The sequence below is a fragment of the Peromyscus leucopus genome, chromosome 11 (assembly GCF_004664715.2).
Source record: "Peromyscus leucopus breed LL Stock chromosome 11, UCI_PerLeu_2.1, whole genome shotgun sequence".
Classification (NCBI taxonomy): domain Eukaryota; kingdom Metazoa; phylum Chordata; class Mammalia; order Rodentia; family Cricetidae; genus Peromyscus; species Peromyscus leucopus.
This window is the reverse complement of record NC_051072.1, coordinates 40841085-41129442: the sequence shown is the minus strand read 5'-3', so window position 1 is coordinate 41129442 and position 288358 is coordinate 40841085. Positions and strand designations below refer to the sequence as shown.

The window sequence follows — 288358 nt, the reverse complement described above, 5'->3', positions numbered from 1 at the left end:
GAAATACTAGTTCTCAATTGTGCTCCCAGCATCTGTGTCTCCCCGGCCTCGGGGCCACCCCATGACCCCAGGCTTGACTGCTATTCACAGTAGAAACAAAGACCATATCCAATTCAGGGCACAGGGGACTCAAAAAACACCTCCAGGGTTTTGCCTCCTGTGGCTAACGTCAGAGATGTTTTATAAAAACAAGACTGGAGGTCACATTGCCTCTTGGATAAAAGGAATTTTACTTCAAAGAAATTTACATGGTAAACAAAACTAGGGAAATTACCAGGACATCACCCGGCAGAGGACCAGCCACACCATAAGGTTGCCCAGAGTTTCCTGAACTGCCAGTCACATCGTTTACACTATTAGGAATCCAGAGACCTGGCCACCAAGTCTGCGGTTGCCCCTCTGAAAGAAGATGGTGGCTGAGTAAATCTGGAGCCAGGCTGCAGATTGGATTCCCAGCTCCACTCCTCACCTGCTGTGTGACACTGGACAAGTCATATCATCTCCGGGCCTCCGTTTCGGCAGCTGAGAAGTGGCTATAGCTTGGTTGCCATTTCAGAGAGTTGTCAAGCAGGCCAAATAAAGGGCCATGGGCGGGGGCAGGGGAGGCATTTAGAGCACATAATGCCCTCAATAGCACCACCAGCACTTACGGTCTTTAGTATTGTTTTTAACCTTCACAGAAGGTCATTCCAGTGAGTCCTGTCCCATCACCCATTTGGTCCTAATGAAAGGAGGTTGGCAAATAGGTTTTCACAGAGCAGAAATGGGTGCTTTTTAAGGTATCTCACCACCCACCACATTTTCCATCAAGTACTTAAACCATCTCTCCCTGCCACCTCCCCCGAGTCCCAGGCCTATGCTCAATGTTGTCACTGCAAATGAGTCATCTGGGACCATTTCTTGTCATCCAGAGGCCACAGTTACGGCCATCAAAATGCTGGGTAGCAACTGAGCCAAGCAGAAGGTGAGGAATCCCCATTCCGTGGACCAGAAAAACAACCAGAGAGGGCAGAGCACACCTAAAATCCGCCAGACTTGTTCACTCCCTAACAGGAAGCATAGAGTAAGAAAGGGATGGTGGCCTCGGATTGCCGATGAGGTAGATTTAAGAGTTCCTACCAACTGGCTATAAAGGTCACAATATCCCATTAGCAAATTCCTAGGGGGCCAGCTACTAGCTGCATCCCTTTTCTTCCTCACAACCTCTTCACCTCCCCATCTGACTGCAACGTTTGTAGAACGTACTCAGAGCTTCCCATTCCCTCTGGTCTCCCATTGGTTGAGACCCACAAAAGGTAGGAACAGGAGGATGGATGAGGGTCAGAGTAAAGTGAGGTGTCTGGGGAAAAGCAAAAGCGGAAATTAAAAGCTCACATCAGAAAGCTTTTACTCCTACCCCAGTTCCTAACCCCCGGAAGTGAGTGGGCCTCTTCTTGGCACTGACCCTATGATTTCCCCTTCACTCTGCCCATGCCTCCATCAGCAGCTTCCAATTCTCTTCCCCAGCCTCCTGGAGCAAACCATGCCATCTGCTTCTTGAGAGAGGCCAAGGGTTGCCTAAGGGGAAATCACTCCATTGGCTTTGTCTCATCTCTTTCTGTTTTCATTTCTACACCACAGGAGCCTGCATGTAGCATTACATAATCTAGGAAACCACCGTGCCTGTCTTCACGGAAACGTAGGCATACCTTTGCCATGTTCTGTGTCTCACAGCCTGCTCCTCATCGCTAGAGGCGCCCACTCATTGCTGCCCATACACGTACAAATCACCAGAAGCAGAAGCCTCGAGGACAATGATGACCTGGCTTTCCTGCTCATCAGCTAGGAGTTTACATACCAACTGGCCCAAGGGACCTCCTCCTCCAGGAATGGCATGGAGGCAGACAACCACACAAAGTTGCAGTTGGAGTGGGTGGGGCACTCACTGGAGGAGAGAGAGGGCTGAAGTCATTCTGGTCGTTACTTCCACTTCCCCATGGGAAATGAGGACAGCATGCCACACACCCAGGATTTGGGGCGTGGGGGGGGTGCTTTCTTTCCTTCCTGCTGTGATAACCATAACTCTATGTAGCCCAGCAATTTGGTGTCTCGGTAACAGACTCCTGGTAGGTGCCTGGGCTTGACCACTGTAGGTGATATTATAACCATGATTACAGGATGACTGAGTCATCCAGCAAAGTGACCAGTCATTTGCAATCTAATGGCCATTCCATGTTGGCAATATTACGGACCTTACCCTGCAATTGCAAAACAACCAGCCTTCTCTAATGTAGCAGTTTTCCCATCAAAAGCTCGGCCTCTGCTTTTGATTTCTGCTCATCAGTAGCTGTGCCAGCGTTGGCTTTAGATGGGGAAAAGCTAAACAAGGGCGAGTGAAATGATACACTCCTCTTTACAGCCCCGGAGTGGGACGTGTGGGCAGTTCTGTCAAGTGGAAGAAGGGGGAACAAGTGAACAAAGCATCCGGAAGGCAACCTCATTTCTTAAAAGAGCATCAGAGGCTGGTCCCAAAGCATTGCAGAACACAAGTGTTCCCTGGGACTCTGGGAAACCAAGAGAGCCCGGCATGGCATGCACAAACAGGCTCTACGTGTATATATACACGCAGGTATATACAGGTCCAGTTGGGTGCACAGCGCAGCCCGTGTGCACCTGTGCACACAAACAAACCCGTGTGCATGCCTGCATACACAGACATATGCACTGAGAGAGAGCGATTTCCTTTAACCACAGGGTCACTTGTTGACAGGCTCCAAGGTTAAGTGTTGAAGGTCTCTACTGAATGTTATCCACAAATTATTCTGGAGAAAACAGATCGGGGCTATTGGCCTCGGGGTCAGTAGGTTTTCGTCTGCAAAGAAGACAGGTAACATTTGGGTCCTAGTCCACTGGGGCACCTCAGAACTATACAATACAGCCAACAGGAACTGCTGGGCATCCATGAGTTCAAATCCATCACCAATGACCAGCTTGACCTGGAGTGGCCCGCTTAACAAAGCCAACCTGGTGCAGAGCTGGGGAAAGAATTCCCGATTAACTTCTTGCATGGTTAACCGTGTGATTTTTCTGAATCTTGGATTTCACAATTGTCAGACGGGGATGATAATATCATCCTGTTTGATCCCTCAGCAGGTGTCTGTGAACCAAATGAACTCTTCTCTGTGTGTTTTCAAAAAGCAAAAGAGCAGACAAATGAGACGACCCTCCCCCTTACCAGTGGCAGCGTTCAGGAAAGCTGGGGCCCTGCTCCTGGCCTAGGCAGCACAGCTGAGCTGGCTCTGTTGTTGGAGGTGCGGGTAATCCAGCCCTGACGTTGCGAGCAAGGGAGAGCTGTCCCCATTACTCACCTGACATGTGGCAGAATGGGCGGAGGAGAAAAGTCCCCCTATCCCTGCCCATCAACACCTGAGACAGGTGGAGGAGCTGGCCCTGGGGTCATAAGAGCAGGGGGGCTGTCCCTGCCCCTCACCAGCTGCAGGACTCAGGAGAGTGGCCCCTGCACCTCACCTGGGCAACACAGTAGAGCTGTCCCTGGTGGTGTAGGTGTGGGAAAGCAGGAAAATTGGCCCTACAGCTCCACCATTGCTAGAAGGGTGATGAATTAGCAGGGCAATGCTGGAGAGCTCACCCTGGTGGTGAGGACAGGGGAGAACTGGCAGGCTGACCAATCCTGCAGCTGCCCAGGTCCAGAACCAGGGCTATGACTTGGCCTACTCCAATATCCATCCCATCTGCTGGAGCACGTGAAGGGGCTTGACCTGCAGACCCAAAGTTGCAGGATCTTCACAACACAGGGTAACAACAGGATCCTCAAGAAGAGTCTCAGTGAGGGCCCAGCACCAATAGTGTAGTAGAAACCAGAGACCTTGAATCAGACCAATGACTCTTTACAACAAACACTGATAAGTAAAAATATATGAGCAAAGGAGTTTACTGCGTGACTCACTGTGTCACACTGTAGCTTCCATGATGAGATTTTAAATGTTTTTCCTTTTTTTTTTCTCTTAAATTTTGTTTTATTGGGGCGGGGGTGTCGCAGGGGTAGAGGGACAGGGATCAAGATGCATGATGGGAAAGACACATTGAATAAATTAAAAGAAAGTAAAAAGATAAAAATAAAACAGTACTTACAGAAACCAGATATCACTGTGTGTTGGCCTTAGACATTCTGCCTGGCTAATCTATTGTCCTTCCCTGGTGCTAATGGAAAACTCCCTGTTCTTAGTGGCTTGGAAAATATAACCTGTGTTGTAGGGTGGCAGATGTCTCTGAATCTAACCCTTTCTATATACTGCCTCTACAAGGCTGCATTCCACCACCCAGGAAGGAAGGGAGGGAGGGGGAAGGGAAGGAAAGAGGGAAGGAAGGCAAGAGGGAAGAGTAGCTGTGAAAAAGGAATAGGACTCACTTTAAGCAATTTTTTTTACCTTGACAATAATGTTGGAGAGTAGTGGTTCCCTGCACGTGATGAGATCTTGGCTTTCTAATTGCTGGATTCTTCCACAGATAAAAGAGATAACTTGTCATGTTCTGCACTACTGCAGGTCATGGTAAAATAGAAAAAAATTTCACAAATGGGGAGTTGATACCTTCCCTTCTAAGCCCTACAGCTGCTCTCTCCCAGAGCACAGAGTCAGTCAATGGGAACTGCTTCCACTAGGACTCAGAGATGAAAGCAGCTTGCAGCTATGACCACAAGCTATCCACATGGAGGACATGATTATGACCTGTGACACCTCCCACTTCCTCAGGTCTATGACATGCCTCATTCAGAGGCACAAAACCAATAACACTGACCTTGGTGGAATGGGAACAAAGACCAAAAGACAGGAGGGTCAGGCCAAGAGAAATGCTGAACAGCGGGTGATTCCTGCTACTCCTGCCTGGCTTCAGTAGGATCTAGATGTGGAGTTACCAGCTATGATAAATTTGGTGGGGTTGCCAATGGAGCTGGAAGGAGAAAGAAAGGACCATGATAAATTTCTAAGGAAAAGGTGGATGATCAAACAAGAATTCAGAAAGCTCAAACTGTCAACCAAAGGAAGAGTCATTGTTAGAAGACATGCTGGGCTTTGGTCGTCTCCCATTCCACCATAGAAGATTACTCTAGACAAACCCAGTAATCCCAGAGAGGCTTGGGAAGAAATGTAGCTGAAGTTTTCCTGTGTCCCACCTGGCCCATGGTCAGGACAAATCTCTCTCACCCGCCAGTCCTGCAGCTGCTTGGACCCAAGTAAACACACAGAGGCTTATATTAATTAAAACTCCTCGGCCAGTAGCTCAGGCTAACTATTGACTAGCTCTTACACTTAAATTAATTCATAATTCTTATTTATGTTTAACCAGGTGACTTGGTACCTTTTCTCAGTTCTGCCTTCACATCTTTCTTCCTCTGTGTCTGGCTGGTGACTCCTGACTCAGCCTTCCTCTTCCCAGAATTCACCTCTCTGCTTATCCCACCTATACTATACTTCCTGCCTGGCTACTGGCCAATCAGCTTTTTATTTATCAACCAAATCAGAGCAACACACATTCACAGCATACAGAAAGACATCCCCAGCAAGGAAACTTCTCATTCTTAAGGACAAGTCACAGGTGGAGATGTCCCTCTTTCTTTGGATGTCATTTCATCCATATGTGACACCTAGACCAGCTGCAATCACCTTGCTAGCAGCCCACCGATGAAACAATTATTGAAGAGGACAGAGGGGAGAAGCACAAAGAATATGGGTCCCTGGTGATGTCATTCATCTGAGAAACACCCAAGCATGGCATCTCTCCAACTAGAACCCTCCATTTATATGAGATAGTGATGTATCCTTTAGTTAAATTAGTTTCCATCAGGTTTTCTGTTAATTGCAGTGTAGACTGCCTTAGCTGACAGAACAAGCCAACAGGAACTGGAACATTAAAGCCAGAGTGAACCTATAGCCAAACTCAATGTTTATCTACCGAGGGCTATTTTCAACTCTCTCATGTAAGCCCTGGAGCAGCCCCCAATAGTCTACAGCCAGCTGAGCCTACAGGTGTGGAGCTCCCAGCTACAGCTGTCAGAGAGTTGAGAAGATGCAGAACCAGCCAGTCTGTTACAAGAATCCATTCAAGAGCTTCTGAGAACACAAATGTCCAGGCCAGTTGGACACTTCCCATTCCCTCTGGGGACCCTCCCTTGGCCTCATTAGACAAATCCCACAGCTGCCATGCATAGAGCCTGACTCCAAATGCAGAAGAGTGTTCTATGGGGCCCCCTCTCCAATGCTATATTCCCTGAACAGCTGGGACTCTGGGGCACTAGTCCCCTGGGGAAAATTCATTCCAAAATAATAGAAAGGCACATTTACAGGCATTGCAACTCAGAACCCCTACTTGTGGCAGAAAGGTCAAGTTGAGCATGATTCTAGCAGAGGTCAATAGGCTTTCTGACTTGAATCTTAAAGGCCTTCCAGGTTCTTATACTATTCGTGGCTTTATATCTTCCAGTGAAATGGGAGTCCAAGCAACATCATGGCTGAATTCCTCACCCTTCACAGTTACACAGGATACCAAGAGTGGAACAGCTCACTAAGACCAACTCTTGAATAAGTGGGGATATAAACAAGTGAGGAGTGCATTTGTGCCCTTCACTGGCATCTGAAATAGGGCTGGAGCTCAGGTCCTCTTCCTCATAGCCAATGTGGTTTCTTTCCTTGGCTTGATCACAATATCAGCACAGGAGTGCTGAGAACAAGCGGCTAAATGCTTAGAAATGAATAGTGGGAGAGCGGCGGTGGCAGCGCGGGGCTACATTGGGAGTCTCGCGGCGAAGACCATGGCTGGAGGCAAAGCTGGGAAAGACGGTCGGAAGGCCAAGTCTAAGGCGGTGTCGCGCTCCCAGAGAGCTGGGCTGCAGTTTCCTGTGGGCTGCATCCTCAGACACTTGAAGACTCGCACCACCAGCCATGGACGGGTGGGTGTCACTGCTGCTGTGTACAGTGCTGCAATTATGGAGTACCTCACAGCTGAGGTGCTGGGGTTGGCAGGCAATGCTTCCAAGGATCTCAAAGTAAAGCGCACCACTCCACGTCACTTGCAGCTTGCAATCCGAGGTGAGGAAGAGTTGGATTCACTTATCAAGGCTACCATAGCCGGCGGCGGTGTGATCCCGCACATCCACAAATCCCTGATTGGGAAGAAGGGACAGCAGAAAATTGCTTAGGAAGTTTCATTGAACCAAACTGTTCTCCCTCACTGTCTGTGACTGGGACAGAACACCTGTGGAAAAGCATAGACAATTGCTGTAGACAAGATAAAAAACAGTTGTATGTTTTTAGACTCTCGAAGTTTGATAAGTCCCTTTCCCGGTGGTCATGGTCATGTGGTGATTGACCAGGTTTCTCCCTTGTGTTTTATACAAAAATAGAGTTGATAAAACATTTTTTACAAAATTTAAAAAAAAAAGAAATGAATAGTGCTGCTTCACACCCATCTCTTGAAGATACAGCTCCCTTTTCACCTAACTTTTTAAACTATAAATCATGAGTCAAAATGTTTCTATAAGCATGCTTCTCAATGGCCAACAGGAACTGGTACAAATTATGGGTTGCCCTGATTTCAGAAAGAGGAAGAAGGGTATTTGCCTGTGGATACAGAATCAAGGCTGTATGTGATCCTGATACACTGTGGACATAGAATAAGCCAAGGGGCATCCTGGTCTCAGCCGTCACACCTCCTCTAAGCACAGGTTCTGGGAGACATCAGAGTCCCAGAGTTAACTCCATTCTGTTGTCTGGATTCCTGGGAGCCAGGATCACATCCTCTCTAGTTTGGAACATCCATGCACCTGGAGGCTGTAACTACATCACCCCACTGAGAGGACAAAAACCAAGCACAACATAGTACTTTCCAGCAGGCTGCAGACTAGACTCACTGGATGGGGTGCATTTTGTTCCAGGCATCACCATACACTTCCATCAGAATCTCTGGGTAGAAGTCTAGACATCAGAATTGTCCTAGTTACATGTCTCTGTTGCTGTGATAAACATCATGACCAAAACCAACTTAGTGGGGGAAAAGGGCTTATTTGACTTAAACTTCCACATCACAGTCCATCACTAAGGGAAGTCAGAAAAGGAACTCAAAGCAGGAACCTAGACTCCGGAACGGATATAGAGACCATGGAGGAATACTGTTTACTGTTTTGCTCTCCATGACTTGCTGAGTCTGCTTTCTTATACACCCCAGGGTCGCCTGTCCACGAATGGTACTGTCCACAGTGGACTGGACCCTCCTACATTCAATAATCAGGAAAATACTCTATAGACATGTTCATAGGCCAATCTGATGGGGGCATTTTCTCAATTGAGATTTCCTCTTCCCAAATGACTCCAGCTTGTGTCAAGTTGACTACTAGCCAGCACCAAGACATCACACAGCAACCCATGTGCAGCTGATTGACCAAAGCAGATCTTGGCAATGTCAAGTTTTGGACCAGCCTGGGATACAGAATAAGGCCCTGTCTCAAAAGAGTCAAAAGAAGAGAGGGGACAAGGGAAGGAGGAATATAGGACAGAAAGGGAGGAGAAAGGGGAAAAGCATTTGAGATGGGCTTCATATGGCATACAATAGGTCTGCTGATAATTACAGGTAAGACTCTGGCTCAGGCATGAACAAACAGCCTGTTGGGGAATATTATTTTAAGCTGTGTTACTTTTGTTTATGTAGCATTTGTTTAACTCTGTGAAGCTGTGTTACTGTGCCTGTCTATAACACCTGATAGTCTAATAAAGAGCTGAAGGACCAATAGCAAGGCAGGAGAAAGGATAGGCGGGGCTGGCGGGCAGAGAGAATATGTAGAAGGAGAAACTGAGGAGGAGACAGAAGAGATCTAGGAGCCAGAGAAGGAGGACTTCAGGGGCCAGTCACCCAGCTACACAGCAAGCCATGGAGTAAGAGTAAGATTTACAGAAGTAAGAGAACAGGAAAAGCCCAGAGTCAAAAGATAGACGGGTTAATTTTAAGTTAAGGAAAGCTGGCAAGAAAGAAGCCAAGCTAAGGCCGGGCATTTGTAATTAAGAATAAGCCTCCGTGTGTGATTTATTTGAGAACTGGGTGGCAGGCCCCCCAAAAAGAGCCAAACAACAACACAGCCTTTATGATATGGGGGTGCACAGCACAAAGAAGGCCATCAGCCCGTCATGCAACAGCGTGCCTATGTCCTCACTCAGGGGACAGGGTGATTTTGGCAATGGAATGTCCGCCACCCAGCATGGAACCATGGGATCCAATGGGAGGGGGGACAGGAGAGTCCCTCAAAGTAGTCACTCTTCACTGCTGCCCCCTCTCCCTCCTCCCTGATTGCCAAGAGGAGCATGACAAAGGGCAGCACTATCTGTGGGATGTACTGGAGTCTGGTGATGCAAACCTGGAGTAGGGATGAGCTGGTCCCCACAGGGCCAGGTTACCAAGCCTGTCTCCAGGGACTGTGGCCGTGGGGCTGGCGCTGCTGACTGAAGGAGCGCTACACAGGTTTCCAGTTGCAGCCAGCCAGTCCTTCGGGAGCAGCGGTTCTCAACCTCCCTAATGCCTCAACCCTTTAACACAGCTCCTCATGTCGTGGTGACCCCCAACCATAAAATTATTTTCGTTACTACTTCATAACTGTCCTTTTGCTACCATTGAACTGAAATGGAAATATCCGATATGTACGATGTCTCGTAAGTGACCCCCAACGGGGTCACGGACCCCCCCCCCAGGTTGGAAACCACAGTTTTGCCCTGTGTTGTTAGGCTAGAGATGGGACGCAAGGCCTTACGCATGCTCTGCCAAGGCTCGTATTGAGCTCCGCCTCCAGCCCCACGCTCTTGCCACACTGTAATTGTACATGTGGTTATCTTTCAAGGCACCTGAAGCTCTGGGAGTGGAGAGGCTCGAGCTGCTGGGCCCCTAGTCTCCAGGGCCCAGCACTACCATGGGGTGAATGCTGAATACATATTGTCCAGTGAAGAAACATTAGCACTCACCACAATGTCTGCAAAAATCCATTAAAGGTTGAAGCCAAGAAGTCCCTCTGAAACTCATGTGTCGAAGGGCTTGGTCCTTAGCCTAGGGTGGAGAGTAGAGACTTTAGGAGGATCTAGGAGGAAGCAAGCTGGGCCACTGGGCTCATGCTGCAGGAGAGATGAGACTCTGGTTTCTTCTGGCCTCTGCCTGACTACCATGAACTAAACAGTTTTCTCTGCCATGTGTTCCTACCATGACATGTTGCCTCATGACAGGCCCCAAACAGTGTGCCAACTGACGGTGGACAAACACTTACAACCTTTCCTCTGTTTAAGCCGAATTATCTCAGGTATTTTGTGATAGAAAGCCAACTAACATATTCTCTAAGCTCATCAGCAGTAAGTAACCTGGACAGCAGGTGCTTGGAACAGAAAGATGAACGGCAGAATGTCTAGGAAGAAGGGAAAACGAAGAGGGGATAAGCCAAATGACTCCAAGAAGGAGCTCTTCTTTCTGCCGTCCATTCAATTGCATCAAATCCTGACCAGATTTGTAGAGACAGAACATCATCATCCAACAGTAACTCGGAGCACATGTAAGAGGAGATGGCTGAGATCCTTACACCAGCCAACAAATTTCACCAATTCCTACATTCTCCCTAGGAAAGTCATAGGCCATTTAAAAAATAAAACAAAAAAATTTCAAGAAATAGTATCTCCCAGGGCCTGGAGAGATGGCTCAGTAGTTAGAATATTTCAGGTTCAGTTTCCTGCCTCCACATTGGATGGCTCACAACTACCTGTAACTCTAGCACCCGACAATCCAACACTGTCTTCTGAGCTCTGTGGGCACCTGTACCCACATGTGCACATGCCCACTCACACACAATTAAAAAGAAAAGAAATCTCAAAAGAAGGGTTTCCTGGACAAATGTCATTTGGAGAAGAATTTGGGAGATGTGTATCCTTTATTGGTGTTGAGAATTGGGGTCCCTCTACACAATGTGAGTATCCTTTCTCCACTTAAAGTGTGGTTACCACAATTTGCAACATGGTGGTTAAATATCTAACTCTGGCAAGAGCCTTTAATGTTATAGAAAAAGGAAGGATTATGCTGAATTTATATGCCCAACACAGACATAGCACTTAGTAGGTATTTAGTAAATATTTGTTGAATGACTAAGCCCATTCATCATTGGAACAACCTTGAGCACTGGGTAGGGAGTGCCATCATGAATGTATATGAAAGACAAGGACAGGAAAACCAGGAGTAAGGAAAAATCAAGTCAGGAGTGAATCCCATTAGGGGGGTGGGGTGCAATTCCGTCGAACCAGGAAATGCTCTAAGACACCGCTGACTGGTAAATTCAAAGCACTGAATACCACTGAGCTGTGAATACAATTCTGCTTACCTAGACCATGTTAGCAAGTTCAGATATGTTTGCAGTTTGCTTAGATGAGAGCACCCTGGCTGCCCATGTCAGCCCTCCATGCGAAACTGTCCCAATCAATGGCGGGCCGGCTGTAATTAGGGAGAACTGAGAAGAGGTTGTTGGAGAGAAATCAGCTTGCATATTTTTTCCTCCCATTGTGGCTGCCTCATTTGAATGATAATGGATTGCAGTGTGGGGTGGAACACTGACTGCCTTAAATAATGAGGCCGTCTTGGACGCCCAGTACCTGAGCTGCCGATTAGCGGCCAGTGATCGAAGAGGAACATCTTTGGGCAATAAAGGATGAGCTCCAAGTGGGAGGAGACAGATGCGGGGGAATACCCCACTACAGGCACCATCCAGAGTTTCCACCGCGGAGAGCTTCATTTGTTTTATTCATAGTCATTTTTTCCAGCTGAGAGACCTTAAAGGTGTCTGGCCATTGCATCCTGAGGTGATAAAAACACTGGGACAGGCAGCCAAAGGGGTGTTGAATCCCCATCCCCAGGGGAGCCTTAACACCCACAGGGCCTGCTTTCATTTTCTAGACTGCAGAGTGAACTTAGCTCAAATTAGGGGACTGAAGTAGATGAAGTAGATGTCATTTTGGGGACTTTCAAATATGGCTTTAGTTTTAATATGGTGTCCCTTTGCCAGATGTGTGTGTGTGTGTGTGTGTGTGTGTGTGTGTGTGTGTGTACACCTAATGCAGGCACTACAGGGGGCATGGTGGGTAGTGAGGACGCAGGCATTTATAAATCCAGGGGCCCAGGTTTGAAGTCTAAAGTGTCATTCACCAGCTATGGGACAGTGTGGCTCATTTTGTCTGCTTGTAAAGTGAAAAGATAATAATAACAGCATTTATCTCATATGAAAAGCTGCTGTAAGGTTTGATTGCATGAATCAGCAGAAAGTACCCACAGAGAGTCAAAGCCCAGTCAGCACTTCCTATTATCAGTATGTCTCTCTCTGCACGGGTCCGAGCACATACCCCCAGTCAGGTGTCGCTTTGTTGACAACAGTGTAGGCTCTGAAATTTGAGCACTCTAGGCATCACTGAGAGACACACTAGCTGGGTGACCTTGGCCAAGTCATTTCCATTTCCTTGAACCTCACATGTTAAATGGGAATGCCTAACAGTAACTACTGCATAGGGGTGCTGTGAGAAATTAACTAAATATCATTCATCTAAAACAGTACCTGGGGGGGCTGGAGAGATGGCTCAGCAGTTAAAAGCACTGGCTGCTCTTCCAAAGGACCTGAGTTCAATTCCCAGCCACCCCATGGCAGCTCACAACTGTCTATAACTCCAGTTCCAGGGGATCTGATACCTTCACACCAATGCACATTAAAATAAAGTTAAATAAATTATTTTTTTTTAATAAATAAAATGGTACCTGGCATGTAGTACTTACTCAACTGTTGGGCAATTGTTAAGAGTGTTACAAAGCTGTCATCATCATCATAACCTTACATGTGGAGTTTGGCCTTAAGATACAAGCGATGGGATGCCATGCTGTATTCATTTGAGCAGCTGTCTGGTCACGTCTGTGTGCCAGAAGTTGCCCTCTGGCAGCAAGTGGAAAGTTAAGCTGGAAAAGTAGAGACTCTACAGCTATGAGAATGAGCAAGACAAGATGGCCATTCCTGAGGCAGGTAAGGCCCAATGCACTGGGCCATGCCTTAAGCAAGCAAAGAGCTCTGACATGTGCAGGAGTATCCTGACCCAGAGAACCCTGAAACCGGACCGCCAAGATGACCACTGATGACATACAACCCAGAGAGCAAGCCCTAGGAATGGGGCTGTAGAGCCCCATGTTGGGCGCCAGACTGTTGCTGGCTCTGCATCTAGGGTCCCACTGTCTCTGATGCCAGGGGCAGGGGGTGAGTAGACGCAGAACCAACGACACAGGCTCTGGTAGACTGTAAGCAATCTCGTTTATTCAACAAAGGACTGAGGCATTTACGTGTGTACTTTTTGGCAGGCTCTGCTTCCAGCTGCCATGGTGTTTCCTGGTTGGCTCTGGGTCATATGTCAGCAGTGGTCATCTTGGGGGTCTGGTTTCAGGATCCTCTGGATCAGGATACTACTGCACATGTCACAGTCCTTTGTTTTCTTAAGGCATGGCTCAGTGCTTTCGGCCTTAGCTGCCTCAGCTATTCCCAAGTCATCCTTAGAATCCTTTAAGTAGGACCTGAGTGCCTGCACAGAACTTATCTCTGTAGTCTCTGCTCTGCCATCTCCATGAGCTCCAGAGTCAGAGCTTACCTTGAGAAAAGTGATCATCCATCTATCCAGCCACGTCTCTCAATCCAAACTCCAGTGCAGACTGTTTAACTTAAACATGAAACCCACTCTACTTCTACTAATGTGTCACACCAAGATTTTTCACCACCTTTCTGAATAAGACATGATATTACACACAGACAAATTATGTCAGCCATTTGAGGCTGGGGAGCTGGAGGAGTGCAAGGTAAAGATGCTCTGAGTCTCCATCTAGACACCCACCCGATAAAGGTACCTTGGGTACCACTCCCATCTAGGCAACCTCACAGGAAGCATCCTGTGGCCGCCTCCTGCCCCTACCTCAGTGCCCACCCCTCCCCGTCTTCCCCTCTACCATTATTTCTAAGTGATCTTTCTTGCAGAAGGTTTGGGCACAGCCCACTCATTCCCCACCGAGCGCCAGAAACCCACACCCCAGTGAAAGGACACACCTTCTAAATCCATCCTCGGGCTTGTCAGGGATTCGTGAGTGGCAAAGAGTGTCGAACTGGAGCCCAGACAGTGCTCATCATCCTGTCATTGGGACAAAGGGAAGGAATCCCATTATGTCACCTTCCAAGGCAGGAGACAGCGACAATTTCCCCCCTATAAACACTGCACTGACACTGTTATGATGTATCTCAAGCGCTTCTAATCAGTATGAAAGCGCAGTGACTACAGAGGCTCTTCAGCCTGAGAGATGCCATTCATCTGGACCCGTGGTCTCCTGTTGTTATTGAAATGACCTGGCTGGGAGCAGCTGCTGCATCCATCCCACCAAGCATAAACATAGAGCCAGTGGCAGCGAGCTCTGTTCAAAGCCCCTGCAGCTGAACACCACCGCTCAGGAGCATACAGAGTCAGTTTTCACACTGCCACCTGTACTTTCTTATGGCCCTCTCTCTATTTCCCCCTCCAAGCCATAAAAAGAGGGGGAAGAAGAGGGTTTCATTTCTCCAGAAGGTACTTTTATCTAGTTTGAAAAACACAAGCTTGCTTTCTTTAGTTCCTTGCTGGCACCAATGACGGGGTACAGTTTCTAAAGTGTGGTCCACACTATTTGCTTATAAATGTACTGTAGAATCAGCTCAGCTCTCTCCCTGCAAATTATTTAATAATCACAGAGGGGGAGCAAGCACTTTGCAGTGAAGAAATCTGGCAGGTCCGTTGAAGCCTTATGAATCAACTGAATATCACTAGCCAAGGGACAAACTGGCCTCATGAGCTTCCTAGGGTGGTGTTCTGAGGACAGAAGTCTTCTACATACCCATTTGGGGCAAGGAGTGGGAAGCAGTATGAACACATTGCCAGAGGCCTGAGTACCCCTCCTTGGTAGGTGCCAGACAAGCGAGAATGAGGCCCACATGCTCATACAGGGGTCTCTGGCAGAACCAGGGAAAGGTCACTGAAGGTTACTACCCCTGGGTGATGTGGTCTTATTGTTGACAGGGCCTGGCCTTGTCATGACTGACTGTGTTTGGTTTTCCTTGTGGAAATGGCATTAAGTGTGGGAGGCACAAGGAAGAGAGACTCTCTATTCTTTCTGAGCACACCCTTGACAGGATTTTTGCAGACCTTCTCACATCATTCAAATAAGTCATGGCCCCTTCCCCTCAGGCACTTGGATTGATTTTCTAATCTGATCACATGTGTTCAGTAAGGGCCACAGGGCTGTTGGCTGTTCCTCTTTGAAAATATTATAGCTGAGGCTTCTGAGGATACAGCCTTTCCTCAAGTGATAGACAGAGAGAAGGAGGGAGGGAAGGAGGGAGGGAGGGAGGATAAAGAGTGCCAGGGCAGGCCTTAGAAGGACATGTCCTGAGCATGTTCCTCCTAGGGTCCTGGCTGTGCCTCAGAGTCCGGATTAGGTCCACCCCTGCCAAAGACAGCACCAGGCAAATTTGCTGGCTTCCCAGCACTACACAAGCCCCTAGCTGTAGCCAGAATTTCCTCTGGTTCCACCTGGCCCCGTGGTCCATGTTTCTCCCGCCCAGCTCCACAGTCCCGTAACCGCTTATAAAATAATCATTCAGAGGCTTATATTAATTACCAATTGTATGGCCTATGACAGGCTTCTTGCTAGCTAGTTCTTTTAACAACTCAGTTCCATTCATCTGTAAGTTGCCATGTGGCTGTGGCATTACCGGTCTGCTGGCATCTTGCCGCTAGCATCTCCCCCGACTCCACCCTTCTTCTTCTTCTCTCTGTATATCCACTTGGATTTCCCACCTGCCTCTAAGCTGCCTTGCCACAGGCCAACGCAGCTTTATTTATCAACCAATCACAGCAACACATATTCACAGCATGCAGAAAGACATCCCACAGCACCTAGCCTTCCACCCTCTCCCTTTAGAGGTTGAATCCAAGCCTAAGTCCCTGTGGCTCTGTCCAGTCTCCCTGCTACAGACCTTCAGAACTTGCTGACATGTCCTCATGGTGACCCACTTTTCTTCTGAGTCACAAGAGGCTCCAACAGTACTCGCCTCTCACAGATCTCTTGGGAATAAGTTGATCATAATATTCATGAATTATTCATCACAGCATTTGGACATTAAACAATATCAGCTACTGTTAGTAGCACTACTCTTGAACATAAAACACCCAACATGTGTGCATATGGTTAAGAAGCCATGGTTGACTTTCCTCATCCCCACGGCTTCTTCTCTGTCCCTTCCTCCCACCCCTCCTTTCAGCCACAATTCTGTAATGTTAAAGTCATCAAACATCAAGGCAAGCCTAGACATTAGGCCTAGAGGACCTGGGTTCAAATCCCAGATCTGCCTCTCACTGGTGGGTCACCTGGGGACACATGTTGTTGGCTTCTCAGCTTCCTCATCTATAAGAAGAGGGTGACACTAATCCACATCTCATAGGAATGGTATGGGATGAACCGAGAGATGAACGTCAAAAATACTTTGACATTTTAGACTACTGCCTAGTGCATCAGTGGCTCAGCAGATCATAGATATTATGACACTTTAGGAATATTCATTGTTAAAAACTGGCCCTTGCGGGGCTGGAGAGATAGCTCAGTCAGTTGTAAATAGATGTGGAGTTTTTCTGTCCCAAACGCCCAGTCCCAAATAAACATACAAAAGCTTCTATCATTTACAAAATGCTCAGCCAATAGCTCAGGCTTATTAACCAGCTCTTATTTTTAAATCAACCCATTTCTCTTAATCTATGTATTGCCACGTGGCCCGTAGTTTTACCGGTCCCCTGGCATCTTGCTTCTTGGTCAGCTGGCTTGAGTCTCTCTCAACTAACCCCTTCTTCATCCCAGTCCTCAGTTTGATTGTCCCACCTGACTTTATCCTGCCTTGCTATTGGCCAAACAGCTTTATTATTAACCAATGAGAGTAATACATATTCACAGCATACAGAAGGATGATCCCACAGCAGTCCGTAAAATATGTGCTTGCCATGCAAGGATGAGTACCTCAGTTTCATATCCCCAGCATATAAATAAATAAATAAATAAATAAATAAATAAATAAATAAATAAATAAATAAATAAAGCCGGCTGTAGAGACATGTACTATAATCTGAGCACAGAGGAGGCAGAGACAGGAGGTTCCTAGAGTTCAGTAGACAGCTAGTCCATCCTGCCAAAAGGATGAGTTCAGATTCAATGAGAGATATCGTCCCAAAAAATAAGGGGAAAGCAATAGAGGAAGACACCAAATGTCAATGTCTGACCTCCACAAGTACATGAATACATGTGTAAGTATACACACACATGTAGACACACACACACACACACACACACACACACACACAACAAAAAAAAAAAAAACTGATTGCCTTTTCTAGTGAGGGCCAGTTTTCAAGAAACGTTTCTCTGTGTAGCCCTGGCTGGAAGTCATTCTCTAGACTAGGCTGATCCGGAACTCAGAGATCTACCTGCCTCTGCTTCCCAAGTGCTGGGATTAAAGGCATGTGTCACCATGCCCAGCCTGATTTCCTTTTTATTTTATTTCTCTTGAATGGAAAGACAAAAGGATCTTAAAGAGATCCCCTGCCTTTTGTTCAGGGAAGCATCTGGTACATTTTTTAAAGTAAGATTTTTGTCCCCAATAATGCTAGTGAACTTAAGTTATTCCTCTAATTATAAACTACTCTAAAAATATATGGTCCATAAAGCTAAGACTGTGCCGCTCTCTCTGCATTGTTAAACTTCTCCATGAAAGAAAGTTTGTCTGGTATGCCTGTCTGTCTATTAGTCTTTCTATTTATTGAGAGATTAATTTTCTTGTTAGTTTGTGCTGATTGTAGATGCTCAATAGATATGGGGATTGACTAATGTGTTTCTGTAAGCTAGAGGTCCTGCAGTTAGGGGCCCCAGGCTAGAGACCTAGGGAAGAGGTGATGTTTATGTCCTCATCTGAAGGCCCTCTGTTGGCAGAGCATCCTCCTTTGAGGGAAAGTCAATCCTTTACTTCAAGCTCTCAAACTGTTGGATGTAGACCTTCCCCATCATGGAGAGTGACCTGCTCTACTCACAGCCCACTGACTCAAACATTAATCTTATAAAAAAAACTACCCTAGAACTACCTTGAATAGAGTTTAGTCAAATATCTGGGTACAAATATGTGAGCCAAACTGACACACAAAATTAACCAGGACCACATTCAAGACTAAACTGCTCTTCATACAGTATATTCCAGTGACTCTCATTTCCACATCTAATCCTGCCTTCCATGTCACCTCTTAATAGGGGGAAAAAAAAAAACATCCAGACTTGGAAGAGGGGACAGAGGTTCTGGCCCTCTACCTCCCGTCCACTCTGCCTCCAGACCCAGAGGTGGGCTGAGGTCCCAGGCCCTTTAGACTGTAATGTAAGGACTGTCCAAGGCCAGGTTGTTGTCACTTTCTTTACAGTTGGGTCACAGGCTCTGCCATGTCCATTCACCGGTGTGCTTTTGCTTCTAACATGCGTTACTAAACCATCATCGGCCTGAAGACTGACAGTACCAAAGCCATGGCTCTTGAAGACCTCATTCCCACCCTGGTGTGTAACTCACTACTGATGCTGGCTCCCAGGAGCCTCACTGAGGAGAACAAGAGTGGCCAGCAGAGCCCTGAATGGACAGGTTTGTGCTCAAGGCCAGAGGTGAGGGGAAGGAAGGCTGGTGAAGAGGAGGTGAGTGGATGCAGGAAGAGACAGAAGCAGGTTACAAACACCCAGGCCACAGGAGCACAGCAGACACTTTACAGGAACCTGATGTCACCTGCAGACCAATCAGGGATGGCCAGTGAGACACTGGGTCCTTCCGCTTCAAGAATGCTCTAGCTGCTTCAGCACTAAGAGATGAGGAAAGGAGTGGTGGGATCTGGGCGACCAAAGCCATGGGGGGAAAAGCTGGGGATGATGCTCATCTCTTGCCGAGGAACCACGAGACCCTAGATGTGACCCCACTGCTGAGATGGCAAGGGATTCGGATGTCCACAGAGGGAACATGGACAGAATCTCATAATGCAAGGGGAGGACAGAGGAATGGAGGGGTCAGGGGAAAGCTGCTACCTCTAAACAGATGTTCACGCAAACTCATCTCCAGATGTGTTTCCCTCTGTCCCTCAAGAAATAAAAGTCAGGAGTCTCTGGCTTTCTCTCTTCACTCATAGACATTTCGAGAGCAAAGTTCATGTCCATGAGAGACATCCTTGGGAAGGAGGGTCTTCCCCAGAACACTGGGGTCTCCATCCACAATTCTGCAAGGCTGCTGTTGTAGTTTTGAACTTCATCAGGCAGCCTTCTGAGCCAAGTGTAAGAAGGACAGGGTCCACAGCTCTGGGCTCTTGGCCAAAAGAGCTCCGTTTAGTATTCTCTTCTTCTTTTATTGCTTTCCCACAGAGGATTGTAGATAGCTGAAGTTTGTGAGTTAGATTACTTCCATCCATAAAATACAGACTATAAAATCTTTCACCCTGATCAGAAAAAAATGCATCCTTTTGTCCCACTATATCCATCAATATGTCATATTTAACAGTTACAATTATTGACAGGTATATGAAATGCTTGGTGACAGAGAAAATGGCTTCCTATATAGTGTTTATTCTTTTTTATTGATAAATAAGTTGGCTTCTCAAGCCCCACCAAGACAATAAGGACCACTAACAAGAGATCAAATCCATTTATATGGCTTCCTGCAGCTCTGGGACTCTCACCTAGTCCCCATCCTTGACAGTTCAGCTGCAGGGGGAGTTTGGAGCCAAAGCAGGGTCACATTATCTCTGTAATGAGGAAAGTCTCATTCTCAGAGCTGTTCACTGCACCCTTTCATTTTTCTTCTTCGGGACAGACGATGCCACTGCGTGTCTATGACTTGAATCTTTAAAATAGAAATGTTTCAACTGTAGAGGAATATTAATCAAAGGATCTGTCTGCCTGCAGTGCCAGGTGGGCACCGTGCATAATAATAATGGTGATGTGTTAATAATAATCATAACTTTAATTGCTACTTCCATCTCGTGCCTACTGTGTGCCAGGCATTTGACCAAGGCCACAATTTGCAGCTGTACCCAGCACAAAAGTATTTAGATAAGGGTGCAGGGGGGACCCAAATCCACTTGCCAAACCCTTTGTCCTTGTGGGGTCTCCTTGTGGAGACTGTGCTGACTCGGAGCAAAGGTGATGGCTTCTTGGATGAGCCAGTGGATGTGTTGATTATTGATACTTATTTCCGTTCCCCCGGAGCATCAGTATTTCTCACTATTAAAGAGAGTTTCTCTGGCTTACACCTGCTCCACGTCCTTTCGGTCCGCACTCCCTCTCCACATAGCGACTCTCCACAGAAGGATGGTTATTAGTTTAATTTGAAGGCTACAACAATCAGAAATAGAATCGATTCTAGCAGGATTGATTATTCTAGTTAACAAATGCCTGATCCGTTTGCCTATCTGCTTACTCATCTAAGACAACAGATCATTCATTTCACAAATACCGGCTCCTGCACTCCTCACAATAAAGACAGTGGGGTCTGCGGAGACCTTGAAGCTGAAGCCTACCCTGGTCCTCAGGTCTCATACTCTCATGAGAAAGACAGGTTGTCTGGGCAAAAATAATGAAACCTCTAAAGTAGGCAGGAGCTCAACAGAAGGCAAGTCAGCTCCAAATGCTCAACTGGCATTTGAGAGATGCCTTGGAAGAGAAGACGACTGAGTGGCTATTGGGGAGGAAAATCCAGGCTCAGGCCAGTAAGCCCCACCCTTGGAGTGCAATGGTGCCTCCCTTAACCCAGTCCTGGCCTCAGCCTTCTGCCTTCATTGCTCTTGGAATCATTTACCCTTCCTCCTCTTCCCTCCCCACCTCAGCCATGGTTCAGAGGCTGACCTGAGATCCAGAGGCCCACCCATGATCCAGCGGCCCACCCATGATCCAACGGCCTTGCCCCATCACATCCATCCAGAAGCACTCTGCGAATTGATGAGCTTCCTGCCCTTCCTCTGCACCCACACCTCTCAGATAAGGCCATGGGTGATGCTGCAGGTGTCCCTGCTTCAATGGCTGCCCTGTGCCTGTCCCAGTCTTGTCCCTGGAACCTCAGCCCTAGAAGCTCCTTCTCCAGTCTTTACCACTGCAGCTATTCCCTCAGGAGGCTTCCTCCCCCGGACCCCACCCACAGAGCCCTGGGCAGCACCTCCAGCTTACCCAGGCAGAAGCAGGACCTCCCTGGCTCTTTTTCTTCCAGCCTACCCACCCACAAGTCGCTTTACCAGGTGAGCCTGAGAGAAAGGCTGGATGATGCTCTGCCTCCCCCGGCTCCCTCAGAGGTGAGTATGACCTTTCCCCTCGCCTCATCTCCATCCTCAACCTCTTGCTTCAGTTTTCTTTAGTCAGTCAGTTATTTGTTATGGATGATATTGCAAGTCATGACCCCACATTGGAGAGGCTTGGGATGCAGGCAAAAATAGGTAAAACACAGAAATGCTTGCCTGGGTAGGGCTGGTAGCTTGGGGTCCCTCCATGCCCACTCCTCAGCGCTGAACAATCTCCAGTCTCCAGGCTGCACCCTGCAGCCTGCAAAGCCCCAACCCAGCCTCCTTACTACAGCCTTCCAGGCTTTGTTCTGCTCTTCCCTGTCCTAACCTTTTCTTCCCATTCCATGCCTGTAGCTGGGTCTTTTTTCCTCCCCTTACTCTTTGCTCTGTAGGGGGCCACCACCCAACTCCTAAATAAACACACAGTGACTTATTATTACTCATAAATGCTCCGCCTTAGCATGGCTTGTTTCTAGCCAGCTTTTCTTTACTTTTCTCATCTACTTTTGCCTCTGGGCTTTTATCTTTTTCTATTTCTGTATAGCTTTTCTTTCCTTCCTATTCCATGTCTGGCTGTGTGGCTGAATGGCTGGCCCCCAGCATCCTCCTCTCCTCCTTGTCTTGCTCCTCCCTCTTCTCTTCGCCTCCTATTTATTCTCTCTGCTTTGGAGCCCCGCCCATCCCTGTCCTGCCTAGCTATTGGCTGTTCATCTTTTTATTAGTCCAATCAGGCAAAGTTTTAGACAGGCAAAGTAACCCAGCTTCACAGAGTTAAACAAATGCAACATAAAAGGATTGCAACACATCTTTGCATCATTAAACAGATACTCCCCATCATAAGCAAGTGTAACACATCTTAAATAGTCCACAATACATCCCTCAGATGCCTCCTCCTAAGCACGACTCTGCTGTGAGTTCTGACCTGTCCCACCATGAGACAGTCCCGCACAGCTCCCTAAATGGGTTCTTTGTTGCTGTTGCCGCCGCTGTAACAAAATACCTAACAAGAGCAACTGAAGGAAGGGAGGGTCTATTCTGGCTCATAATAAAGGGTACTCGTCATGCTGGCACGAGACAGCTGGCCACACTGCATCTGCCATCAGGAAGCAGAGAGAGGTGAATAGTGGTGCTCAGCTCACTTTATCCTTTCCATTCAACCCAAACAAACCTCAGCCCTTTGGATATTGCTACCCAGTTTCAGGGTGGGTTTCCCTACCTTGGTTAAACAAATCTGGAAACGTCCTCATAGACGTGCCCAGGAGTTTGCCTTCTAAGTAACTTTACATTATGTCACCAATCATCACATTCCCTTGCTAAATGGTAAGATGCCCGCAGCCCCAAACTGCCACTCCTGCGACTGTATCCGACAGGAACTCTACCCAAAGGGCAGCTTCTGGGTGCACACTAATCACAGTGTCACAGATTTTAAAAGACCGTTGTACTATTACTATGCATTGTTCTAAGTATAGTTCTGAACATGTTACCATGGCTCTCCCTCTCAATAATTGCTCAAGGTGAGCCCGTGGGCATCTCCTCCACTCCCACAGAGGATGAAACAGTTTTTAAGAAGTGAGGCAACGAACCCCAGTGCTCACTGCTGGCAAAAATGAAAGCCTGCTTCTCTTACTTAATTTTCATACACTCTGTACCATAGAACTGGTTAATTTGACTATGCAGTGAGTTGACTAATTAGCATGATAGGATCAGAGAAAATAAGAAGTTTATTTAAGGTCATACAGCAAGTAAATGCTAGTCCTGATCAAATCTGGAGCTCTCTAATAACAAAGGCCTCTTTCCAGCAAAGAATTTGGTGCTCCTGCACAGCTGATTGTGTGGATTAGCCCAATACTTTAGGAACACAAAATAATCTCTCACTTTTGGCTACAAGATCAACTCCTTTCAAAGTTCCCTTCATAGGAGTTAAATGAAGAGAAAACTTGCACAATTCTATTCACTTCTTTTCTGTCTGTTTTGTTTGGGTTTTGCATTTTGTGCCTCTAATTTTTAATTGCTTTAAATACCAAAATTCACTCACTGAGTTTTAACACAGACTTCTCGAATTCTAAACTCAAGGAGGGGATCCTCTGCCTCAGGGAGGCATCAGCTTCCCTGCAGAAGGCCAAAGTCACCCTTGTCAAAACCCCAGGCTGATGGAGGGCCACAGTGTCCCCCACTACAAGCCCCACCTTAAAAAGAAGGGGGTGCCGGGATGGCGCCCTCTTCACAAGGGAAGATGAGGAGCGCAGATGCGCACAGGTGAAGGCAATTGAAAATAAAGCGGGACCGAGACCATGTGGACAGACAGCAAATCCCTAATACACGATGCTCAGGAAGCTGGGAAGCAAGACTGTGCAGGATATCAGCAGAGGAAGCTCAGAAGCTGCTTCTTGGGGTGGTAGAAAAGCTGAGCATCCCCCAGACCTCACCTTGGCTCAAGGATAACCACAGTGGGATCAAGACCCCTGTGTGGAACTTGCCTCCCACATCCCCAAGACTCTCTGGTTGACATATCTACTCTGAAGGGGCACTTAGCCAGCCAGCTCTTGAGCCAGAGTCCTGTCAGCGAACTGACAGGGACCCCTGTGCTTCAGGAAGGAGACGGTTCCTCCCCTTCCGCAGAGTGGAAATACTGGGAATTGCATGGTGTGCAGCTCAAGGCAAGCCCAGGGCTAGCTAGCATAGATGGGAGCTCCCAGAAGCCTAACTCTATGAACTCAACCTGCCACTGGGGAGGGAATGGCAGGCCCCCACCATTCTGGGTGCTTGGGCAGCAAGTAGAGGAGGATCAAAGCAGTCAGCTACCACAGTATTTTTCTACCTTAGCAAGCAACACATAGACCAGAAAGGCTGGTTAAATCCAGTTGCTTGATCCCATTCCTAGAGGTTCTGATCCATCAGGTCTGGGATAGAGAGGCCTAAGAATTTGCCCTTATAGTGAGTCCCCAGGTCTGCTGGGCCAGGGAACATTGTTGAGACATTCAGAACACCATGTTACTGTCCCGCTCAGCCCTTCATCGTGGAATTCCAGGAATTCACAGGGAATTAAAACATTACAAGGTCTGCCTAGGCAGATCTCTGGGCAGTTCAAGGCCAGCCTGGTCTACACAATAAGTTCCATGACAACCAGAGCTACAAAGCAAGACCTTGTCCTAAAAAAAAAAAGACAGAGAGAAAAGGCCTGCCATAAAGTTCACACTAAAGAAGCCAGGTTGTGTGCTCTGCCAGAACAGGGGACTTGCAAGACTAGAGCGGGCCCCTTTAGAAAGGCCTGGACTCCAAGGAAGGACCTTTGTCTTGTCATTGCTAAGGCATTCATAGGCAGTGGTGCTTTAAATAACTGCCCCTATCCAACCTGCCCAAGCAGAAGGACATCAAATGTGTACCTATTCTGAGAGCCCTGGAAAAGTCTCATGGTCCCAGGAGTTGGGGGCATTCAGTAGAGAAGGAGAAAAGTTGGTATCCCAGGTTCCCCGCCCACATAGTGACTCTGTTATACTAAAGACAGGGCCTTAGGACCAATCAGGCAGGCTCCTGTCGCTCCCTGTACAACTTCAGGTCACCGAGCAGGGAAATGTAGCACAGAAAGAATGATTCGTAGCTAATTCGTGTGCCAAGTGATAGCCACGCTCTCAGGAATGCCTTGCGCACTGGCACATGGAAAGAAGTACTCTCAGGCCACTTCCCCTTAGCCGCTAGCCTGGCCAGCAAATGCTCCCTTCCTCTCCAAAACCTTTCGTCTGCTGTCCACAGCAGACTGGCCCTCAGGGCTGGCAGATGGTCCCTCTAGGATGCCCATTCTGCCTTCTGTCAACTGGACACTTGTTACCGGGAGGCAGACATAGGCATCCTGAAGCAGGCGGGCACCAAGAGTCAGCAATGCGGGCTCCAGAACCTCCCGACACCAGCTGCGCACATCATGGAAACCTAATAATTTGATTAACTATCTTGTAACTGGTGAAACACGAAACGAAAGACAAGTTTTTTTATCTCTGCGAAAGTGAGGCTGATTGCTTTGAAGTCCAGTGGAGGCAGTTTGACGGTAAAAGATCACTCTCTGGTTAGACGGGGAAGAGGTATGTGAGAAAGACCAAGAAGGAATGTGGGAAACCTTCCCGACTCATAGGGCTGTCCACCATCAGACATTCAGCCTTGGGAGATGCTTGAAATAGAAATGGAAGAAAAGATACTGTGAGGATGGTTGGCACCGGAAGGGCGCCGCGGGACCCGGAAGCAGCCAGACCTGCATCGGCAAACCAAAGTTTGGTCCCCAAAGGGTGAAGGATGATTAGAAAGGTACCTCAGCCAATGAACGCAGCAGAGAGCGCATGTGGGTCAAGGCTAAGTCAGGGTACCCAGGTCACTCTCTCTCTCTCTTTCCACCTGAGCAACTTGGACAAATAACCACCAGAGCCTTGGGTTCCTCACCTGGGAGAGAAAGCTGCAGGCGCCAAACTCACAGTGGAAGGGGGGTGGGGGCGGCGTCACCTGCTGTTTGCAGGCAGCACACACCGGCTTCTTCTGGTAATTTCTCCATTTCTTGACAACATCAGCCTGGGGCTTTCCCAGTTTAGAACAGAGGCCTTGGCATGGACATCCCTTCTTACCACCTGCTGGGTCCCAGCACTGTTTCAAGGACATTACTCGGTCCAAATATGGACAGCTGGGGCCCTGAGACCTGATCCCCCCAGGACCATCAGCTATCAGGGAATTACTTCCCTCTCCCCCTTGCACAGACAGCTAGAAAAACCAGAAGCAGGAAAAACCAGAGGAAAGGATGCCAAGAGTGAACCTTGTGGGCAGGGAATGAAGGAAATCATTTGAATCCTGGTCCAAGCCAATTCTGAAGCCAGACTTTTCTACAAGAGCTGGCCTGTTCCTTTTAATGACAGCTTCTTGAAGACAAAAGCATGGAGTTGATTTGAGAGCTGACCCCAGGCAGGTGGAGGCATGAGCCAGGGTGATAAAGGGGCATTCTCTCATCAGTGTCACAGACCTGTGAAAGGATTCTGGAAACTGCGAAAGACCTCACACTGTCCTACCTGGGACAAAAGGGAATGGGGTTTTAGCCACCAGCTCCCACCTGTCACTGGATGAAGGCTGCATTTGAGCGGGAATGAAGGACATTTCCTTTTTGGCAGGTGTGGCTTGACCCCAGCACAGGCAAAGTGGACTCTTGACTTCAGAAAAGGACCTGAAGGAGTTGAAGCTGGAAGCTGGGGTGACTAACACGAAAACCTGGGAGCAAGCAGACAGGGTGGGAACTAGCTGTGTCCGAAATACTTCAACTTGGGTCACCATCTATGGCAGCATACGGCTTCGCTGGTCTACTAGGTACAGAGCCCAGAACCTGCAAGTCATGATTTCTAAAACACTATCATCTCCATCAACCACAGACATACCATGACCGCTGACCAGTCGTGGTCCACATGGAGGTACAGTACATTCTCGATTACCGGTGCTCTTTCTTTTAATCTGAGGCCTCTTTACATGGAGATGAAGGAGTACCTAGAGAGCCCAGTGCTCACCCTGTCCACTGGCTCCCATGTTTTTGTGTCTGCCACCTTGGACAGCTGCACCAGGCACAGCTCAGGGAACTCCACACATCCGCTTGGCCCTTCGTGAAGCAGAGGTTCCCAAGACAACCAGAGCTAAGGATCCCTTCAAGAGTCACCTCAGCAAATACAGAGAAGAACAGGGTAAAGCAGGCATCGGGCTGGTTATAGAGGTCAAGACACTGAGTAACAAAGCAGAGTCAGACCTTTTTTGTCCTTTCCTTTATATTTTCCAATCTTAGTTTCTTAAAGCCTGGGTAGACAAAGTGACAGAATATTAATAATCAACTGATTAGCATACATTATGCTTAAATTACTTCAAGAGTTTGGCCTGAGAGCCTCACTCTGGTAGCACAAGCCTGTGTCAAGAAGGATGCTCTGGCCAGGCGGTGGTGGTGCACACACCTTTAATCCCAGCACTCGGGAGGCAGAGCCAGGTAGATCTCTGTGAGTTCCAGGTCAACCTGGCTACAGAGCGAGACCCAGGACAGGCACCAAAACTACACAGAGAAACCTTGTCTCAATCCCCCCTCCAAACAAAAAAGATGCTCTGAGATCACGTACAATTGATCTGTTGGGGGTCTTGCCATGGATTTGGAATTGGGATGGGGGAGGCATATGGGTTTGACCTGGGCTGTTCCTGCCAATCTGCCAAGGCAGGCTGCTTCCTACCTGCATGGTGCCATGCCCGAGCTCCAGGGTATGTGTCCTGCGTGCTTTTGTGAACACTTTCCTAAAGGGTGAGCTAGGAACAACGGTCGGCAACGTTTAGTAGACGAAGAAACAAAGGCACCCAAAGTGCAGAAGCTCATGGATGGTAAAGCTGGGACAGTGGCCCCTGTTTTCAAACCTATTGTCTACACCATTGTCAGGCCCTCTCCACCCAGCCAGGAGACGATTGCTCATTTCTCCTCCAGCCATTCCCACAATGCCTGCTGGCCCCCATGCTTTGTCAAAAAACAAAAAACAAAAGAACATGGTAGATCCTGATGGCTTACCGTTGGTGTTCTCTCGGCCACCTTTCACGTCTGGGGCATTCTTCAAGGATCCCCTCTTCTCCCACAGTTCTCTTCCATAAATCCCGTCTGGGTCTGAGTTATGGGTCTGGGTTACAAGTCTCATCAGCCCCCAGGAACTGCACATATGGCACACACACACACACACACACACACACACACACACACACACACAAGTCCAGTGTCCAAGAGATGAAGGCAAACTGGTTTAAAGAAATCAGGGTGGAGAGAGGCATTTGCAGGGACTCTGTTGGGCAAAGGCCCGTTCCTCCTCAGACCCTTGGCTTTTCTTACCTGCAAATGTGAGTCTCTATTCCACTGGATCTGTTGTAAAAGCAAAGTGAAACAGCCTATGGAAGGTGGATGCCAAGTCCAAGTCACCGCCTCCAGAGGGCTTCAAGAAACGCTCTCTCCCTTTGTCTTTCTAGAGGAAAGCAGAGCAAGAGGAAGGTTAATGCTCTTCCACTTCCAAGAGCAAGAGGAGCAGTTTTGCTGATGTCATGGGAAGGAAGACGTCCCTGGGAATGGATGCCGCCCTACAGTTACCATGTGGGGGTCACTTGGCTCAGGCTTCCTGCTGGTCACCACTGTGAAAATGGCGGCTTCTGCTGATTTGGCAGGGAAGTGGGAGGGGAAGAGTGTCTGCCGGGTCCTCACATCCTCAGCCCACACTAACACCTCCTGGGACTACAGCTTTGGACTGACCGTGAACCCTGGAGTTTGTGAATTTGTTTGCTTTGGGCAAATAATCACTTCCTGTTTCTTAGAAGACGCGGCAAGCTTCCCAAGCACCGGCAGCAGCCGCTCTTACCAAGCAGTAGGAATGTGTGGGGTAAACAAAACAGAGAGGACAGGAGGCCCTCCCACTGAGCAGCCCCAACAAGCAGCCCGAGCCTTGAGAAACCTGGTGTTGCAATTTCCCCGACCTCTCAAGTGTTAAAGGAATCTCAAGTGCAGGTTTGAGGTCTCCATGGCCCCCAGACAGGGTCTTTAGGAGCTGATGCAAAATTCCTTTGCTACTTGGCATTGTTTCCTACCGAACGGGAAGTGTGCACGCTTCCCTGGCCAATCCACATGCTGGTGTTGCTCCATCTTCAATGCCCTGTGTTGTCCCGTTTGCCTTCCCATCCCTTTCAGGCCCAGCTCACACCCCACTTCCTGCTGGAAATCCCCCAGATGTGACTTTGAGCTTCCTGCTCCCAGCCCTTAGCCCTCCCCTTCTGCTCACTGCAGCGAGTCTCACGTCTACAGCCCTACATTATAAATCGTTAGGGGTAGGGATTTAAAGCACATGTGAGAAATTTACAGGCTTTGGTTTTATTTAAATCTCCATAACCCGCGTAAGGTAAGCACTTTCATTATCCCCATTTTGCAAATAAGGAAATTGGGGATCAGGAATGTAAATGACATACTCGAGATCATGGGGTGGAGGTGGGGCCAGTAGCAGACTTGGGTAGTGGCCCAGCTTTGATGATTGCAAACACCGTGAAATGCAGCAAGATCAGTGTCTGCTAATAGGCTGGTGGATGTACATTGCAGATTCTTGGGACCTATCCCAGATTTCCTGAAAAAGAGGCCCTAGGGACCCAGCAAATTTGTGGAGGTTTTTCTGCTCTGCTCCTGTGTGTGTGTGTGTGTGTGTGTGTGTGTGTGTGTGTGTGTGTGTGTGTGTGTGTCTACACTGGTGTGTACATGAGTAGGGTGGCCAGATACTGGGTGTCTTCAGTTGCCTTCCACTTTTTATTTGTTTTTTTGAGACACAGTCTCTCACTGAACCTGGACCTCACAAATTCAGTCAGACTAGCTCAACTGGCTGCAGGGACCCTGCTGTATCTACTACTCAGCACTGGGATTACAGGCACAGGAGCCTGGACCTGGGTTTTGCATGGGGATCCGAACTCAGGTCCTCATGCCTCTGGATGAGCACTTTATCCACCGACGCACCTTCCCCAGATCCTAATTTGTGTTCTTAAAAACCCTGCAGATTTTTCTCACGTTTGTTGATGCTCTAGACTCCCTTGACAGGATCAGGAACTGGCAAACCCTTCCCTTTAACAGTTTGCTGTGGTTTAGATGAAGCTTGGATGCATCCCCGCTGGGTGAGGTGCCGAAAGCTTGGTGCTGAAACTGAAGATGTGTAAAACCTTCAAAGGTTAGAGCATAGGGCAAGGTATTTAGCGGACCAGCCTGGGGAGGGACCAATGTTGGTCTCAGGGAAGGAGTCAGTTCTCAAGAGAACAGGCTGTTAGGAAGCTGAGTGCACCCAAAGTGATTTGCCCCTTCTGCATGCGGCTCTTTCCCGTTCCCTCTTTCCATGGGTGTCCTCCCCCCCTTACATTCTCGTTCCCTCACACATCCCTGTTGTGCTCACCGATGCCAATCATCAAACTGCACCTGCAGTACCACCCTTTCTGGAGGCCAGACAGAGAAAGCCATCAATCCTCGACTTTTCAGCATCCAAAACTGTTGAGCCCAATAAACCTCTTTTCTTTGGTTTGTATAAAAAGATTTATTTTATTGTATGTGTATTCGTGTTTTGCCTGTATGTACATATGTGCGCTATATGTGTCCCTCATGCCCACTGAGGCCAGAAGAAGTCATTGGATCCCCTGAGTTAAGGATGGTTACAAGCTGCCATATGGATGTTGGGTCCTTTGCAAGAGTAAGTGCTTTTAACTAGTGAGCCATCTTTCCATCCACTAAACCTCTTTTCTTTAGATCCCCCAGTATCTTACATCCAGTTATAGAAAAAGTAAATGGACTAAAGGATAGATAGTAAAAATCTTGGACTTTGTTGCTCAAGAGAGAAAACTGAGTTATAATGTAGGCATTTGCATACAAGACAGAAAAGAAATTCCCATAATTTTAATTGATGAAATTCAAGGTATGACAATAATCATGAGTACTATTAGTTGTACAAATTTAATAATGACAAGGTTCAAACTCATTAGGGAGGAACATTTGAAACATTTGGCTTAACTCAAGGTCAGAGTTAGTATTATTGAGCATCAAATCAACTGCAGATGCATATTTGTTAAAGAAAAATAATCACACCTTTTAAAACGCTCAGCACAAAGCACACAGTAGCCCAGAGTTAACAGGCCTGCAGTAAGCCAGTCCTAGACTAGACCACCGGGATGGACACTGGGTACATTTGGATCGGTTCTTGTCTACACTAAGTCATCTTTGTGACCCACCAGGCTGGTGACTCCACCCTTCAATACCATGACCCCCACCGCCTCCCCCAAACAGTTGCTCACTGGAATTGACAGATCTGAGCAGGCATTTTGGCATCCTGTAACTCTCCAGAAGCTGTGGTAAGTCAGGCAGTCCTTGCTTTACATAGCTCCCTGAGAGGGAAAACAGCTGTCCAGCCAGGTGGCTGAACAGCTGCAGGAAACCCTCAGCTCTGTTCTGCTGCCACCTGTGGCTTCTGTCCCTTCCTCATCTGGCCCCTCTGGACTTCCCTGGTGCCAGCGTCACACAGCCAGCCTGTTCACTTGATTACTGCGGAGAGCGGAAAGGATATGAACGGAGCTCCCCTCCTCCGAGCTTATCCTATGACCTGGCTCTTCCCGCACCTGTCCGAGCTTGTAGCTGGACAGGAGACTCCAGTGAGTTGAAACAAAGAAGAAACAAAAAGCTTAAAGCCTGTAGTGCTGAAAAGGTGGACAGACAGAATCAATAGCTAAGGTTCCTGGGTTGAATTGTGTTGCCCAAAGCAATGGGTTCAGTTCCTAACTCGCTGTACCTGTGAGCGACCTTATTTTAAAACAGGGCTGTTGCAGATGTAATCAAGAGAAGGGCCATGCTGAGTTAGGATGGCTCCTCACTAAGGACCAATGTCTTTGTAAGAAGAGGGAATCTGGACACAGAGACATGGGACCACAAAGATAATATCACACGAAGACAAATAGATGGTGAGGCATCCACAAACCAGGGGACATCAAAGATGACCAGTGACTACGGAGCAGGTGGAATAGCATGGAGCCAATTCTCCCTCAGAGCTTCCACCGACAGCCAGATGTCTATAGCCTGCTGCCAGGCCTTCGGGAGAAAACACTGGGTTGCTTTAAACCCCCGAGTCAATGGTAGGTAGCGTGTTGATCACGTGAGTGCACCAACACAGCTGAGAACAGTAAGGAACAGCAGAATGACAGGGCTTCCGAGAGTCAGTTGACACAGTGCTCTGGACACACAGGTAAGCAAAAGCAGACAGATTTCAGAACCAATACGAGGATTTAAAAATTTCTAACTTATAGACACATCATAAACAAAAAGGTTGGATAGAATATACTATTTGTCAATATCTATCTCTGCGTGGATATTAAAATGAACCAGTTTTTTTTTTTGGGGGGGGTTCTGTTTCCTCGTGTGTGTGTGTGTGTGTGTGTGTGTGTGGTGTGTGGTGGAGAGAGAGAGAGAGAGAGAGAGAGAGAGAGAGAGAGAGAGAGAGAGACCAGAAGAGGATGCAGGATCCCTGAAGTTGGAATCACAGGAAACTGGAAGCCACCTAATATGGGTGCTAGGACCTGAACTCTTGTCCTCTGAAAAACAGGAAGTGCTCTGAACTTCTAAGACATCTTTCCAATCCCCTAAACAGGAGTTCTTAAGTGGAGGGAAGATCATCTATGAACAGAGCAATAAAGTGGACCTGAGAGATGTCTGGAAGGCCTTGCATACTAGATTGCTTAAGAGATTCTTGTGAATTTACTGTGACTTTATAGCGAAAGTCAAACCAGACACCAGCCCACTAAAGCCGGGCAGGGGGTTGTTCCAGTTGTTATTTTAGTAAATATGGAGGCCACCTTCCCACCTCATGCTGACTGAATAACCCGGGAGTAGTCGATCACCCAGGACGGTACGAAATTTGGATTTCATTTTAATTAGGTTATGCCTTTTAGAAAATTCTGTATATTCTAAACAGAGTTTGGCCCCATCAGGAGAGAAGCCTATTAATTGTAGCTAAGGATATTTGCCACATGGCTAGAACGACATCAAATTCTTCACACACTGGCTGTGCTCGCTCCTTCAGTATCACAGTAGCATCACTATCCGAGTCACCATCAGTGTGCCCATTTCAAAAGGGAGAGAACTGAGATTCAGTAAAGTGTTGTGGACATCGTCACATTGTTAGCGACAGATTTGGAGTCCCAAACAAGGAAGTAAGTCTTTGTCACCATGTTCTCTCCAGCTTTGGATCATTCAAGGCAAGAACGGGGCAAAGAACCTCACAGCATCTCCACCACAGAGTGAGATCTGGAACTTTACTTTTCTCAATCCGTGCATGTGTCAAAATGCTTACTGATTGAATCCTGTATGTACAATTGATTTAAAAATTGAAAGCCGGGCTAGAGAGATGGCTCAGAGGTTAAGAATACTGACTGTTCTTCCAGAGGTCCTGAGTTCAATTCCCAGTAACCACATGGTGGCTCACAACCATCTGTAATGAGATCTGGTGCCCTCTTCTGGCATAAAGGCATACATGTAGACTGAACTCTGTGTGTGTAATAAATAAATAAATTGCAAAAAAAAAAAAAAAAAAGTTAAAAAAAATTGAAAGCCAATTAATAACCCAAGGAAGTAGCCCACATTTAGAGCTGAAGATGGTTAGCATGCAGCCTAGAAGTTCCATGCACAGAATATACTGTATGTGGTGATCACCAAAGGAATTTTTTGTCATCTTAGGACCTGGCATTAAAGGCCTGTTCTGATAAACTCACTCGTATTCAAAACATGGGCACAAAGCCTGATGAGGCCACCTCATTCTCAGATTGTCTGTGTTTCCTTATCGTCTTAATGGCCTCCTCATTTATTGCCGATTCTATTTTGCCTTTTTTGTGCTTTATTTTTATACATCACTAAACTCAGTGGCCTGGGAACTTGACTGCATTTCAAAACCACCTGGGAATCCTGGGAAAACTCCAGATGCCCAGGACGCTTACCTGACCAGTGGCATCAGGGCCTTAGTTCAATGGAACCAAGCATTGCCTTAGTTCTCCAGCAGCTGATGGGTCCAGGAACAGGTCCCAGAAGCCTTCCTGGAAAATATATGGGGCAATAAATAAAATGCAGCCCTAAACCCACCAGTCTAACTGCTCGCTTACAGCCTGGGCAAGCACGGGTCATCGTTTGGTTTGTCGTTTATGTTTTCTCTGCTCTTTGGTCCTGAGATCCTGGAGTGAAGAGCAGCTTCTCTGGCCTGCCCTTCTCTGCAGTTTCATCTATGTCCTCCTTCTGGCCAAGCCCCCTGCCTCCTCTCAGTCAGAGTTCTCCTCCCTCCCCGCTTACTCAGGAACCTGCCCACTCTCTACCATTTTCCAACATCTGTGCCTCCACCAGGGACCCAAAGAACAAACCCAAAACCACAGCAAACCATTCTTCTATAATTTGCTGGGCCGCCGGGCTCAAAAAGAGACTAAAAATTTCCCCCATTTTGTTGTTGTTTCAATGATCTGTGAAACAAACCAAAGTTGTGGTTTTGTTTTCCGGAAACGGTTTAGCAAAGTAGTTTAATGCAGAAGCAAAGACAATACACTCATATAAGTTCAGAATTTGAAAAGAAAAAAAAAAAATCACCAAAGGAACTTGAGACCTCGTTCACTTCGAGTGAAACCAGTCACACATAATTAAAATGGGCCAAAACTGATCAGGCACAAGTGTGCAAAAGGTTAATCTTAAAACAGCATGACGAAGAGTCCCCAAAGCAGACACACAAATATTCTCTGAAGTCGGGGCAACAGTATAGTGCATAACTCTGTGTAACTATTGGGAACCCAGCAATCCTCTGTGCCCCCAGCCTTCACTCCTGTTCAGATCTGCCATGTTCTCCTCAAGAGGTGAAGCTTAAGCCGTACTTGCCATGGGCCGATCACAATCTACTGTGTGTTCTGTGTTTACTAGTCCACAGTTCTGTCCCAGTTCTATTTTCAGTGCCATGAAGGAGCCAGATAAAGCTTGCTCATGCTAAGGAGTAGCCACTATGTCTCATTCTGGGATGGGAGTCAGCAATGCAGGGTTGAATAGATGGATGGGGTTCCCATCCTCAAGGGGACAGTAGTCTCATGAGTCACGAGGCTGTGCTAAGTCTTTCAGGAAACATTCCAGAGTGCCATTCAGGCACCGAGCCTGCTCTCCATCTGGGGTGGACATCCCAGCCTTCCTCAGGAAGCCTTCCTAGGAAGGCAAGCTAGGCTAGCACCACATGAGGGCAAAAATTCTGGGCAGGCAGGAATGTCAACAGCAGCAGCTCCAAGCCCCGCTCTCCTCTCTGCCTGGTGCTCACCTTGCTCTCTTGCTCCACCAAGCTCTCTCTAGCCTCTCCTGCCTTCATTTTGTTCCTCAAATCTCCCCCCACCCCTACCCACCCAATCGCTTTGTAGACTCACAGCCTCTGCTCGGCCAATCACTCTCCCTGGAAGACCTTCCCCTGATTAACCAAAGGAGGGCCACTCTCCTGTCCTCCACGTTGGGTACTAACTACTCCTTTTTGAGGCTTGGCTGTCGCAGTTTTATCTTCTTTTGTGTGTTTGCCTTTTACTTGGATTTCTGTGTGTCTCTATCTGAGACACATACTCCACAGATCTAGTCTGTATGAAATACATAGTCTTCACATCCAGTTTCCCATAGCTCAGCACTTACTCCCGAACTTGATGTAGCTGGAGAGTTTTCTCTCTGGGTCCCACCAAGTCCTGGCAGTCAGACAGCCCACTTTTAAAATAAACACACAGACACTTATATTATTTAAACTGTTTGGCCTAATGGCTCAGGCTTCTTGTTAACTGTTCTTATATCTTAAATTAATCCATTTCTATAAATCTATACCTTGCCACGTGGCTCGTGGCTTACAGGCATCTTCACATGCTGCTTATCATGGTGGCGGCTGGCAGTGTCTCCTTCCGCCTTCCTGTTCACTCAATTCTCCTCTCTGTTAGTCCTGCCTATACTTCCTGCCTGGCCACTGGCCAATCAGTGTTTTATTTATTGACCTATCAGAGCAACACATTTGACATATAGACCATCCCACAGCACTTCCCCTTTTCTTTTCTTTCTTTCTTTTTTTTTTTTTTTAAGGAAGGTTTTAACTTGTATACATCTCCAAAGCCAGCTTGGTATATTTGGGAATTTAGGCATAGCTTCTCTTACTACTTCCTGCTGGAGGCGGGGAGCTGTATCTTATGGGTACACAAAGAAAAATTTAGGATTATGGAGTAGTCCATGAGGGTGTATCGTCTGAGCCAGTTGCCTTGAAACGGTTCTGAATGTTGGATCATCTGGGCCTTGGTGTCATTGGAGACCTTTCAGGGGGTCTTGGCTGGTCAAACCTGATATATCTCAATCTGGAACAAATCCATAGCCTCTAGATTTCTGTGGAAACAAAAGCAGAGCCTCCTTTCCAAAGCAACATATTCTTACATCCAAATTTTGAAGTCAAGGTACCTTTAAAATATGCATTTTGGCATAACTCAAAAGCTTTTGCAATCAAATGTTTTTCTTTAGTTACGAATATCAAAGAGAACATGATCCAGATTCTCTGTGTGGTAGCCATCTTTACGTGGCTTATTTTTTATATTACCTTGAGCTTATTGCAGCATTCTAATACTGAAATGGCACTGTGGCTGCTGGCTCCGCCCACTTCAGCTTCCCAACATGGCAGTGGTAAGTTTTCCGACAGCTCTGGGAGCCATCAACTCTCAGAAATAGTGGGTCTGTGCTTCTATCAAAGCAGCACGTAGCCCAGAAACCTTTTTTTTTTTGTTTTGTTTTGTTTTGTACTAGCAAAGGCTCAATCCACGACGCACCTTAATGTGCCACTTGCAGAGGCCCAGCTTAATGTGCCATTTGCAGAGGCCTCCTTCCCGCCATACTGCAGGTCGAGCACGCAGGCCAGGAACCCGCCATGGTAGCTCAAACACACAGGCTGCTGCTAACTTGAGAGAAACAACTAGGAAACTGTTTTTGGTTCTGTTTTAGAATCTTTTTTCTCAGGTTTTGGGTGGAAACTCTTGCCAACCCGTTGGGCGCCATTTCTCCAGCTACACTTGACATGGGCTTGGTGTCCTTAAAACATTTGTCAGCTGACCAACTAGATGAGTTGGTACAAATCTGAATGCTACCACTGGTTATACCAAACATTCAGATAGTGAAAGCACCGGGTGTAGCTCTCCATGTTTCTGAATTATTAACTCACTTAATAACATTTCAGCTGAGTCCTGAAAGGCAAATGGAGAGTCCCAGGCACAGGATGGAGGGAAGAGTGTCCCAGGCAGAGAAAACAGCCCGTGCAAAGGCCCAGCTGTGGAACCGTAGAACAGAATCAGCAGTTTCCCAGCAGACATGGAGTGGTAGAGAAGGGCCAGCAGATGTGTTTACAAACAAGCTGTAGAGGAAAATATAAAGAAGGCAACGAGAGGTTGGGAGGTGAAGATGGGGTTTCATTCTGTGGTTTAAAAAAAAAAAAAAAGATTGAAGAGAAGGCCCACGCCATCTCAGGTTTCACGTCTTATCAACCAGTTCAGGGACAGTTACCTCGCTGTCCTTCACGGCAACATTTCTATACCCAGTGGCCACCCCACCAGTGCATGGTGTCTGCTGTGACATTTGATTATAAATAATGACTAGCCTATCGTGTACCCCGGTACTTGGCCATGTATTCCTTGGGGTGTGTCTGTGCCGATGTTTCTATACGAGACTAACACTGAGTAAAGCTGATGGCTCCCCAGTGGAGGTAGACCTAAACAAGCTAGGGGGGTCCGCGGGAGAAAACAAAGGGACTGACCTCTTGTGAGTGAGTTTGGGAGAATCTTTCTTGCCATCGGATTGTCGTCCCTGAAACAACAGCTGTCCCAGGTTTCCAGTGTGCTGACTCACCCTGCAGATCTCCGGACTTGCAAGCCTCCATAATTGCATAGGCCAATCTCTCTTTATAAACCTTCCTCTGTATTTATGAAGACTCCACAGGCGCTGTCTCTCCATAGGCCCTGACGGATACAATCAGATCTTGACTTTGGGGTGAGAAGGTAAGGGGAGGGAGAGACAACTTAAGGAACTCAAGGGAAAGGGGGCGGGGTGAGGTGGAAAGCACTGAGTGAGGGCAGAGAAACAGCCCAAGTTTCCCTTTTCCATTCCCCTACAGGCTACTCACAGGTTCCAGTGCCCTCAGCTTGGATGGCTGTGGGCCCCCAGAGCAGGAGACAAGCTGAACAAAGCCCTCCGGGTTCTAAATGACAGTACCCTTCTCTACTCCATCAATGAGTTGCAATCAGGTCACTGATGGAGAGGCCTGGGCTGTTGATTTGGGGTATTAAAAGATAGGACCCAGACTGGGTTGCTAGCAGCACGTGTAGATGTTCACCCTTTGCACCCCTCGCCCTTCCCAAAGAGAAGACTCCTGACAACAGAAGAGTTTCCAGGGATGGTGGGATCATTAGGGTTTGCATGTTTGTTGTTTGTTTTTAAACCATCTTCTGCCATACTCTACTGCTTCAAGCATGCGGGCAGGGGCTAGAAAGGGAGAGCAGAAAACATGGAGTGGACAGGACACTCCTCCAAGGGGCAGTTGGTTGTGTGTGGCTCAGGGGAGTCAGACCCAGACCTGTCTCCATCTCTGACTTAGCTGTGGATCCTGAGGCAACCGCCTCCTGTCCCCCATGTCTTGCTTCCTGGGATGCAGTGTCCTCTAAGGTTCCCCTGGGTCTGATACTGAAGGTGGCAGACTCTTCCTGCCAAGTAGGGCTCTGGAGCCTTCTGGATCACTCAATGTTAAAAACACATTTCAAGATTTGAGGAGAGGTTACCTTCCCTTCCCTCTGCCCCTTTCTGACCTCTCTGGTCAGTAGACGAGAAAGGAAATGGCCTATCTTATCTGCCATGTACAAATTATATTTATTCTTAAACTTTCCATGTTTGGAATATTCTCTTTCTCTCCCCTGCCCCACCCCCAGACACCATGTTCTGAGAATCCCAAGCCACATGGGAAGGCCACCTGTAAACATCAGGACAAGCATCCCGACAAAGCTCCCACCCACAGCCAGCATCCCCTGCCAGCCATGGAAACATGCCATTCTACATGGCCAAGCTTTGACCTTGGGCAAGTTTGCTACATAGTAGTGGATCGCTGGAACACCCAACTTCTGCAGCAAGTATAACACAGAGTACAAGGGACTGAAAAAATTATACAAAGTATCTCATAAGCCCTGAATTGCCCTACAAATATAAAGGCTCATTGTTAATGTTACAAGTCATTGCCCTGTCCTTCCCGTTCTGTCCCCAAATGCAACTCCTGGCCTTTGTTTTAGCCAAATTTGGGCTCTTGTCTCGGGAAGCTTTCTGCTTCAACTCTGAGCACAGGCTTTTAGATTTTCCAGGTGAGATTTTAAGTGAGGCCAAAGAGGAAGAGATATCTCCCCAAAACCCCTGGGTTTGCCTACCTGAAGTTCTTCGTGTGCATGCTGATTCTCCTTTTGAAACCTGCATGTAGGTAAAATTTCAAATCCCAGGCTTTCTCTCTACACTCGTCTATCGAAAAGGTGTCCACATGTGCCCTCAGTGCCAGATGTTCTGAATGGTCCCAGGAGCAAATGTTCCCTGGCCAAAATGTTTGCAAATGCCTCGTGTGGACAGTTGTCTACTACCACAGTGCACAGGGGCTTGCACTAAAAATGGCAGGTCACAGTGACCACAGAGAGAAAGTATGACCAGAGCAAACTTGCTGTGGCTTCTTTTTAATGACCTAAGAAAAACCCACTGCTAAGAAATTATGAGATTTAGGCTGAGGAGCTGGCTCAGCCAGTAAAGTGCTTGTCTTGCAAACACAAGGACTTGAGTCTGTCTCCAGACCCCTATTTAAAAGCCAAGCATGGGGGCATGTGTTTGTAATCCCAGGACTAGGAAGGCAGAGACGGGTAGATCCTGGGACTTGCTAGCAGTCCAGCCTAGCCTAACTGGCAAACTCCAGGATATGGAGAAACCTTGCCTTAACTAGATGGTAGACAGAGCCTTAGAAACGCTTTGATACCTGAGGACATCCCATGTCCTCCATACACTTGCGCACACAAACCTCCCTACATGAGTACCTGCACACATGTGAACACACACAGACATGCATATATACCAAAATAGAAAAAGACTTGGGAGACTAATTCTCTAACAGAATTAAATCACTGACAGGGATCCTCTGGCCTGAACCATCTTCAGTAAAAGTCTTTATCTCTTTCATTACTCTCAATATAACATGAAACCTGAAAATTGATATCATACTTTTTAAATCCAATTGTTCCATTTTCTTTGTCTTCTAAAACAGAAATAACTGAAAGAAACTTTGATCTAGACTCTAGCTATCTGGACATACAATTACAAGTATTTCTAGATTCCCCCATTGGATTAGTGTCTGAGGTTGGTTGAGATTTTTCTTGTTATCTATCTTTCCATCTCCTTGACTAGTGAGTGTAGACAGAGAAAAAGTATCACCCACAAGCCCAGTGGGATCAAGCCCTACCTCCTCCTCTCTTTTCAGGGGACCATGCCTGGGCCATCATTTGACTTGAACCATTCTGGCCTTCTCTGCTGGGTAGAGGACGCCTCATTCGGGAGCTGGAAGTCAGCAAACAGTTTCCAGGTTCATTGCCACACCAAGGAGCTGCCAGTTAAATTCCAGCTATGGTGGGGACTGGAGGAAGAGGGGGTACAGTCTTTCCTTCCTTCTTCTGGCATCGTGGTACCTTCAAAGAGCAGTTTTGGGCTTGTGGGTAACCTGGGCAGTTTAGTACCCACGGTACTAGTTTTTATATGTCATATCAGAGTATAAGTCTTCGTCATCGGCGACAGCAAAGGCTTCTGGCTGGAATCTTGGCAGTGTGTGTGTGTGTGTGTGTGTGTGTGTGTGTGTACAAACATTCCAGGCATACAGCAATCCTGGATTAGGAGTTACAATGTTTTCCCTCTATAATTGTAACTCCCGGGTAGATCCCCTACAGTCTCTAAGGTCTGAATAAATGCATGTTTCTTTCCTCCCTCCCTCTCCTCTCCCCTCCCCTCCCTTCCCTTCCCTTTCTCCCTCTCTCCCTCCCTTCTTCTCTCTTCCTTTGGCCTTCCCGACACTTTACAGCCCGATAACAAACTGCCAAATCAAATTTCTTCTGTCTGGCTGATCTAGCAGTTTTAGTTTTCTGTACTAGACTGCTAGCGGTCTGTAGTTCAAAGCACCTACAGGAGGCCCTACGTGATAGCCATCTCCTCTGTCTTTCCTATGGACTCCAATTTGGATTAGATTAGCAATGTTTCACAACCCTCACATTCCCAGTCTCTTTGCACTTACGGGTAACTGACGTGACAATTTTGGCCAGGGAAATAAAGAGTTTTCTGGGATTTCAAGGGAAATTTTTGCTTTCCTGAGAAGAGGAAATGAGATACGAGGGGAGTCCACCATTTCTATTCTTCCCTATGTGGAGTAAATATGTGGTGCTTGGACCCGCAGCAGCCTCTTTGCATCCCTGAGTCAACAAATATGAGAAGGAAAGAGGGATGTTCTGGAGACAACGTAGTGGAAACAGAGCATCGGTTCGTGAGGAGTTGAGCGTGGGCACGAGGTCCACTCCATAGGACCAGCCTAGCCTCCTACATCCATGGCTGAGTACCATCCCTGTGACAATCCAGAGTTCCTGCGCTTTCCTTCTATCTAGTTCTTTCTGGTAACTTTTTCGTCAATTTGACCACACAGGAACACTGGGTACTGCTCTCCAGCTCCTGCCAGACATTTTCACGTACTCTCAAGGCTTCTTCCGAGAAGGGAAGAAATAGATTTAAAAAAAATAATAACAGAGGATAAAGGGACATTCCCACAAACAGGGGCGTCACGAGACAGTGCATCAGGCCAGAGACTGACGGCACAGCCTGAGGTGTGTGACCTCCCTGTTCTCATTTCGAATTGCCCTTTACCCAAAGCTCATCACACAATTCTCATTAGAGCCTTGGAGAGAAGAGGGAGTAGGTCAGAGGCAGATTATTTGGGTCAGGGCCAATAAGACAGTGTGTCACGGATCCTCTCCTCTCCTCCTACCTTCCTTTTTCACCAAAGTTGGCTGGCTGCGGCACCCATGCTCCTGGGAGGCCGGCGCTTCCATGCCCATCACTGCTGTTCTCTTGATGAAAGCCGGGATGAGACTGGTACCCCAGCTAGTGCTTGCCCAGCCTTCCTCCCCGGGAGCCACTTACCCATGGCCTTCCCTTGTTTTAATTAAGTGGACATCTCATTCCCACAGAGGGCGTAGAGCCGCTGTGCCGTTTCTAATATCTTGAAGCCCAATCAGAATTTTACGAATCCTTAGCGCATTCTCTTGCAGGAATCTCTTGCATGCCTCTCCCCCATTCACCTCCTGGGCCAGCGGTTCTTTAGGATGCCTGACGGGGGGGGGGGGGGGGGCTGACCCTGCAGGTCACGTGCACAAGCCCTGTTAATGAGAGCCCTATTTGTGAAAAAAAGGGAGGGAATGAGGAGAAACCTCATTTCTCTCCTTCGATTTTTTTTTTTTTTAAATCAAATCAAATTCCTAATTACATTTGGCTGGGATGAAATTATGCCTCTGAAGAGCTTCCAGATGGAACTAGGGAAGCGGCTTTCCTGAACTCCGCAGTCATTTTTGGTCAGCATTCGGTGTTTTCTCCTGGAGGGGCTGCCAACATGGGTGCCTGTGCTCTGGGGAACACAGGGCACCCCACCATCTCTCTCTCCGGCACAAGCCAGGGGACTTCAGACAGGGCCCGAGGGTGGGACTCTAAAAGTTAATCTGGAAGGAGAGCTTAGGGTGTTATTGTCTCCTTACCACCCCAGGTTCCCATCTGACCTGCCCATCCACAGCTGAGCGACACCAGGCAGAGGGCAAGCTCTCCAGCCTCTGTTCTCGCCTGCCAGCACTCGGGAACATTAAATCACGGGCTTCTGCACGACATTGATTTCCTTTGCTCCCTCAGAGAGAGGCTGCCAGAGGACACAGCCACTGAGGTAAACTTTGGGCCGCTCACCCACCTAGAACTTTTTTTGTTTATTTGTTGATCTTCTTGGATCCATCATTCTCAGGACTCTGTAAAACAAACAAGCAAAAAAAAAAAAAAAAAAAAAAAAAAAAACCAGTTGTCTTCAAGAGATTTCGCTCTCTATCCCTAGTTCACCCCTAGGGCCACCAACCCTGGTGTTTTGTTTCCTTGGCCCTTATGAGTCAGTCTCCAGCCCTGACTAATAACTGATCTCCTCCCCCGACCCCTCGTGCATGTGCGTGCGTGCGTGCATGCGTGCGTGCGTGCGTGTGTGTGTGTGTGTGTGTGTATGTAAAGTGTGACATTCCCTGACTAATAACTGAGCTCCTCCTCCCCTGCCCCCCCCCCGTGTGTGTGTGTGTGTGTGTGTGTGTGTGTGTGTGTGTGTGTGTGAAGGGTGACATTGTAAGTTTCCACAGGATTGTGCACACCCATCACCCAGAGCAGCTAAGCGGACTGGCAGGCAAGGGGTACAGAAGTGCTTGGAGCAGGGCCACATGCCTTGGCAACCACACGGGACACTCCACTTTCATGGCATGTGTCATCACAGAGTACAGTCAGCTTGCAGCCGACCTTGAGGACAACTCTCTATTAGTTTCCGGCTCCCAAACAGAGTGGTACTTCAATCTCACCCTTAGCCCAGGGTCTATCTCTTGGAGGCACCGAAGCTATTTCACCTTCTCAGGAAAAAAAACAGTTTCCACTCCTTCCTCTTCCCACCATCCTCTTCTCTCCTCTTCACATTTCAGTTGGACAGATAGATCATGAAGCATTATGCTTTTTTATTCCTTTAGGGGTTGGGCATCAGACACTGAGCTGCACACATGTTAAGCAAGTGTTCTGCCTCTGAGCTACACTCCCACCCCAGCACCATCCTTCTTTTTTTTCTTGGTTTTTCAAGACAGGGTTTCTCTGTGTTGCCCTGGCTGTCCTGGATCTCACTCTGTAGACCAGGCTGGCCTGGAACTCACAGAGATCCACCTGCCTCTGCCTCCCGAGTGCTGGGATTAAAGAACCGTGCCACCACCACCTGGCTAGCACAGTGCTTCTTAATCAAATGTTATGAAAAGTCCTATTGAAATACCATTATATGATGACAATAACTGTTGGGGTTTGGCTATTAATTTGTGGCTTTAATTCACTGACTTTTAACACTCTGTGTACTATGTCTTCTTGTCTTGGAATTCAAAAATTCCAAGATGTCTTTCAGAGTGTTGCAGCAGATACTGTAGAGTGGCTTGCTAGATATCTAATCCCAGTTCCACTTTCTTTACCTTTAATTACAGGGCCTGAGAAGCTGCTAGTGTCCTCGGGCTCTTTAGTCATCTTCTAGGTAGGAACAGCCATGCTGTGGTCAAGGAGGTGCCCGTAGAAGCCACGAGAAGCATGCCCCTTCTTAATACAAGGATAAAGCCTCTCCGGGGGAAGGCTTCAGCATCCACATTATTCCTTTCTGAAAGCTCCCTTGCAAACAGGAAGCTCAGGCTCAGGACTGCACACAAAGAATGATGGGACAGAAAGACACAGAGAAATGGACAGCACTATGGAGTGGCTGTGCCAGCCCCAGGCGGTTGGCCTCCAGACTTCTCATTATTTGAGGAAAATGAAGTTCAACTCCATAGCTTAAGTCCTTTACCGTTGAATTTTCTGTTATCTGTAACACAACTTGCTTCTTAAATTATACAAGTGTGATCCCTTGGAGACACTGGGCATTTGATATATTTCTTTCCTTCATTCCTGATGAATCACAAAATAAAGTGTTAAGTTTTGTTTTGATGAGCTCCAGGAAGGGTCAGAGAGGAGGAATTCGAACTGTCCCAAGGTCTCTAAGACTGAGGTTAGCGTGTCTTGTGCTGTGTTGCTCACACTACAGACTTCCTATTCCTTTGCATTGAGGAATTTTTCAAAATTTTGACATCTAAAAAAAGTCTGGATGAGACTCAAGTCTCCTGACATACAAACATGAATGGTTTCACTTTTCAAACATTCCAGCTGAATGTTTGCTGAAGTTTTTTTATCTCAGGGAAACTATTTGCTAAGGTTCTAATATTATGTAAAATACAGAAGTAAGACTTCCCCCCAGGGGGTTTGGATTACTATTTAGCTTTATATTTCTTCTGGTGCCTCCAATAAATCATGAACTTCCTCAGAGATGTTAGAGGACAGCCTATGTCTTTGACTGCAAATGACAAGCCATGAATAATGCACACACGTCTCTTGTGGAGGTTTCTAAAGCACACAGCCTGTTTCCTTTGGACTCTGGCTTGTTTTTGGACAATTGCTCAGTGAAGCCTAGCTTCTGATGAGTTGAATAAGCTTGAGGCTGGTCGCTTCCTTTTATCCTTAGAGTCAAGACCAACACCAGGAAATCTCAAATACTAACAGGTAGCTGCAACTTCCAAAAATGAAACCAGAAAACCCCACAGAAGGCTTCCGGTATGTTCTAATCTTTGTAATGAGACTAAAAACTCCTAAAGAACATCTTGGTTCTCTACAAATAAGTCCTAAAGTAGAGAGTCTAGACCTTAATTGTGGCCAAATAAATATTTCTTGTATGGGAAGGTGGATGGATGGATGGATGAATGGATGGATGGATGGATGGGAGGACATAAGGTTGATGGATGGATGAGCTTCCATAGAAACAAATTACAGAAATAGAGTTGCTGTGATATAAAATCACAAAGAGTAGAAGCAATAGTTAATAAAAGTTTGTTTATAAAATTACAAATCAGAAGAAGCTTCAAGGAAATGGCAAATGCAGATGAGAAGAAATTAACATTACCTAGCACAAAGGAAGCCTAGGAGGCCCATTCCCTTGAAGGTAGGACAGGTCCCCTACCGTAATAAACACCTTTATCAGCCTCCTTTCTTCCTTCTCTTTCTTTGGTGAGCTCTCCAACAAACAGTGCATACTTGCCATTACCTCAACAAACATGTGATGATCAGCATTCCCCTGGGCCAGCCCTCTGAATCTGTCGTCCGATATCTCATTAATGGATTCCAAAGTGCACTGTTCAGTCCCTGTCTAAATCGTCTTATTCCTCTACTGTGTGAGTTCGAACATTTCTGACCACACCCTAAAGCCCCTCCCAGTCTGTGTGACTTCTCGACGCGTGCTAGCTTCTTCAAACACCTTGTCCTTACTTTGTCTCTTTCTTCAGGTCTGCTGCCTCCTCTCAGCCTCCCCTCCCTGTTTCCTTCTCCTTCTTCACTCCCCCAGTAGAGTCCTTCACAGGCACGACTTCAGGTATCTATCTACCTTTTGTAAATCATCTCCGTGTGTCCCACCCTCTATCCCTCTCATCCTCAGTCTCTCCCACCCCTATTCCCTCCCACCTCCTATCAACCCCACCTCTAATCTCTCCCCCAACCCACCTCTCCCACCCCCTCTCCCATCCCCAGTCTCCCCCACTCCTCATCTCTCTCATCCCCAATCTGTCCCCCCTCCAATTTGTCTTTGATCCCCGAGTCTCAATTAGACATCTCCATTTACCCATTTCTTAATCAAATACTTATAGTTTGTCATGGATGAAGTCTGGTGCTAAAAACTGGATATACTCAGAAAAACATGGCTTTTTTTTTAGGGATATTGAAGTTTAGAGGAGAAATTAAATGTACATTGATACACAATATAAAAGCATAATGATACATGATAACCATTGCCACCACAGGGGCAAGCTCTTTCGGCCACTCTAGGGGAAGGTTAAGTGAAGTATTGCCCAGAACATGTGATAACAAAAGGAGTCCTAGGTAGAGAGAAAATGGAGGGTATGAGGACTCCAGAGCAAAACATTGGCCAACCAGCACTTTATGGGTCCCACCAAATGTAGGCACCACGCTTGGCACTTTCACAAGTTATCACCTGCCATCTGCTTAATGATTATTAAAACCTAAGTCTTTTTCTAGATGTTTCCTAATCTTCAGATAACCCTAAAGACAAACACAATTCCCTCAGTTTACAGATGAGAAGACTATCTGTGACATGATCTCAGATACCTGATTACGGATGACAGTCACTCCGAGTCAGAGTCAGGGTTGAGGGAGTTCGTTAACTCGAAAACAAGTACAGGCGGATCTATTACGAGGCAGCTTGGATGTGACCTAGGAATACAGGAGTAGGAACTATAGGTAAGTCTCATAAAAAGCTGTACTAGCCAGGTCTGGTAATATAGGCTAGTAATTCTGGCTACTAAGGAGGGTGAGACAGAAGAGTCACAAGTCCAAGGCCTTCCTGAATGAACTACATGGTAAGTTCAAGGTCAGACTGGACAACCTAATAAGAACTTATCTCAAAATATAAAGTGTATGGAGAGCTGGAGAAATAGCCCTGTGGTAGAGCACTTGCCTAGCATGTACAGAGCTCTGAATTCAATTCCCAGTGAAATACACACATGCACACATGCATGCATACACACATGCACACACATGGGAAACTAGAACTAGACCTAGAAAACCTCAGACCCAGGCAGCTACTTCCTCCTTCCTTCATAAGATCGACCGCCCTTACAGCTCCTCTCTGGAGACCCTCTCTACCCTTCCTTTCTCTGCATCTGCAGACTGGCTTTCTCCTCCTTCTTATCATGCTCCACAGAAAGATTGTGGTAGCTCTAAAATGGTTTTCTTGTTCCTCTTCCCCCAGATGACAGCACCCATCACATCGAATACCCACAAGTACTGCCACAGTTGGGCCTGTTAATTCTCAACTCCCATAGAAGAGATTCTCACTAGCCCAGTCTGTATCAGGTAACTACTCTTAATCCCATTAGTTGTAATCAGGGACTAGGGGAGGGAGGTGGAATAGATGAAATACTAAACATGGCTTTAGGATAAGTAATTTCTTTCTTTTTTTAAAATTTTATTTATTTTTATTTAATGTGAATTGGTATTTTGCCATGGGTGTCAGGTCCCCTGAAAATGGAGTTACAGACAGTTGTGAGCTGCCATGTGGGTGCTGGGAATTGAACTCGGGTCCTCTGGAAGAACAGCCAATGCTCTTAACCTCTGAGCCATCTCTCCAGCCTCCCAGGATAGGCAATTTCAAACAAGGAACCACAGACCGAGTGTATATCCCCTAAGTTTGGCTTTGATTAGTTGACTTTTCACCTCAGGTATCCTGAGTAGGGAGGTGCTTTTCCTCTATCCCTCACTGGCTTACTAAGATTAACCAAATCAAGGCATACTTAAGCAAGTCTCTTTTAATTCTTTATTTCAGTTCACAACATCAGCCAATGCCCCCCTGCCCATTCAATATTTCTAAGTAAATCTCCCTGTAACTTCCTTTCTTTAACACTCCACCTTAATATGTTGCCCTCAGGGTATCTGAAGAGAGAGCAATCATTTTTTCCATCTCAAAAGCTCACCCAAGGGTTGCAGTGCAATAGTGAGCATCATCACCTACAAACCAAGGAGACACAGCAGCAGGCTCTGTTCTGCTCACACAGCCCAAGGTGAAGTAGGTAAGTGCCGTGGTTTGAATGAAAATGGCCCCCATAGGCTCCTAGGGAGTGGCACCATTAGGAGGCGTGGCCTTGCTGGAGGAGGTGTGTCACTGGGGGGTGGGCTTTGAGGTTTCAGATGCTCAAGCCAGGCCCAGTGGCTCATTCTCTCTGCCTGCTGCCTATGGACTGGGATGTAGAATGCTCAGCTCCTTCTCCAGCAGCACCTCTCTGCCTGAGCCTGAGCCTTACCATGCTTCCCGCCCTGATGATAATGGACTAAACCTCTGAACTGTAAGCCACCCCCTATTAAATGCTTTCCTTTATAAGAGTTTCCATGGCCATGGTGTCTCTTCACAGCAATAAAACCCAAACTAAGACGGTAAGATTGATTAACCTATCTTGGGATGGATTGAGACAAATATGCAAGTAATTGTTACTTATTACTAGTAAATTGACATTTATTTTTATGTTAAAAAGAAGACTATTAGCAGATGCAAGACAAAAGCAGTGAGCAACCTTTCAAAGCCAAGAAATGGCCGCGGGCTTTGCCTCTTAGTCAAATATAAACTGATACAATAATAGCCAGGAGGGAGAGAAAGAAAAAACGTGTGACCTGAAGTGATGCTCACAAGAAGGACGTTAGCTGAACAAAGGAACCATGCAGGTCTCAGCAAACAGAAATAACCAGTCTGCATCCATGTCCACTGTAGTGTGCTGACAGATGTCTGACACTGGCCTTGTGTGGACAGGAAGTAGGTAAGTGGATACAAATTTCTGTGGTATGAGTGCTCCTCCCATGGCCAATTTCAAACACCCAACCTGGTCTTACCAAGTGAGGAATCAGGAAGATGCTTGCCTTGGCTTTTCCTTCTGGAAAAAATGAAATGGGTCCAGCACTCCACTGGGCTGGTGCAAATGTCCTGACATGTGTCCTATGTTGGAAGGAGTCTCAATTCACCCGAGTGAAAAGCCCCGCTTCTCAGCCAAATCAACTCACCCTGGGATTTTTCTTTTATTTTAAAAATAAAAGCACCCTACTGGAGATCAAACACCTCTTCCATCTTGCTGTTAATCAGTTTGTGATGTGGCACATGTTTTAACAAATGTGCCGAGCAGACTTTGAGAAGGGGCCCTGGAAAACAGGGAGAGGAAAGCCCCATTGAGGCGAAAGAGTGGGGATTTGGTCTGGATTCATGAATGGAAGAAGGAGATGGCAGGCAATCCATGGCAGAGGGATGATTGAACCCCTGAGTGTGTCTGAAACCTGTTTGGGGTAAGAAGCAGCCGGAAGTGGTTCCAGGGCAGTGTTCTGGGTCAGCCTGGCCCTGGCAGCATCCTTTGACCACAAGGTGATTTTTGCCAAGGCTGCACTCGGCAAAGAAGCTCATTCTGGAAGCAGTATGGTCTTTGGACAGGGGTAGGCAGCTATGCGAGTGTGTATCTGTGAGTATGTGTGAGTACGTACACACAAGCATGCTGGAGGAGTGGTCAACTAAACATGATAAGATTGTAGATGGAGAGAGAGAAGAGACATGAGACCACAGACTTGAGGTCGCAGAGCAAATGGAAGGAGCAAGGGGAATGGGAGACTTCAGAGAAACCTTGTAAATCAAGATGACAGACAGGGGTCTGGAGTGATGCTCAGTGGTTAAAAGCACTGGCTGCCGTGGCAAAAGACCTGGGTCTGGTTCCCAGCATCCACGTGGCAGCTCACAACGGTCTATACTCCCAGTTCCAGGGATACTGATACCTCCTGGCCTCCATGGGCACAGAACATACATGTGATACATATACACATATGTAGGCAAAACATTCATACACATTTTTTTAAAAAAAATGACAGAAAAGGACACAGAACTAGACACACATTGATGATAAAGTGATTATACCTGTGGGTACAAGAAGGAATTGGGCAGACATGGGACAGAGGGGTTGAGTTGTCCACTCTGCTATTTTTCCTATTTTTGAAACTTGGAACACTATGAATGTATTTCATGCTTTGCTTAGAGAGTTAAAGTTCTTTTGAATAAATGTATAGAAGGTGAACATATGGTTCCAAAGAACTCAAGACGTGTCTATAAAACACTTTTTGGTGTGTGGTTCCCTCTGAAATTGGGCCAGGAATCAGGGAGACTCACCGGGAATGGGCTTCAGTGACTGACGGCACAGTGTCAGGTCAGGGCTCGGGCTGGGTGGGCAAGGGTTCCTGTGGTTTGCATCTGTGAACAAAGCGGCTTGACCCACCCAGAGAAAGTGAAGTAGGGCCTGACAGGGAGCTTTGACTTCCTTCCCTGAGAAATCCCTGTTTCTTCACTAGAACAACTCCATCTCCTTTCGGTCTCCATTCTCAGCCACGCAGTAGTTCATTTTGTTTGTTTTTGTTTGAGTGACGTCTCCAGCAGCCCAGGCTGGATTCACTCACCCTTGTACCGCTAAAGATGACCTTCCCGAGATTTCTTTACTGTATCGTTGCCTTGGCGCACGTCCATCTCCACCACACCCTCACCACGTGTGTAGGGACAGATGGCAGACACACTCTCACTCACTCACATCTTATCCAGAGATCACACACCCCCTTCCACAGGGATCTCCAACCCTGGAAGTGCTAACGAAGCCCTCTGTGTCCAGAGGATGCTTCCAGGAGCCAGGAAGACCCAGGAAGCTGTTTCAAAGCCTGCTCTCTGCCCATCTGCAGCTTCCACTCTCCCACCAGTCGCTTGTCTCTGCCTCTGTGCTGCGCGCTAGGTCCGTCCTTTGGTCCCTCTGTCAGGGGCTGCCCTTCCCCCATCGCTTCCAGATCCGGATCAAATTCTAACACTTTTGTGTCAGCTGGGACTTCCTTCCCTCTGTCCTTCAAACGCCCTTTTAAAAAAAAAAATCGGTCCTGTGCATTTGATATTATGTATGCAAGACTGTTAGTTCTCTTGAGTTGAATGAATCTGTGGTGAGTGGGCCCTACCTGGTATCTCCTGGCAAAGCACCTGCTTAGCATCTTACAGACTGAGCAGGCAGGACCGAAACTGTGAAGGGTCCCCTCATCTCCACTCCGCAGTCCTCTTTCAGGGACGACTTTCAAGCCAAGCACAGGGCTGCCTGGCAAAGGCTGCATTTCCTAGCCTTTCCAATGCTAGTTCTGGTCTTAAGCCTGGAGTTCTGGCCAGTGGGAAGTGGACCAAAGGGCACACGTAGCTCACATTCTCTCCTTAGAAGGGGTGCACTGCTTCTCCGCTCTCCTTTTCTCTGCCCGGAGTGCAGATGTGCTAGCCGGCCAGGTTGGCCCCTGGAAGTAAGAGGAGAAAGGGGGCTCACGTCAGGCTGCAGGGGGGTCAGTTTCCTCCCCAGCAGGCCTGTCAACACGTCCAGAGAAATGAGTCCGGCTGGGGTTGTTTCACATCAGCCTTACGACAGCCGCACTTACATTTCAGCTCATACAAGGTGCTCTGGATATGTCTGTTGAACCACATTCACAAACAATAGATTTCGGTCTTACACAGGAAATAAGCCTGTTAAAGGGGCTTTTCCTTCGAAAGTTTTAGACTTGAGTTCTAAGCAGCCTCACCTTGTGGTATATCACTTCACCATGCCCTTGTCAAACACAAGACCCCTGGGACACCGAATTGACCCTGTGCCTTATTGATTAAAAGTGCTTATCCAAGATCAAATGTACCTCCGTGTGCCTCACATCCCCTTGACTAGCAGGCCCTGCAGAGTACCTCCAGCTCTCCTTGCCTGGGAGGCCTCACCACGTTGAAGATCAAGGCCCAGGCAAATATTCTTCAAAGACTCCTGTGACCTCAAATGTCCTTTGGTTTCCTTCTGCGTTTAATCTGATTTTTCTAAAGTCATGGGTCCCCCAAGGAATCTGCACATCTCACTGCTAAAGAGTCCTGTTCTTGTTTGTGGATTTCACCACACTCCCTCTCCCTCTCCTCCTCCTCCTCCTCCTCGAGGAGGAGGAGGAGGAGGAGTCACTCGCCCAAGCAGCTCACAGACGAGATGCCCCAGCCCCACCCCAGGCTGCCCTAGACGTGAGGGACCAAGAGAGGGAATGTGCCCTGCAGCTCAGCAGAAGGCACCGAGGCCTCCCTGAGCTGCCACCTCCCCAACCGCTAGGGCTTGTTGCATCACGCCGCTTACAGGAACTGGGCGCCACATGTCCAGCGAAAAGGAAGATACAGGAAATGAGCCAGATTCCTGGGTTTGAGGGAGGGCAGGCTCCTCCTTAACCAGAGGGGTCAGAGCAACAGCAGCCACACATGGCACGCTGAGCCCTTGGCAAACAGCACAAAGGAAGGCTGTGTCCACCCATTCTAGGGACAGTTTTGGGGGTGGAAGGCTGGAGAGCTAACTTCGTTTCTTTTTCCCTTAGCACAAAGCATTGAAAAGTCAGTGTTTCTCTCTCTCTCTCTCTCTCTCTCTCTCCCTCTGTGTGTGTGTGTGTGTGTGTGTGTCTGCATGAGCATGGGCCGAAGCACACGTTTTTTTTTTTTTTTTTTTTTTTTTATATGCACTGACTGTGTGTCAAACAGTCTGGGAGTTCTACAGACCGTTAAGAGGCAAAGAATCAAAATGGGCTCATGCAGCAGACAAAACCAGTTCTGGAAAAATGGACAAGTGGGGTCCAGGAGGCATTCTGACTCAGCAACTCCAACCACAAGCTCCAGCCCCTCCCTTTCAGAGCCTTACCGTGGCATTTAAAGCTGGGGTACAAGCTCCATGAGGCGGCTGAGCTGCCAGATCAGATTGGGGTTGCCCGTGCACCTTCCTCCTCTCCTTCCTCCTCCTCAGACCTGAACCATGAAGCCCTGGGACCAGATCCTTCCAGCCTGAAAAACTAAGAAGTTGACCTAAACTCTTGATCTTGATTTCCTCTTCTAATTGCTTTTTCATCTTGAATCACAGTCTTGGCAGGACTTCTGAGGACAGTAAGACTTTGCTCCGTGCCCTGTGGCTTGCTGACTATCTTCGGGGTCCCCTGTTCACAAATGTATCGCCGACCCTTGCCTCCAACTTCACATGGTATCTTCTCCACATGCACGCCTGGATCCAAACGTTCCCCTTTTTATAAGGACACCAGTCATCTCGGATTAGAATCCCCTGAAGGAGATCATCTTAACTAATTACATCTGCAACAGTCCTACTTCCAAATAAGGTCACATTCTGGAGAATTGAGGGTTGAGGATTCTGTATAAGAATTTTAGTCTGAACAGGGTAGGGGCATATACATAACTCAACACATCTCTCCCTACCTGGTATAACCATTGGAAGATTATCTCTGGGCAATGCCTTCCCATCATGCTCCTCTGTATCTCAAGGGAGAAACATAGACATTGCAGGTGGGGTGGGGTTGGGCCTGGACAAGGCTAGAAGCCCATGTCCACTTTCTTAAGATGAACCATATCTGAGCATTCTGGGCCTCTTGGATTTTCAAACCCCTCAGTTATATCCAAACTGGATTTACCAGGAAAGAAAATTGTTGGTCTTTTACATCTAGCTTTGGGATGTAACAGTTATGCTCCTATGGTATTCCTCAGTGAGCCTGAAATCTCAGGCTTGAGGATCAGCTCAAAAGAACCTAGGTAGTCAGTGGGGGCTTAAGAAGGTCCACCCAAATAGTGCATGCCATGACCATTCTGGGCCAGGCTGGAGTCCCCCATGAGCCTAAGAAGGTAATGTTACTGGTAGCTAGGGCACCTGCATACAGCTCCTGGTGCCAACACTTTAGGAAGTAGAAGTGACAAGATTTATCTCAAGAAGCACCAGATACATCCTTGCCAAAATGCATTTGGGCCTTTGAAGCCTCGGTGGAATTTGTTGAACAACTGCCTACTAGTATCAGCACCCAGGGTCTGTCACTAGGATCCCTGTTCCCAGTTCCAGTAGCAAGCAGGTGTGGCTGGACCCTTCTACATCCTCTGGACTCTTCTACATCCTCACCCAGGTTTTAATCCATGATCTGGGTACATGTGCTCCCCAAAAGGTTATTAATGAATATGTGTCTGTTATTCTTATAACTCATGGTTGCCCCTACCAGAAGTAAAATAGGAAGATTGAAACTCAGTGATGTAAGCCTGGGTATGTGATGTCAGTAAAGCCTGAGCCCTGATTTCCTAGCGCCACCTAGAATAGCCTGTATCTTTTCTTCATCACTGGCTGTGAGGATAGTTCTGTTTCTTGCACATAGTAGGCACCCATAAAGTGCAAAATGGGTGTTGGATGAAGATCGGGTACAGAGGACCATACAAGCGTCTCGTGAGCTGGAAACTGGTTTGTCTTCTGCATCCTGAGCCTGCTGCAGCTAGAGGTGAGAAGATGAGGGGGGGGATGCTGGCACTCTCAGTGGGAAGAATGAGTCTCTGACACCTTTTCTTTTCTCCGATCTCAGACTTTTAAAAGTATGAAATTTGCATTCTGTCCCCTCGGGGCTTGGCTCAGTGACCAGAGCCTCAGGTTTGAAATACTTCTGCTCTGGGGAAACTGCAGGTTCAAATCCCTGGGGGATTTCTGCTAGGCCTGGCATCCTTCTGAGACCCATCATTTGAATAAATGCAATTTAGTGAAGGCAGAGCTGGCAGAGGGGAGGACGCCTCTGGAAAGGCGAGATGGAGAGCCAGGGGGAGGGCACAGAAGGTCAGGGTTTTATCTGCGTTTCTCTGCATCCTTGCCAGACATCAAGACTCATAAAATGGGGGAAGCCGGAGAGAACTCACAGTGTATCTGTGGCCCAAGGCCTGCCCCTCCCTGTCTTCACAGTAAACCCCCTGTATCATTTGCTTCCCACCTCTCTACCCTTTGCATGGGTGGTTATTATTATTATTATTATTATTATTATTATTATTATTATTTGGAATGAGGATGCCTCTACCTAAACTCTTCTAATCTGGAGAAGGGCCGCTCTGTCTCCAAGACCCAGTCTTGCTCAGTGGTTACAGAATCAGCTCCCCTATTTATAAATCCAGGCTTTCTTGGGTCCTGCTTACGTTGTCTGGGAAATCTGCTATGGTTTGTCACACCACACACCCGCCCACCCCCAGCAATGCACCCACTTCCGCATTTCTGGAAGCACCCTAGTGTTAAGAGCTCTCAAGCATTGCTATGTTACTCTGCTGCCCAGAGCAGGGGGATTTGTTGGATAAAGGAGTCTATAAGAAAGCTCTAATTCCCCAAGCAGGGTCAACAAGGAGCTGTGGGAGGGACCGTGAGCTTTAAGACATCTGAAATACATACTAAAAACCCTTCATTTCCATAGCTCACTATGAGCCACTGAGAATTTGTATAGCATCTTAAGGGCCATTGTTCTCAGGGCTCAGATCTGCATCTGCATAGAGTGGTGTGAAGGGCCAGGGAGGCAGACCAACTGGCAGATAGGATGGGGGCCCTCTGGAGTTGCATTCTCAAAGGACAAAGATAAGAGAACTACTACGTGCTCACTGGACATAGTTACATGATCAATACCTGGAGCCACATCTTTAGCATGTAGTACAATAAAGAAAAAAAAAAAAAGGAGCTCCGTTTTGGCCAGGATATTACTAGGGCTGACCCTGAATGAGTCTAGCATGTATCTAGGAACATGCACCATTCACCCAAGACATTGGCAAATGGAGAGATTTCAAATTTCTCAGTCCACTTGTCAGAACAGAATAAAGAGGATTTCACCCAGGAAAAGGCCCTCAAGGGCATCCAAGCCGAGGTCCTCAGCCTCTACCTGAATGTTCTCATTCTGGAGTTGGAGTGAGCTCCCCTTACTTACCTACTACAAGGTTGTTGTTATCTCTTTTTGTCTTAAAGAATGTTTTACTAATTATTTTATGGTTTCACAACTGTATATAATACACACTGACAACTCCCACACCCCTACCCTCTCTCACCCCCCTACCACCCCATCTAGTCCTATAAGTCCTTTTCATGTCCGTTTGTTTTGTTTTGTGATCCATGGAGCTTAACCAGGGCTGTGTGAGTGACCATGGGTTTGGAGCTAGCCATCAGAACCTGGCAGGTTTAGTAGAAAATACACAACTGAGATAATGACTCCTTCACCCTCACCCTACTAGCAACTACCTATAATCAATAGGTTAGCAATCATGGGTACGGCCTCATGAGCCCCTGCTCCCTCCATGACTGGTTGCTGACAGAGCCTGTCTTGTTCCTACCCAGAGAAAGTAATTAAAGTTGTTGTGGGTTCATTATCACAATGGTTGGACAGAGTCTAGAGGACGGTGTGATTGTTTGAATGAGAGATGCCGGCCATACCTATTTGAACATTTGGTCCCTGATTGTTTTGGTGGTTTGGGTGGCTATGGACCCTCTAGGAGGTGAAGTCTTGCTGGAGGAACTCTATTACTGGGGATGGGCTTTCACAGTTTATAGCCTTGCCCCACTTCCAATTTGCCCTCTGTTGTGTTGGCGTGTGTGTGTGTGTGAAGATGTGATCTCTCTGTTTCCTCATCTGACTGCCTGCTGCCATGTCTCTCCCACCATTATAGACTCTCCCTCAAACCATAAGTCCAAATAAACTTTTTCTTCTGTAAGTTGAGTTTGGTCCTAGTGTTTTACCACAGCAACAAAACAAAACTAATACAGATGGCGTGTCTCACCCCTTCGCCCTATCTTCTGGATCTTGCACACTCCTTGTCACTCTTCCCACAACATTCACTAAGCCTTCAAGGAGACGGTATAAATGTCTTGTTTAGGGCTCAGCCCTTCAATAGTAACTTATTCTCAGCATTCACTGTCATTCACTGACAAGAGAAACTTCTCTGATTAAGACTGAATGAGATTTGCTGTGGACCAATCCTTTTGTTCTATATACTGTTCTATACATGTTCTAAACACTCTGAATATGTATTCTCATTGGTTAATAAAAAGCTGACAGGCTGGTAGCTGGGCAGAAAGTTAGGCAGGAAAGCCAAACTGAGAATGATGGGAAGGAGAGATGCCAGCCAGCTGCCCAGGAAGCAAGACATGCTAAAGGGCAGATAAATCCACCAGCCACATGGCCATACACAGATTAATAGAAATTTGGTTAATTTAAATGTAAGAGTTAGCTAGTAACAAGCCTGAGCTATTGGCTGAGCATTTATAATTAATACAAACAAGCCTCTGTGTGGTAACTTGGGAAGTGGCTGCCAGGTATTTGGGAACAGGCAGTCAGGACAGGAAATGTCCATTTACAGAGAATAGTTTTTGTTTATAAGTATAAAATACCTATTTAGAAGGCAGTTTATGTCAACTTAGTTAGCCTACTTGAACCTTAAGCCTCTCAAGACATAAGTTGTTAACTACAACTATAAACAGCAATACCAAACATGGGTTCTTTCTAGTGAAGCAGGCCTCAAATTCAATCAGAGAGTAATTGGTTATCCTCAAACAATAATGCCACTATTGCACAAGTGGTAGATCTTGCTCAGGAGGTTGGGGTTCTGGTTAGTAGGGTTCACAGCTGAATCAGACCTTTCTAATGGTAAGTTACTATGAATTTTCTAGAATAAATAACTTTCTACTATTTGAAGACATTCTGTTTCTTTCATTAGACAAATGTCACCTTTGTAGTTTGATGCCCAAGTCTTTTCCTGTACATCGAAGCACTCACTTTTCCAGAGGTTTTACTATGGAAATCAGGAAAGGTTTCAGAAGAAAGAAGGACTGGATTGAGAATAGAAGAATGAACCATACGTCTTCTATCACAGAGCAGACAGCATCCTAGGTGGGGAGATCAGACTTAGGGAGACCTGGAGCATCCTGGAGTTGACGCTATATAACTGGTGAAGGAATTGGATGTGGCCAGAGTGATGCCTCCTAACTGGGGACAGGTGCTCCCAGGGAACATTTGTCAAGATCTAGAGACATTTCTGTCACATATGAGAGCAATATTAATGGCATCTAATACAGTCAGTAATGCAGGTTCCTGTAATTCACTGTGCAATCCATACCGTAACATTTTATCTGGTCCAAGTTTTCAGTCCTGCCAAGGTTGAGAAACCCTGGTAAAGGTTAGAGGGACAGAAATGGTAAACAAGTCAATTGAGGTTTGATTCTGAAAGGCCAGCAGACTAGGAGCTTTGATATCTCCCAGTGGATTTCAGAACCTAGATTTGATAAGAAAACATAAGAATGATTTAGAATGGGCTGAATCTAGGGTCAGGGAGATTCTTTAGGAAACCACAGGGATTATCTGTCATGTAGGGTTTGGTGATCATTAAGTGAGTGTCTCTTATGAGCCTCTGTTACCTCTGTGTAATATTATACACTGGGGTATAATGATGGATAAAAGAGACACAGTCCCTGCCATTGGGGATTTTACAGACTGAGTGCAGAAGAGAGAGAGAGAACAAGTACCCGAATAATCCCACAAGCAAGCATCCTTGCTCTGGCAAGTACCATGAGGCAATGGGAGGAGCTGCCAGTCACTGGTGAGGATGATGCTAAAAATAGGAAGAGCTGACCAAGGAAGGTTTCAAGAAGAAGGGTTTAAGATGAACGGTCCAGGCGAGAGATCTGGAGTCTTCACCGAGCAAAGCATAGAAAAGACGAGCCATTTAAAGATAAACCGGGGAAGGGCAGATATATGGAACTCCATAATCTTGTTAGAGATTACCCCCTGGGTCCACTGGTAATAGTGGCCAAAGTAGGATGGAGAGGGAGAAACTGGGTCCTTAGAATTGCATCATCAGATCTGTGAAAGATGACTGCATGTCCAATGTGGTCCCCACACCCCATAGTAATACAGTGACAGCTATGTGATGGAGCAGACTTTATCCACTGAGGCTTAACTACTTTCAACCTGTCATTTCTAGCTAGACAAGCCCTAAGGGGTAAAGACTGACTCCATTTTATAAGAGAAGCCCCTATGGTCACAGGGAGTGGGTGACCTTCCCCAGAATGCTCTGCTGGCTAGTGGTATAAACAAAGCTGATTCCAAAATCCCAGCCCTGGACACATAAAAGAGCAAAGGCAGAACCCCATCTTCCAGTTCTCCACTTCAGTGCCTAAATTGAGGCAACCCCAACCAGTTCTCTGGACAACGCAGCCTGGGCTGAACGGATCTGGAAGCAATTCAGTTCCCCTTTGCCTCTTTTCCCAGCACCGAGATCATAACAGGAAAGGGAGACCTCTAGGAGAGGATGAAGCCACGCAGGAAGCAGATGCTTGCTGAAAATCAGGCTTGGGAATTCCATGGGTGGAAGGACATAGGCTGCTGGTCCCCTTTAAGAGACCGAGACCCCAAGACAGCCACATGGACCAGTGATGTCCAAAGGGACACAATCTTCCTGGCCATTTGGCTTGTCTAGCCATCAGCCAAGCAGGGTTCTCCCTGTCTCAGCATAGCCTGGGATCCCCTGAATGTTCAAATCCCCACTCTCTAGTGTGAGCTGCAGGGTCCTCTAGGCAGTAGCCTTCCTTGTCCATAACCTGGAGGTATGGTGGGAAGCTGGAGGTTGCTAGAGTTAAACATCGTCTAGATGGAAGGCTTTGTCCAGAAAGGGTCACACTAGAGGCTGTCTAGTGCTGAATGTGGAGCTGAAGTGAGCGGCTCCTCCAGGAGAGTGCTCTGGGGCATGTTGTTCTGTATTCCCTGGAATTAGAGAGACTACAGAGACGGGTTCCTGGCTCAGAAACATGAGGTCCTGAGCTGCTGAGCTAGGAGGCACCCTTTTGCCGGAGGAGGTAGCACTGGAACACACCAAAGCATCCAGAACACAGACAGAATGGGAACGGTGGGGCAGCCAAGGGACTAGCTAGCTTCTGGAACCCGGTGATGAAACCCATTGGAGAAGCTTTGCCCACAGAGTTGCTGAAAGTGGGAACTCCCGGGGGGGGGGGTGAGCCATTGAAGAACCCACAGAAGCATAGCATGTTCGAGCATCCCTGTGAGCCCTGACCTCTCACCACAATCTCATAGGTTGCAGTCTATGTACTTTTGCTTGCATAGCTCCTTCCCTCTAGACCCTGAAAGGGCCAGAAGAGTAGCATAAAGGTGAGTAATAGAAGAGGTGGGACAAGGAGGTGAGGTCCTCTCACTACAGGACTCCAAGGTCAAGCCCCAGTCCTGTGAATAGGCATGGATGTGTGTGTGTGTGTGTGTGTGTGTGTGTGTGTGTGTGTGTGTGTCTGTGTCTGTGTCTGTGTCTGTGTGTCTGTGCACAGGTGCATGTATCTGCATACTTGTGAGGGGAAGTGTACTGCAGGTGTGTGTGTATGTGCATATGTGTACATGTACACGTGTGTGCATACTTAGGAGTGGGTGTGTACATGCAGATGTGTGTGTGCATATGTCTGTGCTTGTGAGAATCAAGTAGGAATGAAGATCTAAATCTGGCAGTGAGTCACACTTTGATTTAGATGTGCTGGATTTTTAATCCTTATGGATGCCTAAATCACTTTGAACGATGAAGCTGAGCTGGAGTGGCAGGTCACATGACTATCACATGACTCTTCAGACTTGTGGAAGGGAGGAGCAGGCAACACTGTAGATTTCAGAGGACCACCCTTGCATCTACCTCATCTAGTCCACCCCAGTCAATAAGCCTATCGTCTGTATTGAGAGAGGTGCCAGGCCACAGCATGATTCTGAAGCTGTACCCTGCTTGGCCACAGTGGGGGTGACAGGCAAGGAGCCATTAACACCAACCAAGCCTGTCATCCTGGGACACACAGTAGGCTCTCTGGGTACTGAGAACAACCAGGGCTCCACTCTTCACAAAGAAGCACGCCACCCCCGCCCCTCCCCCTCCCCCCCCCCCCCCCTCCCCCCCCCCCCCCCCCCCCCCCCCCCCCCCGCAAAAAAAAGGAACAGGCTGGACAGGAGGTCATCAAAGAGAACTCTTAAAAAGTGTCATGGGGATGCTGAAGGGTAGCCCTCTACAACTGATGGATTCTGGGTGGGGGGGCAGGGGAGGGAAGACCCAGTTCTATTTAAGGGGCAGGCCACTGAGAGTTTGACCATGCTCCAGTGAGTATATAGATAACACAAATTGGACTTGTTTCTATTATTCTTACTCTTTTTTTAATTTTCACTTTTGGGTGGGGGAGTCACAAGGGCGGCGGCGGCGGGGGTGGGGGTGGGGGTGGGGCAGACATGGAAGGACTGGGAAGTGAATAGGATTAGGGTGCATGATGTGAAATTCCCAGAGAATCAATAAAAATGTTATGTTGGAAAAAAAAGGAAGGAAGGAAGGAAGAAAGGAAGGAAGAAAGGAAGGAAGGAAGGAAGGAAGGAAGGAAGGAAGGAAGGAAGGAAGGAGGGAAGGAAGGAAGGAAATAAATTCCCAGTCTCAGAACCAAGCCTTGATCCACCAGGATTCCACACCACAGGCTTCTCTCCTTGCTCCCCTCTCCCCCTGTGGTGGCAATGGACTGCAAAGGGCCCTAACTTTCCCCTTGCTGGTGAGGTGGGTAGGCGTGAGCCTTCTAGGCCACATTTCTTTCCAAGGAAGCTGAGCCTTCACAAATGAATTGCTTGCCTTGGGGCAGAGAAGATGCTGCCACCTCTCTTTTCCTGAGCCTGTCCCTTCTGGGTGTTTTGAGAACAGTGCCTAGGGCCACTTGGTCCCCAGAGCAGGAATGGGCCAGCTGAATGCCCAGGGGATGGTCCGACAGGGTAGAAAATCTATAGACGGTAGCCATGTGATGCAGAGGACTTTGCCTAGGATGTCAAGGACACAGAGGAGGGGCTCAAACCACACCTCTAACAGGCCTGGAGCCGAGTCAGCAAGCTCTGCCGAAAGCCTTCTGGAAATGGCTAAGCCCAGTATAGGCACATGAAAGGTTTCCACTGTGTGTCATCGGCTTAAGCATAAACCCAAGAGGCGTATTTCCTCAGTCTCCAACTTTGTGCTCACTTGTTATGCTACAGCTCCTCTCCAAAGGCCTTGTGTGGGAGTCAGAGAGAGCCAGCCAGCGGCCAGGTGTGAAGTGTTGGGGCACACTGCTGTCAGCCCAGTCTCCCAAAGGTCCAGAGTCAAAATTAGATCTCCCCCACACACCACCCATGTTCTGTTCTCTGCTCAGTGACCTTTCTCCATGATGGAGACTTAATCACATACACACAGCTCCTGGAGAAGCCAGGCTGATGCCAAGGGACAAGGGAGGAAGTCGAAGCCACAGTCCCTTTTCAAGGTCATGGACTCTGATGTCCCCAATTCCAAGGCATTCTCTCCACTGCGCAGGGAGTCCACATTGCCATGTCTTTCTCCGGGCGGGCCGTCTCTCTGAGTTCCACCGCAGATTAGAACGCATACCCCCTCCTCCATGCCTTCACCAAAAGAGTGTTGATATGCTTGCTAACTGTGCCATTGTGGGGCCTGAGAAGACCCCAGCATCCGCTGGTTATTTATTGATTTAATTAGTTTAGCCTTCATTGCCTCTAAGAACTATCTGAGGACCCAGCGATTCATTTCATGTCCCAGTCTCCCGAGGCCTATAATGATTGCCTCTTACAAAGATTTCGTGCAAAGGTCTGGCTCCACCTGCTCCACCTGCTAGCAACGCAATCACAGCCTCTGAGTCAGACATGGTTTTGGCACCATGACTGGGTTAAATAAATGTCCTCTGGGTTTTCTGTACCTGTAAGCCAGGTAGGTGCTGCCAAAGAGGAATTTCAGGACCATAAAGATGAGAATTTAGGTCAGAGTAGAAAGAGGTTCACCCTGGTGCTGGGCCATTGGCTGGAGCTCGGGTGGTGGTAATGAGACCTGTCCCTTATCACACTGCGGCGACAGGCAAGTTCCTTTTCACAGGCATGTTCCTGACTGCAGGATAAAGTCTTGGGTTTCCCCGCTATCAGAGCCTCCTCTGGTAAGAGACGTGGGCTCTGGAGCGGAGCCAGCACAGCACATGCCTGGGTGCTGCAGTGTGTAGCTGAACTGCATAGCAACACACTCCGCATGGTCCATGTCTTCCAAAATCCAGGAGTTCCTGCTACGATAGCGGTAAGATGTGGGGCCTTCCCAAGGTGACTCAGACGCGAGGGCTCCTCCCTCAGAATGAGATTGGATGTTTGTCCTGGGCAGCTTTGCAGACACTCTGCCATCTGTCCTGTGAGGATGTAACAATCTTCTGTCTAAAGCAGAGTCCACTCAAGGTCCGTCCCGGAAGCCAAAAACTGCAGCTTTCACCCGACAACAAAGGTGCTGATGCCTTGATCTTGGGTTTCCCCACTTCCACCTGAAATCAATTTCAGTGCTAGGTTTTCCGAGTAAAGACTAAAGCAGGTGTGGTTCTCCAAACCCAACAGTGGTGATGGATTGGACTCCTGGAGGCTCAGGAGTCCTATGATAAGCCCATAAGCCATTCCTGGTAAATACAACTGACCAGAAGTTTCCTTGAACTCAATAAACCACACACTCCATTCCAACTAGGTCAGTGCAAAGGTCACCCGTGAAGGGGAGAACTGAGTACCCAGACACCATCTTAGAAAAAAAGTAAACTAACAGCTACGGTGAGTAGTCACAGTGACCTCCTGCTTTCAACCCAGGTGACACCCAGTTATACTGTGCCCCAATAAAACCTTGCTCAACAATTCATGGCAGACAAGGAGGTTGTGTAGGTTCTGGCTGCAGAGAACAGGACATGTCAGAGACCAGGCTGAAGGTGGGATACTTTCAAAGCCATCCCCTAAGAGATCTGAGTAAAGGCAATTCCTTTAAAGATTGTCCATGTTGGGTGTGGTGGTGCCCACCTTTAATCCTAGCACTCAGGAGGCAGAGGCAGGTGGATCTCTGTGAATCTGAGGCAAGCCTGGTCTACAAAGAGAGTTCCAGGAGAGCAACCCTATCTCAAAAAACAAAAACAAGTCAACAAAAACAAAGCAAAAAATGTTATTTTCGCCGGGCGTTGGTGGCGCACGCCTTTAATCCCAGCACTTGGGAGGCAGAGCCAGGCGGATCTCTGTGAGTTTGAGGCCAGCCTGGGCTACCAAGTGAGCTCCAGGAAAGGCGCAAAGCTACACAGAGAAACCCTGTCTCAAAAACCGCCCCCCCCCAAAAAAAATGTTATTTTCATATCCCAATTAACCACCTGAATCTATAAAGATGTATTACATCATTATCAAAATATTTTTGTATATGGTGTGTATGTATGGATGTTTGCATGTATATGGGTTTACATGTGTGCAGGTGTACACCATGTGTTTGCACGTGTATGTGGAGGCCTGAGCCTGACCTCAGAATTCTTCCTTGATTGTTCTCAACCTTATCCTTTGAGGCAGAATCTCTCAGTTGAATGAAGAGTTCATGAAAGAGCTAGTCTAGCTAACCATCTTATTCAGGAGATCCCCTGTCTCCACATTCCAAGTGCTATAATTATACTATTCCCATCTGTCATTAATATGAACACTGAAGGTCCCAACTGCTGTCTTCATGTCTACATAACAATGCTTTAACCACTGAGCCATCTCCCCATCTCCAAGAGGGGAAAGAATCTAAGCCTCAGAGTTGGGAGAAAAGAGGTGGTCTTGCTCACATCATCCACAGCTTTAAATATTTCATTTGTTCCCAACTATTTCCAAAGATTTCCTCTTTCAACACCTGTACTGGCTGGCTTTGTGTGTCAACTTGACACAAGCTAGAGTCATCAGAGAGGAAGGAGCCTCAGTTGAGTCAATACCTCCATGAGATCCAACTGTAGGGCATTTTCTCAATTAGTGGTCAATGGGGGGGGTAGCCTATTGTGAGTGGTGCCATCACTGGGCTGCTGGTCCTGGGTTCTATAAGAAAGCAGATTGAGCAAGCCACGTGGAGCAAATCAATAAGCAGCACCCTTCCATGGCCTCTGCATCTTCCCGCCTCCAGGTTACTGCCCCATTTGAATTCATGTCCTGACTTCCTTTGATGATGAATGGCGATGCTGAAGGGTAAGCCAAATGGACCCCCTTTTCCCGACTTGTTTTTTAGTCATGGTGTTTTGTTGCAGCGATAGAAACCCTAAGACACCACCTTCTGAGCACTGTCTCGCAAAGGGGATGTGGTTCACTTCTGGGTTCTGTCCACAGTGCGAAGACTCTTTCCTTCTATGGTGTCTTTTCACACTTGCTTTGATTTGGAAAGGGAAAGAGGAGTGAAAGCATACAGCTGTATGATTCGAACCTCAGCTTGTCAGCCCGCCTAAGAGCTGGTAGTAAGTAGCAATGCGGCCTAGAGGCATAGTTGAGAGCAAGCGCAGGGAGAACTCGCGAGACAGCGACCCAACGGAACCAATGGTAGATGTGAACTCAGAAAGAGACGGGCACACATCTAAAACTTCTCACCTCATACGCCAGCCTCAAAAGCTGCTAGATTCACCGTAAGATTCCAAGGGCAGCACTTAAGAAGCCCCAGTGGAGGGCGGGGAAATTGGGGCACCTCGCACAGCTGTGGATCCCTGAGATGCTGCGGTTCACACAGTAAGGATGGCATTGCAGACCTGAAGGGCTCAGGGGGAAGAACCCAGGAGACTGCCGCTCCGCACTCACTGGCACAGCTGTCCGACCACCTCACGCCAAGGGTACAATGACTTCAGACTTCACAACTGAGGCAGTTTCTGGCCCGGCTGGGAGCCGGATAAAACACTAGTCCCAGAGTGCCTTCAGGAGGAAGCCAGGAGTTCTGCTCCCTCAGAGGGAACTGGCTTGCCTGGCATGAAGAGGGAGTTGAAGTCAAACACAAGGGTGCAGCTTGACAAGGTGCACTTACAGATTTAAGAGGCAACTAATCACTCCGCGGTGAGCAGCCATCTTTGACCTCACTGGGCAGCAGGTGCTCCGTTGGCCCATTCAGGAAACCCGGGAATCTGGGAGGCACATAGAAAAGCACTAGTTTGGAACAATTCATCACCAACTCTTCCCCGCCTCAGTCTGAGCCTTCCATTGAGTCAGTGGATTCAATAGTAAAGAAAGAGGCCATTGCCTATAGCTCAGCTCTTTTGTGCATAGGGGTCCTGCCTCTGTGGGTTACAGGCTTTCTGTAGAGAATAAAAAAGACAGCCACTTTTATCAAACCCCTCTGTGGTACTCATCAATTGCCCTAGCCTTCTTGGGACAAATGACTTTCCATCTAGTTGTGCACATTCATCTGAGAGGCCAGAGAAAAGAGGTCTTTGTATGAGGGAAGGGTCCCTGTCAAGAAGCTTGTGGTAAGGTGGTGGTACATGCTTCTTCAGGTGGGCTCAAGTGGATGACCTGGAAGTCAAGCAAAGTGAACTCAGAGCTGAACCAAATATGCAGGGGCAGCCAGGAAACAAAGTGACTCAGAAAAGTGGTTAAAAGTGACACACACATACACACATACACACACACACAACTGATGTAGACCTAAGACTTGTGAATTCGTGTCAAAGCCTGGGTTAAAAATAACCATTAATGCCTGGTGGTGGCACACACCTTGAATCCCAGCACTTGGCAGGCAGAGGCAAGTGGATCTCTGTGAGTTCAAAGGCAGCCTGGTCTGCAGAGTGAGTTCCAGGACAACCAGGAACACACAGAGAGAAACACTGTCTCAAACAACAACCATTGATTAGTTTTTGCAAGAAGGGTGTAATGGTGGATTCCAAAAATAAAAGTGAAAAATTGTCTCCCTCCAAGCCTTGTACCCTAACCAAGCAGATCCCTTCTCCTAAGGGAAGGATTGTTTGAAAATGCTCATATAGCTTTCAGTAGATAATCTATGCAATCTATAGGCATATTATACGTATAATCCTTTCACCCATTAAATGCTAATGTATATATATGGCTTGCTTTTTCTCCACTTAACAGCATATTCAACAACTACCTAATTGCTTGCAATTAAATGTACTTATATTATTGTCATTTATCTGCTTTAAAAACCCATTCTTTGACTTCCAGATCTGAAATGTTTGAAAATTGCTGTGACTCAGTCACTGCTCCATCTCTACGAGAGATGCCATGACCACTGCAACTAAACACTAAAAGAAAGCATCTAATTGGGGCTGGATTACAGTTTCAGAGGGTTAGTCCATTACTGTCACGGTGGGGAGCATGGCGGCAGGCAGGCAGACATGGGGCTGGAGGAGCTGAGAGTTCCACATCTCCATCCATGGGCATCAGGAGGAGAGCGAGCCACAGGGTCTGCCTGGGCTTTTGAAATGTCAAAGGCCACTCCCACCCCCAACAAGGCCACACCCACCCCAACAAGGCCACACCTCCTAATCCTTTCAAACAGTCCCACTCCCTGGTGGCCAAGCTTTCAAATCTATGCACCTATGCGGGTCATTCTTATTCAAACCACCATAGGCTGCTGGCCTTTTTTTCTCTTTTCCAGAATCTGGTCTTCATGAAATGATATTTCTACACTGAGAAGGCACACCAGACTTACCAACCACAGTTTCCACAGATGTCTTCACCCGTTAGTCACAGCTGAATGATTTAATGTTCATTGCCATTTCTCTAGCCAAAATTTCTCTTGATTGACCAAAAAATTGACCTTGTACCTTCTTTTCAAAGTGGTCAGCAATGCTTTTCTAGGAGTATTTGAAAAGGCTTGTTACCTGCTTTTTTTGTTTTATTTTTTGTTATGTGTATTCATATTTGCCCATGTGTATGTGTATCTGCCTATGTGTATGTTCACATGAGGGCCATGCCAGTGAAAGCCAGGGAGGGCACTGGATCTCTTGGACCCAGAGTTACAGGCAGTTGTAAGCTTGGCACTCTCAACTGTGGTCCTGGGACTTGAACTTGGCACTCTCAACTGTGGGTCCTGGGACCTGAACTTGGCACTCTCAACTGTGGGTCCTGGGACCTGAACTTGGTACTCGCAACTATAGGTGCTGGGACCTGAACTTGGTACTCACAACTGTGGGTACTGGGACCTGAACTTGGGTCTTCTACAGTAGCACATGCTCTTAACCACTGAGCCGTCTCAGCCCCACAGCTGCTTTTATAGTTCACTTGGTTGCTGGGTATGACATTCTCAGAGACTCTACCTTGTCTTTTCATGGTTCCAATATGTTACTGCCATGAAGTTGAATGTGGACTTGACTTTCCCTTTACAGAGAAGCCCTCAGGATTCTCTTCATCTCTGCAGACCAGGTGCTGTGGTGTGACCTGAGAATGTTAGTTATCCTTGGACATGGTATGCCCTTTCATCATATGAATCTGTCCCGCAAATGCTCCTGAGTAATGCGAGCATTTATTTATTCTATTTGCAGGTTCTTTTCAATAGGAATAGCGTTTGGACAGCTCCTTGCACTGACGTCCCTGGCTAGTATTTTCACCGCTTCATTGCCAAACGCTTCTCCATTTCCACTCATTGCATCGCTCTCCACCCTCCTCCACCGGCCTCACCTGCACTGCCTCAGTAGTCACTCCCTCGGGAGTGGATGTCTCTTCTGTGGTCTCTCCCAGCACCTTGCCAATGCCACCGAGCCGTTAGAGGCAAGGACTCCTGAGACGTGTTTGCCGGGATGTCCTTCTGGTTAACTTATTTGACTTTGGGTCTTCATCTTTACAGTGAGTGAAGGAGAGTGCTCACTCACCCACCAGGCTGGTGTAAGGATGGGTGAGTTAAGACAGAAAATTGCTCTGAGCCTCCTCGTTGGGCACATGTTAAGGTCTGTTTGTGAATTGACAGGAGGAGTGAATGGGGCTGATAATAGCTGCTTTTCCCCCAGCTTTTAATTCTCTGCTTTGAGATTGAGGTGCCACATTGTTTGAATCCGTTTATTTTTTTAAAATAGGATCAAGGCTTTTATCTACTTGACCACATTTTTCTGATGCCTGCGGATTTTCTTTTTAACCATTTCTTTTTCTCAGCATTTCTTTCATATGTTTCTTGTAGCGTATTTGAATAGACCCTGGGCTGATTCCTTCTTTGATTACCACTCCTGGCTTGATTATTCCCTTTCAATGAGACTAGCTTCCCTGGACCAGCCTTTTACAAGAGATAACCCTGGGCCAGGCCAGCCTGAGTTTCAGACAAGCAAAAAATTGTGCATTCTTAGCAGGATGTTATTTCAGAAATCAGCAGTTATAGATAGGTACTGTAAGGAGTCTCTCTTCCTCATCCTCTTCCACATGTCACCCCATTCAACGTCTGTGATCCTCATTTGTTCTTAGATATCTGTCAACTGCTGATATCAAATGGTAGACCATCCTTGCCATCCCTTCCTCTCTTCCGTTTTCTTCCTCCTTCTCCTCTCCTTCCCACTCTCTGCCTCTCTTCCTCTTTCCCTTTCTCCCTTTCTGTATCGCCCATAGTAGCCTTGAACTTCTCTGCTTTAGACTTTCAAGTGCTAGGGTTACAAGCATATACCTCCACACCCAGCTAAAGCTTGTTTATTTTTGCATGGGTGGAGGTGTGACCGGGGAGCAAATCCAGGGCCTTGTGCCTGTTGGGCAAGAACTCCAGCACTAAGCTCTGTCCCCAGCCACGGCTTCTCGGTTTCCCTCTTTGCTTTTGGTGACAGCCTGACTGTTGTGGCAGTTAAAATATTATTATAGAGACGTGTTACATTTTATGCTGGGGAATGTGACTTTAACTGTGTAAAAACTGTGCACTTGTTTGTGCTGCATTTGTTTAGTGATGTAAAGATGTGTGGCATCTGTTTCACCTTGCCAGCCTAAGGTACCTGGATTGGGCCAATAAAAAGCTGAATGGAGAATAGCTAGGCGGAGAAAGGACAGGTGGGGCTGGTGAGCAGAGAGAATAAATAGGAGGAGAAATCTGGGCTCTAGAGAAATGAGAGGAGAGAATGAGGGGGAAGGGGGACACGCCTCAGGCAAGAAGCCAGGCAGCCACCAGCCAGACAGCCGTGAGAAGCAGTGAAAGGAAGATACATAGGAAGAAAGAAAACAAAGTAAAAGCCCCAAGGCGAAAGGCAGATAAAGAGAAATAGGTTAAGTTAAAAGAGCAAGCCAGAAACGAGCCTAAGCTAGGCTGAGCATTCAAAACTAATAAGAAGTCTCCATGTCATGATTTGGGAACTGGTTGGTGGCCCCAAAAGAAAAAGCCTGGTACACCTGGCTTTCTTAGTTTGTGAGAGGGTGATAACTCTGTTCCCAGTAGCATTAATGAGAGCTCAAATCCCATGTCACAACCCTATTGACAAGTGAGGCCTCGGGGGACTGAGAAGGCAACTGAGAGACACCCATCACTGGTAAAAGCCACCTTTCCTGCAGAGCAAAGCCCATGGTGCCCTGGTTTCACCCACTCATTCTGAAGTTCCCATCCTGCCCAAGTTGAAGCAAAACATTTTACTGCCTCCTTAATGGGCTTGCAGTCTTCACATATGTAAAAAACAAACAAACAAACAAAAAAACATCCTAGCTATAATGGAAGAGTCAAGATGAGAAATGTATCTTCCCTAACTGACTAGTAGATCCCGAGGTGGCTACCCTTGGTGTTGCTGGAAGCAGAGCACCAGTGGGCTGAGTAATGGTCAGATTAGAAATGTATAAATGTCTCCTTAATGAAAGCAGACAAAAAAAAGGCAGGTGATTAGGAAGATGGCTCAACTGATGAAGGACTTACTGTGCACACATGAGGATCTGGGTTTGGTCCCTGGGACCCATGCAAAGAAAATCAAGCATGGTGGTGTTTGCTTATAATTCCAGCACAGGGGAGACACGGATGGATTCCCCAGGATTAACTCACCGTTAGTCTTCGAGCTCCAGACCATGGGGAGGCTGTGTCTCTACAAAGAAGTTGACATGTATGATACCCAAGGAATGACACATACAGTCCCTACGCCTGTGTGTAGCCCCACACTCATATGCACATACTGAAAGAAAAGACAGTGTCATTTGAGCCTGCCTGGGTTGTCTTTACTGTACCCAACCAGGCCGGTCAAACACTTGAGTCGTCCACAGGGTGTATAAAAATCATTTGCACCCAATGTGAGGACCTGCCTTGCAAATGCAGTTATCTACTTACTCTACGAAAGTTCTAGATATGTCCCAGAAGGGCTTCAGAGGAAGCCTCAAAGTCACTTCTTTATAAATTGCAAACAGAGGCACCTTGAGAATGCCTCCAAGACAGAAACCCACCTCCTCCACTTGTCTTCGCTAAGCCACCAGGCAGGAGAAAATCAACTTGGATCTGAAAGGCAAGTAGACCTTGAATGTGAATTCTCTGCTAGGCAGTTTCAAGAAATAGTCCTCACACATCATCATTGGTTCCGAGTCCCCCAGATCTCCTGGAGTGACAGCAATCAAAATTGATTTGGGGAATTTCACTCACAAATTAAATTTATCAGTCCCCAGTATGGATGCTCAGTGACTTTGGCTGCACAGTGAGGAGGAGATGGGAGGGTTTGAGGCATGACACAGAAAAACCAAAACAAAGAGGCATTTATTTGATCATCAGGCACGAGAGAATAGCTTAAAGCAGGGGCTGCAGATGCTCTTCAGCTGTGAGCCAGACAGGGTGGGGCTGCTCTGGGGTTTGGCAGTGCCATTTCTAGGGAGGCTCCTGCCTTGCAAGTTTGCAGACTTTCTGCATGCTCCCATGTCCTTTCAGGTGCTGGATGCTCATGCCAGCGTATGGGTTTTCCTAGGAAGCCACGATGCCCAAGATGTTTCAAGAGATCTTTTGCTGAATGCTGTGGGTTCCACTCAGAGTTTTCGTCAAGAGAAAACCTCCTTGGGTCCACCCTTCAGCTACTCTCTGCTGACTACGTGTGGCCTCTGCACAAGCCTGTTCCCTGCCCTTTGGCAGATGCTGGCTGCTTCTTTGGATGGCAGGAGGGATTCCCTGTAGAGACGTGTACAGAGCCGGTGGCTGGGCTCCATGAGTAGTGCTGGGATCTGGTTTTGCCACCCCACACATCCACTTTTCCAGACCATCTTCTTGTTCAACCCACCCCTTTCATAACACGTGTGAATGTTGGATGTAAAAAGCAAAATGTAGTTTTTCTAAAAGCTAAGCTTCATTGTATACAGTCCTGTGTCCTTAATAAGTCTGCATTTGGCATTAGGCATATGTCTGTCCTTCTGGTGCCTCGAAAGCAGATGGGTCATAGGCCACACTCTGATAACAAACTCTGGTGGACAAGGCAATGCAAATACTAAGGGGACTAGGTACATTTAGCTAATATGACAATTCATTGACTTGCTCTTTCCCTCACCCCATTTTTTTGCTAACCACTGGCTGAAATGCAGATGTGATGGCTGAGTCTAGACCAATCAGGACCCAGCAATGGAAAACATGGTTGTACTTTGTGTTCTCTCTGGAATGTTAGGTGAGCTGATATGATTTAGAACCTACACATTCACACACACCACACAGAGGAGAGGCAGGGAGAGAGAAGGGGGCGGGGACATAGCTTGGAAAATGGTAAAAAGTAATGTCACATAGCTCCACTGAGTAAAAATTTGAAAACTCAGGATAGTTTCTCCCTGTCATCTTGCTCACTCACCTATTTTTAAGTTCATCTTAGCAAGTTCTCTTGAGGGTCGGAACTGTGTAATATATTTCTTTGGGTTCTGCAAGTGCTAAGACACAGTGCATGATCAATAAATGTAATTCCATGAGAAGCAACAGAGCATGAGCCACTTAGGAAGGTGGCTTTGGAGACAGTAGCCAGAGCTGGTAGCTATTTGCTGTCTGGTACTGTGTGACTTTGGATAATCGGTGCTTTTGTTTCTTTTTGGGTACACTTGGGATAGCAATAACAGAAGACTGAACAAATGCATTCACCAGTGTAAAATGCATCAAGTGTCTGTGTATGGTAAGCATGAGAGACCTGCCATTGCTGTTCCGCCCATCATGACAGTGATAACCGAACTCTGATAGGACCCGAACATACTATACCAACCCTGAACATCCCTTTGTTGTCTGTGGACACAGACAGTGCATTGTTTATTCTAAAGCAGAAGCAGTGATCCAATTGTTCTAGAGGATATTTCATCTGCTGGACATTGCGTATTTCCCAAAGCAACATATTTACAAGGCAGCGGGCCGTTGAAAAGCCTTACGTGGAAGAAAAGCAAATTCCTTCGAACAGGCATTTGAAGGTCTCCATTCTTCAAGGTAGGTGATAGTGGAGCCTTTTTATTCTTCTTCACTGAATGTTAATACACATCTATAGGGCAATTTATTTATGCTGTTTTTCTTTTCCTCCCTGAGACAGTTTCTCTGTGTAGTCCTGGCTGTCCTGGAACTCACTGATGAGTAGATCAGACTGGCCTCAAACTCAGAGACCCATCTCTCTCTGCCTCCCTAGTGCTGGGATTAAAGGTGTGAGCTACACCTGACCCATGGGCAATTTATTTTATTATTAATTTTTTCTTCATTCTTCATAGTTCTTCCTACCTCCAATAGGAAGGTGTCTCCAGTCTGGCTCCGAGAAGCTTTCTCCTTTCGCACTTCGGACCCAATCATGGTTCTCAGAAGAGCCCAGCCTTCTACATGGACAGGGCCTGCAGCCCGGGCCTGAGCTGTGACTGTGGGTCACAGGGGCCGTCAGGAAACTGCAGCTTTCATTTTGATACTCTTTCAACCTTGCTGCATGTTTGAAAATTCACAATAAAAAGCCGGAGGGGAAGGAGGTGCTCAGGGACAGTACAAGGGGAATAGGGACTATAACTTCTTTGGTTGGATTTTAAGGAACTAGTAGTCTTCAAAATGCAGAAATTATGAAGTCCATGCCAAATGGCAGCACAGGAAAATCAAACTATTGCTGATGCAGCTGTTCCTAAGGCTCCAATTCCTGTAGATACACAAGACACAGAAAGTTTCACAGTTGCAGTCAGGCTCTCCATCACCCACATCAGGGGCTAGAGGTACAGCATCGCTGTTCTCCATCACCCACATAGGGTATAGGGTCACTTCTTAGCAACTAAAAGGCATGTATCTTCTTCCTTTGATGCCAGGTCCCTTTTGGCAGTCTACTTCATTGTGGAATGTCCCAGTACTTAGGTAAACTGGTATTTGCCCTTAGCAATATTAACTCTTACCAAAACTACGAATAAGCTTACCAAAAAAAGGAGGCAATTACGTTCCACATCAGAGTTTTTATTCCTACTAGGCAATAATTGGACTTTCAATGTCACCAATAGATTTTCACTTCTGCCTACTGGCTTAACTTCTTAACATGTCATCTACTTTGAAGAACAGATGTTAAGAAACTAAAAATATTTTAAAAGGGAACATTCTGAAAACTGGAGAACCTCACAACAACAAAAACCATTCAAAGAAAAAAAACCTATTTTGTCAGTTCTATATCTGGGTATGTATCCATATCCACAAAATTGAGAACCTTTCTAAGAACTATCTCCCCAATTAAAAGCAGCATCGTTAACACCAGCCAAGAAGTAGAAGCAGCCCAAATGTCCACTGATGGACGAGTAAACAATGTGGTAAGTCTACATGATGGGATGGAGCGCAGTCTTAAAAAGCAGGGAACTCTGACACATGCTTCTCCATGGATGAACCTGGAGGACCTATGCTAAGAGAAACAGGCCAGTTGCAAGCAGACAAATAATCTAACGGATTCACTTAGAGGAAGCCTTCATCCAAAGCAACTAATTTGTAACATAGAGAGAGACAGGTATCAACCAGGCACTGTGGGGGAAGTTGTTCCATTCTGCAAGCTGAGAAATTTCTGGTGATCTGCTGTACAATAATGTTAATATACTGTACTAAACTATATTCTTAGCAGTGCATTTTGTGGTATTTTGAAGTGTACACATACACACACTACATTTTTCACCTTTCTGTACACAGATCTTTGATAGAGGTAGTGTAGTACAGATACCTATAGTGAATGTACAGAATTTGCCCCTTATAATGGAATTTCCTTTATAACCACATACACTCACAAGCCTTACAACCTTAGCATTTATTAAACATACAAAGTACTTAGCATCCTAAATTAGCCAGGGAGAGATGATGAACTTTACAGACTGAAAACAATTCAGCTATTGTCTCATTTTTATCTTTGAGGTCATCTGATTTATATACATCTTCTATACCAAGCAGACAGCAAGCTCTGGGCTCCAGTTTTGTTCATCATTGTATCAATCCCTAGGGTCTAGGAAAGTGCCTGGAATACAGTGCGTAAGTATCTAGTGGATGAATATAACTGTTATTAAACACTCAGATGCAGCAACATCAGGCTGATAATCACCCAACTCAAGTGGAACAAGAGACACACCATAAAGGAGGCAGAATCAACTTTCAAAAAACTAATTTTAATCAAAACAAAAATTGTTGATCATTAACAAGTTTATAAAACAGTGATTTAGTTACATAAATAAATTGATATCAGTGTATCAAATCTTAATTACTTTCAACTTCATGAGCATGTTTACATGAGTGACGAAGTACAACCTTTTTTTTTCTTTTTATCTATTATAATAAATAAAATGGAGCGCATGAAATAGTTTTTCTAAACAAAAATACCTACAAACATACCTCTAGCATGTCCTCTAGTGAAGGGAACAAGAGACACGGGACGACTTTTGCACCAAAACATAAGGTTGCTTTCAGAAGCACAAGGTTACAGGACCATCAGCTAAAGGAAAGACACTACACTGTAACCAAGGTTGGTATTTTAATATAATCAACAGTTTGGTAGTTACATCTCCAGTTTGGTTATTTTAAAGCATTAAGACAAGGCAAGATAGAAGGCTGCTTTTGTTTGAGTAATTCTAGAGAAAATAAAATATATTAAAAAAAAAAAAGAACTGAAAAGTAGAACAGTCATACCTACACAACTTTCTGTCCTGCACAAAGTCAAAATACCTATGCAGAATAGATATATAATATATATAATGTTATCTGTGCACAAACGTTAGCTTATTAGCTCACTGCAAAGGCGTAATGGATCATGTCAATTGTTTTGGAAAACATTTTGCGTTTTTGTGTCAAAAGGATATTTTAAGTTTCCTAGGCTAGGAGGCACGCACCCCAGTTCTGGCATACTGTATATTCTTAATGCTAAGGCTTGCTGCTCTGGCTGTGTATTGTCCCTCTTTATTCGAGTGCCTGTTACAAGCATGTGTGGTGTAGTGGTTGTTGGTGTCTGTGTGTCTACATATATATATGTATACAGGAGCTGTATAGATATATATAGGTATGGAATCTTCCCAATAGAGCTCAGTCCAACTGCGCAGTCCGAAGGTGGCTCTGCAGATGCCCAGCACGAAGTTCACTGCCTGAGCCAACCCCGAAGCGAGGCGTACTTTTAGTCCTTCTGATAGGTTTTCTCTCCATTTTTTGTTTTTGTTTAAAACCAAGCTACTGCAGCTTCAAGTATTTTGCATTACATAGAATATTTTTTTATAAATTAGTTAATGTTATATTTTCAATATTCAGACATATACTATAATATATATACAGTACAATAAATGCTCTCATTCTTTTTTTTAAGTTTTTGGATAAATCCCTGAGAATGTATGTTGACAGTCGCTAAGTCTCCACATGCACAAGCATCGTGTGCCATGCTTCTGGACGAACAGCACTGCAAAGCCACGTGGGTCAGCCTTTTTACTATAGTATTTCGTTTTGTTGGTTTGTTAACTATGCTGAAAATGTGAAGATGAGTTACAAAGGAGTAAAGCTGAATCCATTCGAGGTACTTATCACAGGATGGAGGTGTTCTGTTTGGTTTTTAAAGCCATTTCAATTTTTTTTTTTTTTTTGAGGCTGTGAACGTATACAGAAAACAGGAGAGCTATGTGGACTTTTGCCACTTGACAACATATACTCAGTGTAAACCAAACCTTTTCAACCTCTCTCACACAAACCAGTAAAACAGAATTAAAAACAAAAGGAAAGAAAAAGGGAGAAACTTAAAAACACACACAAACTTTCACAACATGACACTTTAGTCTGCAAACGCAATATAACTATACACATATAATACCGGTGTGGCTCTGTTCTTTAAGTTAAAAAGGGTACAAAGGCAGGCTCAAGTAAAAACAAACCACCCCTCCCACCCCACCCCCACCCCATTCATACAAGTTCTATCAACCAAACCTCTCCCGAACCAACATCATCAGTTTCTTTTTGCCTTTGTAGATTTGTTTCAGGTTGTCAATAAACTGTGTAAACTGAATGTGTCCATCGTGTGCCATTAGGAAGGTCTCTCGGGCCTTGCTGAGGAACTCTATGAACTCACTATAGTGCCGAGGACTGATGTGTGTGAGTCGTGAGTGCGTTGTGTTGATATAGGCCCCGATCGTGGCGTCCAGGAGTTGCCGCAAAGGGGCTTTGTCCAGTGACATGAGCTTACCAGAGTTCCTCCTTCCATGAAGTCCCACCATGCCAGGGGTGGTCAGAGTGCACCTGCGCAAAATGTCCGACAGCACTGTTGCGCACTTGACACTCTTGACCACCAGAGGTATTATAGCTGCAAGCTCGTTTTTACCTAGGGAGTGACTAAGCGCACAGGCCCACAGGACGTCGTTAATGGCAGGGTGTGTGTCCTGATTGTAGCTCAGGTTGAGATGGGTCATGGCCAGCGTAGCCAGCTTGTAGGCCCTCATGGGGTACCCCCGGTGCTCCATGTACCGCGCGATTGTGAAGAGCTGCGTGTAGCTCATGCCGGTGGTAGCAGCATCGAGGACAATTTGGTACGCCGTCTCAAAAGCTATGTGATCCTTTTCACAGAGGGTCAGTGCAGAGAGGGCGCAGTTCTGCGGGTCCTTCATGGCGCACTGCAATGCCAGGGTCCGGGCACTGCTGGCCAGCTTTTCCTGCTGGTGGCAGTCCAAGTGGAGGCGGACAATGGTGCTGTTGGACATGACGGTAGTCGCAACAATACTTGTGGCCTCGGTGGGAGTAAAGAGGGTAAACCAGCTCTGCATGATGCTGTCCAGGGCATAAACACCTGCAAGAAACAAACAAGCCCCATTACCACCAACAGGAAGGCTGGATACAGGTTCTACGGGCACTTTTAGAACTGATGCTCACACTGTTAACCAGCACGGAACAGGAACTAGACCAGAAACCCTGAAGGTAATGTGCCAGGGAGCAGCCTTTAAGAGTAGGGTCATCACATGCATTGTTATTCTGTGGAGTGCCCGACAGGAACATGAACTTCCTATAATAAAGATGCAATCCTCTCGGTGGCTGGTATTTGCACTGCACTGCTTGCCATTTCAGACACTGGTTTTTTACTAATGGGTACTCGCTCACTGGGGCCTCTTGTCAGCTATACACTACAGAATTGGAGGGGAAAAGAAAACAGGTAACCTTCACCCAAATAGGGACTGTGTGTGTGTGTGTGTGTGTGTGTGTGTGTGTGTGTGTTTAAGTTTAAAAAAAAACATACAATACAAAACCTTAAGATCCGCAATCAAGAAAATATCACCCACAGTCAAGAGAGAGAGAGTGAGTACAAGCGGACCAGCAGATGACACAGACGCTGGAGACGGCCTGTACAGTCTTTAACCCTTTGTACACAGATCCACCTACCTTGTCACACAGGCAGAGGTTTGGGCAGTTCTAAAAGCCCTATCACCTTTACATTGTCTCAGCAACAGAGCGCTGTATTAATCCAAAGATAAGTTTTATGCAAGATCAAATTCATGATTGCCAAAACAACTATGTTACACATGAGTGAAAGAGTAATGAGAATATTTTACAGTATCTGCTGTCAGTATCTAGACACTCAGGGCAGTGTCTTCCCAGCAAGAGGTGTGCTTCCTTTTGTGATGCAAACAGGAAGACAGTTTAACCAGCCACCACTGCTTGTGTTGTGCTCTTTCTGGGACAGAGTAGTTTTGTAAATCCTGCAAAGGGAAAACCATAGGCTTAAAGGGTCCTATAAATCACAGCTGATGGACAGCCAGAGGATTCTCTTATGGCCAGCTACAATTTCTCACGCACTTCAAAGTTCATCCAAATCACACACAAGTGATCATCCTCTCCCTGCTACTCAGAAGAAAGACCTCAGCGGAATAAGGTGGCCATCGGAACTGAGTAAAATGTGCTTGTTCACTGGTTCACTCCATTTAAAGCAGGAGACTGGAGCTGCCTGCCCACTGTGATAGTTGAGAAGCAGTGTGTAAGTAAAGGATGGGGTCTGGAGCAGAGAAGGGAACCCCTGGTGTGCGCTCCAGCGGGGCAGGACCTTGGGGAAGTCAAGGTAGCCACAAATGGTTTCTCCTAACATGAGATGAAATCCTACCATGAGCACCCACCAGGCTTCTCCTCCAAAAGTTACCTACCAACTTCAGTAGCACATGTCACCAGCCACCGCACCATTTCTCGCCGTCGCCAATTGAGGGTTGACAGCGTCATTCGCATAACCTGTAAAAGTGGGGTAACAAAATGTTTTGAAGATAATTTTATGTCAATGGGGAAAAAATCCAATTTATCCCACAGTTTAAAATAATAGGCAGACTAACTCCCAGGGGACCAGAAAGCATTTTTATTAGAGTAAAGATCTACATGTCTGTTCGGAGCTGTCCTTGCCCTGGCCTGAGAGGTAAGAAACCCACCCAGTACTTCTGATACTAGCCAGATGTGAAATCCTGGGAAAGTCATTCAATGCCTTTTCTTTCTGAGTCAAAGGATGGGGTTAAAAAATTCAATAGAGTCTGGGCCTTCTTCTGCTTGCCAGTTTTCGTATTCTAGGACTTTTGATTTCTGAGGTTTCTTATGGGGGGGGGGGAGGAAAGACATGTATGGGTACGATGTACTTTAGAACTCTGATTATTCCTTCAATCTCTGATCATGACGGTAACCTTAGATCTATGGAAAGAAACAATCTTTGACATCACTGCTGATTTCTGCTCCCTCCTACATTCTAGTAAGAATTTCCAAGATCACCTTATGCACCTCTTCACATTTATAAAAATATCTAGTATCCTAACACCGTAAGGCCTTAGAAAGGGCCTGCAGGATTCTTCTTAGGTTCTGAAAGAATGGAGTAAGGGGTGAGCTGTCACTGATCTGCCATTTACCCAGAATTCCAAACACACAGAGAAACCACATTAATGTTTCTTTCTGCATCACACTCTGAAAGATAAGGCAATCTGTAATAAAAGTAAGCCAAATAACAAGAATGTATGTTTAAGAAAATAAACTCTAAGCCACACTTAAAAGCAACCTTTGTGTCTCTGCTTATACAGTACCTCATGCTACAGTGGTACTTGCATTTCCCACTGCATTAAACATTACTAATACATCACTGAAAGGAAGAATCGATAACTTAGAAAACAAATCAATAATCTAATCAGGGCCTTCTAATTCCCATGCTTTAGGGAGGGTGTAACTACTTTTTAATGAGAGAGAACATAAATGTTAGCACAGGTCTCAGGAAGGAAGTGAGAAGCAGGCTGTGGTTCCTGGTTTGTACAGTAACCTGCGCAGGAACTCTCAGGAAGCAAATGTCACCTGTGCAATGGGCTCCACGTGTTCCTGCTGCTGCTGCGTTCTGCTGCACTCTGAAACTGGAACCTGGCTGACTGCCCCACCTTTACCCAGTTTCCTCAGTGTTAGAAAAAGGAGACAGAACTGCCCAATGCAAACATCAACAAAAACTCATACTGCCTCTGAGAAGCCAGCCCTTACACCTGGATCTTTACTGCACGTGCTAGCTTTACTCAACTCTCTGGTCAGCAGTATTTCTCCATTCATTCACAAGAGAAACAGAAATGCTAAGGCTATAATTCAGAAAAAAAATGTTTTTCAAAGTCGAGGGACACAAACAAGGATTCTAACTGTGCGGTTGCCATAGCCCAGACTGAAATCTGGCTGAGCTGGAAGTTAGCAGAGCTCTGAAAGACAGTGCTGTCCAAAAGTCCATCACATCTGGGCTCTAGAGAGTCACTGAAAACCGAAAATGAACACAACCCTTCGAGGGCCGTTAGCAGTGGTCTTTGGTGCCCCAAGAAGGACCAGTACCTGCAGGCCCAGCTCCAGAGACACTTTCAAAAGAGTGATGTCTGGCAAACTGTCCATGAGAGTTGCTATTTTAAATGCATCCTGGGCAAGCTTAAAGATGTGTGATGAGGAGTGAATGTTTTTCTGGATGGATTCTAATACTGTTTCCAGCCTCCGGACATCGCCTGCAATGAACAAGGGAAAAGCAAATCAAACCGAGTCGAAGGTAAGGTGAAGCAGGATCAACAGAGAACGGCCACGCGTCCACACACAGAGAGACATACACAGAGGACAGAGGACAAAGGACACAGAACCAAAGGCACACGCTCGTTTACCTAGGGTGCTCGCAGCTGCCACAGATGTTATGACTAAGTGTCTCACTGCAGTCTATAAATAATCTCAGCACTACATAAATATGGGCTGAGACACACCCTCGGTGACTAAAGGCAGATATAAACCAGAACCAACCAGCACAGGGGTGGGAGGGACTCGAACCGACAAACGCTTCTCCTAGCTTCTGCTTATGTATTGTAGTGAAGAGTTATGTCTTTACGGACAACAAAACCAGCCAAATCTTTTGTTCTCTTCCTAAATCTCAATGATTTCATGTTTTTGGCTGGGGGATGGTGTTGCACAGTCAGTAACATGACACACAATGCCAGGCTCAAATGAGTGGCACCCACTGGCCTCCAGAGTCAAGTAGGAAGTCATTATCTCTAAAAAGATTCTTTGGGACTTATCTGACAGTAATCCCACTGTGGAGAACTGGATTTAAAAACAATTAAAAGAAAGGTTTCCTGGGTAAAGATAGGACAGTGCAAACCAATGAAACAATGAGGTTTTCAGACACCACACACACTACCTTTGGCCGCAGTGAGCATGGTGGATGCCAGCTCACATTGCTGGGATTCAATGTGGCTTAAGGTGAACCACCGAGGATATCGGTTGGGGACAACTGATGCAATGTGGTGGGGGCGGGTGAGGTCTCCTGTCGGAGCAGTAGATTCCAATACTAGTAACCTGCAGTGAGAAGGAAAGGAAGGGTCATTCAGTGTTACATGTCCAATACCCTGGCCATGATGACCAGCCAGAAGCCAGAGTCCTGGACAGACACTTAGAGAGATGGATGCTGATCTAGGCATGAGTTCAGGGGAACTGTACAGCTCACCTTGCTGATGGCTCCCTGCTCAAACCTAATGATTTCCTTTCATCCCTTAGCACCACTAAGAATACTGTGTGACATTCATGGAAATTCAGACACACAAGAAATATGAAACATGAGACTTGATCTCCATGTATTATTTTTTTTAATATTTTCATTAAAAACAAACAAACAAACACAATAACAACAAAACAAACCAGGCAGTGGTGGTGCACACCTTTAATCCCAGAATTCAGGGAGGCAGAGGCAGGTACATCTCTGTGAGTTCAAGGCCAGCCTGGTCTACAAAGTGAGTTTGAGGACAGCCAGGGATACATAAAGAAACCCTGACTTGTATTTATAATTTCTGATTTCAAGCTATGTTGACAATAAACAACTGTCGAAAACAAATCACGTTAGTGATTTCTCCTATAACTGGAATAATGAATACCGTAAGAATCATCCATCAGTCCACTGGTATCATACAAAAAAAAAAAAAAAAATCGAGTCTTCACACCGGACATCGCTCTGATTAGTCAAAGAGATGAGCACTCAAGAAGAAAGATGCCTGTTCTCGCCTAAGCGCTCGGATTCTTGCCAGAGCTGCTACAGAGGAAGGTCATCAACAGTCCTGGGAAGACGAGAAAGTGAGGGGAAGCTGCCCTTCTTTGGCCTCTCTCTCTCAGGACTAAGAAGCAAGCACGAAAGCCACATCTCTCTCTTCCCTCCCTAGTCCCTGGCTCCCCTGAAGTGCTCTGGTGCCTTCCCCATGCCACATCCACAGAAGGCCTCTGGGCAAGATACGAGGAGCAAGCAGGAGAGAGTGGAGGAGAAGGCAGCCCCTGTGCCCTGCCACCACCCCCTTGCTCGTGTTCCCGGCATTCATCAGGACAGTAGATTCTGTCACATAAGCCCAAACCACACAGGAATATGACGCTAGTTCACCCTTCATGGTGGTAGTAGCAACAGTACCTGACGGTATCATCACATTAACATTCTCCCCCTTAAACAAGAGTGGAATTCTTAGGATTAGAATAAGTATACAGGTGACTCTGTCCCCAGAAGACTTCTACTTTCTAAAAATGGGACTTTATACCTACTTATGAAAATGTGCTCTAAAATATAAAACAAGTGGTATTAAACAATTTTATGGGGAAAATTGTTGCTCATGTTAGTTACTGACTTAGATTTTTGTCAATTTAAAGACCAACCAAGTACTAGAATGTTCCTCTAATAAATGACTGATGTCTCCAGTGGTCTAGAAATGCATGTGAAATTACATGTCAAGCCTGAAACAGTGACACAGGTATACGTGTACACACACACACACACACACACACACACACACACACACACACACGACCCTAACCCTGCACAAACAGAATGGCACAATTGATTAGCACGTGGTACTTACACAAGTGTGAGACAGACAGATGTGTGAGTAACTTTGAAGATGCTGGTGATTCTTAGGAAGGATTCATGTGTCAATCTTATATCGATTACAGACAAGGATGAAGGTTCTTCTTATGGGATCAAACCTACTCAAGCTTTTAGATCTAAACAGGGCTTGTCTTTAGTCTAGCATTATAATATATAATCTAAACTTTCCATTAAAAACTTAAAAGTGATTTATTCATTTAAAAACACAAAAGGGAAAAGACTAAAGCTTTCAGAATAGCAGCTGTTCCCTTCAGGCTCTTCAAGTTGAACAGGTTAGACACAAGATTTAAAAATAGGCTCTTAAGAGCACATCAAAAAGTATCAACCTTGAGCAAATTCATGATAAAAAGCCATTATTTGGTGAATTAATTTTTCAAAGGGAAGTGAGAATAAGCCAGTGAGCTGGCAGAGACCATTTTCATTGCCATGACCAAAAATCCTGAGGAGGGGATGGAAGCCGTGGAGCTCAAGTGGCCGGATCCTGAGAGATGCCTAACCAAGATTCCTTTACTGCCAGACACATCCCATCTGGCCTCCAGCTGTGCACTGATGTGTCCTGCTGGTGCAGGGCCTTCCTGTACTGGTGCCTCGATGTGGGCTCACAAGTGTGAAAGTGTTCCTCAGTTACCACACTCACTCTTGGATATTTGTTGTTTATCATGTGTTTAAATTCTTTTTTAAAACAGCTGATCATTCAGGAAGCGTTAAACCGGTATCCTGTGATTAAACTGTTCTGAAGCTGTATTGTATTCCCAAGTTCTACCATGAAGAGAAAAGGATATGATGGCCATAGTCTAACAGCAGTTAAGAAAAATGAGCCCCGCCACTCCCTTACTTTAAAGCAAAATCAAATCACAACAAACAGATTGCCTCACAACTATTCAGGAAGCAAGTAAGTCGATTCTCTAGCTTCTTTGTGGCCTCTAAGAAACATGACTGGCTATGAGGTCAGCTAATGGCCCATTTCTCCCATGGGGACTGCGGCCTGTCTCTACGTGCCTGGGCTCTGGATACATACCGCATTGCTCTCAGTGCAATTTTGTATGCCAGTTCAGCATCGTGAGGTAGGAGAGAGGTGAAGAGATACTTGGCAAATGTGTGCATTGGAACACTCTCCCGATGGATGATTTCACCTAAACCACTGTATGGTCCAGCTGTGGAAGAAAACACACACAGTTTACATTCCCAAAGAATAAGCTAACACTTCTTATTAACTGTATTTCATACTCTTTATGTAAACTTATACCTAATTTAAACTGTATTTCAAATTCCTTATGCAAATTTATAGCTCATTAATCAAGAATCTGAACTAAGTAATAGTAGAAAGAAAGAAATTCTTAGTCAAAAGGTTCTTAAGGGCACAGTACTCAATATAGGCTTCACATCATGCACAGTTTCCCAAGTGTCCTATTGCTAAAATAGGAACCACGGAACTAAGAGGCAGAGGCCACACACAGCACAAGGACCTATGATAAAGAGGCCCTCTGAAGCACAAATCCTTGCAGAACTAGAGAAAGTTCTTTCTTGGTACATGTTAACGGAGGATCCAGATACAGAAATGCTTAGCTAAGGAACCTGTGTCTTGACCCATACGGTTTAGGGCCAAGACATGGCAGGTCCAGAAAGAGCTCAGTCTTACATATGGGAGGACACTGGGCCCTCAGAACACACTCAGTACACTACGCTTCTAATAAGCAGGAACAGTAATTTCCACAAAGTGATTAATAAGAAGTTACCCATTTGGTATTCACTGTAAGCAAAAGAAAAACATTAAAATAATGGAACTGTACTCTTCTGGCTCCAGCAGGCCAATTTTGAAAGCGAAATCACATTTCAGCTGTCAAAACTCATTTCTTAGTGAATTCTGACAGGTGCGGTGGCAGCACTGGTCCCCTGGGTGCTCCCCAAATGCTTCTCTCAGAGGAAGTACAGACTTCAGCTTTGAAAGGAAACCACAGTGGTTAGTTCTAACCCTCGCACTGAGGTGTCCTGAGGTTTAGTTCCTGTAAAGTGTTTAATAAATTAGTTTCACGTCACCTTTGGGTAACATTCGTCTCATGGTTTCTAGAATTATGAGCCATGACACTGCTGCTCAGGGGACAAAAAACATTTGTTTTCCATGAGAAAAACCAGTCTGGGAAAGAATCCAGAGTGCAAGAAATGCAGAGCAGAAAAAATGGTGAGACAAGTCTACCAGACTCGGGTTTGGGCAGGAGCAAGAGACATTCTAGAGTGATCCAGAAGTCATTTTGTAATTCAGTTCCCAGGTTAGTATTTTTAAGTTATTCACTATTTAAATATTTTGAAACTCAAACACAACTCATTTTAACCTTAACAAACTATAATCCATGACACATTTCTAATTTTGCCAAATCTACTAATCTTTGTAAGACATTTCAAAATGTTTAGTAATACAGTATTTGTGAAAAGTAGATATTGTTATATGTGTACCCTTTGTTCAAAAAGCAAAGTTACATTACTGGTTACTGTGATGAACTAAATGTGTATGAATCTCCAAACTCATATAGTAAAATTCCTACCCCAATGTGAACATATCTGAAGAACAGACTCTATGAAAGTAATTACATCTAAATGAGGTCCTCGAGGCAGGGCACTGAACTAACAGGATTAATGTCCATTTGCCCAGCTATGAACTCTGTGAGCTACAATAATGATTGGCCTGGCAGAATATGCCCACTCACTGGGGCAATAGCGGTACAAGTGTCACAGGAGTACACAACCGCTTCTGACTGGATTTAAGGCCCACCCCACGAGCTGAAACCCAAGCCTGGGTCTGAGAACCTGTGCCTAAACAAGTTACAGGCCTCAGGGGAGAACCTACTACTATGACTCTGCTCAAGCAGCCTAATATTCATTGACTCCTAATGACTTATCATTACAGCCCACATCACAGAAGCTTCTTTTTGAAGTAGACGGCAATTAACAGAGACCCACAACGGTTCAAAATGTAGAGAATAAAGGACTGAAATGATCAGCCTAAATGGGACATTATATCACAGCCCTTCCTCCTAGGATTAGGGACACTGTGGAAGAGGGCAGAGGACTAGAGCCAGGCAGTGACGACCAGAGGACTAGCTTCCTGGACACAGCAGTGCACTTGTCCTGACTCACAGCAGCGGCGACAGCATGGCAAGAACTCAGTAGGCTCTCGTCAGACACAGCACCAGCACAGAGAAGGGAGGAGAGCAGCATACAGTAGTCCCAGCCCTAGCTGAGAAGCTACTGACAACTGGTAGCTGCTGGGAGAGAGAGGTTATGGCCCCTTGTAGGCTTCCCTGCTCGGTGGAAGGCCACAGATCCCAGAGTACATAGGAGCAGCACAAACTAGACCTGCTTTTATATATATATATATAAAAGAGTACACAAAGTTGGGTATGTAGGGAAGGGGGGCAAGGACCTGCGATGGGTTGGAGGAGGAGAGTGAAGAGGATTCAAAATTCCCAAAGAGCAGGGTGGCAGTGGCACACACCTTTAATCCCAGCACTCGGGAGGCAAAGCCAGGTAGATCTCTGTGAGTTCGAGGCCAGCCTGGTCTACAGAGTGAGATCCAGGGCAGGCACCAAAAGTACACAGAGAAACCCCTGTTTCAAAAAACCGAAACCAACCAACCAAGCAAACAAAATTCCCAAGGAACTCATTTTTGTAAGGAGAGAGAAAAAGAAGGCCAAATAGCTTGTTCTGTCTCTGTCAAGTGAGGACAGACAAGAGGTCTTCACACAGAAACACAGCCCTCTTGAGAAGCAGGACTGGTCAACACTTTGGTCTTGGATTCTAGTTTCTTTGAATTCCCAAAACACTGTTAGAAGTAAAACTTAATGCCTACATCACCTGTCTATCCCATGTTGATACAACACTAGGCGACTGAAACCTCCAGGCCCATTATACTTCATGACAAATTATAGCAATCTATATCGCAGACTACCCATATTCTTCACTCTGTCTCCATTGCCTTTTAGAGGTTCCCTTTAAACCACTAAGTTACCTTTTTATTATTCAGAGAAAGCCAGAATACATATTCAACAAGTAAAGCACTAAGTTAGGTATTACAGAATTACTTTTAGATTAATAATAGCTATAATCCCTGAATTCAAGTGTACTAAATAACAAAACCCTGACATCTGGCACGAAGTTTCCCCAAAGGTACTTCTCTAATGTGTGACTGAGCCACCAGTACCATGGCCAGCAGAGAGTCACACACACTCAGCAACAATATACTCACTGCTCCCTTTTCTCAGGTGTCCAATCTGCTAAGAAATTCCTGACCCTCCTAAAGAGTACAAATGTATGGAGGACTCCATGAGCTCATGGAGTCAACTCACTAATGGAGCTTGTTATCTTTGGTATGTACAGAAATGGCCCAGCCTCCTTGTGACTGCTCCAGTCCTGTACCAGCTACTCTTGGGCCCTAGAAGGCCAAGAAAGGGGAGGAGGCAGCAGTAAGTCAGAGCCCCCCCCCCAATTTAGACAGAGCTCTTATAATAAAAAGTAGTTAAATAATCAGTATTAGTCTTGAAATAGCCAGGACAGGCCTTTTATCTTTTGTGGTGATATTTTATTTGTGCTCTAACAAATAAAGCTTGCCTGAAAATCAGAAGGAGAAGCTAGCCACAAGTTAACCATAGAGGTATGGAGGTCTGTACAGACAGACAGGAAGAGATGGAGCTGGGCAGAGAGAGGAAGTGATGAAGGGTGGAGAGAGGAGCTCACTCTCTTTTGGTGGGGATTTCGTAGGGGTAAGAATGAGGGGCTTGCTCTCTGCCTCTCTCATCTTTCAGCTTTTACCCCAATATGTGCCCCTGGGTTTTTTATTAATAAGACTGTTTAGCAATTCATGTTACAGTCTTTATATGTTAATAAATAAATAATAGTAAGAATGACAAACTACAGGAAAGTACTTCAAAATTTAAAATTGGAATTTTCCCCCCAAGATGAAGAACCATATTAAGGCTAAGTTTAAGAACGTTTTCCCTTTTAAAATGTATAAATTATAATATACTTGAAAAACTATTTTCTCTCAAATAGATCTTTAGTTGTGGACAAATTACAAGGTTTTAAATAGTATTTTCTCTAAAATGTGTAGCTGTCCATGACATAAAATGTCAGCACACTTTACCCGGCAATCACAGAAAAATCCCATCATCACAGCACACATCTCAAAGAGAAGCAATTTCTACCAATAAGTCAATTAATTTTGTACGCACTAAGTTATATTAATTACACTTACCTTTCTGAGAAAACATTATCAATAGTGTCAGCCAAATATAAGTTTAGGACCTTTAAATTACCCAGACCTTATAAAATCAAGGGGACTCACCTTTGCTTCAGATAGTCTGGGAAGCCTTTTCCTGGGTGACCCTATGCCTAGTGAATCTTGTGACATTATTAGAGAGCAGTAGACAACCCCCACCCCCTGTAGTCTTCAGTCCTCTGTGGGCCAAGTGCACACGACACTAAGAGGCCAGATGTTGTGTAACAGCTAATGAATCTACAGGAATGCCAGCCAGTTTCCACTTTATTATTTACATGATCAAGCAAATAGGAACATGGGTACCAATAATATCTCATTAAATAGCAACAATGTATTTACCTCAGGAACCACACAGCATGAATAAATAGTCCTTTATTAAGAAAGTGACATTAAATTGGCTGATTTCAAACTAGCTATCCTATATGACAACCTAAATCAAATGATAAAAACCTAGATAAACACCTGGCTCTTAAGTCGGTTGACTGGTCTCTTAGTTGAGCACATTTCGGATGCTGTGTAGTTATATCCAACAGGACACCCACCATACTCAAAGCATCTACAGTGCTCTTAACAGAACAAAGATTAGTACAGAGACCAGGCCCCTTCATCATGGTACCTTCTAAGAGGAAGACTGCTTGCTTGCGGAAAATTTTCACCAGTGTGTCATCCAATTCAATTTCCTGAAGCTTCGAAATGAGCTGCTCTTCATTCCGGCAAACCTTCTCTTGTGTGTACAGCCCATCAGGCATGATCCGCTGCTGCCCAAGTCCGATCAGGGCCACTTCCACAGCCAGCGTTACATAGGATTCCCCTTCTTCTAAGAACTTATGTGCAGGCAGGTGATGGTATTCCAGGGACTTGCACTGGCCCACATTTTCTATAAAATGTCATAAAAATGGACTTAAGTTACAACTGATACAAATTATATGTTCCCATCAGTACCAGTGAATGAACTGACTTAATTCTGAGAAAGCCAGAACATCCAATTTTTACATTAAGATGCATAGCTTTCTAGGCTTCACTCCCCCACCCACATTTTTAGAGACAAAGGTTTCTCTGTGTAGCCCTGGAACTCTCTCTGTAGACCAAGCTGGCTTCGAACTCACAGAGATCTGCCTGCTTCTGCCTCAAGTGCTGGTATTAAAGGTACGTGTTACCACTATCCAGCTAGCATATTTTAAACAGTGACTATGGATAATAAAATACATATGTTTTGTGGGATTACTAATCTTTTTTTGTCATTAAAATGAGATACCAAAGAAAACTATAGATGTAAGATTACAAGAGTAAAAACAAAGATTTTAATTAAACAAAACTAAAATCACATGCTACCAGAGTTACAAGACTCATTGTATTTCATAACCAATATATGCTAATAATAAAATCTTTAAAAAATTACATGACTATAATTGCACATTTTAAAGATTGACATGAAAAATGTTTTCATACTTTTACTATAATACTAAAATTTCCAATGAAATAAGTAAAGAATACAGCATATGTAATTCAACTTCAGGGTCCTTTTGCTATTCAAGGTCAGTCAATGGCAGAGAACCACGCTTGTCTCTGTCCAGTGGCCTCAATTTGACATTTTTACTTCAGTCATCCAATTCCCAGGGAAACATGAATGTGGACAGACATCTGCCACCCTCCCAAACAGAACCTGGGCCACCCCCAACTTAGGAAGGCAACTATCAAGGGCAAAACTGAGATGGACAAGATAGTCAACCGTGTTTCGTCTCCACAGAACAAACAATGACTGATCTTCGTTCTTCCCCACCCCTGCCTTAGGTACCCTGTGAAGGGATGATTCTCAGTTCCCAAGAGACCAAAGAGAAATCTCCAAACACCACTTTTAAGGAATGTATGCTGCCAAACAAATGTGAAAGATATTTAATAGTTCCCTTAGACTATTTAAGTCACTTTTCATGCAAAGACAAATTTGAAAAGCAACTAAATATTCTAGTCCTGAATGTTATAGGCACAGCCTTACTTACTTACTTTAGTTGTATCATCATCAAGGTTGGACAAGTCATAAATGCTACTAAATTCTTAGGGTAGTATCATGTGCCAGAATCAATGTGCCATGTGTATTTTTTGGGTCACTGATAAACACTGCCAGACTGAAGATTTTCAATTCACTGATTCTAAAGATTTTCTTCTTGGGGGAAGACCACCCAAGGCATGAGTGCCCACTTCCTAGCTCTCACAACCCACAGACACTATTAACTACATGGTTTTATAAAATATACTTAAGGAATAGAGAGATGGTTCAGCAGTGAAGAGCACTGGATGCTCTTCCGGAGGACCTGGGTTCAATTCCCAGCACCCACATGGCAGCTCACAACTTTCTGTAACTAGTTCCAGGGGATCTGACACCCTCACACAGACACACATGCAGGCGAAATACCAAAGGACACAAAAAGAAATCATTTGATACTATATATACTGTGAAGAGAAACACAGACGAACATCCAAACTCTGGGATTAGAAAAAGACAAGAGCCAACAAGGGCCAATGGCTTTCTTTACCTGTAAAATCTGAGAGCCCAGAGAAGCCTTCATCCTCAGTGTGGCAAGCTTCCATGAGGCTACTGAAGAGAGTGCCCACAGGGTCCAGGGGGTGTCCTACCCAGCCTTCCAGATTGGTTATTGAGGTTATGCTTTTATGGGGTAGCTCTGTTTAAAAAAGGAATGGAGACATGGGGAGAAGGGAGATGAAGGGAGAGAAGTAAGGGTACTACAGACCGATTTCACAGCAGCATTCTGAAAAGTTAATAATTCAGATGGAGAGCCCCTTTAGTTAAAAAAAAAATCAGTGGAATGGTACTATAATCTCCACCTTGTGAGCTGTTTTGAGTGGTAAAGGTTCACCTACCAATCAATATAAATGGTACTTAGGTCCAGGAATGGCTCCCCACATCTGTTTAACTCAAGTATCCAACATCATGTGCTAATATTCACAGTGCTGTCGTATTGTAGAGAGAGAGGGAATCCTGAGTTTTTCCTAAGAAGCTAAGCATCCCGCCATCTTTGCTCCCCTGGGAGTGTCACTAGAGATGGTAAGGAAGCCTGGACTCACGAGTTGGGTCTACAACTGTGTGTTCACACTGTCAGTGCACCGGCACACTGAGTCATCTCAACGAAGAACGAGAGCAGTGACCTCCTGGGTTTGACTCAAACCCCCACACAAGCATTGTTTAATCACCCCCATTACTTCACAGCAGCTCTCCTTTCTGTGAGAGGCATCGGGGTGGACCTTGGCCAAGGGAAAACTACAGCGCAAGGTAGATGTAGCCTTGACAAAACGTGTTTGTTCATCCTCTCCACAGAATATTAGCTCTTCCATGGCCAAGTGCTGTGGAACAAGTGTCATCACTTGGAGGATGACAGAGAAATGTGCCTGAGATGGCCCAGGCCTGGCTAGAGTGTAACTGACTCCAAGACGCTCACAACAGTCTAGTCCAATAAGACCTGCAACTTACGTCAACAGTTTTACACTCTGTATTCCTTAAGTAGAACATTTTTACAAAACGGAATTCAAAAACTAACATTCCTCAGAAAAATTTACATGGTTTCAAAAAAAAGAAAAATCAAACATAACCATTATGAGCCAGTTCTCTACACTAAATGGAGTACTATGTACCTGAAAGATATCCTTTACACTATTCAGAAGCAAATACCCTGGGCCAGAGATGATCTGTGTCTTTAGCGGAAGTAGATTTCAGAAAAGCTTTCTACAGGGCCCAGCAATGCATTTCGGGAAAATGAGCAAAGTCATTGTATACTGAGGCCATTAACATTCCAGTCCCATCTACACTTCCTTTCTGTGGTTCAAACTCTAACTGTGGAATTATTTCCGCTATGACTGACAGCGTCAGTCCACACTCCTAATACTTCCAACATAGAGAGAATTACAAGTTTCAGCCAACACTTGCTCCAACTTCCAACCCATTCCAACAACCTTTAGTTAGTTATTTGTACTCAAGGTGGGTAATCTGAGTACCAAAGGATTAAAAACACAACTAAGAACAAAAGCCAACAGTAACTGGAACTGTTCTTAATTAAAAAAAGGTGGGGGGCAAAAACAAGTCACCCCAAGAAATGTTTGCCTACAGAAGGAACAAAGAGTACTCGATCAGGAAAAGCAGATCCATCCCACTATCTGGTCAGCAAGCTAAGAACCCAGTTAACAGCCTTTGCCATTACCACTACGGTGCTTATTCAAACTTAGAAGATTTATAAATGGAGATAAAGACAAGTTGAATGTGTCCTATCAGCCGACAGCTCATCAAACATCATTCGAGCAGAGAACTTGAAAAAACAAAACCGGGAGTTCACTTTTAGTAAACAAGTCCTCCAACACAAATGATCTCGGCTCCAAAGTCACAGAATGCCAGGCCTTAAGACTTCCTGGAGTGTGCTCTCAGTGGCTCTCAGAGGCAGACCCTCTGCGGAGACCTGCTCTGCAGAAGAGTGAGCTCAGCAACCGAGAAACAGTCATGGACTAAGGAGTGCCCACCTGCAATCCACTGCTGGGATTCAAGGATGGGCAGCCATTCTAGAGTTCTCAGTGTTAGAACTATAACACTCGTGCAGAAAAGCAGGCATTTGGTTTCCATTCCATGTTTCAGACATATCACCAACTATTCCAAAAGTAACAATCTCCTTAAAGAATTATCTAAGATTTATTTCTTTCAACATCCAGCCAAAACAATTTATATTCTATTTTTACAGATTTTATCCAATTTAATTTTTTTCCCTTTATTTTTACCTCATATGTATGGGTGTTTTGGCTGTGTGGATGTCTGTGTATCACGAGTGCATTATCAAGCCTTTTTAAGAGTGCTGAGTAAAGCCATTTCTATGGCTGTGCTTTTAAAAATCTATCTCTTCTTCTAGCAGAACCTAAGACCAAGTCATAGCCTCACCAAGAGTCCCACTCCAACAGAGACAACCTCCTCCACAATCACCTTTTTTTTGAGTCCGGAACATTTCCAACTGTTTCTGCTGTTGCCGTCGTAATGTGTTCACAATAGCTATTGCTAATCTCAGTGCTTCTCTGGGGTACCCATGAGAACGCAACGCGTCCACTCTTGCACAGGCTGTAGGAACATGTTCTGCAACAGAAACCCAAAGGGGTAAAGTTGCCACTGTCCGATACATCCATCAAAGCAGGCTACTGTGGTAAGATGAGTCTCCCCAAATAACATGTAAGGAGATATGGGAAACCATTTCTGAACTTGGATCTGAATGAAAATTTCAGCCCCCTCTGCCAAGCATTCATCCATCTCCCACTGAATGCCTCAATTCTCTACCTCCCACTCCAATAATGCTATAGAAACTAAACAAAGAAGTAAGTCATGGAAATGTCTTTCCGGTTTGGCCACTTACCATGCCAGAGGGGCCACCCCCGGGAGTCAAAGAGGGAGTTTTCAGTGTCGTCATGGTAACAGTAGTTGGTGTACAGGTCACTGCTGATAATGTGCTGCAAGTGGCTATCCTGCCAGTGGAGGTCACATGCCTCGATGGCTCTTGTGAACACTGTCCGGTGTGGCCTGTTCGATGAATCTGTTTTTTCCACAATTCAGAAAGCCGTGTCAGCTATTATTCATATGTGAATACATCAGTCATACCATTCTGTGACCAGATGTTCATGAACACACCCACACACACTGTCCTGCACCCCCTCAGCAGAAGGGTGAAGGGTGGATGAATAGTCTCACATCCTAAATGCTAGAAGGCCATCAGCCTAAAGAGCCTCCAGTCACTCACTTGTTTTTACCAAACCAAACATACTGCAGCCATTGAAAGCTAAGTTAAAGGCATCCTGCAAAACGAATTGTCAAGTCTATGTGTCCACGCCAAATATACTCAAAAGAGGCACTCGGCTTTAAAAAAAAAAAACTAACCATGTGAAAACTCACTGCTCCCCACTTCTGAGGTGCTGTGTTGGGCTGCCCCTGATGGGATCAGCAGCTCTCACAAACACTATGCAAGAGATGCGACACCAGCCATGGAACCTTTCAGGAAGATGCAGTCAGCCTTTAAAAATATGCATAAGGGTTGTGCTTTTGGTTGTATTTTTTAACTATATTGTGCGGTTTTGCACAATTAAAACTATTATGCTTCTTGGGATATAATGATTAAATGCCACTTTATATCCCAAAGGGCATAAATGCATATGTTTAACATTTCACAAAGCCACACAACATAGCTACAAAACAAACCAGCGCACTTACCTTGCCCCTACAGGCTGTCTCCTGACTCCTGGGCAGGTTCCATGACTGGTGTGATGTCCCCAGCATAATGTATGCCGGGGCATCACAAGAGAGCAGAAGCATACAGTCCGAAGGGGGTTCAAGGTTCAGGACCTGACGAAGAAAAGAAATGTTTGGGGAATAAAGGATGTTCTCACCTCAGCTCCTTGGATTATTCAATTCCTAAAGAGACTACAGGCGCTCCCGCCCCACGGGCCCCGACTCTAAACTTACCTTCAACTGTGGTACAAGTATCCACTAAATGGTGGGGTAGTGAAAAATTTCATTTATGTACACTTAATTTTGATCAAGTCTAGTCCCCTTCACTGCTCTCCGAGACTCAACTAGTGAAGTAACAAACTATGGAGCATCCTCCTGTCCCTGGACCTCTGTGTGAATACACAAAAGGCAAACCACAGAGAGCGAACTCAACTGAGAGAGGAAGAAGAGCCTAGAGAGTTCATCTATCTGGTTCTCTGTCCTGCTGGCGGAGGTGAACAGCAACAGAAACACACAGCCAGGCACCGCCAAGGGTCCAACACGCCCCCTTACTACAAGTTTAGCTAATGTGGCCACTTGCAATGGTGGTTGGCAAGCCTATCAAAGGTATTACTTCAGGCTGGTCTTACATCAACGCTGCTATCCATATCTAGAGGAAGACATATCGAAGTGCACAGAGAACAGATAAAGAGACATAAGTGATCATCTGCTGTGACTCTTGCAAAATTGGAAGGATGGGCCCAACTTGTAACAGCCTTTTGTCAAGCAAAACAAATGTGCTCTTCCCAGGAAGAAACCCATTTTGGGACCTCTCATAAGCAAATGTCCTAAAATTCAAGTATTCTATAGGTATTTTTAAGTGGCCTTAGCATTCAGTTTGTTTACTTCAAATTGCAGAGGTAAAACCAAAAAACTAAAGACTTCCAAATAGCCACTTGCTATTATGCATGCTATAAAAGTGAGTTAAGGGTCCAAGTATTGCCTTGGCTCTCTGATACCAATACAAGCACATAGTGTGGTGTCCTTAGAAGAATAAACTGCATTGTTCCTGTTTCATAGCAGCACAGCTTTTAAAATTGGTTTGCTCCAAGATACCAACAAAACCGATAGTCACAAAAGGGCTAAACTCTCACAAAATTATATTTAAATGATCATGAAGGCCATATCACACGAGAAGCACAAAACTGATATACACAAATTCATAAACATTAAAAAATTAAGTGTCTATAACAACAAATTGGAAATTTGGGAGAGCCAAAAGGAAATAATTCTTCTTCTTTTTTTTAAAAAACACCTACAAAAAAGAAACCGGCTTTTTGCTGAAAGAGTATGATCTGGATGCTGTTCACTAGTCTAACAAGTCACTCTAGCCATGGTGGGCATCAGAAGCCCTGCGTGTGCACTCTAACATGTGTGTGTGAAACACATCTATCCACAGGCACAGTGACCTCTGTGTGATGCCGTGGCTTTTGTCCCTCAGTCTCCAGGCTCCAGAGGGGTATTCGGGTATGAGTAAACATACCCTCTGCAGGATGATAACCAGCACCCTCTCGGGGAATGGCTCTTATCACAACCCCTCAGAAAGGGCTGTGAGTGTTCTGGTAAAAGCAGACACCCTGGTGCCTTTTGGCACAATAGCTTCCAAGCACTGCCTTTGGAATACAGACCAGGATTTACACTGCCTAGACCAAACTGTAAGTAAAATGAACTGTGGTGTCCTGGAAGCCAGAACACTTCTTTAAATATGTTGGTGTTTTGCTTCCTTGTGTATCTATGCCCATAGAGGCCAGATAGGGCATTCATTAGATGCCCTGGAACTGGAGTTACAGATGGTTGTAAGCTGCTATGCAAGTGCTGGGAACTGAGCCCTGGTTCTCTGCGAAAGCAGTGAGTGCTCTTGGAGACTGAGCAATGTCTCCAGACCCATCCCAGTTTCCAGGGCCTACAGAATTTTCATATTAAACCCAAAGTAACATTATAAAGAGAAAGTAAAATGCAAAGTGTAGTACATCAAAGTAGCAGTCCCCTCAAAATAGCAGCAACCAAAACTCAAAACCCAGAAAAACCTCCAATTATAGAAACAAAAGATTAAAGGTCACCTATGGAGACATCAAAGAACCTTTCCCTAGCAATGAGAAGAATGAACGTTGACCGATTAAACCCGACAACTTGGAAAAAAATGGAGATCTGAGGGGTACATTTAATTATTAAATAACATCACCATGAGCATGATACAGACAGGGTAGACTTCAAATACTGAATTCCCAAGGTAAGCATCTCCAGTTAAAATAGAGCCTGCCAATCATCCTTCTAGGCCCTGAAACCTCTTTTGATTGGACTAGTCCCTGTGGACTTTCTTTGTAAAGACGGAGACCCTGTTAACAACACATTGGAACTCTGCACACTGCATAGCATCCCTTTCAGGAATACCAGCTCCTCTGTGGCCAGCAAAGGATGTATGATTCTTGGGCCTTCCAATGTTGATTCCAATCTTACTTCTATCATATGATTTAAATCACTTTCAAGTCCCCCAGCAAACAAAGTCATGCATGAATACTGGTATGAGTTAGCGAATGATAGCAGATTTGTCCAAGACTTAACAAGTTAAAAATGTGTTTCTGAAAAAGACCAGAAAATTCGGCAATGTCTCAGAGAAGAAAGTCAAGCTAAGGGGCAGTTTGTTTTTAAAAGATGGAAGAGAAACTGAAATAACAGGATAAAATAATAGATTATTCTGCAAGATCTGGGAGCACTATTTACCTACTATGAATGGGACAGAAAGACTATCCAATCTTTCACAGTAAGAAATTGCCCTGATGTAAGTGCCAACAGTATCACTGGCCCCTCAGTTCCACATCTCCTTGCTCTATATTCTAAATCTAGGAAACTTTTAATTAAATATACAATAGCCCAAGTATGAAATGGCCAACAAAGCCAGAGATCCTCAAGTCTCTCAATACTGTTTTACACAGTAATATATTACTGCCCTACTCTATATTTTTAATTAAAAAGTAAAATTCAAACTATTAGGAGATCATTTTAATCCACATCAGTACATATCATATCCATCTGCAATGTGCATAAAAAATAATGTTCTCACTTAAAATAGATGCACACATTCAAAGTAAACATGTATTGTCCTTGAATTAAGTAAATCCCCACATTCATTATCTGTTACCATTACAAACATGTACGAAGAAGCAGATGAGAATGGGCAGGATGCCATCGTGGACTCACCTTGGTTGGCATTTGCACCCTGAGGCAGGGCATTGGTTAGGTTGGGTAATTCACTGCCATGATTTCCATCCTCCCATGGACAGACGTCAACACTGTTCCATTTCTTCAGTTGTTTTAGCCAGCTGGCCTTCTGCTCCAACTTACAGTGGGGGTTTAAGACTATACACATCCACAGAGCACCTAATTTTTAAAGAGGACAAAGACATTTCAAAATATTACAAAAAAGGTTCAAGGCTAAGAGCTTAAGAAAAATTTGGAATCACTTCAAGATGGACAAAAGTCTGTCAGTTCTCCTAATTTAGACAACGTATAGCCTAATGCTAAACCAAAGACCTAAGTGCTGTTACACATGAAGATGAGATGTATTTTACATGTTCTAACTGTAAGTACCTTCTTATTTGTATTATACTTTATATATAAAAGTCAATAATATAAACAATCCCAGGGTTCAATTTCAACACAGAGTGTACACATTAGCCTTTTAATACATGATTCCAAATCATTCTTTCCCCAAATTAAATTTATTTTCAAAGATTATCTTTGTGTAATAAAATTATACAAAGAATTTATAAGGATAAAATTATACTATGAACACGTTTCCTAGTCTCCTTACACGATTTTCAAACATTGTTTATTAGTATCCACAATTATGTGTGGATGTGTACACACATTCTCATGCATACACACACAAACACATATGTAAATGGAGTTAAAATCATTTAGGCTTTGAAGTCAGTGAAATAAATCTTTTACAAATAAAACTCAAATAAAATAAATATAAATAAAATAAAACTCAAAGCCAGGCATAGTGACACACAGCTGTCATTTGGGAGGCGAGGGCACGAGAGTCACAAATCTAAGGAAGTCTGTGGTATACAGTGAGTTCCAGAGCAGTCAACTACCATCTCAGAGTCAACCAAACCAAACCAAACCAAACCAAACCAAACCACAATCAGTTACATTAAGCACACTTTCCTAAGCAATTCAACAGGTACCAGTCTTCATGTAATCACTAAATGCTAAGATACCTATTAATAAGCATTTCTCTAAGTGTTTCAAAAGTGAAAATGAATGTAAGGGAAAGGAATAACTCATAATTTAAATAATAAGATAATGGTGAATTTATGCTTTCTGCATAGTTCACACAAATATTTCACAAATTTTACAGTATTAATTTCTAAATAAGATGATACCAATACCCCCAGAGCATTCACAATATGTTTTCTCTAGGAAGGCATGCACAAACATCTGTGCTCTGATGGTTCTCTGTCAGCTGGGTAAAAGAAATAGAATGAAAGGGATGAATACTATTTTCTTTGACCAAAAGTACTGGTTAGCTGTCTTTCCTATTTAGTGCCCCTAATACTATAAATATAAAATAATTTAAATTAAACACACCAAGTTTGTAAAAAATACCTTCAACTTGTCTAAGCCACAGATATTAACAATCTATATTTTAAAATTTTCAAATGCCATTTAAAAACAAAACAGTCAGCCAAGATGGAATAAGCTCACTAAAGTGTCTCTTTCTCTCAATGATTACAATTAATAACTCTGGACAAAATAAAAAGCAGTAACCCAAGGACTCTGAGAAATAACCATCAGTGAGCTGGCCAAAGAGAAGAAATAAGGCAGTAAGTGAGCCATATGGCTGGGTTTTTTTTTTTGTTTTTTTTGTTTGTTTGTTTTTATTTTCCATCGCCCCCTGCCCCATTTCCTCTGGATTTGAATACTATAAGTAACTTCACTCAAGGAACTATGAAGGGACACATGCATGAAAAAATGGAAACTTGCTTTTCCCCCAGTGCATACTGGAAAAGGAGAGCACCGAGATCGGAGCTGCTGAGGAGAGCCAAGTCCTCAGCACAGCATGCACGAGACAGAAGCAAGGCAGAACCAGCCAAGGCTCTGACCACTGACACTGGAGTCCTCATCCAAAGGTGGTTTGATGAGTTATGGTCCCATCACCTTAGTCAGTTGCTTGTTTTAATTTTTTCACCCTCTAGGGAATTTTCATAGAACCCTGACTCTTATAATATCCAAACTGTCCAGAATCTAAAATCTTGGCTAACAAAGAAACAGGAAAAAGTGTCAACTCTCAAAAGATGTCAAGTCAGATGAGCAAGATGTTAGAATTAGAGACTTGATAGTCCCAGTAATTGTGCTCTGTGAGACGAAGGTAAAAGTAATTAAGAGGGAAAAAAGACATAACATCATCCCCAGTAATGAAATGAAAACTGTAAAAAAGGACTAAACAGAAACTTTAGAAGTGGAAAAGCAGTATGTTAAATAAAGTTATCGAATGGGACCAAAAGCTGAATGGTGACAGAGCAAAGAGTGAACTTAAGGAGAGGAACTACCTCGTGGGACAAACAGAACACCTAGATGGTGTTAAACAGAATCTTAAAGACAGGACGGCAAAGAGCAAAATGTTTCTTAGCATTTGTGTCACTGGATTCCAAGATGAGAAGTAGAAAACTTTGAAAGAAATAATTACTAAAAACTTTTCAGATTTGCAGAATGGTATTAATTTACAAGCCAAAGAAGTTTAGTCACCCTCAAAAATAGGGTCAGCTCAAAGAAAACCATGACCAACCGTAGCATAAGCAAGCTGCTGAAAGCCGAATAAAAACCAACCAAACAACAAAATGAAGCCAAAGAAAATACAAAGCATCTATAGAATAATGGTTCAAATAACTACTGATTTCTCACCCAGGACAGAATACAATGAATGATACTGGCTGAGTTTTAAAAGGGATTGGAAAGCCAATCTGGAAGTCTATGAGCAGTGACAAAATCACCCAGGAAATATGGTGAAATACAGGTATTCTCAGAATAAGAAAAACGTAACAGCATGCAATGCTAAAAGATCTATTTTAGAAAAATGCTAAAGCTAAGTTTTCCTGATTAAAAAGACATAACAACAAAAAGAAAGTTGACAATCTGTAAATAAAGGGAGAATAACAGAGATGATGTCTGAGGAAATAGGTTATTTTGCCATTTCTGTTCTTTGGAAATATGTATGAATGTTCAAAACAAAAATTCAAACACTGTCTTATAAATTTTTAAATGAATAAAATATATTTTAATACCTATAGCAAAGAGGGAGATAAAGAGATCTATGATTATTAGACATTTAGTATGGCAAAAGTAGTTAATTCAGTATTAGGTGTAGGCATATTTTGCTATAATGCCACTTGAAATAAACACAAAATAAAAAGGATAACCAAAGTTAAATTTAACAACAATTCAATTAAGAGAAAGTTCATGAAAACAAGTCAGTATAGAGAGAACAGAAACAAAAGGAATAAAAAGAAATATATTCAATTATACCAATAATTTCATGAGACACAAGTGGTCTAGAGCAGGAGATGCAACTCAGTGCTTGCCTCACATGCACAAGGCCATGGGTTCAACTCAGCACTGGCAATTATATGTGTGTGCGCGCGCGCGCGCGCATGTGCAGAATGTACCTATGTCCTAAACATACCAATTAAAAGGGGAAATCAGCCGGTTGGTGGTGGCGCCCTCCTTTAATCCCAGGTAAGAGGCAGAGGCAGGTGGATCTCTATGAGTTTGAGGCCAGGCTGAGCTACAGAGTGAGTTCCAGGAAAGGCTCCAAAGCTACACAGAGAAATCCTGTTTCAAAAAACCAAAAAAATAACCCAGTGGTGGTGGTGGAATCAAGTCAGATTAAAAGCTAAGGAAACAATATTATGCTGTACATGACATGTAACAGTAAATGTAAAAGGATTAGGAAGACCATGAAGATGCTATGGAAAAAAAGCTGGAACTTCACTATAGATGTGAGGAGAAGTATGGAGTCGGACATTACATGGTGATAAACGTTCTCTCCAAAAATACAATTCTGAGCTGTACCTAACAAGGCTTTACACACAAGTAACAAGAGACAGAGCTGGAAGGAAAACCAGCAAAGTTTCAGCTTCTTAGTAGACTTCAACACTTCTCTCTATATAAGTGATAGACATGTACACAGAAAATTAGCAAATACCCCAACAACACTATCAACTGAGGAAAACAAATAAAAATGGACCACACACCTAAACAGCAAACTTAAGACCAAAAAGCTCTCAGCAAATTATCTTGAGTTAGATAAAAATATGAATGAGGGTAATAAAAGCATGATCTGTGAAATAAAAAGAGGTAAAATTGTCTTCCTCCAAGTGAAAGACCTTGCACTACACAGACAAGAGAACGAGATGGGGGCGGGGGGGGGGGGGGGAGGCATCCTCAAGCCACGGCTGTAACAATGAACAATAATTCAAGTTATGTACAGCCTTCTCAGAGTCACAAAGAAAACTGTACAAACCAACAAAATGAGCAAAACAAAGACGTGGGCTCTAAGAGCCGTGCAGGAAATTAAGTAAACACTGAGCAATAGAAGCCAATATGAAGAGGCTCCAGAGTGTGTATGTGTGTGTGTGTGTGTGTGTGTGTGTGTGTGTGTATAAAATTTGCAAAAGGCAAACTAATCGAGATGAGGGAGGGTTATCAGTGGTTGCCCCAGGAATTAGGGTAAAGAAAGCCATGGATAATGGGACGAGGACAGAGAACGTTTAAGATGGTGAAACTCCTCAGAGTATGACTCTGTAAAGGCAGGCATACGCCATGAAGCATTCATCCAAACCTATGAAACATGCAGCACTGAGCACCAACTCTCCTGAAATACCATAATACCATAAGCTTTGAGTAAAAATGTGTCAATGTAAGCTGATCGGTTGAACAACTGGTGTGGAGGGTACTGGTAGGGGGTGGGGACTGGTGGTGGATAGGAAACTTCCATTCAAACAGTCTGTAAAGCAAAACTCTATCTTCTCAAACAGCATGAGATTTGAACTCATGTGAAGCTAGGGTAGTTACAAATATTCAGACTGCAGCCATGAGAAAAATCAAACTCAGGCTGAGAACCTTTAACACAAAATCCTAAGTGTTCTTTGCTCATTTCAATGATTTTTATATGACCTGATGAAAAGAGATTTGCTGTGGATATTACTCTGTATAAATAAAATCCTGATTGGCCAGGAGCCAGGCAGGAAGTAAAGGCAGGACAAGCAGAGAAGAGAATTCTGGGAACAGGAAGGCAGAGTCAGAGAGACACTGCCAGCCGCCGCCATGAAAAGATGTTAAGATACTGGTAAACTACGAGCCATGTGGCAACTTATAGACTAATAGATAGGGGTTAATTTAAGATATAAGAACTAGAACAAAAAGCCTGCCGTGGCCATACAGTTTGTAAGCAATTTAAGGCGTCATACTGCAGACACTGGATTCCCAAAAGCCTGTCCATAGACCAGAGACAGATCCCAATACCCCTTCCTGGGTGCCCCCCAAACAGTTCAAGCTAAACAACCGTCTTCCGTATTCAGAGGGCTTAGTCCAGTCCCATGGAGGCTCCATAGCCACCAGTCCACAGTTCATGGGCTTCCACTAGTGTGGCCGGTCATCTCTGCACGTCTTCCTATCATGATCTCGATGTCCCTCGCCTGCAGAATCCCTTCTCTCTCTCATCGATTGGATTCCTGGAGCTCAGCCTGGTGCCTGGCCATGGATCTCTGCATCTGCCTCCATCAGTCACTAGACAAAGGTTCTATGATGACAGCTAGGTTATTGGTAGACTGGTCACCAGAGTAGACCAGTCTACAACATCTAGGTTGTTTCCAGGTTCTGACTATTATGAATAACACTGATATGAACATAGCTGAGCATGTGTTCTTGTGGTAAGATTGAGCATTCCTTGGGTATATGTCCAAGAGTGGCATAACTGGGTCTTGAGAAAGACTTATTCCCAATTTTCTGAGAAACCGCCATACTGATTTCCAGAGTGGCTGTACAAGTTTGCATTTCCACCAACAGTGGAGGAGTGTTCCCCTTGCTCCACATCCTCTCCAACATAAGCTGTTCTTCAGTGTTTTTGATCTTAGCCATTCTGACAGGTGTAAGATGGTATCTCAGAGTTGTTTTGATTTGTACTTCCCTGATAATTAAGGATGTTGAGCAATTCCTTAAATGCCTTTCAGTCATTTGAGATTCTTCTGTTGAGAATTCTCTGTTAAGCTCTGTAGAGCATTTTTAAATTGTATTGTTCAGTATTTTGAAGTCTAGCTTTTTGAGTTCTTTATATATTTTGAAGATCAGCCCTCTGTCAGATGTGGGGTTGGTGAAGATCTTTTCCCATTCTGTAGGCTGTCATTTTGTCTTATTGACTGTGTCCTTCTGCCTTGGATTTTCATGCTCGTATTTCCCTAATTAGAAAATTTTCATTTTTCAGGAAAAATTCTTTTTTTTTTTCCCAAAAAGCTAAGTCTTTACTAATTTGCTTGTAACATCCTTTTATTGCTCACTTCCCTAAAGAGAGGTTTCATCCTGAATGGGTGTTCTTAATGCTAGATTCAAATTTAGTGCCATAATAGATATCGTCTTTTATCTTAACAGTCATTACTACAAAGGCTGCAATTAGCCTTAATAACCAAATTAACCAAATTGAGTAAGTCATTCTCCAAATTTTATTAATTCAAGGTCCCACTCTGGGCATTTATCTTCTTTCCCTCCAGTGTGCCTGAAGTATTTGAAGCCTTAAGAGAAGTTCTTTAATTAATAAACTCCACTTTATGATTTCTCTGAAAGGTAACCCTTTCAAGGATTCAGTGGAAAGGTGGTGAGGTTTGGTTGGAAGTCAGCATTGCCGGGACCCTGTGGTGGAGCTGCAGCACACACAGTAGGGTACTTCTTGTTTTCCTTATACAGGATGCTTGCTTGCTCCAAATTACAGTGAAAACAAACTCCATATATTTAAACCAATTCCTAGGTTCAGTGCCTCAAAGTAAATAATGGTGTATCACCTAGTTTCAGAATTATCCACGCCATAGTTCAGCTCTAGCTTTTTCTACCACTGCGATGATTTGGATTAGAAATGTTCCCTATAGGTTCAGACATTTGAGCATGATTCCCAGCTGGCCACATGGCTTGGCAGGTTTAAGCAGCAGAGCCCTGCTGCAGGAAGAACATCATAGGGGTGGGCTTTGAGATTATATAGCCTTGCCCTTTCTTCCCTTCTCTGCTTTGCACTTGTGTTTGAAGGTGTGAGCTTTCAGGTTCCTGCAGCCATGCTTGCCACTTGTTATTATATGAACTCTTGTCCCTGTGGAACCATAAGCCAATTTTTTCTTTCCTAAGTTGCTTCTGATCATGTTGTTTTATCACAGCAACAGGAAAGTAACTAATATAGAAGTTGACACCAGAATGGCTGTTGTTAAGAAGCTTACCATGTTGGTTTCTTTCCTTTTGGAAAACTAGAACTTTGGACCAGAAAACTGGTTGAAACCAGAGCTTAAAGGTAGGGAATTCCAGTAAGAGCCTGGAAACAGTAGTGCTGAGAGCAATATGAACTATGGAGGTTCAGTTGAGGAGGTTTCAAATGGGGAATAATAGCAATGGTTTAGAGGCCATTCACATGAAATTTTTAATGAAGAATCTGGCTGCCTTCTGTTCATGTCCTGAGAACTAGCGTGAGAATAATTTAAAAAGTAATGGACTAATTTCTTTGGTGGAGGAGATTTCAAGACTGCATAATGTTGAGTCCGTGGCATGGTTGTTACTGATTTCCCTTATGCAGGCCTACAGTGAACAAAAACAAGCAGCATAGGAAGAAATGGGGAATGTGCAGTTTGGAAAGAGAAAGAGCACTAGGAAGTTCAATGTTGAAGCCAAGGCATGTGCTCAAAGAGGATGTAATTGCTAAGGAAATTAGACCCACAAAGAAAATCCTTGCTCTGCACTGGAACAAAAGCAGAGGTATTTCCTGGGCAAGACCCCACTCAGCTGATCTTCCAACTTCTACAGGAGAGCCTATGGTACTTCTGCTTACAGAAAGCAACCAATTAAAAAATCTACAGCTGATGTGATAAAGAGGGGCCAGGGACCACTGGCAGTTGGAATTAGCAGTGTGATTCACATGGGCTGGGTTTAGAGGCATGAAAGATTGTGGATTCTTCTACCACAGTTTCAGAGAGCCACTGAGCCTTGGCAGCATGTGGCAGAGGAGTCCCTGAATGAAGGCCCAGAGAGGGCAGCAAAGCTCGAAGGGAAGAACCATCTAAGTCCTTGAAATTAAAGTCCCAAACACTGCACACGGAGTTACAAGATTTAGTGTTTGCCCTGCTAGGTGGCTTAGATCAGGCATTTCCTAACTATGCCCTTTTGGAATGACATTGTATTTTCTGTGCTTATTTATATTGGAGGTATAGAATTTCCTCTTTTTTTCTCCCCAAGGAGTTAATAGTTTAGAGTTACCTTGAGTCTCAGAAGAGACTTTGGACATTTAAACAGTGTTGAGACTGTGACAGACTATGGGGATGTTTGAAGTTGGACTATATGCATTTTTGCATTATGATCTGACCATGAGCCTATGGGTGCCAGGGATTGGAATGTGGTCAATCAAGTGAGATATGCACTCCACAGGCTCTAGCATTTGAGTAACACATTCTCAGTTGGTGGTGAGGTTTTTAGGTAGTGCAGCTCAGAAAACGCAGCAGCTGGGCAGGCTCTGAGATTATTCAGCCTCGCCCCACTTCCAATGGGCATATTCTGCTTTGTGCTTTACTTTGAAGATGTACGTTCTCAAAAGCTCTCTGAACCTGCCCCATGCCTGCCTCTTACTCCTCTGAAATTGTATGAAAGCCAAAATAAACTTTCTTCTGGAAGTTACTGTGGTCACGGTGTTTTTATCATAGCAACAGAAAGAAAGAAAAAAAAAAAAAAACCCTAATAAAAACCACCCAGCATGACTTCATCCTTCTCTTCTACTGCCCTGACCAGTCCTCACCAAGTGAGCGATTTCAGTCAAACAACATCCAGGAAAATTAACCTCAAACTAAGGAAGCAAATTCCTTCACCCAAGGAAATGTACAAATACTTTTCACCAAAGGAAGCAGTTCTGCCTACTTAGCAGTCTTAGGTCTGCTCACATTCCATATCTGACCTCAACCAGTTAGAGAACATGGGCAGAAAGGTAAAGGTACAGAAACAGAACATTCAAACTGTCATGGAAATCTTTTTGGTTACTTCTGTATTCCACCACCAACAAAACATCAGTAAAACAGATCTACTCTCAGTAAAAGTGGGTGAGAAGAACTAATTTTACCCACCAGTTTTTTTCTAGTAAACATTTAGATATGTGAATTATCAATACCATTTTACTCCACATCACACACTCACTGCTTACATTTCCAACAGAAATTTTTCTTTTCACCAACAAGCTTTGGTCTCAAAGGGCAAGACATGGATGCCCAGTCATACCACTCTGGACAAGTCCACCGAGCCTCTGTGGTGCCAGCTCCCTAACTGAAAACAACAGGGACATAATTTCTACCTAACTCATAGGGCTGTTTCCCACTGTTTCTGCCAACTTCACACTGCCTCAGACAGCCAGGCTTCATACACAGAAATTCCATGAATGAACTTCCAAGAGACAAGAAATGGACACTGCTAGTTTTGACTCACAACCTGTCCCAACTGATAAAATGTGCCTAGATTCAAGAGAGGAAACACTGATGCCTTACCACAAAGAGAGGAGCAAACAATCTGTGGCCAGCTTAGTCTATCACAACTGCCAACACTTGAAAACTTGCTAGATTATGAAATGGAAAAGTAAGTCATTAGCCATGTATTTGCCACAGATGAGTATTTGTTTTTAAATATAATAATTTTAGTGCTTTCATTTTTGTGAATACTAGCTATATAATTCTGCCTAAAATAAAAAATTAACTAGTCAGAATTAGCCAACTATTTATTATATTGAATTTGTAAGACTTTATTCTCTATTACTGTTGAGATCAGGCTGTACTCAGCTCTAAGTTAAGCCAATAGCAGAATTTTTTTTTTTTTCAGTTTGTGCCTATACATTCAGAGACTCCATTTTTACAAGCAGCTTTTGACTCTATTTTGAGGATGGTAGATAACTTTGCATTTAAAGAGACAATGAGTGGCCCCCATCTGTCTGGTGCCACCCACTGGCAAAGACTGATCAATGACTTATTCCTGGGAGTAGAAAGGGTATCACTCTATAAATTTATCAGGGTGAACTGCTACTGTAGAGGCATATAGATGTGATGAAATCCTATCAGGAAAACGAGGACCAAGAACTCATCAAATATACATCACTAAGGGAAGGGTGTAACCTCACTTGGACAATAATAAAGAAGTGATCAACACAGACAATCAGTCTATCATATGACGACTTGCTATGTGCATCGAGATGCAGATAACCTGTGACTATGTCTGGGGACAGTCTCACTCAGCCCTCAACTGGTTATTCAGCCTACTGGAACTGCGGTCTATTCTCTTAGTCACCTGTCTGGACCTGTCACCTATGAACTCTGTTCACCCACAGGGTATTTTGGATCCCTCCCTGCCTGCCCTTAGCATCACCTCACTCTTGGAGCTCAACTCTGACCCTGCTGCCAGGCTCTAAAACAGCGGCAAGTCTGTCCAGTAAATTTTGACATTGTAGAAAGATAAATTTGTCTGGTTTTGACTCAGTTCACTCATGACTATTACCCATTATCAGTAACATTTACAGATAATCATTTTAAATTTAGCAAATATATCTATTTTAAGAATAACAAACACCTATTCCTGAATCTATCACAGACATTAGCCTTTCTTAATGGTATTTTTTTTCTCTAAAATATGGCCCAACATTCAAAATAATGGTTCTGAACCCTTCTAAAAGATATTTGGCCAGATGCGGTATTATTTTAGTCATATAAACATCATATAATACAAGGGACAAACTTCCACAATGGAGGATAACTTGTGCATGTGTGAATATTATTAGCTCAAATAATCAAGTTCAAATAAATCACTCAACAGATGAAAGAGCTGTAAGCCAAACAAGCAGCCATTATAAAAACTTAACAAAAGAGAAGGTATCCAAATACGCTGCATTATTATTACATGCTGCTTTGTATGCAAATTTTTATCCCTTCCAGGAAAATCCTAACAATATCAAGTTACACATGTTGGGTTTCTAATTAGATTCTACATTTAACGTTTTTAAATGTCTATCTTTAGGGTACAAAGATTGTTCTATCTAATTCAACTAACATTTCTAAAAGTGAATGGCATCCATACTTATTTACCTGGCAATAATTGCTGTCATTTTACTGATTCTTTACCTCACATTAACCCTGCTTTAAATAACACATTAACCCTGTTTAAATGTTTACATAATTATCACATTACCTTAAAAAAAACACACACAAACAAAAAGCACTATCCTGTAGACAAAGAGACTAAAGTTTACAGAGATGCCGCTACTAGCGGAGAGAATAAGAATCCTGTCCAAGGCTTCTTGTTCCCTGCAAAACAATGTCCTTAAACACTACAGCAGCTTAGCTTTTAGTCTAGCTATGCATTCAAAAGGCTTGTTTTTTCTTCTTGTTGTTTTTTTAAGTTTGGATTTCTGAAAATTCCAAGACTATTTTTAGTTTTTTTGACAGAATCATTTCATTCTATTTTAAAATATAAATATTTCATTAACTAAAATTAAGAGTATCCTGAAATCCTTAAAGCTAATCATAACTCTGTACTTTTATTTAACTGTGTTCTTTTAAAACATATCTTTGTTTTTACTGTATGATTGTGTGGCCTGCATGCATGTCTGTTTGCTATGTGGGCCTGGTCCCTGTGGAGGTCAGAAGAGGGTATCATGATCCTCTGAATTGGAGTCATAGGTGGCTGTGAACCATTGTGTGGGTGCTGGGAATCAAGCCTGGGTCCTCTGCTCTAAAGCCAGTGCTCTAAACTACTAAGCCCTCTCCTAAAACCCCACCCTGCCTGTAATTGTGTTCTGAGACACTCAGATCACATATAAGAAAGTACACTCAAACAAGGACCATAGGCCCGTCTAAATAAAGCCCAACTAAACAAAATAAAACTGCACTTTTCAGAACTGACAGGCACAGAAAATAAGTAATTTCAGTATAGATTAAAACAGTAGATGGGCAAACAAAAGCTAAACATAGTATTCAAGATTGATTATTCAAGTCAGATGAAATCTGTTTTGTCTGGAAACACTATGGTCAGCTCTGTTAAAGTTAAGTCTACACCAGCATTTTTGGGGAAATGCATGCAACTGAGGACCCTTTCGGCCTGCTGGAGTATATTCCTGGACACAGCATTATGAATTGTGAGCAAAGAAATCAGCTGCAGATGCTCACGATTCCTAACCCTATATGCAGTTCCCTTTGTCTTTTTGTTGCTAATATCAAACCATTCAGTGATTGTCATAGATTTTTGTGTTTTTTGTTTTTTTTTTTAAGAGAGGGAAGGAGATAGATTAATTAAAATAAACCTGTTCATCTTCTCTGCTGGATAGCTCTGAACTCATTCATAAACGTGGCTCTCCTCACTAATTCCTAGGAAGCTAACTCATGTGCGCGGTGTCGGGAAAGCAGAGATGGTGATGACAGGGAAAAGGCCAGTGCAGGGCAGAGGAGGGAGACAGACAACATCACCATCTCTAACACATTCAAAGGCAAAGGCTCATTTTGCTTTGTTCCACATTCACAAAAAGTGAGTGCAGTTAGCTGGAAAGTTTAGCGTCTACATACTAGTGTCACGTAAAGCCTTACCAAGTAGTAGCAGGCCAAGTAAAGCAACCACTTTCAGTATTTCCAAGGGTTCCATGGTTATAAAATAAATTACAGTATTTACTGTTGTTCTCAGAGGCTATTATAATAGTATAAATTTCATGCATGATCCAATTATCTAATCATATTTATTTAGAGGCCATGAAATACCTAATTGCAGTCACAAATAGGAGATCACTGGCATAATTAGTTGTGCTAGGCAAACTACAGTCACAAAACTTCTTGGGTCAGACCATACGAAAACCGTGACCCTAATTATGACAGTGTTATTATCAGCATAATGAAGTTTTAATACATCAATCACTCCATATTTGGAAAAGTAAGTTTAACTGGCAACACATTCTTCTTTAAATTTGATACGCTAGCTTTTAATTTATTAAAACATTCCTGGAAAATTTTCAAAACCAGACCAAGGGATATAATGAAGCAAGTTTTAAGACTGCTTGGGTTAAGCTGGGCTAAACTCCCTGCTAAATGGCATAAGCTTAGTTATCATCTAACCAGGCTCCCAGAAAAATTTTAAGTCAAGTTTCTTTGTTTTTGTCAAGAAGGAAAGCAGTTAAAGGGAGTAACTGACATCCTGGATCTCATTCACGATCTAATAAACAAGCTTCCCCACCGCATTTGATCTGTCAGTGCCATGAGCTTGGCCTCATTAGGAGGCTCACTCAGCGGGAGATCACAGAACCAGCTCTTCCACACCCTCGGCATCCCTCTCCATTTCAAGGGAGCAAAGGAAAGACAGAAAAATCTGAGGCAAGGAGAAAGGCAGAGTGGCGGCAGGTGGTTTTGTACTCTGAGAAAATGCAGTAAATAGGTGAGGTAAAGGAATGACTCGGGAGCCTGCGTGGACGCTTTCATGTGTTCTGCGCTGGCTTTATTTCTGAAACATCTTCATAAACAGTTCCATGGCTCATTCAATGGTCACGACTCCAATTCCATATAAACCTATTTCTGAAAAGACTCAGTTGGCAAGTGACTTCTTATAATAGTGACTCACTTCATTTTAATGTATGAGATGTTGAAGATCGATCCTCAAATGGTTTATTCAGCATGCTTCATATTATATAATTTTTTTTTGGTGGTTGTCTTAGACTGCCTTTTATTTCCCACTTATTTATTCTGTGTCCTGACTAGATTGTGAGTTCCCCAACTGCAGTACACATACACAACTGTCATACATGGTACTACAGGACACACAAGTAGGTTCTTGTTAATCTACCTGCTATTTCTTGGGCAAAGCACTTCTGGTATTTATACTGAAGCACATCACTGAGCCTCAGAAAGTTGTCTTCCTTTTGGTGAGCACTGAGAACCAATTAGGACAGAAATCCATCAAAAGCCATACTAAGAAGTGATCATATTGACCAGTGCTGATCTTTCTAGAGTATCGATGGTGAGGTAAACACCATCAACATTTGAGTGAGATACCAAAGATACAGGGGAGGGGGTTCTTGCAATAGTCTGTCTGATTGGAACTCTGGTTTGTTCGTAAAAACAATTTCTGAATGCACTCACTTTTCTGTGAAGTGCAAAAAGAACTTAGGATGGGTGTGGGTTTCCTAGAGAGTAGAATGTTTCATTTTGCTCTAATTCATTCTATTACTGAATTAAACTTTGATGTATTGGTCTTGACAAGTGCTTCATGCTGATTGTATTGTGTATGATAGTATAATCACTCCCCATGCATTTCCCACAGGCTGCGTGATTAATGCAATAGATTACCTGCAGCATGGATGGCAAGGGGGAATCAGTGCCCTTCTGCACTTTAAACTGTTTGCATTTCAGGATGCATGTGTGTGTGCATGAACACAGGGGCACCCAAGAATATCCTGGGCAGAGGTGGGAGAATAGAAAATTGATGACACATTGAAGATGAATGTTTTTGAAGTGTTTACTACTAAAAATATGCTTCTTAAAGCTTCCAAGAAGATAGATGTCATTGTACATCAATTATTCATTTACTTTCATCTTCACAAATATTTATTGAGCACCAACTAGATGCCAGATATATTTTTCACCTTTACAGGAAGATTAGCTAACAACATGTGTTACTTTCAATGTTCTAGTTACTTGAACAGAAGGGGAAAAGATGGTATAATTTTTTTAAAAAAAAAAAAGGCAAGGATTAAAAACATTTTTTAAAAAGATGACCAGAAAATTAGTTTCATGTCTTAACAGTGACAGCGATAACAAGAACACTATCAATATTAATATTAATATTAAATACACTAAGTAGTTTAATGCTTTCAAAAAACACCTCTTTATATGATTTGGTCTACATGTCTAGGAAAGTACACATTCTATGTATGTCCGACCTGTTCACCAGAGTGACTATATATGCTAAGCACGTTGATGATGTGTGATACAGAGAAATTTTTGTGCTCTTAGCAGTACTGCCAAGGCATTTCTCCCAACATGGTTTTCTCTCAGTTCTAACTGGGACCTGCCTGGGCCTCCGCCAATGCTGTCTTGGATTATCCAAGCTGCTACTCCCAATCTAAGCCATTGCAAGGTACCTGTTCTGATTTCCATTTTATGAATGCTTTTTATATTCTTTCCCAGTACCGCTAATGCAAAAATTCAAACTTTACTAATATTTTCCAGAATGAAAGGAGTCAACAAAGTGTGACTGTCATGGATCAAAATCAGATTTCCCTTTCCATTTCAAACGTTACCTTTGCGAGAGAAAAGGCCAGAGGGCCCAGTGTGTTACCCACAGTCCAGACACCATCACTGTCCCTGGCTGCTCTATCACCAGGTCAAAGTAAAAAACACAGTCCCCGGGTGGGGCTGTCAACTCAGTCCAGTAAGTCTCTTACTCTGGTGGCATTTTTTAAAATTTTAATTTTGAAATTCTAAAGTAAGTCATTAAAATGTTACAAAATTATCAGACAAGCCCATAGTAGCCTCACAAAAATTCGTTTGCTACAAATTATTTAGCATTCTTTCTGCCACCAAAGAAGACAAGAAAGTTGCCTGTGTAAACTGAAGTCATTTTGTTTATATCTCAAGAAAAGTGACTATTTTAAGGAATCACTATTGAAGACAGTGATTATGAAATACACATTTCTATTCTTTATTCCACGAAACTGTTCCCAGGAAGTCTAGCATTTAACACAGTAAATCATAGTGCTGTGCCTGAGTGGGACCTGCCTCCTCCTGAGTCCTCTTCTACCCCTAGGGCTTTGCTGGACAGTGGCTGAACATCTCCCAAGGTGGGCAAACATGCCTTATAACTTTGGGTTCTCCATGCCTGTAGACTAACCACTTAATGCAACAATAGCATCTGTAAAATGCCTTGCCCAGTGCCAGCATACACCAAGAGTAGCCTTGGTGGCTGCTTCTGGCCTGCCTTCAGATGCCCCTCTTTCAATCTACTCCTGGCATGTCCGATTCTCTGCAAAGCCCTTGCGAATTCCAAATGGCTTAAGGTGAAGCGTCTCAGTCCTCAACGATCTCTGTATGCTGCTACATCAAAGGAAGAAATGCCCCACAGCCTTTCTTTCTTCACTTAAACTCCCTCTACATCAGGGGTTCTCAAACTGTGGGTCTTGGCTCCTTCACAGGGGTCACAGATCAGATACCCTGCATATCAGATATTTACATTACAATTCATAACAGTAGCAAAATTACAGTTATGAATTAGCAATGAAATAATTTTATGGTTGGGGGTCACCACAGCATGAGGAACTGTACTAAAGGGTCGCAGTGAAGGTTGAGAACCACTGCTCTACATCCTACACCATGACAATCCTTCTAGATCCACAGTCCAGCAGAGGCACTTTGGCTGCATTTCCCCGTTGGTGATTGTTTCCTGGGGAAAAGAACAGTAATAGCTCTTAGAAAGTGGGGACAGAACTTTCCTAGAAATTATTTCAAGGGGAAAAGAAGAACATCTTATACCAATTCTGAGATTCCTATTAGCCACTAACGTAAGCAGAATGTGTATTATAAATGAACTGTTATAAATCAACAACATTAAACAAAGTATAAAGAGTCCATTTTTGGTAAATACTGCTATACAGTATGCACACATGATTGTACTACAACAAACCATATCTTAACTTCTAGCCAAATTGCTACAGTCTATATTTAGAACAGGTTTATAAAAACACAAATGTGAAATTATTCTAAACCATCTAAATTTGTTATAAATGATTTAATTGTACATGCAGATGACTTGGACTATAGCATCTTTAAGAATCTTCCATTTGTTCTGTAATGAAACCAAGCGACCTATAATGATCTCATTTAATCCTGAGAGCCTATTACTTCCTATTAATACATATTTACAGTTTTTCTCTTTCCTACGTGGGGTATTAAATGGATAATTAAATCCTAGAAACTATAGTCAAAAGAAAGACAGTTCAGATAATTGCATGCGAAGTATTTATCATAAGTTTGCTCCTGTAAAGAATACATTCTTTCCTTCATAACTTCTGATTTAAACTACAAATTACTTTGTGAAGCAGAGAAAACCAACCTCCTCTAAACTCCTCAGCAAGAGAATTCAAAGGCCTGTAGCCACAGAACACAGTACTTCAGTTTAAGAGGCATGAAGTCATAGAACTACAAAATTCAGGCCCTGGTAGGAGGACCCAGCAGCAACCAAGTATTCTGAGAACAATGCTGGAGAGAAGTATACATTTTAGAACCTCATACGCGCAGTGCCTTGCATTCAGAAAAAGCTCCAAATTATAACACAGGAAGAAAAGGAGATCAAGACAGGAGCCCACTCTGCCCCAAGGCAGGATGGTTCATGAGCAGGAAAGATCACAGAACCTACAGACTGCATGAGATCAAGGAGTGTCACCACCTCCAGGACTGCCATCAGAGCCAGGTATAGGCCAGAACAAAGACATTGCTCAAAAGGTCTTCATCAACCATCACCAAAAGGGACTGGAGAACATAATTCAGACTTTACTGGGCCCCAACTATAAGCTTGTACTCCCTGTGCTTGTGATCAGCTTACTGAGCTATAGTTACTGCTCTCCAAAGCAACAGTAAGTGGTTGTTCAGTGTGTTTGCTTTCCCCAAAAGGTCTGAAGCTAGAATCTCTGGACACATGGCTGCTGATAGGCAACAAACTACCTGGGCCAAGTTCAGTCAGGATGATGCCATAGTGAGGGTGGGTAAACAGGAAAAGCCCTTTTGCCAAGACTTATGGCCACTTGGTCACCTCCACTTGGCCTATACAAAGTATAGATGCCTGGCAGATACATCAAACAGTATTTTAGGATAAACTGATAATGCTGTCTAGCCTGCTTGAGATTCCATTTTCTTGGTTGAAAATTAGCACTAAAAATTATACCTACATCCCAGCGTTATTTTAAGGATTAATCAGCATGACACACACAAGAAACTGCCGAGTATAGTGCTTGAGAAGTAAGTGTGGATAACTGTGCTAACAACAGTAGTTGGACCAAAATGGGAAATTAAAAAAAAAAAAAAAAAAAAAACAAAACAAAAAAAAAACCCAAGTCCATGTCCTCTGCTCTCTCTGTCCCCTCTCCTCCTCTCTTAGGTTAAGCACCAACGAACAAGGCTGGATTGGAGAGCGTACACCTCTGATTTTGACAGGAAACACCTTTCTCACTGAGCCTTCTCGTCTTGCTCCACAATGCTTCTCCCTCCTGGGACACTCCCAGGCACTGCTTCTCCAGGCACTTCTTCCCATTGACACCTACCATCCATCCCTGACTTGCTGGTTCATTATAACTGTTTTAATTTACATGTCTCCTGAGGTTTGCAAGTCTCAACTCCCTCTTTACTAGCAGTTCACTAGTTTACTAACATTAAAATCTAGATCCAGCTCGTCTATTCTTCTGGATATAGTGCTTTGTGCTGTGAAATGAAACTTCTGGAAAGAAGGGGAAGGAGGCGCCAGCAGCACATGCAGCGGCAAAGCTGAATTCTTCTTGTGCCCAGGGGAAGACAGACTGATAGATGACAAGTAAGCCCCGATGAGCACTTCATTAGACCTGAGTTCTACCCTGACAGCTGTATGGAGGTTTCCCAGTCTGTGTTGACATCTTTCTGCTGCAAGGACTTTCTGGGGATTGCTGTTTGCTCCATGGTCTAACAGAGTAACCCTGTATACAACAAGCCCTTTTGTACGGCTTTCTAGTTTCGTGTGAAACAGTGGCTCCTTGGTCTGTTTCTAACCATAACTGACTTGAATGTATGTCAAGCCAAAGTATATAAATTTGCCATAGAAACAAAGGGTGGCAGTTATTAAGCCTGTCGTGTTCAGAGATGTAAGATGGCATTCCCCAGAACAGAACATTCAGATTTTCATTTCTGGCTGTGAACAGTCATCTTAAATTAAGAGGATTATTCTGAATGTGTGACTTCAAAAATAACAGAGTAGGTGCAAAAGAATTGCTATTTGCATCTGGGATGCAGATCAGAAAGTATTCTGGGTCCAGGGAGCAGGTCATTTTTAGTATTTTTCTATAAATGAGGCTCCAACTGGTGGGTTGAGTCCTCTACTGGTGACTAAAAATGTACCTTGATTCCAAGTGCCCTGGGTGTATGTACTACCACTCAGCCTCACACCTGACCCTGGAATATAATAGTTGTTGCGTATTCTTCAAATGAAATTAGAATTAGAAAGAAATGCTTAACTCTGCCAGCTCCTGCTCACACAAAGTCAGTCCCCAGGTGAAAAGATGTGAAAAGAATTACAAGAGCCACCACCTTGTTCTCAAGAAATACGTGAACAAACTCAGTATGGGTTTGTTCTGCCCTTACAGCTCCTCTTCTTCCTGTGAGAAGGGTTCACACACTAGACAGCAAAGCTCATGGTTTTCCTCCAAGAGAAAACTAAGTGTTTGAAACGTGGGGGGAAAGGTAGACAACACTTGGAAAGTTAAGAATTTTCCATGTGACAAAAGCTGTAATTAAATTGCATTTAACTGTTTCCTCTAATGACATCCATTTTAATTAGGTGTTAATAGACTGGCAGCCACAACCTATAGCTTTATGATGTAAAGTAAAATTACAGTCTTGTAAAACATTTAAGGAAAGAGACCCACCAAAGCCTGTGAGAGGTTACACTATACTCCTTCATCCCTAAAGACTTGCATAGTAATTGTGGTGGACAGGCAGCCATTAGGGATAACAGTAGGTGTGCTTGCCACAAGTCAGCCCTGGGTTGTTCTTTCAGTCCACAAGTCTTTCTGGGATCTGCTTCCCAGAAAACATGTGCGTCACTAATAAAGACGGTAAGAGCGGAAGCATGTGTTTGACTGACTACCAAACTCATGGCCCTGATCAAACATGTGGCCTTCTCTACCATTGCCATGGGGCTTGCTTTTCTGTCTTACTGTCATACAGACTTTTCCCCATAGCTGATTATGATTCAAAATTACTCATCTTCAGAGCACTGCCATGTGTTTGGGAAAATGAACATCACACACAGAGAGTAAAATTATTATCTGAAAAAAAAACTGATTCATGCACAAGATAAATGCATCTGCAAATGAAGTGCAATAAGCAAGGTCTTAATAGAATGCATCTGTATCTATTTCATCCTACATTATGAACATCAGGGAGTAAATCACAAAAATTAACTCAGCCCACACGAGTATCACAGGCACTCAGATTGGGAAGGCCTGGGAAAAACTAGCCGCTTTGTTAGCAGGAGAATGGGGGAAGAAATGGGCTGCCCAAAGCAACTTTGCACGTATTTATGTAACAAGGAAGAGTTTAGAAAATGAATGTGCTATTTTGAACTATTTCTGAAGCATCAACAGTGTGAAATTTCATAAATCACATATAACCAGAAAGTTACAAATCTTGGGGGGGGGGCTATCTGGTCCTAGGAAAACGATTCTGTCATTTTCTGGCTGACAATCTGATGGCTCTGGGTCCTTTGCCAAGACGCAGAGTTAGTTGGCTATGATACTTGTACACTTATCACAGGGAAGCTTTCATGCCAGCAATCTCTTTTCCTCTCCTGGTGTATTGGCCACTGCCAGGGATGGACCCATCGAAGCCACTGGTGGTGCTAAGGAGTTAAGCATCTGGGATTTAATTTAACAGTTTCGGCTTTATTAAGCTGTCACGGAGCGGCCCCACTTTGATAACAGTAGCTGCTCCAATTATGGCTTGGTTTAGGGTTGACAAGTATAATGATTCATTCGTGGCACATGAGAAGCAATAAAAGGTTGTTTTGCATTACAGCTTTAAAAATGTGGGCACTTTTTTCATTTAATTTGTCACTTAGCTTTTGCTAAGAGGACATTTAAATTGCAGTAAAAGGCAAATGGGGCTTTTAGTGTAAATGTAATCCCCATATTTAAATGATCTGTAATGGTGCAATGTTGGAGTGGGAACACTATTGTCTCACAGTGGGTCCTGATGGTGACATGTGACATTTGTATTCAGGTCCTGTATTATCCATGTGGCTAAAGGGCTTCCAATTTCATTTCACAGCCAGAAGCCTGCAGAAAACACCAATTAACTTGCAGATCCCATTTGCCCACAAAACTCAGCCTCTTCTCAATGTCTGGCATCTGGCAGTGCTCAGCATTTAATTCCAGAGCACAGCCTTGAAGCAATGTGAGCCCTGTGTAGGGGCACAAAGTCAAATTCCCCCATTTTATTAAGAAGCAAAAGCCTTTCCTTTTGTAGAATAGAAGGAACTTTAAGTTAATTTTTTGGTGAACAAATATCAAGATGTGATGTCTACTATGACTTCTATAGGGGATTCCTCACAAATCTTCGATTCCCACTCAACGGCAAGTGAGCTCTACTTGGCACCAGAGTGCACAGGCTGTTCACTAGTCTAGTAATGATTTCAAGGTGGGGCAGCGGAAGAAAGAAAGCGGGGGTGGTGCTGGGGGGAGGAGGTGGGACAGTGTGTGTACCTGTAGATGTGTGTGAGAGTGTGTGTGTGTGTGTGTGTGTGTGTGTGTGTGTGTGTGTGTTTTCTTGATCCCTGTCTGAAATCAAACAACTTGAATAAAACCTGACTCTTAATAAAGTAATCCTGTTTGAGAATATAACTAGAATCAGCTGCCAAGATCTTCCACCAATGAGACCTCCTGGCTCTGAATGAAGGTCTTGACACACAGTTTTCAAAGCCAACCTGGAAAGGTGAGATCTGACTACAGATTAATGCGAACACTGTTAAGTTTGTTCACATTTTATCCCTTGTATTCTTTCTTTTTTGGCCACCAAATTATCCAAGTGGCATTTTCTTTCTAACGAGTAAAAATAGTACTTTCACATTTCTAAGCATCACAACTTAATATTTTATACAGTTATACAGTTGTTATACAGTTATACAGTTGTTAGCTGCCATGTGGGTGCTGGGAATTGAACCTGGGTCCTCTAGAAGAACAGTCAGTGCTCTTAACCACTGAGCCATCTCTCCAGCACCCAATTATTGGATTTTAATGCTAGTGTTTTTTAACCTTTATAAACAGACTAGTGAATTCATGACGTCACAAGCTTAAAAGGCTATTTGGAAAACTAAATCACTCAGTTTTCCGTAATATTTATGTAAACCATGTATTACCCTGTGTTCTTCAGTACCACACCATGCCCTCAGACTAACACATGGAAGCTATTTACTGTTTTAAAAGATTGATTTAAATTTGAATGGGAAAAAGCTACTACAATATTTCGAGAGACCCAAGAAAAGTACCAGATACAAGATACTATTTTTAAAAAATATTAATAGAAACACCCTAATAGTTGGCATGTAGCAGATGTACTACTATAGAAACAAACCAACCAGAGTTTCTACCTACAATCAAGTCCCTGAACAAGCAAGCAAGAATACTGACATCAATTTTTAGTAGCTTATTGTATAATCCTAATTGTCCATCTCACCAACTTATAGAAATCTGCTCCCTGGAACTCAGTTTCCTTATCTCCGAATAGTTCATCTCAAAAGTGCCTTCCATTATGATCATGGAGGAACTTCCGAGACAATGTTCCTCTTGAGCTAGTCTAGGCCTGGGATCACAACACACCAGGCGGTGGTGCATCATCACTCATCAGGAATCTCACGGCAGTACATATGCAGCAAGCATTTTCTTCTTTTTAAACTGACAGACGGTGATACGTGTTTGTCACCCTATAGATTTCTTAACAGAAAGACAGGTAACAAATGTATTATCAAGTTTTATTTCTTAGAACTGAGCATTGGGTAAGGAGACTCATTCCCAGTATTTTCATGCTGATCATGACAAGAAAATCTCTCTTTTTTTTTTTCAGGTACCTGTTATATTTACAACTTTAATCACCAGAAATTTTGGGCAATAAATTTTAGAGTTTGCCGTATCTTTTCCATTCTCAAGAACAATTCCAAAGAACAAGGTCTGTATCAGATGAAAATGCAGAGTATTCAAATCACTTTTGAGAATTCTAATGAGGGAAAAATGCTATGGGATGGTCTGTATGTCAAATTGCTCTGATTGGTCAATAAATAAAACACTGACTGGCCAGTGGCCAGGCAGGAAGTATAGGCGGGACTAACAGAGAGGAGAATTGAGAGAACAGGGAGGCGGAAAGAGACACTGCCAGATGCAGCCCTGACAAGCAGCATGTGAAGATGCAGGTAAGTAACGAGCCACGTGGCAAGGTATAGATTTATAAAAATGAATTAATTTAAGATGTAAGAACAGTTAGCAAGAAGCCTGCCATGGCCATACAGTTTGTAAGCAATATAAGTCTCTGTGTTTACTTGGTTGGGTCTGAGTGGCTGTGGGACTGGCAGGTGAGAGATTTGTCCTGACCATGGGCCAGGCAGGAAAACTCTAGCTACAGAAAAAAGCAAGGCAGACTCAAAAACTGAGGTGAAATAGTAACTGGTCCTATAACATAAACGATTTGTTCTGAAAACACAGAATCTTTCACCAAGCACTTAAAGGGAGATTCCTGCACTGGCTTCACCCAGGAGCAGACACTCCCCAGGCTCTGCCACGGCTGCTCTTCCCACTCATCTGCCCAAAGCACGCCGACACAGGCTTGCACGCAGCAGCTCTCTCCTGCATCACCAGGACCACGTTCTTAAAGAGCCCACTCTTGTCTATCTCCACACGGCTAGCTCAGTGTAGTGTGACGGGAAATTCATTTACCAAGCTCATCCCAGAGCTGCCTGTATTTGTCAGTCATCGCCGTGCCTTGCTGCCGCCAAAGTGACAGGCGAGGGTCAGCCATGAACTGCTCGGTGATCAAGGTCAACATACGGGCCCCATTGGAGTCTCTCATCTTCAACATCTCCCGCACCTAGTGGGGCAAACAAAGCGAAAACGTTAAAGTTTATAAGTAAATAAGTAACAGCAATACAAGAGACAAACAACTCACTTTTTTTTTCTGGAGTGTGTTTGTATGTGTGTATGAGAGAGAAGCCTTCACATCAGTCCTCTAAAGCATACAAAAGTACGAAAAACCATTCTGTACCATACACTGCATTGTAATGAGAAAAAGCACCATCATTTATTATAAGCTTTGCTTTAGAAGCCACATACAATAATAAAGTTTTCTCAACATTTCAATATCAAATGTTTTGGTGAGTTTTACGCATTTCATTAAGACAATTATGCCATGTTTCACATGTAGGGTAAAAATGCACTGTGTGTGTGTCTGTGTGTGGTGTCTTATAAGACAGGGTCTTTCTATAGTTCAATCTGACCTCTAACTCATGATCCTCCTGCCTCAGCCTCTTGACTGCTGAGATTACAGGCATGTGACAGCACACCTGAAGTAAGTTTGGAATGTTTCCCTCAAAGAATGCCTGTTATCTAAACCAGATCTACTGTGTGGTCAGACTATAATCAACAAAATAAATGACTAGCTAATTCATGCTTCAACAAACCCCAGAAGTGCACAGAAAGGCATCTGAGAACCGGGTTAGCAAAGTATTGCTCTGTCACAGGGATGTGAGTGATGGTACTCCTCTCCTGGATATGGAAGCCACACACACACACACACACACACACACACACACACACACACACACACACACACACACACACAGAGTTTGGCATGTTGACTGTGTTTACCACCAGAGTAGCAGAATTCAAGAAAATCCACTGAAAAATGGTTTAGGAATCTTATAAATTGATCTGTTGTATAATAGTTTACAAGTCATCAGTTATAACTGTAATTCAACATTTCTTATCTGTCTTCACAAAATTGTGCAAGAACTTTACTTTTTTTTAAAGATATATTAGTAATTTGGGCATGTTCTTTCTTGCTGAATTATTTTACATGACAGCAGTAGCATACAGTCATCTCCAAGGATCCATGACTTCCAGAACCCCAGTTGCCCAAACTTATAATAGTTCTATGCACCCTACACGAACACCTCTACATTAACTTATGATACAACAGAACACAAAACAATGTTGTTAATACACAAAACACTGTGTTAATACTTGTTGGCATGTTATCACCTAAGGGTGATAAGAAGGGAAAATCTGTCCGTGTTCAATACAAATGGAAACATCTTCATAGACTGAACTACATTTTCAGTCCATGGATGGTTTCTCTGTCAGTGCAGAACCTGCAGACACAAAGGGCTGAGCACTTTCACAAGTAGGCTTTGCAGTGATAAGAAAAATTGGACAGAGCTTGGAGGTTTAAGAATGTTCACTCTGTATGAACGCTCCACAAAGCACCAAAACAAACAACAAAAACCAATTCTGACTTAATAACTGAACTTGGACTTTCAAGCTGGAATCATGAACTGTTCATTTCTCTGTGCTGCACTTCCCAAATTAGAAAACAAAAACACCAGGGTTAATCTCTCTACAGGAAACCATAAATGAACACATACACCCTCAAAGTGTATGATGCTTATTACATAGTTCACAAATGAGAACCCTAACTTAACAACAGTTGTCCTGTGATAGATTACTCCGACAGTGTCCTGGAGGTGAGGAGGGAAATTCTTTTTTCAGGATTTGACATGAAAGGCAAGTCATGAAAAAAAAAAAAAAAAAAAGGCTCATCTGCAATGCAGCATTCCAAGAGCACACATCCTCCACCTCAGACTTGGGCCAAGATGAGCACTGAACTCCCCCAGGGCCTTAAGCATTTGAGCCTTGTATAAAGAACCTACAAGCACTTTCCCCCTGAACCCAAATATGAAAGCACCAGAAAGTCAGGAACAGGTGATGTCAGAAAGTAAGGGAGGTGTCATTTGCCGGACACTGTGGTCAAGAGTCTGACATACATCTATGCCCACCAATGCATTTCCAAACAACATGTAGACTAGACCAGACTATAACCCTCATTTCAGGAATTCTAAAACCAAGCCTTGAGAAATTAAGCAACTGCCCAGTGAACAAAAATAACAGCTGGAATCAGAACCCACATTTGCCTTAAGGCTAAAAGTGCTATACATTTATACATTTCCAAAATTAGATGCTGCTATTACTTCATATGCATATGGAATACATATATAACACACAGGGACACAAGTAACAACTGCAGACTGGCTTAAAATACACATTTTACATCATTTCCACTTGGTCACAATGTGCTCTATGAACATGGAACATGTGAAATGCTTCCTCTGTGTCTGAAAATCTAGTAGATTTGATTGGTTTATTTTACTGATACATTTCTAAGCTAGTACTCAGAAACAATAATGAAATAAATGCTTAACTATTAAGCATATTAACCCAAACTATATAGTAATCAAACTTAAGTACATCTATTGTCCAGAGTTAATACATTTTCAGAATATTAACTCTAAAGGATGACAAATCTGAAGTATCTGTGTACCAAGAAATAATTAAATCATGTGTGAAGTCTCTATAGATTTAAATGCATAACATTATAAACAAACTTTTGTAAATCTGATAATCTACATTATGCCCATAAATCTTTTTAACAGAATACATTAGTCTCTGACCATATTCAATAACAGAATTCATGTGAAACTTTCTGAATTAAAAATAAATGAACACAAAATATAAACTCATCACTTTTTAATTTTTATGAATACCAGAGCAGCTGTTTAACAAAAGCATCAATTCATAAAGCCAATTGTTCCTTTAAAAATATTTTTAACACATTACCTACAATAATGACTATACCTTCAAAGGAAGTATAATGGTTTGACATTAAGGTTTGAGGGTAAAAGGCAGGGCCTATGCGTTCATGTGTAGGTTATCAAGCACATGTTTGCTCATAAGAGTAGAGGCCAGAGGCTGTAACACAAATTGCTAAATACTCTTATTAATAAACAAAAGACCCAAAGCCAGATATTGGGGTGAATTCTGAAAGATCAGAGAAGCAGAACAAGCCAAAGCTACCTCACCTCACCAACTTCTCAGCTGATCCTGTTTCCTCAAACTGGAAGCCTCTGAGTCCCCCATCCAAACTGATCTAGGCTGGCTGAACTGCTGCTAAAAGCCTAAAAGCTTAAAAGCCTCTAGTTCCTGGTCCTCATGCCTTATATTCTGCTTCCTGTCATCACTTCCTTGGATTAAAGGTGTGTGTCTTTCCCAAGCAAGAATTGAGATCTCAAGTGCTGGGATTAAAGGTGTGTGTCACCTTGCCAGCTGTTTCCAGTATGGCCTTGAACTCAGAGATCTGATGGATGTCTGCCTCTGGAATGCTAGGATTAAAGGCATGTGCTACCACTGCCTAACCTCTATGTTTAATATAGTTGCTGTTCTGTTCTCTGAGCCCCTGATAAGTTTATTGGGGTGCACAATATATCAACCGCAAGAGGCTGATAATAGTGTGTCCTCCTCTATGCCTTTGCAGATCTCTCTTTCCCTCCTTCCTTCCCTCCCCATCCCCCAAGACAAAGTCCACAACCTGGAGCTCCCCAATTGGCTGGGCTGGCTTGACTCTACCCCCTAAGGCTCAGAAAACAGGCATGCCATCTCCTCACCAAGCTTTCTGTGGGCTCTGGGGACTCTTAACTCAGGCTCACATGCTTGTACAGGGAGCATTTTACCCACCAGTTATTCATCTTCACTATCCTAGTATTAGTTGCAAAAAAGCACTTTATCCAGTATTTAAAAATTATTTTACGGTACACCAAATGCTTTGCAAAGCTTCTGATCACAAAAACTTGTGTTAAGGATACAAGGTATTTCTTAGGTCATCAATTTTTAGTAGCTGGATAAACACGATACCATTATTTAGTACTATTATCAAAACGATGGGAAGAAAAGTTACTTTTAGTTGTACAGATGAGAAAACTGACAATTTCCCAAAGTTTTTAGTCCATACACTTAGAGTAGAACTTTGAAGTCTATGAAACTCACACTTTTGAAACTAATGTTAAGTATCACTGGAATTTTTAAGGTATATGTGTTAAAGAAATGTTAAGTTTAAAATTATGCTCCATCGGGGAAAATTACCTAGCAAAAAGAAACACTTGGAAGGATGTCAAGTTAACACTAAAGCCTTTACTCTGTTTTTACTATTGAAGTTTTTGGGTTTGTTTGTTTTGGAGACAAGATTTTTCTGTGTAACAGCCATGGCCATCCTGGAACTTGCTCTGTAGTCCAGGGTGACCTCAAACTCAGAGATCTGCCTGACTCTTCCTCTCAAGTGCCAGGATTAAAGACATGTGCCAGGGAAAGTTTTTAAAAACTATAACAAATTATCATCATTTTATAGTAACTAAGAGAGACAAAAAAGCCCCCACTTGGTACAGAAGGTTACTTACACAAGTTAAAGCTTGTATTATATACAGGTTTCTCACTGGCTCATTGGCTTAAAATCTCCATTTTATTCCATACAGGATCTTAGACAGTTTACTACATACGCTCCTATACTTGGAATTCTTCTCCGAAACAGGCAACCGTACCTTTGCAAAGAGCAAGTTGAGTTGCTTCCCCGAGCCGTGGTAGCCGCCCTGGGAAAGGAAGAGTTTAACCTGCTCCTGCACCTGCTCCTCATCCAAGTGCCAACAGTTCTCGTCGTCGATGCTAGCACCTGCTGTGGGATCAGGAGCACCTGCAAAGCAAAGGGACATGGGCTGCATTAACTGTGCTCAGAGGTGTGAACAGCAAATGCGGAAAGAATTCAGATTCCGGTGCCTAGACACTTAAAGTTCGGCTCAGTTTCGATTGTGCATGCCAATTTATGACTAAAGGAAATGCAAGTCACCTTTGATTTCCAAGACTTTCCCTTGTCTGTACTTAGTCAAATGCAGATTACTGTAAAACTCAAGTATTTCCATTTTATAAATGTAGAGCCTCTTGTTTCTAAAGAGAACTTTACAAGTTTTCTAAAGAATTGAAGAGTCACAGGGTAGAAGTGGTACATGCCTTTAATCCCAGCACATGGGAGGCAGAGGCAGGTGGATGTCTGAGTTCAAGTCCAGCCTGATCTACAGATCTAGTTCCTAGACAGCCAGGGCTATACAGAAAAAAACCCTGTCTCAAAAAACAAAAACCAAACAAAAAGAATTAAAGGTATCTTACTGTAAATGCATGACGTAGGAAAATCTATGTAGAACATACTAGAAAAATATTTCTCAAAGACACCCAGAAAATACAGAGCAAGTCACTTCAGCCCAGTATGTTAACTCAAGAAGCTTCACCATTATCTGCTACTGTAAAAACAGCATGCTGACGTGAGCCTTTAGTGCAGAAAAGGAGAGATTAAAAAGGGAAATCAAGACACATGGGAGCAGGCAGGGCAGCTGTTGTACTAACTCAGGTTGTAGTGTTACCTTGCCAACTGCATAAATATTTTATTGCTGAAGTACACAGAAAAGACAACAGCTATGTAATAAACCCAGTGAATGAAGGCAACCTTAGAAATTTAAGTCATCCAGATACTTGAGGAAAAAAATTAAGCTTCATTATTTGTTAAGAAAATAAAATAATGGCATTTTAAGGTCTAAGATCTATACGAAATAGGTTTTAAATGTGAGAACATTCCACTTCTGATGTCTCGTATCATTATGAGCCTTTAGATGATTCTGTCACTTGTCATTTAATAATCGAATGCAAAATCAGCTGGTCAAGGAGATCATCACTAATGTCTCCCTAGAAACTGGGTCCGCTTGACCCTAGTAGAAGGCCACAATAAGATAAATCCTAAAAAGTGCCGTTTATTCTTTCAGTCAGTATATCCACAGTGGCAACTCTGCCAGCCTGCTTCTTGGCAAGACATGGAGATATAATGGAACTCAAAACACAAAATTCCTGTTCTTAACTAATTTAAAACCTATTTTTATCTAGTACCTACATAATACCACTTATACTGTGCCCAGTATGCTTGTGCGTTTATGTACTTATATGACCACAGCTATATATTAAAGTGGAAAGTCTGCCTGGAAAGAAACACCCCTGGCATAAATGAAATGCCCTGATATTTACTATTCTATTTCATTTTTAAAATGGCTTGTTATAATTCTTTACACTAATACTATACCATAGTGGAATTGCAACATACTATTTGGAAAGCATGGTTCTGAGTAAGAGAAAAAGCAGAGCAATAATAATAATGCAAATGTGTGATATGTACATGTATGTGCACGTGTGTATGTATAGTGCTGAATGGTGACAGTTCCTTAAAGTCAGAGACTGGGCGACTTACCAGAACTCTGAGTTAGCCAGGGATTGCTAGGATAAAATACATTCAGGAAATGGCAATGAGCTGAGATCTGCCTTAAGCAGATTAGAAGCTAATTAGAAGTCCACTAAAGGCAGGGAAAAGAGGGATGGGTCACATGTGGGCTAAAAAAAGAACTTGGGCAGAGGCCTTAGGCAGAAAGAAGCACGGTACATAGAAATGGAAGTCCACTCAGCCCGAGAGCAGAGGGCCAGGGCAGAGCAGCACAAGACACTCCTGGAGAAGAAAGGTTCTCAGGCTTTGCAGCTGAAAAGCTCAGTGTCTCTTCCCTTGGGACAATGAACAGGAACTCATGAGGACATTACCTGAAGTAGAAGAATGGCATACTCTTCATCCTGATATGCATCAACTGCAACATTCTTACCATGAAATATTAATTATGCAGCCATAAAAATGAATGGGGACAGTCTCCATGTATTACAATGGAGTACAACTACTCTAAAAATATTGTTGAATGAAAATAATGAACACACTAATTTTATGTTGATGATGAGGCTTTTTAAAAGAAGTTATGCATTATTATCTCTTTACACAAACCATCTGGAAAAGAAAACACGGATGCAAGCAGACTTGGTGAAGATGTAAACATGTAAGGAATCATGGGATGTGGACCGGCATTGGTTTCTAGATTAAACTACTATACAGAATATGGGACAATTCACTGACATAGAGAAGGCTCAAAATTTGGGAGTTCAGTTTTAAATATAGTGAATCTGGAATACCTTGGGGACAGGACAAAGGAGGGCAAAGGATATAAAGAGGAAGGAGGCCATGCCATGGGAGGCAGTGCAGGTTTAAAAAGGCCCCCAGGAGAGAGCCCCAGTGAAGGCTCACATTTAAATGCTGGAGGAAAAGCACTGAGGGCAGTGGGAATGAGGGTCCTCTTAGAAGAGCTGGAAAGACTTCCCCAGAAAGAGGGAAAGCTGCTCTAATCAGGGACTGGGCAATCAGGCTGATGTCCAAGCTGTGTACGAGTGAGGATTTTATCTGTCCCTACTGTCACAACAATCTGGGAACCAATCACTTAAAGGAAAGTATCAAAAAGAAGAAGGGGAAAAAGCAAGTATTTTCTCCCTAAAGATTCTTTTGAAAGGCTAAAAAACCATTGTAAACTGGCCTTACATACATGATTTCCCATTTTCCTCACATGGACAATTATTGGCATGCTTGTTCTCACAACTCTCATTTCACAGGAAGCTGTAAGGATACATAATGCTATCACAACTACTAGGTCTACAAATGTATCTCAGAGAGATTCAGAGTTCCTAATTCACACATCCGTCCATTTGATTCCTGGGACCTCTCCCATGTACTCTCTGTGGAAAGACAGCTGTGGGTTCTTTATGGAAATGTATCAGAAGACACCTTCCAAACAACTAAACTACAAGGTCTCAAATTTTAAGTTCTTCCCAATATATTACTATTGAATCTCCCCCAGGAAACTTCAGGTACAGATCAAACTGGCTACTTATCATTCATTTCTACTGTTCGTGCTGACGATTTAGACTCTCAGAGTGGCGTGGCTGGTCTTCTTGGGTGTGTTTTCTTGTAGTGTGCCTGCTAGGACTCCATGCTCAGTAGGAATTTTCAGTTATACCTGGGCCTGCTTGGGGAGGGGCAGGATGTGCTGTCACAACCAAGGGCTCTCAGTTGCAGGGGCCAAAACTCTACAGGAGAAACGTAGGGTTCAGTTTGCCACAGAAATCCAAGTATTTTAAGTAGACATGAACTTGAATGACAGGGAACAAGTCATCTTCCATGGCCTGAATTGGCAAAGTGATCAACACTGAGAAACCTTCTAAACACTGAAGACTACACTCAATTCTTAGTTATTCCAAGCAAGGAGCAACAAATGATATTAGAACCCAGGAATCACTCCTGGCTTGAATTAAATAATAGTTGATGATTCATCCCCCACATCCACTTAGAAAAGCAAGTTTTAAAATACATTATATTTTAAAACTGCTTTAATGAATCATTTATGTTTACACACACACACACACACACACACACACACACACACACACACAGAGGTTCTTGCCCAAATGGAGAAATAACTAATAGTAATAAATATATGAATATATTGTGTTACCCTCCCCCCCAATTTTTACAGAACCTTGTTTGGCTTTGAGCCTTTTTGAGTGTTTTGGTGTGCTAGTATCAGAATTACACTATTTCTTACGAATATTATGGGAAGGAGGAAGGCACTGGAGAAGAAAATGACCTATGGATAAAATCTACAAAGTCTGCACATGAATTCAAAGGATAAGCATGTTCTAAAGCCCACATTAGAATTCCAGTGAATTCAGTTCAAGGAACAGTTTAGAAAGAGTATGTACCCTTGGGCAAAGTACTTATGCTTTTTCTAGGGCTTCTATCTTAACTGCAAAACTCTATAGATAGGAATAAAAACATTACACGTCTGCTGATTCACTGTAGAAAATTTTGGCTACTGAGTTATAAGAATGAAAGCAAAGATAACTAGTGGGTATGAGATTTTACTTGATATTCTTTACATATCAAGGTATACATCACATACATTATAGGTCAAAAGATTAAATAACTACAACAGTAATTATCTCTAAAGTATAATTGCATATATTAATTTTTCATTGCTAAGATGGGAATATAATTCTATGGTAAACTGTCTGCCCACCACATGTAAGACCATAGGTTCAGCAGGCGGTGGTGGCGCATGCCTTTAGTCCCAGCACTCAGGATGCAGAGACAGATGGATCTCTGTGTTCTAGACCAGCCTGGTCTATAAAGCGAGTTCCGGGACAGCCAGGGCTACACAGAGAAAAACCTTATCTCAAAACAAAACAAAACAAAACGAAAAAAAAAAAAAAAAAAAAAAAAACCTACTGTAGGTTCAATCTTCAGCACTGTTCACTAGTTAGCTGGTTCAATAACAAATATTTAAAAATAAACTTTAAAACTGGGGTTTAACTATTTAAAATCCAATATGTCTTGATTATACACGACTGTGCTTGACTTGACATCCTATAAAAATGTAAGAGCTGCAGAATTTACTTCTACTTATTAATGGTCATCTATAATCAAAGACAACACTCTAAGCATTTAGCTTTAAAGAAAACGCAAAAAGAAACATAATTCATATATATTTACTACTAAATATTCTGAGGTGGGCAGGAACCAGAATCATTATGTCTATAAATTAAATGTTTTAAAAGCTATCATTAACTTACTCTTATAAATGTTATAATATTTGCAATGTATAATCAATCTTTGGAGGTATTTTATTACTAGAGTTCAATTCAATTGCAAGCCTTTGGGGAAAAGGGAAACTATTTTTAGGGGGTGTGGGGCCAGTGAAACAGCTAATTGTCTATTTTTCTCAGACAGATATGTGATTCTGACTTACCTCCCACCTTGGTCATGTGAGACCAGAGGAAGAAGCAAAGGAGTAATCATGGACATGAAGAACCACTGTCTACTTAGCTTAGTTCTGTTTCATCCCAACATCAAAACCCTATCACAACACTTCCCTGAATTAAAACCTATCAGAATTCCTAGGGCATACTGGATATCTTGGCACTACTTCAGACCTACTGAATCCAAGTTTTCTCTTTGAACTAAGAAACGAGGAAGAACAAGGATTCTGTAGTTGGAGAGAATGTTAAGTATCTTGGCAGGATGTGGACCTTAATAATCAATAAAAAGAAGCACTAAGGGTCCCGAGGTACCACACAGCACCGCTCCCCTGTTCTGACTGAAGCACACGTTAAGATAGTTATTGAGACAGCTATCTCACACTGTGGATGCTGTCGCTTCTCAGTATTAGGTAACACAAATCATCTTGCACATTTTAAACTGGCCCATGAAGACATAACCACAGTGGGCTTCTGCTGTGTTTGGCCCACGGGGTTTTAAGTTCTACTGTAGGATGAGAAGGTAATTCTTTCTCTTCTAGCTGGACTGTGATGGTGCACGCCTTTAATCTCAGCATCTGGGAGGCAGAGACAGGAGGATCTGAGTTGGAGGCCAGCCTGGTCTACAGAGTAAGTTCTAAGACAGCCAGGGCTACATAGAGAAATCCTGTCTTTTAAAAAAAACCAAATAAATAAAAATAAACAAATGAGTAAATTCTTTCTCTTCTACTCTACTGTGACCTGCTTCCATAAAACTATCATTTCCAGAATTTATTTTTCTGTATTTATTTAGTGTGTATGAGCATGTGCAAGCCAGTTCTCTCCATCACGTCGGTCCTGGGGATCAAACTCATGTCATCAGACTTGGTGGCAAGAGCCTTACCCACTAAGTCATCTCACTGCCCCCACCATACAAATGCTTTTAGCCATTTACACTTAGAATTAATATTCCTTTTGTTGAAATTATCAAATTTTCTCTATTTAGGCAGAATGCAGGCAACAGATGTCTATACTGCAGAGTTAATTTAGTCTCTTTGGGGGGGGGGGAACCTATGGAAGAACACTATCATAGTTTTAGTGCCTCCTGTTTAAGCTAGAAAACATTAAGCCAATGGGCACACCCATCTTTCAAACTGAAGGCAACATCATGTCACCAACCATTGGCTCTGAGGAGAAAGGGGCAAAACAGCAAAGTCTGGTAACTCAAGACTCAAAATAAGTCTTTCTTTGGAGCAGAGAGAAAACTAGAAGACTTCAAAAAATGATAATAGATAAAATGATAATGAATAGAAATGTTCTTTAGAAAAGACTGACACTTCATTCTTAATTTTCATTGTAAAATGGTGTAGGCTAATGCTTGTATTTCAGTTAACAATTATGTTGTGTTCAAACAAGACCCATCCTCAGCTCTTCTCCATTCATCTCCTGCAGTACTGCTACCAGGGGAGAACTCCAGAAGCTGTGGGGTGACAGCAGAGGAGCTTCTGCTCCAGCCAATCAGCTTCTTTAGCTAAATGCCAAGGAAGTAAATGAGCAACACTTGCCAATGAAGTATCTCAGGGTGCTCAAATACAACTCCTCAGTTTCCAGTCTCTCCACGATCGTTTCCCCCTCTCTGACCATTACTCATCTTTTATTATCATTTAATTTTCTTCAGTCTTCAGGGGTATATTCATGTATCTTTTATGGGTAAAAAAAGCAATAAAGCATGTAACCATTTTCCAACACCCATTAAACAGGCAGCATAAAAACAGCATAAAAACACTGCACAGTAGCCGCTAAGTCACTGTCCATTATTTATCTGATAAAATGTACCAACAATCACTTGGCACACAAATATCTATGCAAAGTTCTCAGAAGGTTTTGTTTTTGCAAATCAAACTCTTCAGCCATATTAGAAAGAGCTCTACTATCTTGCAAGCTCTAGCAATAGTCTGCTCTGTTTATTTCAAATGATGCCTTAAAATGCTAGTTTGTGAGCTGGGTATTGTGGCATACGCCTATAGTCCCAGAAATCTAGGAGGCAAGATTGTTTAAAAACAATCAAACAACAAAAACAATGAACAAACAAAAGCAGAATCTACAAATATTTTCCTCCATTATTTACTACTGACCCTACAAGTCTACAGATGTAGGTCAAGGGCACACTAAGTGAAGGAGATAACAGAATCTAGTATTGTGTGCTCTCTTACCTTTCCCCATCTTGTGAAATAGGAAACTGAGGCCTAAGAAGATTACTTGCCCCAGTAACTAAGCTTGAAAACACAGAGACCAGAGGCTACATTCTAACTCAGATCAGTCAGACTTTGAAGATGGAACTCTTATTAAGTACTGAACTGGCTACAGGGGGAGGCAGGAGAGAGCCACTTGTGGGCAACAAGAGCAATCTACTCATCTAACCAACATGGGAGGCTGAGGGGTCAACCAAAGGAGAAAGGAACAGAGGAGACCCCACAAACGAGGGCTAAGGGTGTCAGAGATGGCTGCCAATCTGGGTGAAAGGGGACACGATGAAAGCTACAGAGCTCAAGTACCTAGCCTATCTCTGCATTATACCCGAAAAAATTCCTCATGTGCTAGGTATTTTGTAATTCCTCCAACTTAAGAGACATTAAGCTTCAAGAATACTACTCTTGCCAAAGTGAAATGTGGAGACTCTGTGTGAAAGACATACTATAACATACATATAATCAGAGTCCACCAATACTTTTAAAGATATATTTAATTCATGATGTAAACATCAACTTTTGGTTATAATTGTTATAATTTTTAGAGGGAGATTGTGTAGAAATTATAAAATCCAAAATGCATACACCATTAATACTAGCATTTATACTACTGGAAATCTATTACTTAAAAAAGTAAAATTAAAATACAAAACTAAAAGCTCACCTAGTGGTGGTCCTAAGAACAATACACACGCAGGAAAAACAGGAGAGCATCTCCTGTAGGTCACTCCTGAGGTTAGTGGTAAGATGTCCCCACACCAGAGACCACCACACAACATTTGCAACACTGAAACTAAAGCCAGACAGTTATACCTATTTAGTCCCTTTCCCCCCTAAAAAAGCAAACTACAAATGCAGTTTTTAACTGTTTCATTTTGAAAACTCCATTTTGGGTTGTATGTGCATATGTGTATATCATACAGAGCATAGACAATGTTGTCTGTGTCGGGTGCTATGGTGGGACATCGGTGTGGGGAGCTGGGAACCAATGAGGAGTTGTCTTTTTATCTTCACGTACTTCTGTACTACCGTATTTTTTTTTTCCCCAAAGTTCATTCTTAAGAGTTTTCTTTAGGTTTCACATTACTGCCTTGTCCAGTAGGGTAGTTAGACCAACGTTCTCTTCCACACAATGTATTTCTTAATTCTCAATTAAACTGACCACCAGTGGATCATACTTTGATTGTGCCAAGTGTGAACATTCGAGTGCTTCACAATACAGACAGGCTGGTAATAATCAAGTATTTCCCTAGGACACTTGCAAAGGCTGGTTGCTAAAGCAAGTCCAATTATACTGAGCACAAGGACTGTGTCAGACGACTCAACTGTCACTCACCGGTGGATTTGAAACACGTTTACATATTCCTACAGAATAAATCACCAAGTTCCCACAAAGAATGAGATAGAATTTTTAAAGAGATTCTTTTACTTTAATCCCAGCACCCAGGAGGCAGGGGCAGGTGGATCTCTATGCATTCCAGGCCAGCCTGGTCTACAGAGTGAGTTCCAGGACAGCCAGAGCTACACAGAGACTCTGTCTCATAAAACAAAAACGAGATTGTTTTTAAAAATATGCTTACTATGTGTGGTGCTCAGTCAGTCTACCAATATACATAGGTCATAATATGAGTCTCCATGTTTACAGCCAATGAAAAGGGAACTTTTGTGTAGGCTTGTTTGGTAATAATTGGGAGGCTTATATAGACAGATGACTCAAATGAGTCACAGTATCTGAAGGCTAAATTAAGGAGGACAGATAGATTTACAGTCTTGGTTTTGTAAAAAAGAAACCATGATCAGAATACTGTATGAAGAAAATCTATTTTCAATAATAATAAAATTATTTTTAAAAAGAAATGCAATAATAACAAAAGGTACATCTGGGAAAATCAACAGGACATGTGACTTTAAAGTGTGGATCCTAGTTGTCTTTTCTGTTTCTACAGGTATGCCAGAGTCGAATAGGTTATTAGACATCAAGTCAACCCCTATCTGACACATCAGTAAATCCCTCACTGACTGGGTCCATGTATGAGCACTGACCTACCTAGAGAATTGGCCCAGGGTCTGGGTTTGAAGGGATCACTAAAAGACTCCTTTTCACTCACGGTCTAGATCAACACCAGCTTCCTGTAACCGTTCCTTTGCAGTAGTTTTCCTACAGGGAAGTCAGCAAACAGAAGACACAGCAGAGAAAGGGGAGGAAATGGGTGTCATAGACTACCCCAACTCTCCTTTCCAACACCCGTTCTTTATTTACTGTGCGGGAGGGGCTTATGGGTGTGCAAGCGCCATGACATGCATGCTGGAGGTCAGAACAGCCCATCCACGCAGGTTCCAGGGATTAAACCCGGGTAGTCAGACTTGGGAGCAAGCACCTTTGCCCGCTGAGCCATCTTGCCAGCCCTTTGCTCTCTTCTCAAACTATGGTATGAGTGTCCCAATGAGATAAGCATGAATATCTTTTTACTATTACCATATGTATCCATATCATCTTTTTTTTCTAAAGCTGTAATAGAAGATGACAAGCATTTTAAGAACGAGAGAAAACGTGTTTCAACCAGTCAGTTCAGGTAATACACAGCAAAGACAATACTGAGCTCTAGGCCTCCAGCTGTCAATTCAACATCTGCCCCTATGCCTCCATTTGCCAATTTAGGATGCCGACTCCTTTGGGGCTGGGCTTTGAGACTGAGTCTTGCTATACATATAGAGCAGGCAGGCCTCAAAGTTATAGTTCTGCCTCCGTAGGAAACTGAAACTATAGCACACACCATCACACCTAGCTAGCGCACCTCCTTGAATAGAAAACAAAGCCAGAAAAGCACCAATTAACATAACTGGGGCAGAGTTAGTCTCAGAAATCAGTAAATCTATAGGTAAGTACTTAGCAAAGACGTTAGCTTCTTTTCTAAAGAAGAGTATCAAAGATAGAATGTTCTATTAGGATATAAAGACAAAAGCAAAAAGTTTGCTTAAAAATACACAACTACAGCCGGGCGTTGGTGGCGCACGCCTTTAATCCCAGCACTCGGGAGGCAGAGGCAGGCGGATCTCTGGGAGTTCGAGGCCAGCCTGGGCTACCAAGTGAGCTCCAGGAGAGGCACAAAGCTACACAGAGAAACCCTGTCTCGAAAAACAAAAAAACAAAAAAACAAACAAACAAACAAAAAAAACACAACTACAATTTCCTTGGTAAGATATTAAGTGTCTTGCAGTCACTTTGAGAAAATAATAATTAATTTTATCATACAGTCATTTAAGAAACTACATGAAAACACAATGAAATGAAACCTGACAAGGACTACCATCCTGACCAAGTCTGTAGTCTCACTGCCCTCCTCATGTCTGTGAATGGATGAGTCACCATGCACACACTACTGTGTAAGGAATATGAATGAAACAAAATGTTTAATGGCTCAGATAAAAGCAAAATATTTCAAAGCAGTAAGAAAAAGCAAGAAATAGAATTTTAAGAAGCATCAAATAAATTCACAAGGAACAGAGAAAAACTATAATCAACATTTTTTGTTAATTTTAAGTTGAATTATACTTTTCTTTCAAAAAGGACACAGATAAACTAAATCACGTCATCATAAAACTGACTAAAATAATTTAGTCTAAATCCTATATTGGCCCTATTTATCTCCCAGTTAAAAGTGATACTTCTTCTTAGATAAAAATTATATCACCGTAATATTTGTGTTCAAGACATTTTTCTCAAATGAAAAATATAAGCACAAAATCATACAAGAAAGTACTGTTTTGAAAACCGATTTAATTTGAAAAAAGAATGTTTTATGTACAGATGTTTGAAGGCAGGTGAGACCACGTGGTCAAATAATTTTTAATCCCACCCTGTACTAAGTCATTAACCTAACAGAGAACAATTTCCCATGTCGTCATGCAGCAGTGTGTCTGGCCTGCTCTCACCTCTCTTCAGCACTGTCACACTTCACACGAGAGTGGAAGGCAGTAGACTGTTTGTGTCAATGACCTATTTCTAGGCCCAAACCCACTCAGGTCCCCTGCTCTCAAGAGCTCTTCTCATACACAAGTTCTCTGAAAATCAGATTCCAAGCGAACCCGCACTGTTCTTCCCAGTTCATTTAAACACTGCTATTCCAAATCTCAGACATTCTCAAAATGCCGTGTGAACGTTCCTGCAAACAATCATAGTTTATAATATTTCATCCAGAACATAATTTCAACATGGTAATGAATTTAAAAAAAAATCTCTAGAATAAGAAACCTAGGGAGCTGTTAATCTTCAAAGCAAGATAAATGCATTGAATATGTAATTATTGATGGGACCTTTGGCTAAACTGAAACTCAGAGAACAAACTTTTAATGGGTTATTTGAACTAAGGAAAAAGGAAACAGATAAAAGAACTATATCCTATTTGTCAATGTCCACTGAACACTTCAATAAGGAGCCCTAAATCAGTGCTTCTCAACCTTCCTAATGCTGCAACCTTTTAGTTCCCTTCCTCAATGTTGTGGTGACCCCCAGCTATAAAAGTATTTCACTGCTACTTCATAACTGTAGTTTTGCTACTGTTATGAATCAAAATGTAAATATCTGATATGCAGGTTCTCTGATAGGCAACCCCTGTGAAAGGGCTGTTCAATCCAAAGGGGTCATGACCCACAGATTGAGAGCCACTGTCCTAAACGGGATGACTCTTGGCTGGTCTGAATTTTCACAAGACAGCAAGGGGTGAGTAAGAGACTCATCCTATAGGGCAGAAGCCTATTTGAGAAGCTCTTGAATGCAGGTGCTTTCTGTGGGTCACAGAAGGAACTTCAGCAGCACAGTGGTTCAGACTCATTTAACAGTGCCAGCCTCCTCCAGGTAAACTGCTGCCCACACCTCATGACAGCCACTTGAACAAAGCAGAGCCTGACATGGGGAGCGCCAGAAGAAACCTGACTCTGCGAATTTGCCGCTGACATAAAAACCACATCGCACAGTACCGGGAAACTTCTAAAAGAATGCTCATAGCAGCTCTATTGTCAACAAGGCCCAGCAACAGTGGAATGGACAAATAAACAGTGGCATTCTCACACCCAGAATACGCCAAAGCAATGTGATGCCAACCGGTAATCACCAGCCACTTATGGTTACAGACTTTCAGGTGACTGGTGTGACTGGGTGTGCTGTAAGCACGAAACAGACACCAAATTTCAGACTTCACATGAAAAATTATAAATTTCCCCATGATTATGGGAAGAAATATCCTGCCAACCTACACACACATATGCATGCACACACACACTTTTTACACCATCACGGACACACACAAAAACCATTTTGAACTATGGGTATTGCTTTTGACAACTCATCATTACAGTATAAAATTAATTCATTAAGAGGAATATACAGAATTTTACTTACAAATACTAAATAGGTAATTACAAATATTAAAAATCTGAAAATAAGTATGATAGTGATCTAAAACATACAAACATTATTTTTGTGGAAGCAGTACTTATTAATATAAATCAGAAAATGGCATTAATATTATTTTTGCCTTTTATTTTTTACATTGTGTCTACTAGGACCACACTGCATTTCTATTAGACAGGGAAACATCCAAGAAATGACAACAAATAAATTCCAGGCACATGAAACAACATGGGTAAATTCTACTATTAAGACTTGAAGTGAGCCGTATAGGAACCATACTGTATGATATATATAGTTTAAAAACAGATCAAGCTAACCCTGTAATTAATGATGTAAAAATGTCACTACCACTAAGGAACTGATTCCAACACAAATCAGAGGAGCCTGTCGGGGACAGCACGGACCCCTCCCTCACAAGTGCTTAGAACGGCCTGCTGCTTGGCCTGGCCTACATGCTGGCCTGCTGTACTTGTTAACTCTTTTATGACTTCATTAAAGAGTGCCATTTCACAGCTTTGCAATGACCTAATATGGCTTTCCTTAAACATTTCTATTTGTGCTATGGTGTTGAAAAAACTCACAAAACTAAAAGATTAAGGTTGAATGACTTGTCCTATAACTCAAAATAATATAACTAAATACATTTTAATAACATCAGAACTCTCTGCTGCTTAGCCAAGATTGTGATACCTCAATGCATTTATTTTTATTATTTATTTATTATTTTTAAAAAGGCATTCTCTGTGTAGCTCTGGCTGTCCTGAAATAATCTCTGTAGACCAGGCTGGCTTCCAGCTCACAGAGATCCAGGCACCTCTGCCTTCTGGGTGCTGGGATTAAAGGTGTGCACCACCATGCCCAGCCCCTCAATGTACTTTTAATTGCTTACGAAATTACTTCCACATGTTTTAGAAGCACAAACAATCTGTGCTGAGGCCAGAAGTTAAAGCCTTAGGTGGTACCACCTAAGGTGTGATGCACCAGGTTTGATTGTGAGCCAGGGTCTCTCACTGACATGAAATTTGAGAAGTAGACTAGGTAGGTTGTATGGCAAGCCCCAAGGATTTTCCTGTGTTTGCTCCCCAATGTGCCGGACTACAAGTGTGCCATTATGCCTGGCTTTTTAAACACGGACACTGAAAATGGAACTCAGCTTCTTGCTTGCAAGGTAAGCACTTTTATTTAATAAATGAGTCATCTCCCCAATCTATTATTATTTACATTTTAATAGTACAATATACGGAAAAAATGTTGGTGGATGTTTCTGAACGGTTCCATATATTCTTTAGGGTTAATTTCAAAGAAAAACTGATTTTATTAAAGCTACACATATCATAAACTCTAAAGTTGTAATAGTTTTCTAAAGTTTATTTTCTTTTATGAGGTACCAGATAAGAAATTCCTGGGCTGGAAAGTAAATTTTAAAGTGAAATATACACATATTCATGTGCTAAAAAGTATAAATTAATTGACAAGCATTTTTTATAACTAATATCTAGTATTAAATGAAATGTTACTAAACTAAACTAAGAATCAATTTTTTAACAAAGGAGATTTTTCTGATCACAAAAAGCTTGCTACTTCAAATGTGGTATAGTACCCATGTAATCCCAGGGCAGGTGGGCAGCAGAGGCAGGAGGAGGCTGAGGAGGGACAAATTTGATTTCAAGGCCAGCCTAAGCCACATCTAACAAGACCCCATTATCTATCTAGCTCTCCCCAAAAGGGGCTTGCTTTCTAGCATGAAATTTTTAAAAGAAACGATGTAGGATACAAAGCTAAGCTAATCTCTCTCTATCAAAGAGCATTACTGATGACTTATTTCTCATACTTAATTCATTTTATGCATAATTGAACTGATAAATGAAAAATAATCCAGAGAAAATGGACATCATCTGTCATACTCACCATGAACTTGGTTGATTTCTGAATTCTGGGAAAGGATTTCATCTGCTAGCTTTTGAGCAGTTGGCAAGACTTCTGTGTGGTGCACTGTAATCAAATACTGGACAAACTTCTGCAGCTGGTCTCTGTTCATCTGGAAGAGAGTCTCTGAAATGGGAAGATGTAGTTTGACCTGATCGGGCTTGCGGATGCGGTATAAAGACAGTGCCACAACATGGGCACAATAAAATATGTCCTTGTTTCCACAGCTGCAGGTCACTGAGGTAATCTTGCAACGATCAAAGCTGATGGCCACATTGCAAATGGTTTCTGGCTCCGATTGTACTGCAGGTTCTGTCACTGTACCACTCAAGTGGAAACCTAGGTGACAAGAAAGGCAAAGTTCAGCGTCTGCACTCAGGTGCTAAGGCAAGTCCTAACTCTTGCAAACAGGTGGCTCTGGACAGCAGAGCCGGGAAAGGAACAGGTGGAAACAGTCAAGCCAGTAATAAGCACCAGCTTCTCTACCAGGGATGAGAAGACAAATGATAATCAACAGCACTGAAGTGCTTTGAACAGCAAAATTGAAACACTGACTGCAGCACACCTTGATCGTGGTGATCACTCCTGCAGCACGCAGTCACTCCACAGCATCGTTCCTGTACTCGTGCGTGGGACACACGACCAAGATCTACATCAGTGGGACACGAGTGGTCTTCCGTCTTGTACGTGTACATTTTAAAGTGTAAGTCACCTGCCTTATTCAGTTTTTTTCTCATCCAAACTGACCCCTCCCTTCACATTTATTCCAGTATGCCACAAAGCTACCAGTCAACACTGTAAAGGTAGGGAGGTCCCTTTCACTAACTTTGACCAGAGAAACTTCCATTTGCCCTTGGAGAGTTCTAGCTAAGCCAACTGAAAATGCCTCCCACAACCACTGTGTAGAATTGTGGCCTACCTGTCCAGTGAACAAACCTGTATGTTTTCCCTAAATGCATTCCTAAATTCAGCTACCCTGAAGTTTTGGGGGTGGGGCTGGGTAGAGGCAGGGGATAAACATCTATTCAGCCAGCCACCCATCCCCAAAGACACACTCATTTGGTGAGGGATAAACCAGAAGCCAACAAAGAGATCCCTTTGGGAACATCCAGGGCTCAAATTTACCTCATGATTTCAAATGCCTGACAGAAACTTGAGTGCTAGCTAAATATGGAGCCCTCAGCATTCCTGGCCTTCTGCGATCTATGCTAAAAACTGTTTTTTAAACTGATGACTGAGTTTCCCTTCACAAGCTACATGAAAACTGGATTAAGTGATGCACGTGGCCTGAGAGGGACTGGCAGACAACATCAAGAATTCACTTGTGACACCAGGACCTCATTCACTGTGGCCTCTGAGTTACCTAGACCACTGCTCCAAAGAAAAGAGAACTCCTACAGTAAGGTAATTTCATCTTGACAAGATAAATGTGTTGTAATGATTTTTTTAATCAAATAAATCAATTTATAAAGGGTGTTCCATAAACACAAACTATTGTTTCATAATACAAAAATTGGAAAACTGGCATATAATAGATATTTGGGTTTTCTCCCCTACAAATATAATCCATTTAAAAATAGACATTCTATTTTCCTTTATCACTTTGATTATGTGGTCTCTGAATGGGTATACAATTAGAGAATGAATATGTATAAAATAGTCTTTTGATTCCTATGTTTTTACCCATTAAAAGAAGTTAATACATAAAGAAAACACCTTAGAAAATGTCAAAAATGAAAAAACTAAGAGCGACTTTGCCTTAGTACATACCAGATGCACTATATGTAATTATAAAAAATACATGGGATAGGCAAAGATAACACCAAAAATGTCTGACTCAGAAGAAAGGCCCCAACCATATTCTATACATTAGTTCAAGGAAAACTGTTTCCATATGTCACATATTTGCATGTACGAAAGCCAGATACCAAAGCATGTAGAGTTGTAAATTGATATTTATAAGATGAACATTTTCCCACTCAACACAATCACCCTCTCCTTGTCCAGCACGCGAAAGCCTTTGTCCCTCCATAAGAATTATATTGGAGAACTCTAAACATAGACAAAGCCCGTAACTGAGGACTCAAAAGAGCAACACTAGGTAGTAAACTGTCTACAATACAGGCTGGAAGGGTAGCACATTCCTTGCATGTTCCAGGCCCTGAGATCAATCCTCAGAAACGTATGAGGCATACACAGACACACACAAAATCACCACCATCATCATAATCAAAAGTCAACGAAACACAATAGGTGCTCTAAACAACACTAATCTAATTATCATTAAAGAAAAAAATCTTAAGACAACTGATGAAGCCCCCAAAGAGCTAGTGCAAAAATGGTATTTATTAATGTAACTTATATAGTACAAGTCAGAAAGGGTGAAGTTTTTGAATTCTGATATAGTACTATTAAAATGGAGGGAGTATTCCATATATTATCCAATTGCTATAATAAACATTGATTATTCTTCTATTCAGATTTTTGAATCAAACTTTAAAATATTTAACCTCCAAAACAACAATACCAAAGACATGAGGTCACAAAATACAAAATATGTCACAAAACTTGATTAATCTGAGCTCATCAAAGATTAAGTTATTTATAAGTGTTCTTTTTTAAATTCTAACACCATCTTTCAAGTGCCCCAATTTCTTAAAAAATTTCAGCCTTCTCTGATGGAAATATTTCCAAAGGCTAACAGTCCACTGCTGGCTGTCTTATGTCCTGCCGCCCTACCCCGCTGACCGCGGGTGAACAGGGAGGCATTCCCTGGACTAAATGCAGGCAGCAGCTTTGAAAACCAAGCTCTTCTTTCTGCTTTGTCCATTCGACTACCTTGACCGCTCTTCATGTGGCTCATCTCTGTCAGGGAAAGCACCGCTGTGAGCTCAGCTGTACCTCTAATTGGATGGTGCAGCAGTTATTTAACACATGAAGTATGATTTGATTTGGGGGCAATTTTCCTTTGCCTTCAGGTGAGGATTATGAAGTGAGAGGCTTTACCTCAAATATAGAAAAATCACATAATGATATGTAAAAGGCAGCTCTGGACAACTTTCTAAGACTATGGGGTACTGAGTTTGTATGAAGAAATTTCACTAGGCTGACTTCAGGATTCTATAATGGTATTTCAGCCTCTTCACCTTGAGCAACTGTTGAAGTTCCACTAATAGTCTGTGTATCCTAAATCATGTCAATGCACATGGAAGAGGAGCGGAGACTGTGTCCCTCTACCATACCAAGAGGGCGGGGAGATGTCCTGCCTCACGGGAGACTCCATCTCCCCACTGTGCTTATCCTTAGGTGCTGAGCAAACAGAGACAAGACAACTTCCTAAGAATGGATTTTGTCTGTCTGGAGCTCTGATAAGCATGATGACTATCTGTTTTAAGACAAGAATTGAGCACAGAAAAGAGGCCAATCCTTTACTATCTGGTAACATTTTCAAGTAAGTAAAACTGAAGAAATTACTATAAGCCTTCTTCTAAAATATGTTTAGGCCTGTGTGGTGGCACATGCCTTTAATCCAAGCAATTCACTCAGGAGACAGAGGCAGGCAGGTATTTGTAATTTCAAATGACAGATTGGTTTACACAGAGAGTTCCAAGCCACAGTGAGACTTGGAACTGTCTCAAAAACAAAGAAACGAAGTTCATTTGAGAGCTCCAGGTAAAATGGCAGACTACAAACTGAGTAATCCGGTCAAGGAGAAGGCAGTGTGAGCATAGCTCTGTTCAAAGGGACAGAGAAGGGCTTCAGAAAGTCACAAAGGTGGTGGTACAACGGCTGGGAAGTGGAGAGGAGAGACCGAAGACAGACAGACACAAAACACACACACAACCAACCAACCAACCAGGAATCCCAGGCGAGTAGGGATCAGTTGGGTGGCTGTGCGCACGCAGGAGGGAAAGGAGACCTTATCTGAAGGGCAAACCACACAGCAGTAGAGAAGAGACTGGCGGGCCTAGTGTAGGACAAAGCCATGGATCACATGAGCCTCTAATTCAGCTGCATCGTGTCTTGTGAGACAGTGATTCCTCCAGCCATAGCGGAGTCCTCTTTTGTCTTTGTAGATGACTAAGAGGGCAGTGGGCACTAGTCTAAAAAAGAACTTACTGTTTAAAACTGAGCTACGCTGAAGACCTAATGACAGGCAACAATCACAAGTCATGGAGCCTGACTTTAATCTGCCACAGTCACAGAGTGAGACATAGCCCTGTGAGGTCGTGGTGATAAGCAAGGCGGCTGGACTGTGACAGGCCAAAAATGCAGGCATCAGGGGCCTGGTGCAGACAGAGATGTGTACAGGGACAGACAGGTACACCCTCAATGGCAGGGAGCCAAGCCTATGAACTCAGAGTAACTGTGGGGAGCCTGCGGGCTGGGAGAAGTGGGCAGCCTGAGGTCAGGGTTAGACCAGCCTCTGGAGGTGGTGTCTATCCTTAAGTACTCTAGAATCTCAGAACTCCCAATTTGGTGGAATACTTGACGTCACAGCTGCTTCACTGGGGGGGGGGGGGCTAACCAATATGCAGGTGGGGCTTTGTCCCTACAGAATTTGGTGCTGCCATTGCTTTCCAAGCTCATAAAGCACTTGGGAAACACCTTGGCCAGAACATTAATGCTAGAAATGAAAAAATTCTTTGAATTAAATAGAAAATGCAATGGAAAGCATCACCGAGAGACTACAACAAGCAGACCAAAGGAGATCAGGAGGAAGAACAGATTGACAAAATACTACATTCAAACAGCAATAAAGGAAAAGAAAATCGAACTAGCATAGCCACAATGCGAGGGTAAGGGAACAAACCCAGTCCACACCTGAAAAAGCCAAGTGCAACAGCAAGACCTTTGACAAGCAAAGAAAGCCGATAATGTGGAGACAGCTCTGGCAGTCAGCAGGTGTGGCTTACACTTTCCCTTCACCAGCATAAAGCAAGAGAAAGACAAGAGTCCCTCAGGTCCAGACTCACCCTTCATGCTGCACACAACTACCACATGACCCCCCTCATGCTGCACGCACCTGCACTTCTAATTTTCAAGGGAAGAATCCACTCTAGCATTTTTGTTTTACTACTTTTAATATTATTTTCACTTCATTGTACTTCAAACATGCAACCTTTCTAGAAGATTTTGCTCATACTTTTATTACCCTCCAATCGTTCATCTAATTTTGTATGTGTGCTGTTTTCCAGCACTGCAATCTTTACTCTTCTTCCCCTATTCCTTCTCTTTTGCCCACTTTGTTTCCTCCTGGTTTTCTTTCCAATAGAAATTTTACTCCATCTGAAGGTCTCACAATACTCGACTTCAAGTCATACTACTGAGTCAAGGAACAAAAACTGTATGGTACTAGAAAAGACACGTAGACAAATGGAATAGAAAAATCTAGAAATAAACCCACACAGCCAGAGCCATCTGATTTGGGGTAAGTACCAAAAATATATAGCAGGAAAAAAAAAAAAAAAAAAAAAGGCAGCCTCTTAAACAAATGGTACTTGGCAAACTAGATACTCACAAGAAAAAGAAATGAAACTATTTCCATTTTTCTTACCCTGCACAAAAAGCAATTAACACAAAATGGATCAAAGGCTTTTGTGGGGAGTAGATGAAGTCTTGAGTGATTCTGCATTACTGACATGAACACCATCATGTCAAGGACCTCAATATCTATCTCATAAGAATGGGACAGCAAAGCCTTCCCTGGGTCAGGCTCAAAGGGCAAGCCTTCTTCTAGTCCAAGTAAAAAAGATTGACCTTTACCTAAACCACTGATGGAAACAGTATCAACCACAGTTTCCCCTCCACACTAGTGCAACCTGAAACTGCTTCCCTATAGAGACCTCCTACTGATACTAAAAGGCACCTTCTAATTTGTTGTACATAATAAACGTCTTCAGCCACATACAATAAACTCACTTCCCGTGTGGCAGTATATAATCAATAAATGCACCCAGCCCATCCAGTCTCAGCTTTTCCGTACATGTCTCTGTGCCTATCCTGTCTTTATTCTCTCTTCACTTTATACACATCCTCCGGTCAAGTCCAAAGTCATGCAAGTCAAGGCTGTCCTTAATTGTAACACCTAAAACTTTGAAATTACTCAAGGAAAATGCTTCAAGATATAGGCACAGACAAAAACTCTAAGGACAAACCCCAGCAGCTGGCCAGCAGGTAAGAGTCCTGCGAACAGACCACTCCACACTGCTGCCACCCACTGGATTCTGAAACCTACAAGACCCACTCTGCCACCCAAACCCACCAAACCCATCATCCTCCCCTGGCCAAATTGGAAGAAGAACAACCTCCCTGTGAACAGCCCTTTCCAGCAACATCAGCAGACCATAGACTCTCTATAGGAACAAGCGCCACCCACATCAGCTGGAAGAACAGGCACAGACAAAACCGACACCAGTTGAAAGAACAGATTCCATAGGTACAAGTAAAGCCCACATCAGACAGAAGAATTGGACAATATACTGGATCTAGGCACCCAAGCCCTCGCAAACCTCAGCTGAGACAACCCTACTCAACCTGAAAACCAGCCAATCACCAGAACCCTTGACCATTCGGGCCAAAAGACAATAAAGGAAACAGACAATAAAGGAACAAAAGACCCATCCAACAAAGACATCAAAAGAATCAACACCTGTACCTATAATTATCCCAACCCCAGATGGGTAAACAGCAGTGTAAAAATACGTTCAACAACATAAAGAGCAATATGGCTCCACCAGAACCTATTGGTTCTGCAACAGCAAGACCTGAACATCCCAACGCAGATAAAACAGAAGAAAATGACCTTAAAAATAACTCTATGAAGATGTTAAGAGGGCGGTGGCGCACGCCTTTAATCCCAGCACTCGGAGCAGAGCAGCGGATCTTTGTGAGTTCGAGCAGCCTGGCTACAAGTGATTCCAGGAAAGCGCAAAGCTACACAGAAAACCTGTCTCGAAAAAAAAAAAAAAAAAAAAAAAAAAAAAAAAAAAAAAAAAAGAAATGAAAAATTCCTAAAAAAAAAAAAAAAAAAAAATGGAAGAAATTAAAAAAAAATCCTTAAAGAAAGCCAAGAAAAAAAACAATCAAATGGGTGAAGGAAACAGTTCAAGACTTGAAAATTGAAATACAGAGGCAATAAAGAAAACACAAACAGAGGGAATTGTGGAAATAGAAAATCTGGGTGGGTAAATGAAAGGGGAACTACAGATGCAAGCATAAACAACAGAATACAAGAGATGGAAGAGAGAATCTCTGGTGTTGAAGATACAATAGAGGAAATAGATTCATCAGTCAAGAGAAAATGTTAAATCCAACAAAGTCTTAACACAAAACATCCAGGAAATCTGGGATACCATGAAAAGACCAAACCTAAGAATAATAGGGAAGAATAATAATAATAGAAGAATTCCAGCTCAAAGGCACAGAAAATATATTTAACAAAATCATAGAAGAAAATGTTCCCGACCTAAATAAGGACATGCCTATAAAGATACAAGAAGTTTACAGAACAGCAAATAGACTGGACCAAAAAGAAGTCCCCTCACCACATAATAATCAAAAACACTAAACATACAGAATAAAGAGAGAAAATTAAGAACCGTAAAAGGAAAAAGGACAAGTAACATATAAAGGCAGACCTTTCAGAATTAAACCTGATTTCTCAATGGAGATTGAAGCCAGAAGGTCCTGGAGAAATGTTTTGGAGACCACAGATGCCAGCTCAGACTACTATACTCAGAAAAGCTTTCAATCACCACAGAAAGATAAAACAAGATATTCCATGACGTGGGAGCCCACAAAGGTTTTCTACTGAGATCTGAGCTTGCCTTACGCATCAGGGCTGCATTAGGGGATGGCTTGACCATGTGCATGGTCACTAGGTGCCTGGGATGGTCTGCACTTGGTGGTGCTGGCGGGGGGCGGTGTACTTTTGCTCCATCCCTTGGCATTCCTTTAAAAAGCCCTTTAGTAGAGACAGAAGGGGCCAGTGGAATAGGATCCAGGCCATCCTGAGGCTATCCTGTGTTTCTAACTGTCTCTGTCTTCTATACTTCTATCTACATACTTCTCACTTCTCCCTCCTCAAGAGTACTCTGGGAGGAAAAGAGGGAGCTGGTCTCCCTCAATGACAAAACCAAATTTAAACAATACCTATCCACAAATCCAGCCCTAGAGAAAGTACTAGAAGGAGAAAAACCAACCCAAGGAAGTTAGCTGCACCCACAAAAACACATGCAATAAATAATCTCATGCCAGAAAATCCCAAAGAAGGGAAACACACACACTATCGCCACCACCACCAAAACCAAAAAAATAACAGGAATTAACAGACACTGGCCATTAATATTCCATAATATCAATGGACCCAATTCACCTAAACAAAGACACATGCTAACAGAATGGAAATGAAAACAAGATCATCGCATCCTTCTGCTGCATCCAAGAAACACACCTCAACTTCAAAGACAGACATTACCACAGAGTAAAGGGTTGGGAAAAGATTTTCTAATCAAATGAACCTAAGAAGCAAGCTGGTGTAGCTATCCTAATATCTAACAAAATAGACTTCAAACTAAAATTAATCAAAAGAGATAGAGGACATTTCATATTCATCACAGGAAAAATTCATCAAGATGAAGTCTCAATTCTGAACATCTATGCCCCAAATACCAGGGCAACCACATTCGTAAAAGAAACATTACTAAAGCTTAAATCACACATCAAACCCCATATATTAATAGTGAGAGACTTCAACACCCCACTCTCACCAATGAACAGGTCTGTCAGACAGAAATTTAACAGAGAAATAAGGGAATTAACAGATGTGATATATCTCAAATGGACTTAACAGACATCTATAGAACATTTCACCCAAACACAAAAGAATGTTAAGAAGAAAGGTCATAGCACTAAGAGCCTACATATAGAATTTGGAGACATTTCACACTAGAGACTTAACAGGACACCTGAAAGCTCTAGAACAAAAAGAAGAAAACTCACCCAGAAGAAGTAGATGACAGGAAATAATTAGAGGACCAAAATCAATAAAATACAAACAAAATGAACAATACAAAGAATCAATAAAACAAAGAGTTGGTTCTTTCAGAAAATCAACAAGACACACAAACCATTATCCAAACTAACCCAAAGGCAGAGAAAGAGCATCCAAATTAACAAAATCAGAAATGAAATGGGGGACATAATAATAGACACTGAGGAAATCCAGAGAATCATCAGGTCAAAAAACCTGTACTCCACAAAATTGGAAAATCTAAAAGAAACGGACAATTTTCTGGATAGGTGCCACATACCAAAATTAAATTACGACCAGATAAATAACTTAAATAGATCTATAACCCCACAAAATAGAAGCAGTCATTAAAAGACTCCCAATTGGGGGGGGGGGTAAGCCAGATGGTTTCAGCACAGAATTCTACCAGAATTTCAAAGAAGAGATAATACCAGTACTCCTCAAATTGTTCCACACAATAGAAACAGAAGGAACATTGCCAAACTCATTTTATGAAGCTACAGAAAACCCTGATACCAAAACCACACAAAGATACAACTAAAAAGAGAATTACAGATCAATCTCTCTCATGAACATTGATGTAAAAATACTCAATAAAATACTGGCAAACCAAATCCAAGAACACATCAAAAAAATAAAAAAATCATACACCATGATCAAGTAGGCCTCATCCCAAAGATTCAGGGGGTGGTTCAACATACAAAAATCTGTCAATGCAATCCAGCATATAAACAAACAAAGAAAAAAAACATGATCATCTCATTAGATGCTGAAAAAGCCTTTGACAAAATCCAACACCCCCCTTCATTATAAAGGTCTTGGAGAGACGAGGGATACAAGGAACATTCCTAAATGTAATAAAAGCAAAATACGGCAAGCTGACAGCCAACATCAAATTAAATGGAGTGAAACTCAAAGTGATTCCACTAAAACCAGGAACAAGACAAGGCTGTCCACTCTCTCTGTATCTATTCAACATAGTACTCGAACTTCTAGCTAGGGCAACAGTCAACAAAAGGAGATCAGGGGGATACAAACTGGAAAGGAAGAAGTCAAACTTTCTCTATTTGCAGATGATATGATAATATACATAAGTGATAAACACCTTCAGTAATGTGGCAGAATACAAGATTAATTAAAAAAATAAAATCAGTAGCCCTCCTATATACAAATGATAAATGGGCTGAGAAAAAAATCAGGGAAGTAACACCCTTTACAAAAGCCACAAGTAATATAAAATATCTTGTGGTAACTCTAACCAAACAAGTGAAAGATTTGTATGACAATAACTTTAATTCTTTGAAGAAATAAATTGAAGAAGATATCAGAAAATGGAAAGATCTCCCATGCTCTTGGATAGGTACCATTAACATTGTAAAAATGGAAATCTTACTAAAAGTAATTAAATGCAATCCCCATCAAAATCCCAACACAATTCTTCACAGACCTTGAAAGAATAATACTCAACTTCATATGAAAAAACAAAACACCCAGGATAGCTAAAACAATCCTGTATGATACAGGAACATCCAGAAGCATCACCACCTCTGACTTCAAGCTCTACTATGGAGAGCTACAGTAATAAAAATGGCTTGGTACTGGCATAAAAACAGACATGTAGACCAATCAAAGACCCTGACATAAATCCACACACCTATGAACATTTGATTTTTAGCAAGGAAGCCAAAACTATACAATGGAAAACAAGAAAGCATCTTCAACAAATGGTGCTGGCATAACTGGATGTCAGCATGTAGAAGAATGCAAATAGAGCCATATCTGTTGCTATACACAAAACTCAAGTCCAAGTGGATCAAAGACCTCAACATAAATCCAGTTACACTGATCCTGATAGAACAGAAAGTGGGAAGTAGCCTCAAAAGGTATTGGCACAGGAGACCATTACCTGAATATAAAACACCAGTAGCACAGACACTGAGATCAACAATTAATAAATGGAACCTTTTGAAACTGAAAAGCTTCTGTAAGCCAAAGGACACGCTCAGTAAGATAAAACAGCAGCCTACAGGATGGGAAAAGATCTTCACCAACTCTACATCTGACAGAGGGTTGGTCTCCAAAATATATAAAGAACTCAAGAAACTAGACATCAAAATACCAAATAATCCAATTTTTAAAATGGGGTACAAAACTAAACAGAAATTCTCAACAGAAGAATCTCATATGGCTGAAAGACATTTGTTTAAGGAATTGCTCAACATCCTTAGTCACCAGGGAAATGCAAATCAAAAAGACTCTGAGATACCATCTTACACCTGTCAGAATGGCTAAGATCAAAAATACTGATGGCAGCTTAAGTTGGAGAGGGTATGGAATAAGGGGAACACTCCTCCACTGTTGGTGGGAGTGCAAACTTGTACAGCCACTTTGGAAATCAGTATGGAGGTTTCTCAGAAAATTGGGAATCAAACTACCTCAAGATCCCAGGATATCACTCTTGGGTATATACCTAAAGGATGCTCAATCATACCACAACAACACTTGTTCAACTATGTTCATAGAAGTATTATTTGTAATAGCTAGAACCTGGAAACAATCTAGATGCCCTTCAACTGAAGAATGGATAAAGAAAATGTGGTACATTTACACAATGGAGTATTACTCAGCAGTTAAAAACAATGACATCATGAGGTTTGCAGGCAAATGTATGGAACTAGAAAAAAATCATCCTAAGTAAGGTAACCCAGACCCAGAAAGACAAACGTAGTATGTACTCACTAATAAGTGGATAGTAGATGTAAAGCAAAGCATAACCAGGCTACAACTCACAGCTCTAGAGAAACTAGGTAACGAGGAGGACCCTAAGAGAGATGCATAGATTGCCCTTGGAAGGGCAATAGTTGAGATCTCCTAGGTAAACTGGGGACCGGGGGTGTGTGGTAGAGGTGAGGGTATGGGGGATGGGAATATGAGGAAATGGGATGGTCAAGTTGGGGGAGAGATGAAGAGGGAGAGCAACAAGAGATATCTCAACAGAGGGGGCCATTATGGGGTTAGGGAGAAACCTGGTGGCAGGGAAACTCCCAGAAATCTACAAAAAAAAAAAAAAAAAAAATCTAAAAAAAATCTAAGACTCCTAGCAATAGTAGAGAGGGTGCCTGAACTGGCCTTCTCCTGTACTTAGATTGATGACTACCCTAATTGTCATCATAGAACCTTCATCTAGTAACTAGTGAAAGCAGATGAAGAGATCCACAGTCAAGCAGTGGGCTGAGTGAGCTCTAGGAATCCAGTTGAAGAAAGAAAGGAGGGATTACATAAGCAAGGGGGGGGGGAGGGTATCAAGTTCATAGCAGGGAAATCCACAGAGACAGCTGACCAGAGCTCATGGGAGTTTATGGACTCTAGACCAACAGCTAGGGAGCCTGCATGAGACTGACCTAGGCCCTCTGCACGTGGGTGACAGTTACACAGCCTGGTCTGTTGGTTGGGCTCCTAGTAGAGGGACAATGACCTATCCCTGATGCATGCATGAGCTACTTCTTTGGAACCTATTCCCTATGGTGGGATGCTTCACTCAGCCTTGATGCAGGAGGGAGGAGGGGGAAAGCTTGGTACTGCCTCTACTTGATATGCCATGCTTTGTTGACGCCCACGGGAAGCCTTACTCTTCATGAGGAGTTGATGGGCGGGGGCAGGAGGAGACTGTGGTTGGTATGTAAAATAACTGAAAAGAAATTTAATAAAAATAAGAACTCTAATGACAAGAAATAACCCCATGACAAGAAATAACCCCAAGGACTAACAGATGGGGTTATACAAAACTAAAAGGCTTGTGCAGAGGAAAGGAAGTAACCACTAGCAAGAAGAAACTAACAGCTAGAATATTTACGGAGCCACAAAAACTAAACAAGAAAAATACAATCAATAAGTGGACTAATGAACTGAAATGACAATTCTCAAAAAAAGAAAATGGTAGTACACTGAAAACGTGTTCAACACTCTCAACCATCAGAAAACAGGATTGAAACTGCTGTAAATATCCATCTCACCCCAGTCAGAATTGCTGTTATCAAGAAAACACAAGACAACAAATGCTGGCAAAGATGTGGGATAAAAATAACTTTTATGGTGCAGCCACTACAGAAGACAGCACAGAGGTGCTTCAAACAACAACAAAAGGAACTACCATGACCCACCCGGCCAGACCACTTCAGGGGTTATGCTCAAAGTCAAGAGAGCACAATAGACACTTGTACACTCATGCTTATTTCTGGAATATTCACAATAGAAATAAAAAACAGAAATGAACTCAAGTCCATCAATAGGTGAATGGCTATAGGTATATGGTATACATACAGAATGGAATTTTATTCGGACATAAAAACAAACCAACACACAAATGAAATCATGGCATTTGCGGGAAAATGGATGGATGGAACTAGAGATCACTGTTAAGGGAGGTTCAGAAACAAACCGTTTTTTCAGTTTGTGCACAGAATCTAGCATGCATGTATTAGCGCTCGTAAGCAATATTAAGGGAGGAAAATGGGGGCAGTGACAACACTTGGAGATATTTGATATAAAAGTAGAGGGGAGCCTTCTTTTGGGGACAAATGGAGGCCAGCAAGCGAGGGGTGGGAGGATGGCTGTGGGTAAATGGTTAAGAACTTAAGTATGATGATATACATGCATGGAAAAAAACCTTTAAAAACATTTGTGTGACTCTACAAGATATAATCTACTAGGAGGTTATTCACGAAGAACAAACTCACAGAGTAAACTGTTTTCATATCACAGCATCCTATGTTCTTGGCCTCCAGGAACAGGAGAACTGTGTAAGGCAGTACAGTACCAAGCAGGCCTTGGAACATGCTTCTTAGACACTGTGTGCCTTGAACACATTATTCAGCCTTTTTGAGTTCTCACTGTATTTGTGCGAGTACGTGGCTAGAAACATGCTGCAAGGCTGTTTGGGGGATTAAAATGAAATAACACGTGTAAAGCACCTGGCACATAGTAAAGTGCTCATTAAATTTTATTTCTCTTTCCTTCCCTTCCCAGCTGGGGAAACAGAGGGGCGTAGACACATTCTCTTCATCCATAACACTTTCTTTTTCTAAGCTACTGGAATTTGGGAGGAGGAGGAGGTTATTCTCACATGGTGGCTTGGAAAATAAAGAGAAGTCAGAAAGCTTTCTGAGGCAAGACTGGGAAACACTACAAGAATCATTCTTACTTGAACAAAACTGAAACACTTAAGTCACTTGTATCTCTGCTCAACCCAGCTCTTCCCCCATTTCCCTACTTAACACTATGTTAATTTCATTTGTAGAGAAACTAAAAAAAAATATTATGGAGAACATTTTTAAATGAACTATAAGTTTGTAAATACTGAAATGCAGTGAGTTTCAAAATGTGATACTAACCTCCCCCCAGAATCCTCAAGTGCCTCTCAGAGCACCGATAATAATGAAATCTTTTATAATTATATCCAGACACTGGTGACCTTTTACACCATCTCTCCTCAGTGCGTATTTAGTTTCAAGAGGCTGACATGATGTGGGCTACCGTAGTAACTAACAGAGACAGATAAATAAAAGAGCTGGATTTTCCTAAGGGCAAACATTAAAGAGATTTGCACAAACAGAGATAATGTCACTCATTTCGGTAAACTATTCTTATTGGGAGTTACAGTTTTGTTTGGTTTTTTAAAGGAAGATTTTATTTCTATTAACATATACTTACTACTATTACTGAATAAACATGTATTTCCATTTTTTATAGGATTTCACTTGAAACAGTGTCTTAGTTTGCGTTTCTATTGCTGGGATAAAACACTAAGACCACAAACAACTTGAGGAAAGGGTTTATTTCATCCTACAACTGTCAGGTCACACTCCATCACTGAGGGAAGTCAGGGTGGAAATCAAGCAGGAGCCTGGAGGCAGGAACTGAAGCAGAGGCCATGGAGGAACACTTGCCTACTGGCTTGCTCCCAAGGCTTGCTCAGTGTATGACCACTGGCCCAGGGGTAGAACTACCCATGGTGGGCAGGACCTTCCCACATCAACTGATTCAAGGAAATGCCCCACATGGTTGCCTATAGGCCAATCTTATGGAGGCTTTTTTCTCAGTTCAAGTCCCCTCTTCTCAGATGACCCAGCATCTATCAAGTTGACAAAACAAACAGAACACAAAGTAAGTGCCAATAGTTCTAATCCCCATCAACAAAAGCCTTCAGGAATTTTCCATAAGAGACCCAAAGGTTTGTTATAACACTTTGAAGAAACAGTTTAACTGAACTTTGCACGACATCATTTGCATTTTGATTATTTTTTCCAGACTTATTTTCATTTACGTGTATGTATCTGCCTAAGCAGGTGATCACGGAGCCAGAGAGAGCATCAGATCACCTACAGCTGGAGTTGCAGGAGGTTGTGTGAGCAACCAGATATGGATGCCCCTGGAACTGAACTCGGATCCAAATATGAATGCCCCTGGAACTGAACTCGGATCCTCTGGAAGAGCAACAAATACTGAGCCATCTCTCCAGCCCCTGCAATTGGATCGTAGAATGACAGACCAACAGCTAATATACTCAGTAGACAAACAGCAAAGAGGCAGATTTCTCATACATGAACACATTCAAATCATCTATATTAAGTCTTAGCGAAGATGAAGTTTTCTGAAGAGAAAACTTTAATTCTTCACTGACAATAAAAACAGCTTTTCTTGAAAGAGATTGTTCTCATGTGTGAGGGTTAAGTGTTAAGTTTCAAAAGAGACAAAGACCTATGACATCATGGAAGGACAGCTGTTTTAGAACACAACAGTAAGCTATAAAGGTTGGCCCTTCTGCACATCTTGGTATATGTGCCCAGCTAACTGAAAAATGGCTATGCACCCAAAGCATTAGAAAATTTCTAAGCTAGAATCAACTGGCAGACATGAAATAAACACCCAGGCCTGGAACCATTCCTTTCATGGCACATTCTTTTCAGAAAATATGCGCCCTGTGCATGAAGTGCTCAAGTAACATACTCTTTGTTAGAGAATTTAACAGAGGCAGTGGTGTAGTACTTACACAAATACATCTTTCACCCCGTTCCTAAATAAAAAGAACCCCTGGGGAAATTAAAAGCAGGAAGCAAGGCAATGCAATGTTATGGCTGAAAGGGTGGCCTGAGTTGAAAGAGGGTTTTTTTTTTTTTTTTTCTGTCTTCTTAAAAGCTAACTCTAAGAATGCAGAAGTGTTAGCACATAACGCTCTCGTAATAGTGTAGGTTTGTTACCTAGCACACTAGTCTGGTTCAATGTGTCATAATCAGTATTGATTTATGACTGTTAAAGTAGGTGAGGTAAACCTTACCCCCCCAAAAAAAATATAACAGTAAACCTTTCCTAACTGGAAACTATTGTATACAATCCAATAACCTACACTATGATGATCAGTGTGAAAACAAAATGCTTTCTTTCAAATCATACACAATCTCCAGACCAGCAGTACAGGCAGTATGGGGCCCAAGATGGAGACAATAAATGCAATTTAAAAACCAACTTATCGAAAATATCATATTCCTTCTTTAACTACATAATTTTCTCAAAGGGAAATCCTAAATTAAAGAGACTGCATCCTGTGAGCTGGCTAATTAAATCCTCTAGCCCTAATTTCTAATACTAAGCTTAAACAGCTTATAGAAAGACACTGGGAGATTTTACTGGTAATTGCTAATAAAGTAGTTTCCATCTTTTTGAAAAATTATTTTTTAAAGGAAAAGCTTTATTTTAGGTCCAACTTAAGAATGGCTATTTGAAACAGACTCACTTATACACTTCATTAATATTTGAGAGAGACAATGGCAAATTATTGCAACAGCCAGACTGTGAAGCGCAGCACGCCACACAAACAGCATAAAAATTGACGGAGCATGCCCTGGACGGCCCTATAACCAAGAGACCCCAGCAGCATTCTGTGCATTATTGGTTGGGTTTCCTCATTAATGTGAATTCTTACACCATTTCATACAAAGATCCTGTGAATCAGAATACCTATGTGTTAGCCATGAGTGGCATGAGTTACTTAAAACTCTTTAGAGAAGAAACACAACAACTTGGCTCTTTGTAATTGGCACTAAGAGGAGATGGGAGTTTATGCCGAGAAGTGCAAGGAAAAAAACAAAACTAAGAAACCGCATGCATCAGCCTGTGTTAGTCTAAACCCTGAAGCATGTAATCCACCTCTTACCAAATACTTTTTCAGGGGTGTATGGGGGGGAGGGGCAACAATCACTGCTGGGCCAGAGAAGCTGGGGAGCCAGGAGGGGACTCTAACAAACAAATGGAAGTCACAGAACTTCTCCTCTTCAAGGTGCTTAGCAATGTAAATTTAATCTTTTCTCCGGTGCCAACCTTTTCTAATGTAAGTAAAGCAGTTCTGGCCATTTGCCCTTCTGAAGGGGGCAGCCAAGCAGCCCTTCCCCTCCAGGTCCCAGACTACCTGCCGAGCCTCCATAGCCCCTCCTACCTTTATCCCTCTCTCTAGGGCCTCCTTCCCAGGTCTCCAACTTCTGAAGTGCAGATGAAGTTTATTAGTGCCTTTGTTGCCCCAACCACAACTCTTGGCACATCTGTACACCTTTGTCTCGCCTCCCAGGACCCAGAGGCTAACAGAGACCACAGAAGACCTGAACCTGTTCATTTCCTGCTTGGCTTGCAGCCCTCAAAAATGCTTAGCTGTTTCCTTCAGCAGCAGTGGCAGAGGGGAAACACAGAGACAGTTCTGTTTACCAAACCAAGAGGTAAGGAGAGTGTGGGCTCAAAATCGAGAGGGGAGGAGGCAAGCCAAATCTGCTTCCCAAAATCTGAAGCTCTGCTCTAACTTCAACCTCAGCGTGAGCCCCCACTGTTGGGACCTAACTCAGGCTCCAGCCCTATGTATCAGTTTCATAATCAGGATAAAATGCAAGCCTTTTTTCCTTCAGACGTGATCTCTGAAGAGGCAGGCGCATACTTTAGATGAAGCGGGAGAAACAAGGAGTTTCTGTGATCCAAAAGACAAGCCTCCACAAATACCACCTTTCTGTGCCAGCACAAATGATTCTAAAAGATGAGGAGACTAACAGATGCAGACCCTTTATATGTAGACATGTCTAAGGTTTAGGACTCTTGGAAACGATATTGTATGTCCATTTCTATAGTCCAAGGATCCATAGCTCTGACAAACTTCAAGTGAGGGAACTTACCAGGATCTTCCAGGCAATGCCTGCCTCGCATCATATTAAGTTACCAAAAAAGTAAACACTTTGGCCTCCAGCCCAGGATACTTTAAATTAACTGAGAACTATTTTAAGATAGACCCGCCCCTCTCTTTTACTCCAAATTAAGCTGGCAGCTTTTCACGTCACAAAGGACCTTTTCAGAACATACGAATTAGAAGAGTCTGAAAGATGAAAACACCCTAGACCACGCTTGGCATGTGACATACACAGGCTGGTGGTCCTCAAGTGGGATGCATGTGGACACGTGGAGAACTCATGGTAACACACATGACCAGGCCCACACATGCCAAGTCTCTGATCCACACCCAGTGATACTCAATTGCTGCTGGGCCGGGGACCAGAACCACTGACCTGGATGGTTCTAATGACAGTCCAAACAAGGCTCTCCTTCCCAAACACTGGAGTAAACACAGCAAATGGGACAAGAGAAGAATGCGTAATTCCTTACCCAAGGGATTTCATGGGCGCTGGGCATGTGGCCCCAATGTAAAGCACATGACTAACACACACAAGTTCACCTGGAGAACTCTCAGCACCAAAAAAAACATTTTAAAAAACATACACAATTTTTAACTTATTATGTAACCAAATGTTCCTACCTCTTCGGGTTTAGGATAGTATGGGGGGGAATAATATTTTCTAGTAACACACATTGTCAGTATAATTGTTAATACTTATTGCCATACCACCATAAGACTTTAATCAAATATAAATAAAAATACAAAATAATAGACCATTATTAATTAGACTTTACTTTTACAAAGCGACTGTTGTACATTGCCCATGGGATGTCCCATAATTGAAGGGGTTTTATATATTAGAAACAATTCAACTAATGAAAAGCTACCAGCAACTCCTGGTAACACATTTTTTGCCTAAGGCAAAGGCTCTATACACCACATGAAAAAGGCACAAATGGTGCCATGCAACAGCAGGGCAGAGCTGCATTTCAGAAGAAGCAGAGCCTCTAGACACAACCAGTATTCCTTCCATCTCTGGTGCCTTATCTCAGGACCTTAGGAAAGTCGCTTGTATCTTTCATGACAGAGAAAGCTAAGAACAGCATGTGCTTGCTGTAAGGATGAAATGACAGCTGACATGTATGTAGAGCACAGAAATCCTCTTGTGGAATGCCTCCTACCATCATTTCTGTCATACAATGCCACATGCTCTGGGAAGCTTGGCATTTTCAACATGTGCACTAAAACCCGAGCTTATGCCAGTGAGCACACTTGCTGCTAGAAATGCCAATGCTCCTGAGAACACACACAATTGGACTAGACAAACAGACAAGAACTCTCTATTATAATCAGTCACAGCCTAGCAACCTCATAACTCTATTAACAACATCCTATTTTTCCTTTTTCCATTTTTATAGCACATTCTTACAATGTGATCTGTTTCAATCAAGGAAAAGGGGAAACTTAAGTCTTGATTTTGACTCCAAACTTTCAACTTCAGTAAATAAGTGTGTTACTTTTTTCTTTGAAGACATTTCTACTAAAATATGAGGTGCTCTTTTTTCCCTAATCTTGGGACTTCTCATGAGGAATGTAATTATTTTATAGTTCAAATTTGTCCTGTAACTGAGTCGTAGACTAATAAAAAATTGGATGCTACAGTTAAAAGACTCAGTTGTCATCCAACAGTGACCACAGCTTTGTATTCACAATAATTTGCGTCGTGACAAACCAGGACGCCTCCTCTCCCTGAAGATATGAAGAACACTAACCCCTGCAAGACTACAAGTTAGTGTCTGTCCCTGACTACAGAGTTCCAGCCGAGAAGAAAACCAGCTCTGCTCTGTGTGCACATCTGCAGGATCGGTGAGACTGATATAGTTATGCCTTGGGTGCAGGATGTTTTATACTAAGCACAGTGATAAAAGAGAAGCTGAACCAGATCGGCTGTTGAATATATGGATAAAACTACAAAGGCATTCCCACCTACAGTGTACCCTGTTTTAATTGGTATGGGGGAACTTCTGCATATTTATAAGGAAAAAATTTGCTTTAACTATAATTATAAAAATGTTCAAGATATTTCTGAATGAAGAATTTGACATATTAATGATTTCCAGAACATGTTCTGGGAGCCTGGTAATGACATCACACACCTCACGAAGTTTTGCCAACTTTCCCAGAGGTTCTCCTTAACTTAACACTGAGTGAGGCTTACCTTATTTATGGCTTAGCAATGGTCCAGACAAGGTGGACTCTATGGACCAAGGGCAAAGGAGGCAAAGAAAGATGGAGCCCTTGATTTCTGCTGCTATCTAATTTGAGCCTCGGAAGCTACACATTTCTTGTTCCCTCCTCTGCTGACAATGAGAAAACACATATTAAGATGATTTCTATACATTACAGAAGTAAGCAGCAGAAACGGCAGGATATCCACCACAGGCAGATATCACACACAGTCAAATGGCACAAGACCTTTGATTAGCCCTGGTTGCTAATGGCCATCTTAAATGACTTGACCACCTTTCCTCAAAGAAGGGGACAAAGGATAAATTCTGCAAAAGCAGCAGTTACATATGATTTGCTAGCAATTTTTAAGCTTTGAAAGAAAATATAAAATCAAGTTTTTACAAAAATAATTTTTATTCATCTTTTTTTTTAAACAGTCAAGATTAAGGCATGGTATTTTTTTATTGTGCCCAAGGTGGCTGACCCAAAAAAAAAAAACAAAAAACAAAAAAACAACAACAAAAAACACCTCATGGCATGAGTACACATCTACACAAAATATTGCATAAATAATACAGTAACATTCTTTTGATATCCCATTAAAGAAGGAATGAACCTATGGATCACCTTGACTGCCTACATACCTAAGAAGCTGCATTTTTTTCCTCTTAACTCCCACTATAACATCATGAACATGTGTGGCCATACTACTTAACAGCCACACCTATAGCCCCCCACTGGTGCATTCATGGGCAGCATAAAGGTTCCCATTCAAAGAAGTCCTTGGCTCACTGGACAATATGACAGCTAAAAAGTTATACTGGAGCTACATTCAGAAATATCTTTTTAGTATAGACCTCTATTTCCCATGTTGTGTTCTGTGTGTTAGGAGGAAGAAGACATTTCCAAGGTCAGGTAGGTTTGAGGTGAACTGTCACATGACCTCACTCCCTTAGAGATTGAGAAAGTGCACACAGCAATGGTAATGGATCCAAAAACTAACACTGTGAAGAGATTCCTATTCAATACATCTATAAGTTCTCTAGAGAAGGGCGGTAGGAAGAGATCTAGAGCAGCTGTGAACGTGGCAAGAGTTCGGGACCAGCGAGCAGTACGCTGCTGAAGAGAACTATGGACTCAGCTAAGAGTTCAGAAATCATATACTCGCATGAGCCAAGGGTTCCAGGCCAAACCCAAGCCCAGGACCTGGATCTTTAAATGTTGGAGATGCCTATCAATAGCCCCTTTCTCCCACGAAGGAACCACTTATTACTGGGAAAGTAAGTCTGTTACTGAAAATTGACCATCTTTGCAATGCTATCACTATTTGCACTACAATTAGTCCAAGGTTCACTTTCATACCTGCAAAAGAAAACTTTCAAAGAGATTACACCTTCTTCATTGGGGAGGGCATGTAGCAATGAGGTCATAGGTAATGGAGCATGTGACAAAGAACAATAGATGTCCCCAAATACAAATGGTATCTGGTTTTTTTCTAAGTCACTCAAAGCCAACTTGACTACCCAAATTCCTGCAAGTCATACGTTAATATACTTATCCTAATTCTTCTGCTTTGAATTTTAATGCCCCCTAAAACCTCATGTTGAAGACTGGGTTCCCAAAGGTGGGGTGGGAGGTGAGAGAATCAGGAAGAACACCTTCCTGACTGAATGAATCCACTTGTGGATTTGGAGTTTAATCAACTACTGGGAGGGACCGGAAACTTAAGGAGGCAGGGCCCCAGGTGGAGGAAGCAGTGAGGAGGACAGTTCCTTGAAGGGTGTACTTGTCCACAGCCTCATCTGCTCTCTCCTCCCTGTCTGCCCACCACCCCCCTTAGGTACCTTTGCTCAGGCACTTGTTCCTCATCACAGGGCCTTAAACAACACAGCCAGGAAGTGTGGATGAACCAGGAGCCCAAATAAACAGTTCCTTCTTTCGGTTGATTTTCTCATTCTCAGGTATTTTGTCAGCAACAGGAAACCTGACAGACAGAGCAGCTCAAAGAGACTGCATTACCCACTGCTGGGAATCTCTAAGAGGTCACCAGACGAAAGACAAGAATAACTCTAGAAAACATTTCTAACGGGAAGAGAAAGAAGTCACAGAAGTAACTGCTGTAATGTGTATGATTAATCACTGTCCCATTTCATCATAAAACCAAAATGAAATGCCAACTACATGCAGGCAAAATATATTTCAAAAAACATGAGAGCAATCAAAAGGTACTTGGTAACTGCTTCAATCAATTCAAATTGCTAATTTAAAAAGTGGCTTTAATTACCTAGCATTTAAATGCACTGGCTATACATCAAATTCTCAACTAAAAACAAAAATGTACCTGAGAACTGAACCAGAAGGTCAGCTTGCAAGTTCTGCAACTTTGAGGAAAACAGGCCACTGCTCATATACTTATAATCAAGTACATTAGTTCAAGGATGTTTCTTCATGGAAGAGTATGAATCCTTCTACTTGAGGGAGAAACTGACCTGCATCTTCTAAGGTGGGAAGGGAGGCAGAATTAGAAGGTTAACTCCCTTCTTAAAGAATAATGCTCTTAGAGGAGTAGAGAAAGTGCCAGCCGGACCCTATCTTCTACTGGCATAACTGCTTCTCTTTCTCCTCTTTCCTAACATTTGTCTTCAAATTCCCAGCACTTCCAATTCTCCGAAGCACATCCGGGCTTCCTCTTCCCCTTACTCTCTTTCTCCATCAAAGTTACCTTTACAAATGTGCACAGCAGGTAGAAACTGATTAGCAATCACTCAGGTACCTTCTCTTGTTACAGCTGCATCCTCCAACACCACCAAACTAAGCCCATTAGTGACGGGGCAGGTGCAAGTCTCTAAAGTTTCCTCCTTTCTGTGGTAGACTGAAAGGACAAGTCTAGGTTTATCAAAAATATGTTTAACTATCTATCAAATCAGCATTTACCCAAACAATGTAAAAAAAATTCCAGACGAAAGAATGTTAACCTTAAAATATTTCTAGGAAAAAAGAAGAATTCTGCTTCATTCTCAATGATTCTCCTGAAACAAACTGCTTGTTAGTTTTCTAAATTAAAACATGGAACATTACATTTGCACTTGTTCTGAGAATACCTTTGATACATATAATCTTTCAGTGAAAATGAATTCTGATCAAACAATAACAGTGTATGAATTATATAAATTTTAAGATAGGAAACTAGAAGCGAAAACTTTGTTCCTGAAGGGAAAATCATGCTAGTCTAATCAGATCAAATGTGGTTCTGATTTTTCACAATCATGACTTTAACAGCAATATTCTGTGCTCTCAGTAATTCTGAAGAACCTTTTTAGCCTGAGTAACTGAAAAAAAAGGTTACTCTTCAAACAGTATTTCCATTTTATCACACTAATGAAACTCTTATGCCATGGAAGAACGTGCCCCTAACTTAGAGATGTAAGCAGTATTTTAAAGTTTATTTGTGCTTCATGGGCATTGCAGCTGGACAGGACTGTTGGGTGCTTCCTTCTTTGGAAGTTTGCGTGGCATCTATTTCATGAAAGCATGTTCTAAAGGAGGCTTTCAGGCCAGCTCCAGCTCAGAGCCTCTGGGCCCTGTGTCTGAAGTGCAAGGTGACTTCAGCAAAAGAGACTTCCCTTCCACCTCAGGGGGACAAAGGGCAACCGCAATAGGCTGTATGCTTTGGGAGTCTCTTGGACAGCCATGACTAACAACTCAAAAGAAGGCTTTCATGTCTGGTACTGGGGTTTTTGTTAGGTGGTCTTAAGCTCTCTTGAAGGGCACATTGTCAGCCCAGTTGGTAAAAGTTCATTTAAGCTGTATATGTGTATTTATACATAGAATTACATGCATGGTTTTTATTTTCATAAATTGGATGATTTTATTTTATTTTCATACTAGGATGATTCTCATGGCTCTTTCAGACATTGTTATTTTACCCTCTACTCTCCTTCTGTATTTACGTCCCTAAAAAGCTCCCTCTCTCATCCCCTCATCAGATCACTTGTGCCCTGCTCTATCCCTTGATCATCCTCCCTCTCCCTTTTGTATTTAGCCCCTGCTCCCTCCCTAAAGAACACCCCCTCTCCAATCTTCCCTAGGGATGCAGTAGTGGCACACATACCTTGGTGGTACCCAACAACTCTCTAATTGGATTCCCTATTAAACAATAGGGTAACTGTGCCTGCTATGGAAACCTAGCCAACTACTCAGCATCAGTGAAGTCATGGGGCTTGAATGACAACATACAAACATCACTTTATCAAACTAGCATATCTCTAACTAACCATCTTCTACATATTTGTCCTTATACCCACAAATAAGTGTAGTCCTCACCCCTCAAAGAAACTTCTCTTTGCTACAGAACAGGACCATTATAGAAAACCACAACCAAATCAAGATGCAGAGTTGTAGAGCTCCTTCCCATGGATACTTCTAGAGAACACTCCTGCACCTAAGGCTCAGGGGACTTGTGGAAGAGGGGGCAGGAAGACCATAAGGGCTGAAGCTCTGGGTCACTCCTGGGACAAGCGCCTGTCTCTGCTTTCTCCTTCCTCATAGAAGTCACCTGTACTGTAGACCTTTCTTATTGCTGGGACCCCTCTGGTATTGTTTGTGCTCTTTTGTGGGGTCTGCCACTCAGTCCCAAATAAACCACATGCGGAGATATGTTCTTAATTATAAATGCCCAGCCTTAGCTTGGCTTATTTCTTGCCAACTTTCCTTAACTTAATTATCCTGTTTATCTTTTGCCTCTAGGCTTCTATCTTTCTCTATTCCTGTATACCTTTACTCCATGGCTTGCTGTGTGGCTGAGTGGCTGGCCCCTGGAGTTCTCCTCCTTCTCTGGCTACTTCTCTTTTTCATCCCAGATTTCTCCTTCTACATATTCTCTCTGCCTGCCATCCTTTCTCCTGCCTTGCTATTGGCCAGTTCTTTATAAGACCATCAGGTGTTTTACACAGGCACAGTAACACAGCTTCACAGAGTTAAACAAATACAACATAAACAAAAGTAACACACCTTAAAATAATATTCTACAACACACTGGTTCCTTTTAAACAATAGCTTAAGTCTTAGATATTCATAAACTAGTTAACCAACACTTCTAGAGTTGTGTATAAATGAAGAGTAACAGTGAGTCAACAACCTCTTTTATTCTGAGTTAAGGCCTAGCTTTGAGTTATTGGTGAATTTAGCTTGGAGGTTTCAGGACCCTGTCCTTTGTCCTTGTTTCACTGTTATCAGCTGTGTCTCAAATAAGGAAAATAACTACTTTTCAGGTTTTCCACAAAAATGCAATGATCTCAAAAGGACAAATTCTAAACTCACCTCCCATTATTAAAAGTTTGTGATGATGCAGTAACATGTCTAATTAGCTGCTACTGTCTGTGTTAAGATGAAAATAATTTCTTTTCCTGTGACAAAAGTAAATCTCACTTGTTTTCAGACAGCAGAAAAATGACTTTGAAGATATAAAGTTATATTTTGTATTTCCTTCATGACAAATATCATCATATAAAACAACACAACATCAAAAATCATCTGTTTCCAAATATTATTTTTCAAGAAGAGACCAAAGATTTTTAGAGAAAGGGCTGGAACAAAGAAAATGGAGGCACTAATACCAAAAATGAAGTTATTTTTAAAAACTTTAGAAACTGCTAAATTTGGGAAAGCCCCCAATAACCAAGCTACAACTATTTAAGGAGCAAAATAAACAGCAACAATATTGGATTCTAAATCAAAGAATTAAGTAACCTATGGGTCCATACTGATATAACTGAATTACTGAATGAATGAACAGGGAGAATGGGCATGTCTTCCTTATGAAAAACAATTGCTTAATAGGGAAGAGGGACTTGAGGAGGTTGATCACAAGAGCACCGAAGCAGAAACTGTTACAGGCAAGGAACCTGATGATAAAATCACTGTATGAAGAGGTAGAACACATGCATCAACTTCCCAATATCTGTGAACAACTAGCGATTTCCGCACACATCCACAAAGGCTCCTACTTGTAGGTAAAGCTTAATTTTCTTGATTGTGGCTAGAGCCTTCTATTGAAGAAGCATAAACATTCTTAAAAATTACTAAGAAAGTACAGGTACAGTATTTTTACTACAAAACAACTATGTGAGATAATACCTGTCAGTCAGCTAGACTAAAGAATTCTACAACACACATATACTTCATAATGTCATGTTATCATCTTTTTAAAGTCTTTAAAGAAAACATGAAAGGCAAAGTGTAGGAACTCTACAGTGGAAAAACCTGTCATCAATAACTGACACAACAATGTCTTGTTAGTAACATCTATGCTCCCTGACATAACCAGAAGTATATGAACCTAATTTCTATTGTATGCTTGCAAAAAGAGGGAGGGGAGGGAGGGAGGGAGAGGAGGGAGGGAAGGAGGGAAGGAGGGAGGAAATGTGCCTTAATCCAACATAAAAGGGTTAGATAACTCAAATTGAGAGACTACCTTCAAAACACCTAACCAATATTCTTAAAAAGTGTCAAGGTCAGGGCTTGTCCCACAAAAGTATGAGGAGCTGAATTGGGATTCCCAGAACCCATTTAAAAAGCTGGGCAAGGAAGCATGCAATCCAAGAAATGGTAAAGATGGTAAGTACTGACAGGTAGATCCCCAGAAGCAAGAGGGCTAGCTGGCTTGGCCTATAGAGCCAAGTTCTAGGTCAGTAAGACACCCTGCCTCAAACAAAAAGGTGGAAGCAACATGTGGTAGTTTGAATGTAACTGGCCCCCATAATCTCTTAAGGAGTGGCACTATTGGGAGGTGTGGCTTTGTTGGAGGAAGTGGGTCACTGTGGAGGCAGGCTTTGAGGTTTCCTATACTCAGGATACTGCCCAGTATCTCAGTCAATGTCCTGTTGCCTGCAAGATGTAGGACTCTCAAGCTCCAGTACCACATCTGCCTGCAGCTGCCATGCTCCCTGCCATGATGATAATGAACTGAACCTCTGAAACTGTAAGCGAGCCACCCAATTAAATGTTTTCTCTAGAAGAGTTGCCGCGGTCATAGTGTCTCTCCACAGCAACAGGACCCTAAAACACTGTGTAAGAAATGACACATGTACCCTGTACACGCACATGTGCGTGCAGTGGGGAACTTAGAACTAAGTCTGAGTGGGACTATGATCATTGTGCCAAAAAGGACCATAGTAGCAGCTATTCGAAACTGAAGAATTGAGGCCACTGGAGAAGGCAAAACAAAGTAACAATTTTGAAAGAGTTTAGCACTTTCTATAGATCTCCTGGAATACAAGCAACAAATGCAGACTGCCAGTGTAAATCATTACAGTGTTTGTACTTGACTTCCTAAATCTAAGACAGCCCTGCCACAATGCCAACTTCCTTTTGGAAGGACTGAGGAGCTCAGGTTTGCCCTACATGGGAATCAAAACACAAAGTGCCTCTCCCGTGCAGCTGTAAGCAGCCTAAATCACTCCTACCCGTCCCTATTGATCACAACAACTGCACTAGCCAGATGGTCCACCTTCAGGAAGCAGGACACACTGAAGAGTAACAGGAGCTTCAAACTGCAGAGCCTGGAAATAGACTTCTTGGAACCACATTGTCCTTAAATAAACAAACTTCAGTTCAATAAATAAAATTACAGATAGCCTTCAGAAACACACTCTGCTACTCAAGTTTTCCCAAAATGGCCAACGGCAAATGATCCTGGAGTTCCTCCCTGCAGCATTTATTTCTCCCAGGAACACAAGTTTAGCCCTGCCTCAGGCTTTACCCTGCACTCCGCTTCCTTCACAGTGGTCAGAGTAATGGCTGCCCGCCATTTGGGAGTCCTGAAAATATTTACCAACAACAATCAAATGACTATGAAGCTCAATGCATCATGCAGAGAAATGCACCCATAAACGTATCAGGATGTGTTAAACACTCACTCTGTGCCCACTTTTTGATGTAGCAATAATTGGTTCTTTTTTAATAAACCATACAAATGAGAAACATTTAAACCAAGCATATACAAGTCTCCAGAATCTATCCCCATTCCACCCCTCCCACGCTTTAAGGAAGGAAAATGAAAGCAAGATGCTCCAGGCACAGGGACCAGTGTTAGAGGTTAGGATTTAGTGAGCTCCCAGGGCGCTTCTCTGCAGGTGGCATTTCAAACAGGGAATGTCAAAATATCCTGTCTATACAGTCTACTCTCTATTCTTATTGGTGGAGTGGTTTTTCTCAAATTACTTTAGTATCTCTAGTCAAAGCCAGCTTCACTCCATTTCAATTTTCATGGATGGCCTTAACCTTTCTGTTAAATCCTTTGCCAAATACGTCCCTTCTGTAAATCCTAGTCCTGTCCATGACCTCTCTCAAACTCGTCCTTGAATAGTGGAAGGCCTCTGTTACCTACAACTCCATTGCCCCTTATATATATACACACAAAAGTATTTATTCTCTTCTGTGCAAAGTACTTTTTGCACATTATTCTTACCACTGTTAGCACAAACACTATGGTGAATTGTTTAGATGCCTGTCTGTTTCAGTGGACAGTAAGTTGTCTCATTCTTCTTTGTGTCCTCAGTACCTACCAGGACCAGGCACATAGCTGGCACGCATTAAATGTTCACTGAGTTGAACTGAACACAATAAAAAAACTTCCCATTCACTCACCCAACATAGCTTTGGGCCTGAACACTCCGAACATTTGTGTTGGGACACGTTTTAGATGGAAAAGGCAACTTCAAGCACCCTTTATATGCTGAGATCTACTTGGGAAAGGTTATTTTATAAAGCAGCTTAAGTTGTTCTCATTTCTTATGAACTTGGAAAGCCAAGAAAGAGGAAGTTGAACGACCTCCCTCCTGCACGGTAAGCACCCTGCTGATGACTGTAATATCCACGACAATCCTTCTGGTGCTTGGGACGTCACAGAGGGTGAACTCCCTCCCATTCCCTCTCCTAGAGCCATAATGTTCTTCAACCTAACTCCACGGCATCTTTTTCTTCTCTTCTTTTTTTCTTTTTTATTTATTTCCTTTTTTTTTTCTTACACCAGTGAACAGCATATAAGACTGCATTTTTCTATTTTGCAACAATCTGGAAAGAAATCCGGGCCGTGTGCCAAAGAGTTGTCAATTTTCAAACACGATTACCCTACCAAATCAGTCATCTTTCTTCTTCCATTAGGAAAGAGATTAAAATAGAATTACACTTCCAAATGTGAGCACAACGTTTTTAAAACCACTAAAGCTTTTTGTATCCTTAATATACACTAGCTTTTTTGTTCCCTTTCCCCCAGCACTGAACAAAACAGCAGCAAAGTTTCTAGCCTCAGACACCTCTCCTTTCTTCCCATGCTTCCACATTTGTCAACAGCTACTCCAGTTAGCAGAGTAATGACCAGGAGTCCAGGGAAAATGTGTATTTTTAATTCTATATTGGGTATATAAAGTATCCCCAGCACATCCTAATGAAAAAAAAAATCTTTTAGAAAAGTGCATGAATTGAAACAAGCAAGAAAACATTGGATATCCTGCCATAAGGCATTTAAAATTACATCAATGACTTAGAAAAATAGTTTATCCATATCTAGCCAAGTTAACACTATATATTCTATCTACAAGCCCTGAATCTTATTCCTGGTATGTGTACTTGAATCTTCTTCCTGGTAAACATTCTTAAATATATGTACACGTAGACCAAGATATAGCCATAATGCTTTAGCACCATTCCCAATAAGATCACCAAACTGGAACCAGCTTAAATGTCTCCCAACAGTTGACTGGATACATAATATGGTAGAGAACTAAAACATTACTAAACAGTGGAGAAAAGGCTGTAAGAAACATAGATGAGCCACATCATAAGGAGCAAAAGCAGCAAGCACAAGGCAATTCCGTATCTATCTCTAGTGCTGCAGACATATGCGATAGGAACTGTGTGTGTTGTATACATCACCTATCTCTAGTACTGCAGACATATGCTATAGGAACTGTGTGTGTTGTGTACTTCGCTATATGAACTGTGTGTGTTGTGTACTTCACCTATCTCTTGTACTGCAGACATATGCTATATGAATAGACATATGCTATATGAACTATGTGGGTTGTGTACTTTATAGTAAGGAGCAGCTTTTGAAAGTCTCTAGTCTCTACACAAAGTCTTCTTTTTTTTTTTTTTTTTTTTTTTTAAAAAAAGTCTTTCCACCAGACTACAAACTGCTTGAGGGTAGAGGTTGATTTTATTTCTTTTTGGGCTCCTAGAACATCGTAGTACATAACAGGTATTCAGCAAATATTGACTGGATAGATGGATGAATGAACTATGGACACAGGGAAATCCCAAATGGCAACTGAGTTTCCATGAAACAGAATCACACAAGTGACTTGCTTTCCCTACACACAAAAAGAAACAATTTTAAGAAGTGAGCCCCCTTTCAGTTACTAGTTCCTTCTCACAGGCCCACAATCTAACAAGTTACTCTGTTTAACACAGGATAATTTGACTACAGTTTTCTCAAACATGCCTGAGCTCAGCTCAGTTGCCACATTTTACTTTTCTCTTTTGCTTGATTCCCAGTTGCCTAATGGTATTAATGAATTAATTAATTTGAATACAAAACCCAAACTGCAACCTCCTCCATGAATTTACCCCAAGAGTTATAGGATGTTTCTCTATGATTAAACACATCCTGCTGCTCTAGGAGGTAGAATGCCTTCCTCCTCCCAGTTCCCTGTCAGTCTCCTATGAACCATAGGCTTGAAATTAGCTATCCATTACATGTGAAGGTGTGGTGGCTGGAACCAAGTCCTGCACACAAAGAGTGCTATCTGACACGTCAACTCAATACCAACACATCTGCTACCTTCCTAACATGTACATTTAATGTCTCTGCATAATGTACAGATTAATATGCTGCTCGTTGCCTGTCTGTTCTGATACCACATACTTCTAGGTAGAATTCTCAACTATTCTCTTTGTTGCCTTAGCCCTCTTTGTTGATGGTTATCTGTGAAAGGGGGCACAAATGAATGGCATGGCATGCCTGGAGTATGATAAGCAAAACAAAAACAAAACAAAACAAAAAGACTCAAAGTAACATAATGAAACCTGTCTGATTTGCAGCCACTAATGCAGTGTACTTTGCCTTCTGGACTCCTCACGTCTGAATACACGTTCACAGTAGGCTGCTATGAAGTAATGAATTAAAGCACAATGAGTGTTAACTTTTCATCAACTGCCTACCAGTCTAGAACACTCAAACTGTTTTTTTCTTGAAAATCTAAACACTCCTGTTAAAAGTCATATTTCTACAATGTCCATTAAACAATTCACTCCACATAGAGGATGTTATTTCCCCCTATAAGTTGTGGTAATCCATGTCACTGAGTAAACTATGGAATGGGAAAGAGGCATGGAACAAGATATATGAGTAAAGAGGCAATACACTAAGGTAACATCTGAGTTGTGTGGTCCTCACAGTACAAATTATACTTGCTTTTGCCCATCAACCTTCACAGTCTGCAGGAAACACATTGTTCAATAAATAAGAACCACCCTGGCTAAGCTTATAAACTGGAGACTATGAAGCAGGAGAATTGCTTGAGCAAAAGAGTTTGAGACCAGCCTGCCACAACCTAATGAAAGACCCTACACCTCAACAGGGAAAAAAAAAAAAAGTTGACCACATTTATTGTCACACAACTGGGAGGCCAAGGCAGAGTGACAGGAAGTTCTAGGCCAGGTTCCACTACAAAGCAAGCAAGAGACATCCTGAGTGACACTATTAAGATTTAAGTGTTAGTAAACTGGAAACAATGAATCAATGCTGTGTAGACAGAATTAAAAGTGCCATATTGGTTGAATAATCTGGACTGCCTTACCATACAGGTGATGCTGTAATTAACTTGTATTGGTAAGTTAGGATATTCAGATTTCATATTTTTAATTTAATTTTTTTATTCTGAAGCCAGAAGGTGGTGGCACACGCCTTTAATCCCAGCACTCAGAAGGCAGAGGCAGGCAAATCTCTGTGAGTTCAAGGCCAGCCTGGGCTACAGAGTGAGTTCCAGGAAGGGCTCCAAAGCTACACAGAAAAACCCTGTCTCAAAAAAACCAAAAAGAAAAAAGAAAAAACCCAAAAACAAATAAAAGTTTTATTTGGTGTATGTTTATATACATTTGCATGTGCACATTAATGTGTATGTACAGAGCAAAGGACAATAACGTGTGTGTTTTCTCAATAGCTCCCCCTCATTTTTTTGAGATAGGGTCTCTCAATGACCCTGGAACTCACCAATTCAGCTAGACTCCACTGGTCAGCAAGCCCCAGGAATGTCCTAATTTGTGAGTCCCCGGTGCTGGGATTACAAACTCATCCCACCACATGCAACTTTTACATGAAGACTGGGGTTAAACTTGGGTTTTCATGATGGCATGGCAAGTACTTTACCAACTAAGCCATTTACGTCCCTAGTCCCCGTCTACATTTATTGTCAGGAACTGCCTCTAGTTCTAAGGTTACTAGGGTTTTGTTTTGTGTGTAGTCTGATATACGTATAAGCTTACTGGTGTGGTATGTATCATTAGCCATCATAGGTACTGCCATTTAGCCTTTACTCACAAGTCTTATATTCATCAGTCCTATAAACAACATCAACAACAAGAATTACTCTACCTTCCTCTTAGATGTGTAAGCTTAGGTGCCAGTACTACAAGTAAACAAATCTACAAATACATGTCCATCACACCCACCACATACCACCTTTCAGAGCTCCTTGGCAACCCTTTGGTGCTGACGCAGCCTCTATTCCCCTCTGGGCTACAGAATCTTGATTTTTAGCAGGGCTTTCCACCAGCTGACATAACTGGGAACGTGTGTTTTTTAACTCAAATGTCCATCCTCATGGGGCCTTCTTGATCTCTCAGAGGCAATAGGTTCAAATATAAGGGTGGTTCCGAGGCAACAAGCAAAATAAACAGTAGAAAAGCAGCAGAAACATTTGGGTTGATATAATTAAAATCATCAGGAATATCAATACAGGCTGAAAAGATAGACAAATTGCATTGTTTTTATAGAACACACTAGCTCGATTTCAGAGAAAAGTTAACCATAGAGGGGTCTCTTCTGGCACTTTTAAAACAGTTACAAATTTTATCTGTCAAACCTTTAATCTTTATCTTTCATCTAGAAGGTTGGAATCACTCATGTATCCTAGCATCATGTCCAGTATTTATGATAATTCAATAATGTGTTATGAAAACATGTAAGCATGAATGACAGAATCTAAGAGCTGTTGAGAACACTCACACAAACCCACTGAAGCAGAACAGACAAGAAAAGCCCATAGTGAGTAAGGATTCCATGAAGATCTATAGAACATGAATAGCATGGTTCTGCCTGGCAAAAGTTTTAATGAATATATTATAATACATCTAAAAGAAATAGTCCAAACATCCAGGAAATTTAACACAAGGGATTACTCCTGGATTATTTAGTCAAAACACAAGTCAGCTGATGTCCAGGTGGCTGGCATCTCACTGGCTCATCATTACTGCCTAAGACAGTTGTGTGGTCGTTAGCTGTTTGGCTTTCTGGTGTTTTGTTTTGTTTTTGAGTGCTGGGACTAGAACCCAGATCCTCATAGTACTGTGCAAAAATCTCCTCTGAGATCCTGCAGGGAAGTTCCCCAAGAAAGAAGGTAAACAGCTCAATAACGTCAGGAGGTCCCTAAAACTGACCAGATTCACTAGGCTCCGCCCTCCCAGAGTAAGCAATAAAGACTGCTGAGACACTCCCACACAAGTCAAGTTGCCTGGAAGAGGTTTAGTCCAACTGAGTCATGCTCAAACTGTTGAGCTATCTGCAGGTTGTGCAATGTGTTCCAGGTTCTCAGCTTTAGTGAGCTGTCACCAGTGGTGGGGTGGGCTTTCGTGACGCACTTGTCTTTTCATCCTTTCTGCTCCTTTAGGTAACCCAGTGAAACTCACTGGTTCACCAAATTGGATTTGGGTGGTATCTGTACTTTGGTCTGTCATAAGCTCCCTATCTGGTGTGAGTAGATATATGTAGTGTCTCCCCCAGGAAAAGAAGTCACACAACACAGTTATCAGGCAAGCGCTCTCTCATCAACTACCGGCCAAACCCTAGATATTTATTCTTAACCACAGAACAGTAAAGTAAATTCTAACTGATGACCTAACACCTTTAATCAACTTTCAGAAAAAATAAAAAAATTAAGTCTCTTGCCATTTAGAACTGCCACCACAAATTAACAACCTTAGAATATACCATAAATCCATTTCCTATTTAATCAACCCTGATTTTGAAACAATTCCTAACGGTTGTTTAAATATGCATAACTGGGTTTGGGATAGTTATTCTGATTTAAAGCAAAGGAACATCTGTTTATGAGTCCAGACTGACAGCAGTTTGGAACGTCTATCAGAAGAAATCAACTGCAAACTGAATAAGCATTAGTTGTATTCTACATTAACACTATGGGTTCCTTGTAGACACTGCAGCAATAAAACACACTCAAACTCCTTCAGTGTACACTAAATCCAAGGTACCCAGGCAAAACACGGAAAACTCCATTTGGACGGTTCCCAACCCATAAAGCCCAACTTTTTAAAGTATTAGTACCATCTGGCTACTAGTCTGTGTTTACCAAAACAGTGGCTGTGCACACATTTCTGCAGCAGCTGTGGTCAGAAACTTTAAATCAATTCATTTGGCTAAGTGAAAACTCTTCGAGGGAAAAAGTAAATATAGTACTTGGACTATATATTTAAAATAAATTTCATTACTGGTCCTCATATCCTTCCCCAAAGACAAAATTAACAAGAATGTAAGTTTTATTTGGAATATCTCCATGTGTGTTCAGTTATCAAATGACAGACTGTCCAGAGACATCAAGTGATTTGACCAAGATCTGACAACTATTAGCTGGACTCTGCCCAGGTCAAGGGGGTCTCCTGCTTTTCAATCAGTCTTCTCACAAAACCATTCATCTGAAGGGTACAGGAGCTGAAAATACATTCGGGATAGCGCATATAGAAATGTATGTTCTAAGCATTTTAAAAGAATCTAGCATTTCCATCAAATATTAATAGCTTACCAAAGATTAAAAAATGACTTGTGTTTTGTAACTGTGGTAAGAGCTGAAAGCATCCTGAGAATTTTGTATTGTTAACTTCATAAACTTTGTCCTTTTTCACATCCCCCCACAAACCTTTCCACAAAACTAACTCCATAAGTCAACCCAATCTTTGTGGTCAAGAACTAAGCTCCTACTTAAATGTTTTTTTGCATTTATTTCTTGAGCATGTGTATATGTGGGGGTGCACACATTCCACAGCATGGATGTAGGAGTCAATGGACAGCATGCTGAAGTCAGTTCTTTCACCAGCTGGGTGCAGGATTCAGCTTAGGTCCTGAGGTTTGTCGGTAATTATTTTCATGTAATGAGCCTTGATGCAGACCCACAAGCAACTAGGCTGATACTTCAAATCAACATTACTTTCTTAGAGCAGAAAGGAGAGAAAGAGCATTAAACACCATTTTGCATGTTTTTCTCTAGCTAGAAAGCCTTTGCCTAATTAGAACTATCAAACTTTCAAATGGCATCTTTCCTAAGAAACAAATCTAATCTCCAAACGCAAATATATATTTTCCATGCCTGAGAGGGGGAATAAAAGGCACTAAAGCCAGAGGAATTTTAGAGAAATATTGTTATTAGAAATTACTCTAACAAGACTTAAGAAAAACAAGTTTTCAGAATGTGAGTACTTTGAGCTTATTTGTGTTAGTCATCATCCTTGCTCTGACCAAAATGAATTCAGTTTCTTTCTTCCTTTTGCATAATTTCTAAGAATAAAAAAAAAACAAAAAAAAAAAAACAGGTAAAGAACCCATCGAAACTAAGCATGTGGTGCATTCTCTGTGAAGCACTCAAATTCAAGGGGGGAAATTGTCATTATTAAGGCTGTTCTCTGCCTTAGCCAGAGAGGTTTCTTCTCTGTAGTAAGTCACTTTTAACTGGGCATAGTACTGACAGTAAGTGCCTGCTGAGTACTCAGCCCTATAGCTACCCTGCAAGGCCCAGGCAGCAGGAGCAGAAAGAGTCTAAGAGCAGAGGGTGAGGAGGAGGGCTGTGAAACACTGTCTTCTGAGCATAATGTGTCCATTACAGTCAAGAACACACTACAGTTGTGGCTACCCCGCCCCCCCCCCCCACCCCACCCCACCCCACACAGAGACGACAGTGGGAAGGAGAAGGGCAACATCTGGTGGAGCAAAAGTGGGGTGAGAAGGTAATGGGGGTGAATATGATCAAAATACATTTATAGATGTAGGACGCTGGCCATTCATGAATTACTTGGAGGTGAAGGTATAACGGGAAGTTGCTATTTCTAGGCTTTTTGTTCTAGGACTCTAGAACAAACTAGGGATAATCTCATACCAAACTTACTGAGATAAACCAAAGCAGTGTTGTTCACAGCTGACAGGAAGTCTGAGGAGGTGGTACCAAGCAGGAGAGGTCAAGGTTAGTAAGGCAGTGATGCAGAGGCAGCCCAATAAGGACCCCACGACATCATGGGAGTTCACTTCACCCATCCTGGTCGGTGTGTGGGGCAGGAAGTCAAAGATCACACAGTTCCTAGACCTGTCAATCTTTGATTTGGCTATCGTGGTTCTGGTCAGGCCCCATGTGCAAGGCTTCACTCTGCTTTTGTTCCACCTTCGTTTTTCTCACACTCTTACCAACTTGACGGCCCAGCTTATGAATTAGACCCTATTGTTTTCTGTACAGGCTAGTCAGGGCTTCCATTCAACAACTTCAGTTCTTTCTAAATTCAAGCCAAGCACATTGGGACGTTTACTGTTTGGGAGAAAAGTGAAGCAAAATTGTTTTGAAATTCTCTGCAAAAAACAACCTGTTGTATTTGAACAAACACCAGCTTGTTTCTATCAGTCCTTTGTTTGACAAGTCTGAGCTGGCTAGAAAGGTCATTTATGCCTCACAGTATCAAATTAACATTTGAAGACATGAATTTTAAAAAATGGCTATTTGCTTCTGTTCTGTGAATGGCTAATGTAGTTCACACAAGAGAGAAGAGAAAAAAAATTCGCACAATCTTAACCAAGCCCCCAAAAGACCAAAAGGCAATAACAAAAACATACAAAAGCTCCAGACTGTCCTCAGACAGACTCAACACGGGCTTCATTTCAACATATGCCATGCCTTAATGCAATTTCATTCTCCAATAGAAGATTTCAAGAAGGCAGCTGCAATGGACAAAGTCTGAAGCAAGAGCTGGAGAAGAAAGAGTCACTCTTAGTTACCCTAAGATGCTGTCTGACACATCACCAAAAACACTGAGTAAGGATCTTCCCCCTCGTCCATAACCTCTGCCCTAATATCAGTAATAGTTACACAGAATGAACTCCCAGCTATTGAGAACTATCCTATTTTCATACTATCAAACACGCCATGTTTTCCTTAAATTCCTATTTATTTCTACAACACAAGTCTATGCTCCTCTATTTTATAAGTGCATGCCATCATTACTAACCGCCACCTTCCACTATATAAATATTAATTCAAATCAGCAAATACTCTAGTTACACTGGAATTAGGATGATGACAGAAATTACTGTACTTTTTAGGAAAGTGGTTTTTACTTTATAAATACTGGAAATAGCATAAATATCATCTATATTATGGAAAATAGCCAGGCATTGACAGTTCAGACCTGACTCAGGTCAATTGCCATGGACATCCTGGTGCTAGGGAGATGGCTCATGGGTAGAAGGGCCTGCCACGTAAGCAGGACTGTAATCTAGCATGTGGGTGGAGAGCCCCAAGACAAGCTGGATAGCTAGACTAGCAGGATTGCCAGGCTCTGGGTTCAAATAAAGACACTGTCTCAATATATAAGGTGGACAGTGATGGAAAAAAGCACTGGACATACGCCTCTGAGCTCTGAACCACGTATACACACATGCATATGCACCCCAAACATGTGTGAACATGCATATCTGCTGTGGGATGGACTGTATGTCAAATAAAACACTGATGCAGTGGCAGGCAGGAAGTAGGTGGACAAGGAGAGAGGAGAATCTGGAAGCGGAGGCTGGCAGAGAGACACTGCAGCTGCCGCATACACAGCATGTGAAGACCGTAAGCACCAGCCACATGGCAAGTATAGATATAGAAAAATAAGATATAAGAACAGTAGCAAGAAGCTCACAGCCATACAGTTTGTATGCAATATAATCTCTGTGTATTTTGTCTGAGCGCTGTATGCTGACAAAGATGTCTGACTGTGGCAACAGAAAACTCTACTACAATATCACAACAGACACACACATAACTACATATAGTAGAGAACGGCTCAAAAGATCACGAGAAACGTTTGCAATAAGGAAAATTATAAAACATCACTACCAATTCAAAGCTCCAAATGAAATGAGCAGGTTGAAGAGACATGTGCATTTGCATGTTGCTGCAACACTTCACAACAGCCAAGAAGTGGAAACCACCAGAGTGTCCGTCATAGCGAAGAGATAAAGAAAAATGGTACATCCGCACATTGAAAAAAGAATGAGGTCCTGTTGTGTGCGACAGCATGAAAACTACTGGAGGTCATTACAGTAAGCGGGACAGGGTCAGGTGGTGCACCATGTCCATCATTTGTGTTACCTGAAACATTGACCCCGCAAGTTTAGAGTACAGCAGTACTTACCAGACTAGGGGAAAGGGACGGTGAAGGGAGAGGCTGCTGACCAATGGCTACCAAGTATAGTTAGCTAGGACTAAGAAACTCTGGTGTGCTATTGCACAATGTTCTCAAACTACAGAAATGATTCCTGAAAAGCTTCGTTTGACAGACTGTGTATTTTCAAGCACTAAAGAAGTATGGCTATTTTCACCATCAGATATATTTGAGGACAGAGTTGTGCTTATTCTTGATTTGAACATTACAGAGTATACATGTTTTGCAATGTCATATGGCACCCCATAAATTTATAGTGTGTTGATTAAGCAATATAAACTCTAAAATATGTGTTCACTTCATGCAGTTACTCCTCTAAAAGTGTGCCATGTCATATAGTCAGTTCCTAGAATTATGCCTCAATTCTGCAGTTTTCTCAGGTCGCTTCCCACCTCTTCTCCTCACTGCTCAATCACTTGTAATCCACTTTCTGTCCTAAGTACCACATGATCTATCAAGATTCACTACTGACTTCACAGTATAAAGCCTCCTCTTGGGCCTCACCCTCCTTAACATCTCTGCAGTATCTGACACTAAACCATACAACTGTAACTTGCTTCTGAAGCACCACACTGCCACAACGCTACCTCATGCGCGCAATGCCTGGACAGCGGACACTGAACATCCATACACTCACACGACCCTGGCATCTGCTTGCTCTTTCTGCAGATCTACTCCACTGAGCAAGTCCTCAGCCACACACATGATAACATGATTAGTGCCCGCTGGAGCAGAATAACCAAGAGTCCTATCCCTGGACTAACCTCAAGCTTTGGCACACTTACAGCTTTCTCCCTAAACAATAAAACTCTATCCCCTACTTTTCACCAAGACCCGCAGAGCACCACCATTATCACCCCCATGCACACAGCTAAACTTCAACTTAGTGACTTCATTCCTATTTTCTTTTGACCACCCATCTTCCCTGCTCAAGTCTTTCCCAGCTACCTCCATATAGACCAGCGGCTCTCAACCTATGGGTTACAACTGCCACAGGGGTCGTGTATCAGATATCCTGTATATGCTATGAGATATTTACATTATGATTTATAACAGTGGCAAAATTACAGTTATGACTAACAATGAAATAATGATATGGTTGGAGGTCACTACAACATGAGGACCTATTAAAGGGTGACAGCATTAGGAAGGCTGAGGACCACTGATACCGACAACACCTATTTGTACTCACCAAGCACCCTACTCTAAACACCTAGTTGAATGGCACATGGCTGGCTTTATCTCCTGCCAAAGAAGCATCATTTCTAGACCAGGTCAGCCTTCATTTCTCCTCTCATGGCCATAGCAGATCTAGCCAAGTCTTCTCCTAAACTGTTTCTTACCTATTGCCATTTTTTTTTTTTCCATTTCCAAAGCTGTTTTTTACATTAGACCTCACTTCCCATCTCAACTAAGTGGAAATAAAGCTCTCTGGCCCAGCATCCTGTGCTCAGCTCCAGCACTGTCAGTAAAACAGAGGAATATTAACATCAGCTCTGCCAGAGATCAAACCACACTCAACAGGAAGACTGGAGGCCCCAGGGTCCCAGCCCCACCTATCTTCCAGCTTCTTTCTCTTTTCCTGCCTCTATTTCCTAAGTGCGTGTCCACCCACAGTTTTCACCATCTGGAAAAACAAAACAAAACAAAACCTAGAGAACTCCAATTTTCATCAGTTGCACCCCCCAGTAGAAAAGTATTACAGCACAGTCGTGTGAAACTGGGCAAAGGCAAGAAGCCGGCCATACTCTCTGTGACAAGGCCTTTGGGGAAAGTCTCCACAAATGGGCAGGCACTCAAAAAGTATGTCAGAAACTCAACTTCTAACAAGTGACGTCATCTGATCGTCCCTCTCAGATAAACAGATTTAACTGAGATATTCCTAGTGTTTCAAAACAATATAATAAAGATGTAGCAGGCCCATGAATTTGAAGTACATTTTTCTCTGAATTACAGCGAATTTTGAAATGAACTGTAGTAAACTACTGGCAATGTTTCCTTTCTTCCTCTTCATGACTAAGTAACTATGTGACATAGTTAAAAGTTAGAACAGATACATTATGAACATCTCCAATGAAATGTGACCATGTTTTCTATCCTTTCAAGTGCTTCTCACATCTTTGCAATTTTAAAAATTAAAGCAGCAAACAAGCAAACAAAACCTACCAAAACAAAGCCATGCATGCTCCAGTATGCACATTATCCCAGCAGTCCCCACAGCTGAGGCAAAAGGCAAGAGGGTCACTGAAAGTTCTAGACCAGCCAAGGCTACAAAGCAAGACACCTTCTCAAAAAGAAAGAGAAAAAAAGCCAAGATAAAACCTTTTTTTAAAAATGATCACAGCACCAGCTTTACTTAGAAGAAACAAGGATAACTGACTGAATTCACAGCAGCACTCACTCCTGTATTTTAAACTCTCTCTTCTTTGGCGTCGGGGGTGACATTTACCACGAGTCAAAACAAGTGGCTGTCTTCTCTGCAACTAAAATGACAATTCTGAACAAATGATAGTTCCCTTTGGTGCTGCTCACTGTAGACATAAAGTTCTCCATGGTCCCCATACCCAAAATACACGATGAATGCTGAATCAAGCAGGTAATGTGTCATCATCAAATTATGTAGGAGCCAGCATCAAATTATGTAGGAACAAAAGAAGCCACCTGTTGGGTAAGGGATTCTCAGCATGAAATAGGTGGTGGGTACTTTAAAATCTCTTTGATGGATGGGATTAAAAAAAACTTTAAAATTAAGTCTGAGAATTTATAAGAATTTTATTAAGACTCAGTGTTTGATGAGTCAAAAATAAACACAATAGAATACATATAAAACAAAATCCAGAAGCCAGCAGTTTAATCATTTTGTAGCATTTTAGTAAAAATGAGATTGGGCATGTATCTCCAATAGAGGCCACATCTGGAGGGAAATTCTGACAAGGAGCAAGATCTCTGTGGGCTCAACTATCCCCCCATAGATTGCTTATTAGTTCCAAGAGGAAAAAAAAATACCCAATTAGTGAAGCAATTGGAAAACATTTTGACTAATGATCACAATTAGCACTGTCAGCAAGGGGCAGACAGACTTCTTATTCATCAACAGTGATGCCCGGGGAAGGACAAATTACTGATGTAGAATTAGGTAAGGAAAATATACCTCCACCTAACCATAAGAAAATACCATTGAAACCTGCATAAGGAACATTCCATTTAAAAAGGGTTAAAGTATTCTATTCTTTAAAATGTTAAGAGTCACAAAAGGTAAAAATCTGGAAATACTCCAAAATAAAGGAAGCTGAAGAGACGTAAGAAACAAATGCAATGCTTGACCTAAGATGGACCTGGACTGAGGGTGAAAAGACCTCTTATAAAGAGTATTATTGGATCAACCAACAAAGCTGGACTGTGGCAGCAGATTATTTAAAACTTGTCAATGTCAAATTTACTGAAGATGACAACTATTCTGTCACTGGTTTTGTAAGAGAAAATTCATAGAGAATGCACTTTCTAGTGATTTTTTAAGTGTCTGTGTGGTTAAGTGTGTTTGCTGTGTGCTTACCCAGGACTAGGGCACGTTATTAAGTGATGGAGAGAAATAAATTGTTAGGAGTAAAATGTCTTCGACCTCATGACTTCCGTAAACCTGAAATAATTACAACTTTAAAAATATCTAGGGGTGGTGAGACAGCTCAGTAAGGTACCAGCTACCAAGTCTGTCAACCTGGTTCGACACCTGGAACCCACAAGGTGGGAGATCACCAACTCATGAAAGTTGTCCTCTGACCTCACATGTGGCTGCGGTACACCTGTACCCACAAATTCAGTCTAAAAAATTAAGTATCTAAAACAAACGCACACACACACACACACACACACACACACACACACACACACCCCTCAACATTTCACAACTTAATTTGGTAACTATAGTGCATACATTAAATACTAGTGCAAAAAGTAAGACACAAATTCCATCATTATTGTTGTTATTTCAATCTGTATTGGGAGAGAGGGGTAACATTCACCTCATGCAGGTGCCTGCGGTAACCAGAGGCGTTGGAGCTCCTGGAACTGGAGTCACAGATGTGGGTTGTGACCCACCCAACGTAGTTGCTGAGAACCAAACCCAGGTCCTCTGCAAGAGTAATATGATCTCTTAACTCCTGGGCCGCCTCTCCAACCCTGAGAACCCAAATTCTCAAGCCTCAATGTTATACTGTTTCCCCAAGAGTGACCCTCCTGCATGGTTGGGCTACTGACTGGCACCAGGCCAGCAGTGAGGGTTGTGGCAGCCTGAAAAACCACTAGGAGACAGCCCAAACTTGGGGCAGTAAGCCACCGGAAGCCTTGAAACACCTGGGTGTAAAGGCCCAGATTGTCTTGATGAGGATCTGCTCTCCACACGCATGGATGGCTTGGGTCTCAGGCCTGGCTTCTTCTCTACCACTCACTGTATGAGACAGTCTCTTAAGTTTTATTTTCTCCTGGTGCTGCCTTAAGTTCTTAAACACAATGACAATTTTCAGGAAGTTAGGAGTTAGTTATTCAAAAAAAAAAAAAAAAGGAATAAAGTCCGCTTCCTTATGCTTGGCTAGCCTTAGCTTAAATCCTGAAGCAGGTCCTTTCATTTTTACAGAGCTGGAGCCCCTCCCACCCTATCTTCTAGCCCCAAGCACGTCAGCGGCCCCAGCACAGCAAGGTTTAATCTCACGCCTTTAGTAACCCATCTCTCAAGAGCTGCACTCACAGGTACCCCGCACTTTCAGAACCTGCCTGGCCTTTAACACAGGTAATAGAGGCTTTGCAGGGAGGAGGTAAGAAATCTTAAAAAAAAAAAAAAAAAAAAAGAAGAGGAGGAGGAGGAGGAAGGGAAAAAGAAATACTCAGGGAAATACGGAGAGGGGCAGCTCTGCTGTAGAGAGAAGGTAAAGCCACCTAGAGGAGGTGGCTTGCCTGTGTCCACATTCAATAGTGCACTGGGACAATTATTTAGCCATGTGGTTTTTGTCTGTCTACAACACTACAGATGGAACCCACAACAGCCTGAGAACCTAGGCGAGCAGTCCTCCTGAAACACACAGCCTGTCGGTCCCTCAAATTGTTAATGGAAACAAAATGTTTGACTTTTAAACACGTGAAATGCTTTGTTCCCAACATTCTTGCTTTCATTTTATGATTCTTAGCACAAGCTCATTGGCTTATACGATTCATGCAGTTCTGAACGCACAGATAACCACCCACCAACAGTGGAATGCAGGACTGAAATACATGAAGCAAACCTCACCATCTGGATAGTGCTATCTGATCTACAGCAGGACCCCTTGCTGGAGACCTGCTTACGGCCTTCACCAACTACAGGCTGTCTCAGCCATTTGGGCTCTGTTCTTCTCAGAAAAGAATTTAGCACAAAAACAACGCTGTCGCCACTACTAAATAAGTCCCAAGTCAGACCAGAAAAAAACTACTCATTTTGGTAAAACCACTAGAAACCCTGGTATAGAAGAGTTTAAGGCTTCAGTGTGGGTGACCTTTCCACCTGTAGCCAAATGTATCAATTACTGGTCTAGGAATAAACGATAAGTCTATTACACTGTTAAAATTTTCAGATATAACCTAAGCATCTAAGGATTTAACATAATCTATAACTCAATCTTGTACTGTTATTTGACTAATTTTCAAAACACACTAGGATTTTTGCTTAGTGTTTTCTAATTCTTTTTTAACAATTTGTACAGGATCCTTCCAAGTAAAGATGAAATAATTTTAAAGTTACTATTACAGATTAAAAGTCCTAGTGCCTGTAGTTTATACAATGGCCACAAAGAATACAGTTTATAAAGCATTTTCTAGCTGGCTGGTGGTAGTGCACACCTTTAATCCCAGCACTCCGAAGGCAGAGGCAGGTGGATCTCTGTGTGTTCAGGGCCAGCCTGGGCTACAGAGCTAGTTCCAGGACATCCTGAGGTACACAGGGAAACCCTGTGTCCAAAGATCCAAATAAGTAAATAAATAAAGCCTTTTCCAATTGATGTGGCACACTACTCTCTTATTATTTTATAAGGGAAGAAACTATAATGGAAACACAAAGAATAAGCTCTTTGTCTATGAGTCAGGCCTCAACCCAGATCCACCAAGTGTAATTTCCAGGCTCTTTCATTTAACAAAGCCATGGCTGCTCCTAACCTCGTATACATCTAACACCAGCCTAGATCACTCCATTATCGGCTGCGTGTTCTCTTTTGTATAATTAATGCAACCAGAAAGTAAGGGCTACACACTATCACCGTCTTAAGAGACTTATCTGTCAAGACAAAAAGTCTATCAGAAGGACCTGCACTTATGGAAAAGGAATGTGATTCTGGACGAGTCTTGTCTAGCAGACATTTCTCCAATGATGAAATGTTCCATACCTGAGTTATTCAATACATTATAGCCATCCAAAATGCAAAACCAAGAACAGAATGTTTAATGTTATTTAACTGAATTAGTTTACATTAAAATAGTCACGGGTAGGTAGTGTCTATTTTTGCTGGGTAATGCAATTTATACCTGGACGCCTAGAAATGGAGCTTAATCTTAACATCTAAATGTTGCAATGTATCTGTGAGCACAAATAAAAACGGGCATCCACTTGATCGTGAGCCCAGACACAGCACTGGTTTACTCAGTAGGTTTGTGGAACTGGAAAGGATGCGATACCATCAACAGTAACACAACCAGTAAGATAACAGTAGAATTATCTTGTGATCTTTGTAACCTCCTCTGGGCAGCTAAATCCAATGAGTGACTACAGAAGCCAAGACCTGTTGCTGACAGGGAAGTCAATCTGATCCCACAGGCCACAGTGGCTTTCTTAGTGGAAAATTCATTCTACGAGGGAAATTACCTCCAATAGATTCTAAACCCAGGCTGACAAATATAAAAAACTAGCTGCTCTTAGGAAATGATAACACTGTATCTGTGCTTTAAAGAATTCAAGGAAGCATCTTCAAAGACACGTCCCTCTTTTCTGTCCCTACTGCAGGGTGTCCACACTGCATCCCTGGAAAACCATGTTTCTATCTTCTCCCTTCGTTCACCTGGCTAGGCACTAGATTCCCCTTAAATAAAAATGACAGCATTTGACAGCAAATTCTTCTTTATGTTAAAATAGAGCTTTTCAAAGCCCCTTGGGGAGGTTTTATGAGTTCCATGAACAAAAGCAGGTGTCATTTCCTACTGCTTTAGCACAATCCTTCACAGCACCTCTCTAGTACTAGTAACACGACTGGACATGGATCAGAATCCAGTCTGGGTTCTGATTCTTCACCTATTAGACAGTTAACGCTCTGCAAGTCACTTAACTTTGCACTGCCTCCGCTTATTCATTTGGATATTGATGGGATGCTTCAATTATACCTCAAGTATCTTCCAATCCGATACTACCATTTTGTGATATTCCCATTATTTTTCAGGTCTTTAGTGAGGCTTCCTAATTAGAATTAATCAACCTTCTTTACACACATGCACGGACGGACAGACAGACAGACAGACACACACACACACACACACACACACACACACACACAGTAACTTACATAACAAAACCAACTGTATATGATCTGCTTCAGTCATTTCTCCAAAATGTGCACCAGTAGTTTATGTATAGAAAAAGTCATCCATGTATTCATGACATTTCAAAATCAAAGTCCAGCTCAGCATGTTGGTACATGCCTATAATCCCAATACTAAGTAAGACATGAAGATTCCAAGTTTGAGACCAGGCTAGGGCTATATATTATAGTGAGATCCTGCCTCAAAATACAAAAAAAAAAAAAAAAAAAAAATCAGTTTAAAAAAAAAAGTAAATAAATAGGTGCTGGTGAGATGGCTCAGTAGATCAGAGTGTTTGCTGAACTAGCAAGAGGACCTGAGTTCAGACCCCAGCACCCACATAAAGCCAAGGCTGTCTGAGCACATACGCTATACACATACAATAGCTGACAAGGCTGTTAGCAAAGGTATTCGGGCTGCAGGAGTCCAAAAGAGGGGAAAGCTTCGCTAAATCACTCCCAAAGGGATGGAACCACAAGAATCAAATGCATGATTTATATCTCATGAGCAGTGAGGTTCTAATCACTTGCCTTAAAAAAACCTCACCTGCTAGCCACTCCTCACTTCTGAGAGAATCCATGAAGAGGATGCTATTGCACCCCTAGGAATCCCAGTTGCATATGCTCTGACAGGCATATAATCAGCTAGGCGGGAGATCAAAAGCAGCAGCATTATCTGATGCGAGGGCTCCTGGAAACTACCACCGGAATTTCTAAAATTCTTATTCAACTATTCAAGAAGCCTCATGGTTTTCGGGAGAAGTGATGATGCTCCATGAAGAGAAGCTTCAACAGCAGGTGGGAGCGCCTTGGCCATCAACTTGGTAGATCTAGAATCCACTAGGAGACACACCACCTCCGGGTGTTCCCCAGAAAGACTAACTGGGGGGGGGGGACCTCCCAATCATGGCACTTCCCCAAGCAGCCCAGCTATGGAGGTCTGTGGGGAAGCCAGTGCGTCTGTGCCCCTCTGCCTCTGCCGGTACATTCATCTGTCACTGCCGCTGCCATCCTCCAGTGACATCAGAATCCAGTTCTTCAGATGGTCTCCGAAAATCTTCAAGCCATCCACGATAGACTGAGCCTCATCAGACACCTAGCCTTGTGGATTGTACAGCTACCCAGTTCTCTGTTTTCCAGTGTACAAATCATCACTGTTGGATTACCAAATACATATGCTGTAGGCCAATCTAATAAACCCTTCTGGAATACTATTCAGTCAACTGACCCTGTTTTTCTAGAGAACCCTAACTAATAAATAACACAGTAGGAAATCCCAAGGGTTACTAGATATGACTCACTGTCTTGAAAAGGTCTCAGTGAATTAGGAGGAAAACAGCAGTAAGAGAACTTACCCTTTCCACATCCTCCCCCATTATTCCTTTGCAGAGTCTGGATTACTTGAGCAACCCATGAATGCCTTTTGTTTTGCAGTCTCTTGTGGAAACAATCTCCATAGGGCCTCTTTTGTCTCCAGTGATTCCCAGGACCACCATACTAACTCTACCCACCCTACCTGTAAGACAAACTTAGCCTTAGATAATGATCTGTGATTCTGTTTTGACAATAAAATTGGATTGCTGGTCTTCCGACCCCTGACAAGGCTGTCTTGGATAACTTAAGCTCTCATTACCTTTCACTGGTAAATATTTTATGAAGGCTTTTGTCCTTGTGTTCTCAGTTGTTTAAAAAAGAAAAAGTTTGAAAGACCTAACTATTCCTTCTGGGATAGAATGTAGCACACACACATAATAACTCTGGGCTGATCCAAGAGCAGTTATCAAAAGATGAGTTTTAAGAAACTAGTGATATTCTCTGTAGCTGTTTGTTCAGGAGGAAAAGGGGTTCAGAAACTCACACGGCCAATGACAATTCTGATCTCATATTGTTACATACTGTTACATACAAGTTTGCATCTTTGTCCTAAATACTGCCATAAAATACACAAGCACACACACGCATGCACACTTTGAAAAGAAGATATACCAATTATTACAATACTATTATGAAAATCTCAGAACATCCTTAAATTCTGTCAGTTCGGAATTGAGCAGTTAAGCACTTGGGTAATTTATGGTCGAGTATGCTGCTTTTGCCAAAAGAACGCGGTATCTTAGTCTGCGGACTTCCTTCACATAAGTAAAACCCTAATGACTTTCCTGATGGGTGAATGCCCTGACCCTGAGAGAATGATCATGATCACACTGAAGAAATTTCTTAGTGCTATTGCTTTTATAAACTGAGGGTCCCTGAAGCAGTTACTCACAGCCAGTCAATTAAAATGAACTTCCTCAGGTAAACTTCAGTAGCCAGTCAATATAGTCTTTCCTTGTTGACCTAGTCAAGTTATTTAAGCTTCCCAGTAAGCTCAGAGGCCCCTTTTCACAATCTCCCAACCAGTACTGTGCCACGGCCATTAACCCCACTTTTCACTACTTAAACAAATCCCTTTTCACAAAATAGCCAATAAATTCATTTGTGATTCTGACTCGCATTAACTAAGAAGCAGAGGACTAACAAAACTCTTAGCTATGACTATCAAGTCAAGAAAAACAAATGTGAACAGTAACCACCATGAAACAGGGTGGAGTATGAGAAAACAGCTCTACACACATAATGAGATGCCATCGAGGTTAAAGCCAACACTTTTCTTTAAAGGCTAAAATACCAGCCTCGATGACCCGGAACACTCATGCCCAGGGTGGTTTTCATAAAGATATATTCAAATTTGGCTCTTTTCCACATCAGTTCCCTGCTTTTTGATCTCTGCTTTACGAAACTGCACTCAGAGCTTCTTAGATTTCCTCCACATGCGAAGTCAAAAATGAAAATGGATTTTGGTAACAAGGTCGAGAACCTCACCATCCAGCAAAACATCACCTTCCTGTTCCCTCGTCTGAAAAACCAGCAAAAGATTTTAGTTTCTCTTTCTCAAAAAAAGAAAAACTTTGAAATTTGCAAGTTGATATGTAAGCTATACTTAATTTTGTTTAAAATTATTAAGTAGAAGCAGTACAGAACTCTAACAAAAAGGAAAGTTGTTGGCCTTATTAGAACCTTAGTATTAATACCCGCAAACCTGCTTGCTCCAGGCTTCTGGAGCCCTCCAGCCCACAATGCGACCCCACCCACTCGCTGTCAGTCACATAAAGGTCCCGCCCTGCCCCGCCCACTCCAGCAAGCTGAGTCTGTGTAGGGCTCTGGCCGGAGGCTGAACCGGTGAAGCTGACGTCAGCTGGCGGCGGCGGCCGCATTCCTAAACAGTTCAGACAAACCCAGTGGTGGGAAGCTTCGAAAGCCTTCAGCTGTAGTGAGGGAAGCAAAGGCTTGGCTGGCAGCCAGACTCCTGAGCTCAGCATTTTGTAATGCACTTCCTTTTTACTTAACAGCTTGCATAATGCCCTTAACCCTTTCTTACCTGCATCACACCTTTAACCCCTTCTTTTCTGGGTCCAAATTCAAACATGCCTTGCAACTCAGTCTCTGCCAAATCACAACTGATTTGACTTTTAATACTGTTGAAGACGGCATTTTATTAAACACACGTGCTCCCAACCACCTAACTAAACTGCCCAAGTTTCACTTCCAAAATTAATTTGCAAGCACAGAAACATTTTTAAGCTTTTTTTTTTTTAATGATACTGAGAATTGAACTAGGCTTCCAACAGACTATGCATGGGTACTCTACCACTTATACTTCAACATTAAATGCTTTAATATTTTCAAGACCCTTCATAATTTATGTTTTAGAAACATTTTTAAAGTGTAACTTCAAATGGTCCAAAATACAGAGATACACTGACAGTCTATCCCCCTCCAGTCCTATCTCTGGCTGGTTCACTCTCAGGAGAAACCAGCAGTATTTATTTCTCTTTGTATTCACCCAATATTGGGGTGAGGGGGCAAAAACATGCCCAAACCTATTTTCTTCCTATTTCTACACTTATGGTGGCTAATTTGCTTCCTTGGTGTTTTAGGTTTCGTTTTAAACTGCAAAGAATTTCAGTATTTTCTAACCTCTATACAGGAGCTTATTTCTAGGTTTATTTCCAATCATCTTAATGCTATCATGAAATTCTCTTTCTCTACAGAACAAAATCCCAGATGGAAACAAAGCATGGCAGCATGAGGCTGTCTTGCTAGCACTTGGGATGACGGAAGGGGGATGCAGTCTCGGCTCTAGAGCTGGACAGGGGAGTTTGAGGCCAGCCTCGGCTCCTGAGCTGGATAGGATCCTAGCCAACTGCGTTGTGACATTAAGTATGCGCCTGCTGCTCTCCCTGAGGCTGTCCATCATCCTCCCACTAGTGGGACCCCGAGGCGCACATCTTCTCATGCACCTCTGAGCTCAGCATCTTGCAATGTGCTCTCCGTTTGTATCACAAGCCTGCATAGTTTTTGGTGAGCCATTGCTACCAAGATTTTTTAATTTTTGGAAAACAGATTTCATATGTATACAGTTCATATTACGAGTGAGGCTGGGCACTTTGCACACATGTAAGAGCAATTTGTGTTTCTTTACACACTGTCCTATCATGCCCTTTGCCAATTCTTCTAATGGTCTTCCACGCTTGCTACTTTTAAGTGCTTTATTTGACATTTTTATTTTGCTTTATTTATCTTTTTTACAGGGCCTGAGAGGTGGCATATAGTTAAGAGTGCTGATGCCTTTACAGATCTAAGTTTGGTTCCAGTACTCACATACAGGCTCACAGCTACCTGTAACTCCAATTCCAGGGGATCTGATGCCCTCTTCTGACTTTCTAGGCACCTAGATACATATACTGCACTTACATATACTTAGGCACACACACATGCACATAAAAGAAATCTTTTTAAATTTTAACATTTGTGCACACACAGCACACATGCCATGACATACATGTGGTGGTCAGAAGACACCTTGAGGGAATTGGTTTTCTCCTTCCATTATGTGGGTCCTGGGGATCCAACTCAGGTCATCAGGCTTGGTGGCAGCTGTCTTCTCCTACTGAGCCATCATGCCATACTGTGCCTCTTAATGTATTTTCTTAAGAAATCCTCCAAGAATATAAGTGAAGGGGTTGGAGAGGTGACTCAGCAGTGGCTCTTGCAGAGGACCCATTTCAATTCCCAGCAGCCATATCCGCCCATAATTCCTGTTCCAGAGGACCCAGTACCCTCTCCTGGCTCTACAAGCACCAAACACGTAGGTGGTGCACACACATACATTCAGGCAAATACATGTGTGTGTGTGTGTATGTATATATATATATAATATGTAAATCTAAAACTTTTTGAAATGAACAAGGAGTAAGGATAAACTAGTCCTTTCAACCAAGTTCCACCTTTTGCTATCTCTTAGGAATTACTATGCTAGGTCCCTATGAAACACCTAGTTTCACATTTATGTAAAAATATATTGACAAACAAGTAGATACTGTAAATATACATGCTTTTGAGTATGCATGTGTTAAAAGACAGTGATACCCAGTATCAACTGGCTGCTGAGAACATCAAACTACTGTTTTGCATATGAACTCATAAAGTTAGGCAGGTGTTTCCTACGGCACAGCACACTGACACATCTTCAGGCATGCAACTCAAAGTACCCGAGTGTTGAGATAGGAATGGGGAGGGATGGAGAAGAGGAATTCTACCAAAGCAAGGAGCCTCAAACATGCCAAGGTGCATGCAGAAGGCCCTAAGGGCACTCAGGCTGTCCCCTGAATGACTAGGCTGTCATTCATAGTTCACCGTAGTTCCAATGACCAGATCTCCTAGGTGCAAAGGATGTCAAGAAAAAGCCACTGAAAGTAGTTTCCTCATGTGTTATGAACAACCTACACACAGACACTTTAAGGTTCTGAACTAAGATTCAAAAGACTTTAATCTTTTTGTTGTGTTTTGTTTTTTGTTTTTTGTTTTTGTTTTTTTTTGTTTTTGGTTTTTTGTTTTTCGAGACAGGGTTTCTCTGTGTAGTTCTGGTGCCTGTCCTGGAACTTGCTCTGTAGACCAGGCTGGCCTTGAACTCACAGAGATCTGCCTGCCTCTGCCTCCCAAGTGCTGGGATTAAAGGAGTGCACCACTAGTGCCCAGCAAGACTTTAATCTTTTAAGAGGTGGCACTATCAATAAAAAGTACTGTTTTAAACACTAAATACGGTTTCCTTTGGAAACTATGACACAGAGAATCAAGTGCCAACAGAAATGAGTTTACAGCTTACTCTGGCCTTTCTTGTGCTTCATGGGCCTATCTATCCTTTGGCCCCATGGGATGGAGGCCTGCTGTTTCTGAACATGCTCTTGACTTTGCTCACCTGTTCTTCTATTGAGAGCTCCTCCCAACGGCAGAAACCACCAGTCTCTGAACTGAATAAGCTTCTCCCACCTTACAAAGCCTCAGCTGAGATGCCACCCCCTTGACCATCCGTTGTCTCCCGAGGCTAGGTTGGTGGTGGAGGTAGTAAATGTTAAAGAGAAATGCCATTAATGTACTTAAACTGTTTCTGTTAAAGGTAAGATCCAAGAAACTGAAAAAATGCTGTACTAGATGACAGATATAAACAAAAATACAGAGCTTTATTGTTAAATATCCACTTAGGTATCTAGAGCATATCTTTTTTTACTAACCCCTCTTTGGGACTAGTCAGTTTATATACCTTATCTTAAAGCATAGGCTCCCATCGGTTATAATAAATCTGAAGAAAAAGCTATCACATCCTAAATAGACAATTACAAAAACCAACTACGACAGGGTGAATACTAATGAGGTCCACCTGCTCTCACAAAGCGATGGCTGTCATTTCCAGGATCCCCAGGATCTATGATCCTTTCAGTCACATAAGTGTCATCATTTTAGCTACTGGTAATGACTCCTCTGACTTAACACCAAACTCCAAAGTTTAGGACGAGGCACATAAGCCACAGTTCTCAAATCTGAGCCTTATCATCACCTGCATAACTCAAGCATTAACCATAACCTGAGGACTCAGCCTAATCAAAACCTTAAAATTGAGGACAGGGTCCTAGGATCTGTTTGGGCAAGAGGCAACCCTCCCTAGGTGAATGAGATGCTTAGGTGTGGTTTGGAAAAGACATGGACCCAGCTGTGAAGGGAGCAAGTTCACCTACAGGAGGAGGTAAGAATCCTTCCCTCGTCTCTCTGGATTCCTTCTTTCCTATCTCCCCACTCGCCCTGGATACTGAAGGAAACAGCACTAACAAGGGCCTGTCTGCCTTCTTCTACAGTACGGCTTGTTGACCACCAACAAATCTGAACCACAAGGAGAGAAGAGGCATGCATTCCTTTTGTGAGACAGCAGCCCAGGACAGAGGATCTACAGACACTATGAGGGCATATTAGCCGTTTCAAGTTTTCCATTTGCCCCAATCGGGGACACAAAATTTTCCTGTGGCATTAAAACAAACAAACACTTTTTAAACTCCCAGAATAGACGGCCTCTTAATTCACCTCCCAGCACACAAGACTACAGTTAGGCTATCCAGGGAAAGACACTTGAAAGCGTACTTTGGGGACTGAAGTTCTACATAATTTAATTTCCTCACTGACAATATCAATTATCCAGAAGCTCACAAGATTGGAAACTAAAAACTGAGCTTTGTAAGAAAAATCTACATGGGCCAAAAAAAAGAAGTTTTCAACTCCCATATGAAGAACTTAAGCATGTGTAAAAGCTTTCACAACTTCAGAATCTTGTTTGCATGACCGTTTTCACTTCGGCCTCCATTCATGATATTCTTTTTTCCATGTCTACTTCCTAACACTGAAGACAAGTAGGTGTTCCTTTCGCTGGCTCGCTCTTCCCTGACTGCTATGTGATGAAGCGCACATGTGTGTGCGGCCCATAAAGGAGTACAGGGCAGGGAGTAATCTCACTCCTCCGTCTGTGAAAGGCTAAGGCTTCACGTGGATTCACATTTTCCTATTTACAATGGCTATCTGCTCTGTATCACAGGGAAGAACTGATTACAGGTCACATAGTTCAGAAACTGCAAACCATTTTTAACATTCTAGTATTTTTAAAACAGTGTGCGCCGGGCGGTTGTGGCGCACGCCTTTAATCCCAGCACTCGGAGCAGAGCAGGCGATCTGTGAGTTCGAGGCCAGCCTGGCTACCAAGTGAGCTCCAGAAAGGCACAAAGCTACGCAGAGAAACCGTCCAAAAAAAAAAAAAAAAAAAAAAAAAAAAAAACAGTGTGGCTTTGGCACCCCAAAAAGATCCAAAATGCCCCGCCCCCATCTAGATTTGAATAGTTTAAAAGCTGTGCAGAAAGAACTAATTATCCAATCTTAAATGACTGTCTCAATTTTTTTTTAAATTTCTGCTGATAGTTCAAAATCATTGAAGTCCTAGAAGGACTTACAACCCAAGAAAGATATTAAAGGCATGTGTCCTTTAATAAAGTAGTCTGAAATCTTTGTTTATTCTAAGTCAGATGTATAAACTTGGTAAGTTACATGACCTGCAAATGACACACTATGGTTGCTGGTGCAAGACATGCTTTGCTCTCTTTCTTAATTTTATTTTGGAGTCTGAGTTACAAACATGCATTCCCCATACATACACTATCCAGATGTGTATCATAGGAACAGATTTTTCCTTCATTTGTTGGTTTCTATTATCTACAGAGCCTACCTACCTGTGCACAAATCACTACTAATTGATTGCTGCTCCACAATTACAGCATATGTAAAAATAGTTATTTTTTCAATTAGATATAAAGCTTAATTGTACATACATTAAAATATAGATTACACATTATGTTCTACAATGCAGATACTAAATCTTCACATGAGACTCAGTAATGGTTACTGTAGGAATAACTGAATTCCTACATTAGATCCAACTGGATACTTAACCTTTAAGGCATAAAACTTTATGTACTTAACAAAGCTGAATACCACTAGACTTCTAATCTATCTATAACTCAAGAGTACTGTAAGCCAGAAACCTCACAGTAGCTTGTTCTTGTCTGTATGTTATGTTGGAGGGTGGGGGGAGACCTCATTTAAAACACCTTCATCCAAATTCCCTGTACTCTTAGTCGAAGAAACAAAAAGTAAAATCACTATCATCCATGCTGCAAAATCCCTAACAAGTTTACTTTTCAAACAATGAAAGTTTTATATGAGACAAATCTGAGTCAGGTAAAATTGCAGTTACAGTAAGTGATATAGCTAAATCCTGCTGTACTTTTTTTAATCTACTGCAACTAAAAGGTTAAAATACAAACATGTATGAATTCATCTGGAAAATAACTCTCGAGTGTACCACTGCAGTAAGGTGAGTAGGAGGAGGTGGGTACTATGTACAGGTACACACTTAAGCACACAAGCACCCAGGAGAAGGGGAAGGAGAACATGAGAAGCAGGGGAAACTGGGACTCATCTTACCAATTAATAAAACAACAGGTGAGCAGTGATGGTGTTCATACCCTTACACTGCTGCTTCCTGTGCAACACACCATAGACCGACACGAAGGAGGGACTTCCATTAGGAAGTGCAAGCTGTAGGGTGTGGCAGGCTCCGCCCCGAGTCAGAAGGACAGCAGTGTTCCTGAGGCAGCGTATCCTCTAACACTCACAGTTTTACCAGCTGCTTTCCAATTAAATTCCACTCATATTTTAAACCCATCTCATCCGAACCTACATTTCTTCTGTTTTCTCAAAGGTCTTCTCTCAACATAGAGCATACTCAAAAGGCCTAGAGAGGCCTTCCTAGAGGCCTCTTTACAAAGCTAACTCCCAGAATCTACTCAGACTGCTCAAGTTAGCCTTCTGAAAAACCCTGGTATGTGCTTGTAGTGGTTCCTGTGGGGAAAGACGGGAAACTTCCTTAATTTTTCAAGATTCTCTCCTTAGTTGGTCCAGCAAGCCCTTTAACGGTCAGGATAAGGCACTCAGAGTTCTAGAAATCACGGAGACTGAGTGAATACAAAGAAAAGAGAGGGGCAGAAGTCACTAACCAAAAGCTAAATAAAACATGGCAAGGACGGTGAACCTCACACCACAAGTCTACTGTAGCCAGAAATCAAAACTAATACAGAATTTGCAAGACACAAGACAATTCATTCATCAGAAAACTAAGTTAAAAGCTTCAAACCAAGACAAGCGACATGTAAACAAACTCATTACAAGTACTTGGGTAACAGAGCTTAAAATCCCTGTCTGGGTTCTCCACCAGCCAAACACAGAACCGTGGCAGTCTGCCCCAAAGCCTCTATCTGCCTGTGCCCTGGTAAGGCATTTCCATTCACCACTTGGGATGAACGCACACGTGTGACTAGCAAGAATGAGCAAGTGGCATAGATTAGTGCTGCCCTCAGCCCTGGCCAGAGCTCCTCCCTGGAGTGGTCCACAGGTAATGCAGAGACTCCTAACTGTCAACAGGTCTACTGAATGCTCAGATCTAAATGGGACATCTGTGTTTATTTAGCCCATCCCTAAGGCTCTGAGAAGACTGCGGAAGAGGGGCCAGGGGATGGGGGAACTACTATGAACTGCTGTCTTCTGGACATGACAAGCTGTTGCACCCATGAACTCTCTGCAGCTACGATCAATCATCGTTCCAACAGGCAGCACAAACCCTGCTCAGTGGGTTACTAACAACAACAAAGGAGGTGACGTGAAAGGATGAGTGTACCTGTGTGAGTGGGAGGGAGAAAAGGGGGTTCCTGGAATTTTGGGGTACATATGATCAAGATGCATTATTTACATATATGAAATTGTCAAAGAATAAGATATTCTTTAAAAAAAAAAAAAAAAAGGAATGAGGTGACCACCAGAGGAACTTAGTAATACCCAGGCCAGAGCAGAGGTTCATAAAAATTTCACTGACCAGAACAAGTAACAGAAAATACCACATAAAGAGAAAGATAACATGAATTACTCTTTAGGGGTTCATCTATAACAGGAGGCCTGCTTATGAACAACTCATATACAGACACTGTATGCGTTATACACCCAGATGCTGTCTGTTTCAAAGTAACACTCTGGGGCTCTGTAAGGAAAACTATAGCTCTGAAGCGTTCTGCATTCATTGTGTCCTGTGTAGGGTTCTGTATGGTTTTCTGAAGGTCACATTTTAAATGTGACATCGAGAAATTGGAGTAGCTGGGGAAGAAAGCAAGCATGATTACATGGAGTCTGAAATCATGTCCTAGGAGCATAAGCAAAACTTTGGAGGCACAGCCAGGAAATGAGCAGACCTAATCCCCATTCAGAACCTGATGATGTATCATGTAAGGTCAGTAATAGACAGACTGAGGCCCATGAAGCAGAAGGACCCTACACAACACGGCAAGCCAGTAAGTCACTTTAAAATAAAAGCCCTGAAAACCAAGGATACCCCATCTCCCGCAGAAGCAAAAAGACTAACACGGTGAGATGAAGCCTTGCCATGACACTTCAGAAAGGATGACCCTACATGCTTAGGTCACACAAAGCTACCGTCAACACTGTGGTTCCGTAAATCTGGAGATCACCTGTGGACACTGAGGGCATGGGAGAAACTGCAGCTATACCAGGAACCTGCCATGCTTAGGCAGGTCATCATGAAACAGCAAGCTGGCATCAGAGGCCAGCTTTGGGGACTCCCGCCTGTGTTCTTTTCCCTGCAATCATCATGCCACTTTAATCCTCATACACAAAGGACACACATGCTCTTCCTAAGAGTCCATTCAGATTAGGGAAGAAGTCAGGGGAACCAATCACCTTGTTCAAGACGAGAGGTTTTGTTTTTCAGTTCTTTGTGTAATGTCCAAAGGTGCTGAAATTGCCCAAAACACCATCCCTTAACACATGCTGATACTATCCAAGTTTCTCTTAGAAGCCAGTCCTAAGTAAGGGCTTTGCAACCAAAGATCTGAGCCCTAAGCCACAAAATACATGCTTCAAAGTCTTGTTCACACCTTTCATTCAATTCAGTAAAGGTAGAGCTCTGGAAAAAGCAGAGATCTTATTGTTTCCCTGTCAAAACAACAGAAATGGGCTCCCTGGCAAAGCAGATCCTCATGTAAGAAAGCCTGGAATGAGATAGTAAATTTATCAATCCAACACACCAGACAAACTCAACATTCAATCAAAATACATTTCTGTTGTTGTTGAGACGGCCTCACACTGGATCACACTAGCCTGGAACTCATGGTCATCCCTCCTACCTCTTTCCTACAAGTCAACCTTAAGCTCAGTCACCTTTCCTTGTCTCGTAACACGCTCTCTAGTGGCACTGTTCACAGATTCAGTTTGCCTCTGACTCAGAGAAAATTCTAAGACATGGTATCATACAAGGGTTGCTTCATCATAAAACCACCGTCTTAACTGAAGCAGTCACCGTGCTGAACCCTTTATAAGCAATGTTGATGAAGTAAATACTATACCCATTTTCCAAAGGAAGAAAGCAAGACTCTGAGAGAATAATTTACTTGGCAAGGTCAAAAGGTACTAAACCGTCAGAATTCCAACTTAAATCTAAAGCCACAAGCTCTAAAATCACAACCACTGCACAACGTTGCCTGAAGAGTTGCTCAAGAAGCCTGACGCAGTAAGATCCAGTCAATGGCTGGAACACAGCAAGGGAATGGGACCCAAGTTCACTCACGAGTTTCACAGCTACCAGACAGCAAGGCAAGTCATCATCTCAACTCCCACGGAGCAGTTGCTTTGCGATCAGTCTTAAATGGCAGCAGGAGCTGCCTGGCACACTTGTGACAATAATGGTTAGTTTTCTCTCTGTGCTCACACTCCTTCACCTTTCTCTCGAGGCACACCAAGTCGACTTGGACCATAGGTATTAGTGAATTCAACAGGTCAACAGTCTGTGTGTCCCCTTCAGAAGTCACCTCTAAACAACTTAGATCTTACTGATGAATGGCCTATGTTGGAGTACCTGAAAGAGCCCACAATACCCACACACCAAGAAAACTGAACTGTCATTTTCTCCAGAAATGAAGGCTGATCGTCATGACTGCCGATGCCCAGGGCATTTTCTGCCATTCTACTACAACACTCGAGGCAAACTTGATTAAGACCAACTTTGTTTGCAGTAAATCCAAAGTATTTAAGAAAAATTATTTTGATGATTTGTTTACAAATACATTTTCTGCATGATGCTGGAGCTGTGTTACAGCAGAGATATGCTTCTTTTAGAAGAGGATACATTTTGAAATAATGGAATGTTTTTAGGCTGCATACAAATCAATATCCAAGAGTGAATAGCCTGTTTATTTTATATACTAAAAAACCTCAGGCAGACTCAACAGTAAGGCAGTAAGTCAGAAGACACTGGTTCAACTCAACGTCTTGTTCCTCTTCACCAGTGAGCCAACAGTGGGTCTCCACCAGCCGCCCTGGGAGGCAGTTCACTAGTTTGTGCACTGAAGACATTTTTTTCAACTCTATGAGTACAAATTCATTGCTATTATATTTTCAATACTTCTTAGAGATTTTTCCAGTTCAAAACTTCAGTAAGGATTATGTAGAAATCCCTCAAACACCATGTTTCAAAATATTTAGTTTACTTGTAATCTAGATTTCCCTCTTCCATTTTTAAACTGGCTTAAGCCGCACCAATTTAAACATTACACTATATCCCTAAAAAAAAACTTCTGATACCATCACTGCCATTTGTGTAACATTTTATGAGCTAAATAAAAGGTTTTGCTGACATTTGAATGAAAACATCAAATTCTCAAAAGAAATTGGTAAGGTCAAGGGAGTTAAGTGTTGCTGGGGTAATTTCTCAAATGAGGAAGATAAAAGTGACAAACTTAAGTCATATACTGTCCTTAACTTTGAAGAGTGCTCGACTTGACTGTGTACTGGCTTTACAATGGGGCAAAACGAGTAGCCACTCAATAGAAACCATACCTCCCGTTTTTATCTTTTCTTGGGCTAGAGATACTTCTAGAAGTAGAAGTGCCACAGTACTTCTGGCAGTAGCTACAGCCCACATGGCCACACAGTCACCAGAATAAAAGGCAGGCATTCCACGGGGTTGTGTACTGCTAAGCAGGTTGTATGCTAAGTGCATTTTTAATTCAGCAATGGGGTTTGGGGAGACCTAACCCAATCAGAAGCAGAAGAGCAACTGTCCACTCCAGGAACAGCAGAGCTAGATGAGACAAAGAGAGAGCCAAACCCAGACCTCTGGCCCACCCTGCCCAAGATTACTCTGACTCCAAAGGTCACACTGTAGCTCTAATTTCAGTCTGTAAAATGTTCAAGAAACACAAACCTTCCAGAGTCTTTAATTTCCAAAAAAATATACCAAGTTAGTGTATCTTAAATCCACTCCTTTCATGTAAAGCTTAATATAAATAAGACATTCAAAATCAATGGCCCATTCTCCCCCAAGTAAAGCAATTTTCTTTACTTCATCTGAACAATGTACAGCAATAAATTATTTTACAACACTTTAATTTCAGATTACCAGTACAGACCATGGCCTACTGTTTCATTCATAAAACTTTTTTTTAAAAAGGTCAAATGAATAAAATTCCTTAATTTATAAATCAGGGATCTGAAATCTCAATCACTTCTGACACATCAAAAAGAAACACGGATTTCTAACCAAGTGTTTTAATCCCAGCACTCGGAAATCCAGCCTGGGGCTTACAGTGAGAAATCCAGGAAAGGCTCAAAGCTACACAGAGAAACTCTGTCTCGAAAAACCAAAAAAAAAAAAAAAAAAGAAAAAGAAACACGGAATTTCTAACCAAGTGTTTTTCAACTTCAGAAATCCATTCTGTTTGAGGTCAGGTTTGAAGAAATCAATTAATATTTGCTGAACTATCACTGAGAAACCCTGTCTGTCACAATTAAACATTGACGTTTTATCATAACTCTGATACTGCTTAACTCAGTATAAAGATGACACCCTGACAGACTGGTAGCTGAGTGTAGCTATGAGTCAGGTGGGGTTAATGCACACCAGTGGCCTCCTGCACTACGAAAAGACTGCCCTCACACCCCTGCTGTCTATCCCATCTTGGGCCTGTCTGTGCCTCCTCCACCTGTAACCCCTCCACCAGAAGCAGACCATCTGCAGGAAACACTCCTCAGCCCTGAGCAGTTAAGTCTGTTGAAACAGTGTCCCCTAAGCCCAGACTTCTTTCCACTCAACCGTTCAGGTGTTGACACAGCACTGTTGAAGGGATAAGTCACATCAGAAACAAATGCCCTCTGGTACGAACACTTAACACATTCGCCAACTCAAAAACAGGATTTTCTCATTTCCTGGAGTGAGCACAACAGGATTTCGCTGGGCCATCTTGACCAAGCCCATACATTAAGGCAGACTAATGAAAGCCCTCTGGTGGCATTCCACTGTCCTCAGATAATCAAGTCTAACTCCTCATCATGGCGCCCAAGATCCACCACAGCCTGGCTTGCCTTTACCACACTGTCTCTGCCAGATCCCTCCTCCAACACTGTGATACACGTATCAGCTACAAAGCTGTGAAGACTTTCTTGGGAAAGATAGGCAATTTTCACTGAAAATCTCTTTCCAACCCACCTTGTCTAGCCAATTATCTCTCCTTCTTATGCCCAAACAACTCCTCTTATTTATCATAAATAGAACAACTTTTCCTTTGTTTTGGAAGCCTTTGCAGGTCCCCAGGAATAACTGACAGATAATGCTCCCATCACAATGGGTTGTCAATAACCCTACTGTTTGCTTTCACTCCAGTGAGCTCCAAGGGCATGGGAGAAAGGAGTGTGAATCGGATTTGTGTTCCCAGGACTCAGTGAGTGCTGCCACAAATCAAACAGTCAACAATGAAGGTCCAATAATACTCATCAGGCCAGGGATGCTTGTTATGCAGGGAGTGCCAGGGTCCTAGCAATCAGCATTTAGCTGACTCCTCTCATTCCTAGTCCTGTAGAAGTGTGTGTGAGTGGTAACTCAAGAGCAAACCCAAAGAAAAGTGAGTAACACCACACCATGCCCTGTGCTCATGCAGGCAACTCAATAATCAAGTGCAGTGGGTCACAAACAAATAAAAACACATGGAAATAGGAAGAAGACTGAATTCAATGGGAGGGGAAAGGGATGATGATGGGGTAATGGGGAAGAATTATCAAAGTACAAAGTAAATAGGTAAGTAGGTATATTATAGATAGATTAGATAGACAGACAGATAGACAGACAGACAGACAGACAGATAGATAGATAGATAGATAGACAGACAGACAGACAGACAGACAGACAGACAATCTGGTTGCATGTAATGCCATGTGCTCATGCCAAAGCACATATACATTCATATATACATGTGTCTACGTTTCTGTAATGAAATTGTAAAAGAATACTTTCTTAATTTTTCACAGAAGAAAGAAGACTCTCCCAAAGATGAGCAGTCCCAGTGGGATGTTCCATGAGGAAGAGGAGGGGGAGGAGGGGGAGGAGCCCACATTGCACCAACCATTATTTCCTGAGCTGAGAGGGCACAACCTAACGTGGGTAATTCTAGCACACAAGTTTGCCTTCTGTCTCTGTCTTCATGGCTTTGACTCCACATTGGCCAGGAAGCTGCTACCACGTGAGAGAATTAACAGCCCAGCCAGCAGAAGTGTTCACACAATATTCCTCAAACTAAAAGAAGTCGTTCTTTGGCCAAGCCCAACTAGAAACTTTCCTACCCCACCTGCAATGGAATACTTCACAGCCCTTATATTGGAGGTTGCATGTCTTTATTTTATACATTATATATAATAGTTAGTTGTTTTCCAACCCCTCTGCAGATTTAAAGCATGATATTTAAGAAAGGAGGTGAGACTACAAAAAGAACTTATAAAAGCCCACACAGCACCCTCTAGTACAGTGAGCGGAAACACAATGTCCTAGATAATGGGACGCTCAGTGCATCTGACCGAATGTGACAGAGTTCTGAGTTTCCTGGGAATGTTGCAACATACCAAAGTACGTATTTTGGTGTACTGTTATAGTTAAAATACAGTATCTGTAAAATAGAATTACATAAGTAATTCTACTTAAGGAAATTGGTACCCAAAATTGAGTGGGCCAGACAGGTGTGCCAGTATGTTTAGTGTAGAGTTGTTCAGAACAGTGAAGAATTGACAGACAAGCATCTTCAAGGATGCTGAGAAACATACTGTAACGGGTATGTAAGATGGAACCAGTCACTTTCAAGATGACATTCACGGACAAAGCCATGCCCTGAGTGAAGAACTAAAGGCTGGTAAACAGTGAGACAAGAAGTAGGACTTCACTTACATTAAATCCTTAAATCCTTAGTGACATGTGTCTGGGTGCTTTGGCATGTGCATATGCACATTACCAAACTATAAACAGCAATAATTCCTATTCTACCAAAATTAACTGTGATTCCTGCTTCTTCACAATTTTTATAGCATCTGAATTTGCTACAGAAAAATTTCTCTTATGATCAGAAAAAAGTTTTAAAGAATACATCTGTCTTGTGCAACACTTTGTGGGCAAGAAGACAAGTGGACAGTGTGGGCTACCACGAATTGCTCTCCACCTGTCACACAACAGAGGTCAGCAGAAAGCTACTGGTCTCGGCACTGTAATCTCACCAACCCCTCTAGAAAAGGGAGCCGGTTAGAACGTTCATATGGAGAAATGTCTCACATACTGTTCGAAACACCTCCATTTCAAACAGCTTCTGGTGACTATCTGAAGAAAGCAGCATTTCATCTTGTTCAATGTCAAAACACAAAGAAAAATTAACCAATGAACGTGCGGAGGTTTGGAGGTCCACCCCCCCACCCCGACTCATCTTGCAATGTAATGGTTATTGTACAGTGCTAAGGGGCAGGGCTCTGAAGAGGTGGTTAGGTCATGAGGGTTCTGCTCCCATGAGTCTATTAATGTCCTGGGAGTGATCCTTCTCTCTGCCAAATGGATGCCTTCTTTCTGCCATGTTAGAAAAGTGATGAAGACAATCACCAAATTCAGCTCGCCAGATATCTCAGCCACCAGAATCACAAGCTAACTAAATAAACATACATTGTTCACAATTTACCCAATGTGTGGTATTCTGCTACAAGAGAGGGGGAAAAGAACCAAGACAGAGGAAAACATAATCCTAAAAGGAAACTATGTGCACAACTAAGGCATCTCTGTAAAATCAAAGGAAGCCTTGGCTCAAGGTTTGAGAGACAAGTCTTGAAATTGCTACCTGCTCCACTGACTGTTCAGTTAAACTGCATCACTTCTGGGCTCTCTCCAAAGCAGGAGACAAATGTGTGTTGGGAGGGAGTGCGAGGAAAAGAACTCACATGTTCCACTGAGAAAGAAACGCCAAGAGTGGAGAAGGCCAGGAGCTTGAGAGTGTGCATGCATGTGTGCTTGCGGCTGGGAAAAAAAAAAAGGAAAAAAGGCAGACAAGAAAATGAGTGAAAAGGTGCAATATCGGTAAAATACTTCCTGAATTCTAGCAACTTTTCTCTTTACAAAATGCATAAAGGATAAAGAAACAAAATATATATGATGTATAATAACATTCTTAGTCAAAATACATAGGAGCGCACAGAATAAATGAGGTCAACAGGCTAAAAACTCAGCCTTTTCCTGACAGCAGACTAGTTGGGAAGACACTTTTGGGAAGGTGGGATGGAGTCAAGGGAAGGTGGAGCACGATGAAGTTCAAGAAGCAAATAAGACAGGGAGAAAGGAAAATTCCACTCTGCCTTAGCCTGCAGGTGCCCCTCAGGAAATGTCACCAAGAGCACATTCTCACAGAAACTCCCCAGATAGACACAGGATTGCTTCCTGTTCCTACATCCCAAACTTTTGTACACTGAGGCTAGAACATACATAGCAGAGGCTATAAAACTGTTCTCAGCCCATGGCGTCCTCCTCAAGATCCATCTCAGCCTGCCGTAACCTCTACCGACACCGCCCAGAGTGGAACAGAAAGACCAACAACAGACAAAGGGAGACAGACACAGCATGGGCTCAAAGCGGCCCAAAGTGAGCGTCCCTAGACTGTCCCACGGCACTCTGTCCCTCCGTGTGACACGGTCTCCACCGGCATTTGCTCCTGGAAGCCCTACAGATGTTTTCACTTCCCCAGGCTCCGTCAAAGATAGCAAGTCCTCAAAGTTCCAAAATGAAATACATATCCACATGACACCAGGAAACAAGTGTCGGGGAGCACCGGCCTTCCTGAGAGTGAGCCCCAACTAGGCCATAGATGCCTCTGAGATCACGTGAGCCAAGAGTGATGAGTGACATATACACCAAGCTTACAGTGACAGGTGGCGAAGACTTCATACTTTAATCATCACTGTATAATCTCTCCTCTCATTTCTTCTTCTAGAATGTGCTTGGAAGCATGGGTCACTCTCTCTATGCCAAAATGCATTATGAGATCATGTAAGTAACAACTCTTCATATACTTCTGCGCATATTAAGTGAGTCGAATGATTCCTAAAAGTGAAGTCCTGTTGATGACTGAAAACACAAGTTCTGAATTTCTGCGTTTTGCCAAATTATCACATTTCAGTTATGCCTGCTTCTATATAAACAAGGAGTATGTGTTCCCATCTGAAGGTTTCCTAGTAGCCAACACCTTAGTTACTTACAACTAAATCACCCATATACTCAAAGCGTCATAGTCGCTCTACAGCAGAGGTGTTAAGGCCACTGTGGGCGCCAGCTGAAAGAGCACAGACCACTCATCCAATGCCTACTGCCTCGCTTTCCTCATCCTACAGTGTTTCTGGAAACTTCTAACAAAGTAATTCAAATAAAGCCCGCAGGATGTTATTTGGCCCTTTATATTACTAACTCTCATCACACTCCTCTTCCTCCAGGTCTGCCATGGGCACTTCACCTCTTACTCATTTGCCAGTGTCGATCCAGAATCATTCCTGCAGCTCAAGAGGCACTCAGGTACACGGGCAGTCTCGCTCCTAGCCATTTTCCGAGGATTTAACTGTATCAAGCAAGGTTCCGAGTGTGATTCCAGCTTTCAAGGGGGAAAAAGAAGAGACGGTTTTGTGGGTTATTTTGTTTTTCAAAGGGTGGCTTTGACATGCCATTAATTCTGACTAATTTTAAACACATTTGTAAGAGCATTTGCTGTGTTAAGTGCTTTTGCCTTACAATTCTAGACTACAGACTGCTACTAACCACTCAATTAACTCCAAGTAGCATTTTCCTACAAAGTAACTTTTAACAGGAAAGCTATTGTAAGCTTTCCCCCTATTTCCTGTACTTAAAATATCCTATTATTTCCTCTCAATAATCATAGACCTCTAGCTTGAGACTCGGATGAGAACGTGGACTGGACCAACACTGGATTTCAGGGAACTCCTATCACCAGGCTGTTTGATGGGGCAGTAGTATTTACTGTATCTTGTTACTGGTATTATCCATTTGTTGACTTGAGGAAAGTAGATTTTCCCTGAAGCAGATGGCCAATCCTTTCCAGAAAGCTGCTTTCAGACATATGCAGCCAACTGCAGAGAAATAAACTCCCAAGAATCAGAACAAGCCCCTTTGAACTCAACGCAAGCCAAATGTTCCCTTGAAAAGAATTCGATTTAACAAGTAAAGAGAAAGGAACCTGTCATAAATGAGTGAGCTGGGCAGAGGGCACTTGGCAGGAGAGCAAGGGCAAAGTGTCTCGAAAATAAAATGCGAGCCAGAAATGGTCCTTGAGACAGTAAGCTGTTTAAAGGTATGCAAACCAACACAGGGGTCTTAGCACAGGAGAGTCTATTAATCCACTCCTTGTTGGGTGTTTTTCCTTAAGTACACCCACGTTTTGGAAAGTTCCATATCCTGAAACATACTTCTGATTAGCAATGCTTAAGTTTTCAGCTGCCTTTGCATGTGTTCGTGTCGTCAAAGCGCTAATTCTACCAAAGCCTCTGTCCTCCTCAAACGCCAGCTCGGCTCACCTTACTGGAAAGGCGTCTCTGGTTTAGTCAGCTGTGCACATGATAAGCAGCTGGGAAGCATGGAGAACCCATTAACTACAGGCTGAAAAGAGTGTGGACATGGAGTTCCACCATTTGTTGCAGAAGAGGTTAAAAAAAATAAATTAAAAAAAAATGAAATTAAAAAGACTATTCATTGCTCCACACCTGCTCAGAAAGGCTTTCCAAACACCAATCCATGTACAACAGCCACAGCTCAGCTCAAGGAAGTATTTTTTAATCCTTGTTTAAACAGGGGGTGGAGGGACCTGTCAAGGAACAATGGGAAAGGAAAATCACCCAGAAGCTGGAAGAGAAATGTCCACTGAGGCAACCAAGGGTCTCACTGAGGGATGTGCTTCCCCAAGTACTCTAAATAAATGGCATCCCAGAGGCAGGCGGGCATCAATTTAGAATGCAGGCAGGCGAGCTTTTCACAACTTCAAAGCATGAAACGTGTGTTCCTAATTAGCATGCAGTGTATAAACAAATGCAGGCTGGGCTTTGTAGTGTTCAAATGCTGGGCAATAGTGCCTCAGTTCCCACCATCTCTTCCCAGTGCCCTCTAAGAAGTGCTGCTATGAGGAAGGCTATCCCTTGAGCCAAGGCAAGAACATCCACTAAAGCCCCTTGTCCAAAGCTAGCCGTGAAGGAAATGCAATCAGGCACCCCAGTCCAAGCTATTTGCCCATAGTCAATTGACACAGCCTAGGTCACCAGTCCTTATGCGACCCTCTGCCTCCAGGGCCCTGGGGCTTAGAGAGGCTCCCAAAAGGACTGAGCTTCAGGTGGATTTTCAATGGAGCCCACACCTGTGAGACAGTGTGTGTTGGAAAGAAGTTTTCCCAGCATGAAATAAGAGGGAAAGAACATTTAACACTGATAGTACCTAGACAGTGACCTAAATTCCAGGCATACATTATCTCAATTAAAGTAACTGAGACCCAAGGGAGCTGCATAATTTCCCCCAGGTCACAGAGGAGTTAAAAGGCTAGAATGAGAATTCAAACCCAGGTCTGTGGAACTACAAAGCAAATGTTCTTCAATCCCATCTGCTGCCTTTCATCATCCTCATCATTGTGCTACTCTGAAGTATTAAGCTTTAATTATGGCCGTCTACAAAGGTGGCGGTGGCTTAGGACGCAGGAGAGCGGAGCACTTCCTCCTTTGCGGAACTCCTTGAAAACTAAACACAAAAATGTCTCTCCATCGCTTATAATAAAAAAAAAAAATTATGTTCTTGAACAAATGTAACAATGTACTATCCACAACAGTGGTGTTTTGGCATTCTGAAAGTGTGCAGTGCACTTGAGAGGTAGGAGAGCTACACAAACCATGCAGTCCAAAGACTGGCCTGCCAGTTTCTTCCTAAAATTTCTCCATTTGCAATGACTGGTGGTTAATACAAAACAAAAGCATTCATGTATGATCCCATGAATCTAAACTGCATATGAGACACTCTGGGCACACAAAAATTCCAAAACCTAGCTAAATGTAAAGTCAACCCACCAGCACGTCATTTTCATCCTAGGGGGTGAAACAAAACCAAAGTATTCCAGGGGACTGGAGAGGCGGCTCGACAGTTCCAGTGCTTACTCCTTTTGCAGAGCGCCCTAGTTCAGTTCCTAGCACCATGGTGGACAGCTCCTAACTACCTTTAACTCTAGCTCTAAGGGATCCAACACCCTTTCCGGCCTCCAGACACCTCCAGACACCAGGATCTATCTGTCTGTCTGTCTATCTCCTCTCCCCTCCCCTCCCTCTCTCTCTCTCTTACACACACGCACGCGCACGCACACAAATAGATAATCTATCAAACAGCATTTTCTTAACTCCTCCAATCCCACGAACTCAGACTCAGCTCCATGCCCCAGAAGCCTGGCCACAGGTTGTATGAAAATGTTAGTGCCACTTCTCCTTTGTGAGTCTTTCTTCCTCTCTGTGCACTCCAGAGCTAGGGACATGGCCCACTCCTGCACTCCTTCTCACTTTTACTGGAAGACGTCTAATCAGAAAATGTCAGAGATTCTGTTTTGACAAATGAACATTTTAACCCAGCAAAACCCAAAGATTTCCTCAGAAGAAACGCTACTGACTAAAAAAAAATTGTGTGTGTGTGTGTGTGTGTGTGTGTGTGTGTGTGTGTGTAAGGGGGGAGAGATAAGATGCCCTATTACTTAAGCAGATGGAAAGGGGCTTTAGCATAAAAGAAAAAAAGTTCCCAGAATTTCAATTAAAATGAGAAAGGTTAAAGTAGTATTTTTATGTTGGGAGTTATCAACCTCTCCAGATCTTCATTCATTCAAAACAAGACCTCAAAAAGGCGACTCCAGCTGCTGCATGAAAAACAAAATCGGCCACTCTACCTTCCACCCTCCACTCTCTATGTCCCCCCATCCCGCGCACGAGAGCCCGCCACCGCCCTCCATTATCCTTCCACCTCCAAATGCCCAGATCTTTATCCAGATTGGGGGGGGGGGCTTATCTATACAAAGTTATTTTATCACCATGCTTGATATTTGAAAAGGAATCATAAAAAGCAACACAATACAGGGTGTCTGAGAATGCAAACAGTACAAATTTATTTTTAAATAGAATATAACTCATAAGACACTTAACAAACACAAAATTCTCTGTGTCCAGACATTTTGGACTTTATCATAGAACCATCATGTTAAGAACTAAATATACAGCTTTGTAACCAGAGAAACTTCACTTGGAGAAAATGTTTCGTGGTTAACTAAAGAAAACCACACTAAGTATGTTGTTTGAAAGTGAAACTACCGTACTATTTAAAATTAAGTTTAGCCCATTTCCTGGCTGTCAATCCCCTGCATTCTAATCCATTGCAAATCATCTCCTGCCATTTCCTACGCACGTTCCCACACACTTTGGCACCAACTGTCTTTCTTTCTCACCTAAGGCATCCTATCTTTCCTGCCGAATGGTGGAACGTTTGTTTTTTGAAAAACTGCTCAAAGAGAACTGTTGGCTTCATTAAAATCCAGTTACTTTTGTAACTAATTTCCATGTGTCTCTATCTAAGTTGATGGGGACATCAGGGGACAGTAAGGAACACTCCGACTAACTTGACAACATACATAGTCAAAGGAAAAGAATTGCTGCTTTCCTCACTAAAATACCCAAGTGTAAATTCGGGTTTCACCAAATGACATGTGGAAAGAGAAAGAACAGGATTGGACAGCCCTCAGGACAAGCTAGTACCAGGCACGTCTAGCTGTGACACCACTTAGTCCCGGGTGGCAGGCATGTGGACAGGACCAGCCTTGGGCCTGCCCTGCACTCCATTTCCTCACCTGTCTGGATCACACACTATCTACCCCTCAACAAAGAACACTAAGTTCAGCAGGGGGACCTGGACTAGTACAACAAATGTTAGAGAAACCAGTAAACTACCAGCTAATCCACCGTGGTGGGGGGAATCAGTTCACCATTGCAGAAATGCCTTGTTACCAAGGGGCAAACAGCCTTTCTCATGGCTCCCAAAGGCTGTATTTGTATCTGGATTTCCAGCTCAAGAGGGGAAAGCACTACTCAGGAAGGAGGGAGGCAATATTCTCAGTGTTCTCCCCATCAAAAGGCCCACAGGTCACAGACCAGAACAATGAAGCAAGTCTACAGCAGCATCCTTATGTGCAAGAGACTCATTCTAAGACACTCTACCTCCTAAGGATTGCCTGGCACCATGGATACGCGCACGCACGCACACATCCACACCTCTGTAAGGTTAACATAGATTACTCACAGTGAGAGATCAGCAGCAATGAAACAGCACGATTATAAAGTATCCGTTATTTAAAATGTATGATTCTGATTTTTCTAAGACTATTTACTCATTCATTCATTTACTGTGTGTGTATGCACACTTGTGCATGTGTGCCCCACCATGCACAGGAAGGTCAGGAGTCCGACATGTCTGAGGCAGGGTCTCCTGTTCCTTCTGCCACTCCATCCGTGCACATGAGCACGGCCAGCTCTCCTGTCTCCCGCCCATCTCGCTAGAGGAGTCCTGGAATTCCAGATGCACACTACTATATCCAGCTCTCTGGGTGGGTTCTGGAAAGTGAACCGAGTTGTTGGGCTTGCACAGCCAGTGCCTCTACCTACTAAGCCATCCCCTAGCCAGTTTCCGAATTGTCCATGCACGCCCCCCCCCCACCCTTGGCTAACTGAAACCAAAAGGGTATAGACAGCCAGTCTTCTGCTTTAAGACAAAACCGTGGCCTGCATCTGTTAGGTACTTCTTTGAGTTCACTGTCCAGGACAAATGTTCCTTGCCTTAAATAAGTTCACTATGTCCTATAATTAAAACGGGAGGGGGAAGTACAGATGTTTTTCTCTTTATGAAAGAACTTGCAGTAATAGACTCTATAAATAAGTTCTAGGGGGGGCAGAGGTGTGTGGGTCAAGGAGCTTGCTGCCAAGCCTGATAACCTGAGTTTAATCCCAGGACCCAAATGGTGAAAGGAAAAAAATCAGTCCCTGCAAGTTGTACCTTGATCTTCACACATGCTGTAGCATGTGAGCACCCACCCACATACACACAATAAACAAACGAATGTAAACAATTAGTCCTGGAATGATTCACTCTACAAATGGATTTATCACATGCCTTAAGGAACAGTAAGTGTTTGTGAACACATGAATGAGTCCATGCTTGCAGTAATAATTCTAAACTAGGGGTTAGAAATCGCTGACACAAAAGTCAAACTGAGAGAGTCATCACTGAAGACTTAATGGTCACTGTTTCAAAAGCATAATTTCCGTGCTCTAGTTAACATTTTCCAACACAGAGATACGCTTTTAAAATCTGTGTGTCTCGGTACATGCATGCACATGAATATTGGTGCCCATGGAGCCCAGAAGCATCAGATCCCAGGAAGCTGGAGTCAAAAATATTTGTGAGCAGACAAACGTGGGTGATAGGAACTGAACCCTGGTCCTCTGCAAAAGCCCCAAATGTTCTTGACCATTGAATTGCCTCTCCAAGCTGAAGAAATACTTCTTTAGAACCTCCTATGTGCCAATCCTACCTGGCTAAGCATTTCCTCCATCTACACTGACCTGACACACAGATGGGACCCTGACTGTTCATGGCTGTTCACCCTAGTATAACACATTCAATACCAATAGCTTTGTCAAGATATTGTAGTAATAAGAACTGTGAACGTTATACTATAGCTATTTAATTTAGGTTAAAATCCAGTGAGAAAACCAAATTACAGATGCTAACTGTTAGGAAGGTCATCGGGGTACACTCCTATAACTTAAAACCATACAAAATCTAGTTGAGGGTAGGGTAATAAACACAGAACAGAACAGTTCCGGGGCTGCTGAGAGTCGTGCAGAATAGGCAAAGGCTTTTTCTCCTCTTGCATTTGTCGGGTGAACAGGCTTAACATTTTGCTTACTGTCTATCAGAGGCAACCTGGCATCCGCATTGCTAACAGTCCTTTTCCAAATGTGCTCACACTCTTAAGTTCCTTCTGAGTGGCAATAATGAGCCTGCCCTGGGGACAAGGGCATGCTAACACTATCGGTGCAGATGAGCATATTTTCACGTTCAGTGTCCAGCCCGAGTAGAAAATATTGCGGAGGGGGTGCTAGCTTTCTTGGGAAGGCACTGTACCAGAGGGCTCATTCCGCTTTGTTCTGGTTCTCACTTGAGACTGCATAAAGAACAAGTTCCTCCCCAAAGGCCTCCTCACAACCAACAATAGGAATCAACCCCCTGGAAGAGCTGTTTGCCGCTGTGTGCTGTAAGCACGGCCTCACTTTCTGTGGTCTTCAATTCTTTTGTCTTCATACAGTTATCAACCCAAACTAGCCAAAAGACCCTTTGGAAAAGAAACTGCAAGGCAATGGCTCACTCAACCATAAGTAAACAGCTGCAACTTTAAGATGACAGTACACTTCTGGGCAGCTGTTTAGACCAGCAATAAAACACACTTCACAAATCCAAAATACAGCTCTCAGGATAGAATTCCCTTCATAAGGTCTAGCTTGGAAATCACAGTTCAAGTTTTCTTTCTGAATAAACTGAAGACATACTGCTAACTTCTATGCTGTTATTTATTCTTATTTTTTATTGTGGCTCACAAAACTGAAAAAGTATGAACAAGTACCTTTTTCGTCAACCCTCTCTCAAAGCAACTTAAGATGATCACTTTCCTGTGAACCTTTCCAAAGAAATTGCATGTACACATAATCACACTTAATATTCTTTCCCTTCTACTCAATGTCAGCAAAACACATTATTCTATACCTTCCTTTCATTGTCTAATACATCATTCCATTTCTTCATTCTAATCATTAAAATTATTACATTTATTTGTGTGTGTGTGTGTGTGTTGTGTTTGTGTGTATGAACGGTCATGCCACACCATACATGTGGAGGTGCAGGGACAACTTGCAGGAGGCGGGTTCTGGCCTTCCACCATACAGTTCCCAACCTACATTTCCAACACCGTGTGAATATTCACCTCCACAGTTCCGGACTCCTGAGTCTCCTCACTGCTCGTGTGTTAAATAAATCTGTCCATAATCTCCAATATGTTATCCATTTTTTCAATTTAATGGTAATTTTGATATGCAGAAATGTTTATTTTCACAGTCTAATTTGTCAATCTTTGCTACTACTTCAAGATATTATATTAAGAAAAGAAAAACTTCCTTCGAGGGTTCAGAAAATAATTCTCTTCTGTTTAGAGCTACTACTTCTAGGACTTTAGTCTTCTAAAATTCAAGTCTGATTCATTTAAAATATATCATCAAGGAGGTATTAATTCTTTTCTAGATGTCTACCTACTCATCCTAATGCCTTATTTACCAGGTAAACCAGATGGCGCCTTCCAGTCTAACTATTTTATTCCATACACATGCCTGTCTTACAACTGCATTATTGTAGCTTACTGGCTGACATCGTGTAGAACTGAATCTATGTCTCATTTCTCTTTTTCATAAAGTTCCTATTATATGTGCACTTCTGTATGAATTTTGGTATTAGTTTGTCAAACCAAAAAGGCCTACCAGAATTTTTATTAGGCCTACTTCCAATTTGTACCATTAGGGTGATATTTACCTTTAAGAAACAACCCTAATACCTGACAGTTTTGTTGTGCCAAATGACAAATAGCATGATTCATGCTTTTTGATGGTCTTCCTTAAAGGTAATAGTGGCATTTGGCATTAACTAACATTCTGCGTGGAGAAGAACTGTATAAAAAAATGTAAAGTACTGGTAAAATCCGAGTTTATTGATAAATAAAATAGGAAACTATTCTAAAAATGTTATGCCACAGCAGCAGCCGAAGATGGCATAAAGACCACTAAAGATGATCCAAATAGGTGCCAAACCAGCCAGTCTTCTACACACATATCAGTTCCATTGCTGTGGTTTATTTTATGGACTCTTTCTTAATCTTACATTCAAAAGACATTGTGCATATTGGAAAATCATGTCCATTTTACTCGAGTACTCCTAAAGATTATTACATGTTTAGCATTTTTGGGTAAGAAAAACAATTTCTTTTTCTTAAATATATTTTTAACTGAAAAAGAATTATATCATTTTCCCCCTCCTTTTCCTTTCAGGTACCCTTTCCTTCCAACTCCTCCCATGTTCCTCCCTCTCTCAAGCCAGTACCTTCATTTTCTTTGGTTATTATTGTTATATGTGTGTACATATATGTATGTGTGTATGCACAACACAAATATATAAATATCAACTGTTGAGTCCATTTTTGATGTGTGTGTGCATGTGATTTTGGAATTGACCACTCTGCACTGGACCACAAATAAAGGGGCTCATCCCTGGGAGAACCCAATTCTCCTTCTCCTAGTAGTCATTAGTTTCCTGTAGTTCTTTATCTAAGGGTGAGATCCCACAAAATAAAACCCCTTCCACGTTTAACACTGATACTGACATTCATTGTCCCAATCTTGTTCAATGTAGCTATTTCTAGAAGACGACAGTTTCACAGCAGACCAAACCTTACAATTCCAATACACACACACACACACACACACACACACACACACACACACACACACACAGAGTTCCCTGTGACATGGATGCAGAAGCTGTGACGTAGATGTATCCATTGGGGCGGGGGTCTCCACAATCCGCTGATCTCTGCACTGTGTCCAATTGCAGTTGTGGGTTGTTGTTGTTTTGGTGTGTGGTGTGGTGTGGTGTGGTGTGGTGTGGTGTGGTGTGTGTGTGTGTGTGTGTGTGTGTGTAATGGCCTCAATCTTCTGTAAAGGCAGGCTTCTTTGATGTGAGGTGGTAGCTACATTTATCCAGGAAAGGTGGCTCATGCACCAAAGCATCCTCAATTATCATGAGACATGGAAGCAAAAGGAGCGATGGAGCAAAAAGAGAGAGAGAGAAATAGCATTCGACATTTACATTTCAGTTATCAACACATTCACAAGAATCATCACATTTGGCATGCATATGAACTCAGCTGACTTTTTTGTAAAAAGTTTTGGCTGTGGCTGAAGACAAGGCTTTGCACTGTTAAGCTAACACTCCGCCGCTGAGCTTGCCCAAAGAGCAATCACTTTTATAAAGAAGAATATTTCAACATCTTCTTATCAGGACTGACAGTGATCCCTCCATGAGCCACACCATGTAACAAAAAAAAACAATAGCACGCATGAGAAGCCCTCTTTTGAGTTGCTGGTCGAGGTTGTCCAAGGGACTCCAAAACATTACAGGCTATTGCTACTGCCCTCAGTTGCCCCCAGAGATGGTATTTAAGCCCTATTGTTGAAGACACTGTGCACTTCCGAACAGGGGCCCAGGGGCCCTTGCGCTAGAACTAAGCTTTCTCCATGAGGGCTAATTTTCACAGTACCAGAAGGTACTAGCAAGCTTCCAAAGGAGGGAAGCCACCAACCTCAGTCTTACCCAGCTGTAATGTTCAGGAACCACAACGATGACCAGTGTGGTATGATAGCCCTAAGGTTGCAACAGTGACCAACAGCTCTTTAAGTAGATTTAAGATCTCCTCAGAAAGAAGGAAATCATGACCGGTATGGAACCCTAGCCAACTACTCAATGTCAGTCAAGTCATGGATCTTGCAGGAGAATCTACACCCGCAACTTCACTAAACCAGCAACATTCTAAGTATTTGTCATTATACCCACAGGTAAGTGTAGTCCTCGCCTCTCATCAAGGAAACTTCTCTGTGCAACAGAAGGAGACCATTACAGAAAACCACAACCAATCAAAATGCCAGCTTGTGAAGCCCACTTCCAGACACATCTACAATACACCTCCCACACCTAAGACTCAGGGATCATTACTAAAGGGTCAGAAAGATTGAAAGAGCCAGAGAACCAAAGAGTTTGCTGTGAGACCGTGGCTCCTGGGAATGTCAGAAGACACACCCATGAAGTCTTACCAACGTGACTGCTGGAACACCAGCTGAACAAGGACAACAACACACTGAAGTGGGGGGGGCTACACAAACAATTACAGGCACCTAAGAATGCCAGGAGCAGGAGAAACAGCCTTCCCCAGAAAAGAGCACACTGACTGATCTCCTAATACCAAAAGGTTATCCCTGAAAACCTACATACAAATACATACAGACAAGGTAGGTTGTATTTATATATTCAGAAGTGTTGTGTGTATGTAATAACAATTAATGAAAAAGATGATAAATTTCAAAGAGTAAGGAAAGGCATACAGAAAGGTATGAAGGGAGGAAAGGGAAGGGAGAAATAATGTAATATAGTATAATATTAAAAGTAAATAATTGGGGCTGGAGAGATGGCTCAGGAGTTAAGAGCACTGGCTGCTCTTCCAGAGGACACAGGTTTAATTCCCAGCATCCGCATGGCAACTAACAACTGTCTGTAACTCCAGTTCCAGGGAATCTGATACCTTCACGCCAATGCACATAAAATAAAATTAAGTAAATTTTTAAAAATACCTTTAAAAAACTTAGTAATTTTTAAATTGTGTGATGGTTTGAAAGAAAATGCGCCCCAAAGGGAGTGGCTCTATTAGGTGGTGTGTGGCTTTATCGGAGTAGGTGTGGCCTTGTTGGAGGAAGTGTGTCACTGTGAGGTGGGCTTTGAGGTCTCATACATGCTCAAGCCACACCCAGTGTTTCAGACCACTTCCTGTTGCTTGTGAGTCAAGATATAAGAGCTCTCAGCTCCTTCTCTAGCACCATGTCTGCCTGCATGTGGCCTTGCTTCCCACCATGATAAAAATGAACTAAACCTCTGAGCTGTAAGTGCGGCAGCACAATTCAATGTTTTTCCTTTATAAGAGTTGCCGTGGTCATGGTGTCTCTTCACAGCGATAGAAACCTAACTAAGATGAATTATAAGCCAAAATAAGCTTTATCTTCAAAAAAAAAAAAAGAATATTTCAACATCAAAACACTGACTTCTGCTATATCCTAGAATTTTAATACTAAAAATCTTAATTTTGAAGTAGAAACACCCCCTGTTGAAGGGGAAGAACAACATGAAGATTTAAAAAAAAAAAAAAAAGCAGACAGGGCCAGCTCATGAAAGACAGCAGTAAGAATTTAGATTTCTTACCTCTACAACAGGGAAAGGAAGTAATAATCAGTGCTTTTAGATGACTGGTCCAGCACAGAGGACAGTTGACTGCAGAGAAGCGGGGACAGAGCAAGAGAGGGTTCTGCAAAGAACCAGCCACTGGCCCTGGACTTAGGGACGGGTAGCAGGACTGATGAGGAAGAGGGACTTCACCAAAAAGCTATTGGGGGTGGAGGAACTAGGAATGTAAGATAGTGGTAACTCTCTGGCTTGAATACCTCGGTGGATAGTGGTGGCATTTACAGAAACTGGGGAACAAGCAGGGAAAGAGAGATTTGGAAGAAAACTAGTTAAGTGTGAATCACAAATGCGGGAAGTAAGTAACGATATGCAGTGAACAGTTTTGGACTCTGGGAGTCTGTTGCTCAGGAAAGTAAACATTTGAAGCTGGCACATGGTTTCTTGAGAGTAGATGAGAATTGAAAAGGGCCCAGGAAAGTATATCCAAGTGGGGAGCCTTGCTGAGAAGCCTGGAAGTAAGTTGAAAACCAGAAAAGCTTGGATTTATGAAATTCAAGTCAAGACTGTTACAAGAGTGGTCTTTTAACACAGGGGTCCTGCTGTGAGCTGTCAGCTTCTAACAGCAAGATGAGTGAGAGGGCCCACTACCTTCAGCAACAATGGCACTTCTACAGAGCAGCGGAGCACGGGACAGACAGAAGAGCAAAGTGGAAGGTATGAGGTGAATGTGATTGTTCAGTAACTTCAATATAAGAATAAAAATAGGATACTGGGGGAAATTAATGTGATGCAAAGACTTGGTGTCAAACAAGGGCTTTAAACAAACAAAGCAGTTAATACTGGGAACTGAACCTCATGTGTTAATAAGCACATGCTCTACCCTTGAGCTATGTACCCCTAACCCAAAAGAAGACTACCTAATCTAAGAGACTGACTGACATTTAAAGTGTTTTTATGTACAACAATAGAAAGGGGGAAATGCTCTTTCAATGCCCTATAATACAGAAAGCAAACAGACCACCACTTAGTTCTAAGGATGATCTTGCAGTGGTACTGAGAAAGCGCAACCATCCTTCAGTGAATTCATAAACCAACAAAACCACCTCTCTTCAGCAGACACAGGGGAATTCATAAGATCTGCTTACATTTAACCCACGAGGGAATTTTAGGACAAGTCCTTCAAAACAGAATGAGGAATTTAAAGTTCATGTGGCCAATGTTCACCCACTAACCTGTAAATTCTGAAATACATTTTCTCAACATAACCAGATGGCAATAATGTGTCCTTCCAGTAGGTAAACTTCCCATGATCTGTCTATGAAGTACAGGTTTCAGACATACTTCAAAATAAAAAATGAATAACGACTACATGAACGGCTTGGTTATTTACACCCCTTGAGGATCATACACTTCACACCTAATGGTCTTGTCTTTTGAGGCAAAAGATTTAACAATCCACCCTCCTAATTGCTCCCTGGACACTCTCTAACACCATGTGCTCCTGAGATACAGATTCCTACAGCTAACTCACCTAAAAGAAAAGAGATAAATATCACAACTTTTCTAAACAGACACAACTGCAGATAATTACCCAAAGCTAGAAATCATCATACCAAGTACTAGCTAATATTCCTAATAATTTTCAACTGTTAACAAATTATTTAAACATCATGTAACAAACTTTGAAGCTTTTGGTTGTGCTACAAACAGTGTCAACTTTAAAATTCAAAAGGAGAATTTTTATTTCTGAGGAATGTTTTTATACCTTCGTAATAAACACAGAAGGCTGGCAAGATCATCAATCTGAAGAGTTTGAAATACAAAAGAGCCAGGTGTGGTATCATGCACCTTTAATCCCAGCACTCGGGAGACAGAGGCAGGCAGATCTCTTGAGTTCCGGGCCAGCCTGGTCTACAGAGCAAGTTCTAGGACAACCAAGGATACACAGATAAACCTTGTCTCTCAAAAAAGGAGGACGGGACGGGAAGAAAGCAAAATATAAAAGAAATAAGTAGCTAAAAGAGAAGAGAATTTTATAAACCTGAAGAAATACAGAACTGAGTGATAAACTCCAGTAGTGGGGGCTCACACATTACCTCAGTATCTGAGAGGAGGAGTCAGGAAGAGTGAGGCAGAGAGATAGGAGTTCAGGCCAATCTTTGGCTATCTATGTAAGACCCTGTCTCAAAAATCTAAAAAAAAATAAAATCCAGGAAAGGCGAGGGGAATTATATAAGTCATCTTCCCAGAGTCCTAAAATCCAGCAAGGTGACGGCACCTGGGTACACTCCACACTCACTCCGGGGGCAGAGCAGAGACGGAGACTTGGGTCACCAATGTCTGCAGAGCTCCTGTTAGGTACCAGTGACCCTCAGCAGCACTGTGGCCCTCAGCAGCACTGTGGCCTACTACAAACCTTTACAGACCAGTGGGAAGGAGAGTAAGAACAAAATCTATGAATCAAAAACACGAAAAATATGCCAACAGGTGGAAAAATGTTCTAGCTTCCTCAATACCGCTCTGTTTTCATGATAAAATAACAACTGTTTTTGCTATTAATGTGGCAAAAAATAAGAAACTATCCAGTGTGATAGTACAGAAACTACCAGGCAGTTTGGCAATGCATCCAGGGTGCCATAAAAACATCCAACGTGCCCTTTAGCCCCATTTCCCACTCTGGAAACCTAAGAGCAAACATCACAAGATGGACACAGTGAAGGGAGGAACCTAATGGATGAAGACTGCCATCAAAGAGAAAACCTGGAAGCCAGCTAAAGGTACAAAGAAAGACAACAGTCAAATAAAATATGATAAACCGGCAGTTTACTAGCCATCAAAATTATAGCATGTATAACATAAGAAAAATGTCAACTTGGTTCTACACCAACAGCAAGCTATAAAAATGTACAGATAATGTGCCGGGCGGTGGTGGCGCACGCCTTTAATCCCAGCACTCGGGAGCAGAGCAGCGGATGCTGTAGTTCGAGCAGCTGGCTACCAAGTGACTCAGGAAAGCGCAAAACTACGCAGAGAAACCCTGTTCGAAAAACCAAAAAAAAAAAAAAATGTACAGATAATGAAACACTTTAATGCAGAGGAAAAGACAACCCCCCAAAACACTCCAGTAGTGACTATACTCAGATAATGATATAGGGTATTATTTTTCTAATATCTTGTCTATAAAATGATTTCTTTACTTCTAATAATTTAATGAAGCTTTCAAAAACAGAAGGCGTTCACAAGGTAGTGGCAAACTTAAAAGTACAAGAACAGCCTAGACTGGGTATGTTCAGGCCATAGAGAACAGAAAGCTGCATGTCCTTTGAAACCTTTCACAAGAATGGAAGTTCCAGGGAAACTACAATAACATCTCACACAAGCTGTTCCATACAGCCCAGGCTCAATATATGCACATGATTAGAAGCACACCTTGGGCCTTAGAAGCTATCTCAGAATCCATTTAAGTGGGGTTTCCTTATCTGGTTTATCTAGAGCAGTGGTTCTCAACCTGTGGGTCTTGACCCCACTGGAGGTAAAGCAACCCTGTCATGGGGTCACCTAAAACCATTTGGCAAACACAGATATTTACATTACAATTCACAACAGTAGCAAATTACAGGTATGAAGTAGCAACGAAAATAATTTTATGGTTGTGGTTTACCACATGAGGAACTGTATTAAGGGTCTCAGCATTAGGAAGGTTGAGAACCACTTATCTACAGCCTCCATTTTCCAGTCCTTTTTTAGGGGAGGAGTGTCTGTCAATCTTTACTTAAGAACTCTGACTTGTATTTGTTGTTATTGTGGGTGCCAGCATCAGCTGTGGGGGCGGGGTGGGGATGGGTGGAGGTGGTGTTTGTCTCATGGGACCACAACAAGCAGGACTCAGTTCTCTCCTGTGGTTCTCTTTTATGATGTTTAGCCCCTCCATTTACAAATAAATTCTTTTTCAAAAGATTAGGCATTGGCTTAGTAGGAGTCCTGCAGATCATCAGTTTGCCTTGTGTAGCAATGGATGAAATTGCTCTTACTGCCAACCTGCTCCATCAGGGAAGGCCTCCAGTCTGGGACGTCATCAAAGGATCCCCCTTGGATCATGCTGCCCGACTGAGAGGCAAGGTGATCAGCTCTCTGTTGGAGACCCAGCACGGGGAGAAGCAAATGAGTGTCCTCACTTGTATTTCCGCCATGGCATTAAGTGGCTGTGTGAACTTGAGTAATTCACTTAAGCTTAACTTGTCATGACTTTTATGATGGTAATATTACACCTACAAAGGCTTGCTGAATGTGAAGTGAGACAAAGTGTGCAAAGTAGGATTTTATGCCACCGTGAAAGGTCTACATGTGTTTTATTCATTAAATAGCATTTTATCTATGATGCCTTTCAGGACTATGAAGTCAGCACATATTCATTGGCGTTTTTAGTGATATAACGTCACCTCATTGGGTACTGGATAGATTGTGTACTTCTGCCTCTCCTTCTAAGACATTCATGTAACCAGTAACTCTAACAGCAAGTGCTGTGTCTTGGTGAGCTAAATAAGCACCTCATTCTCTGGGAGAACTTAACCTGCCTAGGATTCAGTTCAATCAAAATTATCTCTGAGCATTGGTGAGTGAAAGTCAAGTTACTATTACAGAATTAGCTAATTGGAACATCGGGTCAAAGTCAAATATATCCTTATATGTTCCAGTAAGTGAGCACCATGTGTTAACCACCATTTTTTATAAATAAAAATTGATTTTAAAAAAACTTTACAATAAATAAATGTATACTGTATCATGGGCTAGACTTGAATATTCAGTGACCCAGGTTTAGGTGACTTGAGTGCAAGTTTGGATTTTTAGATTTATTCTTAGAGAGGCTCTCAATAATATTGTATGTATCTTACAAAGGTATCTTTGAAGTTGGACACCCCTGTATGTCTGCTCACTTGAGTGATAGTTTGTGATTATTGTGACTAATGAGACTTTAGTTTCTCCCATTTTATACCTCTTCCAATATACATGAATGAAGATTAAACACCATGTTTTCTGCCCTCAAAGCTGTCAGATGAGTAGGACAGACACTAAGATACAAATTAACAATGATTCTTTATTTAATGACATTAGTTTTTAAGATTGAAAATTCCGGGCTAGATGTCTTGGTAGATAAAAAGTGCTTGCTCTGCAAACCTGAGTTCAATCCCTGGAACCCATATAAAAAAGATTTTTCTAGAATTTATTATTATTTTCTTAAAATATGGAAAATTGCTGGTATGTCTGTTATGAGTGACTCCACATTATATTTTATATAAAACAGAACAGAGCTCTTCCCATGAGCAGCTGGACATGAGGCCACTTACATACAAAATCTCACTGCCCTCACAATAGTCCTGGGGTGCTGGCATAAACAACTTTACATTTCATCAGTGTAGGGACAAGCTCTGTCAGCACTGGGACCTGAATCTAGAAAGTCTGCCTACTACACTACACAGCCTCTGTACGCCACCTGTTCTTTTGAAGGAGCTTGAGATACCAAAAAAAGTACGGACTCTAGAATTTATCAAGACTCAAACCTAACTCCACAGCTGAGTGACCAATCTTGGGAAAATAGAGGTTTTACTTTTCTCAATAACAGAAAGACATTCCTGTGTCAAGCACTATGTGCATGCCTGTCATCCCAGCCACTCAAGGAAGCCAAAGCACTCTCAGGTCTAAGGCCAAATTGGATCACTTAACATGACCCTGCTTCAAAGATGGGGGATGCAGCTCTTTGGTAGAACATGTCTAAAGCCCTGGTAAAGCCCTTGACAGTACCATTAAAACATTTAGGAAATAAATAAATCAGTACTATCACAGTTTCTAAGTCATCATGGAATGGTTGTGAGGACTAAACAAGATTCTTAGAAAGCAGCGATGAAGTGATTTCCAGAGTTCAGTGATGGCAGTCAGCAGTAGCAGTGACTCCTCAGGGGACAGTGACATATTTGGGGCTTTGGCCCCATACCAAATGGCCTCAAATTGCTCTCAATGAGGTTCGGAGTCTTAATTTTTTTCCCACCTTTTAATGTTTTCCACTCTCAGGCTGTCAGCCACTGATCCCCTTCTCCTTTGCCTTTACTATGCTTTCAAATGTCCTATAAACTTGAAGAGCACACAGCTGAACTTTCTGACTTCTACAAAGAACATAGCAGATTCTCAGAGAGGATTCTGAGTCATCTGCAGTAATTAAAAGAAAAACTCAAGATGTAAGCACCATACGTCCGATCTTTACTTTTCAAAGTTCTCTGCTTATTTGCCTTCTTTATAGGATCTGAAGAATACTGAAGATGGGGGAAGAGGGGAGTGAAAAGAACGAGAGGAAGAGAACAAGACAGGTTTGAGGGTTGGAGTACCGTACCGAAGAGGAACTAAGGTATTGGGTAGATGTCCTTATTTGAGACACAACGGCTGAGCTTCCTGACAACGTGGCTATCTGAGAGAACACTGCTGGAGGCCACCCACCCCCATGCTATCTGCATATACTCTGGCAAATAGCAAAGGGAACCCACTCCAACCTTTTAGGGATGAACCCATTAGACAAATGTAAGTACTGCAAACCACTAAGTGGCAGAAGAGAACATGACCACACTGTTTACCGTGAAAGTGAGTGTACACTGTGTAGACTAAAATAAAAGCACACAACGGGGGGGGGGGGGGGATGGAGGTAGACTACATAGAAATAGAAGAAAACCTGTCAAATCCAACCATCTTTAGAGTGTCTGTCTACTCATTACAGAAACGATACCATTTCTAAACATTTTTCAAAATTTAGCAAGTTATCCACTCTTCATCCCAGAAGCTGGTCTACAAAATATAAAAGAGAAGTTCATGTTTTTAACTTCCAAATTATATTTATTATCTAGTGTTGTAGAATATTATTTTAAGATGTGTTCCATTTGTTTATGCTGTAGAACATTTGTTTTAATGATGCAAAGATAAGTTCCACTCTTTTATGTTGCATTTGTTTAACTCTGTGAAGCTCTGTTACTTTGCCTGTTTAAAATACCTGACTGGTCTAATAAAGAGCTGAATGGCCAATAGCAAGGCAAGAGAAAGGATAGGCAAGACTGGTAGGCAGAGAGAATAAATAGGAGGAGAAATCTTGGAAGAAAAGATCAAGGAGTGAGAAAAGAAGGAGAGGAGGACATCAGAGGCCAGCCACTCAGCCACACATCCAGTCACAGAATAATAAGTAAAGAAAAATATACAGAAATAAAAACCGACATACGGACCAATGGAATCGAATTGAAGACCCTGACATTAATCCATGCACATATGAACACCTGGTTTTTGACAAAGGAGCCAAAACTATACAATGGAACAAAGAAAGTATCTTCAACAAATGGTGCTGGCATAACTGGATGTCAATATGTAAAAGATTACAAATAGATCCATATCTGTCACCATGCACAAAACTCAAGTCCAAGTGGATCAAAGACCTAAACATAAATCCAGTTACACTAAACTTAATAGAAAAGAAAATAGGAAGCACTCTTGAACGCATTGGCACCGGAGACCATTTCCTAAATAAAACACCGACAGCACAGACCCTGAGCACAACCATTAATAAATGGGACCTCTCGAAACTGAGAAGCTTTTGCAGGGCAAAAGACACAGTCAGTAAGACAAAAAGACAGCCAACAGATTGGGAAAAGATCTTCACCAACCCCACATCTGACAGAGGATTGATCTCCACAATATATAAAGAACTCAAGAAACTAGACATCAAAGCACTGAACAGTCCAATTAAAAAATGGGCTAAAGAGCTAAACAGAGAATTCACAAAACAAGAACTACAAATGGCTTAAAGACATTTAAAGAAATGCTCAACATCCTTAATCATCAGAGAAATGCAAATTAAAACGACTCTGAGATACCACCTTACACCTGTCAGAATGGCTACGATCAAAAACACCAATGACAACCAATGCTGGAGAGGATGTGGAGCAAAGGGAACACTCCTCCACTGTTGGTGGGAATGTAAACTTGTACAACCACTGTGGAAATCAGTATGGCGGTTTCTCAGAAAGTTAGGAATCTAACTACCTCAAGACCCAGCCATCCCACTCTTGGGCATCTACCCAAGGAATGCTGATTTATACCATAAAGATACATGCTCAGCTATGTTCATAGCAGCACTATTTGTAATAGCCAGAACCTGGAAACAACCTAGATGCCCATCAACGGAAGAATGGATGAAAAAAATGTGGTACATATACACAATGGAGTACTACTCAGCAGAGAAAAACAATGAAAGCATGAAATTTGCAGGCAAATGGATGGAACTAGAAAAAATCATCCTGAGTGAGGTAACCCAAACCCAGAAAGACAGTTATGGTATGTACTCACTCATTGGTGGATTCTAGATATAAAATAAAGAACAATCAGACCACAACCCATAGAACCATAGAGGCTATATATATATAGCATGGAGGTCCCTAGGACGACTGTGGCATATAATAAATTTCAGTTTTACTCAATTATTAAAAAAAAAAAATAGCCAAATGAATGAAAACACATGAACTATGAACCAAAGGCTGAGGGGCTCCCAGCTGGATCAGGCCCTCTGAATAGGTGAGACAGTTGATTGGTTTGATCAGTTTGGGAGGCATCTAGGCAGTGGGACCAAGTCCTGGGCTCATTGCATGAGTTGGCTGTCTGAAACCTGGAACTTATGCAGGGACACTTGGCTTAGTCTGGGAGGAAGGGACTGGACCTCCCTGGACTGAGTCTACCAAGTTGATCACAGTCCTCGGGGGAGGACTTGTCCTGGAGGAGGTGGGAATGGGGGGGTAGGCTGAGGGTAAGGGGAGGGGGTGGGAGGGGGGAGAATAGGGGAACCCATGACGGATATGTAGAACTGAATGATATTGTAAAATAAAAAAAAAAAAAAGAAAAATATACAGAAATAGAAAAAGGTAAAAGCCCAGAAGCAAAAGAAAAAAAGAACTGGTAAGAAACAAGCCAAGCTAAGGCCGGGCATTTATAAGTAAGAAAAGTCTTGGTGTATTAACTCGGGAGCTATGTGCCAGGCCTCTCAAAGAGCCAAACAGTAAAATTTAAAAAAAAAAAAAAAAAAAAAAAAAAAAAAACAAGCAACAACCTGGCTTTGTAATCATGACATTTTACATTAAAATTTTTATACATAGTTAAGTTTGCTGACTGATGATGAATACAAACCATATAGGCCCTAGGCTGGCAAGCTTTTCTATACAGGGTACAGAAGTATATATTTAAGGTTTTACAAGCAATGAAGTCTCCAACAACTACTCAACTATATGGTGATATTTTATTTGTACTGAAATGTGATTTTAATTTTATGTTAATAAATAAAGTTGCCCTGGGGTCAGAGTTATTAGAGCCATAGCAAGAGCGTGGTGGTTAGAAGAGCTATGTAGATTTCTGTGTGTTCAGGGATACAGCCAGTATTGGAGACATACGCCTTTAAGACCTGGAGGGCGGTACTTACAGGCAGTGATGAGGCAGTCATGTGATTGGGTTTACAACCAATGAGAAGGCAGAACAGAAAGACTATTTAAACACAGACAAACAGGAAGTAGCTCTCTCGGGAAGTTAGGAGCACTGCAGGAGGTAAGATTTTATCTCTGAGCTCTGACCTCTCGGCTTTCTCTTTTACATTGGCTCTGTGTTTCTTATTTTAATAAGACGATTGGTTACATCAACACAACTACACTGACATGAATGCAGTCACAAATAATTTGCAAACCACTGTGGTCTGAATGCTATGTGACCCCCAAATTCATGTTAAAACCTAGTCACCAACATGACAGTGTCAGGAGATTGAGGGCTTCCAGAGTACAGTTCCACACAAGTGGGGTTAGCACCCTTTATCAGGAAGGTGCAGGAAATACCCCTCACCACATCTGCAACCACATAAGTTCACTAGGGGACACCATCTGCTAAAAACGCCCCTTACCAGGATCCAAACCTGCAGGCATACTGACCCTGAAACTTCCAAGGAAGCCCTTCCTCGCCTCCAAGAAGAAACAGATTTCTACTATTCATAAACCACTCCGTATTTTGTTAAGCAGCCTGAAGGGAATATGATATAAACCAATGAGCAGGATATGCTTCAACACATCTTACTTATGGCTCAAAACTCGCAATTTCATATATTTTTCACACATCACAAAATAGTATACTGCAATAATTTTTCTAACCACTTTAAAAAAAAATGGAAGAACCAGTTTTAAGTTTTAGTTTTCAGGCTACACAAAAAAACAGGTAGCAGGTCAGATTTGACCCTCAGGCCACGAATTTTATAATTCCTGACTGATACAAACTAATATTCAAAAATAAAAATGCATAAAACACCAACTGCAATTTTGATAATTATATTACCTTCTAATCTAAAAAGGATACTTGATTTTGTATTTTCAGAAACAGAAACTATGCTGCACAACCTATTCCAAAGTCCTAGCTACTAGAGTTAATAGTAAAATCTTAAATGAATCTTTGCTTTTTTAATACTACTTAAACATATTTTAGGTTCCCTCATTAAATATTGGCATCACTCATGTTATTAGTATAGCTGTTTTCTTCTGCTCTTCCTTTGTCTAGTTTTATATGGCAGGTGCTATGTATTCCAGGATGGTCTCAAACTCATGATCATGTGCCTCAGCCTGGCAATTACTGTGGTTACAGGTGTGCAACCATCACGCCTGGCCCACAAAGAATATTTTTGGGTCCATCCTGATATCTAGGTTTTCTCCCCAACTGCTACAACCATTTAGGCCAGTTATAAATTTCTATAGCATGATAATATTTCCTGAAACTTCACTGGAATAAACTTGCCGGTCGAAAACCTTCAGCATTCAGGAAGGCAAATATATATGGAAAATGTTTTTATTTTGCACCTGAGAACACTAATTCCACTGTGTCATCTTTTTAAATTATTAAGTAATTCCATTTGTACAGATCTTTTACACACACACACACACACACACACACACACACACACACACACACGATGAAAACATAATTTTGGAGAAGGATCATCCAGCTAGTGCCTAGACTAACAGTAACCTAGACAAGAATACAATACAAGAAAGTTTGGCTTCCTAATGCAGGGAAGGGCAAAAAATCATTTCATTCCTTCTTTTATATCGTAGTTATTTGTTTGCCTCAAATACTTATGGTCTCTGATAAGTGTGCAGGTGGCTCCCCGTAACCTAAGGTATCTATAAAACTACTACTACACTGGCTTAAGAAGTGTTTTGCAAATAGTGATTCAGTCATGATTCACTCACAGGTCAAAAAAAAAAAATCAATGTTGTCAGTTATAGAGAGCATTTTATAATGGAACTGAGCAAGTAGTATTAAGAACATCAGCAAGTATGGCATGTTTTAAGGATTAAGTCTTTTCTTATGAAGCTTTTTTTATTTATAGTAATGTGTGTGTGTACTGTGTTGTGATGCAGATTCTCACTTTGAAGGAAGACTGTCTAAAAATGGCCTAAAATGACTGCCAGACCTAAGCAGACTTAAATAAAAGACAAGCAATCGGGGAAGCAGTCGGACTTGAAGTGAAGCAGGAGGAGACAGCATCATTTGGAGGCTGCTATTCCTTCAGTGAGTGCTCCACGGATCCACATGTTAAAGCCTGCTTCCTAGGGCGGCATACCTGGGTAGGTACAGAACCTTTGAGAGGTGGAGGCTACTGCTAAGCCCTAGGGTCACTGTTGGTGTGTTCTTGAGAGGATTGGGGGACCCCAGTTCTTTCCTGATTGTCTTTCTCTTTTTTTATCTGACTTTAGATGAGTCTCCTCCACCACACATTCCTGCACAAGCCCAAAGCCATAGGGCAAGTTGAACATGAATTGGAGCTTTTCAAAACCAAGCCTTTTGGGCCATGACATCCGCAGTGTGCTCCACCACAGGAGCCTCTCAGTTGCCATCTAGTAGGCCCACCAGACAGCCAAGGGAAGTAGGTATGGCCAATCTTAGACTGGAACCTCCAAAGCTGCGGATAAAATTAACCTGTCTTCTCCGTAATTATCTCCACAAACCCTTTTTATAGCAATCCAAAAAGCTGACTGGCACAGTGACATAGAAAACTCTGGAAGGGGTGACATTAACCACAAAAACCCAGGGAGGAGCGGCACAGAAAGGTAGCAGGAAATCAAGGAGCTGACACTCTCTCTTCAAATTTCCTCTAGCACAAACGCAGAGCAAAACAAAAAATAAAAACCCTCCAAGTTAAAAAGTCAGTATATCCCACCAGCCTCACATTTTTACAAGGCTAGGTGTGAATGAGTGAAGAACTGGAGAATACTTACTAAGAAAGGAGGGTATAAAGCTTCCTACAGAGCCTGGGAATTTCTTCATTCCACTGATACACACCCACAAGTACCTGTGTGGTATTTTATGATGGATACTGTATACCAAGAAAGGATTTCGATGTCCACCACCTATGTGCATGTTTGAAGATACTGCATGAGAGAATCACATGATGGCAACTTATTTTAGGGCTGTCTGCTGTTTTCTAATGGTGTCAAAATCTCACACAGATTTTACTTTTATATGTTTTTCACTATCTTCTTGCAAATCTCACACTGAATTTCCTGCAAAGAATGGAATATTCTTAATGTGGAGGCAAACACTCTCAACAGAAGCTATAATGGATAATAGGTCGCCCTCTGTTTAGACTGGACTTGTTTCGAAGCTATTATCCTGAGCCCGTCAATAAAAGCCACAGCCTCATGTGAAGGTAATAAGGTACTCCTGAAACTTCTGAGATCTATCATTATGACTAGCTTAAAGGCCTTTTGCCTAGTTCATGATTTCTTACAATGATTTTGTATTCTTGGCCTAAATAAAACAGAGCATTCCTTAGAGCGGGGTGGTAACCTCCTCTGTCAGCATGTAAGTTACTCAGAACAGAAGCAATTTCTGTGGGACCACGAGAGTTAGAGCTGAAACAGTGGCACTGAGAGGGCCTTAGAATGATGTGGCAAATCCCCTCATTTTAACAGGAAGAGATTGAAGGCTTTCCCTCGAGTGATAGAAGGGACGCCCTGGCTGCCAATCAGAGGGGGTTCCCACCCCAGTTCTATGACTTATTCATCAGAGTTGAGTTTTGTATTATTAAAATAAGGGCACCAATGTCACACCTGGAGTATCCGATGCATTTAAAACGTAGTTCATAGCTGGCCGATGGTAGGTGCTGGAAAGGAAGTCCCTCCCCTTCAGTTCCTGTGCTCTTTTCCTCCTTGCCCAAGGAGAACCCACTGATTCCTCAGAGACTATACCATCTAAACATAGGGAAAGAGCACAGGAATGTATACATGGTGTTTTTTATTAGTCTTTAATACAAAAATGAACATTAAAAAGCATCTATATCTAAATTCCAACTCAGTCCAAGAGACAGCAATATTTAAAGAAAAGAGAAAAGGAAGGAGAAAAGGATCTCCATAAGAGAGGAGGCCGGGCAAGAGCAGCTCTACCGTGGTCAGGCTAGGATGCCTTTAAAGCTGCCTGGGTATAAAAGCCAGGGAAAGGTCAGAAGAGAGACAGGAGCCAAGACACCGTATACTGGCTACAAAATCAGTGATGACCTACAGAGAACTGTGCCAGAGAAATCAAAAGAAGATTAAGTGTTAAACAGGCAAAAATCACCAGCAATAGCCACTCATTCAAAGTGCTCAGCATTGGGGAGAAAAATCCAATTATCAGATATAGACGCACAATAAAACAAGGAGCCTAGGGTGAAGACTCTGAAACCATACTGCCTGAATCCACATTCCAATTTTGCCAAAAAGTAACTGCCTGACTTTAGAATTGCCTACCCTCTCCCCAGGCCTCAGTTTCCACGTGTATAATGAAGTGGTCCTTGGGCTGAAACCCTATCAACTACACATTCCAAACTCCCTGGACAATTTTGTCTTCCTGTTTGGTTCTGTGCAAGGCGACAGTGGCAAGAAACTGTAAGATTTTGGGGGAGGAGGGGTACCCACAACCCCTGCAGCAAAGGACTGAAGATGGCCCCAGCATCATCCATGGTGGTTTCTAAGAAGCAGAATCTGAGACTTCCATCAACTCGATAGTGCAAGATATTGGTAACATCTTCTCCTTTGTTCAAGAATTGCCTATGGCCGGGCGGTGGTGGCGCACGCCTTTAATCCCAGCACTTGGGAGGCAGAGGCAGGCGGGTCTTTGTGAGTTCGAGGCAGCCTGGTCTACAGAGTGAGCTCCAGGAAAGGCGCAAAGCTACACAGAGAAACCCTGTGTCGAAAAACCAAAAAAAAAAAAAAAAAAAAAATTTGCCTAAGTACCAGACAGTGGTGGTGCACACCTTTATTCCCAGCACTTAGAACAAAGAGGCAGGTGGATCTAATTCGAGAACAGCCTGGCCTACAGAGTTGAGTTCCAGGACAGCAAGGACTACACAGAAACCCTGTCTGGAAAGTAAAGAAAAGAAAAAAAAAGAGAGAAAAAGAATCGCCTACGCAGTGCACTCATACACATCACCATACTTTAAACCTAAGTGCTGATCCAGCATTAACCTCTCCTCTTTTGTCCCCCTCAAGTCCTTCCAAACACACTGTAACCAATTCTTTCCATTAAATCCCTTTCTGCTCAAAACACCAGGTTCTTCTTTCATGAGTAGGCTGGATACCACTAACAAACCTTTGGGCATGATTATAATAAAATGTATCTTCAAAGTTCTTTGGGTTACTGCCCGCACCTAGAAAGGCACCGTCAACAATAACAGTTCTTACTCCACAAACTCCTTAGGAGAGCAGAAAAAAGAAAGGCGTGAAAGGTCAGCTGATCGAAAGGGCAACTGACCATGCTTCCCGAATGGACCACAGGGCAGCGGGGTAACCCCTCAACTGGGAGGAGCTCAAACAGGTCAGGAATAGAGGAAGGATCAAGTCCTTCAAAAACATAAGGCGCCTCCTACAGTCACAGTCCCTGAAATTATTTCAAAAAGACATTTTGGTTTTCATAAAGATGCATGTGCTTCATCAGGAAGACTATTATAGTCCAAGATTTTTTATATTAAAACGTCTCTTCAACGTTTTTATTAAAATATTGCTTCACTTTAAAGTGTAATAACTAGGTGTGCCATTTCTAAACCTGTTTACCCACAGAGCTTGGTCTCTGCAACCCTGCATCTCAGGACTGGTGGTCACCATCAAGGTACACACCATTGCACCCCTGTATCTCAGGACTGGTGGTCACCATCAAGGTACACACCACTGCAACCCTGTGTCTCAGGACTGGTGGTCACCATCAAGGTACACACCAATGCAACCCTGTACCTCAGGACTGGTGGTCACCATCAAGGTACACACCACTGCAACCCTGTGTCTCAGGACTGGTGGTCACCATCAAGGTACACACCACTGCAACCCTGTGTCTCAGGACTGGTGGTCACCATCAAGGTACACACCACTGCAACCCTGTGTCTCAGGACTGGTGGTCACCATCAAGGTACACACCACTGCAACCCTGTGTCTCAGGACTGGTGGTCACCATCAAGGTACACACCACTGCAACCCTGTGTCTCAGGACTGGTGGTCACCATCAAGGTACACACCACTGCAACCCTGTGTCTCAGGACTGGTGGTCACCATCAAGGTACACACCATTGCAACCCTGTGTCTCAGGACTGGTGGTCACCATCAAGGTACACACCATTGCTCCAACTCCATTATCATCTGTCTTTTCCCAGGGCTCAGCTGATGGAAAGCTGGCAGGAAAAGGAGAGAAGCCAGGATGGATTTTCTTCTTTCTCTACGTCAGGCAGGGTTCCCAGAAAAGTCTCCAGGCCTTTACTCATTCATACTTGGGTGCTCCAATCTCCTTAGCTCCTAAATTCCCATAATCCTACCTCTTAGGTCATGTGACCACCCTGCTGTGACTCTTTAGGTAGCTCACCATTTTATCTTGCCTTCTCAGTTCCTCCGGCATTTGTGTGATCAACCAAATTCACTCAATTCCCATTTTTAAAGTCTGTACTGACGATTCAGGTTCTCTTTCTCTTTGTAGACTCTGACAGTGTATATTGGGCCAATGGTGGTGTTAACATTCAAATTACCTGGAAGACATTAAAATCCAGAGGTGCTAGATACTCCGGGTAGCTCCACCTTCCCAGTCAGTACTTACATGGCAAACCGCAGGTGATGATGAACTTACTGAACTAGGGACCACAATAAAAACTACTACAGAAGAACTCACCCGCTGTTCTGTCTCCCTGTTGTGTTTAATCGGATGCCAAAACTCACTTTTAAATTCAGGGGGAAAATCTGCTTATCTGTCTTCAAACAAAGAGAAAGAAGGGGGAAGGCAAAGGGGAAGGGGATAAAAGGAAGGGGGGAGGAGGGGAGAGAGGTAAATGAGGGGGGCAGGCAGGATGGTTTAAAGACAGCTTCCTTTAATTACCATAAATTCCAGTAGATTTTGAAGGAATGGGTTTTAAATACAATTTTAGCACTTACTGTGTATTCTACCTAGAAATAAAAATCTCAACTTTAGATACCAACTCATTGAACTTTTTATGAAAATAAAAATATTTAAACCCAGATTACTAGAAAACATATAGCCAATAAAGTGATCACCCTTCACTCTTTATATAGCTCATCTATCTTAGAAATTTAAGACTGAAAAAAATTGTCTCAACTTGAAAGGCAACTAAAATGAAGACTTGGTGTCCTGAACCCAAGTTTAAAGAATCACTATAAGGTGTTTAGTTGTTAACAAGTTAACATCAAGAGGCAGGTGATCTCTGAGTTTGAGGCCAGCCTGGTCTACAAATCGAATTCCTGGACAGCAAGGACTGAACAGAGAAACCTGTCTTGAAAACACACACACACACACACACACACACACACACACAAAAAAAAAAAAAAAAAAAAAAAAAACCCACAACATCAAATATGTAAGTAAATTATGACAAATAATGTGCTTATTATCAGATGAAAATGGCTATAATTAACAAAGATAATGTACATATATAATTTTTAGTTTTCTATTAGCCATATCTTAAAATTTAAAACATGAAACTAACAATACATTATTTCAATCAATTAGTCATAATATATTTAATTCCCTTTGTTGTATTCAGTCTTCAAAATCTAGTACATATATGCACTATCTGAGCCTGCCACATGCCAATGTTCAATAGGGACACAGGGCTAGTGACTATACAGGTCAATGCTCAATACTGGCACATGGCTAGTTGCTATAGATACCACAGAAATTCATGTCTCTTTCTTGAACGCTGTGATAACTGGTACAGTGGTAACAACTTACTACTTTTTCCACATATATTTGTGAATTGCAATTTTAAGAATTCCTGAAGCCTTTATGTTTCTAAACTGTTTATTAAAAAAAAAAAAAAAAAAAAGTCTACAAAGGCCAAGCCAAGAATGTCACCTAACACAGTATTTCTTTAACGCCTCTCTGGAGGATCACATTGTAAACAAGTAAGGCACCATCGCTGCTATTTCACTCCAGGTCCCAAGGCCAAACCCCATCTCAGCTTGCTTTTCTCCAGCCCAGGGGAGGAGTGAGCAGCCGCCACAGGTCTCTACAGGTCCCTCCGGCTCTCTAGGTAAGGAATTCTCATCTCCTGGGCTTGTGAACAGGGAGCTAGCTAGGTTCTAACCGCCAACCTAAATCTCCAAGACAAGTATCTGGTCCTCTGGCAGGGAAGGTGGCCCCCTGAGCAAGTTATAGCATCCCATAGCAGCAGCACAGTGAACTCACCTAAGGGCCCAGCAGACATTTTTATTTAAAAAAAAAAAAAATGACATTTTCATGTGATTCAAGTACTACCTGAAAAGAAAATTAAAAGGAGGAAGGACAAGTCAGCTTAAAGTCCTGGCACCTTTAATTCTTTATGATCTCTGAGACCAGAAAGAATACATACAACCTAAAAATCTACGCAGACTAACAGAAGATTTCACTTGCAATAGAAAGCCAAAATCCAGGCATTACCTTTAATGACTAGAACTGATCACCAAAGCAGATTCTAAGAATGGGGCACATCCTGAGTTAGTGTAAGAAGCAGCTGAGAAAATGAGAGGCATGGTGCTTTAAGTAAATCCCTAAACTACCTTTAATATCTAAAATCCAAAGTATACCTGTTTACTTCAGAATTCAGTGACGGATGGTTTCAAATATGCCCTGAAGAAATGCAGGGGGATTGAGATGATGACTGTAAAACAAAACAATTTCTGAATCCCTCAAAAATAATGGACTGTTCTTTCACTTATCAGAAAGTAGGTTTTCTTTTGCAAATAAAACTCTTGCCATAAGCATAAATGTGCTTGTGTGTATGTGTAAGTGTAGTGAGATAATTACATACCTCTGAGGCCTAAATACATCTGGTGTCACATCACACCTCAAGCATACAGTTATTTCATTTTGAGCCATTCACTCTAGAGAGTAATTACTCATCCCATAACTTGGTCATAAAAAGCAGAGCGCACTCAATGTTCCAGCAACTGTACAGCAGAGGTGGATTTTTATATGGTACTTGTGTAAATCAGATCATCAAAACAGTAAAAAGTGCTAAAATTATGGCAAGTTATATAGACTTCCTAAGCTTTTGACTTGTAACCAGACCACACCGAAAGCTGCAAACGGCACAAATAAACCCGGCTATGGAGCAGAAAGTTGAACGCATGACAACTGACTAATATGAGAAGAAGATATGGTCAAAGCCCAGAAGCCGAGACCTGGGATGTTACCTAGAAAGACGCATCTAATCTTTCCTCCCCTGACAACAAAGATGTTTGCTAAAAACAAGGGAGGTGGAAATACCAGGCTAGCTGTGTGAGTTTGGCAGACCTTCAGGCTGTAATCTGATAGCAAGTGAGTGACCACAGCACTGCACTTCCCTCAGTGGACCTGCTCACAACCTAAGGCGCCCAGAGCCACTTCCCTGTACCACAGCTAAGAGCCCAACGCTTCTGTTACACTGAACTCCTTGAAGCACCTCCTCCAGACACTGCTGCCATGTTTCCACTTTTTTCAAGCCAAATTCATAGTGTCACCAATGTAACTGAAACGACTGTTTTTTGATGAGTCTAGCAAAGAATAAAAGATATCGTCACCAAAACACAGTATTAGCTCCAAGGAGCAAGAAGGTAGTATATATATCCTGGATGGGTCAAATAACCATTACTCTGTGTAAAGATGGCTATCACAGCAAATTCAGAAGTTAGGGAACATATTCAAGAACCTGTAAGATGATAAGCTTTGGGGAACAACACTTGGAGTCGATCCCACCTGACACCTGGACTCCTGGGAGTCGGGGTCCACCTAGACTGGCTGAGTGCTGCTGCATAAGAAACTGGGCATCTCACGCAGAATTAAATGCCTGAAGTAGAAACCATGCTTGTAACACAGCACTGGCACTCCAAAGGTGGATAAATCAATACAAATTTCAAATAAAAGCTGACCCAATATGACTCCGGGAGAAAGTTAAGTTTTTCCAAGACTACTTCTAGTAGGCCAGAAAGTACTTTATACCGAGGACACTTAGTGTTTCTTACATCCATTGCTCTAGCCTGCTACTTTTCTGTTTGATTAATGAGGGAGAAAAGATTAAAATGATTGGGGGACTGAAAACAAAACGCTCAAGTACAGGCAAGAATGCACTCCATGCAGACGTGACCTGGCCCACGCTGCCCCTGCATATGGCACTATCGGATGCCAGTGTACTCTGACCAAGCCAACTACTCATCAAGAACTGGGCCAAAGAGAAAGGAAATGACTCCTGCAGCTTGGGCAAAAGAAAGATGCCGCCCTTCCAACCTACCTCCCCTTCTCTTGCAACCTGTGGCTGTAAACGTAGGGCTGTTTGCTTTTTCCACATGGGCTGATTTCTCAGTCCGTATTATACAAACCCACATCCCAAGGCACCTAACCTCGATACGGTACTTACTACATGCAGAGAGCATGGAGATCGCATACTCATATAGCTTCTGGGAGAGGCTCTAAGTGACAAGAAACAAAACAAGGAAACACTTTTCAACTGTCACTTCTTTATGTGACAGGTGTGTGGGAGGACAAATGAAGCAGTGCCTCCTTCTGGAGAGTTAGAAAAACAGTTCTAGAACAAAACACCACTTTCTTTCCTTCACTGAATCAATAAACTTTTACTGAGATCCAACTATGTGCAGTTGCCCTAGGAGGAGACAGGGCTAGAAACACACACATACACATGAACTATACACTTTTCTGCACTCATGGACCTTACGATCTAACAGAGAAAATGGGGAGTGGGGGGAACACACACACACACACACACACACACACACACACACACACACACACACAAATGATTAAGGTTACAAAGGAAAGGTTTGGGGTTTTTTGTTTGTTTTGTTTTGTTTTGTTTTGCCAGATTTCAAACAAGGCAAGAACTATGCAAGAAAAGCATCCTGGGTGGTAGGGCGGCTCGGACACACTGAAGGACAAAGGAAACATTTATGCAAGAGGCAGATGAGGGTCAGGAGTGCAACTTGTATAGTTGTGAATGAGTTTGGTCCTACGAGCAAAGGGAAGCCACTGATGACTACAAAAAGGGGGGGGGGACAGAAAGTGTCCAACTGACTCTGTATGATACATTCCAGGTCTAAGAGCTCATCTCCACCTGCTCAAAGATTTTAACTGGCATAGTCATGTGTATAATGAAGTCTGCTCTTAAATAATCATGCATCTACCCAAACACACAGCAACTCCAGTTCTAAAGAGCTTTGTGATCTAAAGTAGAAGTTCAGAAAAACCATTAATAGATCATATAAGGCAATGCATTAGCCTTATACAGCTAGAAAAGAACGTAAAAGCAGGAGCCTGGGTGCTATTACTATCGCTTTCCAAGGCAAGGGCACATAAAAACACCCAACAGAACTGAAAATAAAAACACTAGCCAGAGCAAAAGCAGTCCAGGAAAGGGGCATAACCAAGACTGGGCAACTGGAATTGGTGGTCACTCCGTTTCTGAATAACCAGCCCTTTTACGAGCCAAGCATTGGGAGTACACCCATCCTGGTAAATTCTTGCTCAAAAAACTCCTTTGGTGAGTCCTATTTTACTGCAAAAGTATGTCTTAAAAAATCCTCAAGGGAAAGCCATTAGTATTATATAGGTAAGTTTAATAAACTATTCCTATTAACTATTTTCAAATTGTGTAAGATCTTATGGATACTTCGAAGGCAGGTGTACTTTTGCACGTCATCACTGTGAGGGGGTTGTCAAAACACTCAATTTAGTTTTCTAAGTTTTGTTTAGGTTTTAAGGGGTGAGGGGAACTTGGCTATACTATGTGGCTGCTCTAAAACTCAGTTCTGCTTCAGCCTACCTGGGTACTGACAACGTTTTTGAAAAAAATAAAATTTTTCTTAATCCCACAAAGGTATTTATAATACTAAAAATTTTCCTGGGCAACCCACAAATACTGTTCTGCATGGGAATGTGCCAGGTTTCCTACTTGACACTGTAACCATCCAAGAAATGAATCGCTTTCAGAATAGCTTTTGGGTCAGTGCTAAAAGAAAAGGCCTCTCCAAGCACAGGGGGGAAAAAAAAAATTTATACAACAACCCAGTACTAAAACACAACCATCTATCCAGTATTCATATTCTTACTGAAAGTACATTAAAAGTTTAAGTCACAGCAACACATACTCAGAAAACTGAGTAAGAAATAAGAATAGAAATAAGATTTTTTTTGTTTTCTTCCGACAAGGAAGGTTTCTCAAATACTACAGGACTGGTGTATCATCTTATCATTGTTTCAACTGACATTTCAGTATCTACTGTACAGGCACTGACTGATAGATACTATTAATAGTTGGCTGTCCTGGATTAAAAATTCACCAGTAATTTTTTTTTTCAAACTACCAGATTCAGCTTTCATTTTCTGTAGAGTGGCAAACTTAAATGGCCTGAGAACCACGTGTGGTAGAATATCTTTACATTTGTTAGCATTCTGCCTTTCGGTCCATTTGATTAGCTAACCGAAGCTCCTCTCATCAAAGATGCATAGAAATCTGCAATGGGAGATAAGATTAGGCACACTGATTTCTCATAAGAAACTGTCATTCATTCCCTGCAGCTTTCACATTAAAAATGAATTCCATGACTGAGTTCTCAAGTTTAGCTGATCTCTTCAATAACGGTGGAATTTTATAACCTACAGGTCTGCTTACCTTCACTGGACAGAAGAGATTATTCTTCAATCTAAGCAGAAACCCATTGTACCTACATAACCTACCAGATTGTGTACTGCTGGAATTTCTAAAGGGCAGTACAAAGGTATAGTCTAGGGCACAGATGATTGCCAGGCTCAGGAGTTGGGTGCAAACCTATGATCCCAGCACTCAAGAGGCTGAGGCAAGAAAATTGAGTTTGAGGCCAGCCTGTACTACACAGTGAAGCATATTTTAAACAACTCCTTTAAATTTTTTAAAAAGACATTAAATGTTTTAGATGTGTTCAGTGTTGCTTCTCAAAAGAGTTGGGTTCAAAACTCAAACATCTATTATTAAAAGGGCAGGCTGAAAGAGCTTGTCCCGCAACTGTCAAGGATTAAAAGGCAAACAGCAAACAGGTGGTGGTGGCGGTATACTTTCAATGCCAGCATTAGGAGGCAGAGGCAGGCACATCTCTGTCAGTTCAAGTCCAGCTTGGTCTACAAAACAAGTTCCAGGCCAAGCAGAACTATTACAAAGAGAAACTCTGTCTGGAAGAAAAAAAAGAAAGAAAAAAGAAAGAAAAGAAAAAAAGAGAGAGAGAGAGAGAGGAGGGAGGGAGGGAGGGAGGGAGGGAGGGAGGGAGAGAGAGAGAGAGAAGAAAGAAAGAAAGAGGAAGAGAGAGAAGGAAGAAGAGAAGAAGGAAGGAAGGAAGAAAGAAAGAAGGAAGAAAGAAAGAAAGAAAGAAAGAAAGAAAGAAAGAAAGGAAGAAGAAAAGAAAAGTTGAACAGCAACTCATGCAATGAGCCTGCAGACAGGCAGCAGCGGCTATTGCTAATGGAGCCATTAGACAGTCACTGAAGTCATCATAAGACAGACAGATGCCACTAAAGCCATCATAGGACAGATGCCACAAAAGCCATCATACAATAGACTGGTGCATGCTGAACTTTCACACACACAGTCTGAACTAGAGGGTGCTCCCTGCCTTGGCTAAGGAATCTAAAGGGGCTGAAAAAATAAAAACTACTTTTAGGCTCTTGGGTCTTGTCTGTATGTCACTGTTTTAGACAGAATCTCACTCTATAAGCCTGGGAGGACTGGGGTAGAATTCACCAAAATCTGCCTCCCTCAGTCTCCTGAATGCTGGGATTGCAGGGATGAGCCATCATCCCCAGCTCTAAAAATAAGATTGTACATAAAAACATTAAAAATCAATCTGATAAAGTATAAACACCTGGATGCAGGTGAGGACCGTCTATAACTGCCCAGACTTGGTTGGATGCTTTATGCTTATCTGAACTTACCGATCACTGCTATCTAGCCCCCAGCAGACACAGACACAAATACATACACACACAGTATCACAGTATACCCATAGACACAGGCAGAGGCTCACAAACACACACACACACACACACACACACACACACACACACACACACAGAGGGGGTTAGAAAATACAAACCATATGTTTGTGCCAAAAAAATAAACTTCAGGGGGCTGGAGCAATGGCTCAGCAGTTAATAGCACTGGCTGCTTCTGCAGAAGACCAGGAGGTTCACTTCCCAGAACCCAAAGGGCAACTCACAACTGTCTATTACTGCAGGCCCCGGGGGATGCAACAGTCTCTTCTGGCCTCCACGAATAGCAGCCACACACGTGGCACAGGCATTATGTGTGCAAAACACCCATACACATAAATTTAAAAAAAAAAAGAGACGAAACAAAACTTTAAAATTGATTTCTTAGACAGGCATAAAACTCCACAAGTTTCATGTTTCCTAAATCAAAGACAAGCCACTGCTAAGCTATGAATTACTGACATAAATCCAGACCTAATTAGCACTAAAGTGTAAAGACGCTCAGTCACTTACTAGCTCTGTCCCCAACTTCCTAACACCTAAAGTTATTAACTATGCAAATAAAATTGTTTATAGCAAAGAGCATAAAGAGGTCAATGGTAGAGAGCTAACCTAGCCTTACACGCTCGAGGCTTTGGGGTCAATCCTTATCACTAGGAAAAAAAAAATACTTTATAAAGAACATGAAAATCTTCAATGAAACTAAAATCTGATAAAAAGTTTTTAAATCCACTTGAATTTTTTTTATTGTTAAATGAATAGGTTTATTTTTTTTCTCTCCCACTGAAAGCATCATTATTAAAAACAAAACTGTAATATTACCCAGGCTTTTGGAGTTCCCTGCTATTTATGAAACAGCTGAAATAGAATGCCTCTTGAATACACTGCTAAGGGAACCATGGAAACGGCCAAGAAACTGCTCTGACAAGTTCTAAGGAAGAACATTATTCAAACTTCTGCCTGCAAGGACTAAGTCCACTGGTCGAACGGCTGCCTGGCTTTCGGCTCCAATCAAGCCTCTGAAGGCAGGGCTGACACTACATGATTCCCTTATTAAATCTGAATTAACCTAAGAATCCAAAACAAGAGTCACTTATCAACTACCATGCAATAGGTGATAATCTTCTGTAAATCATATTAAACCTCATTTTAAAAAAACTCCAAAAAACCTCCGCAAACACCTCTTGGTGTGCCAACTGATCACTCTCCAAGCCACACTCAGGATGGCCTTCTATCTGCAGAAACCATCGTAACTGGCAGCGTGCAGACAAAGGCATGAGGTCGCATGTTCAAGGCCAACCTGAGCAACATAGCAAGACTGCCTCAAGCAGAAGACAGGAAAACTAAGACTGTAGATGTAATATAATCTCAGAAGCACCTAGCAATGCACTTTTCTCTAAGTCATTCCACTTTAACTTTTCACAAAAGTGAATTCACTAGAATTTAACCTTAACTACCTTAAAAATAAAGAGGCAATCAACCTGACTTTAGATACTTGCGTTGCTAACTTAGGAAGGTCTGTCCTGTCAGTGCACTAATACTAGCCTTACACTGTACCACCTCCAGAGAATACGGGACTGACCACTGTTTCTACAGGCAGCCACAGTGCATCTAAAGTGCACCACAAACCAGCCGTAACATGTTCAGCTTGCTTTCTATGTACCAGGTAAGTACTAACCTCCTTACCGAAGTCACTTCGAGTTTACACTGTGAAACTTTTTACTGCTTCCCCAAATCATTCAAAAAACCCTAATTTCCATTTTAGGGGAGCAGATCGTCAGGTAAGTTCTCAAATCAGATGCATCCTAAAGCTTAGGGCTCAGTGGGGCCACTGTGAGCTCCTGGATACCAGCTATGAGTATGCAGAATCTAGACCCGTATCTCATCAGTTAAAACCTTGCTACTCTATACAGAACAGTAAGCATCTGACCATTTAACCTAAACCCACAAACACACAGCAAAAGAAACAGCTGAAAGAGGGGCTGGGTTTCGTTCTTTTTTTTTTTTTTTTGGTCTGATGACACCTATAATTATATAATTCAACTGAGACTCCACAACCTCACCAGCAGTGGCAATTCTAAAGATGCTGAGGCATATTAATGAACCACGTAAACTTTGCACCTCTCAGGGCCACCACAAAGCCCAAATTACTGAGCTAAATATATGTCTGACCTGATAAGACAGTTTTAAATCTTTCTCCTCTCTGAAATAATCTCTACAGCACATGTTTCAAGATTTATTATTTATGATGACTATTTTTAAAAACCACTCCTTAAAAACATTTCACATTGTGTTTTTTAAAAGTACAAGTTAACAGAGTGTTGTAGAACAGGGTTATGTCTCAAACTTAGATTGATGAAAAATTAAGTTTCCGACATTGACCACCAGTCCCGCAAAGTACTGGCCCTGTGCCGTCATGGCTGAGTGCCAGCCTGATGTGGGGCCAGGCTAAAAATAGCAGCTAAGCAGCAGCTGGAACATATAGGTCCCTAAACCAAGGGAAATGTTGGGGGACTGAAGAGAAACTCCCCACAGTATTCCCTACCTTTCTTCTCGTCTTTTTCTTCACTGCATCCCCCCCCCATCCTCCCCTGAAACATTTCACACCTCTTGCCCCAACAGGAGGAAGGGAAAGAGGAGAGGCAGAGGGGGAAGAAAGAGAGAGGTGGAGAGCAAAGGAAGGAAGGAAGAAGGAAGGAAACTCTGAGGGAAGCCAGGCTCAGAAGCTGCATGCCCTGGGTCCCATTATCCCAAAGCATCCTTCTGGTCAGCCCAGGGCCCAGCTTCACCGCTGCCTAGCACCTGCCACATCTCTCTGAGACTGGCTGGGTTGCTGGGCTGAAGATTCATCAAGGTAAAAGTTACACAACTGACTTGGGAGAAGGCAAGTGGGGAGAACTATAAGGTACATCAGAAGTACAAGTAAGACTGAAGGATGCTACTGAAAAAGAAATCCTCGGGAACAGGCTAACGAACTTACAAGTAACAGTCAGACTACAAGTTCTTAATATCTGAGCTTTAGGATTTATTTTACATGTATTTAGAAAGCTGTGAGCATTTCTATTTAGAAACCAGTTAATGAAATGGGTACAAAGGTCTGAAAATATAAGTGCAGCCTTCATCCTGACCAAGTCTACTAAGAAAGGCCAGTACTTCAAAGAACCTTGTTCTTTGTAACTAGATCACGAAACACCTGTCCTCATATGAAGATGCTCCTCAGATGCTGGCTGCCATCAGCAAATAGTTAACAGGTAAAACGAGGTACAGAGTTCTGTACTGTGCTGATGTACAGAATCAAAGAGATGGCTCCGCAGGGAAGACTGCTTGCTGTAGGCAGGAGAGACAGCCCAGTGGTTAAGAGTACTTGCTGCTCTCCCAGAGGACCAGGGATTGATTCCTAGCACCCACGCTGCAGCTTACGACTGCCTGTAACTCGGGTGCAGGGGATAAAGCCCTTTTCTGGCCTCTGTGGGCACTACATGAACGTGTTACATATACACACAGGCAAGGAAAGCATGCATATACATAAAGTTAAATAGAATTTTTAAAAAAAAATCTTTTTTTTTTTCTAGACAGGGTTTCTCTGTGTAGCTTTGCCCCTTTCCTGGAACTCAAACACCCCGAGATCCGCCTGGCTCTGCCTCCCGAGTGCTGGGATTAAAGGTGTGCACCACCACTGCCTGGCAAAAAATTCTTTTAAAAGAGTGCTTACTGCTCTTGCAGAGGACCTGGATTCAGTTCCCCGAATCCATGTGGGAGCTCACGACCTGTAACTCCACTTCCAGGGAATCCAATGTTTTCTTCTGACCTCCAAAGGCTGCATGTATGAGGTGCCCATAAATGCAGGCAAAAGTCTTTATTAAAAAGGAGTTTAAAACCTAATTCTGGCCAGGCAGTGGTGGCGTAGGCCTTTAATCCCAGCACTCCAGAGGCAGAGCCAGGCAGATCTCTGGGAGTTCGAGGCCAGCCTGAGCTACAGAGCGAGATCCAGGACAGGCACCAAAACTACACAGAGAAACCCTGTCTCATAAAACAAAAAACAACCTAATTCTAAGGTTTCATTTTTACACTATTTTCATAGTGATATTTCCTATATATCGTCTAATTTTAAAGGCCCAATATTAATTAACAATGAAAATACTTCAAGTAGACAGTTAAATAAGGCAAGATCAGGCAGCCAGTCACCTGAGTTTTAAGCACATTAATTCACTTAATGAGCTTCCAATTTATCTGATCAACGTATTGGGTTTTAAGAGTTTAAATGTACTGAAAAGTTTTGCTGCATCCTACCATTAACATCTGGGCACAACTGCACAGACGAAGTGACAGTCATCTCACTCAAACAAAGTCAAGTGCTCTGCCAGCATGAAGAAGTACCGCAGTATTTTCACAGGGCCTTTAAATGGGAAAGGTAGTTCCTTAAATATACTTGGAGAACATTGTACGTAGCACACACATGACCAACTCAAGCTTCAACTTATTCCTCTGTCAAAAATTCCACTTCTCGTGGAAGTTGAGCAGTCACCCAATACAGCTGTCCTCCAAAGCTGAAAGAATAAAACATGTTGAAGGGCAGATGTCCCTTGGTGGTAGGCAGGAGGCAGTGGGTGTGTGGGAAGGAGGAGTGACTGGCTTGGACGGACATTAGCGTGCAAGCTGGAGTCATTGTGTGACCTTCAGGTGACTGCGAAGGCCACTCTAAACAGCAGCAAGTGCCTCTGAGCTTGAGGGTGATCCAGAATTTGGAGCAATACAGCGGACCCTTCCCAGGCAGGCTGCTTGGGCTCAGAAAGCACTAGGCCTTTTCTCTGACACATCATGTCAGCTGCCCACCTTAAACAACGGTAGTGCCTACCTAGTCTTGTAAAGAAGCAAAAAATGAATAAGGAGAATGGGTATCTGGGACACTGCTAATGGCTTTATAAATTCAGCTTTTACTAGACTCTTAAGACCAGTCAATGTTACAGTAGGATATCACCAGAAATCCTATCAAGCTGATTCATCAAGGAACTGCCCCAAACCCTGAAAAAAGAAGTTCAGCACTTGACTGCATTAAAAAAATGTATGGGCATATCCTGAAGGGCTTCAAGTACACGCTTTACTGATGAGGCGGCAGCTCTCTGACAAAAGCAGTGAGATATGTACAAACGTTTTCTCAAGTACGGATACAACTATAAACATGGTAGATTCACACCAAACTTCTTTCTGCCGTGAATGTCTGCATTCTGCATGAGCATCAGACACTCTTAGTAAATTCTTTATTCCATGGGCATCTGCATGAGCTGTAATAGTGTTCTGCCGTAGCAGAGACAACTTCTCAGGACTTTTGTATCACAGCATTACTAATTCCAACATCTACTAAGTTTAGCCATAAATAGCACCTACTGTGCACGCTAGAGCCATCGCTGAACTAAATGATCCTTAGAATTTAGCCTGAAACCAGAACGCTGTCTGGAGACACTCAAAACGTTCAGTCGTGTAACCTCACCAACATCCGTATCAGTTCACCTTCAAGAAATGCTTGCTGCTATTTTGGACATTACCAAACATTTTAGCAAACCCAGAGAGCACAAGCTGTGGAAACCAGGAAGTCAGTGCCTTTCTCTGCCACTTAACGACTTGCTCTGGACAATTTCTCAAAGCACCTGGGCCTCACCTTTTTATCAGAAAACTTAAGGAAAACCATGCATGGTCACAACAATAATCCCATCACCTGAGAGGCTGAGGCAGGATGGCTTTGAGCTCCAGGCCAGGCAGTGTACATGCATTGTGAGTACCTGTCCAGCCTGAGCTACAGAGTAAGAATAAGCTACTGTTTTGAAAATATATAAATTAAATAAAATGAAAATCTAGAGTTGAAATTAATGGTATCTTCCCATCTCTAAAAGCCCCCCACAATGACAAGCAGACATTATAACGCGTTTCATTTTTAAAAATAGCTTTTTATATGGAGGAATGCATCTGCTCACAGCAGTCACTGAAATATTGAGATGGCAATGTTCAGGCCTGTCTCCTTTTCTACTAACTTGTGAGTATCTCCAAACTATCACTTTAGTGCTCCACACAAACAGGCCAGGCATGGGACTACACACTGTAATTCCAGCATCTGGAATTAGGCTTAGGCAGGACAGTCTTGAGATCAAGGCCACTATGTGCAATGTTGTCGCGAGAAGGGGGGTAGGGGGAGGGAGGGCCAGCATTTCAGAGACAAAACATCTACTACTTCCTAGAAAGACCTATTTTTACAGAAATGGAGGCCATGTACAAACATACTCTCAGCAGTACACAAGCACTGAGTAAAAACTCAGGCATACCGAGGTGTTTTCAACAAACCTAACACACACTTTATTTTTTTGATAATCTGGCTAGACTGAGAAACAGATGTTTTTTTTCATAAAACAAGATGATATAACAGTTTTCTTCAAATTATCATTCGATATTAATTTCTCAGGAGTCATTCTGTTTACTTGAAAGGAGAGAGGAACTCGTGTTTCCTAATATATAGTAATCTACACACATTACAGTCAAAAAATGAATTAAGCAAGGTAGACATAAATTAGGCTTTTTACTGAGTGAAATATTTCTTAATTTATACAATGGTAATTTAAAAGGTAACAGAAAATGATTTTACACCCTTTCTTAAAAAAAAAAAAAATACTGGCCTGTCATTTGCTTTATTTCTAAGATGTTCACATTTACCAATAATGTTACATCCTTTTCTAGGCTATGTGTCTTTTTTAACCTAACAGTTTTAGTCAGTAGCAGTTAAGAGTTTAATGACTCCCCTATGAGATTTCCTAAGACTGAATGAGTTTGTCTTATCACACGTATGTGTAAGGAGGCTTGAGGTACCAAATTCATCTTGATTCACTAAAGAAAATTTAGCCTAGCACAAAAACAGAAATAGCAGAGATCCCATCATGTAACTTTGCAAAGGGATTGCTTTCTTAAAAGCCATCCTCTTCTCTGAACATAGTGCTAGCAGAAATCACACATTCTTCACTAAACGCTGCTAAACACGAGTGTGAGGAAAAGAGAGATGCTGGCCTGCATTTTCCCTTATGAAACATGCAGAGCTAGGAGGGAGAGAGCCAGTAACTAGCAACGACGAAATGAGCATCTGAAAAATCAACAAGGACATACTTAAGAGGAGGAGAACTTCCAGTGTTGGATTAATTGCAGTAATTCTCTTCCATTAAAGGCCATGGCTCACAGGCATCCTGATGTTTCCACAAGAAAAGCACGAAGGTCTAGCATTTTCCCAAGGAATGAAATTTAACACAAAAGGGAGAAAAGAGACGGCCTTTTCGATCCAAGCGTGTACTCAGAACACAACTATTCAGCAAGGAATTACAAGATCGGGCTGCAGATGTGGCTCTATGGTAGAACATGTGCCTAGCATCAAAGACGCTCAGTCCAGCCCCTAACAAGAGAAACTGCAAGACTGAAGCAAAAATAGAAATGATTGCTTAACACAGGTCTGCAATTCCAGCCCCCATTGTTGGTGAAGTATCTGTGCGCGTGCATACACGTCCATGTGGTGTATATATCCTGTCCATGTGAATGCATGTACGTATGGAGGCTAGAGGTCAACAGTATGTGCCTCAGTTACTTTTTTTTCCTGGTCTATTACTGAATATGGAACTCATCAATTCAGCTCGGCTGGATGTCCGATGAGCTCTGGAGATCCACCTGTCTGTGCCTTCTCAATGCTGGGGTTACAGATGCCCGCTCTTTAGGAGGTACTTAGAGTGTGTTCCTCATGCTCCTTCAGCAGGCTCTTCACCCAGCCACCTCCTCCCCTTTGCTGGATCAGTATCTGAGCAGCAAAGTAAGTGTTGTACCCGCTGGACAGTAGACGTCCTCACTGGCCCAATCCCAACCGTCATGGAATGAAGCATCACTAAACGCCACGCATTCCTAACCTACCAGGTGCCGAAGAGCAGGAAACAAGCATCTCAAGCCACACACAAAAACGTGGGAGTGCTTCCAAATTTTCTTCTTTTCTGCACTTAACTTTGTCATTAATCAAAAGGCAGACACGGAGCTGGGGGTGCAGCTCGGCGGTAGGCATTCGCCTCACGTGTCCCTGCATTTAATCCCTCTGAAAAGCAAAAACAAATTAGTATATGGTCCTATACAAAACTGTTCCCTATTGTTACACTTGAAAGCGGATGCAATAAAACATACTCTAGCCAATCTAAGGTACACCCAACTCTGGAAGTGAGTTCGGTCTCATCTTTATATACTCAGTCTTGTCAATAAAGAAAATAAGAACATTCAAGGCCAATAAATTATCTGATTAAAATTTTTATTCATTTTAATTGTAACATATATTCCCCTTGTACTTTACAGCCTTGACTCCCCCAGCAAAAAAAAGGAAAGAAAAAAAAAAAAGGGAATACCTGTAAATAAAGTTTAAGCAGTATTTTTCTCTCTCAAAACCAAGTACCAAAGAAAGAAATGCTCAACTGCTTTTAAAATTTAACTCCTTCCTTCTCACGCAAAAGATTCTGCTGTGCTTAAATATGCCTTGCTTCCAAATTAATAAAATTAATCAAAATAAACTTTAAAAAAATCACTTAACCACACGCATTCATCCCAGTCCCTCAGGAAGAACAATTCTCTCTCTCTCTCTCTCTCTCTCTCTCTCTCTCTCTCTCTCTCTCTCTCTCTCTCACACACACACACACACACACACACACACACACACACACACACACTAAATTATAACTCAAAAGTAAATATTCACCATCTTTAATTCTGAAAGTGTATGTGTTGCTCTAAGACAGAGAAATTCTCCAAAACCTTGCTGGTTCGCTAAGCTCACTTCTCCACAGACACCCATGGTTTGCAGCTTCTTCCATGACCCAAACTGCCATACCTTTCTTTACACCAAATTAAGTATTTGTTTTCATTGGGGTTTTGTTTGTTTGTTTTGTTGTTGTTGTTTTGAAACAAGATCTCAAGGTGTAGCCCTGGCTGGCTTAAAACTCACTATACATAGAACAGGATACCCCCAAAACTCATAGAGATCCCCCTGCCTTGAGTGCTAGGATTAATGGCATGTGCCATCACACTTGGCCTAAGTTATTTATTTTAAAGGGTCACTTTTTCTTTGCTAAAATATATCAACTTAACTTGAGTTTTTTTCACAGTTGCATAGTATTCCACTCCATACTTCTTGACCAATTCCTATCTGACAAATTAAGGCTGAGTCCAGCTTTTCACTACTGCAAACTACATGCAATGGGTATTCCCATACCAAACACCTCCATGCACCAGTATCATTATCATCCATATGATACGATCCCAGAAATGACACAGCATGTCCAGCAGTGGGCTGGACAGCGTGCTTCCCCACACGTGCTAACCAGCTGTGGGCACTGTCACTCTCTACTTATCCTTTTGGACGTCAGCAACATGACAGAAGAAAACTGCATCTCATTTGTACCCATGTCTCTCCGTAGTAAAACAGATAGACAGTAAGTATGCTTATTAACCACTGGAGCTCTCTGCCTCTGAACTGTAATGCCTACTGAGTCATTTTTCTTTCTTTTAAGGATTTTTCTGCCTACTTTTGGTCAAACACACCATAAATATTTGCTCCAGTTAGAGGTTTTCCTTGGTTTATGGTGTTTCCAGCCCAATGGAAATTTTTTAGAATTTTTCCAATTAAATATATCTGACTGTACCTTTGATTTTAGGTCATGTGCAAGAGGCTCAGACAAAAATCTAGGGGAAGTTGCTTGTGCAGTCTCTCTGAAATCATTGCTTAACTGAGATCTAGACTACATACCAACAGCTTCCTGGCACCCTAACCTAACAAAAGTAAGTAAACACATTCCTGTAGAACTTTCCCATAGCCACTGACAAGCTATTGCTAAATATAATTAATTATATCTAATAATTAAATATCACTTATCAGTACCAAAGGTTTAGTGTAGTCCTTAAAAATCTACCCAGCAAGCTTCATTTCTGGGCAGCCCAATTCCCTACTCCTCAATCTCTAGACAAGCTTCCGTAAAAACAAATGTAAGATACAGTCCGGTATCTAGATTCCCCCATTGTGACTAGCATTCACTAACATTTCCTGTATAAACCCGAACACGACTTATAGTGAGATCAACACGGTATTTTGTTCTTTGGGTTTTTTTTTTTGGGGGGGGGGCGCGTTTCCTACAGAAAAATCACAATTATAAGCTTCTTAAGTATACTGATTCAAACCACCACTTAACGCTAAATTAGATACTTAATCTAGCTGGCCTCCCCACTCCTCATCAAGGGTGGACAAAACCTGGTCCTAAGTTTGCTCGCTCACGGTGCCAGCTGCCAGGCATTTAACTTAACAGCCCTTCCTTCCATCCCTAAGCTGACTGGCAACAGTAAGACTACTTGGATGTAAAAGAAACTGGCAGAACTCAGAGAAGGGGGGGGGAGTGTTTTCCACAATTTGTACAGCGTTTGTTTAGCTCGTACGTAAGTATTTCCAAAGCGGGGGTCAAGTCTCCAAACCGTACCACTTCACATCGACCAGGGCCAATTCCATTCAAGTGGCCGCCTTCCCCCTTCGGGGACTATTGAAAAAGTTACTATTTTCTTTTACAACTAACTGTTCACCCTGGCCTCTTCCACTGATGAAAGCCGGCAAAGCCCACGCTGTGTGTCTGTCTCCTAGAGAAGATTGCATCTTTTATTTATCGCCCCTTGGCTTTATTTTCACAGTGAATTCCTGGCTTAAATGCAATCAGCCAAGAAACCCTCCCGATGTGCTCTCCTGTCATTCCTCATTGCTTGCAAGCAGAGTCAAACACAGCAAGGGAAGGGAAGGGGCGGGGGGGGGGGGGGGGAACGACTCAACGTTGCCAGCCAAGCCATAAAAATTCGCAGACTCTAGCTACTCATACTCAGAAACCATAGATGTGCTTCAATCGGTTTCAACCCAACCCGGCAGGGGAAGAGGGGAGGGGGGGAAAGATGTAACTCGAAAGAATGTTAATTAGATGTTGAAGAAGGGGAGAAAGGGGGAAAAAGGATGGATGGCCTCAAAAACCAACCCCCCTCTAGACAGAAGGAAAGGATGCTGAGCCACACTGAGGGCTGTCTTTGGAAATAAATGACCATGCAGAAAATCACGTTTTCAGATTACATTAGAATTCAAATTAACCAAACAGGATTAAAACAAATCTCCTGTGTCAGGGCCACTACCCAGACCCCCATTCCACTCCCAAAGAGAAGGATAAAAGGATCCGACTACAGAGAAGAGAACAAGTTAAAAAAAACGAGAGAAAGAGACACACACAATCTTTCAAATCTATCCATCCCCATTCATTTGGTTCGGGATTCATCCCTTCAATTTCAACCAGACCGAGGTGGGAGAGGGTTATAAAATATGCCTTCAGCGGTCGGAAGGATAAAAATAAGGGACAGGGGAGTTTCTCTGCAGCCTTGTTGACTTCAGTCCACTTCAAACATCCCCATAGCTATGACTGGAAAAGATGTCCAAACAGGAGAAAAAGAAAAGGCACTGTGGAGGAAGAGGGATTTGAGAAAACTCTCCAGGTCTGTCAGAGAAAGAAGGGCTGTGCAGCTTTAAATCACAAGTCCTTCTCTCGCCTTTGTCAAATATCTTCTACTTTACAAGCCCTGAAAAGAAATAAAGAGGCTCTTTTGTTTGCTTTCCCCTTTTCGGAGGGTGACAGAAAACTGAAAGGGGGACAAATAAACCTGAAAGGCGAACAAAGTGCCGGGTGGTGCGGGGCGGGCAGCGGCGCAGGGGCCGCGGGGGCCCCTCGGTGCGGACGCCGGCCGCGGGTCACGGCGTCGGGCGGTGCTGCTGCCCAGCTTCCCTCCGCACCGCGCCCCGACCCCGGGCGGGCGCAGGCCGAAGTCGGGCGGGCGGCGGGGCGCCTCGCGGGACGGAGCAGCACGAGCGGCGCCCCTCAGCGGCCCGGCCTGCCGTCGCTCCCGGGCGGGGGGTGGGGTGGTGGGGGGAGTGCTCGGGCGCCGCCGCGGAGCTCGTCTCGGGTACCTTGGGGAACCGGGGGACTCGGGGCCGGCCGGCCGGCCGTCGGAGCCCCGAGCGGAGCGGTGGCCGGGCGGTGTTGGAGGGATGCGCGCTCCCCCCTCCTTCCCTTCCCTTCCCTGGACCGCGGGGCGCGGAGCGGCGCCAGAAGAAAGGACGCGAGCCGGGCAGCGCCGTGCGAGCGCCCCGGCCGGCATTGTCTGCGGCCGGCGCCCCCTCCCCCGCGCCGCACGCCCCAGCCCGAGCCCCGCGGCCGCCCGCGCCTTTGTCCACGCCCGCCCCGCACACCGGCGCGCAGCCTGCGGGACGGACCAAGGGGGACGCCGACACCCACCGCCCCGCCGCCGAGGGGCGCGTCCTGCTGATTCATTTCCCACTCGCGCTAGCCCGTCCGGGGAGACGGGGGCGGGGACCAGCGGGAGGAAATGGGCGCTCCGCTCCGGGGACCGTCCGAGCGGCCCCGCTGCACCCGTGCGCCCGACCCGGAGCGGTCAGGAGAGCGGAGGGGGGGTCCTTTCCCACCCCCCAACCCCTCCCCCGAGGGACAGAAGGACAGAGCGGCGGCCCCCGTGACTCACCGACTTGCAGGACGTTGTCTACGCAGCCACTCTCCAGCAGCGCGATACCCCGGCGGAAGGGCAGCCGCGTCTCGTCGCCGCCGTCCGCAGCGCTGGCCGCCCCCACCGACGGGGTCCCGGTGCCCGCGGCGGCGGCGGCGGCAGCGGCTGAGGTGGCAGCCGGCGAGGATGAGGAGCCGCCGCCGCCGCCGCCCGCGCCGCCGGGGCCACCGCTGTCGTCGCCGGGGCCGCCCGCGGAGCCGCCGCCGGTGTTGAAGGACGAGTACATGCAGATCTCCCGCTCACTGCGGGGAAAGGACCAGTAGACGATGCGGCGCTGCACCGGCTCCGGGATGCGCTCGAAGCGCTCCTCCACGCGCTGGAACGGCCACTTCTCCGCCACCCTGCGCGCTGCGATGTCCAGCAGGGACTCGGGGCTCTGGGTCTTGCCCGGCGGCAGCAGCCCCAGCGCCGCGCCGCCCCCGCACGCCGCCGCCGCCGCCGCACCGCCCGCCCGCGGGCCGGGCCGACAGGCAGAGCTGTAGCCGCCACCCGCTCCGCCGCCGCCGCCGCCGCCGCTGCTGCCCCCGCCGCCGCCGCCGCCGCCGCCGCCGCCGCCCGGCCGGCAGCAGAGCCGTTTCGCGGGAGGAGGCTGCTGTCCGCGCTCCGCCATGACCGCGCCGCTTCTAACCCGACAGCGGAAGTGCCGGGACCCTATAAACGGCACAAGGAAGCGCGACACGCACACGCCGTGGCGACGCCACGCTGCCATCTAGGGCCCGCCGCTCCTTGTAGGGGCACGGGAGGCGGGGCCTAGGCCGTGACGTCGTCGCCGAAGCGGCGCGCCGATAGGGAGAACCTAGGGGAGGGGGCGGGGCCTATGCAAATCACTGGGCTGAAACATAAATAGAGCGCTCCGTGGACACGGGGGTGGCGGGGGCGCTCGGGGTTGGGTGCCGGGTGGGCTGTGAGAATGTCAGGCTGCTGTGACGCGGGGGGGGGGGGGGCGGGGTCCAGGCGGGGTTCCCGCGGGAGGGGGCGGGCCGCCGGCCAAGGGGAGGGTGGGTCGGTCTCGGCGCGCCCCCCCTTACCCTCTTGTCTACTCAACTTAGCCCTCCAGCGCCCTGTCTCCTTTTGATGTCCGCCAAGTGAAGACGCGCCTCGTGGGTCGCCGCGGGGCGGGTGCGGGCGGGGAGGGGGGGGGGGGCCGGGACTAAATGGAGGGCGGGCCGACGGCTCGATGCCCCACCCCACCCCCGTCAGCCGGCCCCGCGGGGGAAAAGCCTCTGGGCGGAGGAGGCGCTTTCAAAACAAAGAAATGCTGCGTGAAGCCCCGGGGACGCGGCCGAGAGGAAGGCGGGGGAGGCACGGCCCAGGGCCGCCTTGCTTTCCCTTCCAACCCGGCGGAGCGAACTTCCCCCCACCTTCGGCCAAGGCTGCAGCGCCGCCGGGGAAGGGGAGGAGGAGGAGGAGGAGGAGGGCTGAGCTCAGCCACTGTTTTCCACTTCACTTTTCGCCGACCCAGGTGGGGAAGGGGCGCGGCTGGCCCCCGCGGAGCGGCAGCTCGCCCAGCCCTGAGCCCCGGGTTCGCTCCGGCCCGGTGACGGGGCGGGGAGCCGAGCCGACCGAGTGCCGGGGACACGCAGAGCGCTCCGAAGCTGCCCCGCAGCCGCTTGGACGCGCGTCCCGAGCCGGCCGCGCCGCCCCGCCCCGCCTTCGCACTCCCTCCAGCCCTTCGGGGCCAAGAAGCCGGCTCGCCCGGGCGCAGCCGGGAGCAACCAACCGCCCTCTGCGGCGACCTGGTGCAGCCCCAGGGGTCGGGCCGCTCCAGTGAGAGCGCACACGCGCGGGCAAGTGGATCGCGCAAACTCTCGGTCGCGAGACGGTTGCTCGCTCACGGCCGCCCGGTGGCGGACAGCGGCCGCGGACGCTCTCGAGTCTGCGGCTGGGCAGAGAGACCTGGAGTCCTGGCGCTCGGGACACGCGCCGCGCTCCCTGCAGCACTGGCGGCGCCCGACCGGCTGGTCCTCCCGCAGCGGGCCAGCAGGGCGAGCGAGCAGCGCTGGGCGCCGGTGCCCGGGCGCCAGCGGAGGCGGCGAAGCGAGTCCCCGTCTGAACCGGGAGCCCTGCGGACATTGTTCTTCGCACTCTGCAGAGCTTGGCTAGATCTCAGCCAAGCCGCAGGCTTAATGACCGCGGTAGACACCCTGACTTCTTGCTCCACCTTCTGTTTTTACTGTAAACAGTGTTAGAGATACTGTCCTATTGTTGGAGATAAGCCCTAGCTCCTCTGACACTTACATTGGCTACTCCCCCACTGCCTGCCTGGTCTGAATTTAAAGCGCGTCGGCGTTGTAAAGAAAATTGCCCACTCAAAGCGAAGGCCGCCCGAGACATTGGACGTGATCCATGTCGGGCATCAGGAGCTTCAGGCTAGAGGTCCCTGGAGACAGGACGCTGGCAGACTTTCCATAGCTGCTTGTTAGGAAAATTTTGGTGACATGTTTTTGTATATCCATCCAGTATTTTTTAGGCATCTCCTCGGTGCTTAGGAAAAAGCTGGACAGAAAACTGGGAGATCTTTACGGGTAAGTGGAAGAGGAAGTCACTTTCCTTCTGTTGTTTAAAATCTAGATCTCTTGATTTTTAAGAACAAACTTAGGCTGTTGGCGCAGAAAGTAGGGTGAGCTCTATCTAGTCTGTCCTCAAAAAGTCATGACAGGGCTTGTGCAGTATAGACCGCCAACATTTTCACACGTGTGCACAGACTGCTGAATTGGAAAGTTAAAGATGACAAAACGAGTGCCCTCAGACAGAATAAATGACTCATTCCGGGTCAGATGTGGTGTTCGTGAAATGGATTAATTTCCATTACAGGAAAATAACACACCTTTAGAGGGGAAGGACATAGAAAGAATTTGATACTGTAATGAACTAAAGAGACTGGATCTAAGGCATGGACCTTCCCTGGAGGGATCCAGTCATTTTGTGATTAGTTTTTGCTGGGGATGGAAACCAGGCCCCTGGAGCCTGAGTGCTCTAGGGCTGAACTAGCCCTGGGGCAATCCAAGCTTCATTTCCTAATTCAAAGAAAAGCTGGGCCCATTGGCCCAGTCTAACCCAACTTGAGCTCCCCTGGGGCGTTGGATACTCTGCCCCTCTTCCTTTTGAACGGGTCCCCTCATTCTTGGGTTTCTCTGGCACCCTGCCGTCCCTACTGTGTCTTCAGGTCTCTTTTTTTGTTTGTTTGTTTGTTTCTCTTAAACTTTAATGTACCCCATCCTATACCTGTTATGATCGCCTTTTGAAGACACCAACCAAAACCTCGTTCAGCTCAGCTCTTCTCCATGTCCAGCTCACTGCAGTCATTCAAAAGTACTGAGTATCCCCAGAGTCTAGGTTCTCTTCTCCAGTATTTTTTTTTTCCTCTCTATCTGCGGTAACCTATATAAAGAGGCCCCCAAGCTGTAGTCCTTTTTGACAGCCTCTTTCCTGCTACTCCCCCAGTTTCACTTACAGGATTGACTATCCCAACCCTTCTCGCTGCTCACAGTCCATTTTTCTTCCTCTTCCCCAGCAAGAGCCTTGTTTGCTGGCTTGGCGTGTCTGTGGAGTCCTTGCTCCTCCAAGTCCTCCCCCACCCAGCTGCCCTGCTTCTCAAAGTACATTTCTGTTGGTATCACCCTTGTGCTCAAGTCCCTTTCAATGGCTCTATGCTGACTTCTGGAAGAAGTCCAAAGTCTGATCTGTCTTGACCAAACCCAACTTTCCAGCCTTGTCTTCTACTAAAACCCAAAAGAAATGTTTCCCAGTTCCCCAACAAGAATGCTGTTATGTCCCAACAGGACTTGCCTGCCCCACACATTTGCTCAAGACATTCCTGAGGCCTGAAACCTCTCTCTTCTCTTGGAATTCGTTAAATTCCTACCCTTCCTTCAAGGACTTGCTTAAATGCCACTTCCTCTGGAAAAACCCACCTTGGTGCGTGACCTCCCTCTGAGAGCCTTAGTACTTTGAATCTGTCTTGTGACATTTATACCATCGTGCCAAGCATCACACTTCCCAACTGTTTTCTGCTTTTCCTTGCCAGCGTAGATATTCTCTGAGGGGTTAGGATTATGTCCCCTTTTCTGGAGCCTCTGATTCCCACCGTTGTTGCTCCCCCCCCCCCACTGCACCAAGGCTTCTGCCCATAGTTAGCTATGCCCATGAGCCCAGTGAAGGCATGCCATCTTTGGCTGGTGTTTGTGCTGCTCCTCAATTTTGAGGATCTATGGTAGTTATTTTCCTGCTGTTTGTATAAATCATTTTAAAGTATAATTTCCCTTTCCTACCAGGCCTCTACCCCAGGGACCAAATCAGGTCCATCTCCAGTGTTTACTATCAGGCAGTGGTAGGACACCAGAGTGCTGAAAGGCGACAGCTTCCCATATGCCCGTGACTCATCACATCATGCAGCTAGGATCCCCAGTCAACTTTATAAGTAGTTCTCCAGTAGCTAAACTGATTAATTCAAGGAAGAAAGAAACCCCCACCCATCCCTAGTCACCACAGCCAACACCTGGCCCATGGGATTGGATGGATGGATGGATGGATGGATGGATGGATGGATGGATGGGTGGATGGGTGGATGGATAGCAGACAGGCAGAAAGAAACAGGACTGTAAGGAAGTAGAGTTTAGCCTAGGATCTATCATGGCTCTTCTTTAAATTAAAAAAAAAAAATGCCTCTATATCACACAGGAAGCAGAGGCAGAAGGATGAGGCATGCAAGGCCAGCTTGGGCTATTCAGCATGAATTTCAAAACAAATGAAAACTGAAATTTTGGAATTGAATTCAGTATCAGTTTATCAAATTCCCAAAGCATTAATTTTTGCTGCAGCCCATAATGCACACACCTTTGGACAGGGGGAATCATAAGTTAACATATGACAAGCTCCCCACATGAGTTTCGAAAGTTACTCTTTGGTAGTAAGAACTTCACACAGTCCCAGTACTTAGGCCTGCAGGAAAAGAAAGCCACATTGTCTCATCATTATTACTAGTCATCTCAGCTAATTAAGACAATAATTTGCCATTAGTAGGAAGATTCTAAGACATGGAAATTGGATTAGATCTAAGGAACTTCAAGTCATTTGAAGACAGACACAAAACTATGTTCATTTCCATGCTATTTTTCATACTGGGATATAATTTTTTATATTAACCAAAGCCAATAACATTCCATGGAATATAATTCAATTGTTTACAAGGGAATAAAAGCCTCAAATAGCATAGTTAACCTCTGAACCTAGCATTAATCTCCCCTCCAAAGGAATGACACCATGTGGTGTGGATAAGAGGGATGGAGAACGGGGTCTTAGAGATGACACTTTATCAATTAAAAAATGCTTGTAACAAGGAGAAATGCCCAAAGAGTCTTCCGTCCGGGCCAGTCATTACTACCAAAGAAACTTGAAGAAGTGGGCATGGAGTGATGGAGAACCAGCCAGTTTAGAACAGTTGTTCCATCTTCAAAGAGGGGGAAAGTTTGGAAATTCTTCTCTCTGTTAAATCTTAAGGAATCAAGCCATTAATGTCTTGCTGTGCTTTTGAGAGTGATTACAGACACAGTGCTGGAATCTTTACAGGTAACCCCAGCAACTTTATGTAAGAATCAAAATAAGGAAAATGAGGCACAGAGAACTTTGTCAAAGATTATTTGGGCCAATCAAACAGACATTCAAATTTGAGTCCATCATCAGAACTCTTTCCATTATCCGGTATTTCTCAAACTTGCCAGTTCATAAGAATCACTTAGGCCAGTTCAAAGGAATCACTTAGGCTAGGCAGTGGTGGTGCACACCTTTAATCCCAGCACTCAGGAGACAGAGGCAGATCTCTGAGACTGAGGCCAACCTGGTCTACAGAGTGAGTTCCAGGACAGCCAGGGCTACACAGAGAAACTATGTCTTAAAAACCTTGAGGGGGGGGGGATTGGGAGAGAAAGGGGAAGAAACACAGACTTCTCTCAGCCCTCCTCTAGAGCTTCATATTCAGCATAGGTGGGGTGAGGCTTAGAATTGATCTTTTTAGCCCATGCCATGAATTCCTCAGAATAGGAAAAATCTGGAAGCATACACCATACCATCTTGTCATTCACTAAACCCATACCATTGCATCCCTTAAAGTGGATCCTTCTTAAATCTGTCATGAGAACAGCATTCAACTGCTGATCAATCATTTTCTATCCTAAGAAAGTGTGTTCTGTTAGAACGGGAAACTTTGATGACAGTCTGGAATTCTGAGAAATAGATCATGTCCGTTCAACATATACCAAAGACTCGGGTCAGCAATTTGCTTACAATTTTATTTCCTCTTTTGAAATTTTCACAGTAAACTCAATCAAATCTTCCAGAGGTATTATATTTGCTTTCTTTAGTGGGTAATCTACTCTGATTGATAAGTTGAAAACTTAGTGTGAATATAGTGTGTGCGTGTGCGCACACAATCTTAGTCTTGTGAAAGGGGGCCAATCCATCAGTGTACTACTCTTTGTTCCAATCCAAAGCTCAACAGTAAAGCTCTTCTGTGGAGCAACACCACCGAAACTGGATCATTTGTGAGATCTTACAGTGAGATCTCAAAGCCTAATGAGGAGCAAGAAGGAAATGTGACATACAGTTATGGCCTTCAATCTTTTGCCTTTTAAAACTTAGGTTTTGTGAAGAGTTTTTTTTACAGTCATCATCAGTTATGACAATGGTTAAGTGGGTAAAGATATTTACTTGAGTTTTAAGCCATGTCCACCAGGAAGAACAGAGCTCCCACTTTAAAAGACTATAAAGCTACCACAAAAGAATCACACTTTATATTTTTGGTTGTGAGCCTAGCCTTTAATGGCTGAGCCATCTCTCCATCCCAGCACTCAGGAGACAGAGGCAGGCGGATCTTTGTGAGTTCGAGGCCAGCCTGGTCTACAGATCGAGATCCAGGAAAGGCGCAAAGCTATACAGAGAAACCCTGTCTCAAAAAACCAAAAAAAAAAAAAAAATCACAGTTTAAAGAATTAATGGCTCCAATTTCTGTCAGTATACTCTTTTTCATCTCTGATATGTGATATGATACATGGAAAACATATTTAGGACTTTTTGAGTACAATGGTATAAAGCCAAAAGCTCTCATGTGTATGAAGGATATAGTTACAGAAAATAATGTCATTCCATGTGGTTGGAAGGATGGCTCAGCAGTTAAGAGCACTGACTGGCGGCCATTCCAAGGGACCTGGGTTTGATTCCCAGAACCTACCTGTTGACTTACAACCATCTGTAACTCCAGGGACTTCCAAGAACACTGCAAGTAGGTAGTGCGTGGACATAGATGCAGGCAAGACTCCCCTACACATAAAAAGTGATAATGAGCCGGGCGATGGTGGCGCACGCCTTTAATCCCAGCACTCGGGAGGCAGAGCCAGGTGGATCTCTGTGAGTTCGAGGCCAGCCTGGACTACCAAGTGAGTCCCAGGAAAGGCGCAAAGCTACACAGAGAAACCCTGTCTCAAAAAACCAAAAAAAAAAAAAAAAAAAAAAAGTGATAATGAAGAAAACAGTTAAAAATGTTATTCCAAGCCAGGCGGTGGTGGCTCACGCCTTTAATCCTAGCACTTGGGAGGCAGAGGCAGGCGGATCTCTGAGTTCAAGGCCAGCCTGATCTACAAAGTGAGTTCCAGGACAGGCTCCAAAGCTACACACACACACACACACACACACACACACACACACACACAAAATGTTATTCCCAAAACCATTTTGTGCTAGGAATAGTGGTACACACCTTTAATCCCAGCACTGAGGCAGAAGCAGGAGGATTTTTTTTTTTTTTTTTTTTTTTTTTTTTTTTTTTTTTGTGAGTTCAGGACCAGTTTGGTCTACATAGCAAGTTCCAGGCCAGTTTGGGATACATAGTGAGACCCTGTCTCAGAAAGAAAAGTAAAAGTGTAGGACATGTTGGTGCATGTCTTTAATCACAGAACTCAGAAGGCAGAGGCAGAACTCTGTTAGTTTGAGACCAGCCTAGTCTACAGAGTGAGTTCTAAGCCAGAGCTACATAGATAATAATAATAATAATAATAATAATAATAATAATAATAATATAATGATATACCAAAAGTCATCTTGAAAGCACATAGCACAAGTGTTTTCTAAAGTGGTAAAATAAAATTTTGTTAGTTTTCATTCCTATGTGTAGGATATAAAGATGTAGAATTTAACCATGTGGCAGCAGCGCACACCTTTAACCCCAGCACTCGGGAGGCAGAGCCAGGCGGATCTCTGTGACTTTGAGGCCAGCCTGGTCTACAGAGCGAGATCCAGGACAGGCACCAAAACTACATGGAAAAACCCTGTCTCAAAAACAAAACAAAACAAAACGAAAAAAGATGTAGAGTTTAGACAGCCAGGTATTTCTTAGGGATATCTTATGATTAAATGAAAGAGTACTTCTATTTAAGAAAGATATAAAGGCTGGGTGGTGGTGGCGCATGCCTTTAATCCCAGCACTCGGGAGGCAGAGCCAGGAGGATCCCTGTGAGTTTGAGGCCAGCCTGGTCTACAGAACGAGTTCCAGGATAGGCTCCAAAAGCTACACAGAGAAACCCTGTCTCAAAAATAAATAAATAAATAATAATAAATAAATAAATCAAAGTTTAAAACATCTAAACCAAACTTTAAAATGGATTCATTAAGGGCATGTTATCAGTTACAATATGTTTTAGTATTTGGGAAGTCATCTCCTGGCAGGAATAGCATCATGACAATTCAGACATGAAAAGTGTCACCTCCAATAACTGTTCAAACCCAGAATTAGTTAACTTGTAAAAACAAAGCTTCAAAAACCCTGATTGGAACCTGTGCTTTTTCTGGCACCTCCACAGACTATGCAAAAGCTTCAAGAGAGCCGCTAAGAGCAGACACTTCCCAAAGTGTAAGATCTGATTTGGCACCAAAACTCTTAGGATGCTCAACTCCACAAAAATCTTTCTAAACAATGACACACTTCCTTGGCTTCGTAAGTCTAACTGTATAGCCGGGCGGTTGTGGTGTACACCTTTAATCCCAGCACTTGGGAGGCAGAGGCAGGCAGATCTCTGTGAGTTTGAGGCCAGCCTAGTCTACAGAGCAGATCCAGGAAAGCCGCAAAGCTACACACAGAAACCTTGTCTCAAAAAAACAAAAAAAACAAAACAAAACAAAAAACAAAAAGTCTAAGTGTAAGGACTTATAAACGCAATAAAACTATTTAAGCTCTAGTAAGGTATTTTTGCTTCCATTCTTCATTTTATGTATATGAGTGTGTTGTGTAACAACACTTCTTGAGGAGACACAACACACACACACAGTCTACTCATTCCAAATAAAGAGCCCACTACAAACCAAAGTACAGATACCACCAAAGTCCAACTTGAAACAATAAGTTTTATTGGGGTTACTTAAAGGAGCAGAAATGATTCACAGACAGCTGTATCATCAAAGCTCACCCCAGCACAGATGACAGCTCCAAAAGCTGGGAACCTGAAGCACACTGCACAGCCTGCAGGCAGCTCAACAGGTTGGAAAGTGTCCTTTGCTAATGACTCCCATTGTTCTAACTCTCTTCCAGGCAATTCAGCGGGTTTCTGCCTGGGGTCTTGTCTCAGAGTCTTCTTTGCAGCTTGCTTTGTCTGCATCTTCTCCAAAGCGCTTGAGGCTCCGCTTTTATTGTTTACTCTGGAAGGGAGGGGCCTAGTGAATCTGGTCAGTTTCAGGGACTTCCTGGTGTGAAGAGCTTCCTCACAGGATGGATTGTTTCAATCTCAGAGGAAACTGTTACACAACTGTGTTTTGCCTGCATGTATGTTTGCACCTCGCTAGCATGCCTAGTGTCCAAGGAGGTTGGAAGACTGTTCGATCCTCCAGAACTGGAGTTGTAGACACTTCTTAGCTGCCATGTGGATGCTGGGACCTGAGCCTGGGTCATTTGCAAGATTAGCAAGTACTCTCCTGCTGAGCCATCTCTTTAACCCCCAAATTTATGTCCTTTTTTCTAGTCTTATTTTTGACTCTGCCTTTACAGTGGTGCTGTTCCTATTACCTTAAATTATTTACCTATATAACAACCCTTCTCTTCCTGAATCATTGCTCCCACTCTGATGTGGTCTTAGAAAGCACAAGGCCTGCAGGATAGAATTCAGTATAAAATAAAAATCAAGTTTCCCTTGGTCACATTTTTGACTTCTTAAAAGATTTTTCTGGATTTCAGTTTGTTCCCAGATAGAAGGGAGGTTATTGAATGGCCAAACCATGGCTTTTTGAGGAGTTAATATATGAAAAGCATGATAACTGAGGTGCCTACTGAATTGCCATGCATAAAATAATGTACAGTGATTTAGTTTTAATGCATTTTACGAGACTATATGCTGGAATTCGATGGTTCTCTTCTGGGATCTATAGCAATGTTCTGACAGGTTTTAGGTGGCCCAGAAGCTCCTATTGCTAGATTGCACCCAGGAACAGTTTGCTATGCATTGCTGTGACAGCCTGAGCTCTTCAGAGCATGCCCCAGGCTGGAGACCAAATCCCTCCCCATCCCACTCTGCAAGCTGCCCAGCTGTGCCTGAGGAATGACCTAGCTTTGCCCACCTCTCCAGCTGGCCTTCCCCCAAGTTCATTCCCCTCACACTCTGGGCCTCTGCCAAGGTAGGCTGCTCAGGCCTGCTTTCAGTTCCTTGAACACTCATTTCCTCCAGGGGGCCCTTTGCCCAAAAGTTCCCACTGCCTGGATGTTCTCCTTTTCTGGGCCCCGAAGCCATGACTTGTTTTGCTTGACTCAGCTTAATCATACTTCCGGAGGATAGCCTGGTCGCTCTGCTAGGTCAGTTCTGCCTATTACACACTCCAGTAGTTACATGTACCGGGAGTCCTTACCAGAGTTACAATTTTTTTATTTAGTCGTATATAGGGCAAGTTATGTGGGGGGGGAAATAGTAGCTGCTCAATAACTATTTGCTAACCCTGAAGAAGGGAGAAGCAGAGGCACTTGAGCCAAGCTAACCTCCTCTCATTGCAGTTAACGTGAAGGTGTGTGCCAGGAGAGCAGTTTCCAAGGCTTACAGGCACTCATTTGCTGCCAAAGCTCATGGGTCGTTCTTTTCTTCCCCTTTCAAGAAAAGAATAAAACCTACTCGATAAACGTTCAGCAGCATGGTGGGAAGCCGTTACTGCTACATTCTGAAAATCATCACATCATCTCCAAGCAAAGAAATAAGAAGACAATCTTCCCAAACAAATGTCAGAAACTTTACCACACTGTCATACATGCTGCTTGTAACATTTGTCTTTTGTTAATTTTTTTTTTTTTCTGGCTTTCGTCTCAAGTGTCTCTCAAGTTTGGGCAATTTTAAGTCTTGTTACCATAGAGATAGGAAACAATTTATGAGTTTGGGAAAGGGGAGCTAGCCACTCTGTCAGGGTTCTAGATCCTGCCACTTTCGATTTTGAGAGAGTGACTTGGAGGCAATGCTTCTTTGTCAACAAATATTTCTGTACCTACTATGTGCTGGGCATTTTTCTGGCCAGGGCTCCAAACTGCTCTATACGATCATCATACTCAGCTGGGCAGCAATGGTGCCACCTTTAATGGCAGCACTGGAGAGGCAGAGCCAGGCGGATCTCTGTGAGTTCGAGGTCACAGTCGAGGCCAAAGCAAGTTTCAGGATAGTCAGGGCTGGAAACAGAAAAACCCTGTTTAAAAAAAAAAAAAATCATCATACTCTCCCAGATGCTGGCTCTGGCTCTCAGTTTTAACTTCAAGTGATGTGCAAACAGCTGTCTGTAGACTGTGAGCACCTAATGAAAACCTTTCCCTTCTCCATCTAGACACAGTCCTAGCCCTTCACATAGCTCATGAGTCCCTCTTGTCTTCCCAGGAGCTTGGATTATAAAGGAAGGAACTACACTACATATGTTGTCAAGTTACTTTTTTTTTCTGGGTCTATTTTATAGGTAGATAAAATATCTCAACCTCCAGGACAAAGAAACGAACATCTGATGTTAAGCCTTTTGGTGATAGCTGTTGTTTTATAACTTTACAAATAGTTGGTTTCTCATATCCATTGTAGACTTGAGCAGGATATTGAAAATTTTGAAAAAATCAAAAAAGAAAACTCTTCCCCTCTTAATAGGAAAATACCCACAATTCTATTCCTTTGTATAATGATGTAGTTTCTTTCTGGGCTTGAACCTATACCTTGTTGCATGCAGGTAACAACATGAGACATTGTCTTTGCTATGTTATGATAGTAAAAGATTATAATAGTAAAATAGCTTAGGTCTCCAGAAAGTTCAAACGTTCCCTGAGAAACAGTTACTGAAAATTCCAAAACTAACTACTGGCGAGTTTCTGCATGGAAATTTAGCCTGTCCGTCTCTCCCTCTGCATGTAAAGAGATCCCTCTGTGGAGCACCCACCTAATGAATTATTCTTCATCGCAAACCCTCTCTCTCTACCCCAAACACTTTCTCTTGCCTGTAATTCGGACCTTAAGAATACCCCCCAAAGGGGATGGTTCAGTGGTTAAGAGCACTTAACTGCTCTTACAGACCACCCATGTTCAGTTCCCAGCACCCACAGGCACCTGACAACTTCCTATATTCCAGTTCCATGGGATCTGATGTATCTGATACCCTCAGATACACATAAAATAAATAAATGAATATTTTTAAAAGGCATGCCCACAAGAGACCCCTACCTAAAAAAAAAAAAAAAAAAAGTATATTTGAACAGAGCCAAATTCTCAGATTAAAAGATATTTCCTAATTTACAATCTACCCACTAGAGATTTGATTCTTTTCACTTTTGTAAATCCCCACTGAAAAATATCAATATCCCTGGAAGGGCTTAGACTGGAAGTCATTATCAGTTTCTACTCCCAAGGGATTCCTTAAGCTGACACAGTGACAACCCTCCATGGAAAACTAACATCAGGGCAGGCACTGGAGGGTGGTACTGATGGCGAGAAGATGACAATCAAAGCTGATCCCACCGTGGATTTCACACTCTTCAATTCCCTGGTGCCCCTTGAAGGTTTCTCCGCCCCAACATGCTCGTTCTCCCTCCCTCCTCCCTCCCCTCCCCTCTCCTCCCCTCCCCTCCAGCTCTGTTCTGTGCACTTTAGATCTCTATGTATAAAATGTCTGCATTCGTAGTCTCAGGTCTGTCTTTGTTGGGATTCCAATGTGTAGCACTGGTCATCACGAGAAAATTAATTGATTATGTGTTGAGTGGTTTGGGCATTCTCATCTTCATTAGCAACTAATAGATGAACAATGAATTTGTCAACCAGGGTTTGAAATATGCTTTCCATGTGGCTAGATGAACTGGAGTGACCATTTAAGGGGGCGTTGGGAAGGTATCATAGAGACACAGCTATTATGTCATTTGAGGGAACGTGTGCTTGCTTATGAGCTGTCTGTGCATGTCTCTGGCAGGTTCCCTTTCTTATTCTCTTTTCGATACTCCACCCAGCTTCGGGCTGGGTCTGCCTTTAAATCCCTCAGTCACCATGCCACACAGAGCTGGGTGACCCAGCAGGGGCCCTAGCACCCTGAGAGGAGCTGCCCCAGTATCCCTGCAGAGGAGACCACCAATCAACTGCACACCATCAGGGTTCAGGAGGGTAAAGCTGGGAAGCCAAGTTCTGTAGCTAGAAGCCTGGGGAAGGTGCCATTGGGGCTGCAGCCTGGTGTCCCTGCCACCCTCAGAAAATGAACCCCTTGCCTTGCCCTTAAGAACACATTAGCATCAGGGACAGAGCATGGCCAGTGCATCAGAATCTTACAAGAACTCTTTCTCCAACCCCCTGAAAACACCCTGGTGGCTGTGGAGGTTTGGTCAGCGTGGGAACAGGTCAGACACAAACCACTGACTCCTCCGGCCACACAAAGTGCTCTGTAGGTAGCACTCACCTTGCTTGCCCTTGGCAGGGGCCATTTCCAAGGGCTGTTTAGCTTTGTCAGGGGTTTCCTCTTAACATTTGTCAATGACCATTGTCAGGTGTTGCTAGGGTTGCAGGAGAAAGGTTTCAGTTGATTGGCCAAGCAACTGTATACCTTAGCCAATCCGAATGCTGTGCCTGGGGGGGGGGAGCTTAACAAGATAGAACAATATCAGCCCAGGCAGACGCATTCCGTGTACTAATAAGGCGTCTGGAATTATAGTGTACAGGAATACTATGCTCTGCACAGCTCCAGTCATGGCCTAGGAGCTGCTCAGAATGTTACAGTGTGAGCTAAAAGCCATTCCCACTGATTGGAGGCTATCAAGATTTCAAAAGAGGGGAGTCGCTCTGGTAAGGAGGAAGTAAAACTCCTTGCTCATTGTGTTTTACAGCCTTCCTTAGTAAAACTGCTGAATTGTAATTTGAAATATTCCACCCTTTCAAATAAATTAAGCGCAGCGCTTAAAAACAGGAAACGAGAGAGGCACACTTGTATTGTCAACTAGACATTCACAGGCCTTGCACCACAGAGTCAAACTGAAAAATCACACAAGTCTTACAAATTCATTTAAGAACAGTGACAGGGGTCACCGCCAAAGGGACCATTGTGCCTCTGACAGTGGGTTAAAACCTGCATGGTAATTATGAAATTAATGGAAGACAAATAATCAGCTTGAAAGAAAATCTGGATCCGGACTTATTTTAGCTAGTGGAAGATTCAGACAGACAGGCTGGAACGAAGAAAGGAAGTAAGAGAGCCCTTGACCATGGCGATGGCTGAGCCTGCCTTCGCAAAGCCTGGCTCTCATAACAGATGTTCCCACTGAACTCAGGTTCCGTGTCAGAACCAGAGCTATCTCGACTACAAAATACGTCAAGCCTCCTCGCGTACAGATTTCTCATTCAATTATCAATAGGATCACCAAGCTGGAGCATTTTCATTGCCAGCTTTTTTTTTTTTTCAGTCATGAGAAGAAAAGTTGAAGTGTTCCTTGCCAAGCTTCTCACTTGGCTGTCAGACCCATGCCTCAGAATGTTGAGCCGCCGCTCAGGAACAGCTTCGGGAAGGAGGGAAGGAGGGAAGGAGGACGCGAGGGGGGGGGCGCACACCAGAGTTTGTTTTCTGTCGTGGTCCCCGCACTGTTATCCACTGCCCTGACCAGCTCAGTCTCTTCTGCTCCCAGCAGGCCCCACGGTCCAGCTGACAGGCTCGAGCTTAGCTTCAGGCAGAAAGGGTGTCTCAGAGTTCTGCACTATTGCTTCAGATACGTTTAGGAGCAGCTCTAAATGACAGGAAGGAGTAAAAGATTCCAGGGCTAGGCAGTTCCCCCATGCCCCTTCTGCTACAGAAAGAGGGTCCACAGGTAACTTTGGAGGCGGCAGAACTGCCCGAAGAGATAAGCGACAACAAAGCTGTGGTGCCCACTTGACGCCTGTGTTGTAGGTGACATACGTCTTGACTGGGCTTTACTGGTATCCCCCCCACCCCGGTGCCTTAACAGAAGCATTATTAAGCACTATTGCCATTCTGAAGGGGAAGAAGTGGTGCTTTGTCATTCTTTGGTTGAGTGTGATGTTAAATATGCAGATCTATATGCCATTGGCCACGCGGTGGTTTGAGTGATCGTTGGCCTTCCATAGTCTCGGGCATTTGAAGACTGGGTCTCCCAGTTTGTGGCACTGTTGGAGTAGGATTAGGAGGTGTGGCCTTGCTGGAGGAAGCACGTCACTTTGGGGGCTTTGAGGTTTCCAGTGCCATATGCTATTCCCAGTTCCTTCTCTCTACTCGTTCCTTCCAACTTGAGGTGTGAGCTCTCAGCTGTTCTAACCAACAAGTCTGCCTGCTGCCATGTCTGCTGCTGTGATGGTGATGGACTCTTATCCCCCAGGAACTGTCAGCCCAAATAAACTCGCCCTTGGCTGCCTTGGTCTTGGTATTTGATCACACAACAATAGAAAAGTAACTAACACGGGCCATGACTTAGGGAGTAACATGTCCTTCTTGAGCGGTAAGCATTATTTGTTCTGCGGCCATGTGATCGATTCCATTGATCTGCCATATGTGATTGCTTCCATTGTGTTTGTCTGTTAATTACTTAGAACCGTTATCTTCATTTCAGAAGTCGTGGTGTCTCGTTTGATATCTATTTTTGTTTTATTCTACTTAGATTTGGTTGTTTTTGAGACAAGATCTCATGAAGCCCAGGTTGGTCTTAATGTAGCCAAGGATGACTTTGAACTTCAGATTCTTCTGCCTCCATTTTCCAAATGCTGGGATTCAGAATGTGTGCCATCAGCTGGGCAGCAGTGGCACACGCCTTTAACCCCAGCACTCAGGAGGCAGAGGCAGGAGGATCTCTGTGAGTTCGAGTCCAGCCTGGTCTACAGAGCGAGATCTAGGACAGGCACCAAAACTACACGGAGAAACCCTGTCTCGAAAAACCAAAAAAAAAAAAAAAAAAAGAATGTGTGCCATCACACCTGTTTACACCTGTTTGGTATTTCTAACACAGAATCATCCTGACCTACCTTTTCTCGCCATGGATAGAGCTAGAAAACACACCACTCACATCTCACCCCCATCAGAAACAACTGAACCCAGAAGGGGGGCTATTAAAGTCGCCATTATCTTACACCCTTTCGCTGCCTGGCATGCAGAGAGTCTCTGCACAGGAGTCTTTAGAGTTAGAGCTGCCCCGACCTTTTTGTATTGGTCCTTTCTCCACATTTCCTACCTCAAGATAATCCCCAATGAAAATCATCCATTGATCTATAAAAGCCTACTAGGTCAATGAAAAACAAAGACTTATTTGCAAATTTCACCCTCAACCAAACAGTAAAATTTATCCATATGATGGTTTCTCTTCCTAAAACCACAGCTTCTAATAATGAGGGAGACCTTTTTGTGGTTAAAAAAAAAAAAAATACAGAAATGCAGGAGTCAATGGCCCGGGTTGACCCGCAGCTGAAGCAGCACAGGGAGGTGGCCACGAGAAGACAGAATGATGGAGAAAGCTACTCCAGTGCGTGTGCATGAATGGTGAAAAGTCCAGTCAGTTTGCGCCCTCCAGAGAGCACGGAAGGGAAAGTAGGTCAAGCAACAGGGACATCGGGCAAAGAGATGCGATTCAGTTTTCAAAATCTCGTGTCTGTAGTGAGGGTCCCTCTGGTCCAAACAAAGCAGGGAGAGAAATCAACTTCACGGACACACAGAGCAGTGAGATCTTGGGAGAGGTTTTGGTATGCAGCCTAAGAACGGGCCAAAAGAATTGCTACATCCCTGCAGCGAGCATCCCTCCACTGTTCGACGTCCTGTTTCTCTCAAAGAGGACTGTTCCGTGTTCAGTCCCACACCATCACCTGCATCACCCATTTCATCATACGCCTGCATCTCTCTTTGAATTTATTTCAGCGTGTCCCTAAGCGTAAAACTGGCTTGATTCCTTGACAACATGGTTTGTCACTGGTGACTCTTTCTAGACATCAGACAGAGGCTTATAAACCAGAAAACGGAGCAAAAGGAAGATCCAGAGTTGGCTTCATTCCCCCAAGATCCTCCTGAGAGGTTTACATATTGCCCGCTTCCAAAAATGGATGTTTCTTTTTAGGCAAAACCACTTATCCCAGCCGACCCAGTACAGCTTTGGATTTTCTTGAGCCTACCAACAGATTTTAGAGAAGCCATTGAATAAAATCCAAGTGCTGCAATAACCACTGAAGGAAAATTAGAACTATCAGACTTCTTAAAAAAAAAAATAGTGAAACCTCTCAACAAAAGGGATCATTTCAAAATAAATAGACGAGTCATGGACAGGAAGGAAAGAATTATAGGACAAAGTGGCCAGAAGACCGATGTCTAGGATGAGGGAAGAACTTGTACTGTCAGACGTGGTGGCACAGATATGTAATCCCAGCACTCAGGGGCAGAGCCACGAAGAACACTGCGGGTTCAAGGCCAGACAACGGAACAGACGAAAGTCCCTCAGACCTGCCAATAAAGACAAAAAGTCCTGAATGGACAAAAGCTCTAAGCATGGGCTTCACACAGGAGATCCATGACAGCTGACCAGATAGCTCATCAGATAAAGGCCACCAAGCCTGACAAACCAAGTTCAATCCACATAGGAAAAAGAGAGAACCAACTCCTTCATACTTTTCTCTGACTGGCACATGCTAACCATAGTTTGCAAGTGTGCCCACGAGTGCGTACACACACACACACACACACACACACACACACACAGAGAGAGAGAGAGAGAGAGAGAGAGAGAGAGAGAGAGAGAGAGAGAGAGACTCAACCATAAAATAAATAAATGTTAAAAAAGAAAATAGCAGTTAGAAATGGCTTTTAAAAGCAGAAGACGTAAATTTATTTTAAGAAGAAGATAAATGAATGACACATAAAGACAGTGTGCTCAATATCCTTGGTCATCAGAAAAACACACAAATTAAAACCACAGAGAAGTCAGGCGGTGGTGGTGCATGCCTTTAATCCCAGCATCCGGGAGGCAGAGGCAGGTGGATCTCTGTGAGTTCGAGGCCAGCCTGGTCTACAGAGCAAGTTCCAGGAAAGGCGCAAAGCTACACAGAGAAATCCTGTCTTGAAAAACAAAACAAAACAAACAAACAAACAAAAAACCAGAACTGGAGCAATCCTTGGCATCTGGCACAGGGAGACAGTCTTGTAGTGGCGTAGTACCCAGCAACACAAATGAGTGAACCACTCTCCCACGTGATGGCGCAAACAAACCCCGAAACATTAAGTCGCATGGTGCGCAAAGGAGTCCGGACCCCAGGACCTAGTCACACGAAATTCTAGAACAGGTAAGACAGACCTGTGGTGAATATTTTGAAGAGCCATGTCCCCTGGGCTTGAGAAGGGGAACACAGACAAGGACTGACAGGAGGAGAGCATGTGGGAGCTCTTTGGGGTGACGAAAGTGTCCTGTGCCTTAATAATGGTTTGGTACTTACAACTCTCACATCTCAACAGTGCAGCATTCTGCATCAAAACGAAAGCGCAGCTGTTAACTGATGTGTGAGGAGGTGGAAATGGAATGATGTTTACTATGTTTTCTCCTTCTCAGTGTTGAGGATTGAACCCAGGGCCTATTATATCACACTCAGCTCCACAGTTTTGTTTTTTGTTTTTTTTTTTAACACTGCTGTGATTCAAACTCAGAGCCTCATGCATACTAGACAAGTATTATACCCCTGAACTACATCTCCAGCCACAATTTACTTTTAAGTAAATGGAAACGTAAGGTGGACTAATGAAGGTGTGTGTGTGTGTGTGTGTGTGTGTGTGTGTGTGTGTGACAGAGAGGGGGGCGGAATACAATAAGAACAGTGCCTTTTTTAAATGTGTTTTGCCTGCATGTATATCTGTGCATTACAGGCATGTCTGGTGCCCCCAGAGGCCAAAAGAGAATGCCAGATCCCCTGGAACTGGAGTTTTAGACCATTGTAAACCATAATGTGGGTGCTGGGAATTGAACTTGGTTCTTCTAGAAGAGCAACTGATGCTTTTAACCACTGAGTCATCTCTCCAGCTCCAAGAATGGTAGACTTTTATTGGTAGCATCTACAAAAAAAAAAAAAAAAAATCAAATCACTGTAAAATCTTTCAAGTTGGTGCATATTTGAAAACCCTCGCAATAAAGTGCTTCGGGGGAAATCAATGTGCTTTTGTGACCTGCAGACCCTCTGCGAACATGTGTTAGATCTGAGTGCTCCATTTCTTAATGCTATATTGTTAGCAGATTATAGAGGAGACAAAGACTGGGATTGGGAGACTCTCCTATCTGCCTTTCTTTCTTTCAAACCTAGTCTTTTTATCTGTGTGGACAAAAGAAGCCCGAAATGGTTACTATGAAAGAAGGGACGGTAGAGGAAAGGACCTGCGACCTTACAAACAACAACACAAAACTCCCACTGTACAGTACTGAATATCAAGAGCAGGCGCTCACTCCATACTTTGCAGAATCAAGAAATTAATGAAAGCCTCAAGACTGTATCCTCAGAGCCACTGAGGAATGATAATTACAGACAGTATTTCTGGAGCAGACACATAACCTTGGCTCCCAGGGTACCCCCTAAAGCATTCTAATAGTATGCTATTTGTGGAAGGTTTTTCCACCTTTAATAACAGAGAAATAATGTTAGAAGGAAAGAAATCCCTTATTTAGCCACTGGGGTGTTATTATTGAGCCCCAGCTGAGGGCCCCCTTAAAAACATCCATATGGCAAAAGAACATGTTTCCCCAAGAAATCAAAACTGAGTACATCTGAGACTTCTGAACATCTTTTTCCTTGGATCTTAAAATGGATCTGTGCATATTTGTGGAAAACGTTTTTATGATGTGCTATCTTCCAAAGTGAATGGTTATTTATAATTCATAAAAGACCCGGGCACAGGAAAATTCTCCCCTTTTATTAGCCCTGTAAAGTTAGGCCAGCTGATCAGAACATATTACAGACATCAGCCTCCCCGTATGGTTGAAGTTTTTCTCTTCAGACTGAACGCAAAGGCTTGGTGCTGCTGAGTCTGTTGCTCCGAAGGGTCCAAATCTCTTTTGATTAAATGTTAAATAAACAAAACATCACTCCCAGAGCCAATCTCTGAAGACACAGAAGGGAAAATACTTGGGATGTTAAACATACTTCTAAAATCTAGCATAGCTGTCCTAAGAATGACGGTATGTTTTAAATGGATTTTCTCTTCGGTTTCCAGCATTTAACTAGACTTAGGATAGGGTCACCACATCATCATTTCCTTTCAGCTGGTCAGAGACTTGAGTCAGAGTCCTGGTGGTATGAGCAAGAGTGACTTGGGTTGATGAGTGAGGACACGGAGGACTTGGACCCACTACAGGGACCCTGGTGCCAAGGGTGTCCACCCAACTGCACCTGGCCACCCCTCCCCCACAAGTCATGATATCATCAAGAGTTATTTCCTTCAAAGAGTCGTGCCTCTCCGCTCATGCTCCTGGCAACACTTCCACCTCATTTGCTGGTGTGCCACACAGCCAGCCACATAAGAGAATTACACAGACATTTCAGCCATCTCAGTTAGGCCTGAAAATAGCATGTCTTTGCTTCCTTTGAACTTTCCTGCCCTCTAATATTCCAGATGAGCCTGTCTACTCTATTTTAGGATTATATGGAGATAGAAACTCTTTCTCCCCCCACCCACTCCATCCAGACATTTACATGGCTTAAAAAAATAGGGGTTGCTCACTGCCAAACACAAAAGGACAGTTCATTCATTCAACAGGGTTCTTGTCTAGAAAGAACTGCTTTGCTGTCTATTCTCTACCACACTCCTGCCCCGCCACTGCCCACAATCAATGGTTTTCAATCACTTTTAAAGTCCTGCTGTGCAGAGTAATTCTTTGATCTTGTAGGCTGTGTGGATAGCTCATGCTGCCGAGCTCAAGTTCGTACTGAGGTTCCTTGCTTCTGAGCGATTAAGAGTCCCATCAATATTGGGAAAAGAGACTGAGTCAAGAGGCTACCATTTTGGTTTGCAAACTACACCGAAGGCTTGCTTTAAATGGATATGTGAGCTTTCCGTTATTGCAACAAAGGCTTGAGATAATGAAATGGTAGCGCAAAAAGATTTGCTTTGGCTCACGGTGGTCAAGGTTTCGGTGTGTGGCCATTTGCCTCCCGGCTCTAGGAGTGTGACAAGGCAGCACATGGTGGTGGTGGTGGCGGCACATAGTAGAATATACTCAGTTCATCACAAAACAACAACAACAACAACAGTACAAAACTGGGGCCCCAACACTTCCCTTCCAAGGTATGCTATCCAGTGAACGGAAGACCTCCCACTAGACCCTACCTCTTGACATCTCCATCCCCTCCCAAGAGCACCAAACTGTAGATAAAGCCTTTTTAGTGTATGGGCCTTTGAGGGGCATTCTAGAGCTAAACTACAGCAGAGGGGAAGAGTGACTTGAAATGAATTCAGTCCATCTCTTTTCTTCTTACTAGTTATTAGGGTCTCAGCTTCCAGAGAACAGTGTAGATGCAGGAAAGAGTTGGGTAGTCAAGTTGTAATAGCCAAGCATCTTTTGAGTGAGCTTTTCATCATCTTGAGCTGCCTGACTCAGAAGGTCAGAATGGAGAGAGCTCAACCTACTGACCAGATGCCAACTGCCTCATGTGGGTACCATTAGTAGGACTGGAAAATGCAATATTTATTCAGAGGGCCCTGACAACATCATCATGAAGTAACCCATCCACCCTAAGTGGTTTGCATTTTATAAGATGCATTGAGAGAGAGGCTCAATGAGTGTATGAAGCTATTTCCTTTTCCACCTTTACTGTTATTCAGCATAGCTATCTAAGTATTGTTTGCTTTAAAAGGTGTGTGTGTGTGTGTGTGTGTGTGTGTGTGTGTGTGTGTGTGTGTCAAGACCAAGCATACAATGTGCTGTTATCCCATTTGGGGTTCACCCTACCAAGATTTGTCTATTACAAAAATAAAATCTGATAAGATCCTCTTCATCAGCCACCACTCAAAACATTAAATCACTGGATGACATAAATGTTAGCAAAATACCTACCAGAATCTCACAGCTATCCGTTCTCTTTATCCATTCACGCTCCAAATATTCCCAAGGTAAATACAAAGAGGTAAGTCTCTGTGACCCCTGAAGGTGGGTCTCATTCACGTCCCCATACCTGGCCTGATCACAGGGAGCTTTCTTCTGATCCTGCACCAGGGCAAGACAGCAGGAGATGTAGACTGGCCTCAGACAATACCCTCTGCTTCATAAACTTTGTCTACCTCTTTTTCTGGGCTTCTGCCACCTACTCTGTCTGTTAGAATCTGGTACATGGTCAGTCAAGAGAAAAACTAATGTTTTACTGCACTGGGAAGGCATCCCAGGACACAGCCAGGGTAAAAATGTCAAATGCTCACTTGGTGTTTCTGAAATTTAAGCCAGGACTGGCAAGCACACTGTGTTTGATTTTTTTTCCCTTCTTTGTAGGCTGCTGACCCCTCCTCTTCCTAGGCCAGAGCTCACAGTTCATGTGACTAATTCTTGCAACCTACCCTCCAGTCCAATTATCCCTGTGATCTCCAGAGACAAGCCATTTCTTCGAATGACCCTAAGCATGGCTTCCTTATTCAGCATCCACTGAGCTAAGTCATTTGAAAGACTAGGTTTTGGTGGGTAAAGGGGACAACTTTTTATTTTTTATTTTTCCAGCCCTGAGGATTGAATCCAAACCCTCACACATTCTAACTGAGTGCTTTACCACTCATCTATGTTTTTAGCTCCTTTCTAAAAAAAACTTTATTTGGGGACAAGGTATTGCCAAGTCACATAGGCTCATTCCACTCTGTAGCCTAGGTGGGACTTGAACTTGCTATCTTTCTTCCTTGGCCTTCCAAGCACTTGAGACTTCAGGCTTGTGCTGTAAGGCCTATCTGAAAACTGAATTGGAAAGAAATTTGGTTGAAGAGAAGGATGATAAGGAGGAGCCAGGTGTAGTGACTCATACCTGTAGTCACAGAATCGTGGACGCTGAGGCAAGAAGATGTTTGCAAGACCAATCTGGGATATATAGCAAATTTCAGGCCAGCCTGGGCTACAGATCAAGACCACAACTAAAAATTAAAAAAAAAAAAAAAAAGCCGAGATGATGACAAGAAGAAACCCAAGGCTTCCCTCTTGCATGGGCTCTGACTAATGCTACCGTTTGATTACAGCACTTCATAAGTAGGGCCAGACAAGCTCCAGTGGCCAGTAATTCCTGCGGAAGTTTCCATCCCCCAGGACAAGGACAAGCTTCCTGGTTTACAGGAGCAGCTCACCAAGGCTGGGTTACAGGTATGCAGATGCTGCAGGTGGATCAAGATATGGATGCTCTCAGCTCCAGAGGCCTCAGCTAGGGCCTGAGGCCCTGAGGCAGCCACCTGTGGAAGGCATGCCACTCGGCCCCACCTTTCACTAGTTGGGCTGGTTAGAGTTCTCCCAGAGAATGGCTGAAGACAGCACCCCCTTATTTGCTCAGAGGCATAAATTCCTGTCTGTCATCAGTATTCTTCCTGACAGTTGGTCACTTATGCTAAAAATCCCCAGGGCTCCATCCCCTTCGAGCGGCACAGAAGGTAAGCAGGTCCAGCTCTACTCTCCCACACTTCTCCATCCCTGGCGCTATTTAGACCCAAGATGAGAGCCACTTACATAATTTCAAATTTTCTAATGGAGATATTTTTAAACAAGTAAAATTAGTGTTGTGCGTCCACATTGATACCATTGTCTGTCTATGGAAGAAGAATTATGCTATATAATTCACCAATTGAAATGTGCAATTTAGCCGGACAGTAGTGGTGCATGCCTTTAATCCCAGCACTCAGGAGGCAGAGACAGGCAGACCTCTGTGAGTTCGAGGCCAGCCTGGTCTACAGAGTGAGTTCCAGGAAAGGCACAAAAACTACACAGAGAAACCCTGTCTCGAAAATAAAACAAAAAACAAACAAACGAAAAAAATGTGCAATTTATCAATATACATATCATAAATAGACTTGAGATAGAGGACAGTGTGGGATGCATGACACATTGTCTCAGAAAGGGGAGAGAGAGAGGGAGAGAGAGAGAGAGAGAGAGAGAGAATGAAAGAACCTGGTTATTAGTACTTACCCATGATTGTCTTCTAAAACACCCTCTGACACTAATCTGCCTTTCATCTCTGTGAATTTGCCCATTGGCCACTTCATATAAACAGAATCATACAAGGTGTGGCCTTTTGCGTCTGGTTTCCTTCACTTAGCACAATGTTTTCAAGGTTTATTCGTGTTATAGCATGAATTACAATAGAGTTATTTTATTTAGCCCAGTCTATCCAAAATATTATTGTTTCATGTAGTCAAAATAAAAAATGATTAATGGTATGTTTCACTTTTCTTATATTAAGTTTTTGAAGGTCAGTGTATGTTTTAAACTTCAGCCAGCTATGTTTCAAGAGTTCAGGGACCACACGTGACTGGTTGCTACTATACAGGCTAGCATAACCCTCGCCAGGGTCCTTCCTGTGGCTTGACATTTTTTGTTTGGTTTACTTTACTTGTGTTTTTGTGAGACTCTGTAACCCTGCTAGCCTGGAGCTTGCTCTGTAGACCACTTTGGCCTCAAACTTGTGACAATCCTCCTGCCTCTGCCTCCACAGTGGTGGGATTATAGGCCTGTGCCACCCACCGCCCCCCTCCAAAACACAAACCCCTGCTGTTCTTTCTGCTGGTCTTACATCCACTGAGCTAAGTCCTTTGAAAGACTAGGTTTCAGTGGGCAAAGAGGATAAGTTTTTATTTTTATTTTTGTTTTTCTAGCCCTGGGGATTAAACCCAAGGCCTCACCACACTAAGTAAGTGCTTGACCATTGAACTATGTTCTTGGTTCTCTTTAAAAAAAAAAAAAAAAAAAAAAAAAAAAAAAAAAAAACTACTTGGAGACCAGATCTTGCCAACTTGCATAGGAATGACTTGAACTCACTCTGTAGCCTAAGTGGGGCTTAGAACTTGCTGTCTTTCTCCTTCTGTCTTCCAAGCACTTGGGATTTTAGGCCTGTGCCATCAGGCCCAGCTGAAAACTGAACTGGAAAGAGATCTGGGTGGACAGAAGGATGACAAGGAGGAGCCAGGTGTAGTGGCTTGCGTCTGTAGTCACAGAACCTTGGAAGCTGAGGCAGGAGGACACTTTTATGCATGCTTTGCTCCACTCCTGGGTACCTTTGCATCTCTGTCGGCATCTACTTACACTGCTATTGATGGGTGACTTAGGGATGCTAAGCCTGACCACTCAGATGTTTTGCTAAATGCTATTGTCCCCTGCAGAGGTCCCTAAGCTTGCTGGCTGCCTTGGCCATTGTAAGGACTCCTCTCGGTTGTCCACTTGACTACATCTGGAATGAGCTGAAACCCGAGCTGCTGGGCATGCCTGGGATAGATTTTCTTAATCTCACCTTCAGTCTGGACTCCACCTTCTAGGACAGCCCACACACAGGACATGGAGGAAGGATGCTTTCTCTGTTTGCCTGCTTCCCCTCGCTCTCACTGGCAAGTTCATCTGTCCTGCTGTTGAGACATGCCTTTGCTGCAGGTATTAGAACCTGCTTCTTCAGATTCCAATGTAGACTCCGGGAGTCCCCTGGGGCTCCTCCAGCCCCAGACTGGGACTGCTGAGACATCCAGCCTCGGGGGCTGAACAAACACCAGACTCGCGACCTTTCCATGACAACACAGCTATTGTTGACTACCCGAACTACATCCAGTGTGTGTGTGAGTGTATGCGTGTGTGTGTGTGTGTGTGTGTGTGTGTGTGTGTGTGTGTGTGTGTGGATTCTATCACTTGTGGTCCTGTAGAGAACCCTGGCTAGCACAGCCATTGTCACCCACACAGAAGCCAACAGGCAGGTCTTTGAGGCACAACTCTGCTGACTTTGCCTCCTCGGGTACCCAGGGGATGGAGCCATCTGGCTACTATGAAGTTCTGTTTCTCCCCAAGAGGATAGTCTTAAAAAAAAAAACTTTCAAAAAGAAATCTTTCTCTTAAGATAAAAAAAAAAAGTCTGACATTTCTTTTTAATTTTCTCCCAGGTACATTTTCCAGTCATTGTTTCGCTAATAATAGCTCCAAGCCCACAAATAGAGCTCAATGGAAGAGATAGGTTTGTGAAATTGCTCCAAGCTCCCTCGCAGCTTTAGCCGGCTCTTGTCGGCCATTTCATGGAGAAAATGGACGTTTAATCAGTACAAGGGCGCATCTTATTAGTCTGCCTCATGAGCTATCACCCGCTTCCAGACTCCAAAGAAAAGAGAGAAGCTTACCACACTGCCAGTGACTGAGCGCCCAGGATGCTGGAATTTCCGAATGAGGCAGTGGCTTTATGAACCAGGTACAATGTTTATCTTAGCACAGCTCCATCTATATGGTAATACGGAAGTTATTCCTAAAAGTTTGTGACTCTTAAGAAATGTGAAATTGTTAAAAAAAAAAAAAAAAAGGAAAAGCTTACAAAATTGGGGGTTATATAGTCCACAAACTAGAAGATTGAGGGTAGGACTTCATAGGTGCAAACTTAATAAGGAGGTAAGAACAGCAATATTAGATTCCTGCCTGTTTCACTTCAGAACAGGAAGTCAGGGATGAGCCAGAACGACCAGAGAAGGGATTTAGGGTTGGCTTTAGGAAGAACTTCCTGTTAATAACATGGACATGCTGGAGAGCCTCATGGAGGAAGCTTTGCATACCTTCCACTGCTGCTGGCAGCAAAACCTTCTAGGGATGTCCTGTTTCCTGTTTCTACTCCAGAGATTAAGTCAGAGAACTTGCCCCCAAATTCTTCTCTAGAGTCTGGCTTTCCTAACTTGTATGCATTTTTTTTTCTTTACTCAGAGTTAGCTTCTTTCTTTTTTTTTTTTCTTTATAATTTTCTTTTCTTTTCTTTTGCTTTGTTGGGTATCGAACTTAAGGCCTCACAAACACTAGGCAAGCATTCTAATGCCTGAGTCCCACTGCTTTTCCTTTTCTTCTCAGCTTCCTGTGAAGGTTCGCAAGACTCACAGTCCCGAGTCAGCAAAAGTGAGTGGGGAGGGGAGCTTTTAAAATTATGAATTATTCGAACAGTAGAAAATCTGGCCCACTACACACGCGAAGACGTCTTCAGCCTCTCTGTTAGCCCTTCACAAGGCAATAGCATTCTGGGAAACGACAGCAGAAGATGCCTGTGAGGTTTGGAGACTTCCTGTGAGCTAATCCATATCCTCTGTTTTCTTTGACTTCACTGGAACCTCATAGTCCACAGAGAGGGGCAGCCTCACTGCTGTTCTTGGAGTCACCACCACACCTCACTCAACAACCGCCTGGGTGTCTGTGCCCAACAGTTAATACCCAGTGCCCCAGGGAACAGCATCAAGCGTCACCATCTCACTGACACCCAATTCAACAAGTTGTGAAGAACCCAGTTTTTTTGGGAGCACTGGGCTGTGAGTCACAGAGTCATTGGCTTCCATGTGGAGTCATTTTCTGCTGTAATTAATTTTTACCCGTTGCGCACATTCCTGAGGTTGGAGGCACCTAACGTTTGCTAGGGATTCACATCTGATTTCACAATACTATGAAATCACTTCAGTCGTTTCCAAGGCAATCTTCGAGCAACCCAAGCAGTTCTACTACTGTTGTCACTTATGACTCCTTGAAACATCTTATTAGTACCATTCCTACATCCTTCCTAATGCTTATTTCCAAGTGGAAGGAATTCTTATGATGTAATAGGGTGGTGAGGAGAGTTTCCTTTAGTTCAGGCAAGTTATTCCATGTTATATTTCAGTCAGTTATTTGCATCTGGTCTCTATTTGTTAACATCAATGGGCTGTGTTTGCATATCTACATTGAATTATGAAGACTTCCACTTCGAATGTTTACTACACATATGCACACCACATGTACCACCATCATCAACACCACCATCATCGTTATTATCATTATCACCACCACTACTACCAATAAACAGGCTCCAAGCTAGAAATGCCAGTCTGGGGAAAGCTGTAACTACGACCACTACTATGAGAGAGAGACAGACAGAGATGCACACACAGTGAGATGGATAGAGATACTCTTAAAGTTGGTGATAACAAAGCCTTTCTGGTTTCAATTTCATCCTCTCCCTTTGAAATAAGATCCAGTAGCCTCCCCATCATCAACAGCAAAGTAGCAGGAAGTGGCGTGACAGACCACCCAAGAACTGAGGGGACTGATGCAGAATGGAAAAGTTCAATGAAAACTTAAAGATGATGTCAAGTAGATGTAAGTTACCGATGCTCAGGCTCCCATTTCTCTCCTGTGAAGTTCCCTTTGCTTCAGCCTTGGGGCCATCCAGCCAGAGAGGGTTGGGCCCAGTTGTTTTCCCACGCCCATACCTACGCCCAAGGCAGTAGACAACCAGCCCTTTCAAAACCTAGGCTTTCAAGTCCTTGAGCAAGGTCCCTGTTCTCTAGGCTCCTCAGGATGTCTCTGTCTTCCTTTCACACACGTTTCTTATCACCATCTGATGTGTTCTGTCACTTCCATTCAACTGTGAAGTTCCTGAAGACAAAGATCAGGTTGCGCGTTCCACTTGAGTATGCACAGAACCTTCCTTCTAGTACCTGGGGCAGGGGGATTGCTCAACTCCCATTGCTGGACGTTCACTCTTTGTTTTGCTATCGCTCCAAGCGAACGCTTTCTCTTTCAGATTGTTGAGACTGGTGATGACAAGATTTCAGCTTGTGACAGTACAAATGACTCCTTGCCAGACTGCATCATCATCGATATGTGGGGGAAGCAATCAGGGAAGCAATCGTCTATGGGGTGTGATCTAAGGGGTCCAGGAAACACCCTTCTATCCCCCACCTCCGTAAGGAAATTTTAAAAAAAAAGTGACGCTTTGGCTCCCAGCTGTGGCCCTTGTTTAAATACAAAGGCCTCAGGGAGCAGTGATGTGATGAGTTGTCTGTGGCTTAGGTGAGATAGAAGGAGATAGTGGGCCTTGGAGGGAGGGAGGAGACACCACTGGAAAAGCAGAGGGAGGGCTTGCAGTTAGTCCCATCCACACCATAACCTTTTTTTCTTTCTTTTTGTTTATTCTTTGTGTCTTTCACATCATGCATCTCCGTCCCACTCACTTCCCCATACCTTCATATCCACCCTCTGCCCTTGCAACCTCTCCACCAAAATAAAAAATAAATTAATTAATTAATTAAGAGGAAGAGAGAGAGAGAGAGAGAGAAGGAAAAACCAATCTCATCATGGAAGCTGTAGTGTGACACAGTGAGTCACACATTAACCCTTTAATCCGTATATCTTTTCTTGCAGCAACTGTTATTGCAGAGAGTCGTGGGTCTGGTTCGACTCCTCTGGTTTCTGCTACACTATCAATGCTGGGCCCTCATTGGAACTCCTCTTGGTTAGCCTGCTGTTGCCCTGTGTTGTGGAGATCCTGCAGCTTTGAGTCTGCAGGACGGGTCCCTTCACGTGCTCCAGCAGATCACAGATGGAGTGGATGTTGGGGTGGGCCAACCCATGACCCTGGTTCTGGGCCTGGGTAGTTGCAGGGTTGGTCAGGCCGCCCGCTCTTCCTTGTCCTCACCACCAGGGTGAGCGCTCCTGCCCGGTTCTGGTGAGTTCACCCCTTGCAGGGATGGGCAAGGGGCGGGGCCAGTTCTCCTGCTTTCGTGTCCTCTGGGTTGGATCTCCCACACCTACACCTTCAGGGTCAGTTCTACTTTGTTGCCCAGGTGTGGAGTAAGGGCCACTCTCCTGAGTGCTGAGGAGGGGCAGGGCCAGCTCTCTGGCTCTTATGACCTCAGGGCCAGCTCTCCCACCTGCCTCAGATGTTGAGGGAGGGGGTGCATCTCTTCCCTGCCCATGCTGCCACATGACAGATAGGTAATGGGAACGGCTCTCTCCCATGCTCACAACGTCAGGGCTGGCTCACCCACACCTCTGCCAATGGGGCTGGCTCTTTTGTGCTGCTCACTCAAGGTGCAGGGCCTGCTCTCCCAATTGTTGTAGCTGCTGGTGGGCAGGGGCAGCTCTCCTGCACTTAGGACCTCAGGGCCAGCTCTCTCACTGGCCTCAGGCATTGATGGGCACGGTGGGGGGGGTGTTAGGGGGTGGGAGGATTGGGAGGGGGCATCTCTTCCCTGCCCATGCCGCCACATGACAGATGGGTAATGGAGACAGTTCTCCCATGCTAACAACTTCAGGGCTGGCTCACCCGCACCTCCGCCAATGGGGTTGGCTCTATGGTGCTGCCCACACAGCCTTCCTTGTAAGGTAACATGGAATAAATATAAAGAAGCCTTCTCCGTGCCAAGACGATGAATGAGAAGGGGTTTGGGGGCTGGAGAGATGGCTCAGTGGGCTAAGAGCATTGGCTGTTCTTTCAGAGAACCTGGGTTCCTTCCCAGCACCACAACCATTGATAACCCAGTTCAGGGGATCTGATGCACTTCTCTGCCTTCCTTGGGCAGGCACTAGGGATGTGTGTGGTACACAAACATGCATGCAGGCAAAACATCCATCCACGTTAAGAAAGGAGGAGGAGGAGGAGGACGTTGAGAGCGCTGACATCGTGCCAAGCAGTGCTCTGAACACACAGCGAGCCGTAACCTTATTATTGTCCCCAGCTTCCCCAGCTTAACCCTATTATTCTCCCCACTGTCCAGATGAAATGTGGAAACACAGACATCCTCCATGTCACTCAGACAGAAGGCAGCCAACTCCAGAGAAGAATTATCGACAATGAAATAATTAACCACCACCACCCCCACCCCCATCCCCTGTCCCCCTTCCCTACTCACTGGTGATTTTCATTCTCCTCTGTAGAAGGACTTACCTTAGACAAGCGAAGGAATCCTAGGTGTGGGGAACAGAATGACGACCTCGAAAAAGGAAGAAGCAGGGTTCCAGCCATGTATGCGTCCCCCGACAGGGAAGAGTCGCTAAGCAATGTGCTGCAGCGAATACCATCTGAAAGCGTCAAGGTGAGCCAGTATTCTAAAGTAACTAGGAAGCCCTCTATTGAAGAAGTTCTCAACCTGTGGGTCCTGACCCCTTCGGAGTGCATCTCAGATACCCTGCATATCAACTATTTACATTACGATTCAATAACAGTAGCAAAATTACAGCTGTGAAGTAGCAACGAAAATAATTGTATGGTTGGGGTTCACCACATCGTGAGGAGCTGTGTTAAAGGGTCGCAGCATCAGGAAGATTGAGAACCTCTGGTCTACTGTAACTCACTCACTCGGGTGCTTTCTCCCATACAATTGGCTAACCAGAGGCTGGTCAAATCAGTCAGTCATTCCATCCAGCAGTTCACACCAATTATGGAGCATGGCCTTCTTGGCGTGGGGTGCTGCTCTCCGTTCGTGTGTGTGCAAGTTTGCAAGTAAGACCCTGTGTACATAAATCAGCAGGTTCTTTCTCTTGAGGAGGCTGAGTTGAGAAAGTGCATCTTGCTTCTGCTCTCCGGAAGAGAGATTCTATTAGTCTTTACGCTGGGAAAACGTGATAAGGACTGGCTCTCTAGAACGAGGGTGATTCCCCGATCATCAGAAGGCAATCCA

At 43.3% G+C, this 288358-nt stretch overlaps 2 protein-coding genes across 2 annotated transcripts; one reads left to right on the top strand and one right to left on the bottom strand.

Moving 5' to 3' along the window:
• Positions 1–5490: 5490 nt before the first annotated feature.
• LOC114704093 (histone H2A.V-like) lies at positions 5491–7241 on the top strand. Its single transcript, XM_037209444.1, has one exon. The coding sequence runs from the start codon at positions 6746–6748 to the stop codon at positions 7193–7195; it is 450 nt and encodes a 149-aa protein (XP_037065339.1). The 5' UTR covers positions 5491–6745; the 3' UTR covers positions 7196–7241.
• A 68329-nt stretch (positions 7242–75570) lies between these two features.
• Zswim6 (zinc finger SWIM-type containing 6) lies at positions 75571–256907 on the bottom strand. Its single transcript, XM_028884236.2, has 14 exons — positions 256241–256907; positions 141768–142124; positions 127052–127200; positions 122349–122499; positions 98582–98761; positions 94479–94655; positions 94058–94204; positions 91617–91763; positions 89702–89962; positions 84835–84970; positions 82098–82255; positions 81257–81420; positions 79576–79657; positions 75571–78233 (listed from the first exon to the last, which is right to left on the bottom strand). The coding sequence occupies exons 1-14, from the start codon at positions 256890–256892 to the stop codon at positions 77371–77373; spliced, it is 3624 nt and encodes a 1207-aa protein (XP_028740069.1). The 5' UTR covers positions 256893–256907; the 3' UTR covers positions 75571–77370.
• Positions 256908–288358: the final 31451 nt, after the last annotated feature.

Coding starts and splice junctions, on each gene's coding strand:
- LOC114704093 (XM_037209444.1), top strand. CDS start 6,746: ATGAATAGTGGGAGAGCGGCGGTGGCAGCGCGGGGCTACATTGGGAGT.
- Zswim6 (XM_028884236.2), bottom strand. CDS start 256,892: ATGGCGGAGCGCGGACAGCAGCCTCCTCCCGCGAAACGGCTCTGCTGC. Junction 142,125..256,240: donor AGACAACGTCCTGCAAGTCG/GTGAGTCACGGG, acceptor CTTGTCACCTAG/GTTTCCACTTGAGTGGTACA. Junction 127,201..141,767: donor AGAAATCAACCAAGTTCATG/GTGAGTATGACA, acceptor TTTGCTTTGCAG/GTGCTCCTGATCCCACAGCA.